The sequence below is a fragment of the Brassica napus genome, chromosome C9 (genome assembly GCF_020379485.1).
Source record: "Brassica napus cultivar Da-Ae chromosome C9, Da-Ae, whole genome shotgun sequence".
NCBI classification, from domain to species: domain Eukaryota; kingdom Viridiplantae; phylum Streptophyta; class Magnoliopsida; order Brassicales; family Brassicaceae; genus Brassica; species Brassica napus.
Window position 1 is genome coordinate 63112488 of NC_063452.1, and position 272081 is coordinate 63384568.

The window sequence follows — 272081 nt, forward strand, 5'->3', positions numbered from 1 at the left end:
CCTCTCTTTTTTTGTTTAATTTTATACTATTAAAAAAATTAAACAATCACATTAAGCATATAATAAAAAAATTTAGATTTTTCCTTATATGTTATACTTTGAATTTAAAAAAAACAACTATAAATTACTAAAAGTGGTGAAAGTCCCACATTGAAAATTTTGTGATCAATGGTTTAACTTTTTTTTTGTTCAAACAAGATACAAATGATGATCATATATCGTAGGGGTAGGCGTTTGGATACACGTTCGGGTTCGTATCGGGTATTTCAGTATAAAGGTATAAAACCCGTTCAGATATTTCTACACTTCGAGTCGAGTTCAGGTATTTTATGTCCGGGTTCGGATATTTTGGGCCGGGTTCGAATTTTAAATTTTGAAGAAAAATAAATAAATGATTCATTGTTTAAGTTTTTTGTATTTAAAATATATTTTAACTGGTTTTCTAATTTTAAAAAAATTTAAACTATTAATAGGTTTGGAGATAAAACTCTAAAAATAGAAAAACACTAATTTAGTTGTTGTTTTGAAAATTTAGATGCAACTTTTGTTAATGCAAGAAACAAGAGTTTGATATATATTTTAAGTGAGTAGCAAATAATTTTGTCCATAATTATATGTATATTATCTAATTTTGAAAAATAAGCATCATTAATATAAATATTTTGAATAAAATGAGAGAAGTAAACTAGAAATATAGAGTTAAGTATACTTATGTTTTGTTATCTTCGGATATCCATTCGGATTCGGATATTACCCGTTTGAATTTAAATATTACTCGAAATGGTGAAATAAGTAATTTTCTTTGTTTTTCTAGAATTAGATGATTTTTAGACTGAGCTGGTGAGTATCTACTAGACAGACATTTATATTTCGAGTATGCACTTATATATTCTATAACATCTTGATATATATTAGATTTGAACAATAATCTGTTAGTATAGTTTACCGGTGATTTTTTTCAAAATTTTGATTCTTAAATATGTATCTTGAGTGAAACTAATTTTTACAGATGTCCATTTTTTTTTATATTGACATTTATTTAATTCACTAAATTCATAGAAGAAATTAAAAAAAAGAAACTTAACTCATATCAATAAAACAAAGACGAGAATGAAAACATAATTTTATAGAGGTAAAAAATGAACTAACTTATGGTGAATCAATAGTAAACAAATCGAGAGTAGAAAACCTAATTTTCTTTCGTCATTATACAATCAATGTTGTTTGGTTTTGGTGATTTGTGTCAGCCGCAAAACTTAATTTTTTGTGTGCATAAGAAGTATCAAAAATAATTAAAATGAGATGTAATACGGTAACTCTTCAACAACAATGATATATTTAAGAAACCAACATTTTTAATCGTCATTTTATAATCGATAAAGATTGTAGTGTTGCAAAATGTTAAAACTATTTAATAAACAAACATTATTATAAAAACTCATTCCGCGCATGCACGCGGATTATCATTTGGTATAACGTTAATTGTTCTTCGCGTGTTTTCCCTTCCATATTTGACAGTTCTCTGTATGTGGGATGTTTACATTATTAATATTTACTATACTTTTATCAAGGTTTTTTTTATAAAAGACATGCAACTTTGACTAATGTTTTCTCGAGGTTAATCAAAGTAACTTCAATTTGATAACATTTTATATATTTTTTTGTAAAAGCATTTTATGTATTATTGGTAATATTATTTCATTTCATACAAGATATAATATCTAATGATATTATTTAATATTTTATTTAGTGTTCATCACAACAACAAAGGCCAAGATAACCTTTTCGTTTGCCAGCACAGTCTCCCCTTATCAGACCTTTTTTGGAAGAACAAAACGGCCTACACACTCCTTTGTCGTCACATGGACCATAGCACACATTATACTTTACTCCGAAATCTATTCGAATAGTAAAAAATAATAAAATATTAAAATTATGCAGGAATGAAGACTTTAGCATAACTAAAATTAAATTTTAATGTAGTACCTGAAACAATATCGGTGCAGCGAACAATTGACATCGCGAAGAAAAGAGTGAAAACAAATGCGATTAATATATATTTTTTGGAGAGACTCATTTTGTAGGATGTTTTATAAATTGTTTGAGAGTTCTATTATATTTTATATTGACATATATATATATATATATACACATATAAACATAAACTTGCATTAATTATATTTTTGTAAAGAAAATCTTTTAATTTTCTGAGATTATAGTCAAAATAATATAAAAGTGCATGGTTCATTTACCTAAGCATATAAACATAAATTTGCATTAATTATATTTTCGTAAGAAAATCTTTCAATTAATTTTATGAGATTATAGTCAAAATAATATAAAAGTGCATGATTCATTTACCTAAACATATAAACATAAACTTGCATTATTTATATTTTTGTAAGAAAATTTTTCAATTAATTTTCTGACATTATAGTCAAAATAATATAAAAGTGCATGATTCATTTACCTAAGCATATCAATCTACATAAAAACATAAACTTGTGTTAATTATATTTTTCTAAAGAAAATCTTTCAATTAATTTTCTGAGATTATAGTCAAAATAATATAAAAGTGCATGATTCATTTACCTAAGCATATAAACATAAACTTGCATTAATTATATTTTGTAAGGAAAATCTTTCAATTAATTTTCTGAGATTATAGTCAAAATAATATAAAAGTGTATGATTGATTTACCTAAGCATATAAACATAAACTTGCATTATTTATAGTTTTGTAAGAAAATCTTTCAATTAATATTCTGAGATTATAGTCAAAATAATATAAAAGTGCATGATTCATTTACCTAAGCATATCAATCTACATAAAAACATAAACTTGTGTTAATTATATTTTTCTAAAGAAAATCTTTCAATTAATTTTCTGAGATTATAGTCAAAATAATATAAAAGTGCATGATTTATTTACCTAAGCATATAAACATAAACTTGCATTAATTATATTTTTGTAAAATATTAAGTTTTTCTGTAAATGCTCTATAGATTGAACCATATGATCTTTAGTGTTGTTTTAAAATTTCTAAACACATTCTACATTTGTATTAATGTATATTAAACTATATTTCATGGTACATGGGCATCGTTTTAATTTTTTATGAATTAATTTAGTAAAACTCACAATACTCCATAAATTGGTGGACTAATCATTATAAAATCGTTATTCTCTAGATAAACGGAGACAACAAAGGTTCCAAACCTCTTTGAACTTCATCATATGTTAGTGCAGGATGCAATTATACATTATAATAGTATTGTCATATTTTCTGAATTTTTCTCAAAATCTATGTGTTAACTAACCCCTACGAAAATATTGAGTTTTTCGGTAAATGCTCTATATACTGAAGCCTATGATCTTTAATGTTGTTTTAAAATTTCTAAACACATTCTACATTTGTATTAATGTATATTAAACTCTCTTTCATGGTACATGCACATCGTTTTACTTTTTATCAATTAATTTATTAAAACTTCATAATATACCCTAAATTAGTGGAGTAACCACTATAAAATTGCTATTCTCTAGAGAAACGGAGATAACAAAGGTTTCAAAACTCTTTGATCTTCATCATATGTTAGTGCATGATGCAACTATGCATTAAAATAATATTGTCATATTTTAAAATTTTTTCTCAAGTCTATGTGTTAACCCCTTCAATAATATTGAGTTTTTCGGTAAATGCTCTATATACTGAAGTCTATGATGTTTAGTGTTGTTTTAAAATTTCTAAACACATTATACATTTGTATTAATGTATATTAAACTCTCTTTATGGTATATGACATTGTTTTAATTTTTTATCAATTAATTTCGTAAATCTTTATGATACTCCCTAAATTGGTGGACTAACCACTATAAAATCGTTATTCTCCATAGAAACTGAGATAACAAAGGTTTCAAACCTTTTTGACATTCATCATATGTTAGTGCAGGATGCAACTATGAATTAAAACAGTATTGTCATGATTTTGATTTTTTTCTCAAAATCTATATGTTAATCCCTATGAAAATATTGAGTTTTTTTGGTAAATACTCAATACACTGAAGCCTATGATCTTTAGTGTTATTTTAAAATTTTTAAACACATTCTACATTTGTATTAATGTATGTTAAACTCTATTTCATGGTACATGGTAGGATATCATTTTAGTTTTTTTATTAATTAATTTAGTAAAACTTCACAATACTCTCTAAATTAGTGGAATAACCACTATAAAATCGTTATTCTCTAGAGAAACGGAGACAACAAAGGTTCCAAACCTATTTGAAATTTATCATTTGTTAGTGCATGATCCAACTATGCATTAAAACAATATTGTCATATTTTTTGTTTTTTTCTCAAAATTTATGTCGTAACCCTAACAAAAATATTGAGTTATATAAGTAAAAATAGTATAAAACTTCAAGGGCCACATTTGTACAATTTTACTTTAGGTCTCTAATCAAACCTAGCTAATCCTTAGTACTTGCTATTCCATCAGAATATTCCTGACAATATAGATAAAATATGATACAACATTAAAGAGGGTCATTTCATTGCTGTTACTTAGGCAAGTCTAGTTGAGATGAGAAGAAAGAAGGATCAAGCTCAGAAGAAGCATCATCTTTAGCTGTCTCGTATTCATTGCTAATGTCAATATTATCTAAGTTAAGCTTCTCCGGGCTCACCCTTTTAGGGAGTTTGCCTCCCTTTTCATTATCATATCTGATGGAAGAGCTATACTCTGACTCATACTCAGATCCGTCATCTTCTTCTGGGACCATTGCTCTGAGATCTAGTTGAGAAGGTGGGATCTTGGCGAACAACACTTCTTTAACGTTCTTCAGCAACCCTCTCTTGTAAGGGTTTTCTTTCTTATCATAACGGGACCGAAAATTCTCATAAGTTGTCTGCCAAAAAAACAGACACAACACAAAGAAAGATGTTAGATAACAAGATTTTCAAGTATGTTCCTAATGGTATAGCTAAGTGTTTTACCTGATTTGTAGACATAAGATAGACGTGGAAAATGGTAAGGCCACCAACGAACCAGATAGAAACGAATGAATAGATGATGAGAATGACAGAGATTATGTCATGAGACATTGTACTCCACAATCTCCCAGGCTGTCGGATTAGATTGATCCATGAGAACGCAAAGATGTATATGCATAACAACGTTGACGTTGAGATGAAGCAGATGAAGAACGGGTAGTTTCTCTGCAAAAGAGAGGATATATATATATATATATATATATATGATCAAGAAGTGTCAAGTCTATGGAGTATTACTCTAATTGTTGAAAGAGCTTTTTTAAAAAAATACTAGGAGGTTCAGGCGGAAGCCCGTAATCCCACCCAAAACAACATCAAGACATATTAGTTTTTTTGGGATTTATTAAGCCCATGTCCAACTCTATATTATCCGATTAGTACGATATTGTCCATTTTGGGCTTTAGAGGCTAGTCCGCATGAATTTACTTTTGATTTCCTTCCCAAAAGGCCTTGTACTATTAGAGTTGAACAACTCTTTATATATTAGACTCTCTTAATTCTCTAATGTGGGACTTAGTTTGTTATATCACATTCTCTCCTTCAAACTAAGAATCACATTTATCTCGTGTTCCACAACTGACTTCCACTCGATGGGTCCCGTTCCTACTCGAAGGGTATTTTGGTCTTCTCGCAGATTTCTCGTCAACCGCTCTGATACCAATTGTTGGAAGTTATTAAGTCCATGTCCAACTCTATATTATCTGATTAATACAATATTGTCCATTTTGGGCATTAGAGGCTGGCCCGCATAGATTTACTTTTGGTTTCCTTCCCAAAAGGTTTCGTATTATTAGAGTTGGACACCTCTTTATATATTAGACTCTATTTGTCTAATTCTCCGATGTGCGACTTAGTTTGTTATATCACAAGTTTCGTCCTAGTAGTCACTTTAACCAGGGACCTCTGACACACTCGAACCAAAATATTGAAAGTTTCATGTTACTTACATGGGCAATGCATTGTCCAACCCATGGACAATGGTGATCAAAGCGTTGGACACAGTTGTTACATATGGAGCAGTGTGATGCACGTGGTGGACGGTAGAGCAAACAAGTCTCACAGAACTTGACTTTGATAGTGTAGCCGTTAACGAAAACGTCTTTTGTTCTAGGAATCTTGAGATGAGGAGTTTTGTTGTTGACCCATTCCATAGACTGTGTCAAGGAACTATTTGAGCCATCTTCAAGATTTAATGATGTTTTATTTCTTGGGATGATTCCTGGATCTCTAGCTGATGTCAAGAATAGAAACGTAAACACCTGCAGACACGGTGCAAAGATATCAGCTTAAAAAGCAAGATTATGAGTTTCGGCCGGAACTTCTTACTAAAAAAAAAAAAAAAAGCAAGACTATTGAAAAAACTTAAAGAGAGGATACAAACCAAGAGGGTGAGGATAAATGCTGAAGTCAGAACGGTGTAGTTGAAGATAGGATCGTCTTTTTGAATCCACACGAGCATCCTTATGCAGAATGTAAGGGCAGGGGCTCCAATCAAGAAAGAGGTTAGGAAGAGAGAGTTAACATCAGGACCAAAGATTAGTCTCCCACCACAGAAAAATCTCTGGTGCAACAAAAGCATTAATCATATAATCATATTTGAATAGGAGGAAACATGTAATATTATTGGCTTCAGGTAAATAATATATTATTACGTTGTTACCCTTCCAGGCTTTGTACAATCTGATCTCAGGAATGTGTTTTGAAGTTGAAGTCATCATGAGAATATGATCATGAGAGGAAATACAATGAACCTGACTACTCTTCTTCTTGCTCATTCTCTCCCTCTGCATTGTCTCAAAAACCCACACATGAAACCTATCTTCAAGAAAAAACAATAGTTTCTCCAAGATTCTAATATTTTAACTTAATTAAGTTTTCATAAATTATGAGTTTGTTTTATTTGGCATTAACCAAATAAAAGAGATGAAATATGGTTTTTGAGTTTTTCTGTCTTTTTTTAATCTTTCTTTCTTCTTGTTCTTTCCTCAATAATCAAAATCCATTGCAAATCAATCATCTGCAGTTTTGTTTGGTCTCTCTCTCTAACAACTTTTTTAGTCCTCTAATAGTTTCCAAGATTTTCGGAATTTTTTTGAAGTAGAAACAAATAAATAAATTTAGGATGAAACAATAAAATATAAAGGAACATGAACAATTTATTTTATTATGTTTTGATGGCTCTTTTTATGTGAACATTATTAAATCCAGCTCATATTGAATCCTATGTGGCCGTAAATCAATCTTCTTGGCTTCACCACATCACTAATATTTCTTCTAACAAAAAACATTGAATTAAGAGACCCTTGAATTAATCATCACTTTCCAGATCATGAATACAACCAGCTCCACCATTTGCCGCACAACTTAAACCGCCTCATCCAACTTAACAGCATCTCGCAGGTTGGAGTATCATGAGTCCATGACCCTCGTAGTCGTTCAAACAAATCGTCAGACAAACATGGAATTTTATTTTTTACAACGAAAAACTTGGAAATTTGAGAGGGAAATCACATCAATAATATGACGTTACATTCTACTTATTTGATTCCACACATTAGAAATTTCCATTATCAATCAGATAACCCAAAAACTCTTTAAAAAAAAATATAACAGAAGATTTTAGAAAACCAGGAAAATTTTAGGAAAACATAAAAATTTGAGAGGAATTTTTTTTAATTGCTAGATTGATTAGAGAAACTTAGAGCATGATTAATCCGGATTTTTAATTTTGGATTTTTAACTCATAATTTAACTTTTTTTGTGTTTTTTTTACGTTTTTCGGCTAAGAATCGCCTTTTATATCTCTTATTTAAGATACACTTCTTAACGTTTCCTAGTTAAAAACTAAGAAACAATAATTCAGAACTCCACCCTAAGAACCAAGCTTATATCTCTTATTTAAGATACACTTCTTAACGTTTCCTAGTTAAAAACTAAGAAACAATAATTCAGAACTCCACCCTAAGAACCAAGCTTAATCATGGTCTTAGTGATCACATTTGTGCGAATCAAATAAAATATGACGATCTCTAACGATCAGATCAATGACAGGACGTCCATTCTATTTGTTTTACACATTATGAATATGCACATAAGTTTCTATTATCAATCGAACAATATTTAAAAACTCCTAACAAAAAAACCTGAGTATATATAACATAAGAGTTTAAAAAACATAAAAAAATTGAGAGGAATTTTTTTTAATTACTAGATTGATTAGCAGGAACTTAGTGATCATTACTGTGTGAGAGTCAAATGAAACAATACGATCTCTAACGGTCAAATTAATGACAGGACGTCACTTTCTGTTTGCTTACACATTATGAATACACATAAATTTCTATTATCAATCAAGCAACTTCAAAAATTCCCAAACAAAAGAAAGTGACAAAAAATTAGTTTAAAAATCCGTAGCAGAGACATAATGCCAGTCTTTTAAACAAGATGACCATAGAGATTTCAACATACTTACAGAGAAACTAATAAGGAATTTTATACCGCAGCTGTGTCGGTGATGATGCGGCCAACGGAATCTTGACTTGAAACGGTGCCGATAAAAATAAGTTGTTATCACCACTGTTGATTAGTTGTTATAAAAAAAACAAAATAAGTCTCTTCAGTTAAGTGACACGAAAAAAAACATTTGGCGGATAGAAGTCTTTTGCGTTCTTACAACAACAACAAAACCAAAGTCAAGTCTCTTTACAATCAATATTGTAAGAATAACGGATACTTATAAGCAAAACTCAACTCACCTTTGGGTCAGACATGGAAGCTGTAATGAAGCGGACAAGGAACACGTATTGCCATTCGAGGTTTCCAAGGATGGTTTTCTCCATCACCAGAATCTGCTTGTTATTGTAAGAATTGTCTTTTATAAGAATGGTCTGTTGTAATACACCAAATTTATAGGAACGAGAGCGCTTCTGTAGAGGAGCCAACGGATCAATTAGAACGGTCATATTTCCTTTTTGCGTCTCCCAGGTTGTAGGCTTGTAGCCGTTGACAAATATTACGTTGGCACAACTTTCTATAAGAAAATAGTACAAAACTAAGAAGAAGTGAAGAACCAATGTCTGTTGGGCCTTTTTTTGTAATACGGTTTGGGTTTTGATATTTCATTACTATAGTTATTTTGAAATATGATAATTTACATTTTGTCAAAACAGACTCTATAGATTAGCTAATGAGACCCATGTGAAAACTTTGAGTTTAGGATTCTGCCGTGCTGGGCCTTTATTAATGAACAATCAGTATTTAAAAAAAAAAGAAATTGACTTTAATCAGTATTAATCAGATTGTAGATTAGTTAATCAGTATTACAATCAGTATTTTATATAAAAAATTATAGTACTATTTATTTTACATAATTAAAATTAGTTATTTTAATCATAATTTTAATAAGTTTATTCAAAATATAATAGAAAATTAATTTAAACATATATATGTAACTGTAACTATTTTGAGTTTTAAATTAAAAATATATACCAACTTTTGAATAATTTGAAAATCAATATAATTATTGGTGAATAGTATGATAGTTTTATGCTTTATGATTAAGTAACATTTCAATTTTAAAATATTTAAAACACTTTTGAATTGTGAGTAATTAAATAAAACACATAAATATTATTATAATTTATATTAAGTTAAAATTATTATTATTTAACAATATTATTTAGTATTTTCTATACACTAATTGAAGTCTTATATTAGTTAATGAAATATAAATAGTATAATGTATTAACAATTTTTAATTGATTATAAGTGTGAATTAAAATCATATATATTAATTTGAGAAACAGATGCAAAAAATTTAAAAGTATTTAGAGAAATGAAAAAGTATTTTATTGTTGTTCATATTTATTTATTTTATTACATTAATTCATATTAACATCATTTTTAAGAAAAATGTACAAATAGGCGTGGGACCCTTTCACTTGTGGGTAAAAAGAGTTTCTTTAGTTTTTGTGTGCAAGTGATTCATTATTTCTAACTATCTGTGTATGAATCATCATTTTCTTTGTATAATATCATTTACATCTAAATGGGAATATAAAGTGAATGGACCCACCCTCTGTATATGATCCATTATCGCTGACCCTTAACTCACCCCTTAACCCAAGAAAACATTTTAAAACAATAAAGAGAAGAGAGAAGCCCAAGATGCGAGTCTTGGATAAGGGCCCGCCCCTTAGGGACAAGGCAAGAGAGGAACAAAAAAATCGGAGAGGAGAGGCGAGGTTTCGTTTCTGGGTTTGGTTCTGCTGCTACGAACTTCGTGAGATTGATACATGATCAGTTTATGACCATATGGGGATCAATTGAATAAGCCTGTAAGTCTATCATACGAAGAACAACTGAACAGGTCCCGTGATTCATGATTTACTAATATAATTCTCATGTTCATTGAACTTTTTATTAATTTGGTAAACTGCAAAATGAGTTCAAAAGAATCGTGTCACCACTGAAGTACCAGACGAGGTGTGTTACTGCCTTCCCTGATCAGCAAGGATTTTTTGGTATGTCTTCTTATATATCTTTTTCGATTGTGTTTTGGTTAATTCAATGGCACGGGATTATTTGCTGATGCTAACATTGCATATACAAAATGTTTTGTCCTTGAGAAGTTTAAGTTGGTTATTCTAATAAGTATAGTAATGTTGGAAGTTGTTTCATCAGTCGCATCTTATCTAGATCACAGAAACTGTTCAATATATAACCATTAACCAGATCCGATTCTCTTGGTTCAATTGAAGTGCGAGTTGGTGTTCATCATCTGGATGATTCTCAGCAGAACAAGAACTTCGCATTCAAATGTCACAGAGATGGGAATGAGATCTATTCTATCAATGCTCTGAACTTCCACCCGGTAAGCTAGTCTTAAAGCTTTAGACCATGATTACCGGCAATCCTTAAACCAAATGACTGATATAATTAAATCATAAATAAATAAAAAACTTTGTTACCGATCCTTAATTAATGATCAATCCTTAGAGTGGTCTTTTTTTTTTTTCTTTCTCACCGCTTCTCGTGATCTTCGTCTGCTGAAAGGATCCAAACCGACGAGCTACTATGTCTCTCACCAGTTGCTTGCTTCCCTTCCCTCAGTCATCAACGGCTCCTTTGGCCTCCACGTGTTGTTGCCATCTCGCCGCCTCTTTTTCTAGCTTTCCGGTAAGCATATGTGCTCATGGATCCAAAGATGGTAGGTTTGGTGAAATCGAGCGTTAAGCTCGGCTGATTCGCCCTGCACCAGCACGTACCCCGCCTCTTCAAACTGGTGAATTTCATTTTCTGATTCCTTTAATAATCCATCGTGTTAATTTTTCATTGATATGTAATTATTAGGGTTTTTTTCTTTGTTTTGTGTTTCACTGAATCATGCAGAGACAGCTCATCCTCAACGCAGTGGTATTGGCTCTACCATAGCTGATGGTATGTGTGCTGATTTTTATTTTTCCTTGATAGTTTTGTGGTATGGTTTGGTGATGATATGTTTGTTTATTTTGGAACTATAGGTATGACTTGGGGTGCTGGAAACGCAATTGGACACAGGGTTGTGGATGCTGTGATGGGACCAAGAACCATTAAGCATGAAACCGTTGTTTCTGAGGCTGCTGCCCCTGCTTCTGCGCCCCATGTTGCCAACAGCATGGGCTCTGCTTCTGCTGCGCCCCCTGTTGCCAACATGGCCTTTGCTTCTTGTAACAGTCAGTCCAAGGCTTTCCAGGAAGTAAGTTTAAAACCCCCCTTTGCTTTATCGGCAGCTACATAACTTTCATGTTGTTGTTGTAGTCTTATCAAGTTTGTTGCAGCAGGGTTACCATACACTATAAAGTTAATTTCAGTTCATTGGTTCACAGATTCTAAAGGATTGAGTTCCTTTCTTTTACAATTTCGACACAGTATAATGTCACAAAACTCTCATCTATGATCTTTCTCTGTCTCTTCTTGTGTGTACATTGCCTGAAACTTGATTACAATTCATCTTTTTCATTTTTTTTTTTTTTAAGAACTCTTCATTAAGAAACTTCCATTGAAGCAAGAAAATTAGGTGATTCTTAACTAAAGTTTTTAACTAAAATTTAATACTTAAATAGTCATTAAGAAACCTAATGGGTTTCTAGGGTTATTCATGCTCTTAGCACCATGAATGAAAGTATATTGTACAGACGGTAATTGTTTGAGTTGTGTAATTTTTTTTTAAGAACCATTACTTAAAAAACTTGCAATGGAGGACAAAAGTTTAGATTTCTCTTCAATGCTCTGAACTTCTTGGTTTACTTTATAGTCGAAATCGGCAAAAGACTTCTGCGTTCACGTCTCCTCTAATTTCAGTATTTTCATGCAAATGTGTAATTAGTTAGGTAAAGTGCTAAGTAGTGAAATTGAAATCCTCGTCATTTTATGTTCTTTTCTCCTTTTTTAGATTAATAATTGAATTCCTTTTAAGTATTTAATAATTTTGTTTAATTTGTACTGAATGGTTATTTCCCGTAAACGGAGTGAAAAAGCATAGGATAGATACCATGTGCATTTTGTTTTCTTTCCAAAGTAGTGTGTATGTAGTTACTAAGTCGTTCTCGTAAATTCAAAGAAATATTTTTTATTTATATATAAATAAACCCTGTAATGTCTTTCCTTTGATCAGATTTGGCGATGATGGACATGGAGTGTTCTCTGAAGTTTCTGACAAGTATTTGCATGATATTATTTCTCCTTGGCTCTTATGCTGCTTACGAGAGTGTTCGTCTTGTTGATGCTCGAGAAGACAACGAAAAACATTATGTGACACTGCAAGTAGATGCTTCTAACGCCACAGGACGACCCATTCCTGAAACCCTTTTTGGGATCTTCTTTGAGGTTTAACACAGTTTCATGACTTTTCTGGCTTTTTTATGCTGTCACCAAAAATTATATTCAAACGAATCTTGGACTTACTCTGATTTTCTTGTATTTTTTTTACATAGTTTGATGCTTTAAGTATCAATGTAACTCTCTATAAAACTAAATCTCAAGTAATTATTGACAGGAAATCAATCATGCTGGAGCAGGTGGACTGTGGGCTGAACTTGTTAGCAACAGAGGTTTTTGTCTGAATTTTAACTTTATTTCCTGTAACATTTTTCATGAAAAAAGAATGGTGAAAATAACAAAACTAAACTCATTGTTAAATCTTTTGCTCTAGGATTTGAAGCTGGTGGACAAATCATTCCTTCCAGTATCTGGCCTTGGTCCATTATTGGAGATGAATCAACCATATCTGTAGTTACAGACCGCTCTTCATGTTTTGAGCGCAACAAAATTGCACTTAGAATGGAAGTGCTTTGTAACAGCAGTGGTTGTCCATCAGAAGGTGTCGGGGTTTATAACCCGGGTTACTGGGGCATGGTACGTTTCATACTTTGCTATTTTCTCTGATGATAAATATAAAATTTCTATTCACTTCCATTTTTTTTTTGTAGAACATTGAAGAAGGAAAGAAATACAAAGTGACCCTTTATGTGCGTTCCACTGGGGACATCGATGTGTCTGTGTCTTTGACAAGCTCGAATGGATCACTAACTCTTGCATCAGAGCAGATTATGTAAGAGCGAAACTTTCAAAGTCTTGTTTCAATAGTTTCCAAGTATTTTTTCAAGACTGGTTTGTTTATCATTTTTTTTACTTCTTGCAGAGCTTTGGCTTCTGAGGTTTCAAAATGGACAAAGAAGGAAGTGCTTTTGGAGGCAAATGGAACAGATGATGGCGCAAGGCTTCAATTGACAACCACCAAAAATGGTTCAATCTGGCTTGATCAAGTCTCAGCCATGCCTGTGGATACTTATAAGGTAGGTTTGTTTACTTCTTTGAGAAACAGCCTAGAGTAATCAAGCTACTAATTCATATTTTGGTTCGGTCACAGGGACATGGTTTTAGGAATGATCTTTTCCAAATGATGGTTGATCTCAAACCTCGTTTCATCCGTTTCCCTGGTAATCTCTAAAGTGCAAAAATACCATTTCACTTCATGTTATCTTTAGTAATATATGAATTAATTAGATGAAATAAGCTAAAAGATTTATTAATATTTTTGTGTCTTTTTTATGATTTTTTTTTTTTTTTTTTGTGAAATAAGCTAAAATACTTATAAAGTATTTTCTTGAGTTAGGTGGTTGTTATGTGGAGGGTGATTCGTTAAGCAACGCATTCCAGTGGAAAGAAACCGTGGGAGCTTGGGAAGAGAGAGCTGGACACTATGGTGATGTTTGGAAGTACTGGACCGATGATGGTCTTGGTCACTTTGAGTTCTTTCAAGTAAAAATATTCTTACCTTTTCTGTAACCATATTTAAGTGTTGAATCATTCACCTAAGTTTAATTTTTCTAAGCAAAATATTATTGCAGCTGGCTGAAGATCTCGGTGCAGCTCCAATATGGGTGTTTAACAGTGGTAACTCTTCAGTTAACTATATCTTTAACACTTCTTCTTACTTTCACTACTACATGTATTAACCTCTTTGAAACTGTTGCAGGAATCAGTCATAATGATCAAGTTGAAACCGCAAGTATCATGCCGTTTGTTCAAGTATTCTCATGAAACTCTTTTTTTTTTATTTTAAGAGAGTGATTGTGGTTCACTAGTGAGGCAGTGACAAAACTAAAAATGTGATCTCTCTCTATTTTGTTTGGTTTCAGGAAGCGCTAGATGGTATTGAGTTTGCTCGTGGTGATGCTAATTCAACATGGGGATCAGTTCGAGCTGCAATGGGACATCCAAAGCCTTTTGACCTTAAATATGTTGCGGTCGGGAATGAAGATTGTTGGCAGAAATACACATACTACAAAGGTTTTTTTTTAACCTTGTGTACCTAATGAAGATAAATGAGCGTTGTTCATATACTAAATTAGATACACAATTTTATTTTTGTTCAGGAAACTACCTTGAGTTCTATAATGCTATCAAGAAAGCATATCCAGACATCAAAATCATCTCCAACTGCGATGGATCGTCTCAACCACTCGATCACCCCGCTGATTACTATGATTTTCACGTAAAAAACATACACAAGCAAACGTTTATGATTGCAAATCAAACTGTGTGTATGCATCTCGTTTTTTTTGTTCCAGGTTTATAAACTTGCCAAGGAGTTGTTTTCCATGTCCCATAAGTTTGACAAAACGTCGCGTGATGGTCCAAAGGTGATACAGAAAAAATCTTTATATTTAACATAACAAAACCTATTCTTTTAATGATGAAGCTTTTGTTTTTGGATATCATAGGCTTTTGTTAGTGAATACGCTGTGAACATAACAGATGCTAATACTGGAAACCTTCTAGCTGCTCTTGGTGAAGCAGGTTTCCTCCTTGGTTTGGAAAAGAACAGGTTAGAATTTTTCTCGTCTTCTCCGGTTTGGACAACTACATAACAAAAGTTTTTTACATTTTACTGCCTTTATTTTTTGTTGCAGTGATGTTGTAGGAATGGTAAGCTATGCACCTCTCTTCCTTAACACAAACGACAGAAGGTATGTGTATCTCTCTCACTTTAGTTACATTGAATGGTTTAGTCAGAAATCATCAAAGACGTTTTGCTTTGTTTTTATTTATTTATCAGGTGGATTCCAGATGCAATAGTGTTCAACTCCTCTCATTTGTATGGAACACCAAGCTACTGGCTCCAACAGTTCTTCACAGAGTCAAGTGGAGCAACTCTTCTCAGCTCTACTATGGAGGGAAACTCTTCTTATGTTGAAGCATCTGCCATATCCTTCCAAAGCAATGGCTCTGATTACATACAGATTAAGGTTTTGCGTTGTTTTTCAAGTGTAATTATTTTACAGATTTTGAGTTAAGCTACAGATGAAAAATGAATGTTGTGGGTTGATATCCATATATATATTTGCAGGCTGTTAACTTTGCAAACGTGACAGTGGAGCTGAAGGTAAAGATGACTGGATTGGACTCGAAAGTTTCTGCAAAAAAGAAGAAAGTACTTACATCTGCCAGTGTGATGGATGAGAACTCCTTCTCCAACCCAGAGATGGTAAGACTGGTTGCAGTACCGGCCTCATATTCGTTTAATTACTAAACCAATTTTTTCTTATTGGTTTCCTGCAGATTGCGCCACAAGAAACCATCCTGGTGATGCCCGAGGGGAACTTGACGTTTGTTCTCCCTCCCTACTCCTTTTCATCATTGGACTTGCTTAAAGAATCTTAGATCTGCTGCATAAAAAGAAAGGCACGTAGCAGAGTGAATCTATCTATGTCCTAAGAGTATTTAGTGTCACTAGACGTTGTAGACTCTAAGTGAGTGGGTGAATGATGATCGATGATGATTACCTATTTAGTTGAATAAAATTACAGTTTTAGAGGAACTTAGTGATCACATGTGCGAATCAAATAAAATATGACGATCTCTTACGATCACATCGATGACAGGACGTCCCCATTCAAATCGAAGAAACAATTTGGTCGAAGAAAACATGAAGTAGAAGGCACAACTTATAAAGAAAACATATCACACAAGTAGTCTACTCAAAAGATACACAATACAAGAAGTGATAAAAGAAAGAGAAACAAAAGGCACCTTTCTAGTCTCCTAGACATAATAAAGGAAACAAAAACAAAAACATTAGAGTCTTGTTTCAAAAAACATACATCAAAACAGGTTGAAACCTGGATCTGTTCATTAGGGAAGATATGGATCCCGGACAAGAAGCTCGGTCGTTCTCGTTGTAACACAGCTCCAGAGATCCTCTCCCTGAACTCAAGACTCAAGAGACCCATCTCTCACAAGCTCAAGTCTCTAATAACAGACACAAAGTGCCTATAACCAGCAAGATCGCACAAACACATCAGAAGCCAGCAAACTTGGCTTCGTTGTTATCTCCTTCTCTCAAGATCCTCACAAGCGGCTACAGAACACATCCTCTGCAAATATCTTTTGATCTCCTCCTGAGAGAAGCTCCACATACAAAGGAATGGAACCAGCTTCAGTAACAGGCCTAATGTACTCTGTCTGAGCCGCCTATGATCCCCAAGGCATTACCAGCTAAAAGCTTCCCCTTCTCATCTCCATCACGAAACAAATCCACAAGAGCTGGAACCACTCCTGCTTCAATCCAATAGCGTGACAAGCTAACGAGAAACTTCAACCCTCCTTTGTGAACAAGAACGCGTCTACTCGAATCATCTTCCCACTCACGTATCACAATCTCCGTGCCGCTCTCTCATATTCATTCCGCGTAAACCTTCTTCTTAGATTTGAGATTCCCTTACATATCAATTCTGATTCATGAAGTAGTATCGTTGTGTGTAAAGTTAATTTTTTCTTAATGAATTGTTTGCAGATTATTCACTTGCTGAGTCATTGTATGGTTTGAGAGGAAGTCAGTGAGGTTAAGATTGAGAAAAGGTTCCGGTCAAGTGTTTGCAGATTATTCGTTATCTCTATTTTGTCGGTCACTGATGCCTCGGATTCTGACCAGACCAAGCTTCAGGTCAGAGATAAATAACTTAGTTTAACAACTCTGGGAAGAAAGAAAGACTTTTTTTTTTCTTTTCATGATTGTGTTGATTTTGGTTTCTTGATGTAGCTAAGGAGAAGGCTTGGTTTGCTAATTCTCTAAAGTCAAAGCTGATGTACATCTGTGTCATGCCCCTGGTACTCCTTACAACAATGAGCAACCAAATGAAGAAGTTAAGTTAGATCCCTCAAGTTGTCCAATTGCTAATTACTGTCTGCTCCTTCTAGAGGCATAAAAGGTTTTCAAAAAAAAAAAAAAATCTTTCTTCTGTATGAAGAAGCTAACAGATTGTTTCATTAGTGGTTTCTCTTGATAACAGGTTGATTAATTGAAGCTGAAAAGTGAGCAGAAGCTTTTGTTTTCATCCATGATTAGTGGAACTAGAGAGAAAGTAGTGTTGGGCTTCTGAAACCTATGACTATGTTTTAAAAATGTCTGAGATGGTAATTAAAGTATTTCTAATTTGTGTGGTAAATTACTTATGACAATAAATATTTCTTCTTCGTCTCTTACTAAGTTCTTCAGAAAAAAAAAAACACACAAGCTATGGAAGTAACGTCTATGGTCGGAAGAAAATTAAAGAAACATTTGTAAGGAAAAAACTAAAAAAGTTTATTCGGGTTTGTATATTCCTGAGAATTTAGTTTGGTTTGTGTGTTTTATTTATTTTTGGAAAAAGATTGGTGTTGTGTGATTTTTCATTATCAAAATGGTACAATATATTAGTGCACTTAGTAAAATACATATAGAGAGAAGTAATTTTATAACTTCAAATTTATAATTCTTGTCTTTAATTCTCAATTACATTATATGTATAACAAGTTAAAGTTTCATTGAGATTATCACCTGCATAAATTCAGATAGAATAGCAGCAATGTCAATGACCCCCGCGCTTGCACGGGGCCAAACCCTAGTACTCATAATGAGCAATTATCCAATGCTATTTCCATCTGTTTACGGGAAATTAATCATTCAAAAATGAATTTAAATTAATCATTCAAAAATGAATTTAATTAAATTAATAGTACAAAGAATAAAATCAATGAATCCAAAAAGAAGAAAAAAACTCAAAATGGACGATGATTTCAATTTCACATACTTATCACTTCTAACCTACTTCCAATATTGCATGAAAAACAAGTAAATTAAAGGAGAGGTGAAGGCAAAAAGTCTTTGGCTGATTCACCTTTATAAGCAAATAAACAAAATATATGAAAGGAGAGATGGCCAAATTGGGATGAGAATCCTCTAGTATTTTCAAAGAGACAAAACGAAAATAAAAGCATTGAGTAAACAGATTATTAAAGCAGGTCTTCATGGATTTTTATATAAGCAAGGCCAAGAAATGCCCTAGAAATATCTAAAGAGTTCATTCGAAGTATAAACTCTACATGACTTGGTTGATCATCAGAAGCGGCCAATCTTCACATGTTAGTGTATGACATCTCTAATTATAATTAACTAGTTAGTAACTTGCGCCTTGCGCAGAATAAATGAATTAAAAAGCTATATTGTTTAATTTAATAGATATAATATACACAAAGTGATAGTCGAACAAAGTTTACGTGTTAGAGATGTAACTTGGCTTCAAGCCAGAGATGAAATCCATATCACTCATAGTCTTTGTGTGTTTTTCATTTTATAGATTGTGATACGGTAGATTAAAATTTACTCTGATATACATATAGTAATAATTAATTGGGTTTAACTGCGCCTTACACATAGTGAATAGATTTAAATAGATTATAACTTTGAATCGATAGGTATTAGAAGGGTAAAAGCCATAGAAACAATTACATTTTATCTAAAGCAAGGTTTTTTAAGTTGTGTATTTGTTTTGTTTAATTTAAGTATTTATATATCGTGAAAGCTAATCTATAAGAGTAATCAAAAACTTATATAAACTAAATTATGAAGCAAAAAAACACATGCAATAGAATTATTGTTTTCATAAAATAAAACATACATATAAAATAAAACAAAACATAAGCAATAGACTGGTAAAATTCTTGAAAAACACGAGCAAAGACATCATAAGAAACACACTTAATGATGACGTTACTGTAATCATAAAAACATAATATTTCAGCACATGTCATAGAATAATTTTTTTTTCTCATTCGTTTCCTGAAGATTGTGCCACAAAAAAGCTTGCTGGTGATGCCCAAGGGGGACCCGACCTTCGTTCTCCCGCCGTACTCGTTCTCATCCTTCGATTTGTTGAAAGAATCTGCTGCACATACCAAGATGCCAATATCTGATTCCTAAGCAATAAGCAAGTAGCCGAGTTTACTTATTTTAGTGTCAATAAAACGTGTGGAGACCCGAAAGTTTAAATAACAATAGGTTCGTGAATGATGATCACCCTTTTAGTTGATTAAAATCACCTTCTTTTTTTTCTCTTGTATAACTTCACATGCAAGAACAATAATAACAAAAAGAATATGATCCACGTAAAACCCCTATAAGTGAAAGCTCATCAAATGTGGTGCCAAAGCAAACAAGTCTCCAAGAAAGTAACAATGATAAGAATATGTAGTAGTGTCTAAGGGCATCTCCAACCCTACTCCATTTTTTACTCCAAACTCAGTTATAAAGTAAAATCTTCTCCAACCCTATTTTATATTCAACTCCAAAATGGAGTAATAGCTAGGGTTACTCCATTTATGGAGTAATTTTACCCATTACTCCATTTTGGAGTTGAACTTTTTATATTTATGAAATGATTCTTTTAATTTTTAATGTTTTTATTTCATACTTAAAATAACATAATAACATAAAAAAATATAATACTCCACGAAAGATTACTACTTTATAGTTTACAGAAAATATGCATAAACTCATAAAAGTCAAAACTAAGAATAAAAAATATAAAATAAATATAATATAATATAAATAAGTAATTTAATAATTAATTCGGTAAATTGTTTTCGAAACTATCAAAAGCGGTGAAATATTATTCAAACGGAATAGATGAGTTTTTTAGTTTTGTGGGTCAAAATTTTGATTGATAAAATTTGTACTTGTTGAACTTGATATATGCACAAACAAACAATAGGACCCCATACATAATTCAAATTACAAAACAAAATTTTATTTTTTTTAATGTTCTTTTAATGCATAAAAATATTTTTGAATTAGAAAATTTGCATATGATAAAATCTGCATGAATTGAAATTGGAAGATAATCTCTAGTTGTATTTTTAATGATAATTATTTAATTTAAATAAAATATATTATTATAGAAATTTTGTAAACATAAAATAATTGGGTTAATTATTAATTTTTTATAAATTGAAGGTAGTAATAACAATTATTAACTAAATGAAAAAAAATCCTTTTGTTTTAGAGTAAAAAATGGAGTAAAATCCACGCTATTTTAGAGTAAAATTTAGAGTAATATATTGGAGATGCTCTTAGAAGTAAGTCCGATAAAGAAACTAGTAAAATCCCAGAAAACTTAAGATTTTATTCCAGCAGACCAGATAGTAGATAAGCAGCAATGAACTAAAAGAAACAGCGGTTCCAAACGGAGAAACCCGAACAGCCTCCTCAAACGACTTGGTAATTCTGTGTTATCAGTTGCGTCCTCTGCACAAACCTTGGAGTCGCACCACCACCGCCTCTGAGAGGAATCATTCCGTTCACCTGCACCACCGTTATGAACACACCTCTCATTAATATGTAATAATCCAAACCTAAATGAGCCTCTCTAGTGTCTTAATTCTCAGATGGAATATTTAGAAATTTTCAAGAGGAATTAACAAGATTCTCATACCTTCAAGCCACTGTATGTAGTTGTGGCTGCAAACTGAACAGAGATGGGGAAGAACACCGACGAATCAACTGGTGGCACAACAAACTCCATTGACCCACTGCACAAGATTTTTCGAAGTATCATACATATATATCTCTCTTGACAACTACAACTCGTAAAGCTGTAATACCATAACAGATGGTGTCATCATTTATTTACCTGCGGTTGGAGTTGTCGATGAGAAGTATAGACCATTCCACAACAGAGTTTCTTGAGTCATACCTGACATCATTCACAATGGTATGGTTGTTTCTTAGGACTGGATAAAACAATTAGGACTTCCACGAAAAAAGAGATGACCAGAGAAAAATTAAAGGCATTCAATTTTCAAACCTCCAGTCCCCATCACATTGTTTAACGATTGGTGCATCTCTCAGAGCAGGAAGAGGTACGGAGATGATAACATTAGTCAGATCAAACATGGACGAGGCTTCATACTCGATGCTCACATATGTCTCGTTTCCAGACACTGAAGGCCAGCAGTTGACTGCACCAGACAAACGATTTCCAAGAATGGATCAAACATTTACATGTAAACTCTGTCAAAAACAGACAAAGTTGATCAATAAAGCCTTACTTGTTAGTGGCACCATCGACTCGTCTGCTCTTTGCATTCTCCATCTCAGAAGACCAACACCATCTCCACCTTGACCAGTGGGAAATGGCTGATCAGGTCTCTTCAGCCCAAGAATACTCTCGCTGTTAAAGAGTTCCCTGTTGATGTTGGGATGTGTCTTGAAAAGAATGTCAGGATTTCCACCGGTTTCAATCTGAAGACAAAGTAGAAGATAGAAAATTCCAATTAAACAAAAATTAAGTAATACAGAAAGTGATGTACTCAAAAATACTGTAGAAAGCCTTGGAGACTCTTGGAAATAGTTTCATAGGGAAGCTGGATTACCTGAACTTGGACAAACCCATCTTCTTGGTTGAGAATTTGAAGCGACAGGGTTCCCTGCATATCAAAGCTGCTGATTCCACCATCTCGTCTCAATGCTACATTGAGCTTCTCTTCAACAGTTAATGTGAAAGGATCAGTTGGAGCTGCGACAGCTGCTCTGGTTTGGCCAGTAGGCTTAACATCTTCAATGATGTCTTCACCTTCGGCTTTAAGGGACTCCATTAACTGATTCTTTCCCGACTTGCCAAGTTTCATGCCAGAACTCTTAGGAGCAGCAGTAACGGAAGACCTTGATCGATCTGCGAGGTTAAGCACAGTGAAAAGATGATTATAAAGCAGATAGATTTTGTTATATAAATAACGTACATCAGGAAAAGAGACGCTGAACAAACCACAGATGGAATTGGGGCATTTCTATTAACGCAACTGTAGGATTAAAGCGTCAGCTGCGAAGCAATGGTTAAAGCACACTAACCTTTTGCCTTGGTATTGATAGGCTCAACATCTGAAAGCATGCCAAACGCAGGACCACTTCCAAAACCACCACCAGAACCATGAGAGATGCTCATGTCACTGAAACTACTGTCAAGTCTGCTACCCATTGAACTCATGGACGAAAATCCTCCCTTCTCACCTCTAGTCTTTTCAATCTGGAAATTGCATATGAAATATTAATAGGAGTTACAAAGATAACACAAGAAGAAGGGTGCGCTCCTGTCATGTACCTTGCTTTTGTCAATCTCATTCGCCTTACGCTTCATCACGTCTTTGGTGTCATTGATCTTGCTCTGCATTACCAGTTTATGCAACTTCTCCTCGTGACTTTCCATTTCACAGTACTGCTTCACTTGTGCAACGGTCACACTTTCCTTGTGCCCAAGAGAAATGACTTCATCAAAAGCAAATATCAGCTCAAACGCAGCCCTGCCAATCCCATCTTCATCTAAAGACATGGAATACTCCGGTACCTAGAAACAGTCAAGTGATCAAAAGGCACGCCCAGACTTCGTCTGTAGGGAAATTTTTTGAAATGTAAATTTCATCTCTCCCACATATAGAAAGTAAAGTTGATGAAAATATGAGCTGCCAGGTTTCAATAAAGATATGGCTTTTAGCAGAAGTAGGCTAGGCACACTCACTTACACAATTAACAGATGCCAATACACATGCAGACTCGAGTAAACAAACTCCTCGAATTAAAAGTTACCGAGTTAAAAGTAAAAGGAGAAAGAAGCATACCAGTTTGGAGAGCATCCTGAGGGTGTCCAGATCTTCAAGAATGTTGCTCTGCTTAGTTGTAACAAGAAGCAGAAACAGAGCCTCAATAGGCTGATATACGTATCGCACATTATCTGTCTCGATATAGGTATGCTGCTTGCCCATGCCAACAAGCTTAGGAAAAGCTGCAAGGAGACCTTCAATTCGGATACGTGACATATCCACATATTGTCTGGAAACAAGCACTATAAAAAAAAAAGAACAAAGTCAGGTTAAACGCAAAAAAAAAAAGAAGAGAATAGGTGATTATCAATGCACACATATATATGAACCGTTCACCTTTTCCAGACTTGCTCACGATGGAAGCAGCAAGCACGACCTAATATAAAACCGTTAGCAAAAATGCTCACAGTATACTAAACTGAACAACAGTTTATTTTTATATTTACAAAATCATAAAATAGAACTTCATACCATTTTGATTTGCGTTTCAGGTTCCAACAATCAGCAGCTATACGAACGGTGATCTGAATCTGAAATACAAAAGAACCAAAACGGTTAAGTACATCAAGATAATGATCAACCACGAGAATCAAAAGGAACAAACGAGATTTGATCTCCGGAATTACAAATCGCATAAAAGCGAATAGATCTAGCATCTAGAAGCGAACGAATTCGAAAGAATTTCGCAGATCCGTCGGATCCAACGGATCAGATCTAAGAGCATATCGTAGGCACATAATCGAGAAGCATAACTGTAACGCGGATAATGTTCAGGAAACACTAACAAACAAGATCGCAAGCTCGAGCGAGAAAATTCATAGAATGTAGATCCACAGAAGTCAAGGCAGAGAGAGCATTCATACTAATTAGATCCGTAAACATGAGAAGAAATTAAAGCGAAGAGCGAGAGAACAAGACGATACCTGAGACTAATCAACGGCGATGATGAAATCACCAGCTCTTCAGAAGCTCGCTGAGTAAAAACGGGAGTTTCGATTAAATCTAGTAGTAGTGTGTTTGTTGTTGATAGAGAAGAAGATCCGTAAACGGAGGACTTCAAGTATATTGGGCCGTTTTAGTTCCTTATTGGGCTTTATTTTAGCCCATTAAAATTCTGGTTGAAGGCCGACACTCGGTTAAGCCCGGTTTAACACCTGAAAGAAAAGGAATGTTGTTAACTCCGAAGAACTGTAGCAATCAATCATCTTCAAAAAAAGTCAATTTCGTTTCTAGGGTTTTGATTTGATTCGATTCCAAGTCAGCAACGAATATCTCAAGCTCCGGAAGGTTACTCTCTCTCTCTCTCTCTCTCTCTCTCATTTGATCTGTTAGCTTATGATCCAGTTCAGGATTAATCAGTACTCGATTAGTGAAACTTAATCATTGCTCGAGTTATTAGTTCTTGGTATGACCACTGACGCCATGAGATTATATTTCTTATAAAAGATCTGATGTAGACAAGGACTAATCAAACTGAAGTTCAAGTCTTTGTGTTTTTTTCTTAGTGAAAAATAAAAGTTTTCGACTTTATGATTTTTAGAGATTTCATTTGATTATTGAGATTCAGGTAGTTCTACTCTTTGTAAGCAGATGATTAAGTCTTCACTTTGGTGTTTTTGTTTGCTCTTTTTAGGACAAAGGATTAGTGTTGATGGCAGCTTTGCAAATGTCTCGTGAATGGATCGGTATTCAGCAGTTCCCACCTGCTACTCAATCTAAGTTGCTCGAGATCCTTGGCAAGTTCAAAGAAGAGGTTCCATTCTCATTTCTAGCTTCATACGCTTTCTGCTTGTTTCATGTGTAATGTATCTCTGCTTTTACCTTTGTGTAGGATGTGAGCTCGCTGACAGTACTTGTAATGGGGAAAGGCGGTGTTGGAAAGTCATCCACTGTTAATTCAGTTATAGGCGAGAAAGCTGCTGCAGTCAGTACTTTCCAGGTGCGTAATACTCTTCTCATCGCTTTCTTAATGACTGTTGGTTAAGTTTAAAGTGTTTTGGTTTCTCTCTTTGTAGTCTGAAGGACTGAGACCGTCTTTAGTCTCTCGCTCAAGGTCGGGTTTTACGTTAAACATCATCGACACTCCTGGTCTTATCGAGGGAGGATATGTGAATGATCAAGCTGTCAACCTTATAAAAAGGTATGTTCATCTGTTTCCATTTCTAACAATTTATTCTCCTAAATTAGGACTCATTCTTTCCCCATGAATGGTAATTTGAATCTTCGAACAGGTTTCTCCTGAACATGACGATAGATGTGCTGCTATACGTAGACCGCTTGGATGTGTATCGGGTGGATGACTTGGATAAGCAGGTGGTCACGGCTATAACCGATGCGTTTGGTAAAGAGATATGGAAGAAGTCTGCTCTTGTCCTCAGTCATGCTCAGTTCTCTCCACCGGACGGGTTAAACTATGATCTATTTGTCTCCAGAAGGTCGGATGCTCTTCTGAAACTGATCCGTGCTAGCGCTCAGCTGAAGAAACAGGATATGCAGGTATTGCAGGTTCCTCCTTTTATAACTAGTTTGGTAATATTCTCAAATTACTTTTAACCTCAAAATGTTTTGTTCCTAGGATTCATCTATACCTGTCATTCTTGTTGAGAACAGCGGAAGATGTCATAAGAATGAAAGCGATGAAAAGGTGAGTTGATTAATTATCTACTTGCTGCATTCTTTTTTAGTTGAGCCATCCTGTAAATTGTTTTTTACCAAACCTGTGACAGATTCTTCCAGACGGAAGTAGTTGGATTCCGAATCTGTACAAGAGCATCACAGAGATCTCCTTTAATGGCAACAAGTCGATCCACGTTGACAAGAAACTGGTGGAAGGACCAAACCCAAACGCAAGAGGAAAACGACTAATCCCATTAATCTTTGCATTCCAAGTAAGCCTCAGACCCATTCAGTAACAGCTGTAGCTGCTTAGAGTAAACTTTCACAGACTTGATTATGTTTTTGACGGTTTGAAATGCAGTACCTGCTAGTGATGAAGCCATTGGTTAGAGCAATCAAGTCCGATGTCTCTAGAGAGAGTAAACCGGCGTGGGAGATGCGCGAATCCGGTTCAGCAAGTCGAAGGTCTTAAACTCGGGTCTTGTTTGTGGTTCGCCTTGAGAAAATTCCCGTAGTCGAGTTATTATATGTTTTCACAGATTTTAACTGCCTGTAACGACGTTGTAAGCTTTATGTATTGGTCTTCTTTTGCAACTTCGTGACTAACCGGTTAACCGCTAGGTGGCGGTTATGTTAACCGGCTACATTTAATAAAAGTAAAATTTCGAAAAAAAATAATAATTATAAACGACGTGAAGAGGAATAAGGCAAACGGAGGAGACGGTGGTTTGGATTATTTTGAAATTGAAATTGTCTTCTTCCTCGATTCCCAATCAAGTTTTCGATTCTTCTTAGTGAAATTAGGGTTTTCGATTTTGACATTTTGATATTGTGTAGTCAAACTCAGATCAAATGTCGGCATCAACGATGTCCCTCACCGCGACTCCGTCAAAGCGGACTCCGATCGTCGCCGGAGATAAGAAATCGAACTTCGATTTCCCTCCAAGCGAATCCCTCGCCAACGGCGAAGCCAAAGATCCGATCCTCGCCGAGGCTGTTACCGATCGATCCAAAGGGCAAGACTTGGGTCCCGTAACGAGGAGAGTTTCTTCCACCACGAACACAACATCCGCCACGCAGCGCCGCACGCGGAAGGTATCCGCTCCGAGATCCGAGAAAGCGAGATGGAAGAGAGTGGCGAGGATCTTCGCGAAGCAGCTCGTTGCGCTTCTGATCATCGTAGGGTTGATTCAGGCGGCGAGGAAAGTGCTTGCTCCTTCTTCGTCCTCTTCTTCGTCTTCGTTTGAAACTGAGATGGCGTTTTCTGGATTGGAGAGCCGAATCGCGGAAGTGGACGGTCTCGTAAAGGCAACAACGAGCACGATGCAGGTTCAAGTCGAGTTGCTCGACAAGAAGATCGAGAAGGAAGCGAAAGCGTTGCGGCAAGAGCTCGAGGCGAAAGCTTCTGCCTTTCATAACGAGGTGAAGAAGATAGAGTCCAAGACCGAGTCGCTAGAGAAGTCGGTGGAAGAAGTAAATGCGAAGCCTTTTGTCTCTCGAGACGAGTTCGAGAGGGTTTACGAGGAGTTAAAGAAAGGCAACGTCGATGATTCCGCGTTCAGCGAGGTTAGCATCGATGAGTTGAGGGCGTACGCTCGTGATATGATGGAGAAGGAGATTGAGAAGCATGCTGCTGATGGGCTAGGGAGAGTGGACTATGCGTTGGCGTCTGGTGGTGGGTTTGTGATGGGGCATTCGGAGCCGTATCTCGTTGGGAAAGGGAGTAGCTGGTTTGCGACTACCGGTCGAAAGGCTCATACCAATGCGGTTAAGATGTTGTCTCCGAGTTTTGGGGAGCCTGGTCAGTGTTTTGCTTTGAAAGGGAGTAGTGGTTATGTTCAGATCAGGCTGAGAGGACCAATTGTACCAGAGGCTTTCACCTTGGAGCATGTAGCTAAGGTAATGCTACTTGCACTGCCAAAGATTTATATGTTAATACTAGTTTTCTTTTTTTGTGTTCGTAAAGATACTTGCATTCTTAATGATATTAGCTTGTCTGTGTAAAATAGTTTAATATTGAGATGCCTGGTAGAGTCAAGGTGTTTAAATTGTTTGGTTAAGGTCAGTAGCTGCAAAAATCTGTACTGGAGTGGCCTAGTGGGCTAGTAGGTTCCGTTGTATCTTCTCCAGTTCTCTGTGTGCCACTACTTACTGTTTTCATTGTTTATAAGTCATTCTCTGATTGTTTTTTGGGTCTAGTTTTTGGAGAGTATATACACTGACATGATGGATTTATGCATTGTGTAATTGAACAGAGCGTGGCGTACGATAGATCAAGTGCTCCTAAAGATTGTGTCGTATCAGGATGGCTACAAGGAAAAGGACAGGAATCCTCAGAGGAGACAGAGAAGATGCAGCTTCTAACAGAGTTCACTTACGATCTAGAGAGGTCGAACGCGCAGACATTCAACGTCTTGGACTCATCAGACTCTGGTCTGGTTGATACTGTCAGGCTAGACTTCACCTCCAACCACGGAAGCAACTCCCACACTTGCATCTACCGGTTCAGGGTTCACGGGCGTGCGCCAGACCCAGTCCCTATTGTGGAAACAGAGCTTTGATTCAGTGGAAGTGGATAAACCTCTTGTGTTTTTGTAACATTCATTCGCGCAAATCTCTTTTGTTACCTGTTTTTTTTTTGGAAGAAAAGGAAAGTATCAAGAGTCTGTGATAAGACCAGTAAAGAATTGTTTGGTTTTGCTCGTCTTCATTGTGCTACCTTTCGGTTTATTTGATTTATTCGGTTCAGAACATGAACATATTCGGTTTAGCTTCGTTACTTGAAAAAAACTCCAAGCCAAATTGATTAGAGAGTTCTAGTCTCTCGACATATTCATTCATGTTGCACCTAGAAAGTTATTCTCTAATTGAAGTAATTAAAGCTTGGTCAAAGTTGATTATAACAAAAAGTTCGGTCAAAGGATGTGCATAGGACTCATTTAATGTAGTAACCTTGATTAGAGTATTTATTTTATAATGTGTTGTGAAAAAGGTTGACATTAGGCTAATTGCTTTAGTAGTATTGACCGAACAAACCAAAAACTCGGCAAGTCTTTCGGTTTGTATCAACAATGGCAACACGATTCGATACAGATGATCCAGCTGTTTGATTTGCTTAACACATTAAATTTGCCAACTAAGAAATGTTGTATATTGGTGATAATATGAATCATTTCTTACATTATGTTCTCTATATATTATTATAAAGATATTTAGTATTTTTCTATAAATATATATAGGCTTTATATGTGCATGATTTTACAATTACATCCATACTATATAGAGGTAACGCCAGTTTGATCTCTTAGAATAAATTCATCTCTTTAGGTGTTGTGCGTAGTTGGACTATACACGTGTGTTTTATTATATAGAAATCAATTCTTTGGTTTGGAAAGATCGTATAACTAATTTGGGTCTAAATTGTAAGTGTAACAAATAAGCTGATGATTTAAGATTTCAAAAATATTCTAAACGAGCCATTCCTTCCCCCTGAAGTTCCGTAGCACCTCACATGTATTCATTTTAACTTCATTCTAATTAATCATTTTATGTATTTGCTTTATGAATTATAGACATTACTATTTGTTTATTGGCCAAGAGAATTTTGAAACTTATATTCTCTCAATGATGATCTTTTTCCTATTATGCTTTGTCGACATGCATGTGATATAGTACGAATGTTTTCTATAGTGAGAGACATTATTGGCGTCTAAATTCAAAAAATGTAAGAAAACCCTTGAGGTCTAATTGTCAGAAGTATAATTGAGTATATTGAATTTTAAATTAGGGTATAAATATTGTGAGATATCTTGTAAAAATATAAGATCAAGAAAACAATGTAATGAAATTAAGGTACCAATGGCTATGCATGCCAGCCCTAGCTTTTTTAATCGAGTTATGCCAGCCCTGGTTGCACATGTCTGTGTGCGTGTGTGCAACAGCTTGGATATGTATATGTGGTAATAAAACAATGGTTAAAACCATGTAAAAATTTTAACTTCCTTAAACTCTTGTCTCTTTAATTAGTCGAGATAAAAAAAACTGCCTTAAACTCGATCTGCTTTTTGAAAAACTCGCTCTAAAAGTTGATATGAACGTAGGATCTACTCTAGACTCATATAATATAAAAGTCAGGATCATACTATTTCGATATTTGAACCATATCATATACTAATATTCATATATTTTGGTCAATGTACGACTCGACAATCTGTTGCACTCCATTGGATCTTACGGTAACTCATTCAGAAGAGCATCTATAAAAAAAACGAAAAAGTCCATAATATGATCAAAATGAAATGATACATACGTGCCAATATATATACTTTCATAAAGTTATGTATAATTTTTCCTCTGTCTAATAATTCCTAAACAAGGCAACATGCATTACATTATTCATTAGTTTCTCTCTCTCCACCATGCATGCATACTTTAAATAGGACAAGCTCTATAACTATTAGACATCAAGAGAAGACATTAAAACTCAAAAACTAAAACAATGCAAACACAACACTTCTCTTCATCTCTCTTGTTCCTGACTCTTCTCTGCCTGTCATGGGCTTTTCTAATCTCTTCAACGCAGCCCCCGACACAAGCACCTTTGCAGTCACCAACACAGCCACCAACACAGCCTCCATCACAACCACCGTCACAGCCTCCACCGCGGCCTACATCGCAGCCACCGTCACAGCCTCCATCGCAGCCTACATCACAACCACCGTCACAGCCTCCATCGCAGCCACCTTCAAAGCCTCCAACGCAGCCACCTTCAAAGCCTCCAACGCAGTCGTCACAACAAGCCAACGTTGCTTGTAAATCCACTCCTTACCCTAAACTCTGCCGCACAATCCTCTCCGCCTTCAAATCCTCACCGTCCGATCCATACCGTTATGGAAAGTTCACACTCAAGCAATGCCTCAAACAAGCACGTCGCCTTTCCAAAGTCATCAACCGCTTTGCACAGCGCGTGGAGAAAGACCCCAAAGCGTCCACACCGGAGGAGGTCAGTGCAGTTGCTGACTGCGGCGACCTGGCGGCACTTAGCGTTGAATACCTGGAAGCGGTTACGGATGAGCTGAAAGCAGCGGAGCTGATGACGGAGGCGCTCGTTGATCGTGTGTCGAGTCTACTCGGCGGAGTCGTGACTAACCAGCAGACGTGCCTCGACGGTCTTGAGGACGCTAATAGCACGTTTGCGACGGTTCTTGGATCGCCGTTGGGGAATGTAACGCAGCTCTACAGTGTATCGTTGGGGCTTGTGAGTAACGCGCTTAGCCGTAATCTGAAGAGGTATAAAGGATCTAAGGGGAAGATCTTTGGTGGTGGTAACAAAGCTATTCGTGAACCGCTCGAAACTTTGATTAAGGTAACCCTTATTACTACAATTTTTAAATTATATGCGACAAATATAGCCTAAAGAATAGATTAATCTATTATGTCAGATTGGAATGTTTAGATATATTAAGAAATTGTTAGATAAAGTATCATTTTCTGAAGGCATTTTTATATTCTTTAAGATCGTTAGTTATATTGAACTTGGTATGAAAAACTAATAATGAATATAGTATGGAAAATAGTTATTAAGTTCTTTACTAGGGTTAAGCAACCATTGGTGGACGGCCGGGGAATATTAATTCAAAACGTAGACAATATGATAAATCATATATATAAGTTTAGAAATTTTAACAGTTTTTTTTTTCATTTTCTAAAAAACTTTTTAACATATAATATACAATTTTGACTAAATGTGGAAATAATATATAAGAGGGTAAAAGATGTAATGTACTAGAAACACATGAATTATCATTTTTAGTTGATTTCATATGCCTCTTCAAATATATGATGCATTAACTCTTTTACAGCCTAACTTAAGTGTGACTCGGTTATAATTCCTGAAGGATGTAAATTGATCAGACCATTAAATAAATAATCTTATGTGCTAAAACATGCATGATTTTCGTTTTAAGTGTACGTACTTAGGATGGCACATGGCCAGATATAACATTGAGTCAACGAATCTGTGTGAACATATAGAAAATGCGTTTGAGTTTTGACTTTAAATTTTAAAACTACAACATTAATTATTTGAAACTTAACACGAAATCAAACAACGAAAGAAATACGAATAAAATCACATGGGTCCACATGATCTTTCCAAACTAATCAATACCCTCACATGGATTCCCCTATGTACATAACTTTTATCATGTTCATTACTTTTATAAGCATGAACACGATAGTTGTTGAAAGAAAATGTGCATAATTTTAGTAGTATTATTTTAGGTATCTTAAAAACTAACTAGATCTCGACCCGTACCACGGATTTTTGTTTTCATTTATTTTTATATAAACATTTTGTTTCTAAATTGGTATATATTATAATATATATATGTGTCTATCAATTTTTAAAACATAATAAATTTACGGTATATTTTTCTATTGAATATATTGTTTCAATATTTCACATGTATTTGTATCTTCTTCTATATATATATTTTTGGATTATTATTTCATTATTAAAATCGTAACTATATGTATAAAGATTAGTAAAATATTGTTTTATAGTCATATTCAAAGATATTGTAACATTTCACAAATTTAGAAAGTTTTTAAAAATTAAACTTTCCGCTTCATATATTTATATTATCGAGTAAATAATTAAACATTTAGTTTTTGTTTAATTTTTAAAATAAACTATATATTTTAAAAAAAAATCATTGGTTTAAGGCAGTAGAGATTAATCATTGTTAGATAATATGATTTTTGTTATTTTAAAAAAAAAATCTTTATAATTTTAAAAGTTAGCATCGATAAATATTTAAATAATTAACATATAGAGGTAGTATTACAATATTAAATTATATTTATTTAATTTATACTGTTTATAAATCTGATGGATCATCTATTGTTTAAATCCAAATATTGATAACCCAATAAAAAAATTTGGTAGGTCCAAATTTTAAATGATAAGTTTAGAGATTAAATGTAACATGACTTTCTAGAAATAGGTCGATTAGGTCAATTTTTTAAAAAAATCACACATTAATCAAAGTTGTGACTTCTGTTTTAATATATAAGATGATCAAATAATTTATTTTGTAGGTGCTACGCAAAACATGCGACAAGAGCAAGGAGTGTAGGCATGATAGGAGTTTAGGTGAGCTAGGGGAAACGAGCGGTGGCTCGATCCTCGTAAGAGAAGCAGTGATCGTCGGTCCATACGAAAACGATAACTTCACCACCATAACTGAGGCCGTCGCTGCAGCACCTAACAAAACATTACCGGAAGATGGCTACTTCGTCATCTATGCAAGGGAAGGTCTTTACGAAGAATATATTGTCATCTCAAATAAAAAGAGAAACATAATGCTTATCGGAGATGGAATCAATAAAACCATCATTACTGGAAACCATAGTTTTATTGATGGCTGGACTACTTATAATTCTTCAAGCTTTGGTAAAGTATTTTTCATATATTTTTTAACTTACATTTGGTGTTTAATATATATACCAAATTACAATTGTGATTTAATTTCACTGGCGTTTGTAGCGGTGGTCGGAGACCGGTTTGTTGCAGTTGATGTGACATTCCGAAACACAGCTGGACCGGAGAAGCACCAGGCTGTGGCCGTGAGAAATAATGCTGATGGATCAACATTTTATCGGTGTAGTTTCGAAGGCTATCAAGATACTCTCTACGTCCATTCTTTGAGACAGTTTTACCGTGAATGTGACATATACGGTATGATATATCATATATAGTCTTAACTCCAAACTAACACAACAATATATTTTGAACTATTTTGATTTTTTTTGTTACAGGTACCGTAGATTTTATTTTCGGAAATGCAGCTGCAGTATTTCAAAACTGTAATATATATGCTCGAAAACCGATGGTAAACCAGAAAAATGCAGTGACAGCCCATGGAAGAACCGACCCAAACCAAAAAACTGGAATCTCCATAATCAATTGTACAATTGGAGCTGCCCCGGACCTCGCGGCTGACCCCAACCCGGCCATGACATTCCTTGGACGGCCATGGAAGCCTTACTCGAGGACGGTGTATATCCAATCATACATCAGTGATGCTATTCAACCAGTGGGATGGCTAGAATGGAATGGTACAACCGGGCTAGATACGATCTCATACGGTGAATATGACAACTTTGGACCTGGGGCTAATACAAGCAAGAGGGTCCAGTGGCCAGGGTATAGCCTATTGAACTTGGCACAAGCCATGATCTTCACCGTGTATAATTTCACTTTGGGAGACACTTGGTTGCCTCAAACAGATATTCCCTTTTACGGCGGGTTGCTTCACACGGAATGAAAAATGTACTACCATATTTTAAACATAATTGATGCTGCCCCATTTTATAAATGGAATTAAAATTTTATTCATTTTTGCTGTTGGAAATCTGTATTGGTTGTTACTTGCTATAATGAACGTTTCATGTATTAGACCATGATTAACCCGGTGTTCTTAGAATGAAGTTCTTAGAGGAAATCAAAAAACTGTTTCTTAACATCCGCTAATAACCTCATTCTAAGAATTTCGGGTTAATCATGCTCTTAGGGACTAAAGAATCTAGAAAACATGATGGATGATGTTGTCTTGCTTAGTCAACCAAACCTCTCTTCATACATAAGTGAAATTATTAATTTTTACTCACATCAGGAATAATTTTAAGGTTTAAAAACGTTGACGAAAGAGCGAAAACATGAAAGAAATAGATTATGTGACGCTGGAAACAGAGTTTCTTTAACAATATGGCCTCTCTTTTTTATTTCTCTTTTTAAAAAAAATGATGGTTTTGTTGGTGGTTACAAATATCATTGAGGTTTTGACTAACTGTTCTGTTGTGTAATTGTAACTTTTTTGTTGTATAGCTTAAGCTTAATGTAGTACGTTTGATTTGAAATCTGAATACAACATCGCATTTTGTTTTTAGGTTCATAAAGAGGGACGTCAAATTATCCATTCATTTTACGCGAGAGGCACTTGTGTAAATTAATAAAATCATTGTACATGTGACGTTAATTTATTACAATTGCAAAAGAGATTTGTATGTAATTAGTTCGAATTAATTCAATGTTAAAAGTTTTTGCGATTTATTGTTAACGAGATCCGGACCAACGGCACGCGTTGCGTCTATCAAATTTCCGAACATGGGTTAAAACATGTTCCAGTTATGCCTAATGTATGTCTGAATGATATATAGCCCATACCAACAATGTAATTAATTATGTTTAGTTTTTTTTCCATGAGACTTACGTAATTCCAGTCTTATCAACAATCGAATACGTCGACTCATATGGTTTTACTGGATAAGTATAGTGTCATGGCATTATAATACTAAACTAAGTGGTGGTTATCATCTGATAGTAAAGATCTGCGTAAACTCTTATTTGGGGTTGCTTTTATCCCAAATCAACTGCATTAGTTTATTCAGATAGTCATCATAATGTGAAATGGGTAAGTTTTAGGAGATGCCAACGGAATTATATATTCCAGCCAAGTTTGTCACCAGTTCCCAATCAAGCATGCGTGAACGGAATCTATTATTAGACGGAGTGTTTGTAATTCAACGCTATATAATATGATACCGTATATCAAATTTCTTTAACATATCATATTTTAAATAATTGATAGATTTTCATGGTGACTGATCAATGTTCTGAGACATGCCTTAATTAATTACCATTTACCAACGTTACAAATAAGTTATCTCGTAAACATTGAATGATTTTCATGGTGACCCCATGCTACAACTGCCAATAAATACCCCGACATTTTGGTGAGGGTTAAAGCCACAACACAAGATTTTTCGAAGTCTTAAAAAGAATATTTAAGATATCAAAATACTTATCATAACATGGCTTGCAAAAACAATCTTGTTGTGAAGCAGATCATCGACTTATACGACCAAATCTCAAAGCTCGAGAGTTTGAAACCTTCAAAAAATGTCGACACATTGTTCGGACAACTCGTGTCCACGTGCTTACCCACGGACACGAACATCGATGTCACAAAGATGAGTGAAGAAGTTAAAGACATGAGATCTAACCTCATCAAGCTATGTGGTGAAGCCGAAGGTTATTTAGAGCAACACTTCTCCACAATCTTGGGATCTTTATTACAAGAAGACCAAAACCCACTCGACCATTTAAACATCTTTCCTTACTACAACAACTACCTCAAGCTAGGCAAGCTCGAGTTCGATCTCTTGAGTCAACACTCGAGCCATGTTCCGTCCAAGATTGCCTTTATTGGTTCCGGACCAATGCCACTCACATCAATCGTCTTGGCTAAGTTCCACCTCCCCAACACGACGTTCCACAACTTTGACATAGATTCACACGCAAACGCACTCGCTACAAGCCTCGTATCTCGCGATCCGGACCTCTCCAAACGCATGTTCTTCCACACAACTGACGTGCTAAACGCTACGGAGGGGTTAGACCAATACGGCGTCGTTTTCTTGGCGGCTCTCGTTGGAATGGACAAAGAGGCGAAGGTCAAAGCCATCGAGCACTTGGAGAAACACATGGCTCCTGGAGCTGTCCTCATGCTAAGGAGTGCTCATGCTCTTAGAGCTTTCTTGTACCCAATCGTTGACTCTTCTGATCTCAAAGGCTTCCAGCTCTTGACCATCTTTAATCCGACCGATGACGTGGTTAACTCGGTTGTGATCGCACGCAAGCTCGGTGGTTCGACTACCACGAACGGGGTTAATGGTACTCGTGACTGCATGTTCATGCCTTGTAATGCTCTAAGGTCCATACGATTATGAATAATCGTTGCAAGAAGAATAAGATGATCGAGGAGTTTAGTGCCATTGAGTAATTAACGCAAGGAATTAATTAACACATCTCATCTCTTGAGATTAAGGGCGAATATATTTTTTTGTTTTACATTTTTTTTAGAAATTTAATTTTTTTTTTTTATCACAAACTTACTTTCATTCATACTCAAACTTGATCACTACAATAGATAGAGGGAATTATCCATCCTCTTTGACCATAAACATAGCATACAACACATAAATAAACTAAGCAAGATAGGTCTTCAATCGAAGATGACAGCGAATTCAAGACGGTGCTTGAATGCGTCGAGGGAACCTTCACGACAAAGTCGAACAACGGAAGAATAGTCACATAGTGTGACGTTAAGGTCCAGACCTCATCAACGAGAAAAATCGAAGTAATCTCGTTTGCATCTTCAGGTCCCGTGGAGACCGCTACGCAAGATAACAAAACGATGAGGAAACTGAAGCAAACGCTGAGCAACGAGACCGAGGAAACTCCTCTTTCTATGGAAAGAAGATATGGTGGTAACAGTTTCTCCTCAAAGGAGGAGAATGATCGAATGAGGACCGAACCCGGTAAACCCTCTGGTAACTTTTTCCAACAGGAAAGGTATAAGCTTGTACTACGCGGAGGAGGAAATCCCGTAAATCCACCAGAATTCTCTGCGTAACTGACCCAATCACCGAACGACATAACATGTCGAATCAAATTTTCTTCTACAGATTTGGGTCCTTGCAGGTAAATTGTTGGGCTAACAGGTTCAAATCTACAGATGGGCCAAGCCCAAATATAAAAAGATATCACCTCGATAAGTGCTGTCAGCATGGGCCGGATTACAAAGGATTTGGGCCGTTCGTCGGTGCCATGAAAGAGGTCGCCGGTAGAGCTTCGCCGGAGCGGAAGCGAACCGCCGTCTAGGAGAATCGACGGGAGGGAGAAGAGCATCACTTTACGGCATGTAGGAAATGAAAGGATACCGAAGAACTTCGAATCTGTACCCGTGAAGCTTCTAGATCTGACGCCGGTTTGAAGAATAGGAGCAACCCGCGGTGGCTTTGTGGGACTCAAGTCTCACCGGACACGAGGGGCTTGAGTTCGTCGTTTGATATCGACGCTCCGATAACAATTGAACGGCTTGGACATAGTGCACATTGTGACTTGTCTGACGGCGAACAGAAGGAGATACGCCGGTCTTTGAATCCAAAGACCGAAGCATTGCGGTGGGGAGAGAATCCTCTCGACTCATCGCTGGAGTAAAGATTAGTTGGAAGGAAAGGACCACCGGAAGAAGCACAACAAAGAGTCCTCGTCTTTGTCGTAACGTCTGTCGAGTTCGCCTTCCTCCCACTATCCAAATAACACGAGCAAATAAACAATACATAGAACAGTGAAACAGGACCACAAGAGCGAAGGGGAGGAGTAGTTTTGTCGAGAAGGCCCAGCGCCGGCGAGATGCGCCGTTGCCGACGCCGAGGTAAATAGATCTGGTTTTTGTCTCGAGCACCGTGCATGGGAGAGTCTTAGGGTTTTCTCTAATCGGTGAGTGACCAAAACTAAAAATTTAATTTTTATATTTATGTTTTTAGTCATATTTATGTTTTTCTTTATATAATATTTCTCTTCAATGATTAATAAGAAGTTTTAAAAATTGTAATAAAATAGTTGGACCACACGTATATCAATACGTCATGTTCGTGTCTTAATAGAATAGAAGTTTTTGTTTTATATCAATTTATCTTTTCATTTCATTTGATTTTGTGTGTTTTCATTTCACTTGATATTATCATCAAAAAATAAAATAAAATAAAACAATGTTTTTTGTTTAATACTATAAAAGCTTGATAATCACATCCACATACTATTATGTTATATACTTATATCACATTGGTTTTGTTTGTGATTGATGTATGATTGTATATGGTAATAATGGTAACTCAAAAGGAAATAAAATCGAAACTGAAAAACCATATAACGTACAATTTATAGGATACGGATTTGAAACATTAATCTGATTAACCAAACCAAAACAAATTTGATTTGATTTAATTTAATTTCCAGTTTGGACCTTAATGATCATAAATCTATGTTAGGCACAAATTTACAAGGACGTAAGAGTTGAGGGGCGAATATAAAAATTTAATATTTACAAGATTACTCCCTTTGTGGGTCAACATTACAAGTTTATCATGAACTTGGCAATGCACTAAACTAACACAGTACACATGACGAACTCAAACGAAGACGGCGACAAATCTTCGAAAACCCTAATCAGCGATCGAAGATTACGAAACCTCTCAGCTTGAATTTCAGGTTTCCTGTGTAAAGTTTTAACCTTTTTGTTTAAATCTCTCTGTTTGAATCTGTAAACAGAGAAAACTAGAGAGGGAACAAGAGTAGTTTTTGTCTTCTTCTCTGAATCTGCGATGATGGTATCTCCGTGCATTGCATGTGATCTGGGTTTTTGAAAAGCTCCGATCTTTGATACTATAAGCAGCTGTTTCGTAGTTAGGTTAATCTGTGAAGAAAGATACAAGTAGAAAGGTTCACCATTTTGAATACAAGGAAGCTTGATTTTTGCAGCTATGGAAGGAAACTACATTGATAAGACTCGAGTGTTGGATATCAAACCATTGCGTACTCTCAGACCTATCTTCCCCAGCGGAAACCAAGCTCCTCCTTTCGTCTGTGCACCTCCTTTTGGTCCCTTTCCAGCTGGATTCTCACCTTTCTACCCCTTTGGCTCCTCTCAAGTGAATGAACAAACACCACATCTCTCTCAAGCTCAAAACCCACCTCAACGTCAGCCTCAGATTCCATCTCAAGCTCAACATCAGCCTCAGCTTCCACCTCAAGCTCATCATCAGCCTCACCTTCCACCTCAACATCAACATCAGCCTCAGAATCTATCAGAACATTCGCTGGCTACTCCTTTGAGGCCACTTAGATCTTCTAATGGAGACATAGAGCCTGTGGAGTCAACTTTGAAAAGAAAGACCCCTAAAAAGCGTCAACTTTCTACTGTGAATTTCGAGAGTGGGATTAGTGTTGCTGAAAGAGACAACGGCAACAGGGAGCTGGTTACGAGTGTTCTTATGCGGTTTGACGCGCTGAGAAGAAGGCTTGCACAGCTGGAGGATGCGGAGGACGCGGTTAACGGGATCATCAAACGCCCTGACTTAAAAGCAGGATCTACTTGTATGAGCAGAGGGGTTAGGACCAACACCAAGAAGAGACCAGGTCTTGTTCCAGGCGTTGAGATTGGGGACATCTTCTTCTTCAGGTTTGAGATGTGTTTGGTTGGGTTGCATTCTCCATCGATGGCTGGCATTGACTATCTGGTCATCAAGGGGGGAGATGCAGAAGAGGAGCCTATCGCCACCAGCATTGTATCTTCCGCATATACCGAAATCGACAGAGTTAATCCGGATGTTCTGATATACACCGGTCAAGGCGGTCACGCTGATAAAGATAAAGAAGCATCTGACCAGAAGCTGGAGAGAGGTAACCTCGCTTTGGAGAAGAGCTTGCATAGGAACAGTGCGGTTAGGGTGATCAGAGGCTTGAAGGAGGCTACTCACAGGGTTAAGATCTATGTCTACGATGGGATCTACGAGATCAAAGAGGCGTGGATAGAGAAAGGCAAATCAGGACGCGACACCTTCAAGTATAAGCTAGTGAGAGCTCCTAATCAGCCTCCTGCTTTTGCTACATGGACCGAGATACAAAGTTGGAAGACTGGTAAGTCTCAAAGGAGAGGACTCATCCTCCCTGATCTCACCTCCGGCGTCGAAAGCGTAGCTGTCTCGCTTGTGAACGAAGTTGATAGCGAGAATGGTCCTCCTTACTTCACCTACTCCACAACGGTTAAATACTCCATGTCTTTTCAGCTGACGCAGCCTTCTAGCGGATGCGGTTGCAGTTGCGGAAACAAATGCAAGCCAGGGAACTTGGAGTGCCCCTGCATAAGGAAGAACGGAGGCGAGTTTCCTTACACAGGGAATGATATTTTAGTTAGCCGGAAGGCTATGGTGTATGAGTGCAGCCCTTCTTGCCCTTGCTTGACTTGCAAAAGCAAGGTGACTCAGATGGGAGTGAAACTGAGGCTGGAGGTTTTCAAGACGGTGGATAGAGGATGGGGGTTACGCTCATGGGATCCTATTCGCGCCGGTGCGTTTATATGCGTTTATGCAGGTGAGGCCAGAGACAAGTCCAAGGTGCAGCAGACGATGGCTAATGATGACTTTACTTTTGATACGACGCGTGTCTACACCCCTTTTAAATGGAACTATGAGGCTGGCTTAGCGGACGAAGAGGCTTCCGAGGAGGTGTCTGAAGAACCTGAACTCCCATTGCCTCTTATAATCAGTGCTAAGAATATTGGGAACGTTGCAAGGTTCATGAACCACAGCTGCTCACCTAATGTGTTCTGGCAGCCGGTTAGTTATGAGAATAACGGTCAGCTCTACTTGCATGTCGCCTTCTTTGCCGTTTCTCACATCCCTCCTATGACTGAGTTGACTTACGACTATGGTGTTGCACGACCAAGCGGAGCTCAAAATGGTAATCCTATGTATGGTAAAAAGAGGTGCTTTTGCGGAACACAGTATTGCCGTGGCTCATTTGGTTGATGCTTAACATGAAAAAGGTTTGTTTCTCTGCGCTCTTTGTTATTATCTATTGAATCTATATTAGTGATCTCTGGATTGGTAGGCGAAGGGTTGAGTTTCTGATTAGTGGAAGTGACTGCTTTTGGTTTACAGGTATAGTGTTTTAAGTCTTCTTCTCTTCGACGGCATAAGACGCAAAGCTGTGATGGATTCTTTCCTGCTTCTTCTCCATCAAAGTCTTTATCTATTTCTCTGATCTTTGAGGAAATGTATCCTCAGGGTTTCTCTCCTGTTGGATATGTAAGAATTAGTATTTTTTTTTCAGATTGTTTTTAGGACAAAACCTATGGGAAGTTAGAAACTAGTACCCTGCCTTTGTTTGATTAAAAGATTTGATGAATATGATAATCAGTTTTAACAGTTTATCTGTCTTATGCAATGACAACTATAAACAGCTTCTTGTACAGACCACCACTACTACACACTAAAAACAGTACAACTAACATGTTTACACCAAAAAAAACTATGTCATTAGAATGGAATCTGTTCTTAATAACAAATCGGTTAATATGATTAGTAAGCTCAGCTTGGTGATTCTAAAACTAAAGAAAGAATCATTTGGACCTCAAAGACTGAGCTACAGCCATCTTTACACACGTGTGAAAAACCAAACCGGCAACCGACAAAAGCTCCAAAAAGGCGTTACATCACACAAAAAAGAAGAATGCAAGTACGCAGTACAAAACTGAAACCTGCTACGTAGGTAATCCCAGTCATATTAGATCATCGTACGGCTCAAGATCAAATGATTTTAGATCCAACGGTTTAATCTAAGCGTCTTCTTCTCCAACTGTTACACATGCGAGTGAAAAAAAATCATAGATGTTCATTAATATCAGTAATTTCTTACCAAAGCTGGAAACTTTATGCTCTAATCTGTCTCCCTCTCGCTCTTCCCCTGTCTCTCTCGTTTCGGAAACCCTAAATCTGACGGAGCATTTCGATCTCCAAGTCCCAATCTTTCAGGTTTTTTTTTTCCTCAAAGTTATAAGCTTTCTGCGATGAATGATAGGTTCTCTGGCTATAGATTAATCTGTTAAAGACTTTGGCTTTCGTAGATCTTACTGTTTGTTTTCTCCATTTGCATATTAAAAAAAATCAGTTTTTTATTAATTTGGTAAATTTTGATTGTAGTTCAGATACTATGGAAGGGAACTTCGGAAGCTACACTGACAAGACTCGAGTGTTGGATATCAAACCGTTGCGCACTCTAAGACCTGTCTTCCCAAGTGGGAACCAAGCTCCTCCTTTTGTCTGTGCACCTCCTTTCGGTCCTTTCCCTCCTGGCTTCTCTCCTTTCTATCCCTTTAGCTCCTCTCAACACACTCCAGATCTCAACCAAGCTCAGAATCCACCTCAGCATCATAACAACAACTCAGAGCCTTCGTTGGTTACTCCTCTGAGGACATTCAGGTCTCCTAACGGCGACGTGGAGCCTTCAACTGTGAAGAGAAAGATCACTAAAAAGCGTACTCCTCTCGTTTGTCCTGAGAATTTCTCGAGTGGGATCAGCGTGGTTGATAGAGAGAATGGGAACAGGAAGCTGGTGACGAGTGTGGTCATGCGGTTTGACGCGTTGAGAAGAAGGTTTTCGCAGCTGGAAGATGCTAAGGAAGCGGCCAGCGGGTCTATCAAACGCGGCGATTTGAAAGCAGGATCCACTTGTATGAGCAGAGGTGTCAGGACCAACACCAAGAAGAGGCCTGGTGTTGTTCCTGGCGTTGAGATTGGTGACGTGTTCTTCTTCAGGTTTGAGATGTGTTTGGTTGGGTTGCATTCTCCGTCGATGGCTGGGATTGACTATCTCCTCGTCAAGGGAGGGGGTGAAACAGGAGAGGAGCCTATCGCCACTAGCATTGTTTCCTCTGGTTACTACGATAATGATGAAGGTAATCCTGATGTTTTGGTTTATACCGGTCAAGGCGGTGGTAATGCTGACAAAGAGAAGCAGACCTCTGACCAGAAGCTAGAGAGAGGTAATCTCGCGTTGGAGAAGAGTTTGCTTAGGAACAGTCCGGTGAGGGTTATAAGAGGGTTGAAAGAGGCTTCTCAGAGTGCTAAGATCTATGTTTACGATGGGCTCTACGAGATCAAAGAGTCATGGGTGGAGAAAGGGAAGTTAGGACACAACACTTTCAAGTATAAGCTAGTGAGAGCTCCTGGTCAGCCTCCTGCGTTTGCTTCGTGGATTGCTATACAGAAGTGGAAGGCGGGGGTGCCTTCGAGAGAAGGGCTTATCCTCCCTGATCTCACTTCGGGAGTCGAAAGCATAGGCGTCTCGCTTGTGAATGAAGTTGATGCAGAGAATGGTCCTCCTTACTTCACCTACTCAACGACTGTGAGTTACTCAGAGTCGTTTAAGCTGACTCAGCAGCCTTCTGTTGGATGCCATTGTAGCAATGCCTGCAAGCCAGGGAACTTGGACTGTCACTGCATAAGGAAAAACGGAGGTGACTTCCCTTACTGCGGTAATGGAGTGCTAGTTAGCCGCAAGGGTATGGTACATGAGTGCAGCCCATCCTGTCCCTGCTCGGCTTGCAAAAACAAGGTGACTCAAATGGGAGTTAAAGTGAAGCTTGAAGTTTTCAAGACGGTGAATAGAGGATGGGGCTTGCGGTCATGGGATCCCATTCGTGCCGGCTCGTTTATATGCATATATGCAGGTGAGGCCAAGGACAAGTCGAAGGTGCAGCAAACGATGGGTGATGATGATTATACCTTTGATACAACACGTGTCTATACCCCTTTTAAATGGAACTATGAGCTTGGCTTAGCAGACGAAGATGGTTCCGAGGAGATGTCTGAAGAACCTGAACTCCCGCTGCCTCTTGTAATCAGTGCTAAGAATGCTGGGAACGTTGCCCGGTTCATGAACCACAGTTGCTCCCCTAATGTTTTCTGGCAGCCGGTTAGTTATGAACACAACGGTCAGCTCTTCTTGCATGTAGCCTTCTTTGCCATGTCACACATCCCTCCCATGACTGAGTTAACTTATGACTATGGTGTTACTAGACCAAGCGGAACTCAAAATGGCAATACTTTGTATGGTAAAAAGAAGTGCTTTTGCGGATCAGAGTTTTGCCGTGGCTCATTTGGTTGACAATGGCTAGAAAAGCTACCTCTAGTGAACAACTGGAGCCAGATGATTATGAATGGAACAGGTTAGTATCTCTTTCCTATTTGTTGTTTTATCTACTGAATATGCTTAAAAGATGGGACCGTTGGATTTGTTTATCGGGCAGGGATCTATTGAATGATGACTCCTTTGATCTTTCTCTTCAACAGGCATAAGACCTTTGTCTATTTCTCAGATTGTGGAAGATGTTCTCTCATGTTTTGTCTCCTGTTGGATATGTAATGTAATCTTAATAGTACTCGGATCGTTTTTAGGACAAACCTGTATCTTGTTTTCTTTTTTATGTATTTAAGTTTGTAGCTAAACTCAACTTTTGTAAGGCGCTGAACTAGGAACTGATTTAAAACAAAATCAAATTTTTCGATGTTCTTTCTCTCTTTACAAAGGAAAGCTTGTGCGTATGTTACAACAAAGTGGAAAATTACAGCCAGAGATTATGTAACAACATTGTTACACTACAATCAAACAAAACCTACTCTTGAAATAGTAAAGCAGCAACCAAGGTGGGGGAAAAATGGAATATATAATTTTTGTATTTACTTCCGCTGAAGGGTATAAAGAATTTTTCATTTGGTCTTTTCTTGATATTATCTCCTTGGAGGATCACCAATCTGATTCATTTCAGTTTCCATTGTTTGGGATTCTATGAATGTCCCAAGCTTTTCAGCCTCTCTAGCAATCCGAACATCTGAAGGTCTGTAATACTCACCGAGATACTTGATAGCGAATCTAGGAAGCAGTGATGTCACAACAATGGCAAGCAAGCAGAACCAGAACATCCATGTTGAGGTCACTTCGAAAATTGCCCTGTCACAGCCATAAAAGAATAAGAACATGGAACTTAAGTGTGCTTTAACATAATGTTTTGTAGAGAGAGAGAAAGAAGTTTTACCAGTAACCAGGGAGTGTGGGTATAACATCGATGACAATAACACATATACAAGCTGCAACAATGGATCCCCATATGGCGGCGTGAGTGATCCAGTTCCATCTTATTATATCCATAGCCAAGTGAAGATTGACCACCACAACTGCAGCAATGGTCCATAGATCTCCTAGGCTTGACGTGTCGATGGTACTGCCCCAATAAGCGAAAAGAGGAATGAAGAAGATGGCTGCACTTTGCCAGATTGTGTCAAACATCATATACCAGAAGAGCGTTGTGGAATATCCCTCTCCCCTCTGGCCCACACCGTAGAGCTGAGGGTGATTGAGAAGAGTCCTCCTCCCGAGGTCTTTGTCTAGAATACCGATAATTATTGTAGGAACCGATGTGTATATGACTGAGTACAAGACACTACTCCATTCCGTGATGGCGGTTGTCAGTGTGTAGCAAGTAAACAAAACGTACCTGCGTGGATATTGGTGAGAGGGTTGGTTAGTCCCCAGGTGATTGGCTTAGAACAAAAAAGGTAGTAGTAATAAGACAGTAACTCACCAAAATAAAATTAGAACGAAAACTGCATTTCTATAGAAATTGTATAGTATCATGTAACCCATCCTTTGGTAATTCCAGTGTCCATGGACGAGCAATAGCGGAACTAAGAATCTGAACTGTCCCATTGCGAAATCTGATGCCATCACAGCTTGCCGACCTTCTTGGCCACTGATCCCTACCCCAACATCAGCCATTTGGATCATGGAGACATCATTGGCACCTGTCAAAACCAAATGGGAAGGTGAGAAATAAAACAAAAAAACCAGGTTGCTTTTTAGACAGGATCAGGCAGAAAGAGTGGAGTCATTACCATCACCAATGGCGAGAGTCATATCCGAAGTGCGGTTCTTTACAAGTGCAACGATTCCAGCTTTCTGGAAAGGAGCAACACGGCAGCAGAGTACCGCAGAGCATTTACATGCCACTTGGAAGAGCTGCATTGCAAGAACTGAGAAATTACACCACTATGAAAGACAATAATAACCAGAGTAAGCAATAGATTTTCACTTACCACATCTTCAAGATCGTTGTCGAGTACATATATGAGACTGGTACCGTCAATAATTAAAGCAACACTCTCGTCATTACTTTCAATACTGGCGTTTGCTTCTTCTAAGCTCCTCCGGCAAGAATCCAACGAGTTGCTGTTAATTACAATCTGCCTCATGCTTCTCGTCAGGAGCCTCGATGAGAAGCCAATGGATATGGCAGTTTCTTGCTTGTCACCAGTCAACACCCATACTTTGATCCCCGCGATTCTGAGAGACTCTATCGCTTCAGGGACACCACGCTGCAGTTTGTCTTCGATCGCAGTGGCTCCTACTATCCTAAGGTTAGTCTCGATGTTCCCAGCAACCTTTCTTAGCAACCCGGCTCTACCAATCAAGGCGGTGCTTGCCGCCTCGAACGAAGAATGCCATTGCTCAAACTCTGTATCGTTCAGCTTTCTCATCCCAACGACAAGAGTTCTCAAACCGTCAGAGGAGTAGGCGTGAAGCTGTTTCTTGGTCTCTTCTATGACATCGCCGTAGGATTCATCCATGACACTGAACATGGATGAGTCTGCACCTTTTACAAAGAGCTTCACTGACGTGTCCGGGCATCCCAATATCACTGACATTCTCTTTCGGTCACTATCAAACTCATGCAATCCCAAAACATTGTACCTTTGCATTTCTCCTCGGACATTAATAACTATATGACCAGAGGTTCTCTCAATGAGCAGGAAACCATAAGAAGCTGCTGCATAAACCAACGCTTGCTCATCAGGGGACTCCCCTTGATAATCTACCAGCTTTACATTGGGATCAGATGTGTTGGTAACGATTGGCACAATTGTATTGCAAGCCGCCAGTGAGAGGAAGAACTCATTCGCACGTTTTGCTTCTTTTGTTGCATAGCCGTTTTTCGTCAGTTCAAGAAGCTCAGGATCAACTCTCACTCTCATCTTTGGCTTCAATATATTTCCATCAACTGTGTCATAAAAAAGTATCAGTCAGTTAACATGAAAACATACTACTCTTAACAGCAGTTAAGAAACTAGTTTCCTTACCTTCAATGGAGTATCCACCATGTTCGCTGTCTGCAGACTTCCAGTCAGAGTAATCTACACCTCCTATGCAGGCACATTGAAACTCCATCTTGTTGTCAGTGAGAGTACCAGTCTTATCAGAGAACAAATACTTAATCTGCCCTAAATCTTCATTTATATTCAACGCCCTGCACTGGAAACTCGAATTCGAAGACTCATCATACATCTGATCATCTCGAGTCATGAAGTACGCTTGACCAATACGGACAAGCTCCATAGATATGTAGAGAGAGATGGGAATCATGATCTGGTACACGATGACCGCCATAAAGAAAGTGAAGAATATCTCCCAACCCCAGCCATAGTAGTTATGATTCTTCCCTCCTGGCCTCTCGGAGTAGTCCTTTCTCCTGTAAAACAGAATCGTGTCCAAATCATCCCTGTGCCGTCTCAACCACACAGCAGCGGTCGCAGCCGCGGTTGTACATAAAGCTATCAGAAACAAAGACAGCAGAATGATCTCTAGATTCATCCGAGTCTCCAGCCTACTCCTCTTCGACGGCGCTCCGGAGTTGTTCAGCATAGCTTTCGTCTCGCCACCAGCGTAGACAACAACACCTAAGGCCCACTCAGTGTTCTTGAGCTCACATCCTCTGAGAATAATATTAGAAGGTCCAAGAGAGAGCCTCCTTCCATCAATCTCCATGTTCGCTTGAAACCCGTATATGTTCCTGTTCGGTTTCTCACACTTGATGAACCCATTAAACGTCTCCAAATCAGCAGCCTTCTGAAGAGTCTCCTGCTTAGCGTACCTCGTCTTGAGATTCGACTCTCCATCCAAATTAGTCGTCTGCACGTACACAACCCCTGTGGGATCACTCGTAGCCAACAGCACCATGTCACAAGGAAGAGTCTGGTTAGACACAACTTTAACAACCTCCCCAACACGAATATACTTCCACTGCTTCTCCCGAAACCGCCCCTCCTCGAACACTAAAGCCAACCTATTGTTCTCAACTCTATCCGACCTATGCCTCCGAAAATCCTCGTAAGCGTCTTTGATGGCCGAGACCAAGAGGACAAAGGCCAGAGGCATGATGGACGCGCCTCTACCGAAAACCGCAAGCTGAGGGAGCTGATTCAGCACAGCTATAACTAAAAAGTACACGTAAGCGACTCTGTGGAACTGTTCGAACAAGTTCCGAGGCAAGAAGGTGAAGACAGAGTACTTCGCTGTCTTGATCGAGTTCCCAGTGAAGTCGAACCTCTCGTTGGTTCTCTCGGCGTCGTTGATGTAGACTAACCGAGCGTCTTCGTCTTTGATCTCCTTCTGAGACATGCTCAGCATCTCGGAGTCGGCTCCGGCTGATCCGTGGCGGATACGCTTCGATCCCAAATCGCCGAAAGTGACTTCTCTGAGGGAGGGGTCTTTGGACGAGAGGCTCCATCGAGAGGAGACGCCGGAGATTGAATCGTTGTGGTGGTGATGATCGATTGAGTTCCTCGAATCCATATAGAGAGGGTTTCGTGAAAAGGAGGAAGCTTTACGGATCAAATGGAGAATTCATCGAAACGAAGAGTTACCCAGAAACCCCCAGAGCTCGAATCAGCTTGAAAAATGGAACTGATCCAGCGAAATGTTGGAGCTTTTAGGTAGGGCAGATCGAGAGATTCTCAATCGGAGACGAAAAGCCCCAACCTTTATGGAATTGATCCGGCGAAATTGACCCTGGGTAGATCCGGATCGTGGAGAATTTTGCTTTTTAGCGCGCTAAAAAATAAATGGATGAGGAGAAAGAAGAGATGACGTAAGCGGATACGAAGAAGCAGATTAAAAATGGAATAAAATGAGAAAGAGAGGAAAATGCTAATTAAATGGAGTTTTCGTGTTGGCGAAGACGAAGAAGAATGAGAAGGAGACGAATTTAAAAACGACGACTTGTGAGAGGGAGAGATCTAGAGGCGAAGAACAGGAGAAAGGTCCGAAGGGGAAGAAGAACAAGTCGCCGATGGCTGGCGACGACGTCGACCAATCTTTTATTCAATTAGTTAATGTGGAAAATTTTCATTTTAGGCACAAATAAAAAACACACAGGTACGAAGAGAAAATTGAGGAAAAGCCATGTCGTGTTTGTTGGTCCAGAGTAAGCCCTTCTAGAACTAACATATGACTTTTGAGCCGCCCTACCCTACAGCAGGGGGTGGGCGTTCGGTATCCCACGGGTTGGATATTTCGGATTTTCGGATATTTCGGTATAGAGGTGATTTCTGTACTTCGGGTCGAACTCTGATATTTTTAGTTCGAATTCAGTTATTTCGGATCGGGTTCGGATATTTAGATTTTGAAAAAACAAAATTAAACTTTTATTTCTCAAATTTCTTGTATTTAAAAATATAACTTTCACTTAACTAATTTTTTTATTTTTAATAGATTAAATGGTTAATAGATTTGGACATAACATTTTGAAACTAAAAAGACATTAATTTGGTTATTGTTTTTAAATTTTTGATATAACTTTTTGTTAATTTTTGAAATAAAAAATTTAACATGCATTTTAAGTGAGTAACAAATAATTTTCTTCGTAATTGTATGTATATCATATGAGCTTAAAATATGTGTAGTATCAATATAAATATTTTATATAAAATGAGAGATGTAAACTAGAAATATAAGGTTAATTATACATATGTTCGGTTTTTTTCGGATATCCATTCAGGTTCGGATATTACCTGTTCGGATTCGGATATCCAATCTCTCTTAATTTAATACTCATTCGGATATTCTGATACTTCAGTTCGGATTTCTCGGATCGAGTTCGGGTGCCACTTCGGATATCGGGTGACTGTAGGGTCACTCTCCTCTTTTCACAAATATTTTTTTTTCATCCATAGAATTTTATTTTATAATTCGAATTCATTAATAGTTATCCAAATATTGAAATTTGACTTTGAATAATTCAATATTGTTGGTATATTGACACGTTTATGAATATGCAATTAATTTTAGATCTTATTTATTTTCTTTAGCTACCCTACAGTTGATTAGTATGGGTTTAAGAGTCAACAAGATGAGCAACCATCGAGTTTATTACACTAATGAACAAAACATAAATTAAATTTCTGCAAACGAATATAATGCAATGCCTAGCATGAATCTAAGATGGTCCACATCATATATTTGTTCTGAACTTGCACGTATTGTATGGTATTTTGTTTTTTTTTTGGTTTTTTGACATCATATATTGTAGGGTATATCTAATGTACTATGTATATTCACCATTGCAGTGCTTCTTTATGTTTAGTTTGGTGAATAAAACAGCCTAGAACTATGTTTAATGCATTTGGTAAGAGTTGTTATTTGAATTGGTTAATTGATAATTTTAAAACTAGTTTCAAATACGTCAAAACCAACATGTCATGCTCGGATTAGTTGTAAACATGAAATTAATTAAACAAAGAGAAAGACAACACAATGCAGCTCGTGAGTGAGTCTCACATCACATGGCCACCCCAGACCTACGTAACAACTTCCAGAAAACGATTTCCACGCTCTCATTTTTCTAGTACATATTTTGATTCTTAGAGCTATTGGGCTTTATATTGGGCTCGTTATGAAGCAACAGTCTATTGGGCTTTATATTGCCCATTAAAAAAGTTTGAATATGTTTTTTGGGCTGTGTACTGGCATTGAGATTCAATACATAAAGTCGAAAACATTAAGGACTATTATGTAATTTTAAAACAAATCAAAGCTGACTCTGCACGTGTTTGTTGTCCTAACACTAAACAAACGATCGTGGTTCGGTTCTTCTCTTCCGTTGCCGGAAAAAAGCTTTTTGATTGGTCAACCATGGCCAGCGAAAGCAGAATCGGATCCGATGGTTTGTTTAACGCCGCGGAGGTGACGACAAGCGGCAGACCGGTGCTCCGCCGCAACGAAGTCGAGTGCTTCCTCCTATCCTCCGTCGACCTAGACTCCGAAGACGATCCTCCTCGATTCGCCTCCTTGCGCTCCGGAAACCTAATCTTAACCACTCACCGTCTCATATGGATCCCTTCTTCTCAGCCAAACGCCTCTCTTCCTTCCTCCCTCCCTCTCTCCTCCATCACTCACATCTTCTCCCACAAGAAGTCAATCAAGTCCATGTTCCACTCGCCTCGGATCCGGTTCCAAGTGGACTCCGTCGTCGTTGTGACCGTCGTCTTCAGGGGGAAAGGGGATTTCGACGGGTTCTTGGCCAAGCTCTGGGAGTGCTGGAGGGGCAGAGCTTGGGAGGAAGATGAGAAGAGCGAGAGTGAGGCTTCTTCGGGGTCAGGAGCTGGAACTGTTGCGCAGGGTTTATACGGAAACGATGGAACGGTGAGGATGGTGGGGTTAGCTGGGATACTGAGGAAAGAGCAGGAGCAGTGGGAGAGTACTGATAAGAGCTTGCAGGATGCTTTTCAGGATTTGAATGCTCTTATGGTGATACAAAGTTTGAAACTTTTATTGATTATTTTGATTGGTTGTTGTTTGAATTTGAATTTTTTTTATCTCTCTTTGTTGGGGTTTAATAGAGTAAGGCTAAGGAGATGGTGAGTCTGGCGGAGAAGATGCGGCAGAAGCTTTTGTCTGCTCCTAGTAGTCAGAACGGAGGAGGTGATGATGAGGAGATGGGGTCTAAAGAAGAGATGCAGCAATGGATGTTGAGCGTTGGTATTATCTCTCCGGTTACTAAGGAATCTGCTGGGGCGTTGTACCATCAAGAGTTGTCTCGCCAGTTGGCAGATTTTGTGAGAATCCCATTAGAACAAGCTGGAGGGATGATCAGCCTTACTGATATGTATTACCACTTCAATCGTGCTAGGGGAACAGGTTGGACCGTTTCTAATATATAACGTTCTGATTCTAAGTTCTTTATTCTGTTAGCCTGTGAATCTGAAACCTTTGTTTGCATCAGAGTTGATCTCTCCAGACGATTTGTGGCAAGCTTGTAACCTCTGGGAGAAATTTGATGTGTATGTGTATCTTCTGAGTCTTTCCTCGTAGATTCTTTTTGCAAATTCATTTGAAGAAGATATAGTCTGTAGAAATATTGACTCTGGCTCATGTGTTGTGATTGGTAGTCCAGTAATGCTACGGAAGTTTGATAGCGGTGTGAAGGTCATCCAGAACAAGTCCCATAGTGACGAGGAGGTACTCTCTTAAGTCTCATGGTTTCTCAAGCTTACTGCTTTGTATCTCTCATATCTGAAGTACTTTTTCTGACCAAATAGGTTATGAGTAGAATCAGAACGCTTGTGACTAAAACCGAAACTCTAAGAACCGGAGTCACTGCTAGTGATGCAGCTTTGACACTGAAAATCGCTCCAGCCATGGCCAAGGAACATCTACTATCTGCAGAGACCAAAGGTAACAGAATCCACCTCGTAGAAACATGAGTCTGTCAGAGTTATACGATACTCATTCTCCCATTTGTTTTGATAAGGTCTGCTGAGTAGAGACATGAGCCCTGACGGGCTTCGATTCTACTTCAACCTGTTTCCAGAGATTGATCCAACTGATCTCCATTTGTAAGTCAAACAATGGTGTGTTTCCCATTGTGTTGTTGCTCGTTGAGAAACTAATAAAACCTTTGTGCTGGCGTTCATATCATTTTGGCAGGGTCAAGGGCTTTGGGACATACGGTGAATGGGTCAAAGCGACTAGTTTGTTGTCCGTATGACAGTTTTTGATGTGTACACGACAAAAAAACACAACTCATCTTAATGCATTTTTTGCATTTTGACCCAAAAATGCAAATAACTCATCTTAAATCAATTGTTTTCAAATCAAATATTGTGTTTTAAATAATTTGGAATTTGCTATTGTATTTGTAGTCATTACCCACAGTAATAAACATAGATAACTTTGAGAACAACAAATGTCATAACTTTGGGTTTCTAAATATCTCAAGCTAATTAGCAACATAGCAAGTTAACAAGTGATGAGACTGAGAACAGTTAATCAGCTTCAAGGGCTGCAATCTCGTACCTAACGTCTTCCAAATACTCGTTGATGCAAGTCACTGCGTCTTGCACTCCTCTGATTGCTTCTTTTAAAGCGTTGTCAAACTCTGCATCCGCTTCTGCTTCCTCTGTTCCTGCATCTTCTGTAATCTCATGAAGATGCACACACTCGTGCTGCATCGGTTTCTTGAACTTGCAGTTCTCGTGTGTCAGCATTCGTTCTGACGGCCTCCCTGCCTTCTTTAGCACCTGTATTGTAACCGTCTGCAAAAAAAAAAAGAGAGAGGACTAAAGTAAGAAACTTTTTCTCTCTCCAACAAGTTAATTGAACAATTGAGTAGATAGGAATGAAACCAGATGCAGTTTCTGCTTCTCTTGAGTCTGAATGTCGCTGAGCAGTTGAGCAAGATCCGATCTCCCAACGTCAGGAGTCAGAAACAGAGTTTCCATTTCGCGTACCTTGCATTATTGCCATCAAACAAAGTTGCAATCTTTAACATCATCATGAAGGTAATCAATCAAAAGAAGAAGAAAAACTCAGATACTTGTTTTGAACACTCGTTGAACTCAGCAGTAATCTCGCTGCAGAGCTTCTGATAAAGCGCTTCACCACTAGTCTCCACATACTCTGAGAACCCTCTGATTATCAAATTCCAAAAGCATAGCAAGAGATTAAGAGAATAAAAATCTAGACTTTATGAGACATCTCTTCCTCGACAACACTATCAGTTAACTCCAACATCTCTCATTAACAATCACCGAGTGATTGAATCACAAACAGTAACTAATAGCAATAAACAATCCAAAGATCGAACCTTTTGAGTTTAGCGTAGGCCTGTGCTCGACGCTCCTGAATCTCAAGCAGTCTCCGAAGCAAAACCAGAGTTCGAGACGAACCAACCGTGGAGCTGGTAGACCCGCCGCATTCGATTTCCATTTCTCCGGCGAGTGAGGAGTCTCTGATGGAAACCTTCTTCTGAAAATCTTCAGCACTCATCCTCCTCAGATCTTTCTTTCTCTCTTTCAACTTCTCAAAACAGAGACAAATGGAAACCGAGTCGAACCGTTAAATTTAATCTCTTTCATACCGAGTCCGGTTATTAACTTATTGAAAACCGGTTTGACTTTTATTTTTAAATGATTGGCTTTACAGTTCCGACCAATCTGGTGGTCTGCGTTTTCAAAAGTAGTAGCCTTTGAATGAGATTCCCTGTAATAATATTCTTTTCTCGTATAATTATTCTCTCCTTCTCCTCGTTTTCTCCGTGAGCGGCGACAAGAGTTCTGAATCTTCAGGTTTGTCTCTGTTTCTATAATCTGATATTTGATCGGTCGTTGAATATGAATCGAAGTCACGTGACTTTAACTCCTTGTCAATACATTCCGAGTCCGATCTTGTTTACGTGTGTTTAGTTAATTGATGTGAAAAGTATGAATCTTTAATAGATCTCTGTATCGTTTTTGAAAGCAGGAGAAGAAGCAATGTCTGCGGAGGAGGAGAAGAGAAGACCATTGATGATGGGAGGAAGAAGAGACTCATCATCATCTGACCGTAACCTCCCGGATTTCAAAAAATCCGTGAAGCTCAAGTACGTCAAGCTAGGCTACCACTACCTCATCACGCACGGCATGTACCTCCTCCTCTCCCCTCTCCTCCTCCTCATCGCCGCTCAGCTCTCCACCTTCTCCCGCACCGACCTCGCCACCCTCTGGGACCATCTCCAGTACAATCTCATCTCCGTGATCCTCTGCTCCACCCTCCTCGTGTTCATAACGACCATCTACGTCATGACTCGTCCCCGTCCGGTTTACTTGGTCGACTTCTCGTGCTATAAACCCGACGAAGCTCGCAAACGCACTAAAAAAATCTTCATGGAGCGGTCGAAGCTCACTGGATCCTTCACCGAGGAGAATCTTGAGTTCCAGAGGAAGATTCTCCAGCGTTCGGGGCTCGGGGAGTCTACTTACTTGCCTGAGGCTGTCCTTAACGTCCCTCCGAATCCGTGTATGGCGGAAGCTAGGAAGGAAGCTGAGGCTGTGATGTTTGGAGCTATCGACGAGCTTCTTGATAAGACCAATGTGAATCCTAAGGATATTGGGATCTTGATTGTTAACTGCAGCCTTTTTAACCCGACGCCTTCTTTGTCTGCTATGATTGTGAATCACTATAAGCTCCGTGGGAATATACTCAGCTACAACTTGGGAGGAATGGGATGCAGCGCCGGGTTGATATCGATAGATCTCGCTAAACACCTTCTCAACTCTATCCCCAACACTTATGCTATGGTGATAAGCATGGAGAATATCACTTTGAACTGGTACTTTGGTAACGACAGGTCGAAGCTTGTTTCTAATTGTTTGTTTAGAATGGGAGGTGCGGCGGTTCTCCTCTCGAATAAAAGATGGGACAGGAGGAGGTCGAAGTACGAGCTTGTTGATACTGTCAGGACGCACAAGGGAGCTGATGATAAATGCTTCGGCTGCGTGACTCAAGAAGAGGATTCCGCGAGCAAGGTCGGCGTGACGCTGTCCAAAGATCTAATGGCTGTTGCGGGAGATGCTTTAAAGACGAACATCACGACGCTAGGACCGCTGGTTCTGCCGACGTCCGAGCAGCTTCTGTTCTTTGCGACGTTAGTGGGGAGGAAGCTCTTCAAGATGAAGATCAAGCCGTACATCCCGGACTTCAAGCTAGCGTTTGAGCATTTCTGCATCCACGCGGGAGGGAGAGCTGTTCTCGATGAGCTGGAGAAGAACTTGAAGCTGACTGATTGGCACATGGAGCCCTCGAGGATGACGCTCTACCGTTTTGGTAACACGTCGAGTAGCTCTTTGTGGTATGAGTTGGCGTATAGTGAGGCTAAGGGAAGGATCAAGAAAGGTGATAGAATCTGGCAGATTGCTTTTGGTTCGGGGTTTAAGTGCAACAGCTCGGTTTGGAGAGCGGTTAGGTCTGTGAATCCTAAAAAGGAGAAGAACCCGTGGATGGATGAGATCCATGAGTTCCCAGTTGATGTCCCAACGCATGCAACAATCTAGAAACTACTCAGCAAACATTTGTCTATTGTTCAGAAGAGACCTCTCTTGTTTATGTTTTTGTTTTGTTTCCATGTTCTCTTGAGCTTTCTATCTTTTGAGATTCTGTTTCTCTTCCTAATGAGCTTAGCCTGTTTTTGACTGGTTGACAAATTCACCAACCTTGAAAACATTATTTCCTCCTTTTTGGGTTAAAAATAAATTTCAGATAAAAGAACGATTGGAATGAGCTTTATGTTTTTGGCTGTAAAATTTAAACCATATATTTGATGTAGATTATTTTGCTGTAACTTTGTAAATCACTATCTTTTGCTCTGGAAATAAAGCTTTACATGCATATTTTAGCATATTTTAATTTTATAAAACTTTTTTTGTTATGAGTTTTTAAGAAAATAAAAGCTCGATTGGTTGATATATATGGTTTTACACTAAATTTTGGTTGTAGAAGTTAAGCAGTACATATATTTGATGTAGATTATTTTAATGTAACTTTACTATCTTTTTGCTCTCGAAATAAAGTTCTACGTACATATTTTAATTTTATAGAAATTTTTTTTACCGTCAGTTTTTAAGAAAATAAAAACTCGATTGGTTGACATATATGGCTGTAGACTAAATTTTAGCTCTCTAGAACATTTACGGCCGCCACCGACCACTCCCGAATCTTTAACAATTTTGCAAATAAACTTGTATTCTCCTCTAAATGACTATAATTTTCTTATAAATTATGATTAAAGTTGTGTATTGTATCTATCTGCTTTGGTTTGTAAAGATCTTTTAGAGCAAAACATACACAAGACACAGAGAGGTTTCAAGTTCAACTACTTGCCTTTGGACCGCCTGCGCCGTTTTCCACCAAGGAGTTTAAGCATGTTATCAGTAACATCAGGTGGAGAATCCGCGTCTCCACTGTACTGGTCAGTACTATTATCAGAGGTATGAGTCAACCAAGCCAAGGCCTCAACAGCTGCATCTTTCTCAGCGAGCGTTTTGTTCCTCTGAGGCTTCCCAACGAACTGCATCCCTTTAAACTCCACAAGCGCTCTAAACTCGTTTGTCTTCAGATGTTTGGTCTTGTACTTTGGAGGCGAGTGTCCAGCTCTCATTAAAAGCGTCTGAAGGAGACTCTTCGGGTTTGTCCCGTCTTTGGAGAGTTTGTTGTTCTCTCCTGCTAATTGCGGTTGGCTTGCCCTCTTTGTGTCACGGCCGAATACGAATCTCCCTTCGCATTGGTCTCCAGCTACGAGCTCTTGGACTGCAAGCATCAGGTACTTGCCTTCTTTGTGGATGTCCACGCTTGGATCTTCAAGCTGCATATTAAGAAAATACTAAGGTGTTAAGTTCACGCTTTCTTTCATTTTAAAGTTGAATAAAAACAAACTCGCCTTCTTCTGAAGAAGCTTGTTGAGTTCTTCCTTCAGCTTCACGTAGGAGTCTGCCAAATTTGGATCCATGAAGAAGTCAATGTACCCGTCAAGCATTTTTAGATGTCCCACCTGGAAACAACACATGATGAGTTCAATGACTTATGTAAGAGGTTTAAAGAGATGAAAATGAGAGAAATCACCTGTACTCCGGTGCTCAGTGAACCACCAAAAAGGATCAAACTGGAATCAGGGACACCTGTGGAGTCTCTTATGAGCACTGCATTGACTTTTACTTTCTCTCCAAAGACTAGCCAAGGGTATGGAATCGTCGGGAACCTCGAATTAACAGAGTTCTAAAAACATATAAACAGTAAACGAACCATTTAAATAAACAATGGCCGTAACAAGAAACTCAAGATTCAAGAAACTCACCGCGTATAGTGATACTTGGCCATCATCCATCGTCTTGAACGACATGGAAGTCTCTCTGTGCTGCACAAAGAACAACACGGTAATTTCACTAAATCCTATAACATAAGCAAGGAGAGACATGGTTACTTAAAGACTGTACCACAACAGATGCTATCCCGGGGAATAAGCCAGAGCAAATGACAGCGCGAACAAGAGACTGATTGTGACTTAGCTTGTTGTTGAGAGCTGAGTCATCGTGTACTAAGCCAGCTTCTTTCAGGATATAGTTGAACTGCTTCCTCAGAGAATGTATCGCCTGAAGCGTCTGAGCTGATAGAAAGTTCCTCCAACAGTACTCGTAAGCCGATCCTTCTCTTTCAGCGTTTTTCCACCCTTCGAAGGCGCGAACGAGTGCCATATGGTCACTGTAGTCTTTCGCTGAGAATCTCAACTTGGCTGATAAAGCTAACTAAAATAAAACAAGGAATCATCAGATCATCAACCAATCAGTACATTCATGATAAGAAAAGAAAAAAGAACTTTCATCCATGAAACTTTATACTTACGTCCTTTTTTTCTTGAGGTAGAAGGAAAGGATCTCTGACACTGAGCCCTGATACAATTGTCAGGATAGGATCAAAGCAGTGGAAGATGGCACCCATTATGAGCATTTTCCCCAGCTTGGGATCAACTGGGAGAATCGACAAGAGTTTCCCTAGTTGGAGCAAATCAAAAAGAAAGCAACCAGGAAAGTCAAGTCATGATAGATGGATCAGAAAAGGTTAAGACATGTGGACATGACTTAGAGCACAAACCAAGATCCGTCAGATTTTCCTTCTCATCCAGTGCTCCGATCATTTTCAGGAATCCAATAGCATTTTGAACCTGTCAGAAAATTTACAGTTATTTGGACTAATCTTGATCCATAAAGAGTCATATCTTCTATGTGCAACGATTCTAAAAATTGTCACTAGTAACAATACAACTGGCGAGATCCAGAAAGGGCATTTATATGTCACGTACGGTCAAAGGTTCTGGAGCCTGAAGTGCAGCTGACAAGAACCCTGCAATGCTTTCAACCTGAAGACTTTTAATTTGCAGGCAGAGAGAATTTAAAGGAGTCCTCAGAAGTTCAGGAAGTTGATACTCCGAAAAAGCTTCATACACGCATTTGGGGTACAGGTGATAGCATTCTCCCGGAAGCAGACGACCAGCTCTACCCCTTCGCTGAAGACCAAACAGGGGGAAACGTTGGGCATATCAAATGAGTGGAAGCTTTAGAGCTATGACAAAAATGTACCAGAAAGAAATGTTTCTGAACTTTCGACAGTAGTGATCATGTAATGAAATCATTTGAAAGAGTAAATGTTGTGAAGCAAGTTTAAGAACTATGAATTAACCTGTCGAGCAGAAGCTTGAGATATCCATGAGGGTAGCAAACAAGGTGTATTGTTCAAAGCATCATAGGTGGTCTCTTTTGCCTTTCCGCAGTCAACCACAAAAACTACATCGTTTATTGTAATACTAGCTTCTGCCATGTTTGTAGCAAGTACAATTTTGCGAATATTAGGAGGTGCTCTCTCGAAAATGAGTCTCTACAGAAACATCAAAACAACATAGGAATCACGAATCAGAGGGCTCAAATTGAAAGCAATCAAATTGACACATGAGCAGATAAAATTTACCTGTTCAGCAGTTGCCATTGAACCGTGGCACATCAACAGCAAGACCCTATTGGGATCACCGAGGAGAGGATGTGCTTTGATTTGGTCCCTCAGGGAGCTAATATCATCCCATCCTGTCAAAAACACTAGTACAGCTCCTGGACGTTCTTTGCGGCATATGTGACAGAGAACGGCCTCAATAAGATTAAATCCTACGCAATCAGGCATCCAAGACGAGAGCGAATCACGAGTCCTAGAGCTATAGCTTTCAAAAGTTGACTTGCTAAGAGCTTCCTGCAATTTTGAAAAATAAAAGATTGGCGAATACAGCCTATGTAAGATTTGGTCTGCTCGTCAAATTTAGCCAAGTACCTCAACAAGAGAAGTGATCTGGTTTTTCCTTTTGCGTGGCATCAACTGCTTCTGCGTTTTCCAAGTCTTTTCTTGGCCATAATCATCTACTTGGTTGAAAGAGGTCAACTTATATCCCGTCATTTCGAGTACATCCTCCAGAAAATGTGCCTTCACTGGATGTGTGAAGCCCTGAAAAGAAACTGTAAGTTCAGGCTCTATCCAGAGCGTCAAGACTAAGGTGAGGAAGAGGAGAAGTTGTTAACTGGAATGTGAATTGTAGGTGCTCCTCCAAAATAGTTAGAGAAGAGTTCAGCATTCAAAGTGGCACTCATGAGAACCAATCTCAGATCCGGACGCCGTGGAAGAAGCTCCTTCAACACTATTATCAAGAAATCTGCAACCATGGAAGCGAGAGACTTGAACAATTGTGAGACTCAACTCACAGAAACTTGAAACATATATTCGATATATATATATATAGAGTATGTACCTTCGTTCATTCCCCTTTCGTGAATCTCATCAACGAAAACATGTGTTATGCCATTCAAATTGCGATCACTAAGCAGTCGTCTGAGTAGAATACCACTTGTACAAAACAGAAGTTGAGTATTCTTCCCTCTCATTCCTTCTAGACGAACTTTAAACCCAACCTATCAAAAAATTACATGTTCGGTATGAAATCAAGAATAAACAACCTATAAATTGATGTCCATAGTTAAGCATCTTGGCTTACCGTTTCACCAAGAGGTTCTCCTCTCTCAGCTGACACTCTTTCTGCAACTGCCATGGCAGATATCCTCCGAGGTTGTGTGCAAATGATGTTGCAGAACGCTCCTCGACCAGACTCTATCTCCGATTCCAAAATGTACTGTGGCAGTTGAGTTGTCTTACCACACCCAGTCTCCCCAGATACCACTATTACCTGTCATGATTCATGCAGACAGTAAGAGCTACATTCATTTTAGCAGCAATGCAAAGGCTATCATCTCTAGAAGTTCACCTGGTTCCGAGCAATAGCTTGAAGAAGTCTTTCCTTGTCCTTGAATGAAGGCAAAGATTTTCGGAATCCCAGCATTGTACGCCCCTCAGGTGATTCCTATTATTCAACCAAACGTATTTTAATGTGATGAGATACGAGGGACATAGGTAAAGATGATGATTCAGTAATATACCTGCCAGGCTCTCTGCATATTGCGCATCCGCATACTCCTCCTCTGAAGCACCTTCTCCATTACAGAACCATCTAGAAACGCATCAGAACTTTCATCAGGAAGCTCTTCAGTCTGCTTAGGAGGATGAGAATCAGCTTCACTTTCATTAGCCTTTCCTGAGTTCAGCTGCTGTCTATCAAGGTGTTCCTGGAGTAGCCCCTCTACCCTTCTCTGCAAACTCAAAGGAAGTACCACCTGCACAATGACATGCACCACAACTTCAGCAGCAGATCAAAACTACAAAAAAAAAGAAGTAACAACCAAATCTGTACCTCCCGTTGTGGACGCTTATCATCCAAATCTGGCCTGTAGTTGGGAAGAGGAACCTTGCTTGCAACAACCACTTTTCCATAGATCTCACTTTTCCAAAGAAACAAGGGTTTAGATCAGCACATAGTAGATGAAAAGTAATAGACAACATCTGTTTTGTATACCTGTAGAGTCCCATTCTCTTGGCAAGATTTGAGATCTGCTCATAATCCCTTCGGTCTCTTTTGTCTCTAGAAACAATCTCTCGTTCGCTATCATTAGCCAGCAGAATCCCTAACTTCCATTTCCACTCATCAACATTGGCCACAGAAGATGAAGCCTATAAAATTCAAAGAGTTAAAAAAAAAAGATTAAACAGAAACTAATCAAGATCTCTGATTTGCGTTAGTCATTCATCCTAACAAACACTTAAAGTTCCCATTTTGATCTGAACAAGAAACAGAACAATCATAACTGTCTGAACCAAAATGTCTAAAAAGCTCGAACCTTTTCATTATTAATCTAAACACACGAACCTTATGTTCCTCGAATTCACACTCGTACTCATCATCAGAGAACTGTTCCGCAGTGTACCCGATGAAACGACGACGTATCTGGCCGTAGGACAAACCCGTGACAACATCGCCACTAGAGATCGGAGCACCAACGATATAAGACCTGCATAAAGATGGGTTTCTCGGTAGAGAGCGAGTGGGGAGCTTGGTGGCCTGCCACAGGAAGAAGCTTATTCGTTTGGTGAAACGCATTCTAGAAATCGAATTGGACGATGAGGCATCTCGCCGTCTTCAATTCGCTTGCTTTTCAGGCAAAAGGAGGTTACTTTCTGCTTGGCTTAGTTCTCAACTCAAATGGGTTCTTCTCTCCCAGACAGAGATTGTTGGGTCTCTCTCACTTCGGATCTCTAGTTTCTATGGGTTTAGGGTTTATGGACTTTGTGTTCTTCTCTGTCTTATCGAGTTTTTTTTTATTATTATTATTTTTGTTTCACAGAAAAATATAGAATTATCACATACTATATCAACTATTGGTTCTAAAATTTAGGAATGATTAGAAAAATTAATCTCTGCCTAATCAAAAAAAAAAAAATTATACCAGTATTTATATTCTAAATAAATTATATAAATAATACTAATTTAGTTTTTTTTTTTGGCAACCTCTAATTTAGTTATATTGCAAAAAATAGTATTTTTTTTTGTTATTTCATAATTAATCACTTATCAGGTTATCATACACCACTATCTCATTTTCTCAAAAACCATATGGAAGCACATTTAAATCAACACCATAAATATTGTATATTTTTGAATCTGCTTTTCTGCTAATGTATATGTTATAAATATGGCATCATCAAACTTTATTAGATTTTTGGAATATCACATTTTACAAAGTATAAGAGCTTTATACACAACTTCGTTTAAGACCATATCATTCTCATTCTGGTCTGTAAGAAACGTAAGCTCCTAGGGCAAAGATAACAAAGGCAGACACTCCTACATCCATCATCAACTTCTTCTCTTCACTTGTTATTTCTCTTCCCCTTATTTTCTCCATTATTCCTTTTCCTGTTTTATTTTCTTCCAGAACCGAGTAACTTAGTTTTTCTTTCATCTTCTCTTTTCTTACAAATTCATCCATAGATTTCTTATCCTGGATCTTCTTCTCTAGTGCAGCTTCTTCCAACAGCTTCTCTTTTGATATAGCTGCTTTTTGAAGCCTTTTTGCCTCAGCCATCTCTTTTGCTTTTGCTTCTTCTTGCAACCTCCTTGCCTCGGCCTTCTCTTTTGCTATAACTTCTTCTTGAAGCCTCCTTGCCTCTACCATCTCTCTTGCTTTTGCTTCTTCTTGCAACCTCCTTGCCTCAGCCTTCTCTTTTGCTATTGCTTCTTCTTGCATCCTCTTTGTCCCAGCCTTCTCTTTTGCTACAGCTTCTTCTTGCAGCTTCTTTGCCTCAGCCATCTCTTTTGCTTTAGCTTCTTCTTGAAGCTTCCTAAGTATTCCCTCTTTCTCTTCCAAAAGCTTCTTCTTCTTCTTCTCAGCCTCTGCTTCCTTCTCTTTCCTAGTAGATTCCTCCAACAACCTCTTCTCCTCTAGCTTCTCCACCTTATCAGCCATAGTTTTAGAAGTTTCTGGAAGATTAGGCATCTTTGTAATCGTCTCCTTAGGCATGGTGATTGTTAACGTGTTGTTATTGAAGCTCCCATGGATCTTATTTGCTAGACAATTCTGAGGAACAGTGAACACTTTGTTGAAACGGCTCCATTTCCGACCAGCCAGGGGACGTTCTCCGGTGACTCTTATCATCGTTGAGGCGTGCACATACATTACCTTTATTTGCTCCTTTGTAAAACCTTAAAAAAACAATTCACATCAGAACCATTACAACTAGTTAAATATATGTAGTTATTTTGTATACCAACCTGGAAGATCAATGGTGAATAGAATGGCTTCAGGTTGGTCTTTCCAATCAGATTTAGGGACAAAATCTTTATACTGAACCTCTAGGCCTGTTCCTCTTGGTTGCTGTCTTGCTGCCATTAATTAACTTTCTGAATTGGTTGTTTTGTCTGAGAGCTTTGAGAATATCCATCGGGGTTTATTCCTCTGCATTTAAATAAGACCTCAATCTCTACAATACTTGGCCATTTTCTCATGCATTATGCAGTTGATATTACCTAGTTTTGAGGCCATGTCTTCATCCAAAATCTCTTCTTTCGTCTCAGGTCATCCATCATTTGTTCTCTTACAATTACAAAGAAAGCATAATATGTTTACAAGTTTATATCTTGTGTTCCCCAATAACGCCAGTTAAGGAAATGTCCCATTAGCGTTCACTACGTTCAATATAAAGAGTTTTTAAAGCAGAGAATTGTCCTTACTCTCGAGTTTAAATAGAAGAACTTATATGTTCCAGGTTGCAATAACACCCATAACATGATACATTGATTGATTTGTGACTAAAAAAATTAAGCATGGTTAGAGAAATTGAGATATGCATTAGGACGAGCAAAGACTTAAAACACACAAAACAAGAGTAGTTTCAACAGAAAAATACAATTTGAACGTTTAGATATTCATTAATGGAAATTCATCATACTAAATTTAGTCACAGAATATTTAATATATTTAAATATTTCAAAAATAAAATAACTAATTTTTTTTTCAAAAGTATTGTGTTTCTATAAAATCTTTAAATGTATTTTTATTTTTATTTTAAATCTAAATGTCTATTTAATTTTAACTAAGAACATGTTATAATTTTTTATCAATTAAATATTTTCGTCAGAATTATTATAAATAAATACTTTACAAATTTTTGTAATATATATTTTAGCAACCTATATAATATATTTATAAAAGTGATATTATTAACATATCCTGTTTAAAAAAATAAAGTTTTATCTAAAGTTGCGTTTTAAAAATGTAGGTTAGAATCTAGTATCAAAATCAAAGAGGAAATCTCCTTCCATTCAAGTAAAAAGAACAAAACACCAAACTTCATTACCACCAAGTACAGATTCCCACCATATTTAAAAGAAGTTTTGTACAGAATGATTCTCCTAATGTATATGTTAGGGGGTGGTATTGAATTCAAGAATTTGAAAGAATTCACATGTAATAACTTTTGCAGTATTTTAAATGATTTTATGAGATTTTAATGCAATTGTCTAATTCTTATGTTTATCTTTTACCATAGAATTTAAGTGAATGTAAATTAATTTGATGGAATTCAAATGGTAATATTAACGCTATGAATGATAACAAAAAAATACACAACTAGTAGTTAACTCTTAGATATTTTTTTATCAAAATAAAACACTTGGGAAAATTTTACTTTTTGTAGATAGATTTTTTTTACTAAAGGAATCTTTTTGGGTGAACTAGCCATGGGCATTCGGGTTGAGTGAAACTGATGACATTTTATTTTATATCAAAGTGTTGAAACTTGTTTTTTCGGATATTCGGGTACCGTTCGGTTCCGTTTCCGGTTCGGTTATTCAGATATAGAAATATAGAAACCATTCAGGTATTTGAGGCGGTCCGGTTTTGGTTTCGAATAATTTGGTTTGGTTCTAGTTCAGTTTTTCGGTTCCGGTTTTGGAAGAGGAGAGACCTAGAATTGAGCTGGTGTAGGTGATATGTCTTCTAAAGACGTAGTGGGTTACCGTGGGGTCAAGTTGGTTCTAAAAATAACAAATCCCTTCGTAAAAGCAAGGAATTGATCCTTTGCATTTTACATTACATTTTCCATTAAATTCCTTTCAAATAACATTCCTATTAAATCTAGCAAATATTGAATAACACTATAATTTAAATAAATTGGTAAAATACGCAATTGAATAACACATGAATTTAAAAGAATTGATAAAATACACAATTGAATAACACTAGAATTTAATGGAAACCATAATCTTTCAAATTCTATCAAATTTCTAAATCCAATACCCCCACCTTAATCTCTAGCATATTTTTGTGCCAATGTAAATATGACATCACCAAACTTTATTAAAATTCAGAATATATCACAGTTCTAAAATATAAGAACAACCCGAAGATAAACATAAAAAAAAAATAAGAAACGTAAGCTCCAAGAACAACCACTCCTATATTAACCATCAACTTCTTTTCCATTATCTCTTTTCATGTCTTCTCTTTTCTTCTTCACCAAGTAACCTAGTTTTTCTTCTGCTGATTTTCACGTCCTCGCTTGCTCCCCCAGATACATGTTTGGTCCCACCATGATCGGATTTTGTATAGTCCAGTTTTCAAAGCTTTCTCCAGTTCTGAAGGCTTCCTGTCTTCTGCCTGCATTAGTATCTTCTCTTTTCTTACAGATTCAACCACAGACTTGTTCTTCTGGATCTTATTCTCTAGTGCAGCTTCTTCTACAAGCTTCTCTTTTGTTATAGCTTCTTCTTGGAGTTTCCTCGCCTCAGCTTTCTCTTTTTCTATAGCTTCTTCTTGAAGTCTCCTCGCCTCAGCCATCTCTTTTTTTTTAGTTGCTTGTTCAAGTTTTCTTGCCTCGACCATCTCTTTTGCTCTAGTTTCTTCTTGAAGCCTCTTTGCCTCAGCTCTCTCTTGAAGCTTCTTCGCCTTAGCCATTTCTTTTGCTTTTGCTTCTTCTTGAAGCCTTTTTGCCTCGGCCATCTCTTTTGCGTTAGCTTCTTCTTGAAGCCTTCTTGCTTCAGCTCTCTGTTTTGCTATAATTGCTCCTTGAAGCTTCCTCGCCTCAGCCATCTCTTTTGCTTTAGCTACTTCTTGAAGCTTCCTTGCATCGGCCCTCTCTTTTGCTATAGTTTCTTCTTGGAGCTTTCTTTCTTCAGCCATTTCTTTTGCTTTTGCCTCTTGTAGTTTCTTTGCCTCAGCAATCTCATTTTCTTTAGCTATTTCTTGCAGCCTCTTTGCCTCAGCTTTCTCTTCTTCTATAGCTTTTTCTAGAAGCCTCCTTGCCTCAGCCATTTCTTTTGCTATAGCTGCTTCTTGAAGCTTCCTTACCTCAGCTTTCTCTTCTGCTATAGCTTCTTCTAGAAGTTTCCTTGCCTCAGCCAACTCTTTTGCGATAGCTGCTTCTTGAAGCTTCCTCGCCTCAGCCATCTCTTTTAAATTTGCTTCTTCTTGAAGCTTCTTTGCCTCGGCCCTCTCTTTTGCTATAGCTGCTTCTTGAAGCCTCATTGATTCAACCATCTCTTTTGCTTCTTCTTGAAGCTTCCTTGCCTCAACCTCTTTTGCTTTAGCTTCTTCTTGCAACTTCTTAAGTATGTTCTCTTTCTCTTCCAGAAGCTTCTTCTTCTTCTCAGCCTCTTCTTCCTCTTTTTTCCTTTTAGATTCTTCCAACAACCTCTTCTCCTCTAGCTTCTCGACCTTCTCAGCCATATTTCTAGAAGCTTCTGGGAGATTAGACATCTTTGTAATCGTCTCCTTAGGCATGGTGATGGTGAGGGAGTTGTTATTGAAGTTCCCATGGATCTTATCTACAAGACAGTTATGTGGAACAGAAAAGACTTCGTTGAAACGACTCCATCTCCGACCAGCCAGGGGACGTTCTCCGGTGACTCTTAACATCTTCGAGGTTTGCACATACGTTGTCTTTATTTGCTCCTTTGTAAAACCTTTGCAAAACAGTTTACATCAGAACCAGTATTTTTAAAACCAGACAGGTTAGCGAACCTGAATTTTTTTGGTTCATGGATCATTGGTTCGACCGGGTTTGATTGAGTTTAATTGGATTAAACTGAATTTAATGATATTTTATGAATAATATGCATAGTCTTACAAAGATAGATCATATCAAATAAAAAGGATTCAATAACCGAAATGCTTATAAAAACTTAAAAAATAACAAATCAAAAATGTAATGAAAGTAATAAAATAATTTAATTGCTAAAATCAGTGTTTTGCAGTGTACACAAAAAAAATATAGCGAATCTTAAACCATAAGTAAGAACAAAAAACAGATCATGTAAATTAAGTATTGATTTGCTCTTGAAATGAAAAACAAGAATAAGTTAAGTTTTTTGTTCTTTTATAAATTAGACAAACTTCACAAACGTAAATGTTTCAATTGTTAAAGTTTTCAACACAACTGATCATGAAATAATATTTAAAAGAAGTGAGAAATAGACAAAAATAATCTTGTGGCTTGCCGAGACGAGACAGCAATACCTAATTTATATTTTACAAACCATATTTTTACTTTAAAAGAAAAAAAGTTAAATTGTTCTATTAACAAAATATTGGTATATATACGAACTAGCGTTTAACCGGTTCATTGGATTGTCGATTCTCGGATTTTTAACGGTTTAATATGAATTTTAATCGGTTCAATTTTAGTTGGGTTTTATTAACCCAATCAGAATTGGTGACCGGTTTACGGTTAAATCCGGTCTGACCGCTAATCCGGTCCAGGTTTAAAAACACTGATTCAGAACTATACAACAATAACTAGTTAAATTTATGTGTTTATTTTGTATACCAACCTGGAAGATTAATGGTGAGAAGAGTGGCTTCAGGTTGATCTTTCCAACCAGAATTGGGGACAAAATCCTCATACTGAACCCCCAAGCCTGTTCCTCTCGGTTGGTGTCTTGTTGCCGTTAATGGAAATAACTCTTTTGCTTTTGCTTTTTCTTGAAGCTTCCTTGCTTCAGCCTTCTCTTTTGCTATAGCTTCTTCTTGAAGCCTTTTTGCCTCGGCTCTCTCTTTTGCTTTTGCTTCTTCTTGAAGCTTCCTTCTCTCAGCCATCTCTTTTGTTTTAGCTTCTTCTTGCAGCTTCCTAAGTATTCCCTCTCTCTCTTCCAGAAGCTTCTTCTTCTTCTCAACCTCTTTTTCCTTTGCTTTCCTTATAGATTGTTCCAACAACCTTTTCTCCTCTAGCTTCTCAAACTTCTCAGCCATATTTTTAGAAGTTTCTGGGAGATTAGACATCTTTGTAATCTCCTTAGGCATGGTGATGGTGAGGGAGTTGTTATTGAAGTTCCCATGGATCTTATCTACAAGACAGTTATGTGGAACAGAAAAGACTTCGTTGAAACGACTCCATCTCCGACCAGCCAGGGGACGTTCTCCTGTGACTCTTAACATCTTCGAGGTTTGCAAATACGTTGTCTTTATTTGCTCATTTGTAAAACCTTTGCAAAACAGTTTACATCAGAACTAGTATTTTTCAAAAGCAGACGGGCTACCGAACCTGAATATTTTGGGTCATGGATCATTGGTTCGACGGGTTTCATTGAGTTTGATTAAACTGAATTTAATGATATTTTGTGAATAATATGCATAGTCTTACAAAAGATAGATCATATCAAATAAAAATGATTCAATAACAGAAATGCTTATAAAAACTTAAAAAATAACAAACCAAAAATGTAATGAGAGTAATAAAATAATTTAATAGCCCAAATCATGTTTTGCAGTGTACACAAAAAAAATCAAGCGAATCTTAAACCATAAGTAAGAACAAAAAACAGATCATGTAAACTAAGTATTGATTTCCTCATGGAATGAAAAACAATAATAAGTTAAGTTCTTTGTTCTTTTATAAACTAGACAAATTTCACAAACGTAAATGTTTCAATTGTTAAAGTCTTCAACACAAGTGATCATGAAATAATATTTAAAAGAAGTGTGAAGTGGACAAAAATAATATCTTAGCATGAAAATTTAAGTCTGTGAATCTTGTGATGACTTGCCGAGACGAGACGAAAATACCTAATTAATATTTTGCAAACCATATTTTTACTTTAAAAGAAGAAAAGTTAATTGTTCTATTAACAAAAACATGGTCTATATATGAACCAGCGTTTAACCGGTGTCATTGGGTTGTCGATTCTCGGGTTTTTAACGGTTCAATATAGATTTTAATCGGTTCAATTTTAGTTGGGTTTTGGTATTAACCCAATCAGAATTGGTGACCGGTTTACGGTTAAATCCGGTCTGACCGCTAATCCGGTCCGGGTTATAAACACTGATTCAGAACTATACAACAATAACTAGTTAAATATATGTATTTATTTTGTATACCAGCCTGGAAGATTAATGGTGAGAAGAGTGGCTTCAGGTTGATCTTTCCAACCAGAATTGGGGACAAAATCCTCATACTGAACCCCCAAGCCTGTTCCTCTCGGTTGGTGTCTTGTTGCCGTTAATGGAAATAACTCTTTTGCTTTTGCTTTTTCTTGAAGCTTCCTTGCTTCAGCCTTCTCTTTTGCTATAGCTTCTTCTTGAAGCCTTTTTGCCTCGGCTCTCTCTTTTGCTTTTGCTTCTTCTTGAAGCTTCCTTCTCTCAGCCATCTCTTTTGTTTTAGCTTCTTCTTGCAGCTTCCTAAGTATTGCCTCTCTCTCTTCCAGAAGCTTCTTCTTCTTCTCAACCTCTTTTTCCTTTGCTTTCCTTATAGATTGTTCCAACAACCTTTTCTCCTCTAGCTTCTCAAACTTCTCAGCCATATTTTTAGAAGTTTCTGGGAGATTAGACATCTTTGTAATCTCCTTAGGCATGGTGATGGTGAGGGAGTTGTTATTGAAGTTCCCATGGATCTTATCTACAAGACAGTTATGTGGAACAGAAAAGACTTCGTTGAAACGACTCCATCTCCGACCAGCCAGGGGACGTTCTCCTGTGACTCTTAACATCTTCGAGGTTTGCAAATACGTTGTCTTTATTTGCTCATTTGTAAAACCTTTGCAAAACAGTTTACATCAGAACTAGTATTTTTCAAAAGCAGACGGGCTACCGAACCTGAATATTTTGGGTCATGGATCATTGGTTCGACGGGTTTCATTGAGTTTGATTAAACTGAATTTAATGATATTTTGTGAATAATATGCATAGTCTTACAAAAGATAGATCATATCAAATAAAAATGATTCAATAACAGAAATGCTTATAAAAACTTAAAAAATAACAAACCAAAAATGTAATGAGAGTAATAAAATAATTTAATAGCCCAAATCATGTTTTGCAGTGTACACAAAAAAAATCAAGCGAATCTTAAACCATAAGTAAGAACAAAAAACAGATCATGTAAACTAAGTATTGATTTCCTCATGGAATGAAAAACAATAATAAGTTAAGTTCTTTGTTCTTTTATAAACTAGACAAATTTCACAAACGTAAATGTTTCAATTGTTAAAGTCTTCAACACAAGTGATCATGAAATAATATTTAAAAGAAGTGTGAAGTGGACAAAAATAATATCTTAGCATGAAAATTTAAGTCTGTGAATCTTGTGATGACTTGCCGAGACGAGACGAAAATACCTAATTAATATTTTGCAAACCATATTTTTACTTTAAAAGAAGAAAAGTTAATTGTTCTATTAACAAAAACATGGTCTATATATGAACCAGCGTTTAACCGGTGTCATTGGGTTGTCGATTCTCGGGTTTTTAACGGTTCAATATAGATTTTAATCGGTTCAATTTTAGTTGGGTTTTGGCATTAACCCAATCAGAATTGGTGACCGGTTTACGGTTAAATCCGGTCTGACCGCTAATCCGGTCCAGGTTTAAAAACACTGATTCAGAACTATACAACAATAACTAGTTAAATTTATGTGTTTATTTTGTATACCAACCTGGAAGATTAATGGTGAGAAGAGTGGCTTCAGGTTGATCTTTCCAACCAGAATTGGGGACAAAATCCTCATACTGAACCCCCAAGCCTGTTCCTCTCGGTTGGTGTCTTGTTGCCGTTAATGGAAATAACTCTTTTGCTTTTGCTTTTTCTTGAAGCTTCCTTGCTTCAGCCTTCTCTTTTGCTATAGCTTCTTCTTGAAGCCTTTTTGCCTCGGCTCTATCTTTTGCTTTTGCTTCTTCTTGAAGCTTCCTTCTCTCAGCCATCTCTTTTGTTTTAGCTTCTTCTTGCAGCTTCCTAAGTATTGCCTCTCTCTCTTCCAGAAGCTTCTTCTTCTTCTCAACCTCTTTTTCCTTTGCTTTCCTTATAGATTGTTCCAACAACCTTTTCTCCTCTAGCTTCTCAAACTTCTCAGCCATATTTTTAGAAGTTTCTGGGAGATTAGACATCTTTGTAATCTCCTTAGGCATGGTGATGGTGAGGGAGTTGTTATTGAAGTTCCCATGGATCTTATCTACAAGACAGTTATGTGGAACAGAAAAGACTTCGTTGAAACGACTCCATCTCCGACCAGCCAGGGGACGTTCTCCTGTGACTCTTAACATCTTCGAGGTTTGCAAATACGTTGTCTTTATTTGCTCCTTTGTAAAATCTTTTTAGAAAAAAAAAACAGTTCACATCAGAAATATACCACCAAAACTAGTCAAATATATATATATGTATACCAACCTGGAAGATCAATGGTGAGAAGAGTGGCTTCAGGTTGATCTTTCCATTCAGATTTGGGGACAAAATCCTCATGCTGAACACCTAAGCCTGTTCCTCTCGGCTGCTGTCTTGCTGCCATTAATTAAATTTTGCTTTTTCTTTCTGAACTGGTTGTTTTTGTCTGAGCTTTGAGAATATCCAATATGGTTTATTGCTCTGAATATATTTTAAAAAAACCTCAATCTACGCAATGCTTAGCCCTTTTCTCTTGCATTATGCAATTGATATTCCTAGTTTTGAGGCAAAAAATATCTTCTTTCGTCTCAAGTCATCCATCATATGTTTATCCTCTTACAAAGAAAGCATAATATGTTTTGCTTTTTCTCTACAAATTTTATACCTTGTGTTCCCCCAATGAACTCAGTTAAGGAGATGTACCATTAGTGTCCAGTTCCACAACGTTTCCAATATAAAGATTGTGTAGTTATAGAGAGCTTGAGTTTCAATAGAAGAAACTTTCCAGTTTAAAACATCCAAAAATGTTCCAGGTTGCAATAACACACACATTACATGACACATTGATTGATTGGTGCCTAAGAAAATTCAGCAGTGTTGGAGAAATTGAAATAATGCCATTAGGACGAGCAAAGCTTCTAAAAACCAGTAGTTTCAACACAAGAACAAAGTCAAACATACACAAAAAAAAAAGACAAATGATGAGACACAAAACCAAACAAAAGACTTTTGGAGTAAAAAGACAAAGGATCATAGACTGATTCTGACATAATCGACTCCTCCTCGGCTCCTCCTAGATGTTTCTTCCTTGACTTGTTCTGTTTTTGCAACATTACAACTGGAACGTAAAACAGGATGAGGAGTTGAAGAAGCGGAGTGTGTAGGAATATCAACTTTCTTGACATTCTTATTATTCCTATCAGACTGTACTAAGAGAAGATGGATATTAATATTCTCCCTTTTTCCTCAGAGCTTGAAGAACTGTTATTTGAGACTAACGTCAAAAGCTAAATGGTACATCTCTGCTGCGCAAACGACGACTGGTCAGTGCCCACAGAAGAATGTCTTCAACCATCATTTTTTAGCCCTCACAGCCTCTCAGGGTTGGAGGAAATAGCATTAGTGATCATCGTTTCCGAGTCGAACGGAGAGATCTGTCTGGTGAGAGTTGAAAGATGGTGGCTGAGTGAAGAATAAGGAGAAGAAGAAAGTAGAGAGAAAGTGGTACTATAGAAAAATTGTTTTTTTTTGTTTTTAAACAGTGGAAAGTATGTGATTGCAAATTACCGGGGTGATTGGTAGAGGCCGTGACTTTCTGTTTTTTGTTCTAAGATTTAGGTTCTAGATTTTTAGCTTTATCTTTAATTTATTTTGTTGTAGAAATTTTTCAGAGCACTGTATAAAATCTCTAGAGAAAGTGTTTTCTAAAGCTAACATATTTTTTTTATAATGTTTTGGTTTTAGATTCAATTTTTAAAATAAAAGCATGATTGCTTTAAAAAAATAGATGTATAAATTAACAAGACTGTGCACAGCTCCTACAGCCTTAACCAATATACGATGCAATTTTTTCTTAAAAATATTCTTTTGAGTTTTAAAAACGTAGATTAAAATCTAGTATCAAAATAAAAGAGAGAAACTCTTTCCATTCAAATTATAGAACAATAAATAGAACAAAACACCAAACTTCATTACCACCGAGAACAGATTCCCACCAAATTTCAAAGAAGTTTTTTTTAAATGTATATGTGAATCTTGTGCTAATGTAAATTTGGCATCACCAAACTTTAGTAGATTCAGAACATATCACAATTATAAAGTCTAATTAATAGCACCCCCTCCCCCAACATAGAATGAATAAGAAGAAGATGAAAAGAAGGTGATGATGATAAACAGATAAGAAATGTAAGCTCCGAGAGCAAAAGATAACAAGAGTATACACTCCTAATATTTACCATCATCAACCTCTTCTTTTTTCACTTGTTACTTCTCTTTTCCTTATTTTCTCCATTATCCATTTTCACGTTTTTTCTTCTTTTTTTTTTTCTCCACAAGTAACCTAGTTTTCCGCTTGCTCCAGACACACATTTGGTCCTTGAACCAGGATCGGATTTTATGTAGTCCAGTTCTGGAGGCTTCCTTCAGTTCCAGAAGCTTCTCCTTTTCTGACATTAGCATCTTCTCTTTTCTTACAGATTTATCCACATTGTTCTTATGGATCTTCCTCTCTACTGCAGCTTCTTCTTGGATCTTCCTGGTTTCGGCCTTCTCTTCTGCTATAGCTTCTTCTTGAAGCCTCTTCGCCTCAGACATCTCTTTTGTTTTAGTTGCTTGTTCAAGCTTTCTTGCCTCGGCCATCTCTTTTGGTCCAGTCTCTTCTTGAAGTCTCTTTGCATCAGCTCTCTTTTTTGCTATAGCTGCTTCTTGAAGCTTCTCCGCCTTGGCCATCTCTTTTGCTTTAGCTGCTTCTTGAAGCTTCCTTGCCTCAGCCATATCTTTTGCTTTAGCTTCTTCTTGAAGCCTCCTTGCCTCAGCTCTATGTTCTGCTATAGCTGATTCTTGAAGCTTCCTCGCCTCTGCCATTTCTTTTGCTTTGGCTGCTTCTTGAAGATTTCTTGCCTCGGCTCTCTCTTTTGCTTTGGCTTCTTCTTCAAGCTTCTCTGCCTCAGCAATCTCTTTTTCTTGTAGCCTCCTTGCCTTAATTCTGTCAACCATCTTGTTTTTTTTTTCTAGAAGCCGAAGAAGCCTTTTTTGCTTAGCCTTCTCTTTTGCTATTTCTTCTTCTTGAAGTTTCTTTGTCTCAGCCATCTTTTTTTGCTTTAGCTTCTTCTTCTTGCAGCTTCCTACGTATTCTCTCTTTCTCCTCTTGCTTCTCCATAGCTAAAGTTTTAGAAGCTTCTTGAAGATGCCTATGTATTATATATATATATGTATTTATTTTGTATAACAACCTGGAAGATCAATGGTGAGAATAGTGGCTTCAGGTTGATCTTCCCATTCGTATTTGGGGACAAAATCTTCATACTGAACCTCTAAGCCTGTTCCTCTCGGTTGATGTCTTGCTGCCATTTTTTTTTCTGAACTGGTTGTTTTGTCTGAGCTTTGAGAAAATTCATTAGGGTTTTATATTGCTCTGCATATAAATAAGAGACCTCAATCTCTTGCGTTATGCAATTTTTTTATTCCTAGTTTTGAGGCTATGTCTGCATCATATGTTTATCCTCTTACATAGAAAGCATAATATGTTTGACTTTTTTTACAAGTTATACCTTGTGTTCCCCCCCCCCATGACGTCAGTCAAGGAGATACAGTATACCATTAGTGACGTGGAAATACAGTATACCATTAGTGTCCATTAAGAACATGATTAATAGAGATTCTTAAGATGAAATTCTTAACGTAATATAAATACATATCTTAGTTTTTAACTAAGAAATGTCTCTTAAATAAGAAATATAAGAGACATGTCTTAGCAGAAAAGTATAAAATCATGTTCTAAGAACCCCAAATGGATCTCCCCCATTCCCCCATTAATCATGTTCTAATTTCAATGTAAAGAATGTATAGTTTTAAAGCATAGAATACTCTATGATTGTAAACATCCAAGAATATTCCAGGTTGCAACAAAACACATATAACATGATACATTTCAGGATCTCTTTAGCTAATGCTACAAGAACAAACCTACGCTGCCAAAAGAAAAGAAAAGAAAAAAACTCTCACGATTAGGTAATAACCGAAAGAATGATCTGATCTTACTCCAAACTTTTGTAGCTTTTCATCTTCTGAAAAAAACTCGGCTTAAGCTGTAGACAGAAAGTTGGCAGAAAACATCAGTTTCTCACCAATTTCTCAAAACGGAAGTTGAACTGGTGAATGAATGATACATACCTTGGGAAGAGAAACAGACAAAGGACTGTGACTAAGCATGGCTTTGTGCTAGCAGCAGAAGCTGACGTTGACCTGTTTGCAACCACAACAAAAAAATAGTTGTTAAAAGGATCTTAATCTTTGGTGTCTGAGAGAATAATGCAACGCATGGAACATGAAGCTGTGTAGATGATTTTTTTTTTATTACCTAGCGACAATGCTCGCAACAGACTCAGTTTCAAGACCAGAACCATAAGCAAAGAGCGGGTCATAATTCGAGTCTCCATAGCTCATAGGCAACTGCTCCGTGTTTCTGAACCATGTAACAGGAAGCTTCCCACTGAAGCCATGGTCTCCAAAAAGAGCATCAGTGATACCTTGCCCTTCTGTTCCCGGTAGCCAAGCTGCAACCAACGCCTCGATGGAGGCAACGTAAGGCTCCATCACGAGCGGTCTGCCTGAAACGACCACAACCACGCATTTGACAGCCTGACAAGTGGAGGTGACGATGGCTGGACCAGGATCCATCATAGTTAGCTTGTCGCTATCTCCAGCTGTCTCTGCATACGGAGGCTCGCCAACGGCGATGATCGCGTAAGAAAAGTTGTTCGACTTGATGAACTCAGCACCTGGATTTTGGCTGAAGACAACTTCAGTGCTTTGATCAACAGCTGATTGTATTGCGCCAAGAATTGTAGTTCCTGAAAACAAATCATCAACTCAGTTTTTTCACATCATTGCTCAAAGATGATGGCAATTGTATTAAGAGCTACTAGAGGTCAGTTTTTTCGAGTGGACCGCCTGTTCGAGTGTACCGCTCGGAGGAAACTAATATTACATGTTGTGGTTTCGGGCCTCAGGGGGATCATGGCTTTGGCCCGAACCTCCTGGTAATTAAAAAAAATAAAAAAAAATTGTATTAAGAGCTTACCCCTTGTGTTCTTGTTGCCGCTCAATCCTTGCCAAGTTATGGTCCAACCACCACATTGGTAACCTAAATTATCAGCATGAGTACCAGCGACAAGGATCTTTGAAGCCTTCCTTGGGAGTGGGAGCATAGGATTAGTTTTGTTCCCGTTTTTCAGCAGCACAAGAGACTTCCTAACAGCCTCCCTTGCCAAGTCTCTATGTGCCTAATAGAGTTTGAGAACATTAATACTTTGCTCAGGGAATAATAATACTCAAAGCAAGCAACTGACCTGGCTTCCTAGTTCATTTGAAAAGCTGTAATCAGCCAAAGGGTTTTCAAAGAGACCCATGGTGAACTTGACAAGGAGGATTCTGCTGACAGCATCATCAATCCGGGTGATAGGGATTACTTTGCTCTTCACCAAGGAGAGAAGATCATTGATGAACTCGTTGAAGTTGAAAGGGACCATGACCTGCAATATTATTTTCAGATAATGAGTTTAAAAAAATTCTTTATAATCAATATGCAAAGAGTGTCTGTGAAGTTTGGAAACACTAAGACCATGTCAATGCCAGCTTGAATTGCAGCTCGGACAGAAGCTGTGTAGTTAGAATGCGGCGGTGATGATATCTTATCAACCCCTTGCCAATCCGAAATAACAAAACCCTGCACACATCACAGACAAGATAAGTTGGAGTTAGCCCCTAAAGCACGCCAATGAAGCCATGGATGAGGAGGAAAAGAGTAAACAGACCTTAAACCTAAGGGTACCTTTGAGATACCCTGTGATGAGCTCAGTATTGGCATGCATCTTCTCACCATTCCAGCTCGAATAAGAAACCATCACTGTGGAAACACCTTTGTAAATTGCATCAGCATAAGCAGGCATGTGAATGCTGAGAAGACCGTGTACATCAGTCACTGTGTTGTTCTCGTTGACTCCTCTGGTTGTCCCACCATCTCCCACATAGTGCTTGGCACACGCTGCAACTTTATCCCTATAATCAAAAATTCAAAATGAACATAAAGGCTTCATATCAATCACACTTTAAATTTAGTTGGAAACAGCCTTTTACCTTCCACCAACGAATGGAACTCCGTGGTTATAGTTGGAAGGAGGCTCTCCTTGTAAACCAAGTATGATGTCAGTCATGTCTTCCACGACTTTGTGATCCTCGCTGTAGCTCTCGTAACACCTACCCCATCTAGGATCTCTACAAACCTATAGCAAGCGAGTAAGAAACCAAAAAAATGTCTAAAAGTAAACAATGAAGATAGAAAATTTACTGCAATGCAAGGAGCAAAGGTGTATGGAATCCCAGTGGCTCTGACTTCGACTGCAGTTGCTGCTCCAATCCTCTTAACCAGGTCAGGATCCCTGTGAAAAAAAAAAAAAACTCAAATCTATCAGCAGAAGAAACATGCAGAATCAACCAAGTGTTAATTAGCAGCACTTGCCTGGTGGCTCCAAGACCAACATTGTGAGGGAATATGGTAGCGTTGTAGACATTGTTATGGCCGTGAACGGCGTCAATGCCATATATCATAGGAATGCCCAAACGGCTAACAAGAGCTCCCTTTTGATATTCGTTTATCATATCAACCCAATTCTGAGCAGTTGCCTGAGGGAGTGGAGAACTCCCACCACCACTCAATACACTTCCTGTACATACACTCAAGTAGTTTAAGCATGAATCAACTAAACTAGCCAACCAAATTATCAGACTTTTTTTAAAAAATATAATCCAAGAAATATGTTTTTTTTTCTTTGGGCATACCGATGAAGTAATCTCTCATTACGTTGATATTGGCAACACTTCTGTCAATCTGAACCATCTGACCAATCTTCTCTTCAAGAGTCATTCTACCCAACAAATCAACAACTCGGTCTGAAACCTTCTGGTTGGGGTCCTTGTACAGCACATACTCGCCCTGCCCATTACAAACCCACACACAGCACATCCGTAGAAGTATCCCTATGATCCATACAACTTTGCTCATCTTCCCAACAGTGACCAATCCTGGGAGAGAGAGAAAAAAAAAAACACAACTTAAGATGACAAAAAGAGTTCTCATTTTCTTAACTTCTCAGCAGCAGCCAAACAAGAATCAAATAAAAGCAACTTTTTTCATCAGTGAAAAAAAAAGAAAGTAAAAAAAAGCAAGCATTTTTTACATAAAGAAACAAACTTTTTCTAGATTCACTGTTCGAGTTTCAACAAAGATGAACAAGCCCACTAGTTAAAGGATCTTTTTCTCATTTTTCTTACTCATACAAGATTCAAAGCTAACCAAAAGTGAGTAACAGCTCATGGAAGCATACATTGGGGGGGGAATGAAAACGCAAGATCCCAAAATAGAAACTAGAAAGAAGAACTTACTGGTGATTGGTGAAGAAGAAGATAGAGCAACACTAGGAAAAATAATATCTGCAATTTTTTTGTTTCAAATTTATAAAATGAATACTAAAGTAGTTAACAAACGCTTTCAAAGCAGATTGAGAGTATTAAAAATATGAATGAGATAGAGAGAGAGAGAGACGTATGATGATGCAGTTGTTCTCTCTCTTGAAACGTGGGTTGGCTCACGTTTTCCCACAAAACATCTGTACCTGACGACGAACAAAAGCGACGTCGTTTCTTTATCAAAGTGTCTACCTTTTTCCAGAAAAACCCACTTTTATTATCACCGAAAGTATCGGTAACTGCAAAAAAAAACTCGAGCTTTTATAACCCACAAACTGTAGACACGTGTCAGTCGGTCGACAGGAGGAGAATCAGATTCCTCTCTCTAATCGAAGATACTTGGCCTCGCCGCCGCGTCAAAGGAACCATTTTGGCTTCTGCTTGAGGTTTTAGGGGGAGGTTTGATTGTTGAGTCTGAAAGGAGTTAACTTTGATTCTCGTACTCGAATCTTGATTCAGCAAATGGCGTCTTCGTTCTGGAACATAGCTTATCAACAAGCAATGAAAAGCGGTGTGCTTGTCGCCAAAGTCTACTCCTTTCTCCATGTAACCACTAACTATCTCGCCTTCCCTGCTTATGCTTTTGGTCCGAGCATGATCCCCACGCTTCATCCTTCGGGTAATGTCGTGCTGGCCGAACGAATCTCCAAACTGAGTCGTGGAGATGTCGTTGTCTTTCAGTCTCCTGAAGATCCTAACAAGCTTCCGACCAAGAGAGTGGTTGGACTTGAGGGAGACTCTGTAAGCTTCGTGGTTGATCCGGGGAAGAACGATGAATCAAGAACCATTGTGGTAGATTCAGTTTTGCTTTTAGTTTCTGTCTTGAATTTGATCTGTTGACTTTTGTTTTGTTTTTTTTGGTTTAGGTTCCTAAAGGGCATGTCTGGGTGGAAGGTGACTATACTCAGAACTCTAGAGACTCTAGAAGCTTTGGTCCTGTACCTTATGCTCTTGTTCAAGGCAGATTGCTTTGGAGGGTATGTATCTATATCAAAAGTATGTTTAATTGCATTTTTTTTATGTGGCAATCAGTCTGGTCTTTTAATTATGGTTATCAAATGATGTGTAGGTTTGGCCATTTCAAGATTTTGGACCCATTGGGAGTTAGCTTGGTTGGTCCTTTTTGGCGGTTTGTGAGTTTAGTAATCTGGTTGTTAAGCCAGGTGACTCTGGCGGTTAGCTATATGATGGAGAGATTGATACCATGTGAGATCACTATAGAATAGTGTTGGTGATTTGCTGGTGTTTGATACCTTGTATGTAAGTCTATTACAAGTAAATGATTCATTTGATTAGATGCTGATGAACTAATTTCCAAGATTTTAGCATATAATCGAAGAATGAGTAACCATTTATGTTTCTTACATGTGAAGATTATATCTAAAATTGTTAAGTTTTCTCTTGTCTACATAAATTGCGAAAGTTCAGATGCTTTGCTCTCAAGTGAAAGGCTTTCAGTTCAGATGCTTTGCTCTCAAGTCAAATTTTGGTAGTGGAAACTGTCTCAAGATCATAAGTTAATGCATAGACGTTGTGAAGTATGTAAGCTCTTTGACTAATTTTTCATTTGTGTGATTAGTCTGCTTTGCTGCTGCTGCTGCTGCTTTGTTTGTGAAAGGTTAAGGCTTAGTAATGAACAAACATGTATGTGTGTGTGTTTCCGAGCTTTCGATTCACCATTTCTTCCTCATAGCTCTTTGTGATTGCAGGACATCTACTGATCTACAAGTGAATACTATATATTTTGACTCAGTGAATTAAACTACGGAAAAGAAGTCAGCGACTCAGTGAATGAATCTTTAAAAGTTAGGTGAATATTAACACACCTAAGCACAATGTGGTAAGTGAGCTTTTGTAATGCGTTAAACTGTTTGGTAGGCAATCGTTGTTAGCATGCATTCAACCGTCATTCTCGTAGATTTGGACATTAAGGTACATTTGCTAGTAGTTGACAAACACTTAACAATCTTTTGATAACAACTATCATTCTCGGAGATTTGGACTTTAAGATAGGTACATTTTGCTAGTAGCTAACACACACTTAACAGTAGTTAACAAACACTAACAACGTCCTTATCTCTTCCTCTATAAATAAAGATTACAAGTGCATGTCTTATCTATATTTCAACATCACAAATATAAAAGAAAGAAACTAAAAGCAGCGACGGCCATGGCAAGAAGAAATGAGGATCTAGAGTCATCATACCTCGTTCTCAAGACCCAAGTCACAAAGATGGAGAAGGAACTAGACCGTTTGCGGAAGTTAACTCAGGAGTTAACGTCGGAGATATCTCATTTCATGTTCCTCGACAATGGTGTTAACCTTGGTAACTTTTCTCAAACCGAGATTGATAATTTAAAATCAAATTCACGCAAGAAGATTACATGTTTGAGTAGACAGTTATGGCATCCTTACACAAGTGTCAACAACGAGCCAACTCTTGGGGGTGAGGTCCCAAAGGAGAGAACTGTCTATTTGATGGATGAGTGGTTCATGGATCCATCTGATAAGGAGGATGAGATGAAGAAGGCCTGTGAAGGAGAGAGCAGCAAGTCTGGTGGTGCGGCAATGGGAAAGGGGAGAACTGTCTATTTGATGGATGAGTGGAGGAACATGGATCCATGATCCATCTGATAAGGGGGATGCCTAATGAAGCAGCTAGTCGAGTAATAAAATTAATGTCGTCTTGAAATAAAGTTGTTGTTGTGTCTTTGCATGCTTATTTCATATTTTTAGTTTTTGTTGCTTTGGTCAAAAGCTTCGGTCATGTGTTCTTGTTGTTGTGTCTTAAACTTTTGTGTCTTTGTTTTTGCATATGTTAACCTAAAATAATGCAAATGTTTTCCCTTTGCAAATTGTTTGAGACTAAGCTTATATTTTAAATAATAATTAAGAGAAATCTTAATTAAGACAAGATAATTAAAGACAAAACGCAGCGCAAAACATGGCGGCGATAGGTAATAAACAGACACGAAAGAAAAAGACTTAAACGCGTTTAAGTAGTAAGACTAGTTCAACAACCTCCTCCTTCTTCTTCAGCGCCTCTTCTCTCCTCCAAACCTTTGACCTCACTCTCCTCCCATTAAATTAAATTAAATTAACATTTTTGTCTCTACGGTTTATGCAACTGTAATGCTATTAAACTATCCTATCCTCTGTTCTACCCCCTCAGATCTCTCTGTTCTTGGAGGGGTGATTCTTGCATCCTTCTCTTATCAATTCACAAACTTTCCATTACCCTTTTGATCTTTCTTTCTGTTTCCTTTGTTTCCCTTTTTAATCTTCTAGTCAAATCAATTCGATAGACCCGAGTAGTAAGTAGGCTTTATCAGTTCATCTGTGTAGAAATTTGAAAGCTTTGGTTTTTGATCCTAGGCATAGAAAGGGTTTGACTTTCAATGAGATTAGATTGTTTTTGAGCGTTTTGTCATCAGATCTTGATTCTGGATGGGTAATACTTGTGTTGGACCAAGCAGAAATGGCTTCCTGCAATCCGTTTCTGCTGCAATGTGGCGGCCACGAGATGGAGACGATTCCGTTTCTCAGAGCAACGGTGATACCGCAAGTGAAGCTGCTGTTTCAGGAGAGCTTCGTTCTCCATCGTCATCTGATCACCAAGTCCTGAACAAACCTCCTGAACATCTCACAATGCCAAAGCCAGCGGAGACAAAGGCCAAATCCGATGGAGAGATTCAGCCTGAGAGTCCAAAGCCGGAGACAAAAGCTGATGCTTCTCCAGCTAAGCCTAAGAAGCCTAAACACATGAAGAGAGTGACCAGCGCAGGCCTCAGGACTGAGTCAGTGCTCCAGAGGAAAACAGAAAACTTCAAGGAGTTCTATTCCTTGGGAAGGAAACTAGGACAAGGGCAATTCGGGACGACTTTCTTATGCGTGGAGAAGGCCACAGGGAAGGAGTTCGCCTGCAAGTCCATCGCCAAGAGGAAGTTGTTGTCCGACGAGGACGTGGAGGATGTGAGGAGGGAGATTCAGATAATGCACCACTTGTCTGGTCACCCTAATGTCATTTCCATCAAAGGAGCTTATGAGGATGTTGTGGCGGTGCATCTTGTGATGGAGTGTTGCGCAGGTGGAGAGCTTTTCGACAGGATTATTCAGCGGGGTCATTACACGGAGAGGAAAGCAGCTGAGCTCACTAGGACTATTGTTGGTGTGGTGGAGGCTTGTCACTCTCTTGGTGTTATGCATAGAGACCTCAAGCCTGAGAACTTTTTGTTTGTGAGTAAACATGAAGATTCTCTTTTGAAGACTATTGATTTTGGACTCTCCATGTTCTTTAAACCAGGTTTGGATTCATTGTTACTTACTCCCTGTGTTCCTAAATTTAGGATGTTTTAAAGAATTTTGATCTTTCAATATACTCCCTCTACTGTTCCTAAATATAAGATGTTATTATTAAAAAAAATATTTTTTATCTAAAAAGTATTATTGAAACTATAAATTAAAACTATTCAACCAATTACAAAGTAGAACTATTAAATTTGATTGGTTACATAGATTTTGATAAAGTTAAAGCTACCTAGAAATATGAAAACATCTTGCATGTTGGAACATAAAATTTCTTCTAAACATTTTACATTTCAGAACGGAGGGAGTATAAGATATTTTCAGTTTTCTAGGTAATTTTTACTTTATTAAAAACTCTGTAACTAATCATATTTAATAATATATTTTGTAATTGGTTGATAACTATTAATTTATAGTTTTAATGATATTTTCTAGACAAAAGAGTAATTTTCTTAATATATGTGCTTTTACGAAAACATCTTATAGTTAGGAACGGAGGGAGTATCTTTTAACCATTCAGTTTCAAGATCTTTAATCTTTAATCCTCTCTCTTTGCAGATGATGTGTTTACAGATGTTGTTGGTAGTCCATATTATGTAGCTCCTGAGGTTCTTAGAAAGCAGTATGGTCCTGAAGCTGATGTGTGGAGTGCTGGAGTGATTGTGTACATTTTGTTAAGTGGTGTTCCTCCTTTCTGGGCTGGTAAGAAGTGTTATATATATAATTGAATAAGATACACTCTGAATAAAATCTTTGTTTCTTTGAACATTCAGAATCAGAACAAGGTATTTTCGAGCAGGTCCTCCACGGTGATCTTGACTTCTCATCTGACCCATGGCCGAGCATATCTGAAAGTGCAAAAGACTTGGTGAGGAAAATGCTTGTTAGGGATCCAAAGAAGAGACTAACTGCACACCAAGTATTATGTAAGTTAATTTCAATCTGAAACCTTTCAGCTAAAACGTTGTCTCACTGCCATTTGGTAATGAAGTTTCCAGATATATAGTCATGTTGAGTGCATTTGTGCCACCGTTTTGCTTGTGAACAGGTCATCCATGGGTACAAGTGGACGGCGTGGCTCCTGACAAACCTCTGGATTCTGCTGTTCTGAGCCGTATGAAGCAGTTTTCTGCGATGAACAAGTTCAAGAAAATGGCTCTTAGAGTAAGTGGATTCTCTTCTTCTTGTTATATATGGGAAGAAAGAGACAATGCAGGTTGAGATTAATCTCTTTCTTATGCCTTGTTGTAGGTGATTGCTGAGAGCTTATCTGAAGAAGAAATAGCCGGTTTGAAAGAAATGTTTAATATGATAGATGCCGACCAAAGCGGTCAGATAACTTTCGAAGAACTCAAGGCAGGACTAAAACGAGTTGGGGCTAATCTCAAAGAGTCTGAGATTCTGGACTTGATGCAAGCTGTAAGTTATAACCCCTCTTGATAGTTTGCTTGGATTTTTAGTTTATCTGGTGTGGCTTTCAATGTGTGATGATGTTATTCAGGCTGATGTGGACAACAGTGGAACAATAGATTACAAAGAGTTCATTGCCGCAACATTGCATCTAAACAAAATAGAGAGAGAGGATCATTTGTTCGCAGCCTTTACATACTTTGACAAAGATGGGAGCGGTTACATCACACCAGACGAGCTTCAACAGGCTTGTGAGGAGTTTGGTGTTGAGGATGCCCGCATAGAAGAAATGATGCGTGATGTTGATCAAGACAATGTAAGCTCCTTAAACTCTTGTTGAGTATTTTGGTGATAAATGATGAGAGCATATTGAATGGTTGTTGTTGTTTTGTTGCAGGACGGGAGAATAGACTATAATGAGTTTGTGGCGATGATGCAAAAGGGAAGCATCACAGGAGGTCCAGTGAAGATGGGACTAGAGAAAAGTTTTAGTATTGCTCTTAAACTCTAAGTTTCAGTCTATTTAAAAAAAAATTACAAAAAACCAAAGTCAAAGACAAAGAGTTTCTTCTGATAATATATGATTGATTGTATTGAAAACAAATGCACAAGCCAAGATTCTCTATTGGATTCTCAAGTCTAGTTGCATTGTGTAGTAGTTGAGCATATAACAAGACTAGTTGCAGTTACCTAGGTAACAGAGAAAGTAGATTAATACTATAGTTTTAAATCTTCACCACATGTTGGACACAGAGCCCAATTTTGGTTATGAACGGTGGTAGACCAGATCCAGGGATAAACACAGCTTTTGTGGAATATGTGTCCACAAGGCAATGCATGTTGGATAAGCTTCAAAGTTACTTGAGTAATAAGTTATTCAAAAAGGAAAGAGGAATAACTTATACAAATAGATTTAGGATAAAGATAAGCTAAGTTAAAGATTCCTAGATTGATATGTAATAGGATAAGTTAAGATTTCTATTGCCTATATAAGAAGCCTAAGTGTAAGAGAGTTTTTAATAAGAAAAAAAGAAGAAGAAAGCTAAGAAAGATTAATAAGACAAAGCAAAAGTTTTATTAAGTTTGTGTTCATACGATCATACCAAGTTCGGATTCTGCGACTTTATTTGGTATCAGAGCCTGAGTTAATCTAATCATGAGTGATTCAGAGACAAAACCAGCTATGAAGCTAAGCGCGTTACCACCCTCTGTCAAAACACCAATGCTCACAACAACGAACTATGCTGTCTGGTCTTTAAGGATGAAGGTTCTATTTAGGTTTCATGAGGTATGGGAAACCATTGATCCAGGATCAAAGGACCAAAAGAAGAATGACCTAGCTACGATTCTCTTGTTTCAAGGAATTCCAGAGAACTTAATCCTACAAGTTGGGGAGCAAGACTCTCCTAAAGGTATGTGGGAAGCATTGAAAGCAATGAATATTGGAGCTGATCGAGTAATAGAAGCACGCCTGCACACACTGATGATTGAGTTCGATCATCTGAGAATGAAAGATACTGATTCGATAGATACGTTCTCCGGAAAATTATCAGAGTTTGCAGGAACAGTTGCATCACTCGGCCATACGATAGAGGAAGCAAAACTAGTAAAGAAGTTTCTATCATGTCTGCCAAGTAAATTTCTTTAGCTCTCAGCAACACTAGAACAAGTTCTTGACCTAAACAACACAAGGTACGAAGATGTGGTAGGTCGCCTCAAAGCATTTGAGGAACGCTTGCGTGGAGAAGAGAGAATGCGAGGAGAGAAACTTGAAGATAATGGCAAGCTCCTCTACTCCGATCATGGAACCAAAGGCAGAGGACGAGGTTCCAATAGGGGTCGTGGGAACAGAGGAAGGGGGCGTGGTAGTAGCAACGGAGGTGAGAGAAATAAAGAGAAGAAGGATTACTCTCAAATCGAGTGCTTTCACTGCCACAAGAAGGGTCACTTTGCCTCTGTCTGTCCCGAGAAGAATGATGATCATCAACTCAACAAAGCAGAGACAGAAGTAGCTGAAGCAGCATTATACATGCATGAAGTTGTGTTTTTGAATGAAGAAAGCGTGATGCCAAAGAAACTTGAGCAAAACAAAACTGATGATGGTAATTGGTATCTTGACAACGGTGCTAGTAATCATATGACAGGAGACAAGAGCTTCTTCTCCGAACTCAATGAAAGTATCAAGGGAAGAGTTAAGTTTGGTGATGGATCATGTGTGAAAATCAATGGCAAAGGCTCAATTATCTTTGAAGCAAAGACGGGAGAGCAAAAGCTTCTAACTAATATATATTATATACCAGAGTTAAGAAGCAACATTCTGAGCCTAGGCCAAGCAACTGAACAAGGCTGTGATGTAAGAATGAAAGATAACTATCTGACTTTGAGAGATCCAAGCGGGAGGTTACTTGTAAAAGTCTTAAGATCACCTAATCGTCTCTACAAGGTATCACTCAAAGTTGGAAAACCAAGCTGCCTTCTCACAAAGATTAATGAAGAACCGTGGAGATGGCACGCACGCCTTGGCCATATCAACTTCAAGACGATAAAAGACATGGCAAAACTCGAGATGGTTCGAGGACTACCTGAGATCAACGAAGAGAAGAAGCTTTGTGAGTCGTGTCTCGTTGGGAAACAGACTCGAAATAGTTTTCCCTCTGCAACACCACATAGGTCGTCGCAGGTATTAGAGTTGTTGCACGCTGACCTCTGCGGTCCAATCTCTCCTTCAACACTGGCACAGAACCGGTACATATTTGTCATAATTGATGACAACACAAGATACATGTGGTCTATTTTACTCAAAGAAAAAAGTGAAGTCTTTGAGAAATTCAAGACCTTTAAAGCTCTTGTAGAGAAGGAGGTCAATAAAGTAATAGTAACACTTCGCACAGATAGAGGCGGAGAGTTTACTTCAAGAGACTTTCAAGATTACTGCAACAACAATGGTATTAGGAGACATCTAACTGCGCCATATACGCCACAGCAAAACGGCGTTGTCGAAAGAAGAAACCGAACGTTAATGGAGATGACGCGCAGTATGTTAAAAGCGATGAATGTTCCAAATTATATGTGGGGAGAGGCTGTTCGACATGCAACGTATCTGATCAATCGAGTTCCAACTAGAGCTTTGAAGAATCAAACTCCTTATGAGAGTTTCAAAGGAAGAAAGCCGAGCATTGGACACATCAGAGTCTTTGGCTGTTTGGCATATGCCAAACTCGATGCTGCCCTTTTGAAGAAACTCGATGACAGATCACAGACACTGGTTCACCTTGGTATAGAACCAGGGTCGAAAGCTTACCGCTTATATAATCCTAGCACGAGAAGGATTGTGGTTAGTCGAGACGTGAAGTTCGATGAGAAAGCATGCTGGAACTGGAATGAAACAGATAAAGGAAACCAAGAAGAATCTGGCAAGTTCCACATGACGTGGGGATCAAGCATAGACGAGGGTAACGGTCCGTTTGTCATAGGTTCACATCAGGAAGAAAATATTGCAACTGAGACTGAACAACAAGAAGAAACAACAGAGCCAACCCCCGAGGTAGATCACGTCGAACCAAGAAGATCATCTAGAGAAGTAAAACTTCCCAAACACCTAGAAGATTACATTCTACTCGCCGAGATAGAATGCGAACTACTCCTGTGTTCAATCAACGATGAACCATCAACATACCAAGAAGCTAAGATACATGTTCGATGGACAAAAGCATGCGAAGATGAGATTGACTCTATCAACAGAAACCAGACATGGAAGTTGGTAGATAAGCCACACGGAGTTAAAGTCATTGGTCTTAAGTGGATTTTCAAGATCAAAAGGAACGCAGATGGATCAATCAACAAATTCAAAGCAAGACTTGTAGCAAAGGGATATGTACAAGAGCATGGAATTGATTTTGAAGAAGTGTTTGCTCCAGTAGCTCGTATAGAGTCCATTCGACTCTTAATCAGCTTAGCTTCTGCAAAGGGATGGGAACTTCACCACCTAGACGTCAAGACGGCATTCTTACATGGAGAATTGAATGAAGAAGTCTATGTAACTCAACCTGAAGGGTTTGAAAAAAAGGGAGAAGAACATAAAGTTTTCAAACTCTCAAAGGCACTATATGGTCTAAGGCAAGCTCCTCGCGCTTGGAATACTAAACTCGATCGCGTTCTTAAGAGTTTGCGGTTCAAGAAGTGCATGAAAGAAAGCTCGGTCTACAGAAGAGAAGAAGGAGATAAGCTTCTGATTATCGCAATATATGTGGATGATCTCTTTGTTACAGGAAACTCAACAAAGATCATCAAAGAGTTCAAGACAGCGATGTCACACAAGTTTGAAATGTCTGATCTCGGGTTGCTAACCTATTATCTAGGCATTGAAGTAAAGCAGAGCACTAGAGGGATCACAATCAAACAAGAAGCCTATGCAAAACGGATCATGGAAGAATCAGGTATGGCCGATTGCAATCCAAATTGTATTCCAATGGAGTTCGGTCTACAATTCTCAAAGGCACTGGATGAACCAGAGATTGATGCAACTCAATATCGAAGAAAGATTGGGTGCTTAAGGTACTTAATGCACACTAGACCAGACATGGCATACTCAGTTGGGATCCTAAGTAGATATATGCAATCACCGAGAGAGTCTCACGGGAATGCGTTAAAGCAAGTTTTAAGATATCTACAAGGAACTCTCGGGCATGGTCTAGAGTTTAAACGTGGAAGTACACAGAAACTTGTAGGGTACAGCGACAGTAGTCACAATACTGATCCGGACGATGGAAGGAGCACAACAGGTCACCTGTTCTGTCTAGGAAACACACCAATCACTTGGTGCTCTCAGAAACAAGACACAGTGGCGTTGTCATCCTGCGAAGCCGAGTTCATGGCTGCAACGGAGGCTGCTAAACAGGCTATCTGGTTACAAGAACTCTTGAGTGAAGTAACAGGAGGTGAGACGGAGAAGACACTGATTCTAGTCGATAACAAGTCAGCTATATCTCTTGCAAAGAATCCAGTCTTTCACCGACGAAGCAAGCATATCCACAAGAGGTTTCACTTCATTAGGGAATGTGTTGAGCGCAATCTCATTGATGTGGAACATGTACCGGGAACAGAGCAGAAAGCAGACATCCTAACTAAAGCATTGGCCAAGATCAAATTCAAGGAAATGAGGTCGATGATTGAAGTTCAAAACCTAAGTGAAAATGGTTTGAAGCTTAAGAGGGAGAATGTTGGATAAGCTTCAAAGTTACTTGAGTAATAAGTTATTCAAAAAGGAAAGAGGAATAACTTATACAAATAGATTTAGGATAAAGATAAGCTAAGTTAAAGATTCCTAGATTGATATGTAATAGGATAAGTTAAGATTTCTATTGCCTATATAAGAAGCCTAAGTGTAAGAGAGTTTTTAATAAGAAAAAAAGAAGAAGAAAGCTAAGAAAGATTAATAAGACAAAGCAAAAGTTTTATTAAGTTTGTGTTCATACGATCATACCAAGTTCGGATTCTGCGACTTTAATGCAACCACTAGAGAAGTGTTGTGATCTTGTTCGAATGTGTGAGCTTGTTCACACATGGTACATGTAGTACATGGTATGCTAAGATTAATCGACACACCTGGAAGATCCCATCTACCAGCTTCCCACTCTCCACCTACTGAGCGATCTCTCATTATAACAACTGTGCCAAAGGCGTGGTCACCTTTGAGCCCGAACGGCACCGATCCTAAAACACCAATAGCTTGAGCAAATTCAGAGAAGACCTTAGCGACATCTAACCAGTTCTCATCAGTCATAGGATCATCAACCTCGTCATCGCCCAACCAGGACGGTGGAGATTGATAGATAGCGTCTTGGAGTTGGGATCTGGAGTTGATAGCATGTTGCGGTAACTCGCTCTGAAGCATGTAAGGCACCCCTGGTTTAATGACCTGGTCGACAAGGACGTCAGGGCGTCCCCTTTGGATGAAAAGAGTCCTGGTGAACTCTCTGCCCCTGACTTCGAAGTATGGCTCTCTCACCGCCTCATTTCTAATGATCTTCCTTGGATAAACCTCAAGGATCTTCCCCACCATGTTTTCTTCTTCTTTCTTAACCTAAAGAAAGTTTTCTTGACAGGTATGTTTGGAGGATTGATTATGTATTCAATATATATATATAGTTGCTTGTCTTCTAGTAGTTAAATTTGTAGGAGACCTAGAAGGAATGAGTTATGATCTTGACATATTCGACGGTCCAGATCTGTTTCAAAATTGTATATTTTCCTGTTTCAGTTATGTTAATTTTCCAGGGTTTTTCTTTCCGCTTTTGTTTCTTCCGTGCGCCAGAAGTTTAGAAATAAAACCCTAATTCTTCTTCTTTCCTTTCACCACAAGGTTCTTGAATAAGATCAGATCTAGCATTTTTTTAGTTATGGAGGTTACGGAGAAAGTTATAGCTCCCATGAGAAGCCACTTCTCATCAAACTAAGTCCACCACATAGTCGGACATTAGCAGGTCAATGCCTTCAAATCTTAATGCAAGATTAATGGTGCAGATAACTATTTTCATGGTTTTACTATTTTAATTAGGACTAGGTTATAAATTTATTATAAATAGTCATTTATACCTAAAGTTGTATTCAGCTTTTGATGATTAAAGAAAAAGAAAGTGATTTCTAAAAATTCTTTTGATTAAGAATTGAGAAGAGTATTCTTAGTTTTTAGATGTTTTTAAAATCAAATTCTATCTAGCTTCCGCTCATCAGATGGTATCAAAACCATGTTTACAAGCTAAGCCAGAATAAAATGGCTCTGATATCAACTGATGTAGCGAAAACTTTGTAGGATGAAATTAAAATTCCTTTAATTCTGGTAATTTCCAAAAAACTAAAATAATGGCAATGTATTATTTTGAGTCTCATGACTCGTGTCCTTTTTACAATGAAGGTCTTGTTTCTTACATTCTTTTTGCAGATTTTTTTTTTTGGTTTTACTAGCTTCTAACTCTCTTCTTTCTTTTGGTTCACTAGAGGCTTTGACAGAACCCACCAGACTCGGACAATGACCATGGAAACTGCAACAACTCTCAATGGTATTATACGATAAGTCAGGCATGAGAATCTTGAAATCTTGAAATTAACACTTGAAGACTTTCTTCATAGTGGTCGTTGTCTGTTAGATTTCTTGATTTGGGTCGTGTAAAAGGAAAAAGTCCACTTTGTAACAGTAGGTCCGGCCAAATACAATTCTTTAGTTTATACTATTCGTAGCTCACATGAAAACAAGCTCCACGTACGTAAGCGTGTGCCTGCCCAAACTTCTGACGTTTTTTTGGTTCAAGTTGTCTTTATTATTTTTTGTAACTAAATAAACACAAACCGAACAGCCAATTGTTTATTTCTGAATTAGATAGCTCAAGTCCATACCGAATCTAGCTGAGCTCAAATTCGATTATAATCAATGTGTCAGATCACTAAATTGATCACTGAAAATAATAGTCACCTAAGTTCCTAACCATCTCAACACGTATTTATTCCATTATCATTATGCAACACTGAAAAATTATTTAAGAATCCTTACAAAATAGGAAAGCACTACTGAAAATTTTATATTCAAAGTCTGTAGAGTTGTTTTGTAGGTTTTCCCCTTGATGGGATTTAGCTAATTTATTTTGTAAATACCTAACTTAGTTTTTTTATTTGAAGGAGAAATATAGTAGTGGGTCTCACAATCAACTATTTTCTCCATTAATAAATTAATGTAAAGCGTGCGTATGTTGTTGTTGACATACAAAAAAAGGTGCTGCCAAAAAAAAAAAAAAAAAAAAGACATACAAAAAAAGGTGTGCATTTCTAGATTAAGACTTCTTGGTTTGTAATATTATTAAAAATTTTTTCCATATTAAGTTTGAATAAATTGATTGAATTCTCTATTTCAAAGCTGTGTCTCTATCCCTTTAGTTTCACAATTTTAGTCCACAAAACGTGATCATCATTATTAACCGTGATCATAAAGTTCATTTACTCATGTGCGGGTCTAAATGGTCAAAAGAGCAAACAAGTGGTTCACGTTTAAAGTATCCTGTTTATGTTTTTTTTGTAAACAATATATAAAATACACCTGTTGTTAAAAAAAAAAAATATAAAATACACCTTTCTGTTTTATCCTAAACAAAACTGTAAGTTCAGAGTGATTAATTTAAAATTTTCGAGATTTTTAATTTATAAAATGGAGCTCTGATAAAAAAAAGGCACAACAAGTTTTGTTCATGAATAAATACATCAATTAACACACAACTATAATTATATAAACACACAAACTCAACAATTATCGAATCCTCAAAAAACCTAGCTCAAGTTTGTTGAATGTACGTGTTCAGTAGATAAATTTCAAAACATCCAAGTCAGAAAGACTCATCACATTGGATTGATGAGTTGTATCTTTCAGATTGGATTGAATTCTACTTTTTATGTGCCATTACAAAAGAAGTAAATAAGAAAAACGATCATGAGAGCATGAGTTAGTGTAGGGACTATTAACTTTAAGTTTAATGACATATGGTTAGGAGAGTTAGCCCGTTGGGACCTTATAATTAGGACATACCTAACCTTTTTCCTTGCATTTTAAACACCTACCAGTACCATTCATGGACATTCAAATAAATTTTATCTTTCATTGAAGAAACTTAGCAAATTAAATATATGATGGACGACGCATGTTCTATCTTCCCATATAGTTTATATTGGTATTTTTATTGATATTTATAAAGAAGTTTATATTGGTATTTATACATCCAATATTAAGTTAGGTTTGGTGTGTCAGATGTTACATTACATACGATGTCACATGTTACATATCTTAGTTCAAAGTTTGATTCTGTATACTCTTCGCGGTTATGTCCATAAACGAATCCACAAGGGGGAAAAAACCATTCATCTGCAAATGCAGATCAGATACATCAGTTTATTCAAAGGATGTCTTGTATTTATGCATGAATAATTCATATTATATATATGCAGTAAATTTTACAACAAAAAGGACTGAGTTTGTTAAGGTTTAAGAAATTAAGGACACCAATGACTGGTTCGAAGTTTCTAACGATATTTTCACAAACACGATCATGAACCATGACCAGGTTAACTAACTGAACGAGACGGTAACATCATTTCTAAAATAGACGTCAAACAAGATGCCGCATGCGAACATAAATAAGCTTCTGACATGTTCTTTTTCGGCGTCTGTCTTTTCAAGGTCACGTAGCATTCGTATTTATGAGGCATAAAACCAAAATTTGCAAACACACACATGTGTTTGTAAAATTTGCAAAAACAAAATAGTTATTCCGTGATCAAAAAGACAACGTTAATAAACAAGTGGTTAGAACAAAAAGGAAGCAACAAGATCATAGATGGATCGGATGATTAGACAGATCTATTTCACATGAAAGATAAGATGTTAAAATTATTTGTCAAAAGAAGTGGTGCGAGTTGCAAATGAAGTCAACAGTGAGTTGTTTGTGATCAAGATTTAAAGCGCCTCTAGGGTCTAATGTAGACATGCGTCCTGCGACTGGCTACAAATTAAAGAAGCAAAACATATGGTGATAAGTTAACAAAAAAGAAATCTATTGATAATTAAGAAAAACTGTAATTTTCTAACCTATAAAAAAGATAGAGGGAATAAAATCCACATTTAATTAAATAAAATCCACATTTAAAAAAAAATCCACATTTAATTACTGAATAAAAGAATATTCCGGATAATATCAAAACTGAAATTACTCAGTCATTCAATTATGGTAGGTAATTTTTCTGGATAATGTTCATAACTGGGACAATATATTACTAAAAACTTCATTTTCTTATATGATCTACTGGGATTTGTTTCCACAGTTCCATTTTAAATACTCCTCTCTCTATGTATTATTATCATTAATCTAAACTAAAAATTAATAAAACCAAGAAGACTTTTTGCATCTCCAACGTGGATACAAAGACATACTGTATCATCATCATCTGTTTCACCTGCTCTCAAAATGTCACAACCATAAATAATACCAAAAAAAATATATATATATATATATATTTGTCAACTTTAAAACCATCATTATAATGAATTAAATTAATAATTTTTAGAGCATTTTATATTGCCGTCCCTCTCTTCATAAGAGTTGACTCTAAAAGAGAAACCAAACGCAGATTCCTTCTCTATACTCATATCCTCTCTCTCTCTCTCTCTCTGTTTCTCTTCAAAGTTCAAAACTTTGCGTCCACCAAATCCGATTCTCCATCTCCGCAAATCTCTCTCGATTCTCCAAAACCGCAAAACCTTATCCTCAAGAACCAAACACTCTGTTTCTCCGGTCTCAGGGCCCTAAGCAAGCAAGCCATGGTGGTGAAAATGAAGCAGATCATGCGGTGGCCGCCGTGGCCTCCTCTCTTCGCCGTCAAATTCGACGTGATCGTCGCCGTCCACAGGATCGAGGGGTTGAGTTCCGATACCGGCGACTGCGCCGCGAGGAGGAGGAGGCCCGTCGTGGAGATCAAATGGAGAGGGCCCAGAGCGGTGACTCTCAAACGGAGCTCCGTCGAAAGGAGCTACACGGAGGAAGGAGGGTTTCGAGGCGACGGCGTGGTGGAGTGGAACGAGGAGTTTAAGAGGGTCTGCGAGTTCTCTGTTTACAAGGAAGGAGAGTTTCTTCCCTGGATCGTCTCCTTCACCGTCTTCAATGTCAGTCTCTCTCTCTCTCTAACTCTTATCTTCTTTGTAATCGTTGACTTTGATTATGATCAATCCATCATAAAGATGCTACCTTTGCCTATATACTCTGTAATTTAGCCCTAATTTTTTTAAAAATTGGGGCTTTTGATTCATTTTGGAGTTTTAATAGAAAGTTTTATGTAGAGACTGTGTTTTAATATACTCTGTGAGTATGCTTGATCATTCATAAAGATGCTACCTTTGCCTATGTACTCTGTAATTTAGCCCTAATTAAGAGGAATCATTTTTAAAAATTGGGGATTTTGATTCGTTTTGGAGTTTTAATAGAGCTTTTGGTTTCAATCTGTGGTTTTATGTAGGGATTGAGTCAAGGAACGAAGGAGAAAGTTCGTAGCTTTGGGAAGGCATCACTGAACATAGCAGAGTTCTTTTCGTTGATGAAAGAAGATGATGTTCAAGTCAAAGTGCCTCTTAAGATGCGTGGCTCATCCTCATCTTCATCAGCATGTCTTCATGTGAGTCAATGATTACCTCATTAGATTGTTATTTGAATCTATAGTTGTTTCATTTCTCTAATAGCAAGTTTTCAACTTATGTAGATCTCTCTTCAGTTTTCATCTAAAGAATCATTACCTGAAAGGCAAAGATCTGCTCTTCCTGTCCTGTGGTCTCCTCTCTCCGGAGAGGCAGAGAAAGCCGAGTCTGTTGTCAAAGTAGGCCTGAGGAAGATGAAAACATTCAACCACTGCATGTCTATTCGCCAGGCTTCTGAAAAGGAGGAGAGTATTAAAAAAGATGCAAGCAGCGGAAGTGAAACCAGAAGCCCTGAGAGAAGCCTTGACTCTGAGTCTTCTTATCCCTTTGACACAGACTCTCAGGAGGAAGGAGATGCTGCGGATGAATCAGAAGAGAGCGGTGTGGTTGAGCCTGTTACTTACAAAACACTAAGATACGCTAATTGGGCTAGAGGCTCTTTTCATGCTGGTACAAACCCTGAAGATGATGACTTGATATATTACAGCCACCGCAGCCCATCAGCAGAGAGAGGGGAGGAGGTTTCGAGTGATGCAGTGAGCTCGGAGCAGAAGAAGAGAATGTTATCTTGGAAGAAGAGAAAGCTCAGTTTTAGATCTTCTAAACAGAAAGGAGAACCGCTTCTTAAAAAGGATTGCCTTGAAGAAGGAGGTGATGATATAGATTATGACCGGAGACAGCTTAGCTCATCTGATGAGTCTACCTCTGATGTAAGCATTCTATTTTAGAGTAATTCTATTACAGAGTAACTTTTGCTCGAACTGTATTTACTCTATAATAGAGTTACTTAATTTCAAAATTATAGAAGAAAAAATAGAGTGTCATTGGAGATGGTCGTATAGTTAAAAATACTGTTTACTAACTCTTGATTGATTCTCCTTGCAGTGGTATAAGTCTGATGATTCAGTGATGAAACCATTGTCTGAGTTTGGAGACGATGACTTTGTTGTTGGTAGCTGGGAGACGAGAGATATTACAAGCCGTGACGGGCTGATGAAACTCAAGGCTCAAGTCTTTCTCGCTTCAATCGACCAAAGAAGCGAGAGAGCAGCTGGAGAAAGCGCCTGCACGGCTTTAGTTGCTGTGATGGCGCATTGGTTAGGATCAAACAGAGACATAATCCCGACAAGGTCAGAGTTCGACAGTCTCATCAGAGAAGGATCATCCGAGTGGAGGAACTTGTGCGAGAAGGAAGAGTACAGGGAGCGGTTTCCCGACAAACATTTTGATCTGGAGACGGTTCTACAGGCTAAGATCAGACCTATCTGTGTGGTCCCCGAGAAGTCCTTCATAGGGTTTTTCCATCCGGAGAAGGAGGAAGAAGAAGACGCGAGTCTTGACTTTCTGAGAGATGTGATGTCCTTTGATAGTATATGGGAAGAGATTATGAAACACGAGCCGGAGGAGTCGGGAAGCGAGCCTGTGATCTACATTGTGAGCTGGAATGATCATTTCTTCGTCCTACTCGTTGACCACGATGCTTATTACATCATAGACACGCTTGGGGAGAGGCTTTACGAAGGTTGCAACCAAGCTTATGTGTTGAAGTTTGACAAAGATGCAGAGATCCAGAGATTGAAACCAGAGGTTAAGGACCAGAACAAGAACAAGTCAGAGCAAGTCGAGAGATCAACGGAATCAGATGAGCAAGAAGAGGAAGTAGTGTGTTGTAGAGGTAAAGAGTCGTGCAGAGAGTATATAAAGAGCTTTCTAGCTGCGATTCCAATACAGCAAGCTAAAGCTGATATGAAGAAAGGATTGGTTTCGTCTGTGCATCACCGTCTTCAGATAGAGCTTCACTTCACAAGACACCTTGAGCAGCAACAACCAAATCTGCTGCTGCTTGAATCCTCTGCAAGTGAAGCAAATGTGGATTGGTCACTGGCGAGTCAGTACAGCAATAGTGGGGGGTTTGGTTGCGAAGTGGCTGAGCTAGTGGGAGTTGAAGTTTGAGAGACAAAAGTGTATAGAGACGAGCTTTTGTGTTTATAACTCTTTTCTTACTTTTGACTTTTTTTTTGTTGTGTGGATAAAAGTATGGTGTTGATACAATGTCTTTTCTTTGGAGAGTCAAAGAAAAGACTTTTCTTCCTCTCCTACAATAATGTATAGAGGAGAAACTTACCCAGAGAATATTATTATCATTTAATAAAATCAGTAGTTAATTTATAATGTTATTGAATCTCACAATTAATTGGTTGCAATATATGTGAAAAATACTTACTGAAAAAGTGTTGTTTCTTTGAATTTTTATTAATGTCGATAATATATTTTTATTTGTCAACATGTCGGTAATATTTAATTAATCAAAGACTAGAGAGAGAAAAAATGTAAGCAAAAAAAAACGAAATAATATTTTTTTAAAATGAAATAGATAAATACAGAAGTCTGTTGGGTAAAAGCCCATGTTCCAAAAATCAGCCGCCTAGGCACTACGGTCACTCTTCCGTATCCGATTTATGCCAAATTGCATAGACTGCCTAAATGACCGTGTAGCCGTCTAATCGGCCGGCTAATCTATTTTTTTTAATAATATTTTTATTTGTTTATTTGATCTAAAATTTTATAAATATCATTTATATTCATAATTTTGATGAAAATTATACTATATTAAGTTTATATATTCTATCTGTATGTTTTATACAATTTTAAACATAAAAATATATTAATATTATACATAATTAAAGATTAATATATTTTATAACGCAGTAAACCACAGGGCCCGTTCCCGAACAGGGGTAAAAGCTATATCGAGCTGCTGAAAAAAAAAAAAAAAGAAAGCTATATCGAGCTCTTGTTGTTGTCTTTCTAGAAGTCTTTTGTGTCTTGTCTGGATTAATTGATTGTCGGAGAAGATGAAGAGAATATTCGGTGCGAAAAACAACAAAGAGCCTCCACCGTCCATTCAGGATGCTTCTGATCGGGTTTGCTTCTCTCTTTTCGATTCCTTTTTTTGTTTCTTATTAATCATTAAGAGGAATGTAGATAATTAGGGATTTGTTTCGAGATTTAGAAGCTGGATGAAGTGAATAGGTAGAGAGATTCAAGAGCTATGCGAACTAGTAGTTGGATCTTTAGAATCACTAAATGTATTTTCGTGTTGTCTGTCAGATCAATAAAAGAGGAGAGTCAGTGGAAGATAAGGTTAAGAGGCTTGATGCTGAGCTTTGCAAATACAAAGACCAGATCAAAAGGACCAGACCTGGTCCTGCTCAAGAAGCTATCAAAGCACGAGCTATGCGAGTTCTCAAACAAAAGAAAATGTAACGAGTCCATATCTTTGTATATGTGAAGTGTCTGCTTCTCTCTCAGTGGTTTAATCATCATGTTTTTGGACTAGGTATGAAGGACAACGTGACATGCTGTACAATCAGACTTTCAACCTTGATCAAGTTTCTTTTGCTGCTGAAGGCCTCAAAGATGCTCAACAAACTGTATGTATCATCCAATCACTTCTTCTTCTTATCTTCCTAAAGATAACTCTCGTGTTTTTTTCTCATATGAATCTTATGATGCTTTATCTACATGAATGTGGATAAATCTTATAAAAACTTGATTAATTGCAGATGACAGCGTTGAAATCAGCTAACAAGGAGTTGAAAGGAATGATGAAAACCGTCAAGATCCAGGACATAGATGTACGTCTTTAGAGTTATGTTATTCAATCTCTCTTATTATTCCCTTCCTAGATACTATTCTTTTTGATTATGGATATTATAAATTGTATCACAACAGAACTTGCAAGATGAGATGATGGACTTAATGGATGTGAGCTCTGAAATTCAAGATTCACTGGGTAGGAGCTACAATGTTCCTGATGACATTGACGAAGATGACCTCATGGGTGGTTAGTCCTTAAAATCATTTTTTTTGTGGGGGATCAGTAGAAACTTATTTGCCATGTGTGTGTTGTGAATTACAGAGCTTGATGCACTTGAAGCTGACATGGGAAACGAGACTGAAGCAGACGGAGTGCCTTCCTATCTCCAACCCGACAAGGAACCGGATCTTGATGAGGAACTTGACTTACCTCCTCCCCCACCAGGAAGGACAACAACAACAGGAGCTCAACCTGAACGAGCTGCGCAAGTGAGTTTCACTCTCTAGCTCTTATGTGGTAAGTTATGATGAAGAACATTGTTTTTATGTTTGTTTGCTGATGAGAGAGATTTTATGATGAAAACAGAAGGCTGAGGATGAATGGGGATTACCTGCGGTGCCACGTGCTTCACTTCGGGGTTAAATTCACACTTTCTACTTGTGTGCATACAAGAATGTTCACCTCCAAGCGTTTGTTTTCACTTGTGAAAGCTACTAATACGTTTTGTGCATAACAGTCTCATAAACCTTGGATCCTCGATTTGTTCATGAGAAGCAGTGATTTAGTTTTTTTTTTTTCTTTCCAGTCACTTATGTTTTGTGTTTGGTCCATTAGTAAACTTTCAAGTAATGAAAAGGTTAAATGTTTGGTATGTACTCAATGGAATCTTGTTCTGTTCAGGTTAGTTTTGTGTGTTCTCTCTGTTTCTAGACAAGAACTCATGTGGCTTTTAGCAGTTTTGATGGATGATCAAGAATCATGATAAATATCTCCAAGGCAATTTGGAGTAAACTGTTTGGTCAAAGGTTAAAGACACATGTTCCCGTTTGGTAGAACGTATACGATACAAAATTCTGTCCTTTAGAAGCTCTCACGTACCTTAAAATTTTCATGGTTTTCTAAAAACTTTTGTTATATTGTTTTTTTTTTGTTGTTGAGAGTTTTTAGATTACCTGCAGATAGATAATGGAAATTTATAATGTGTGGAATCAAATAGAATGTTACGTCATATTATTGATGTGTAATCATATCATTCACGCACTCATTGTTGTATAAAACTTAAGAGTCTACAACGTCTAGTGACACTAAATGTCGAATGATGAAAAGGAGTAGGGCGCGAGAACAAACGTCAAGTTCCCCTCGGGCATCACCCCTAAGCTTTCTTGTGGCGTAATCTGCAGGAAAGGGATAAGAAAAAATTGGTTTAGTAATTAAACGAATATGAGGCCGGTACTGCAACCAGTCTTACCATCTCTGGGTTGGAGAAGGAGTTCTCATCCATCACACTGGCAGATGTAAGTACTTTCTTCTTTTTTGCAGAAACTTTCGAGTCCAATCCAGTCATCTTTACCTTCAGCTCCACTGTCACGTTTGCAAAGTTAACAGCCTGCAAATATATATATGGATATCAACCCACAACATTCATTTTTCATCTGTAGCTTAACTCAAAATCTGTAAAATAATTACACTTGAGAAACAACGCAAAACCTTAATCTGTATGTAATCAGAGCCATTGCTTTGGAAGGATATGGCAGATGCTTCAACATAAGAAGAGTTTCCCTCCATAGTAGAGCTGAGAAGAGTTGCTCCACTTGACTCTGTGAAGAACTGTTGGAGCCAGTAGCTTGGTGTTCCATACAAATGAGAGGAGTTGAACACTATTGCATCTGGAATCCACCTGATAAATAAATAAAAACTAAGCAAAACGTCTTTGATGATTTCTGACTAAACCATTCAATGTAACTAAAGTGAGAGAGATACACATACCTTCTGTCGTTTATGTTAAGGAAGAGAGGTGCATAACTTACCATTCCCACAACATCACTGCAACAAAAAATAAAGGCAGTAAAATGTAAAAAACTTTTGTTATGTAGTTGTCCAAACCGGAGAAGACGAGAAACATTCTAACCTGTTCTTTTCCAAACCAAGGAGGAAACCTGCTTCACCAAGAGCAGCTAGAAGGTTTCCAGTATTAGCATCTGTTATGTTCACAGCGTATTCACTAACAAAAGCCTATGATATCCAAAAACAAAAGCTTCATCATTACAAGAATAGGTTTTGTTATGTTAAATAAGATCTTTTCTGTATCACCTTTGGACCATCACGCGACGTTTTGTCAAACTTATGGGACATGGAAAACAACTCCTTGGCAGGTTTATAAACCTGAAACAAAAAAAAGGAGATGCATAAACACAGTTTGATTTGCAATCATAAACGTTTGCTTGTGTATGTTTTTTACGTGAAAATCATAGTAATCAGCGGGGTGATCGAGTGGTTGAGAAGATCCATCGCAGTTGGAGATGATTTTGATGTCTGGATAGGCTTTCTTGATAGCATTATAGAACACAAGGTAGTTTCCTGAACAAAAATAAAAATTGTCTATCTAATTTAGTATATGAACAACGCTCATTTATCTTCATTAGGTACACAAGGTTAAAAAAAAAACCTTTGTAGTATGTGTATTTCTGCCAACAATCTTCATTCCCGACCGCAACATATTTAAGGTCAAAAGGCTTTGGATGTCCCATTGCAGCTCGAACTGATCCCCATGTTGAATTAGCATCACCACGAGCAAACTCAATACCATCTAGCGCTTCCTGAAACCAAACAAAATAGAAAGAGATCACATTTTTAGTTTTGTCACTGCCTCACTAGTGAACCACAATCACTCCCTTAAACTTAAAAAGAAAGAGTTTCATGAGAATACTTGAACAAACGGCATGATACTTGCGGTTTCAACTTGATCTTGATGACTGATTCCTGCAACAGTTTCAAAGAGGTTAATACATGTAGTAGTGAAGTAAGAAGAAGTGTTAAAGATATAGTTAACTGAAGAGTTACCACTGTTAAACACCCATATTGGAGCTGCACCGAGATCTTCAGCCAGCTGCAATAATATTTTGCTTAGAAAAATTAAACCTAGGTGAATGATTCAACACTTAAATATGGTTACAGAAAAGGTAAGAATATTTTTACTTGAAAGAACTCAAAGTGACCAAGACCATCATCGGTCCAGTACTTCCAAACATCACCATAGTGTCCAGCTCTCTCTTCCCAAGCTCCCACGGTTTCTTTCCACTGGAATGCGTTGCTTAACGAATCACCCTCCACATAACAACCACCTAACTCAAGAAAATACTTTATAAGTATTTTAGCTTATTTCACAAAAAAAAAAAAAATCATAAAAAAGACACAAAAATATTAATGTCTTTTAGCTTATTTCATCTAATTAATTCATATATTACTAAAGATAACATGAAGTGAAATGGTGTTTTTGCACTTTAGAGATTACCAGGGAAACGGATGAAACGAGGTTTGAGATCAACCATCATTTGGAAAAGATCATTCCTAAAACCATGTCCCTGTGACCGAACCAAAAATATGAATTAGTAGCTTGATTACTCTAGGCTGTTTCTCAAAGAAGTAAACAAACCTACCTTATAAGTATCCACAGGCATGGCTGAGACTTGATCAAGCCAGATTGAACCATTTTTGGTGGTTGTCAATTGAAGCCTTGCGCCATCATCTGTTCCATTTGCCTCCAAAAGCACTTCCTTCTTTGTCCATTTTGAAACCTCAGAAGTCAAAGCTCTGCAAGAAGTAAAAAAAATGATAAACAAACCAGTCTTGAAAAAATACTAGGAAACTATTGAAACAAGACTTTGAAAGTTTCACTCTTACATAATCTGCTCTGATGCAAGAGTTAGTGATCCATTCGAGCTTGTCAAAGACACAGACACATCGATGTCCCCAGTGGAACGCACATAAAGGGTCACTTTGTATTTCTTTCCTTCTTCAATGTTCTACAAAAAAAAATGGAAGTGAATAGAAATTTTATATTATTATCAGAGAAAATAGCAAAGTATGAAACGTACCATGCCCCAGTAACCCGGGTTATAAACTCCGACTCCTTCTGATGGACAACCACTGCTGTTACAAAGCACTTCCATTCTAAGTGCAATTTTGTTGCGCTCAAAACATGAAGAGCGGTCTGTAACTACAGATATGGTTGATTCATCTCCAATAATGGACCAAGGCCAGATACTGGAAGGAATGATTTGTCCACCGGCTTCAAATCCTGGAGCAAAAGATTTAACAATGAGTTTAGTTTTGTTATTTTCACCATTCTTTTTTCATGAAAAATGTTACAGGAAATAAAGTTAAAATTCAGACAAAAACCTCTGTTGCTAACAAGTTCAGCCCACAGTCCACCTGCTCCAGCATGATTGATTTCCTGTCAATAATTACTTGAGATTTAGTTTTATAAAGAGTTACATTGATACTTAAAGCATCAAACTATGTAAAAAAATACAAGAAAATCAGAGTAAGTCCAAGATTCGTTTGAATATAATTTTTGGTGACAGCATAAAAAAGCCAGAAAAGTCATGAAACTGTGTTAAACCTCAAAGAAGATCCCAAAAAGGGTTTCAGGAATGGGTCGTCCTGTGGCGTTGGAAGCATCTACTTGCAGTGTCACATAATGTTTTTCGTTGTCTTCTCGAGCATCAACAAGACGAACATTCTCGTAAGCAGAATAAGAGCCAAGGAGAAATAATATCATGCAAATACTTGTCAGAAACTTCAGAGAACACTCCATGTCCATCATCGCCAAATCTGATCAAAGGAAAGACATTACAGGGTTAATTTATATATAAATAAAAAATATTTCTTTGAACTTGATTGATTTACGAGAACGACTTAGTAACTACATACACACTATTTTGGAAAGAAAACAAAATGCACATGGTATCCTATGCTTTTTCACTCCGTTTACGGGAAAGAACCATTCAATACAAATTAAACAAAATTATTAAATACTTAAAAGGAATTCAATAATTAATCTAAAAAAGGAGAAAAGAACATAAAATGCCGAGGATTTCAATTTCACTACTTAGCACTTTAACTAACTTACACATTTTTTTTTTGTAAACTATCTAACTTACACATTTGCATGAAAATACTGAAATTAGAGGAGACGTGAACGCAGAAGTCTTTTGCCGAATTCGACTATAAAGTAAACCAAGAAGTGTGTATGTAGTTACTGGCTATGAGTGAGAGGTGGGAAAATAGTGGGGCATATACAGAGGGCGGGTCCATTCAGTTTATATTCCCATTTAGATGTAAATGATACTATACAAAGAAAATGATGATTCATACACAGATAGTTAGAAATAATGAATCACTTGCATTTGTGTTCAAAAAAAAAAAAAAAAAAAAAGAATCACTTGCACACAAAAACTAAAGAAACTCCTTTTACCCACAAGTGAAGGGGTCCCACGCCTATTTGTACATTTTTCTTAAAAATGATGTTAATATGAATTAATATAATAAAATAAATAAATATGAACAACAATAAAATACTTTTTCATTTCTCTAAATACTTTTAAATTTTTTGCATCTGTTTCTCAAATTAATATATGCATATATATATATGATTTTAATTCACACTTATAATCAATTAAAAATTGTTAATACATTATACTATTTATATTTCATTAACTAATATAAAACTTCAATTAGTGTATAGAAAATACTAAATAATATTGTTAAATAATAATAATTTTAACTTAATATAAATTATAATAATATTTATGTGTTTTATTTAATTACTCACAATTCAAAAGTGTTTTAAATATTTTAAAATTGAAATGTTACTTAATCATAAAGCATAAAACTATCATACTATTCACCAATTATTATATTGATTTTCAAATTATTCAAAAGTTGGTATATATTTTTAATTTAAAACTCAAAATAGTTACATATATATGTTTAAATTAATTTTCTATTATATTTTGAATAAACTCATTAAAATTATGATTAAAATAACTGATTTTAATTATGTAAAATAAATAGTACTATAAATTTTTATATAAAACACTGATTGTAATACTGATTAACTAATCTACAATCTGATTAATACTGATTAAAGTCAATTTCTTTTTTTTAATACTGATTGTTCATTAATAAAGGCCCAGCACGGCAGAATCCTAAACTCAAAGTTTTCACATGGGTCTCATTAGCTAATCTATAGGGTCTGTTTTGACAAAATGTAAATTATCATATTTCAAAATAACTATAGTAATGAAATATCAAAACCCAAACAGTATTACAAAAAAAGGCCCAACAGACATTGGTTCTTTTTAGGGCAACATTATCGCAACGTCCCAACCGGTCTTTAAGGGCAGGGGACCTACAAAAACACCAGGACCGAGAGGAAAAGTCATTATATAAGCAACGTCCCAGCTCGTCTTTCGTACTTCATCCTTTGATATCTCTTACGTCCTTTGCTTTTTTTATTTTAAGGACTTAAAATTGTCCTAGCAAGAATGATGGCCTTAGTTTTGTACAATTTTCTTATAGAAAGTTGTGCCAACATAATATTTGTCAACGGCTACAAGCCTACAACCTTGGAGACGCAAAAAGAAAATATGACCGTTCTAATTGATCCGTTGGCTCCTCTACAGAAGCCTCTCGTTCCTATAAATTTGGTGTATTACCACAGACAATTTCTTACAACAGACCATTCTTACAACAGACAATTCTTACAATAACAAGCAGATTCTGGTGATGGAGAAAACCATCCTTGGAAACCTCGAATGGCAATACATGTTCCTTGTCCTCTTCATTACAGCTTCCATGTCTGACCCAAAGGTGAGTTGAGTTTTGCTTAAAAGTATCAAAGAGACTTGACTTTGGTTTTGTTGTTGTTGTAAGAACGCAAAAGACTTTTATCCGCCAAATGTTTTTTTTCGTGTCACTTAACTGAAGAGACTTATTTTGTTTTTTATCGGCACCGTTTCAAGTCAAGATTCCGTCGGCCGCATCATCACCGTCACAGCTGCGGTATAAAATTCCTTATTAGTTTCTTTGTAAGTATGTTGAAATCTCTATGGTCATCTTGTTTAAAAGACTGGCATTATCACTACAATAAAACATCAAGGATTCTGAGGGAAAAAATCGTCGGAATTTCGTCGGAATATCGTTATTCCGACGCAATTCCGACGAAATACGTCGTCGGAAATAATTCCTCGGAATTTCTTTTTTCCTCTGAAATCCCTCGGAATTTTCCGACGGAATTCCGAGGAAATAAATTTCCGAGGAAATTCCGAGGATCCCTTGTTTGTCGGAAAAGTCCTCGGAATATACCGAGGTAGAACTTCGTCGGGATAATTCCTCGGAAGTTCATCGATCGATGCGTGTTTGGACATATATACATCGATCGATAGGAGTATACCGACGGACTTTTTCCTCGGTTTATTCCGAGGAACTGTTCCCTCGGTATATTCCGAGGGATCCGTTCCTCGGAATTTTCCGAGGGAGTTGTCCCTCGGAAAATTCCGAGGGAAATGTCCCTCGCTATATTTTTTTAAAAAAACGGATCGATCGATGCGTTTTTGTTCAAAAACGCATCGATCGATGTAGTGAAAAATATAATTAATTTCCTCGAAATGTAAAAAATATTAATTTTTTTGAAAAAATAAAATTTCTGAAATTTAAATTCGAAAATATGAAATTAAAAGTAAAATTGAAATCATACTAATTAATATTCAAAGTTTCACAAATAAAAATAAAACATTCCGAGATTGGGGAAAAAAAAACTACGGGTCTGGCACGTCCGGGAACACCTCGTTCGGGTACATCCTCTGCATCATCTCCATCATTTGCTGGTTCAGCCTCCTCTGTGCCTCATAGCCCGCCTGTTGAGCCGCCATCTGGGTCTCCAACAAAGATATTCGATCATCTTTGTCCTTCAACTGAGCCGTAAGTACTTCTGGATCAACAAAGGGCGGTGGTGCAGAAGAAGGAGGAACCGACCGGGTGCGACGACCCAAACCGAACAAACGTCCCTTCTTCTTTGGAACCGACTGAATAGAAAAAAGCCAAATTTAGAAATTTAAACCAAGAAATAAATGAATTGAACTTTAAAAAAAAAGAACTTACGGATTCAACGATTTCGTTGATTCGAAACCGGGACAAGTTGGTCGAAGCCGTCGAAGCGTCATCCTCGGTTTGAAGCTGAGACACTTCGTCTACCACCTGAGTTTGGACCAGGTCGACCACGTCCCTCACAAGACCGTCATCAATCTGGCCGGTCTTCTTGTTGGTATACGCCCTCCTCATTAGGGCGAGATCATCGACCGGCTCGCCATCATTTTCTTCCGCCTTGAAAAAAAACATAAAATTAAAGAAACATTAGAAATTAGAAGAAATGCACAATAAATTTAAATTCTGAAACTCAAATAATTGAAGAAAAAGCGGTTGAACTTACCATGCGATCTCCGAGAGTGGCAATAGATTGAGCACCCAAGTTATGCTTGTAGATGCCCTTCCCTTTACGGTCGCTCCTGCGGTTGGTGGAGTTGGTGGAAGAAGTTTCTTTCGTCTCCTCCTTATCCCAATGCGCACACAACTCCTTCCAGACCGTATCGTTCATCGACTTTGGGACCTTTTAATTAAAAAAAAAAAAGTTTAATAAATTAAAAAATAGTTTAATAAATTAAAAAATTGTTTAATAAATTAAATCGAACCTTATTGATTTCCCACTTCTTCTTCCACTCGTGGATCTGCTTCCCATAGTTGTCCATTACTTTATGGACGAAGTGGTGATAGATAAAGAGCGTCTCATCGGAATTCCAGTTGAACTCTTGCTGAAAAAAAAACACAATTAGTAGAAAATTTATATTAAAGATTAAAAATATAAGTAAAAAATTAGAATACTTACCGCAAACTGACGAAACCACAGAACCTGCTTGTCGGTTGGGAAGTGAGTGAAAGTCGGATGTCCACTGTCGAGGGCCGAGTACATCATACGGTTGATCCATGCGCTGATCCCGTTCCCGGATCGGTTGAACCTTATTAAAAGAACAAACGGTTAATAATGAATCCAAATTTAAAGAAAAAAAAATGTTTAATTACCATGTTTGACCCCGTCCATGTGGATACGGAGTGAGATACGGAAGATGGTCACGACCGGGCTGTTGAACCAACTCCGCAACCCTCATCACTCCCGGAGGACCCGGAGGAACAGGAGCGGATGCAGCAGCGGGAGCGAGAGGAGCATGAGCGGGTGCAGCAGAGGGAGATGTATGGTTGGAGCTGTGGGGCGAAGGGGAATCCTGAAAATGGCTGGAATCCCGAGACTGGCTCCCCGTACCACCACGACCACGACGCTGTCGAGGCCGGGTCTGATCATCATGAGACCTGTAAATTAAAAAATATATATTTAATAAATACAGAAATATATAAATTAATTTTTTTTATTAAAAAAAAATCCCAAATAATTTAATCACAGAAAAAGATTTATATATATTAAATTTTTTTAATAAATATATAAAAATAGTTCTAATAAACAAAAATAGTTTTAATAAATAAAAATTGTTTAATAATTAAAATGTTTTGTAAAATCCAAAAAATCGAATTTATATAGAAATTTTTTTTTGTAAAATCCAAAAAATCGAATTTATATAGAAAAATCGTTTTGTAAAATACAAAAATCGATTTTATATACAAAAATGATTTTATAAATACAAAAAATAAAAAAATTATAAAAAAATTCTAAATCAATTCAACAAAACAAATTATTCAACCAAATCACAATTCTAAACCTATTATACAACCAAATCACAATCCTAACCAATCACCCTAACAAAAATCTATCAAAACTACACAAAAACCTAACAAATAGAACCTAAGAGAGTGGGATAGGGTCCTTACATGATTTGTGTAAGAGAAGAGGGAGATCGCCGGAGATATCGTCGGATTTCAGGGGGAAATCGCCGGAGAGAAAGAGAGGAGTCGCGCAGAGGAAGAACAGAGAAATGGGGAAGAAGAAGGGGCTCGTGGTTATAAAACCTAGGGTCCGACGGACATTATCCGTCGGAATTCCGTCGGAATTCTAATTTCAATTTTCGCGAAATATTTGCCCGGTAAAATGAAAATATTCCGAGGAAATTCCGACAGATAGTAAAATATCCGTCGGAATTTCCTCGGAATATTCCGAGGAAATACCGAGGAACTAGTGTTTGGGGTTTCAAAACATCAATTTTTTTTGCCGTATTTCATTTCTTATACAATTGTAATGCATACCATTGAGGATTCTTTGTATACATGAGCATAAACCATGAAATAACAAATTTCAAAACTAATTGAAAGTATTCCCTTTACCGTTCGTTAAAAGGTATAAGTGTTTCTCTTATGTTGCGAGATTTCGTTCATACAATCGGAAAAGTGTTAATTATACGGTAAGGAACAAATTTTTGACTTCATAATGAACGTAAGACACTTAATAAGGGTTATATAGGTGTTATTCAAACGGCAAAACGTTGTTTTCGGTTTAAAAACCCTATTTCCTCGGAATTTCCTCGGATTATTCCGAGGGAACTCCGACGAAACCCTCTTCTTCCTCGAAATTTCCTCGGAATATTCCGAGGAAATTCCGACGAACTAGTGTTTGGGGTTTCAAAACGTAATTTTTTTTAAAAAAACGCATCGATCGATGCGTTTTTGAACAAAAACAAATCGATCGATTACTAAGATGGCCCGGGCCGTAAGATTGTGATCGATCGATGAGAGTATCCCATCGATCTATCGACAATCTGAATTGTTCCTCGGAATTTCCTCGGAAAATCTTGTATGTTTTTTTAAAAATGCATCGATCGATGCGTTATAGAACAAAAACGCATCGATCGATTACTAGGATGGACCGGGCCGTAAGATTGTGATCGATCGATGAGATTAACCCATCGATCTATCGACAATCTGAATTGTTCCTCGGAATTTCATCGGAAAATCTTGTATGTTTTTTTAAAAATGCATCGATCGATGCGTTATAGAACAAAAACGCATCGATCGATTACTAGGATTTACGGGGCCGTAAGATTGTGATCGATCGATGAGAGTAACCCATCGATCTATCGACAATCTGAATTGTTCCTCGGAATTTCGTCGGAAAATCTTGTATGTTTTTTTAAAAATGCATCGATCGATGCGTTATAGAACACAAACGCATCGATCGATTACTAGGATGGACCGGGCCGTAAGATTGTGATCGATCGATGAGAGTATCCCATCGATCGATCGACAATCTGAATTGTTCCTCGGAATTTCCTCGGAAAATCTTGTATGTTTTTTTAAAACGCATCGATCGATGCGTTATAGAACAAAAACGCATCGATCGATTACCAAGATGGCCCGGGCCGTAAGAATGTGATCGATCGATGCGTTATAGAAACAAAACGCATCGATCGATGCGTGTTCGGAAAACAGAATTATAAGGCAAAACCCGACCTTTTTTGGATCTAAACCTTAGAACTCTCATCCCCTCCGATTTCCCCTATAATTCGCCCCCCCCCTTTCTCTCTCTATAATCATCCGATTTGAACAATTTTGGGCTCTATTCCACTTGATTTTTCGAGCTCTACCTGATTCCTACACTCGTCTTCACCCTAAGACAGGTATACTCCGCGAATCTCCACATTCTGAAATCGTGTTCTTGAGCAATTTTTTGGGTTTTGTGAATTTCTTATTTCCGTGTTGATTCCTTGATCAAATATGCATGAAACAGATGTTTAAACATGGAATAGAACACAATTGTCTGTGATCAACGAGTTTGGAACATGATTTGAGATGATTTAGGGATAGAGAATTTTTTTCAATTTCGTTTTTTTTATCACAACTCGATTTTGCTTTTCATTTTCATGTTCAGCTTTGCCTTCTTAATTGATTATAACCATGTTGAGAGCAATGATTCTATTTTGTAGAGAATGAAGCGCACGAAAACATCAGCAAAGAAAAACACACAAGAAGCGGGTTCGTCACAGCTGGAGAAGCAAAGGCCAAAGAAGTGGGATAAGTCTGATACCACCCACTACAACAACATGAAGAAGGTAGCCGTTCCGGCTACACAACTAGCATGTCCTGAGACGATGACAATATTGGGAATCAAAGCAGACATTGAAGGACTGTTCCAGAACATGGGTCTAGGCCAACTATGCAACCTCAAGGAACCCACTTATCCGGAGTTGGTACGCCAGTTCATAGCATCCGCATACGTCACCCGTCCCGATGATAGCCATCAGGAAGGTTTTCTGGCATTCGTAGTGCAGAAAGTATACTATGAGGTATCTTTCACAGACCTCTGCGGACTATTTGGATTGAGTGCGGGGGAGAGGACATATGGTCTTTATTGGACTTCAGAGCTGTTGAACTTCTGGGAAACGATTGGCACAGGGGTTTATAGATCTTCTCAGGCAAAGGAGTCACTTATCCGGAGCCCAGTACTGAGATATGCGACACGCCTCATTGGCTCATTGCTATACGGGACAACCACAGCCGCATCAGTCACGCAATGGGAGTTGTGCCTCCTGTACCAAGGTGTGAGGCATTTGCTACCGGCATTTGGAAACTCTACATTCCCACCTGCTACTGCCTTCAACATGGGAGCGGTGCTGGCCGCAAACTTAGCAGGATACAAGGGGAAAGTAACCAAATCCAAGAGCAATGCATGTGGATTTGGTGCAGTGATTACTCGGATCCTTAGACATGTGGGTGTAGACTGTGAGAACCACCAGGTAGCACTGGACAGATCGAACAACATTGCTTGGAACTACCTGGATGTCATTTCTCTAGTAAGTAAGGAGTTCATAGCTGGTCCCCACTCGAGGATCGATCGGGATGGTCCTTACGTCTACGTATTCCAGGACCGAGCGAAGAAAACACTCTACTGCCACCTGCCTCAGATCGGCCTGACTGCTCTACTTTCAGAGGCTGCAGTTGAGTTTCTACCCCCTGCTACCGCACTAGTAGACAAGCCATCCTTCTTCACGCCAAAATATCAGACCAAAGGCAAGGGCGTGGTTGATGAAGAAGGACAAGATGAGGCTGCACAAGCCATTCCAGATGATTCACAACCCCATCAGCTACTCCCATCAGACTCCAGCCAGTACAAGCTGCAAGAGCTTCCACCGAACGCCACTTCGCGCCAGCAACAACATTGGAGAGATCAGAGCATAAAGACAAACAACGACATGCTACACAAGATCTGGGCTGCCATTTCACGTATCAGGCCGTGTCGTTGCCAAAAGGATGATGTAGTTCATCGGGACAACTCTCCATCCAGCTCTGGTTCGGGTTCGAGTGGTACACACATGGTAAGAAAGAGGTCCAAGAGACCCAACGATGCAGGAACATCTGGAGCAGGAGACGAGGAGTAGGAGCTATCACCGGCTATTTTATTTTCTTTTCTATTCTAACGTTTTATGGTCTTATTTTCTGTTAATTTTGAACTGAGTTTTTTTTTAGGTTTCTTAATTATGAGTTCGTATTTCTTTTACATGGTTTCTTTGTTTTATTTGGTTGTGTTTTGTGTAGCTTTTAATTCGTATTCAGCTTTGCCTTGCTAGATAAACCAAATAACTATTATCCAAGGAAAGAGGTTATATCAAGTGTTCCTCGGAATTTCCTCGGTATTTCTTAAAAAAAAAAAATAATAAGTTCAATGGTAGTCTGTTTCCGAGTCATCATCACCAGATGAATCTGAATCTGGATCTTGGTGAAACTCTCCAATTACTGGTTCATCCTCTACGTGAACGACGGCTTCCTCTCCAAAGTCGGTTAAATCGACTACAAGGCCAACTCCAGCTAAATCTTCTGCTGCACTACAGTTGCCGGATGTGCTTGGTTGTAGTGGGTCTTCCAGCTCAGAACTTCCCTGAACTCGGCCTCTCGGGTTGAGTCTTGTAACAGTAACCCATGGATCATCTCTGTTCCTTACCCGGGGGTACTTGATATAACAAACCTGTAACATTTAGAAAAATTATAAATTAATACACATGATGATGAATCATTCTGAATAATTAACATTTAATTACCTGATCGGCCTGGGAAGCAAGAATGAAAGGATCATAATATTGCAGCTTTCGCCTCGAATTTACTGATATAACACCAAATGCATCTGTTCTCACACCTCGATCTGGGGTGTTGTCGTGCCAATCACAATAGAAAACAGTACAGCGCAATCCAACCATGCCCAAATACTTGATTTCCAAAATCTCATGTATGTGTCCGTAGTATACATCATCTCCTGATGCAGAACAAACGCCAGCATCATAAGTCGTACTCGAACGTCTCCTCTTCTGAGTTGTGAATGCATATCCTCGAGTACAAAATCTCGGATATGACTTCACAACAAAGTTTGGTCCAACGACCATCTCACGTATCCAATCGTCAAATGTTTCACCTCTGGCCAAACCAGCAGACACCTATTAATAGCACATATATATATATATTATATCAATAAATGTGAATTAGTATAAATATGTGATAAAATATATTTTAATTTGTTTAAAGCACTCACATAAGTAAACATCCATCCAGTAAATTCTCTCTGCTTCATTTCTTCTAGTTCGTCCTCTGTGGCGTATCTATACTCGAACCGCTTTTCTGCCATGAAAATCCTGTATATGATGACAATAATGTAATTAATTAAGATTTAAATTTCAACTTGTTAAAATAAAAATTTGTAAGCTCATTTATTTACCTCTCATATTGAAGAACGTCTTCGCAGTTGGTGAGCAAATATGTTTGCAAATGACTGCGCTCCTGCTCAGTAAGTCGACGGTCCTTTGGTTTTCCGCTAAGTCGTCCAACGTCTGTGAAAATGTCTGGAACCGTAACATGATATGTTGCCCGTTCGCCTCTATCATCATGCCGAGCAGGTCTTCTGTTTTTGGTCTGAACTTCTGCTGGAAAGTAGTACTCGGCAAAGTTTGAAGTTTCTTCATTGATCATCTGTGCGACTATAGAACCTTCCACCCTACTTAAATTTTTCACCATCTTCTTCAAATGGAACATATACCGCTCATACAGATACATCCATCTATACTGCACAGGACCACCAAGTTCCAATTCTCTTGCCAGGTGAATAACAAGATGCTCCATAACATCAAAAAATGAGGGAGGAAATATCTTCTCAAGGTTGCACTGAATCACGGCTATGTTAGTCTTCAAATTTTCAATACCTTCAAGAGTCACTGATCTCGTGCATAAATCGCGGAAGAAACCACTTATCCCTGCAATTGCTTCATGAACATTTCGTGGTAATATTTCCTTGAAGGCGAACGGAAGGAGGCGCTGCATCATTACATGGCAATCGTGGCTTTTCAAGCCAGTAAACTTTCCTTCCTTTCTGTCGATACAGTTACGCAAATTTGATGCGTAACCGTCTGGAAATTCCACATCGTTTGAAATCCAATCAAAGAACGCATCTTTTCCCGCTGCATCAAGTCGGTATATGGGAAAAGGAGCCCTACCATTCTCATCAACATGAAGTTCTGAACGAGCACATATATCGACTAAATCCAGTCTTGACTTCAAATTATCCTTTGTTTTACCTTGAACATTAAGGATCGTGTTCATGAGATTGTCAAAAAAGTTCTTCTCAATATGCATGACATCTAAATTATGCCTTAGCAGATGATCCTCCCAGTATGGCAGATCCCAGAAAATACTTTTTTTGTGCCAGTTATGTAGTTCTCCAACAGCATCTACCGGAAAACGCTCATGTCCACCGACTTCTGGCGTCCTTTCTGCACCAAAATCTCTTAGTTGTATCTTCAAATCTTTCCCACAAATTTCCGGAGGTGGACTGTCAAACACCCTCTTGTTCTTCGTAAACAAATTCCTACTCCTACGATATGGATGATCAGGTGGTAGGAATCTCCTGTGACAGTCAAACCAACACGTTTTCCTTCCGTGCTTTAGTTGGAAAGCATCAGTGTTATCTTGACAATATGGACATGATAGCCTTCCATGCGTTGTCCATCCAGACAACATACCATATGCTGGAAAATCACTTATTGTCCACATTAGTACTGCCCGCATTTGAAAGTTTTCTTTACACGAAACATCGTATGTTTCAGCACCTTGAGCCCATAGTTGTTGCAACTCATATATTAGTGGCTGAAGAAACACATCAAGTGATCTCTTAGGATGCTCTGGTCCGGGAACGAGAATCGAGAGAAACAAAAACTCTCGTCGCAAGCACAAGTTTGGGGGGAGGTTGTATGGTGTAAGAATGACGGGCCATAGAGAATACTGTCTTCCACTCTTGCCAAACGGACTGAAACCATCAGTACATAATCCAAGGTAGACATTTCTTCTCTCATACGCAAAGTCGGGATACTTTGATTGGAAATGCTTCCACGCTTTTGCATCTGAAGGATGTCTGATCTCACCATCTGTTGAGTGCTCCGCATGCCATCTCATTGGTTGCGCTGTGCGTTCAGACAGATACAACCTCTGCAACCTTTCCGTCAAAGGTAAATACCACATCCTTTTATATGGCACTGGAACTCTTCCAATTGTATCTTTATAACGAGGCTTTCCACAAAATTTGCATGTAACCCGCTGTTCATCCACCCTCCAATAAATCATGCAGTTGTCGCTGCATACATCTATTACCTGATACGATAAACCAAGACCAGCTACGAGTTTCTGAACCTCGTAGTATGAACCAGGAGCTACATTATCCTCGGGTAGAATACCTTTTACAAAATCAGCAATCGCATCCACACAGTCTTCAGCCAAATTATAATCTGTTTTAATGCCCATCAATCTTGTAGCAGATGATAAAGCTGAATGACCATCTCTGCAACCTTCGTACAATGGTTGCTTTCCAGCATCCAACATATCATAAAATCTCCTAGCTTCTGCATTGGGTAAATCTTCCCCTCTAAAATGATCATTTACCATCTGCTCAGTACCTACACCATAATCTACATCCGTTCTAATTGGTTCTTCTAATCTAACCGCTGGCTGAGGTTCACTAGTACTACCATGTTCATAATCAGTTTCCCCATGATGATACCAAATTTTGTAACTTCGTGTAAACCCACTCAAATATAGATGAGTCCAAACATCCCACTCTTTAATAACCTTTCTATTTTTACAATTAGAGCAAGGACATCTTAACATACCTGTTTTTGCTTCCGGTTGTCGGTGAACTAACCCCATGAATTCAGTTATACCTCGTTGGTATTCTTCCGTAAGCAATCTCGTGTTCGGATCCAAATGAGGTCGATCGATCCAAGAACGAAAATAATTTGAAGAAGACATATTTTTTATGAATCAAATTCGTGTGTAAATAGAGTAAGAGGGAGGATGAAGATATGAAGTGAATGAAGAGGAAGAGGAGTGCTTGTATTTATAGTTTAAATCCTGCCGACATACCGAGGAAATTCCGACGGAATTCCGACGGACAAAACTAGTTCGTCGGAATTTCCTCGGAATTTTGTAAAATCCCCCAACGGCTCTCCAACGGCTATAATATTTCCTCGGAATTCATCGGTTTTTTCCGAGGAACAGAGTTTTCCTCGGAATTTCCTCGGAATATTCCGACGGACTGTAGTTTCCTCGGAATTCCGTCGGTATATTCCGAGGAAATTCCGAGGAAACCCAATTTTGTGTTTCCTCGGAATTTCCTCGGAAATTCCTCGGTATATTCCGAGGATTTCATTTTCCGTCGGAATGTCCGTCAGAATATCGCTGTTTTCTTGTAGTGTATGTCTCTGCTACGGATTTTTAAACTTCTTTTTTTTGTCACTTTCTTTTGTTTGGGAATTTTTGAAGTTGCTTGATTGATAATAGAAATTTATGTGTATTCATATTGTGTAAGCAAACAGAAAGTGACGTCCTGTCATTAATTTGACCGTTAGAGATCGTATTGTTTCATTTGACTCTCACACAATAATGATCACTAAGTTCCTGCTAATCAATCCAGTAATTAAAAAAAAATCCTCTCAATTTTTTTATGTTTATTTAAACTATTATCTATCTATACTAATAAATTAGGTTTTTCTCCTTCTTTGAGGCGTTTTTGGACAAGTGTTGTGCTATCATTCGTCAAAATTTGTTTTCCGAACTGGGTTTGAACCCGGTTTCGTCGAAGTTTGTTTTTCTGGCCCAGAGCTTTTATCGTTCCCACCATCTCAGGCTTAATGCCTTAGGATTTAGACTTAAGTGATCTAATTATTTGGGCCCATATAAACAAAAACCCTTTTTCTCTTTGCACCTCGATCATCACGCGGATATGCTTCTGCGTGATGGCAAGGTATGTCAGTTTATGATTTTTTAATTTTTCTGTTTGACATTATGGATTTTGTGAATAGCTGTTATCTGATACATGGTTCTTCGTATCAGGCTACGGTGATCCAAGTGTCTATAAATATGCACAGTCCCAACGGCTTCAAACACATATTGATTGATTGAAAGATTGTAGTTTTGTTTTGCGGTAAAACATCTTCATTAATAGTTTTGTGTGGCTGTCTGAGAATTTGTAGTTGTGCTCATTAAACTACTGTTTTGGTCTATGGGTTTTAGCTTTTAGGTGTACAACCTCATTGATGGAGGCTAAGATCGAGATGTTGAATCTCACTCTAAGGATACAACTGGCGTTTTGGTGAGTTATCAGTTATCACATTCTTACCGAATGATCACATACATCTATGAATCCTTAAAAGAGTTGAAAGTCCATAAAATTTTGAAGGATTTCTTTAGATAGGAGAAAGATAAAAATTAGGATTTTTTTGTAAACGAGTGGGGCTATTCTGACTACGACCAAACCAGTGAATTGTTTGGTATCACCGGAATAAAGGCAGGTCAAAGAATGAAGCTTTGCGGTCTGCATTACAAGATCCTTGTGGTAGATTAGATGTAGAAGGCATGGACTGTCAATTTTATTTTCTATAAAACTGCAAAACTCAGTATGTTGTGTAACAGGTATGCCAATTTTCTCTTTATGAAGTATCAAGAGAATTGATATTTCCTTTGTTAGATATAGTAGAGGTTCGTTGATTTATGATATATATATGTCCTTTGTAGGTATTGGTAAACACAGTCGTGGACATGCTTCTCTCCCTCTAGCTGTAAAGACATTAAAGTTTCCATCAGCAAGCGACCACGTAACCAAGTAATCTCCTCTTTTTCAAGCATTGAGTATAGTAAGTGCAACAAAGTGTTGAGTGTGCGTGTGTGTTACTGATGCTATCAAACAAGATAGCTCAGACTCTATTTCCTTGAATTACACAGTTATATCAAAATCTGGTGGTGCACAATTGGATCTACTTATCTTGAATACAGTATATAAGGTAATCCAAATCATCCTTCTGCATTGAAGTTTGATTTGTTTACGTTTACTTTATTCTGATGCTTTCACATTCTCTCTTTTATCCTACCTGCAGAAAAAATCCCACAACAATCACTTATATTTCTCGCAGGTTAGCTTACTTTGAAGTTGTGTTTATTATTATTTGTTTTAAATGTAAATGTGACAAAAAAAAAGAGAAGTTATTATAATTGTCTTTGAGTTTTGATATATTATAGATTACATTGAATAGTTTTATTCGATACAACATAATATGTATTTTATTAAGGGATTTTTAAATATATATAGATGACATAATTAAAAATACATAATCAATCTTGCCAACCAAAAAAATATGTATGGCTGATAAAATTATGTACACTTTGTTTGGTTCAGTTTATTCTTAGAAAATATAAATTAATATTTGTGTTGATATATAACTAGAGAAGATGTTACACACCATATTAAAAGTTATTGTATTGTTATCTGCACTAAATATATTACAATAACAGCCATGTAGATAAACTTCCAAATGGAAAATCAAAGAAATATAATAATATCTACTCAAACTTAGAAAATAAAAATCAATAACAAAAATACACTAAAATACTAATAATGTAAATTTATAATAGGAAAATAGATTTTTTAATATTTTCTTAGATTGTCACCCCATCAAAAACTTTTTAAAATTAAATACATCATCATAACTTTTAAAGATTTATTAATTTTACCTACATTTTTATTTACAAAAATAGCATTATAAACACATTAGCCCCATTTCTATAACCGCATAGGAAAATGGTCATATGCATATGAGAAAGAAATTGTGTCAACAATAAAAACATAACAGAAATAGATAATAATAATAATCAAAATGAAAAATTGACAAATATATTACACCATAAATGAAAACCAAAACACTTTAAAATATAAACAAATACCAAACATTAAATTAAAAATATTTACTCTCCCGCGTGAAGCAACTTATGCATGATATTTTCCTCTTATCATGTTATCTAGAAAAACCAATGGATTTAGGAATCAGATTTTTAAAAACATTTTAAACATCATATATTAGAACTACATTTTAATTTTAATTTTACAGAGAGTCTAAATTCTTATGTATATAAGTTCACACTTCACACAAATTCAAGCATATAACAATTTCGTGCTAAAAATTAAGAAAATATAACACTTCATGCAACTTTCATAACATAAATACTTTTACGTACAAATGAAAATACTATTACGTAGAAATTAAGAAAATATTTAAAATTTTATTCAAAAAAATTAAGAAAATATAACACTTCATGCAAGTGCATGGTTAAATATGAACACTTTCGTAACATAATTTTTACGTATAAATGAAACAAATTCATGCACGTATTTAATAATTTATATTGTCGTTTTCCTTTCTTTTTCTGTTATATGACATATTCTTTTTAAAATAAAATAATGCTTGGTTAAATAAAATTCAACAACTAGAAAAATAAATATTTACAATAAATAAGTATCATCTCATAGTTGTAACCGTTATTGTTAATATGGTTACGAAAAATTGCAAAACCCTTCAAAACATATTTATAAGAAAATTTTGCTCAAACAAAATGACCAATTATACACATACTACATTAGTTATGATTTTAAATATATAAAATATGTATCAAAATAACTTATATAAATGGTTTCCCAATATTAAAAATAGGAAAACAAAAGATTCTAATTAGCCAAAATAAAGGAGTACTGGATACATATGAAAATCTAAGGGATTGATTAATAGGGACGTAGATTTGGATTTTTTTCTTTAAAAATTAAGTTGTAAATTTTACAACTTTAACTTTAGATTTTATTGATGTAGAATTATTTCAAAGCTTTAAAAGCACTAAATATAAAACTTTATGTTTAATTTCATAATTTTAAGTTCACTAACAAAAATATGTTAGTGGTCTTTTCAACTCAAAACCAGAAAAATTAATAAATTTACAATTTGATTTTAAAATAAAAAAATATTATATTTATTAATACAATTTAAAGTAAATTTCCAAAAATATATTATAGAATAAAATTACCTTTTGATTAATGAAATTAAATTATTTCTTCGATCAATAAAATAAAAATATATTTTAATATAAAATTGTTTTAGTGTAAACTTACGGGCGGACCAACCACTAGTGTTATATATACTCAGGTTTTTTTGTTAGGAGTTTTTAAATATTGTTCGATTGATGATAGAAACTTATGTGCATATTCATAATGTGTAAAACAAATAGAATGGACGTCCTGTCATTGATCTGATCGTTAGAGATCGTCATATTTTATTTGATTCACACAAATGTGATCACTAATACCAACTCCATCCCCACTCTACAATTTACTGCGAGTGGAAAATATAGTAATAAGGAAACAAAAAAATGATTACTCCATAAATAGAGTGATTTTTTATTGTTTGTTCATATTCCATTTTCCACTCCATATTTGGAGTAAATTATGGAGTGGAGATGAAGATGCCCTAAGATCATAATTAACCTTGGTTTTTAGGATGAAGTTCTTAGTTACGGTTTCTTAGTTTTTAACTAGGAAAAGTTAAGAAGCATATCATATAAGAGCCGACTCTTAGCCGAAAAATATAAAAAAAAAACAAAAAAAATGTTAAATCATGAGTTAAGAACCCAAAATTAAAAATCCGGATTAATCATGCTCTAAGTTTCTCTAATCAATCTAGCAATTAAAAAAAAATTCCTCTCAAATTTTTATGTTTTTCTAAAATTTTCCTGGTTTTCTAAAATCTTCTGCTATATATTTTTTTTAGAGTTTTTGGGTTATCTGATTGATAATGGAATCAAATAAGTAGAATGTAACGTCATATTATTGATGTGATTTCCCTCTCAAATTTCCAAGTTTTTCGTTGTAAAAAAATAAAATTCCATGTTTTTCTAAAATCTTAAAACCTGCTTGCGTGTTTGTATATTTGTCTGTTTGTTTGTATGTCTACGTGTTTTCTTGTTTTTGGGTTTGCTTGGTTGCCTGTCTGATTGTGTGCTTTTGTCAAAGCTTTTTTCATTATACTCAAACACAAATCTCCTTTTGTCTGATGATTTGTTTGAACGACTACGAGGGTCATGGACTCATGATACTCCAACCTGCGAGATGCTGTTAAGTTGGATGAGGCGGTTTAAGTTGTGCGGCAAATGGTGGAGCTGGTTGTATTCATGATCTGGAAAGTGATGATTAATTCAAGGGTCTCTTAATTCAATGTGTTTTGTTAGAAGAAATATTAGTGATGTGGTGAAGCCAAGAAGATTGATTTACGGCCACATAGGATTCAATATGAGCTGGATTTAATAATGTTCACATAAAAAGAGCCATCAAAACATAATAAAATAAATTGTTCATGTTCCTTTATATTTTATTGTTTCATCCTAAATTTATTTATTTGTTTTTACTTCAAAAAAAATCCGAAAATCTTGGAAATTATTAGAGGACTAAAAAAGTTGTTAGAGAGAGAGACCAAACAAAACTGCAGATGATTGATTTGCAATGGATTTTGATTATTGAGGAAAGAACAAGAAGAAAGAAAGATTAAAAAAAGACAGAAAAAACTCAAAAACCATATTTCATCTCTTTTATTTGGTTAATGCCAAATAAAACAAACTCATAATTTATGAAAACTTAAGTTAAAATATTAGAATCTTGGAGAAACTATTGTTTTTTCTTGAAGATAGGCTTCATGTGTGGGTTTTGAGACAATGCAGAGGGAGAGAATGAGCAAGAAGAAGAGTAGTCAGGTTCATTGTATTTCCTCTCATGATGGCTTCAACTTCAAAACACATTCCTGAGATCAGATTGTACAAAGCCTGGAAGGGTAACAACGTAATAATATATTCTTTACCTGAAGCCAATAATATTACATGTTTCCTCCTATTCAAATATGATTATATGATTATGCTTTTTGTTGCACCAGAGATTTTTCTGTGGTGGGAGACTAATCTTTGGTCCTGATGTTAACTCTCTCTTCCTAACCTCTTTCTTGATTGGAGCCCCTGCCCTTACATTCTGCATAAGGATGCTCGTGTGGATTCAAAAAGACGATCCTATCTTCAACTTCACCGTTCTGACTTCAGCATTTATCCTCACCCTCTTGGTTTGTATCCTCTCTTTAAGTTTTTTCAAAAGTCTTGCTTTTTTTTTTTTTAGTAAGAAGTTCCGGGCAGAAACTCATAATCTTGCTTTTTAAGCTGATATCTTTGCACCGTGTATGCAGGTGTTTATGTTTCTATTCTTGACATCAGCAAGAGATCCAGGAATCATCCCAAGAAATAAAACATCAGTAAATCTTGAAGATGGCTCAAAAAGTTCCTTGACACAGTCTATGGAATGGGTCAACAGCAAAACTCCTCATCTCAAGATTCCTAGAACAAAAGACGTTTTCGTTAACGGCTACACTATCAAAGTCAAGTTCTGTGAGACTTGTTTGCTCTACCGTCCACCACGTGCATCACACTGCTCCATATGTAACAACTGTGTCCAACGCTTTGATCACCATTGTCCATGGGTTGGACAATGCATTGCCCATGTAAGTAACATGAAACTTTCAATATTTCGGTGTATTATGAAGTTTTACTAAGTTAATTGATAAAAAGTAAAATGATGTCCATGTACTATGAAAGAGAGTTTAATATACATTAATACAAATGTAGAATGTGTTTGGAAATTTTAAAACAATACTAAAGATCATAGGCTTCAGTATATAGAGTATTTACCGAAAAAATCAATATTTTCGTAGGGGTTAGTTAACACATAGATTTTGAGAAAAAATTCAGAAAATATGACAATACTATTTTAATGCATAATTGCATCATGCATTAACATATGATGAAGTTCAAAGAGATTTGGAACCTTTGTTGTCTCCGTTTATCTAGAGAATATCGATTTTATAGTGGTTAGTCCACCAATTTAGGGAGTATTGTGAGTTTTACTAAATTAATTGATAAAAAATTAAAACGATGTTCATGTACCATGAAAGAGAGTTTAATATACATAAATACAAATGTATAATGTGTTTAGAAATTTTAAAACAACACTAAAGATCATAGGCTTCAATGTATAGAGCATTTATAGAAAAACTCAATATTTTACACAAATATAACTAATGCAAGTTTATGTTTATATGCTTAGGTCAATGAATCATGCACTTTTATATTATTTTGACTATAATCTCAGAAAATTATTTGAAATATTTTCTTTAGAAAAATATAATTAACACAAGTTTATGTTTTTTATGTAGATTGATATGCTTAGGTAAATGAATCATGCACTTTTATATTATTTTGACTATAATCTCAGAAAATTAATTGAAAGATTTTCTTACAAAAATATAATTAATGCAAGTTTATGTTTTTTATGTAGATTGATATGCTTAGGTAAATGAATCATGCACTTTTATATTATTTTGACTATAATCTCATAAAATTAATTGAAAGATTTCCTTACAAAAATATAATTAATGCAAGTTTATGTTTATATGCTTAGGTAAATGAATCATGCACTTTTATATTATTTTGACTATAATCTCAGAAAATTAATTGAAAGATTTTCTTTACAAAAATATAATTAATGCAAGTTTATGTTTATATGTATATATATATCAATCTAAAATATAATAGAACTCTCAAACAATTTATAAAACATCCTACAAAATGAGTCTCTCCAAAAAAAATATATTAATCGCATTTGTTTTCACTCTTTTCTTCGCGATGTCAATTGTCCGCTGCACCGATATTGTTTCAGGTACTACATTAAATTTTAATTTTTAGTTATGCTAAAGTCTTCATTCCTGCATAATTTTAATATTTTATTATTTCTTACTATTTGAATAGATTTCGGAGTAAAGTATAATGTGTGCTATGGTCCATGTGACGACAAAGGAGTGTGTACGCCGTTTTGTTCTTCCAAAAAAGGTCTGAAAAGGGGAGACTGTGTGTCTGGCATTTGTTGTTGTGATGAACACTAAATAAAATATTAAATAATATCATTAGATATTATATCTTGTATGAAATGAAATAATATTACCAATAATACATAAAATGCTTTTACAAAAAAAAATATAAAATGTTATCAAATTGAAGTTACTTTTATTAACCTCGAGAAAACATTAGTCAAAGTTGCATGTCTTTTCTAAAAAAAACATTAATAAAAGTATAGTAAATATTAATAATGTAAACATCCCACGTGACATAGAACTGTAAAATATGGAAGGGAAAACATGTGAAGAACAATTAACGTTACATATATATGTCATGCAAAAATAAATGAAGTGAAAAAGGAAACTAATAAAAAAATGGTAAATGTAATTAAGTGAAAAATAAAAAATATTCATTTAAAAATAAAATATTCACTTTTTCCTTTGTACATATATTCATTTAAAAAAAAGAAACTAATAAGTGAATGTAAATGTAATTAAGTGAAAAATAAAAATATTCATTTAAAAATAAAATATTCAGTTATTCCTTTGTACATATATATTTCTTTTTTTTTCTTTTACCAAAATAAATATTCATTTTTTCTCAACATATAAATAAATCCTATGAACGGAGACGTCTCATAAACCTTACATAGTAGAAGCTCTGCAGATGCATTCAGTCCATGTTGTCATGCTGCTTCTACTGGGTTGAATTTCTGTCACCATTCTGATATACTCTATTCTTCACTTTAATATTTTTTTTTGAAACTATTCATTTTGATATCTTTTGAGTCGGTATAATGAATCACGAGAATAAACCTCTCTAACACGAGATTCCACTTCGACAATACATATCTCCACGACATTAAGCACAAGAACAACATAGTACATATATTAAATTCACATTCGGGTAAAAAATTGATAGGTTTCGCCGATGGATCATGTCTTCATCGTCAATCTAGCTGTTGCGACTAGGCATTTACTTGGATGAATTTATGTGATAAATCATGCTCCAGGTAGTTAAAAACTTTTTATTCTTACTTCAGGTATTAAAATTCAAATTTGTTATAAGTTCAGGTATCGGATCGCATCATTTGTTTCGTTTAAACTAAAATGGTTCAGTTACGAACTGTTTCATGTCACCATTTTACGGACATGATGACAGTTGTATGTATTTAAATGTCTTTTATTCTAAGTTGATGTATTAAATTTAAATTCGTTATTAGTCCAAATATCAGATCACACAATCAAATAGTTTATATATTGATTAGGCGATATGGCCTAGTTCGTGCACTAATTCGCCATTTTGCCTAGTTTCATCTCTTGATTGAATTATTACAACTATTCTTATGGATTTAAGTGAGTAAATCGAGAGAAACAATGATGTAAATAAAGTTTATTAAAGTTTAATGTTATTATAGGTGTTGATAATCAATAGATATATATACGTGAGAGAGATTTCATGAAGTCAAAAGAAAATAAAAAATTGTAAGATGACAAGAATGATATATATAAGTTTACAAAAAAAAAGAATGATATATATATATATCCCCTCCCCTAGACTATATTTACAAAGTGATTTTGCCACATGTCATTTCTACAATCAATTTCACAAAACAAATATGACATGGCTACTGAAATTGATGACATGTCTTATACCTTAATATGAGAAGGACAATTGCATTTAATGTTAATTTCTATTTTTGGTAAACTTTTTAAAATATGGTAATAACTCATATATTACATTTAATGTCAATATATATTTTTGGAAATTTTTTTAGAATATGAGAATAACTCATAAATCATCATTAAAATAAATATATTCAAATATGGCATTATAAATTTCGAAATATAATTTAATTATATATTTTTATATTATACAATTTTATTACTAAAATTTTCAAAAATAAATACAATTTTTCAGAAAATTATAAAAATTGAATCGTAAAATCATTATTTTCTTATATATCTACAAATTTTATAAATATTGTTTAATTTTAATTTTTGGTAATTATGAAACTTTTACAAATTTATTTAATATATTTAATTAAAATAAATAGATAGAAAAATCTATCTAAGATTATAATTTCAAATATATACATGCATATTCTTAAATATAATTTTTATGTTTAATTAATTCAAATTTATATTAAAATATTGATACGAAGAATAAAATTTAAAATATTAATAAAATTTTATTTTAAAATATAATTTCTATTTATCTGTTAATTATATTTTAAATTTTTTTACTGCACATGGTGCACGAAGACACCTAGTATATATATACGTGGAAGGGAAAACACATGAGGAACATGCAAAATTAACGTTACATATATATGTTTCATGCAAAAATAAATAAAGTGAAAAAAGAAAACTAATAAGTGAATGTAAATGTAATTAAGTGAAAATATTCATTTTTTTCTAGACGTATAAATAAACCGTATGAACGGAGACGTCTCATAAACCCTACTACATAGTAGAATAGGAGGCGGATGAAGCATTTGCTTCAGGGCCGGTTACAATTAATATTATTTTGGGGCAAAATTATGTGAAAGATGTCATTGGTTCACCATTTGCATTTCTCCACCGAGAGACATCATCATCACTCGATGTGCTCATATCTTTTGCAGGTCCTGCATTCTCCAAACCCTTTAAAGAACTAAACCTTCTTGCCCTCTTTGTCGTGGCTCTCTAACCCAATCAGATCTCTTCAACGCTCCTCCTCCTCCTGAAGCTCAAGATGACGACGGAGGAGAGACCAAACCTTCAACCAAGTCCTCAAAGGTCACGGCCTTACTATCACTTCTCATGGCGTCAAGAAAAGAGAACCCCAACACGAAGTCTGTTGTGTTCTCTCAGTTCAAGAAGATGCTGCTTCTACTAGAAACCCCGCTGAAAGCCGCGGGTTTTACTGTCTTGCGATTGGACGGGGCAATGACTGTGAAGAAACGGACCCAAGTCATTTCAGATTTTGGTAAACCGGAGTTAACCGGACCCGTGGTGTTGCGTGCAAGCCTCAAGGCCTCTGGTGCTGGGATAAACTTAACTGCAGCGTCGAGGGTTTACCTGTTCGAGCCGTGGTGGAACCCAGCGGTTGAAGAACAGGCCATGGACAGGATTCATAGGATTGGGCAGAAACAGGAGGTTAAAATGATTAGGATGATTGCGAGGAACAGTATTGAAGAGAGGGTCCTTGAGCTTCAGCAGAAGAAGAAGAATCTTGCTAACGAAGCTTTTAAAAGAAGGCGTGGGAAGGATCAAAGAGAGTTTAACGTTGAAGACGTGATCGCTCTCGTGTCACTCTGAACTCTTAAAATAATGCCTTAGTTTTTTTACCGTTTCACCTAGAGTTTTACTTTTACCGTTTCTTTTCATATTCTCTCTTAAGATATATTAGCCGCAGGATATGGCTAACGGATGTTTCAGTCTCAGTTAGTTTAATTAAGGGTTCGCTTGTACATAACGTTTAATGGCCTAATCTTTGCACTGCTCCTGCCTCTGGGGATTGCAAAACACACCTAATCCAACCGACAGCAATATTACTATTGTTATTTGTCGCCATGCGCAAGTGAACATAGTAGCACTAGTTGTATGAATGTGTGATTAAAATGGTTTGTGTAAACGTAAATACATCCTCGTTTACTTATTATACCAACATAACTAATGTTTCAGGTCTTCACTAACATAATCATCAATGCAATGTTTTCACTAAAACATTTGATGATATAAGTAAACATGGTTAGTAGACATTTCATTTTTTCAGGTTTGCTTCGGTGTTACTGAAATTTTGACAAAGGTTAAGCCGGAGAATGGCTCAGTTCTGTCCACAAACATATGATGATGTTCAAAGAGGTTTGGAGCCTTTGTTGTATCCGTTTTTCAAGAAAATAGTGATTTTATAATGGTTATTCAATCGATTTAGGGAGTATTATGAAGTTTTATTAAATTAATTGGTAAAAAAATTATAACGATTCCCGTATACCATGAAAAATAGCTTAAAATACATTAATAAAAATGTAGAAGGTGGTTAGAAATTTTAAAACAACACTAAAGATTATATAGACTTCAGTATATAAAACATTTTCCAAAAACTCAATATTTTCGTAGGGGTTAACACATGGATTTGGAGAAAATTTCAAAAAATACGACAATATTGTTTTAATGAATATTTGCATCCTCCACTAACATATGATGATGTTCAAAGAGCTTTGGAGCCTTTGTTGTCTTCGTTTTTCAAGAAAATAGTGATTTTATAGTGGTTATTCCATCTATTTAGGGAGTATTATGAATTTTTACTAAATTAATTGATAAAAAAAATTATAACGATTCTAATATACCATGAAAAAGAGCTTAAAATACATTAATACAAATGTAGAATGTGTTTAGAAACTTTAAAACAACACTAAAGATTATAGGCTTCAGTATATAAAACATTTTCAAAAAACTGAATATTTTCGTAGGGGTTAACACATAGATTTTGAGAAAATTTCAAAAAATACTACAATATTGTTTTAATGCACAGTTGCATCATCCACTAACATATGATGATGTTCAAAGAAGTTTGGAGCCTTTGTTGTCTCTCTTTTTCAACAAAATAGTGATTTTATAGTGGTTATTCCATCGATTTAGGAAGTATTATGAAGTTTTATTAAATTAATTGATTAAAAAAATATAAATATTCCCATATACCATTAAAAAGAGCTTAAAATATATTAATACAAATATAGAATGTGGTTAGAAACTTTAAAACAACACTAAAGATTATAGACTTCGGTATGTATAGTATTTTTCAAAAACTCAATATTTTCGTAGGGGTTTTGATTTTTTGACTTTTTTTTGAATATAATATATAAGGGGTTCTCCTCCAGCTTCGCTGAAGAAGCTAGGTTCCTCCAGGAGCTGAAAACGAATCAACATATAGATTTTGAGAAAATTTCAAAAAATACGACAATATTGTTTTAATGCGTAGATGCATCCTCCACAAACACATGATGATGTTCAAAGAGGTTTGGAGCCTTTGTTGTCTCCGTTTTTCAAGAAAATAGTGATTTTATAGTGGATATTCCATCGATTTAGGGAGTATTATGAAGTTTTATTAAATTAATTGGAAAAGAAAGTATAACGATTCTCATATACCATGAAAAGAAGATTAAAATACATTAATAAAAATATAGAATGTGGTTAGAAATTTTAAAACAACACTAAAGATAATAGGCTTCAATATATAAAACATTTTCCAAAAACTCAATATTTTCGTAGGGGTTAACACATCGATTTTAAGATAATTTCAAAAAGTACGACAATATTGTTTTAATGCATAGTTGCATCCTCCACTAACATATGATGATGTTCAAAGAGGTTTGGAGCCTTTGTTGTCTCCGTTTTTCAAGAAAATAGTGATTTTATAGTGGTTATTCCATCGATTTAGAGAGTATTATGAAGTTTTATTAAATTAATTGGTAAAAAAATTATAATGATTCTCATATACCATGAAAAAAATAATTAATAGACATTAATACAAATTTAGAATGTGGTTAGAAATTTTAAAACATCACTAAATATTATAGGCTTCAGTATATAAAACATTTTCCAAAAACTCAATATTTTCGTAGGGGTTAACACATCGATTTTGAAAAAACTTCAAAAATTACGATAATATTGTTTTAATGCATAGTTGCATCCTCCACTAATATATGATAATGTTCAAAGAGGTTTGGAGCCTTTGTTGTCTCCGATTTTAAACAAAATAGTGATTTTATAGTGGTTATTCCATCGATTTAGGGAGTATTATGAATTTTACTAAATTAACTGATAAACAAAAATTATAACGATTCTCACATACCATGAAAAATAGCTTAAAATACATTAATACAAATGTATGATGTGGTTAGAAATTTTAAATCAACACTAGAGATTATAGGCTTCAGTATATATAGTATTTTCTAAAAACTCGATATTTTCGTAGGGGTTAACATATAAATTTTGAGAAAATTTCAAAAAATTCAAAAATATTGTTTTAATGCATAGTTGCATCCTCCAGTAACATATGATGATGTTCAAAGAGGTTTGAAGTCTTTGTTGTCTCCGTTTTTTTAACAAAATAGTGATTTTATAGTGGTTATTCTGTCGATTTAGGGAATATTATGAAGTTTTATTAAATTAATTGGTAAAAAATTATAACGATTCTCATATACCACGAAAAAGAGCTTAAAATACATTAATACAATTGTAGAATGTGGTTAGAAATTTTAAAACAACACTAAAGATTATAGGCTTCAGTGTATAAAATATTTACCAAAAACTTAATATTTTCGTAGGAGTTAACACATAGATTTTGAGAAAATTTCAAAAAATACGACAATATTGTTTTAATGCATAGTTGCATCCTCCACAAACATACGATGATTTTTAAAGAGGTTTGGAGCATTTGTTGTCTCCGTTTTTCAAGAAAATAGTGATTTTATAGTGGTCATTCCATCGATTTAGGGAGTATTATGAAATTTTATTAAATTAATTGGTAAAACAAATATAACGATTCCATTATACCATGAAAAATAGCTTAAAATGTATTACTAAAAATGTAGAAGGTGGTTAGAAATTTTAAAACAACACTAAAGATTATAGGCTTCAGTATATAAAACATTTTCGAAAAACTTAATATTTTCGTAGGGGTACACATGGATTTTCAGAAAATTTCAAAAAATACGATAATATTGTTTTAATGCATAGTTGCATCCTCTACAAACATATGATGATGTTCAAAGAGGTTTGGAGCCTTTGTTGTCTCCGTTTTTCAAGAAAATAGTGATTTTATAGTGGTTATTCCATCGATTTAGGGAGTATTATGAAGTTTTATTAAATTAATTGGTAAAAAAATTATAACAATTCCCATATACCATGAAAAAGAGCTTAAATAAATTAATAAAAATGTAGAAGGTGGTTAGAAATTTTAAAACAACACTAAAGATTATAGGCTTCAGTATATAAAACATTTTCCAAAAACTCAATATTTTCGTAGGGGTTAACACATCGATTTTGAGAAAATTTCAAAGTATAAGACAATATTGTTTTAATGCTTAGTTGCATCCTCAACTAACATATGATGATGTTCAAAGAAGTTTGGAGCCTTTGTTTTTCAACAAAATAGTGATTTTATAGTGGTTATTCCATCGATTTAGGAAGTATTATGAAGTTTTATTAAATTAATTGATTAAAAAATTATAAAGATTCCCATATACCATTAAAAAGAGCTTAAAATATATTAATACAAATATAGAATGTGGTTAGAAACTTTAAAACAACACTAAAGAATATAGGCTTCGGTATGTATAGTATTTTTCAAAAACTCAATATTTTCGTAGGGGTTAACATATAGATTTTGAAAAAATTTCAAAAAAATACGACAATATTGTTTTAATGCGTAGATGCATCCTCCACAAACACATGATGATGTTCAAAGAGGTTTGGAGCCTTTAATACAAATGTAGAATGTGTTTATAAATTTTAAAATAATACTAAAAATTATAGGCTTCAGTATATATAGTATTTTCCAAAAACTCGATATTTTCGTAGGGGTTAACATATAAATTTTGAGAAAAGTTCAAAAAATACGACAATATTGTTTTAATGCATAGTTGCATCCTCCAGTAACATATGATGATGTTCAAAGAGGTTTGAAGTCTTTGTTGTCTCCGTTTTTCAACAAAATAGTGATTTTATAGTGGTTATTCCGTCGATTTAGGGAATATTATGAAGTTTTATTAAATTAATTGGTAAAAAATTATAACGATTCTCATATACCACGAAAAAGAGCTTAAAATACATTAATACAATTGTAGAATGTGGTTAGAATTTTTAAAACAACACTAAAGATTATAGGCTTCGATATATAAAGTATTTACCAAAAACTCAATATTTTCGTAGGGGTGTTAACACATAGATTTTGAGAAAATTTCAAAAAATACGACAATATTGTTTTAATGCATAGTTGCATCCTCCACAAACATACGATGATGTTTAAAGAGGTTTGGAGCATTTGTTGTCTCCGTTTTTCAAGAAAATAGTGATTTTATAGTGGTTATTCCATCGATTTAGGGAGTATTATGAAATTTTATTAAATTAATAGATAAAAAAAATATAACGATTCTCACATACCATGAAAAAGAGCTTAAATAAATTAATAAAAATGTAGAAGGTGGTTAGAAATTTTAAAACAACACTAAAGATTATAGGCTTCAGTATATAAAACATTTTCCAAAAACTCAATATTTTTGTAGGGGTTAACACATCGATTTTGAGAAATTTTCAAAGTATACGACAATATTGTTTTAATGCCTAGTTGCATCCTCCACTAACATATGATGATATTCAAAAAGGTTTGGAGCCTTTGTTGTCTTTGTTTTTCAAGGAAAAAGTGATTTTATAGTGGTTGTTCCATCGATTTAGGAAGTATTATGAATTTTTACTAAATTAATTGATAAAAAAAATTATAATAATTCTCTTATACCATGAAAAAGAGCTAAAAATACATTAATACAAACGTAGAATGTGCTTAGAAATTTTAAAACAACACTAGAGATTATAGGCTTCAGTATATAAAATATTTTAAAAAAAACTCAATATTTTCGTAGGGGATTTTGAGAAAATTTCAAAAAATACGACAATATTGTTTTAATGCATAATTGCATCCTCCACTAACATATGATGATGTTCAAAGATGTTTGGAGCCTTTGTTGTCTCCGTTTTTCAAGAAAATAGTAATTTCATAATGGTTATTCAAACGATTTAGGAAGTATTATGAAGTTTTATTAAATTAATTGATAAAAAATATTATAACGATTCTCACATACCATGAAAAAGAGCTAAAAATACATTAATACATATGTAGAATGTGTTTATAAATTTTAAAACAACACTAAAGATTATAGGCTTCGATATATAAAGGATTTACCAAAAACTCAATATTTTCGTAGGGGTGTTAACACATAGATTTTGAGAAAATTTCAAAAAATTCGACAATATTGTTTTAATGCATAGTTGTATCCTCCACAAACATACGATGATGTTCAAAGAGGTTTGGAGCCTTTTTTGTCTCCGTTTTTCAAAAAAATAGTGATTTTATAGTGGTTATTCCATCGATTTAGGGAGTATTATGAAATTTTTTTAAATTAATTGGTAAAATAATTATAACGATTCTCTTATACCATGAAAAATATCTTAAAATAAATTAATAAAAATGAAGAAGGTGGTTAGAAATTTTAAAACAACATTAAAGATTATAGGCTTCAATAAATAAAACATTTTCAAAAAAACCCAATATTTTCGTAGGGGTTGTTAACACATGGATTTTGAGAAAATTTCAATAACATATGATGATGTTCAAAGAGGTTTGAGGCCTTTGTTATCTCCGTTTTTCAAGAAAATAGTGATTTTATAGTGGTTATTCCATCGATTTAGGGAGTATTATGAAGTTTTATTAAATTAATTGATAAAAAAATTATAATGATTCTCACATACCATGAAAAAGAGCTAAAAATACATTAATACAAATGTAGAATGTGTTTAAAATTTTTAAAACAACACTAAAGATTATAGGCTTCAATATTTATAGTATTTTCCAAAAACTCGATATTTTCGTAGTGTTTAACATATAATTTTGAGAAAATTTCAAAAAATACGACAATATTATTTTAATGCATAGTTGCATCCTCCACTAACATATGATGATGTTCAAAGAGGTTTGGAGCCTTTGTTGTCTCCCTTTTTCAACAAACTAATGATTTTATAGTGGTTATTTCATCGATTTAGGGAGTATTATGAAGTTTTATTAAATTAATTGATAAAAAATTATAACGATTCTCATATACCATGAAAAAGAGTTTAATATACATTAATACAAATGTAGAATGTGTTTAGAAATTTTAAAACAACACTAAATATTATAGGCTTTAGTATATATAGTATTTTCGAAAAACTCGACATTTTCGTAGGGGGTTAACACATGGATTTTAAGAAAATTTCAAAAAATACGTCAATAATGTTTTAATGCATATGCATCCTCCACTAATATATGATGATGTTCAAAGAGGTTTGGAGCCTTTGTTGTCTCCGTTTTTCAAGAAAATAGTGATTTTATAGTGGTTATTCCATCGATTTAGGGAGTATTATGAAGTTTTATTAAATTAATTGGTAAAAAAATTATAACAATTCCCATATACCATGAAAAAGAGCTTAAATAAATTAATAAAAATGTAGAAGGTGGTTAGAAATTTTAAAACAACACTAAAGATTATAGGTTTCAGTATATAAAACATTTTCCAAAAACTCAATATTTTCATAGGGGTTAACACATCGATTTTGAGAAATTATTAAAGTATACGACAATATTGTTTTAATGCATAGTTGCATCCTCCACTAACATATGATGACGTTCAAAAAGGTTTGGAGCCTTTGTTGTCTCTGGTTTTCAAGAAAAAATTGATTTTATAGCGGTTGTTTCTTCAATTTAGGGAGTATTGTGAATTTTTACTAAATTAATTGATAAAAAAAATTATAACGATTCTCATATACCATTAAAAAGAGCTAAAAATACATTAATACAAATGTAGAATGTGTTTAGAAATTTTAAAACAACACTAGAGATCATAGGCTTCAGTATATAAAACATTTTCAAAAAACTCAATATTTTCGTAGGGGGTTTAACACATGGGTTTTGAGAAAATTTCAAAAAATACGAAAATATTGTTTTAATGCATAGTTACATCCTCCACTAACATATGATGATGTTCAAAGATGTTTGGAGCATTTGTTGTCTCCGTTTTTCAAGAAAATAGTAATTTTATAAAAGTTATTCAATCGATTTAGGGAGTATTATGAAGTTTTATTAAATTAATTGATAAAAAATATTATAATGATTCTCACATACCATGAAAAAGATCTAAAAATACATTAATACAAATGTAGAATGTGTTTAGAAATTCTAAAACAACACTAAAGATTATAGGCTTCGATATATAAAGGATATACCAAAAACTCAATATTTTCGTATGGGTGTTAACACATAGATTTTGAGAAAATTTCAAAAAATTCTACAATATTTTTTTAATGCATAGTTGCATCCTCCACAAACATACGATGATGTTCAAAGAGGTTTGGAGCCTTTGTTGTCTCCGTTTTTCAAAAAACAATAGTGATTTTATAGTGGTTATTCCATCGATTTAGGGAGTACTATGAAATTTTATTAAATTAATGGGTAAAACAATTATAACGATTCCCTTATACCATAAAAATAGCCTAAAATAATTAATAAAAATGTAGAAGGTGGTTAGAAATTTTAAAACAACATTAAAGATTATAGGCTTCAATATATAAAACATTTTAAAAAAAAACTCAATATTTTCGTAGGGGTTAACACATGGATTTTGAGAAAATTTCAAAAAATACGACAATATTGTTTTAATGCATAGTTGCATCCTCCACTAACATATGATGATGTTCAAAGAGGTTTGGAGCCTTTGTTGTCTCTGTTATTCAACAAAATTGTGATTTTATAGTGGTTATTCCATCGATTTAGGGAGTATTATGAAGTTTTATTAAATTAATTGATAAAAAATTATAATGATTCTCACATACCATGAAAAAGAGCTAAAAATACATTAATACAAATGTAGAATGTGTTTATAAATTTTAAAACAACACTAAAGATTATAGGCTTCGATATATAAAGGATTTACCAAAAACTCAATATTTTTGTAGGGGGTGTTAACACATAGGTTTTGAGAAAATTTCAAAAAATTCGACAATATTGTTTTAATGCATAGTTGCGTCCTCCACAAACATACGATGATGTTCAAAGAGGTTTGGAGCCTTTGTTGTCTCCGTTTTTCAAAAAAAAATAGTGATTTTATAGTGGTTATTCCATCGATTTAGGGAGTACTATGAAATTTTATTAAATTAATTGGTAAAACAATTATAACGATTCCCTTATACCATAAAAATAGCTTAAAATAAATTAATAAAAATGTAGAAGGTGGTTAGAAATTTTAAAACAACATTAAAGATTATAGGCTTCAATATATAAAACATTTTCAAAAAAACTCAATATTTTCGTAGGGGTTAACACATGGATTTTGACAAAATTTTAATAAATACGACAATATTGTTTTAATGCATAGTTGCATCCTCCACTAACATATGATGATGTTCAAAGAGGTTTGGGGCCTTTTTTACCTCCGTTTTTCAAGAAAATAGTGATTTTATAGCGGTTATTCAATCGATTTAGAGAGTATTATGAAGTTTTATTAAATTAATTGATAAAACAAAATTATAACGATTCTCACATACCATGAAAAAGAGCTAAAAATACATTAATACAAATGTAGAATGTGTTTAGAAATTTTAAAACAACACTAAAGATTATAGGCTTCAATATATAAAGGATTTACCAAAAACTCAATATTTTTGTAGGGGGTGTTAACACATAGATTTTGAGAAAATTTCAAAAAATTCGACAATATTGTTTTAATGCATAGTTGCGTCCTCCACAAACATACGATGATGTTCAAAGAGGTTTGGAGCCTTTGTTGTCTCTGTTTTTCAAAAAAAAATAGTGATTTTATAGTGGTTATTCCATCGATTTAGGGAGTACTATGAAATTTTATTAAATTAATTGGTAAAACAATTATAACGATTCCCTTATACCATAAAAATAGCTTAAAATAAATTAATAAAAATGTAGAAGGTGGTTAGAAATTTTATAACAACATTAAAGATTATAGGCTTTAATATATAAAACGTTTTCAAGAAAACTCAATATTTTCGTAGGGGTTAACACATGGATTTTGACAAAATTTCAATAAATACGACAATATTGTTTTAATGCATAGTTGCATCCTCCACTAACATATGATGATGTTCAAAGAGGTTTGGGGCCTTTTTTACCTCCGTTTTTCAAGAAAATAGTGATTTTATAGTGGTTATTCAATCGATTTAGAGAGTATTATGAAGTTTTATTAAATTAATTGATAAAACAAAATTATAACGATTCTCACATACCATGAAAAATAGCTAAAAATACATTAATACAAATGTAGAATGTGTTTAGAAATTTTAAAACAACACTAAAGATTATAGGCTTCAATATTTATAGTATTTTCCAAAAACTCGATATTTTTGTAGGGGTTAACATATAGATTTTGAGAAAATTTCAAAAAATACGACAATATTGTTTTAATGCATAGTTGCATCCTCCACTAACATATGATGATGTTCAAAGAGGTTTGGAGCCTTTGTTGTCTCCGTTTTTCAACAAAATAGTGATTTTATAGTGGTTATTCCATCGATTTAGGGAGTATTATGAAGTTTTATTAAATTAATTGATAAAAAATTATAACGATTCTCATATAAAATGAAAAAGAGTTTAATATACATTAATACAAATGTAGAATGTGTTTAGATATTTTAAAACAACATTAAAGATTATAGGCTTCAGTATATATAGTATTTTCCAAAAACTCAATATTTTCGTATGGGTTAGTTAACACATGGATTTTGAGAAAATTTCAAAAAATACGACAGTATTGTTTTAATGCATAGTTGCATCCTCCACTAACATATGATGATGTTAAAAGAGGTTTGGAGCCTTTGTTGTCTCCGTTTTTCAAAAAAATAGTGATTTTATAGTGGTTATTCCATCGATTTAAGTTTTATTAAATTAATTGGTAAAAAAATAATAAACATTCTCATATACCATGAAAAAGAGCTTAAATAAATTAATAAAAATGAAGAAGGTGGTTAGAAATTTTAAAACAACACTAAAGATTATAGGCTTCAGTATATAAAGCATTTTCCAAAAACTCAATATTTTCGTAGGGGTTAACACAACGATTTTGAGAAAATTTTAAAGTATACGACAAAATTGTTTTAATGCATAGTTGCATCCTCCACTAACATATGATAACGTTCAAAAAGGTTTGGAGCCTTTTTGTCTCTCTTTTTCAAGAAAAAAGTGATTTTATAGTGGTTGTTCCATCGATTTAGGAAGTATTATGAATTTTTACTAAATTAATTGATAAAAAAAATTATAAAGATTCTCATATACCATGAAAAAGAGCTAAAAATACATTAATACAAATGTAGAATGTGTTTAAAAATTTTTAAACAACACTAGAGATTATAGGCTTCATTATATAAAACATTTTCAAAAAAACTAAATATTTTCGTAGGGGAGTTAACACATGGATTTTGAGAAAATTTCAAAAAATACGACAATATTGTTTTAATGCATAGTTGCATCCTCCACTAACATATGATGATGTTCAAAGAGGTTTGAAGCCTTTGTTGTCTCCGTTTTTCAAGAAAATAGTGATTTTATTGTGGTTATTCCATAGATTTAGGGAGTAATATGAAATTTTATAAAATTAATTGGTAAAACAATTATAACGATTCCCTTATACCATGAAAAATAGCTTAAAATAAATTAATAAAAATATAGAAGGTGTTTAGAAATTTTAAAACAACATTAAAGATTATAGGTTTCAATATATAAAATATTTTCAAAAAAACTCAATATTTTCGTAGGGGTTAACATATGGATTTTGAGAAAATTTCAAAAAATACGAAAATATTGTTTTAATACATAGTTGCATCCTCCACTAACATATGATGATGTTCAAAGAGGTTTGGAGCCTTTGTTGTCTCTGTTTTTCAAGAAAATTGTAATTTTATAATGGTTATTCAATCGATTTAGGGAGTATTATGAAGTTTTATTAAATTAATTGATAAAAAAAATTATAATGATTCTCACATACCATGAAAAATAGCTAAAAATACATTAATACAAATGTGGAATGTGTTTAGAAATTTTAAAACAACACTAAAGATTATAGGCTTCGATATATAAAGGATTTACCAAAAACTCAATATTTTCGTAGGGGTGTTAACATATAGATTTTGAGAAAATTTCAAAAAATACGACAATATTGTTTTAATGCATAGTTGCATCCTCCAGAAACATACGATGATGTTTAAAGAGGTTTGGAGCATTTGTTGTCCCCGTTTTTCAAGAAAATAGTGATTTTATAGTGGTTATTCCATCGATTTAGGGAGTATTATGAAGTTTTATTAAATTAATAGATAAAAAAAATATAACGATTCTCACATACCATGAAAAAGAGCTTAAATAAATTAATAAAAATGTAGAAGGTGGTTAGAAATTTTAAAACAACACTAAAGATTATAGGCTTCAGTATATAAAACATTTTCCAAAAACTCAATATTTTTGTAGGGGTTAACACATCGATTTTGAGAAAATTTCAAAGTATACGACAATATTTTTTAATGCTTAGTTGCATCCTCCACTAACATATGATGATATTCAAAGATGTTTGGAGCCTTTGTTGTCTCCGTTTTTCAACAAACTAGTGATTTTATAGTGGTTATTTCATCGATTTAGGGACTATTATGAAGTTTTATTAAATTAATTGATAAAAAATTATAACGATTCTCATATACCATGAAAAAGAGTTTAATATACATTAATACAAATGTAGAATGTGTTTAGAAATTTTAAAACAACACTAAAGATTATAGGCTTTAGTATATATAGTATTTTCGAAAAACTCGATATTTTCGTAGGGGGTTAACACATGGATTTTAAGAAAATTTCAAAAAATACGTCAATAATGTTTTGATGCATATGCATCCTCCACTAACATATGATGATGTTCAAAGAGGTTTGGAGTCTTTGTTGTCTCCGTTTTTCAAGAAAATAGTGATTTTATAGTGGTTATTCCATCGATTTAGGGAGTATTATGAAGTTTTATTAAATTAATTGGTAAAAAAATTATAACAATTCCCATATACCATGAAAAAGAGCTTAAATAAATTAATAAAAATGTAGAAGGTGGTTAGAAATTTTAAAACAACACTAAAGATTATAGGCTTCAGTATATAAAACATTTTCCAAAAACTCAATATTTTCGTAGGGGTTAACACATCGATTTTGAGAAATTATTAAAGTATACGACAATATTGTTTTAATGCGTAGTTGCATCCTCCACTAACATATGATGACGTTCAAAAAGGTTTGGAGCCTTTGTTGTCTCTGGTTTTCAAGAAAAAATTGATTTTATAGCGGTTGTTTCTTCGATTTAGGGAGTATTATGAATTTTTACTAAATTAATTGATAAAAAAAATTATAACGATTCTCATATACCATTAAAAAGAGCTAAAATATATTAATACAAATGTAGAATGTGTTTAGAAATTTTAAAACAACACTAGAGATTATAGGCTTCAGTATATAAAACATTTTCAAAAAACTCAATATTTTCGTAGGGGGTTTAACACATGGGTTTTGAGAAAATTTCAAAAAATACGACAATATTGTTTTAATGCATAGTTGCATCCTCCACTAACATATGATGATGTTCAAAGATGTTTGGAGCATTTGTTGTCTCCGTTTTTCAAGAAAATAGTAATTTTATAAAGGTTATTCAATCGATTTAGGAAGTATTATGAAGTTTTATTAAATTAATTGATAAAAAAAATTATAATGATTCTCACATACCATGAAAAAGATCTAAAAATACATTAACACAAATGTAGAATGTGTTTAGAAATTCTAAAACAACACTAAAGATTATAGGCTTCGATATATAAAGGATATACCAAAAACTCAATATTTTCGTAGGGGTGTTAACACATAGATTTTGAGAAAATTTCAAAAAATTCGACAATATTTTTTTAATGCATAGTTGCATCCTCCACAAACATACGATGATGTTCAAAGAGGTTTGGAGCCTTTGTTGTCTCCGTTTTTCAAAAAAAAAATAGTGATTTTATAGTGGTTATTCCATCGATTTAGGGAGTACTATGAAATTTTATTAAATTAATTGGTAAAACAATTATAACGATTCCCTTATACCATAAAATAGCTTAAAATAATTAATAAAAATGTAGAAGGTGGTTAGAAATTTTAAAACAACATTAAAGATTATAGGCTCCAATATATAAAACATTTAAAAAAAACTCAATATTTTCGTAGGGGTTAACACATGGATTTTGAGAAATTTTCAAAAAATACGAAAATATTTTTTTAATGCATAGTTGCATCCTCCACTAACATATGATGATGTTTAAAGAGGTTTGGAGCCTTTGTTGTCTCCGTTTTTCAACAAAATAGTGATTTTATAGTGGTTATTCCTTCGATTTAGGGAGTATTATGAAGTTTTATTAAATTAATTGATAAAAAATTATAATGATTCTCACATACCATGAAAAAGAGCTAAAAATACATTAATACAAATGTAGAATGTGTTTATAAATTTTAAAATAACACTAAAGATTATAGGCTTCGATATATAAAGGATTTACCAAAAACTCAATATTTTTGTAGGGGGTGTTAACACATAGATTTTGAGAAAATTTCAAAAAATTCGACAATATTGTTTTAATGCATAGTTGCGTCCTCCACAAACATACGATGATGTTCAAAGAGGTTTGGAGCCTTTGTTGTCTCCGTTTTTCAAAAAAAAATAGTGATTTTATAGTGGTTATTCCATCGATTTACGGAGTACTATGAAATTTTATTAAATTAATTGGTAAAACAATTATAACGATTCCCTTATACCATAAAAATATCTTAAAATAAATTAATAAAAATGTAGAAGGTGGTTAGAAATTTTAAAACAACATTAAATATTATAGGCTTCAATATATAAAACATTTTCAAAAAAACTCAATATTTTCGTAGGGGTTAACACATGGATTTTGACAAAATTTCAATAAATACGACAATATTGTTTTAATGCATAGTTGCATCCTCCACTAACATATGATGATGTTCAAAGAAGTTTGGGGCCTTTTTCACCTCCGTTTTTCAAGAAAATAGTGATTTTATAGTGGTTATTCAATCGATTTAGAGAGTATTATGAAGTTTTATTAAATTAATTGATAAAAAAAATTATAACGATTCTCACATACCATGAAAAAGAGCTAAAAATACATTAATACAAATGTAGAATGTGTTTAGAAATTTTAAAACAACACTAAAGATTATAGGCTTCAATATTTATAGTATTTTCCAAAAACTCGATATTTTTGTAGGGGTTAACATATAGATTTTGAGAAAATTTCAAAAAATACGACAATATTGTTTTAATGCATAGTTGCATCCTCCACAAACATACGATGATGTTTAAAGAGGTTTGGAGCATTTGTTGTCTCCGTTTTTCAAGAAAATAGTGATTTTATAGTGGTTATTCCATCGATTTAGGGAGTATTATGAAGTTTTATTAAATTAATAGATAAAAAAAATATAACGATTCGACATACCATGAAGAAGAGCTTAAATAAATTAATAAAAATGTACAAGGTGGTTAGAAGTTTTAAAACAACACTAAAGATTATAGGCTTCAGTATATAAAACATTTTCCAAAAACTCAATATTTTTGTAGGGGGTTAACACATCGATTTTGAGAAAATTTCAAAGTATACGACAATATTGTTTTAATGCTTAGTTGCATCCTCCACTAACATATGATGGTATTCAAAAAGGTTTGGAGCCTTTGTTGTATTTGTTTTTCAAGAAAAAAGTGATTTTATAGTGGTTAATCCATCGATTTAGGAAGTATTATGAATTTTTACTAAATTAATTGATAAAAAAAATTATAAAGATTCTCATATACCATGAAAAAGAGCTAAAAATACATTAATACAAATGTAGAATGTGTTTAGAAATTTTAAAACAACACTAGAGATTATAGGCTTCAGTATATAAAACATTTTCAAAAAAACTCAATATTTCCGTAGGGGATTTTGAGAAAATTTCAAAAAATACGACAATATTGTTTTAATGCATAGTTGCATCCTCCACTAACATATGATGATGTTCAAAGATGTTTGGAGCCTTTGTTGTCTCCGTTTTTCAAGAAAATAGTAATTTCATAATGGTTATTCAATCGATTTAGGGGGTATTATGAAGTTTTATTAAATTAATTGATAAAAAATATTATAACGATTCTCACATACCATGAAAACGAGCTAAAATACATTAATACATATGTAGAATGTGTTTATAAATTTTAAAACAACACTAAAGATTATAGGCTTCGATATATAAAGGATTTTCCAAAAACTCAATATTTTCGTAGGGGTGTTAACACATAGATTTTGAGAAAATTTCAAAAAATTCGACAATATTGTTTTAATGCATAGTTGTATCCTTCACAAACATACGATGATGTTCAAAGAGGTTTGGAGCCTTTTTTGTCTCCATTTTTCAAAAAATTAGTGATTTTATAGTGGTTATTCCATCGATTTAGGGAGTATTAAGAAATTTTATTAAATTAATTGGTAAAATAATTATAACGATTCTCTTATACCATGAAAAATATCTTAAAATAAATTAATAAAAATGTAGAAGGTGGTTATCAAATTTAAAACAACATTAAAGATTATAGGCTTCAATAAATAAAACATTTTCAAAAAAACCCAATATTTTCGTAGGGGTTGTTAACACATGGATTTTGAGAAAATTTCAAAAATACGACAATATTGTTTTAATGCATAGTTGCTTCTTCCACTAACATATGATGATGTTCAAAGAGGTTTGAAGCCTTTGTTATCTCCGTTTTTCAAGAAAATAGTGATTTTATAGTGGTTATTCCATCGAGTTAGGGAGTATTATGAAGTTTTATTAAATTAATTGATAAAAAAATTATAATGATTCTCACATACCATGAAAAAGAGCTAAAAATACATTAATACAAATGTAGAATGTGTTTAAAAATTTTAAAACAACACTAAAGATTATAGGCTTCAATATTTATAGTATTTTCCAAAAATTCGATATTTTCGTAGTGTTTAACATATAATTTTGAGAAAATTTCAAAAAATACGACAATATTATTTTAATGCATAGTTGCATCCTCCACTAACATATGATGATGTTCAAAGAGGTTTGGAGCCTTTGTTGTCTCCCTTTTTCAACAAACTAGTGATTTTATAGTGGTTATTTCATCGATTTAGGGAGTATTATGAAGTTTTATTAAATTAATTGATAAAAAATTATAACGATTCTCATATACCATGAAAAAGAGTTTAATATACATTAATACAAATGTAGAATGTGTTTAGAAATTTTAAAACAACACTAAAGATTATAGGCTTTAGTATATATAGTATTTTCGAAAAACTCGATATTTTCGTAGGGGGTTAACACATGGATTTTAAGAAAATTTCAAAAAATACGTCAATAATGTTTTAATGCATATGCATCCTCCACTAACATATGATGATGTTCAAAGAGGTTTGGAGCCTTTGTTGTCTCCGTTTTTCAAGAAAATAGTGATTTTAGAGTGGTTATTCCATCGATTTAGGGAGTATTAAGAAGTTTTATTAAATTAATTGGTAAAAAAATTATAACAATTCCCATATACCATGAAAAAGAGCTTAAATAAATTAATAAAAAAGTAGAAGGTGGTTAGAAATTTTAAAACAACACTAAAGATTATAGGCTTGAGTATATAAAACATTTTCCAAAAACTCAATATTTTCGTAGGGGTTAACACATCGATTTTGAGAAATTTTTAAAGTACACGACAATATTGTTTTAATGCATAGTTGCATCCTCCACTAACATATGATGACGTTCAAAAAGGTTTAGAGCCTTTGTTGTCTCTGGTTTTCAAGAAAAAATTGATTTTATAGCGGTTGTTTCTTCGATTTAGGGAGTATTATGAATTTTAACTAAATTAATTGATAAAAAATATTATAACGATTCTCATATACCATTAAAAAGAGCTAAAAGTACATTAATACAAATGTAGAATGTGTTTAGAAATTTTAAAACAACACTAGAGATTATAGGCTTCAGTATATAAAACATTTCCAAAAAACTCAATATTTTCGTAGGGGGTTTAACACATGGGTTTTGAGAAAATTTCAAAAAATACGTCAATATTGTTTTAATGCATAGTTGCATCCTCCACTAACATATGATGATGTTCAAAGAGGTTTGGAGCATTTGTTGTCTCCGTTTTTCAAGAAAATAGTAATTTTATAAAGGTTATTCAATCGATTTAGGGAGTATTATGAAGTTTTATTAAATTAATTGATAAAAAAAATTATAATGATCCTCACATACCATGAAAAAGATCTAAAAATACATTAATACAAATGTAGAATGTGTTTAGAAATTCTAAAACAACACTAAAGATTATAGGCTTCGATATATAAAGGATATACCAAAAACTCAATATTTTCGTAGGGGTGTTAACACATAGATTTTGAGAAAATTTCAAAAAATTCGAAAATATTTTTTTAATGCATAGTTGCATCTTCCACAAACATACGATGATGTTCAAAGAGGTTTGGAGCCTTTGTTGTCTCCGTTTTCAAAAAAAAAAATAGTAATTTTATAGTGGTTATTCCATCGATTTAGGGAGTACTATGAAATTTTATTAAATTAATTGGTAAAACAATTATAACGATTCCCTTATACCATAAAAATAGCTTAAAATAATTAATAAAAATGTAGAAGGTGGTTAGAAATTTTAAAACAACATTAAAGATTATAGGCTTCAATATATAAAACATTTTCAAAAAAACTCAATATTTTCGTAGGGGTTAACACATGGATTTTGAGAAAATTTCAAAAAATACGACAATATTGTTTTAATGCATAGTTGCATCCTCCACTAACATATGATGATGTTCAAAGAGGTTTGGAGCCTTTGTTGTCTCCGTTTTTCAACAAAATAGTGATTTTATAGTGGTTATTCCATCGATTTAGGGAGTATTATGAAGTTTTATTAAATTAATTGATAAAAAATTATAATGATTCTCACATACCATGAAAAAGAGCTAAAAATACATTAATACAAATGTAGAATGTGTTTATAAATTTTAAAACAACACTAAAGATTATAGGCTTCGATATATAAAGGATTTACCAAAAACTCAATATTTTTGTAGGGGTGTTAACACATAGATTTTGAGAAAATTTCAAAAAATTCGACAATATTGTTTTAATGCATAGTTGCGTCCTCCACAAACATACGATGATGTTCAAAGAGGTTTGGAGCCTTTGTTGTCTCCGTTTTTCAAAAAAAAATAGTGATTTTATAGTGGTTATTCCATCGATTTAGGGAGTACTATGAAATTTTATTAAATTAATTGGTAAAACAATTATAACGATTCCCTTATACCATAAAAATAGCTTAAAATAAATTAATAAAAATGTAGAAGGTGATTAGAAATTTTAAAACAACATTAAAGATTACAGGCTTCAATATATAAAACATTTTCAAAAAAACTCAATATTTTCGTAGGGGTTAACACATGGATTTTGACAAAATTTCAATAAATACGACAATATTGTTTTAATGCATAGTTGCATCCTCCACTAACATATGATGATGTTCAAAGAGGTTTAGGGCCTTTTTTACCTCCGTTTTTCAAGAAAATTGTGTTTTTATAGTGGTTATTCAATCGATTTAGAGAGTATTATGAAGTTTTATTAAATTAATTGATAAAAAAAATTATAACGATTCTCACATACCATGAAAAAGAGCTAAAAATACATTAATACAAATGTAGAATGTGTTTAGAAATTTTAAAACAACACTAAAGATTATAGGCTTCAATATTTATAGTATTTTCCAAAAACTCGATATTTTTGTAGGGGTTAACATATAGATTTTGAGAAAATTTCAACAAATACGACAATATTGTTTTAATGCATAGTTGCATCCTCCACTAACATATGATGATGTTCAAAGAGGTTTGGAGCCTTTGTTGTCTCCGTTTTTCAACAAAATAGTGATTTTATAGTGGTTATTCCATCGATTTATGGAGTATTATGAAGTTTTATTAAATTAATTTATAAAAAATTATAACGATTCTCATATAAAATGAAAAAGAGTTTAATATACATTAATACAAATGTAGAATGTGTTTAGAAATTTTAAAACAATATTAAAGATTATAGGCTTCAGTATATATAGTATTTTCCAAAAACTCAATATTTTCGTATGGGTTAGTTAACACATGGATTTTGAGAAAATTTCAAAAAATACGACAGTATTGTTTTAATTGATAGTTGCATCCTCCACTAACATATGATGATGTTAAAAGAGGTTTGGAGCCTTTGTTGTCTCCGTTTTCCAAAAAAAATAGTGATTTTATAGTGGTTATTCCATCGATTTAGGGAGTATTATGTAGTTTTATTAAATTAATTGGTAAAAAAATAATAAACATTCTCATATACCATGAAAAAGAGCTTAAATAAATTAATAAAAATGAAGAAGGTGGTTAGAAATTTTAAAACAACACTAAAGATTATAGGCTTCAGTATATAAAACATTTTCCAAAAACTCAATATTTTCGTAGGGGTTAACACAACGATTTTGAGAAAATTTTAAAGTATACGAAAATATTGTTTTAATACATAGTTGCATCCTCCACTAACATATGATGACGTTCAAAAAGGTTTGGAGCCTTTTTTGTCTCTCTTTTTCAAGAAAAAAAGTGATTTTATAGTGGTTATTCCATCGATTTAGGGAGTATTATGAATTTTTACTAAATTAATTGATAAAAAAAATTATAAAGATTCTCATATACCATGAAAAAGAGCTAAAAATACATTAATACAAATGTAGAATGTAGAATGTGTTTAGAAATTTTTAAACAACACTAGAGATTATAGGCTTCAGTATATAAAACATTTTCAAAAAAACTAAATATTTTCGTAGGGGGTTAACACATGGATTTTGAGAAAATTTCAAAAAATACGACAATATTGTTTTAATGCATAGTTGCATCCTCCACTAACATATGATGATGTTCAAAGAGGTTTGAAGCCTTTGTTGTCTCTGTTTTTCAAGAAAATAGTGATTTTATTGTGGTTATTCCATCGATTTAGGGAGTAATATGAAATTTTATAAAATTACTTGGTAAAACAATTATAACGATTCCCTTATACCATGAAAAATAGCTTAAAATAAATTAATAAAAATGTAGAAGGTGTTTAGAAACTTTAAAACAATATTAAAGATTATAGGTTTCAATGTATAAAATATTTTAAAAAAACTCAATATTTTCGTAGGGGTTAACATATGGATTTTGAGAAAATTTCAAAAAATCAAAAATATTGTTTTAATGCATAGTTGCATCCTCCACTAACATATGATGATGTTCAAAGAGGTTTGGAGCCTTTGTTGTCTCCGTTTTTCAAGAAAATTGTAATTTTATAATGGTTATTCAATCGATTTAGGGAGTATTATGAAGTTTTATTAAATTAATTGATAAAAAATTATAATGATTCTCACATACCATGAAAAAGAGCTAAAAATACATTAATACAAATGTGGAATGTGTTTAGAAATTTTAAAACAACACTAAAGATTATAGGCTTCTATATATAAAGGATTTACCAAAAACTCAATATTTTCGTAGGGGTGTTAACATATAGATTTTGAGAAAATTTCAAAAAATTTGACAATATTGTTTTAATACATAATTGCATCCTCCAAAAACATACGATGATGTTCAAAGAGGTTTGGAGCCTTTGTTGTCTCCGTTTTTCATGAAAATAATTTTTTTATAGTGGTTATTCCATCGATTTATGGAGTACTATGAAGTTTTATTAAATTAATTGGTAATACAATTATAACGATTCCCTTATACCATGAAAAATAGCTTAAAATAAATTAATTAAAATGTAGAAGGTGGTTAGAAATTTTAAAACAACACTAAAGATTATAGGCTTCAATATATAAAACATTAGCAAAAAAACTCAATATTTTCGTATAGGTTAACACATGGATTTTGAGAAAATTTCAAAAAATACGACAATATTGTTTTAATGCATAGTTGCATCCTCCACTAACATATGATGAGTTCAAAGAGGTTTGGAGCCTTTGTTACCTCCGTTTTTCAAGAAAATAGTGATTTTATAGTGGTTATTCCATCGATTTAGGGAGTATTATGAAGTTTTATTAAATTAATTGATAAACAAATTATAACGATTCTCACATACCATGAAAAAGAGCTAAAAATACATTAATACAAATGTAGAATGTGTTTAGAAATTTTAAAACAACACTAAAGATTATAGGCTTCAGTATATAAATTTTTTTCCAAAAAACTCAATATAGGCTTCAATATTTTGTAGTGGTTGTTAACACATAGATTTTGAGAAAATTTCAAAAAATACGATAATATTGTTTTAATGCATAGTTGCATCCTCCACTAACATATGATGATGCTCAAAGAGGTTTAGAGCCTTTGTTATCTCCGTTTTTCAACAAAATAGTGATTTTATAGTGATTATTTCATTCATTTAGGGAGTATTATGAATTTTTACTAAACTAATTGATAAAAAAAATTATAACGATTCTCATATACCGTGAAAAAGAGCTTAAAATACATAATACAAATGTGGAATGTGTTTAGAAATTTTAAAACAACACTAATGATTATAGGCTTCAGTATATAAAATATTTTCCAAAAACTCAATATTTTCGTTGGGGTTGTTAACATATCGATAGTGAGAAAATTTCAAATAATACGACAGTATTGTTTAAATGCATAGTTGATTCCTCCACTAACATATGATGATGTTAAAAGAGGTTTGGAGCCTTTGTTGTCTCATTTTATCAAATAGTGATTTTATAGTGGTATTCCATCGATTTTGGGAGTATTATGAATTTTTACTTAATTAATTGATAAAAAACAATTATAAGGATTCTTATATACCATGTAAAAGAGCTTAAAATACATTAATACAAATGTAGAATGTGGTTAGAAATTTTAAAACAACACTAAAGATTATAGGCTTCAATATATAAAATATTTACCAAAAACTCATTATTTTCTTAGGGGTTACCATATAGATTTTGAGAAAAATTCAAAAAATATGATAATATTGTTTTAATGCATAGTTGCATCCTCCACTAATATATGATGATGTTCAAAGAGGTTTCGAGCCTTTGTTGTCTCCGTTTTTCAAGAAAATAGTGATTTTATAGTTGTTATTCCATCGATGTAGGAGTATTATGAAGTTTTATTAAATTAATTGATAAAAAAATTATAACGATTCTATTATACCCTGAAAAAGAGCTTAATATACATTAATAAAAATGTAGAATGTGGTTAGAAATTTTAAAACAACACTAAAGATTATAGGCTTCAGTATATAAAACATTTTCCAAAAACTCAAATTTTGGTAGAGGTTAACACATGGATTTTGAGAAAATTTCAAAAAATACGAAAATATTGTTTTAATGCATAGTTGCATCTTCCTGTATCATATGATGATGTTCGAAGAGGTTTGGAGCCTTTGTTGTTCCATTTTTTCAACAAAATAGTGATTTTATAGTGGTATTCCATCGATTTTGAGAGTGTTATGAATTTTTACTTATTTAATTGATAAAAAACAATTATAAGGATTTTCATATACCATGTAAAAGAGCTTAAAATACATTAATACAAATGTAGAATGTGGTTAGAAATTTTAAAACAACACTAAAGATTATAGGCTTCAGTATATAAAACATTTTCCAAAAAGTCGATATTTTCGTAGGGGTTAACACTTGGATTTTGAGAAAATTTCAAAAAATATGACAATATTTTTTTAATGCAAAGTTGCATTCTACACTAACATATGATTATGTTCAAATAGGTTTGAAGCCTTTGTTGTCTCCATTTTTCAAGAAAATAGTTATTTTGTAGTGGTTATTCCATCGATTTAGGGAGTATTATGAAGTTTTATTAAATTAATTGATAAGAGTTTATAATAATTCTATTATACCATGAAAAATAGTTTAATATACATTAATACAAATGTATAATGTGGTTAGAAATTTTAAAACAACAATAAAGATTATAAGCTTCAGTATATAAAGTATTTACCAAAAACTCAATATTTTCGTATGGATTAACATATAGATTTTGAAAAAATTTCAAAGAAACAAAAATATTTTTTTAACGCATTGTTGCATCCTCCACTAACATATGATGATGCTCAAAAAGGTTTGGAGCCTTTGTTGTCTCCGCTTTTTAACAAAATAGTGATTTTCTAGTGGTTATTCCTTGTTCAAAAAAAAATAGTGGTTATTCCATCGATTTAGGAAGTATTATGAAGTTTTATTAAATTAATTGATAAAAAAATTATAACGATTCTATTATACCATGAAAAAGAGTTTAATGTGATTATAGGTTTCATTATATAAAACATTTTCGAAAAACTCAATATTTTCGTAGGGGTTGTTAATACATGGATTTTGAGTAAATTTCAAAAAATACGACAATATTGTTTTAATGCATAGTTGCATCCTCCACTAACATATGATGATGTTCAAAGAGGTTTGAAGCTTTTGTTGTCTCCGTTTTTCAAGAAAAATAGTGATTTTATAGAGGTTATTCCATCGATTTAGGGAGTATTATGAATTTTTGCTAAATTAATTGATAAAAAAAATTATAACGATTCTCATATACCAAGTAAAAGAGCTTAAAATACATTAATAGAAATGTAGTATGTGGTTATAAATTTTAAAACAACACTAAAGATTATAGGCTTCAGTATATAAAGTATTTACCAAAAACTCAATATTTTCGTAGGGGTTACCAGATGGATTTTGAGAAAATTTCAAAAAAATGACAATATTTTTTTTAATGCATATTTGCATCTTGCACTAATATATGATGAGGTTCAAAAAGGTTTGGAACCTTTGTTGTCTCTAATTTTTAAGAGAATAACGATTTTATAATGGTTAGTCCACTAATTTTGGGAGTATACGAAGTTATACTAAATTAATTTATAAACACAATTGAACGATACTCACTTACCATGAAAAAGAGTTTAGCATACTTTAATACAAATGTATAATATGTATATAAAACATGGATTTCAATATATAGCCATGTGTATATAGATAAATACATTTCGAATTGATTTTCTCTTACATTTTCAAATTGTTATGTTTTATACCATTTTAAATTTCAAATTTTGAGGATCTAGTTATATTTGGATTTTTGTTAAAAAAACTACATAATTTAAATGGGTTCCCGAACCCAAATTCGAACCAAATCCAAACCAAAATTTTAAAATATCAGAACCTTAAGTTTCTAACTCTAAAAATTTGGAAGCCGTATAGATCAACTAAATCCGAAGGATATCTGAATATACATCCCTCGAAAAAATATACAACAAATATATTAGTACAAGATAAAATAAATAACTTAATCAACTATTTCATTATGTGCAATAAGCGGATCAGTACCTTGTGACCAATCTAATACTTTCAAGTTAACCAAACTAAAATTAAAAAAAAAACATCTAAACAACTATATATCTGGTTTATTTTGCAGTGCGTGAATTCCGTCTCGTACTTATTCATTGTCAACGATTCAGTACATGGAAAGATGATCCCCTCACGTGGAATCCGGAAGGAGATCCTCTGTCTCCATATATCTTCATATTATGTGGAGAAGTGCTATCCAGACTGTGTAGACGAGCCCAACGCAGTGGACATCTCTCGGACCTGAAAGTGGCCACCCCGGCTCCGCAACTAAACCATCTATTATTCGCCGATGGCACCATGTTTTTCATGGACACTGAGGAACAGAGCTGCGCCTCACTGATGAAGATTCTGCAACAGTATAAAATGTCCTCCGGTCAGCTTATTAATACGGATAAATCTTCGATCTCATTTTCAGCAAAGACCCCGCAGGTAATACGGGAACGTGTTAAATCACACCTCGAGATTTCACAAGAAGGAGGAGTAGAAAAATATTTGGGACTCTCGGATCATTTCGGTCGACGAAAAAAAAAATCTTTTCACAAGTATAGTGGACCGGATTAGGCTAAAGGGCGCTAGTTGGGCATCGAGACATCTTTCGAGTGCGGGTAAACTAGTCATGTTAAAGGCGGTACTCACTGCAATGCCATCCTTTGCAATGACTTGTTTCCTACTACCAGTGAGCTTGTGTACTCAAATTCAGTCTGCTCTTACAAGATTCTGGTGGAACTCGTCTCCGGAAAAAAAGAAAATGTGTTGGGTAGCTTGGGTTAGACTTACAGCCCCAAAGGCTTTGGGCGATTTAGGAATCAGAGACATCCAAGCCTTCAACAAGGCTCTTCTAGCGAAGCAGGCCTGGAGGATCGTAACAAAGCCGGAGTGCTTATTGTCAAGAGTATTACGAGGCAAATATTGTAGTAAAGCTCCCTTCCTACAAATGGATACACCGAAAGCTGCTTCACATGGATGGAGAGGGATCCTGGTGGGGAGAGATCTGCTTGTAACCAACCTGAGCAAAGCCATTGGAGATGGAGAAAGTACACTGGTGTGGAAAGACCCTTGGGTAAGCATGGACGAGCCGTTGAGACCGGTTGGTCCAATGCAAGAGATCCACCAAGATCTTTGCATCGCGGATCTCCTTTGCAGAGGAACTACGGAATGGAACATACCAAAGATACTGAGCATCCTTCCCCAGCACTTACCAGAGATTTTGCTTATCAAACCGAGTGTTACAGGAGCGACAGATTCCTACATGTGGTTGGCTTCCAAATCAGGGATGTACTCAGCCAAGTCTGGCTATTACGCAGCAACAGCAGTTGAAGCAGATGCAAGTTTTTAATATATGATATGGTTGTGTTCAAAAAAAAAAAAAGTTTTCTAAATCCGATCGAGTAGAAATTAATCAAAATAAAGGGGTGAGTTTTCAATATATGAAAACAAAGGTATTTTATACACTTAAGTTGTTAACCTTATCGTGTGTATACCCTAATGCTACAATCTTACACTTAAGTTGTTAACCTACCGTAATGCTACAATCTTCGGTTCAAGCAGCCGCTTCTGCGGAAGTCGAACCACCGTGGAAAAAGTGGAAACCGTATCCATCTCCACCGTCGTTTTTGTCGCTTCCAGATGTCATAATTCTACACTGCTTAGCTCGCATATCGAGGTCGTACTACCATAAACTCTCTCTCTAGTCTCCAAGACCTTCCGCTCTCTCATCTTATCCACCGAGCTCGGCCACGCACGGTTTCACCACAAAACACAAGAACCGTTCTTTTCCATATGTTTACAGCTTCCCGACCGTCCTCGTCCCTCGTGGTTCACCCTCTGGGTGCAACCCGAGAAGAAGAAAGCTACATTTGTGCAAGTGCCGTCTTCTTCCTAGGCTCCTCAAGTACCACTGTTAATTCTCGCGGTTGGTTCAGATGTCTACGCGCTCAGGCAAGGTTACCCTCCGTCCCAAGTCATGTTAGTCCGCAACAGAGAGAACATTTTGTGGAGTAACGCACCTAACATGACTGTAGCTCGAGTGAATCCAGCTGCGTGCGTACTCGACGGGAAGATATACGTGGTTGGAGGTTGCTGCGAGGCCGCCGCGAAAAGCTGCTGGGGAGAGGTTTTCGATACAAAGACTCGAACCTGGGAGACTTTACCTGACCCTGGAGACGAGCTTCGGTTCTCTTCAGTGATTAAAAAACTAGAGATTATAGGAGGGAAGGTTTACGTTACGAGTAACGAGGGGGAGGAAGACTCTGTCTACGATCCGAAAACGCGTAAGTGGGAGGCTATAGGGAAACGGCTCGAGGGTGACAGTATGTGTTGGGTAGGTAGTTTATATTACTCTTGTCGTAGGGAAAGTTGCATGTGGTATGACAAAGAGTGTAAAGAGTGGAAACATGTCAAGGGGTTGTCTTCGTTCAATAAGAGTTGTCGTCGCGGTGGTTTGATTGAAACGGTTCAATTCTGTGGGAAGCTTTTAATCTTGTGGGACAAGTTTGCACCTCTTCGTGGTAATTGCGGGGAAAGGACTATTTGTTGTGCTTTGGTTGCGTTTGAAAAGCGGAAAAATGGTCATGTTTGGGGAAAGGTTGAGTGGTCTAGTCCTGTGCTTACTGTTCCCAGTTCATACCTTTTCTTGCGTTCTGGCGTTATACGGACATGATCATTTTTTTTATTAATTTAATTTTATACATACTAACGAGAATGGCTTTTAGATTTATTTGCTTAAACATTGGTTTATATAAAAATTATTGGTGGCTTTGCTTAGCCTTTATTAATGTTTTTTTTCTCGTCTACATTTGGTGCTGATGAATACATAATAGTAGAAAAACAACACATTTAGAAGAAATGTTTACATAGTTGAATATAAATCGCCAAAGGAGGTTGGAGGCAGAGGAATCTATGAACTTGAGAGGTTGTCGACTCTAAGAAGGGGCGAGCTAGATCCCCCACTCATTTTATAAAAATAAATACACCACATTTTAAAAAATGACTTGTTATGAAAAAAAATTATAATTGTTGTCAAAGAAAAGCATGTGTTTCTTGCATTTAGCTATATTCTTGTATTGATAATACTAAAAATCTATATTTTGTTTTATAAGTTTGGTGGTAATAAAATTAAAAATATATTAGTACCAGATTTTTCTTATTATCTGGTTAGTTAAGTTATTTTAAAACCTCAAATACATCTTAATATTTGAAATTAATTGAAAAGCAAACACATTTTTTAATTTAATCATTTACTAAATTACTGAGACACTTTACAACGATAACTCTGATATTCATGATTCAATTATTTGTTTGAAACCATTGAAGACGTGTGGTAGAAAACATGACTACATGATCATTTTAAGAAATTTTGTCCGTTAACATATTCTTCTTAACATATCACACAAGTTTTCTGGAAGTGAATATTTGCAATTGTATGACTTCAAAAAAATTTCTATCTCTGCATTTGACTAATCTACAGTTCATAATTATTTATTTGAATTGTTGAAAACATTTATCGAAATATCACACATAATAATATCTTTTGGTAGTTCCAATTTAAAATTAATAGTCTGAAATTTTTGAGATTAAATAAAAGCATTTGTAGATTATATCTTGTTTTTCAAAAGGTATGACTGCATCGTTTTCAATTATGATGCTTTTTATTAAATTTGTGTTATGATCTTACATGTTGCCCCATTCCAAACGTTTTCTCTGAGCTTCCTTCTTTAGTAACTGGTTCGTTATGAAGATCTGTTTCTTACGACATGCAAGTCTTATCAATCTTGGTTTATCTAAAGTACATTATTTAGTTAATTGCTAATATTCCCTCCTTAAAGCTACTCATATTTCAAACCCGGCATAATGAGCTACACTATGATTACAACATTAGAATCTCGAAGTTATAACATTCTTTGTGCTAAAAGCAGACCAAGTCCAATACTCTCGACACAGAGAGTTGGATTCTTTTTATACAAATCAGAAAAAGATTTGTCCCTTTTCCTCCAAAACATAGAACTGTCATCATCCTCAAGCTAACTTATTCTTCTTGTGAGGGAGGGGGTTCTTGTCTTTAGTTGAGATTGAGTTTGGTCAGATCAAGCAAGTTCCAGTCCAAGTGTGACGAAACTGTTCTTGGACCTATACTTGAACCGGCAGAGTAAGACCTGGCCAGCCTGTTATTGTTGTTGCTGCTCCCAAAGTTTCTCAATCTGGAGTTCAATCTCTGAGCTTCCTTCTTTAGTAACAGGTATTCACCTACAAGAAGATGATCTTAAGCTTTGATTCAGATACTCTTTAAATTGTTTAGTTTTATGCCAAGTTTTTGTTTTCTATTTACCTTCCCTTATGAGCTTGTCCTGCTTTAGTATCGCCATCTGCTGCTTCATCTGGCTGTTCTCCAAGGACAGTGTTGCACGTGTCTGAAGAAGTGAAGCCACTCTCACTGATAAATCTGCTTCCACCGCCTGCAAAAACGATGTTACAAGGTGTTTTATACTATGTTATATGGATGTGCATCTAGCTATGTTGTAAGACCAATAACTCGCTCATCCAACCACAGAGATCTAAATCTAATACAGTATCCTATTTTTGTACATATAACTGTATGATCCACCGGCAAAACAACCAACACGGTTGAGTTTTAGAGAGCACAAATTAGAAAGCAGAAACTATACCTGCAGCATGGATACCCTCCTCTCAAGTTCAGCAATGTACTGGAGCTTACGAACTCTTGAACGCTGTCCTGGGTTCCTGGCAAAGTTAAGACAGATGAAAGAATGAACACATGACGCAACAAGATCATGTACAAGCACCGATACCGAGTTTAAACATTCTAAGAGCACCCTTGTGGAGATACATACAAAGGGTAAACTAAATGCCATCTACACATTTGCTAATGTAGCGTAGCCAGAACAAACCCATCTTTAACTACAAATCCAAGTGTAAACTAAAGTACCCCTTCCGTCATATCTCAATCTTGATCTAGAACTAGATGCAGAGGTACCACGTTAGAGCTCAGGAGACTAAAACTAAAATTCACCCATATGAAACATGTTAAATTAGGAACATTAGCTGATATTAAGAGACTAAATCTTATCAAATTCTCTACAATAAAGTAATGGTTAATGTTCTCTCACCTTTTTGCATTTGAACCGCAAGCATTATCTGCCTCATGTGGATGACAAATGCTTCCTTTCACAGTATCATCTGCGTTCTGAGGAGCTTTCTGAGAACCATAATCCGAGAAGGCAGAAGCAATAGGGCTACCAGAGAAGCTCGAGCTGTTCCTTGCTCTCGGCGAGTTGGGACCATACACACAAGCCGACTCCAACTCCCCACAAGCTTCAGAAGTCAAACTCTCTTCATCTTCTTCGCTTTGGTTAAAACCAGCAAAGTCCGCCGAGATGTCTCCCAACAGCACAACCGAGTCGCTAGCCGAGCGGCGCAGAGGAGAAGGACCTCCACAGTCAGTTTTGTCACCCAGCAGCTCGTCAAGCCAAGCTGGTTGCTCCTCGAGCGTGGAATCTTGAGTGGGAGAAGAAGACTTGTGATGATGGCTAATGTATGATTCAACGGGGGAAGAAGAAGAGTAGAATGTATCTGCATAAGGATTCAAAGACAGCTTCTTTGGGATAGGGCAACGAGGAGGTAGCTGACCAGGCCTTGACATGATTTTTTAAACTCAAATGAGATTTGCTTCACAGATTCCCCCTAAGATATCAATAAAGTCAAAAGCTTTGTTAGAAGAGAGTACTAGTTAACAAAGTCATCATCAAACTTAAAGAAGCTTAACTCTATGCCAAGGACCAAAATTTAGAGCTTTAAACCCTAAAGTTTTCTTCTTAGCTTATCAAACAATCAATTTAAGAAAAAATCATTACTTTGTGAGATAAACTAAGCAAAAGAAAGCTCTCACTAAACCAAAGTTTAGAGCTTTAAACCCTAAAATTGTCTTCTTGATTATCAAACAGTGACCTCTCAATCTAAGATCCCGACAACAAGTCTTGTAATAACCCCACACGACAAAGAAAACAAAACAAAAGACAAAAAAAAAAAGAACTCAAGACGAAGAACAACGAAGCAATGAAACAGTTACCAGCAGAGAGTCATTACAACCTTAAAACAAAACAAAAAAACGACATTGAAATCAAAACCAGAAATTTCGACAGAAAACCCTTAAAAGCTACGAACTTTGAATCGAATAAGCAGAGAGATTCATAACAAAGCTAGTAATAACTCTTCAACAATCGAAAAAGTTACTTACTTTGACCTCCGGTGAAGGTTTTCCGGCGAAGGTAGTGACGGAAGAACAATGTCGGAGTAAAAAGAGAGAGAAACGGCGAGAGTGTAGACGAAGGAAAGATATTAATAGCAGTATAGCACCAATCGTCTCTCTCTCTCTCTCTCAGCAATAAAAAGGAAAAAAAAAAAAAGAAAAGAGAGAATTGATTCTATTGGCTTTAGCTCACAGCTGCGTGTGCGTATATAAATGTGTATTAAAACGTGTTTGTAAAATAAAAAATACGCAGAGAATTGAGGAACAAAGGGCAACACAAACACACACACATACACACGAGAAATTCTTGGGTTCACCCCCTAGTTGAACCTCTAGATTCACCAACTAATAGTGTTTGAGTATTTGATATTTGATATCTTTTAAAAAAGGAAACAAAATTGAATTTCCAAATAAGATTATATTTTTGAAATAAAACAATAAAAATACATAAAAATAGTTACAAAAAATAAATAAATAAATATTGATAAACTTTTAGCAAAATACTAAATCCTATACCCTAAATCCTAAACTCCAAACTCTAAATTATAAACCTTAAATCTTGGATAAACCGTAAACCATTAGAAAATTTTAAATCCTAAATCATACATTAAAAACTAAATCTTAATAACACTAAATCCTAAACCCTAATCACTAAACCCTAAACCCTTGGATAAACCCTGAACCCTTGGATAAATCATAAACTCTAAATCAAAAATATTTAAAATTAAACCCTAGAGTTTATGATTTATCCAAGGGTTCAGAGTTTACCCAAGGGTTTAGGGTTTACCCAAGGGTTTAGGGTTTAGTGATTAGGATTTAGGATTTAGTGTTAGTAAAATTTAGTTTTTAATGTATGATTTAGGGTTTAAGATTTTTCAACGGTTTAGAGTTTATCCAAAGTTTAAGGTTTAGGGTTTAGGATTTAGGGTATAAGGTTTAGTATTTTGCTGAAGATTTAACAATATTAATTAATTTATTTTTTGTAACTATTTTTATGTATTTTTATTATTTTATTTTAAAAATATAATCTAATTTGGATATTCAATTTTATTTCCTTTTTTAAAAGATATCAAATATCAAATACTCAAACACTATTGATTAGTGAACCTGGGTGAACCCAAGAATTTCTCCATACACACTTATTGGCTGGAGATGGAGACGTACGGACGGCTCTTGGGCCCTTTTGTTTGTTTTGGGTCAAGGGTCAGTGACCTGAACCCATCCGTGCTTTTTTTTTTATATATATAAAATAAAGTTTTTTTTTTCAGTTTTTGGGTTGTCACATTGATTATGATATTTGATCATATTTTGGCATTTACATTACATTGGCCCCACTTTTTTTTTGTTTAAGAAAACATATATATACGTCTAGAACGTTCAGAAGAAACAGCTGTAAAGAGACAGTTCAAGAAGCATTGTTTTTTTTTTAATAGAGATGATTGTATTATATTATAGGGGAATTGTAGTATATGGTGGTTACTTTAATCAAAAAGGTTTGAGTTTGTAGACAATGCTTTCTTTTGGTACATTATGCAATTTGCAACATTGGTACACTGGTTTCTTTTGGTACATTATATGTAAAGAGTTACATGACGTTTAATGTTTTGTCTGCTGTTAACAAAGTGACAGAGCATATACCTTAGAATGGTTGTTAATATAGAGAATTAAAAATTAATCAAGATCTTCTTTTATGCCTTTTTCAGTAATGGCTCAGAGGTTTAAAGTTTATAAAACAGACTTGACCAATAAAGCAGCTGTGCCTCACAGCTTTAAGTATTTGATAATATCGAGTACCTGTTTCGTTTACGCAAAGTTGAGAGTTTTTTGCGTGTTTTTATATATGTATTAGATTAGTAACACTGGTGGGAATAATTTAAAGCATATGAAAATGAATAACAGATAGTCATCAGATTAACATTGAAATAATGTTAAGACAAGGACATGTCAAACAAAAATAAAAGTAAGCATAAAGAAGCTATATTTTTTTTTTCCTTCTTATAATTAAAGTGAATGGTGCGGAAAAGAACCCACCAAGCTCCAATAATTTAACGTGTACTTTATTCTAGATATGGAAATCCAATTATTCCTCATCTTTTGCTTGAAATCTAGAAAGTTACACATTCACCTCATCTGGTACATATTTGAGGTCTATATACATACATATATGTACAGTAGAAACAGTATGTGGCCTGAGCGAGTTTAATAATAATAGAGAAATACTAAGAAATAACAACAGCCTTTGTAAAAACTATAGAGAAATAGCATCATGCATGAGAGATAACTAACATTTGAAAATAAAACATTTAACTCTGCCTAGCCAGTTTGGGCATATCTACATGAAACATTAAAATAAAGTCCGAAAATTTATAAGAAAGACGCATAGAATTTCTAAATTATTAAACACAAACTTTTATTATTTTTTTACTAAATTATTTGTAACCTCTAAAATCTCAAGACCAATAATATCTATCCACCATTTGATAGCCAAAGGCTTATTAGTGACGTATGTAGAGAATTTGATGTAAACCAAACCTCACATTGACATTCACATTCTTTTGATACGAACAATAGTAGTCTACAAGAATTAATCAAAGGCCATTGATCGTTCTAATCGTTTTCAACATGCAAAGCAAACTCGCTTTTACTTCATTCAAAGCGATTCAGTGACCGCACAAATTTATCAATATTTTTTTTTCTCGGTTTGAATAATCAACGGTCAAAAACAAAGACCATATGGAGAAGACTGTGCCACGTGGACGTTGTTACACCATGTTCCATGCAAATATCACTCCTTTCCCTCGCTTCAATTTCGTAATTCAATCTAATTTTTCAACAAACTTTTTGTTGTTTCAAAGGAAGATCTCTGAAACATCCATGGGGAAACACACTAATCCGAATCCAGGTTCGTTTAATTAAACCACTGAATCTGTTTATTCACTTTTTTTACGATCTTGTTATTTTGATGGTTGTTGATGAGGAGGCTATTCATCTTCTTCTTCTTGGATCTGGTTGTTGATGAATCATACATGTTTTATCGTTGTCTGTTAGATGAATCTGGAGCGGAGATGGATCCGGCGTGGGAATGCGCGGGAAAAGGAGCGTGTGAATTGAGACAGAGGCGATTTGCTGATACGATCATGCCTCATATCCTCAACTTGTGAGCCCTGTTCTGTTATGGCATCTGTATCCTCGTATAGTTTGTTAGTTTGTTAGATAGGTTTTTGTGTAATCCTAGACTAGCTCAGTTTACTCCTTACTTGTTCCTTGCATCACAAGTTCCTTTATTTGTTGGCAAATTGCAGCTCACTGGTATGTTTTCCATGTCAAACGTAGCTGTGCATGAATTCGAGTTTTGTAGTTTTTCATGATAATACACTTTCATGGCATTTTTTTAGCAGAAAGACATTTTTTTAAACTTCAACACTGCAGGAATTTACTTTTGGGTTCTCTTCAAAAAGTATCGTGCTAATCAGAGTTAGACATTCTATTATATATTACACATTATTTGTCTAAATTTTCGATGTGAGATTTAGATTAACATTTCTCATTGGATTTTGGAGCTTTTTTAATTCTTCTTGCGGGATTGTTTTAGGTATGGGTCTTGCGCAAAAGCAAAAGATTTTGACATGTATGCACCAAATGCTTCGTTTGAGGACCCTTTAACTCATGCTCAAGGGTATGTTGCTCCTCCTACTAACAACTTCATATTCATTGACAATGAATCATTGTTTACACTTGTATATTTTTTGTCACTTTTAAAAAATAATAATTTCAGGGTGAAGCAAATCAAATCAGCATTTTATTCACTCTCAAAGGTATATAATAAATCTCACTTCGATGTTTACTACTATGATGATGGAAGTATCACTATACAAAGACTCAATCACACCATCATACTCTCCTTACAGGTGTTTGGTGAGTCAAAAATAGTTGAATATCATATTCAGGAAAGTGTTATCGCACCGGGGAAGAAAGAGGTTAGAATCCCCTTATTCTAGCCTCGTTGCTACACTATACCATGATTGTATTTTCACCGTTTAAACAAAGGAAACAACTTATGGAACAAAACAGATACTAATTGACAACAAACAACACTACAAGCTCCTGGGAAAGAACATTCACATGATCTCTCTCATTAAACTCTATTTCGAGAACGACAAGATTGTCCGACACGAAGACTGGTAATAACTAATAACTCCACCCTTTGTTTCTCAAACCGCTAAATTTCACAGATCCTATATTCATTTAACTGCTTCCTTGTTGGTCGATAATGTATAAGGTGGGACAAGAAACCTCTCAGGAACAGAGACACTGTTAGCTTCCCGTTAGTAGGTCGGGTAATGGAGATGGGTCGAAGAGGCTTGATGCTAGCGACTCATGCCATGATGGGTTTTGGTAAAGATCCTAGCTCGCATTGAGTTAAAAAGAGATTCTTCAGGAAAAAAAAAAGATCACAGTTACTGTAGTGTCTAAAATTCTTCAAAACACTCACTGAGTTTGATGAAATCCTTAAATGTTTGTAAGATGTTAAATGGTTTTTAGTCTCTTTTCTTACTTCTCGTAGTTCCTTGCGCCACAAGTTCTAGGGAAATCTGAATCCTTGTGTGGCTGAACCGTGCTGGTTTTGGTTTGTTTTCAACTATATCCGAGTAAACCGATGTAGGGCCAGATCGAAGAACCTTCCTCAAATGGGCCTTCTCTGTCAAATCTAAGTGTCCAAAAGTTTTGTCTCGATCTTGACGTAATATACTTAGATGATTATTTCGTGACTGTACACTCGTTTTTATCAAACAAGTTGGGCCCTTGTTTTATACTTTTATATTAAAGAACATAATGATAGGATAGTGATTTTGTAAGTAGAAACAAAAACAATATGTTCTCTGAAAGAAACTGGTGTTAGTTGTATGAATGTTACATTTAAAAAAAAAAAAATCTTATAACAAAGTTGTGTTGTTATGTTACAGGTGTTTGATATATATATAGTCTTCTATATTCTAAATCCCCATTTTCACCGTATCATATATAGGTTACTATATATACTATTTTTTTGTGTGCACAGGTTACTATACTCTAATACTCTAAATAATCCCATTTTTGTTCCTATTTCGTATAGAAAACATCTATCTGAGGACCACACCCTTGCGGTGTATTTCTTACAAGAAAAACACCAAAGTTATGAAATTGAGGAAGGAAATGATACGATACATAATACTTAGAAAAATGATAAAATGATGATCAGAGAAAAGGAAGAGACATTAACGTCGTCGTCTAGGTTGGTCCACGAATTAAATGTAGAGCAATAAATGGAAAGAGATAAGAGAGAAGGAGGTCTATAATGTTGGGGGAAGGATTCACAGGGTGTATGTGTGTGTGACCACACCACCATTGCTCATGTCATGTTACTCTTTCCTTCATTTCACGATACAAAATACAAATCACAACTCTCATTTGTTTCATTTTCAAACTCACTGTAGACCAACATTCTCTTTTAATGCACCCTCGTAAATTTAGCTTCTTTTGTATTTCATCAGTTTGAAGATTATCATATAAAAAGAGTTCATATGTAAAAAATAATATTTATAAATATTTCGATTACATATTTTTTTACCGCGAGATCCGTAAAGTTCAGAGTCGAAGTCTTTGTCTTCAAGGGAGCAAGACTCCTCACTGCTTTGGAGTAATTACTTTTTAAGATTTTGACTCCTCACGAGTAATTAATACAAAGTAAACAGCTTTAGTAGTACTAGTATATAGGATATGAGTGATGATACTTTTTGTAAGTGTCAAATCAAATGTAGATAACACGTCAAACTTGATAATTAAAAGTTTCCAGATAGATGCGATTTTCTAAATAAAGCATGTTCTTTCAAAATAGAGTAATTTGATGTAACCTGTATTTAATTTACAAACTTAAGTAGAATTAAACAGAACTTAAAATACTTGTACGACTTTGTTTAACTCTTGTCCTTTTCACTGTGTTCATCCAGTAAAAACTAATTGTTTCATATAGACTAACATTTAATGAAATTGTGATGGGTACATATGAAATTATAAAAAAAATGTTTCAGTATAGAGCGATGATTCATTGGGCAGTTTTTGTAAGAAAATTACTACATTGTAAGAAAATATAAACCTCAAAAAGACTAAAAATTAGTAACTAGACCAAACTGTTATAAACTAATATTAGGGTGTCAATGAGACTTAGATTTCTATAGAGTTTATTGATTTTAAAAGTTGAGAAATTTGTTAAATTTGAAAAAAATTATAGAGAATTTTGTATATTGTGAAAATTTATGAAAATAAAGTAATGTAATGATTCTAAGAATTCAAAGAAAACATGTAGTATTCTCAAAATTTTGTTTTGTGAGTTAAAATGTTAAGAATTAAACTCTCCAATAATATTTACTTTAATAGATTTGTAGAATCATTAAAATCTAAAAAATTATAATAACAAATGATTTTGTACAGAATTATAGAATCGTAAAACCAATAGCGCTAAATTTTAACGAGAATGTGAATATCTATAAACCAAAACACTAAATTTAGAAAATTATAAGTCTAATTATAAATCAAATTCCCACTAATTAGTTTCAATTATTAGAGATTTTTTTTGTTGTCTGAAACTCACAAATCAATTAGAGTTAATTTTCTCAATTAATTATAACACAGCAGCGAACAAAAGGGCACGCGATAATATTAAAGTTAACAAAAGGCTCTATAACTACAATATAGCTTTCATCTAACGACTACTTACGTTTTTACAGCGTCCAAAAAGTTAATCCGGTAAAAAAAAACGAGATTAAAATTAAAAACCAATCTTAAAAAAAAGTTTTTTTAACAGCTCCGTCTCTCTTCTTCTTCGATCTCCGTCTGACCTCGAGACGATGAACATAACGGCGACGTCGGCAAAGAAGATACGGCGGTGGAGTAACGAGCCGAGTCAGACACCGACGATGCACCGGCGCCGGAATCAGAGAGCCCCGAGAGTAGATCGACGAATGCGCTCACGATCACGCCGTGGCTCCTCTTCCCGTTCATCCTCAAGTACCACGCGAGCATCGCCTCCAAGCTCCGCCAATCCTTGGAAAGCTCGCCGTGGCTCCTCACCATCTCCTCCATCGATCGCCGGAAATCGCCGTACGGATCGTCGGACTCCATCGCCACCGGGACGCTGATGTCCTCGATCGGCGGCGTGTAGATACTACAATCCCGATCCTCCGATATAACCGCCGCCGCTTTGGATTTCGAATCGCATTCCGATTTCGATTTCTCGAGGATCGAGCTGGTGACTCCCGGATCGAAGAACAGCCGCTCCGATCTAACGACTCCTCTAACAACCATCTCGAGAGATTCAGCGTCGAGGTCTTGATCCGACTCGGTTGAGTGACTCGCCGTCTCGGACGAGTTCGTGAACCACGACTCGGGCGTTTCGGCTTCTAACACATCTCCTCCTCCTCCATCGTTGTCGAAGAAGACAGAGTTGACAGTCTTGATCATGTCGTCTCCGACTCGGAACGAGAGACTCTTGGCATTGTAGCAGAGAGGAACCGCCAGTAATCCACCGGAGACGCCTCTGAAGAGAGATGAGAGCTTCATCATCTTCTTCTTCCCCATTGTTGAACTCAGCTTTCTTCTTTTGAGAGAGAGTTAGCAATTAATGGAAGGGGGAAGAGTTTGGAGGGAGATTGATATAAGGTGAGAGCTGGTGGGTCCAGCTCATGTGTCTATTTAATTTTTTTTTCTGTTATTCTTTTTTATATTAATATAATATATGTTGATTTTTTTATAAAACTGTCTAAAGTCTGAACATAATTGATCAAATGCGATCAAAATAGTTAATAGTATTTTATAAAACTGTCCACGTAACCTTATTTTAAAAATTTTATTATAAAAATACTTTACTAGTTTTAGAACATTCAGTAACGTGTGGTGAAACAACTTTTTCACATATGATTTATACACACATTATTAGCTCCTTTTGGTTGTTGGAGAGGTGAACTTTAAGTAACTAACTAAAAAAAGATCATACAAACACTGGTAATGGATTTATCTGAATTTGAATTTAAATTTGGCAATCCCTTATATATTAATCGAGGAACATTTGAAAAGATGTAACCTCAATTTTGTATTAATTAAAAGAGGCCCCAATGCATAGGTGGCACTCAATTAGGTAGTCAATTACATTCAATTGAAAAATAAGTAGGTCCACATTCGATTTTTATATGTTGTTAGATACATAAGTTGGTCAAACTATATGATATAATGATATGATATGATATTTTCTTTCCTTAAATAAAACCTACGGAATTACCATAAATGACTAATATATATATGACAATTAATGAGTTTAATAATAAAGATTTGATAACAATGTATATCTCCTCCATCATTTTTTGTTTAATTTTATATTATTAAAATAAATTAAACAATCAAATTAGCTATAAAAATAAAATTTAGATTTTTTCGTATATGTTATATTTTGAATTTTTAAAAACGACAATAAATGACTAAAACTATTAAAATTATTATGTTAAAAATTAATGATCAATTGGTTTAACATTTTTATTATAAGAAGATACACATGATTTTAAAACCATATGAGTAAAAAATATCATTTAATAATAAAATAAATAAATATATATATATATATATATTAAACACTATATACCATAAGATTACATAAATATTTTAATATTAAAACTTTCAATGAATTTTCAAGAACATTTATAAATTATAAATTTATTAAAGATTTCAGATTGAAAATTTTGTTATCGATGATTTAAATATTTTGTTATAAAACGATATGAACGATCATAGAACTGTATGATTATAAATTCTTATTTAATAAATAACTATACAAAATATACTATTCCTAGAAAAATAGGTTGGTTCATCTTAACTTATATTACACTTTTTATTAAACTAACTATCGAATTGATAAATAACGTACCAAAAAATATTTTGCACTTTCCTTAAATAAAAGCTACGAAATTACCTAATATGATTAACGTATATGTGAAAATTAATTATAATGAATAATAAATATTTGATAACAATTTTTGTATCTTAGTTCTTTTTTTAATTTTATATTATTAAAATATATTTAAAAATTACATTAAATATATAATAAAAACATTTATAATTTTTCTTATATGTTATATTATGAATTTTTCAAAACATCTATAAATTATTAGAAATTTGAATATCCCCACTCTGAAAATTTTGTGATCAATAGATTATTTTTTTGTCATAATAAGTTACAAATGATCATAAAATTGTATTAATATGAACTTTTATTTAATATTATAAGAAGATACACATTATTTTAAAACCATATGAGTAAAAAATATCATTTAATAATAAAACATATATATTTATATATATATATAGATTATACTATATACCATAAGATTACATAAATATTTTAATATTAAAACTTTCAATGAATTTTCAAAAACATTTATAAATTATAAACTTATTAAAGATTTCACATTGAAATTTTTGTTATCGATTATTTAAATATTCAGTTATAAAATGATATGAATGATCATAGAACTGTATGATTATAAATTCTCATTTAATAAATGACTATATAAAATATACTATTCTTAGAAAAATATGTTGGTCCATCTTGACTTACATTATATTTTTTATTAAACTAACTATCTAATTGATAAATAATCTACCAAAATTTTTTTTGCACTTTCCTTAATTAGAAGCTGCGAAATTACCTAATATGATTAACGTATATATGAAAATTAATTATTATGAATAATAAATATTTGATAACAATTTTTGTGTCTTAGTTCTTTTTTTTAATTTTATATTATTGAAAGATATTAAAAAATCACATTAAATATATAATAAAAACATTTATATTTTTTCTTATATGTTATATTTGAATTTTTCAAAATGTCTATATATTATTAGAAATTTGAATATTCCAACTCTGAAAATTTTGTGATCAATAGATTATTTTTTTGTTATAATAAGTTACAAATGATCATAAAATATAACGCATATGAATTTTTATTTAATAAATATTCAAACTAAATAATATATATATATAAACACTAATGATTTAAAGCAACAAGATTGGCTGATCAATTTAGTCGTCCAGTTGAAATCTTTCAAAAGTATGTGAAAGACTAAAGTCAAAGTAAATATTGATTTAGAATAGTAGTTATATTTTACTAACCAAATACCGAAAAAAACCGAACCGAACCGAAACTAACCCGATATCCGGGTTGAACACCCGTAATCCAAATGAAGCCAAACTATTGTTTCATTCTCCAAAATATAATAAAAATAATAACTTAATCCCGCGCAAGGCGCGGATCTTATCCTAGTGCTATTATAATTCTGAACACGTCCCCTTGTTATGAGTTAGTAACACATCAGAAGCATTCAATCTAGCTGAAGACAAGAGAAATTAAATGTTAGTCCCGAGCCAATGGCAAAACACTGTGCAGAACACAAAGCATTAAAAACGATTGCTTACAAGAAAATGTTGCAGAAAACAAATCCCAATACCATAAAATATACTAGTAGTATTTTTATATTACTGTGTAAAAGGTTGATTGACGGTACTACATTCTTGTCCATTGGCTCGTCATGTCAAATCTTCTTCTCAGTAATTATATCTCTACTTACCACTCTTGGATGATATTAAATTAATATTATTAATACTTGAGTTTTTGTAGGTTTCTTAAATATAAAAGTCGTATTTAACATCCAAATTTTAGATTTCACGTTTGTAAAAACTGCAGTCAGTCAGTTTGACCTTTCCACATGCTATATTGAGTTATTGACAGACTCTATAACCTCTGTTCTACGAATATTCACGGTCAACATATTACATTTGTAATTTACCATATAAATACATATACATATGTGCGTAAATGAGGTCTATATTGAATCGAATGACTGGTCGCAGCACATATCACTCTTATACTTTTTTGAAGAATTAATCATGTTAAATTTGTTGTAAGAGTATGATTCATCAATGCTGTACATGAATGTAAGGGCGACGACAGTGTCCTTGAAGAATCAATAGTTTAGAGTTTCAGAGATATATAAACTGAAAATAGTAAAAGATTTAGGCAGAGCCAATATGATGTTCAAACCCATAGTTGTGAAATAAAGACATCAAGTGTTTACGTACCCATTTAACTTTATTTACCCGCACATTCAGCATTTTGTCTTTGTAGTTTTTCTGATTTCCATATAATTTGCGTAAGATATTGGATAAACTTTTTTGGGATAAATATGGGAACATAAACAAAACGAGAGAGAACAAGAGAGTGCAAAACTCATGTGATGAATTAAATAGGGTACCGTTGAATCACGCATATATTAATTGTGTATTTTCTTCTGTTAGATCTCTATGGGATAAATTTACAAAATAGATTCTCCCGTGCTTCATGTACATTAGAGTATTATTCACATTTTCGACAGTAATTGATTACTGTATCTGATTTAACCTTTTTTGGCTTGTTCCCTTTGATTTGTTCTGTTGAATATCAAAAAAAAAAGTTCATAACGCACGAAATAATGATAAGCTATTCAGAAAAAAAAAAGAAGGAATTCTGTAATATGCCATAAAGGGAATACTCTACAGTGTTCCAACATTTTTTTAATCTCATAAAAAAATTCGAAATCTGTTTAGCCATAATTAAAATTTAAATCCCCTATTCCTATTTCTGCTGTTGAGAAAAAAACTTTTTTGAATACTTTTACTCAAATTTATGAAACTGCCCGGTCTATAATTTAATGAAATACATAAAATTAAAAAAAAACACAAATGAACAAATGTAACATCTTGGTCAAGCCTTTTTATCCGTTTGCTAAAGACCAATTTTTATATAAACATTTTCGATATTTTCCAACAGTGTAAAAAGTAATAATAAATGCCAATCACAGTTGTAAGAAATTTTGGAAGTAACTTCTCAACAACTACAACGGTGATTGAAGCTATATATGTATATATTTAACCCATCACCATCTAAAGTATTTTAAGGAATTCACCACAAATACGGTTGATGTTGATATTGCTAAGTATTACTTTTTATTAACTTTATTTTCTTTGAAAAATACTTTTTATGAACTTGTAATTACTAAGTAGGATGATTAGATAAATGACCAAACATTTTCCTTAGTATTTTATTCACGAAGGAAGGATAATGAAGTAAACCAGCTATTGGAATTATTAGAGATACGGTAGAGATTCCAATAGTCTGGTTGGTTAAATACTTAAATGTTGTGATAAATTTATTTTTGACAATTCGGACACCAGAGACATCTTGCCTTCTACCTATTACCAAACGACTCATATGATTCAACGAGATTTACTAATTTAAAACTAAAGTTTTGGTGAATAATTAATCAAATTTAGTATTTTTAATATATGATTAGTTTTAAAAGAATAAGAGAAAGTACAATTATGGGCGACTTGATTCAAAATAAGATCATCAAGATTGCATGAAAAGAGCATTACTTGAAATCATCGAGCAACAGGCAAAGCCAGCAATGCATGGAACATGTACCCCGTTGACCCTTATGATTAGTTATTCAATTTTGTAAAAGTTAGCAACTAATCTATCATTATTCGACCCTGCTATATGAGTTAAAAACTACAACTAGATAGAAGCCTAGAACTAATATACAATTATCATGTCGCATAACTAATACCTCATTTTCTTGACAGTAAAAAACTAATAGCTCATGGGTTTGTTCTGGTGCAAATATTTGTTATATGCTTTCTATATATAATAGTTACACAGTTATTATACACTCGTACACACTCCATAAGTCATATGCATGAACGCAAAGTGGAAACCTACTGATGATAGGTTCATCTCTAGAATGCACTAGCATGGATATATTGTTGCAAGGGATACATATTAAAAATTCAATAGAGAAATTGACTTTTGTCTGTTCTTATTTGATTGTTCTTATTTACAGTAACAATAAAGGCTACTTTTGTTGTCAACAGCAAAGATGGGTTTAAAGAAAAATTACTGAACCTCTAAATTCACCGACCAATAGTGTTTGAGTATTTAATATTTGATATCTTTTAAAAAAAGAAACACAATTGAATTTTCAAATAAGATTATATTTTCAAAATAAAATAATAAATATACATAAAATAGTTACAAAAAATAAATAAATAAATATTGTTAAACCGTTAGCAAAATACTAAATCATATACCCTAAATCCTAAACTTCAAACTCTAAATTATAAACCTTAAATCTTGGATAAACCGTAAACCATTGGAAAATTTTAAACTCTAAATCATACATTAAAAACTAAATCTTAATAACACTAAACCCTAAACCCTAATCACTAAACCCTAAACCCTTGGATAAATTTCCTGAACCCTCGGATAAATCATAAATTAAACCCTAGAGTTTATGATGTATCCAAGGGTTCAGAGTTTACCCAAGGGTTTAGGGTTTAGGGATTATGATTTAGGGTTTAGTGTTATTAAAATTTAGTTTTCAATGTATGATTTAGGGTTTAAGATTTTCCAACGGTTTAGAGTTTATCCAAAGTTTAAGGTTTAACGTTTAGGGTTTATGGTTTAGGATTTAGGGTATAGGGTTTAGTATTTTGCCGAAGACTTAACAATATTAATTTATTTATTTTTTGTAACTATTTTTAAGTATTTTATTATTTTATTTTAAAAATATAATCTAATTTGGATATTTAATTTTATTTCCTTTTTTAAAAGATATCAAATATCAAATATCAAATATTCAAACACTATTGGATGGTGAATCTAGAAGTTCACTCTAGGGGGTGAACCCGAGAATTTTTCAGGGTTCACATTTATGAATGAAATAGTTATGGACACTGGGGAGATCTTAAATAATTATAATGGGATTAATTATGTAACATTTAATTTAAAGTCATGCATGTGTACCTAGGACTTAAATGTTAGGAGGCCACATGGGCACCGCCTCACTACTTCTCTTTGTCTCAACTAGAATTTGACTTGTTGCTTTTTCTGTTTCAGTTTTCAAACGACTTTGATGAATGAACATACAAAAAAATATTCTTTCTTGACCCCGCACTTCATTAATCTCTGCATAAAAGTGTAAGATGTCGACAAGATTTTGCTTACACAAGTGCAATGAAAAATGGGCTAGCTACTCAATATCTTCAAAGTACAAATCTTTATTAGTTAGGTGACATTCAAAGTGGAAGAAGAGAAGAAGGTAACGAAGTGGGAGATCCATTGTATTGATCGTATCTTGTTCCATGTCATATTGTTCCTTCTGTCTAGGCTTTCTCACTCATAAACATTATTAACATAATATAAATTACATGATTGAGTCATTATTAATGCATTTTTATTTTGTTCTTATCCTAACCTTCACAATGATAAATGAAAACAATTATAAGTCTTTCGACATTATGGTTTAGTTGGTGTATGAATGTTTATTTGTTATACAAGCATATTATAATACGTGACTTGTGATACGTACGCTTACGAACCACATGTTTTTATTTAATATGATTTACTTAACGTATCATGCAGCGTATTGGCCAAATTTTTATATTCAGTATTTACAAAATTAAATATGTAAAAGGGCATGGGTTCATGAAGTTGAATAGTTCTGACTGCTGTTTTACTAAGATTCCATACTAAAATTATTTGATTATATTGCAGATTTGAGTATCTTCAAAATTATAGTAGTACAATAGCCATTTTTTCAAAGAAAAAATATATTTTTCGTTAATGGGTATACGCAAGAGTTGCATTAAATTTTGATAAACTATACGTAAGCAAACTGTCACAACATGTGTTGCTAAGATAATGTAGTTTGTTCTATTAGGTGTTATCAGCCTCAGTGAGATATGCACAGTTTTGTTTACGTGAATAATATATGAATACACAGATACATTTTCAGTTAGCTTTTGGATATGCACATGATCGATATCTTAGATCAGAGTGATTTTATTTACTAATAAGTCAAACATTTTGGACGTACATTAGTTCAGTTTGTCGATTTTTTTAGTTATGAGTTTCTATTACTAAAAGATTTTTATTTGATATCAAAAGACTCTGACTACTATTCGTTATGCAGCTCTGATTCAACATTATGATATTTTCAAAGAATGTTATTAGTCTCATTCGTTTATAGATTTGAAAATATTTATGGATCAATCAAATATGTATATCCTTTAAAAAACTAGACTGATTTAATCACAAACCCTGGAGTAAATACGAATGTGTGTCTGATATTTTACGAAACGTGAAAGTTTTCACCAATTAGCATATACTGATTCGAGGCCGCATCCTATAATTGGATTGTTTTTTTTCTTTTTCACTTGGTCATTGCAAAAGTTACGAGGTCTGATTTGTACAATCAAAAGAAAAAGGTTAATTTCTCATATTGTTTGAAACTTTCGAGTTTTTTTGGGTTAAACATGTTAAAGATGCGAAATTAACCTTTTAAAAAATCCAAACCGACTTTTGCCCTAGTATAAACTAAAAAGTAGTGTCACATTCGTGTGCGACAAGGCAGAGGAGGAAGATAATAAGATGGCTCAGAGAATACTAAGAGATCATGAAGCTAATCGATGTGAACGATCCGATTTCCCAATCCTCTGCCAATCTTGCCTCGGTGACAATCCTTACTTGCGAATCGAATGGTGAGCCTCCTCTCTTCCATGCATCCCACAAACACAATCTTTGATTTTTTTTTATGTTGCTTTATTTTAGGTTCAATATGTCTCTTGAATCTTCTTTTCAAGTGCCATTAACTCTTATTCAGTCTCTTTCTCGTTGATGTTTTCTGTATATATGGAGGTGTTATGTATTGTTTGGTATGTAGGCACTAGCGAATTTTGACAAGGAATGCAAGGTATGTACACGGCCTTTCACCGTGTTTAGGTGGCGACCTGGCCGGGCTGCTAGATACAAGAAAACCGAAATCTGCCAGACTTGCTCCAAGTTGGAGAACGTATGCCAAGTCTGTATTCTTGATCTTGAGTATGGTCTTCCAGTTCAGGTCAGAGACACGACACTTAACATTACTAGCCATGACTCTATCCCAAGAAGCAATGTCAACAGAGAGTATTTTGCTGAAGAACATGAGCGAATGGTATGATAGTTTAATTTGCTTAGGTTACGAAAGGATTGTCTAGTTTCCTCATTGGTGATTTTGATTATTTTTTCTTTTATATATTGTAGACTAGAGCTGGACTGGATTGTGACTCTTCGTTTGTGAAGATGAGACCTAATGATACTCTTATGAACCTTCAAAGAAGTGAACCACACTATGGAAAGAACAAGCCACATGTTTGCAGTTTCAACACCATTGGTAAGTGTACAACAGGTGCCGGATGCGCATTCAGGCATGAGATGCCCAAGACAGGATAGTTATCACACCAAAACACTAAAGATCGTTATTATGGGTAAGATATTTTCTTCTATTTTGCCTTTTTAAAATTAATTAGAAGTGCATTTATGCATGTGAAACAGTTGCTACGAAAAGCTAGCGAGACGAGCACTTTGGAACCACCAGAGGATGAAAGCATCAAGACGCTTTACATCGGTGGACTTAACTCGGGAAAGATCCTCGAGCATGACATACGAGACCAGTTGTACGCTTATGGAGAAATACAATCCATCAGAATCTTGGCCGAGAAAGCATGTGCGTTTGTCACATACACAACTAGACAAGGAGCAGAGAAGGCCATGCAAGAGCTCTCCAACAGGCTAGTCATCAACGGTCAGAGGCTAAAACTCACGTGGGGAAGATCTCACGTCCCAAAACACGATCAAGATAGTTGGAAGTACCAAGAAGGCAGTGTGGCTCAGTGTGGTTTACTACCTCCAACAATGCAGCATCAGTACAATATGCACTCAGCACCACCTAACCAGGAAAGACCTTATTACCCATCAATGGACCCGCAGAGAATGGGTGGTCTAAGCACCAATAGGAACAATGGAGCTTCTTACCTGATGCCTCCACACCAGCCATACACGCCACCACCATATTGACATAATGTATGTTGTTGATTATATAAATGTTCCCTAAGTTTTATCTTACGAAGAGTATCATTTTAATATTTTTACACATTAAAAAATGATTTGAAACACATTAATGTTATTATTAATTACACATATTCAACAAATATTATTTACGATAAAAAATTTGTTTATAAAATTAATGCATTATGCAATTAATATTAAACTTAAATAGAAATTTTATTGAAATTCCTTCGGTTTCAAAAAAAAAAATCAATAATTAATTTAGGAGCGTGCATGAAAAATAAAGATATGGATGTTATATCCATGTTTGTGCATATCTGCAAAATTAGAATAAAGTTATTACTGGCATTATAAAAAATCAACATTATAATAGGATTATTGCTGGTATTATGAAAAATTAACAGTGACATGTGCATCTACCTAATTAAATTTGTCTTTGTGGTTATCTACCGCAAAATCCTTAAAAAATAAGTCAAACAAATAGGGTGCAAGTGGCATGTCAATCTTGCTAAAAAAACAAGTCAAACAAATAGGGTATGTGTTTAATTTAGTTAAAACAAAGCAGAACAATCATGTCATTTAATTAATTTCACTTTCAACATGTTTCATTTTTTTATTTGCAGAAAACAAAAAAAAACACAACAATAACCAAGAATGTGATATTGCTCTATACTAAATCTGTTACAGCTTACATGACTGTTTATCTCTTACTTGGAAGATAATATACCAGAAACCAAGTCAACATCATCATCACTTTCACCATCAACATCATCATTATCATCCTCAGAATCGACATCAGAAACCTGATCCAAGTAGCTATGGTGATGATGATGATGAGAGCTCCAATCAGGTGGGAAAGTCTTCTGCAACGTCTCTGTCAGCTCACCACCAGAACCTTCTATCTTACAGAGACATTTAGACCAGTGAACTGCAGTTCCCATATCAACGATCAAACCTGCTTCCACCATCTCCTTGCAGATCGACATTACTCCCGAGTAAATGTAACCTTCTGCCATCGAAGCACGAGAGAGAAGCGATGTCATAAGGCAGTGATACACAGCTTTATCAGGTTTAAGCCCCATCGCTTTCATCTCCTCGTAGCAACTCAAGGCTTTCTCCGGAAGAGAAGCTCGAGCCCATCCTTTTATTAACGTCGTGTACGTCTTGATGTTTGGCCTCACCCCTAATGCTTCCATCTCTTGGATTGTTTGTGTAGCTCTCTGTCAAACAAACATGTTCAAACAAGTTTTCTTTCTGGTTATAACAAAACCAAAGATGTGTAAAACTTACATTCATGTCTCCAGCTTTAGAGCAAGCACTAATGAAAGATGTGTAAGTATGAATGTCTGGTTTAACACCTTCTTTCTTCATCTGCTGCATCAAATCCGCAGCTTCCCATACATCCCCTCTCCTTGCCCATCTACAGTAAAAACTAAAGTAAGAATGTGATTTCAAGAAGTGGTTACAAAAGGTTGATGATGCTTTTTACCCGTCGATCAATATGTTATAGACGAAGGAGTTGCGAGGGATGTTTCTTGTGCTCATCTCTTTGGTGACAGCTAGTGCACTCTGCATCCGTCCTGACTTGCAGCAGGCTTTAAGCAGCGCCTCGTAGGTGAAGATGTCAACCTTCAAACCTTCGCTTTGAAGCCTTGTGAAATACTCAAAGGCTTTTCCTGTATCGCCAACCGATGCATAGCCTTGCATGATCTTTGTGTAAGTGTGTTCGTTTGCGCTAACACCCGCTAATGTCATCTCATCTAATATCTCAACTGCCTTCTCCATCTACAAAACCAGCATGTCAACAACAGATTTATCTAGGCCTGCGGGTTCGGTTTATTCGGGTCGGTCAAAATCTCACCGAAATGAACCAAAAAAGTTCGGTGCGGTTTTCGGTTAGTTTGATTTCAATTTTTTTTACCAAAGTTTTCTGTTTTGCAATTAGTTCGGTTAAATTTTCAGTTTAATTTGAATAAAACTAGAAAAATTCAGGATAATTTCGGTTAGTTCAGTTATTTCGGTTTCAATTTTGGTTAGCTCGGTTATTTCAATTCGGATTTTGGTTAGTTCGGTTCGGAATTTCTGTGGTTGTCTGGATTTTTTTAAGAAAACCGAACTAACCTATTAATGAACCGAACCAAAAACCGAATGTTTTTTTTACCAACTGAACCAAACTTCAGAACCGAACTAACCCAAAACCGAAAAAATTTCGGCAAGTTCGGTTTGGTTAAAAATCCCAGCCCTAGATTTATCAATCAGATAAGCAGAACAAGACCTAAGATTCTTGAAACATACCTGACGTTTCTCAACTAAGCCATTAATCAAAGCATTGAAAGTGTGAACGGTTGGAACACACCCACATCTCCTCATCATATCGAAAACTTCTAGAGATTTCCTCATGTCACCGGACTTGGCATATCCGTGTATGATAGGCATAAACGTCCTCGTGGTCGGTCTATGCCTCAGCTTCTGCATTTCCTTCACGGTCTGGACGGCTCGTTCCATGTTACCCATTCCGCAGAAGGCAGCGATGATGTTGTTATACAGTATAACATCCGGTTTCATGCCGTCATTAACCATATCTTCAAACACAGCAAAGGCATTGGCCCAGTCTTTTAGTTTAACGAACCCATTGATCATCATCGAATAGGTCTTTAAGTTGTGCTTTATGCCTTGTTCCTTCATCGTTCTGCTGACTTCTAAAGCTTTTGGAATCTTCCCAACCTAATAAGAGGAGAGAGGTAAGAGGACTTAGACACAGTACCAAGAAAAATCATCCAAATAAATGTTCCCCCAAGCCCGAAACCACATCATGTAATATTAGTTTCGTCCCAGTGGTCGGTCACTCGAACTAGTGACCTCTGACACAATGGTCAGGGTCCTTTCCAGGGTATAAATAAATGTTTCTTTCTTACCTTAGTATAAAGATTAATGAGGCAGCCATAAGTGACAACTGTTGGAGTGAATCCACATTCCTGTTAACAAAAAACATAATAAACCATCTTCACTTTTGCTCAGATACTAAAAGAGGAAGTAAAGGAAGAGAGCCCAAACCTTGAGTCTTTTGAAAACAATTAAACATTTCTTCTCATCGGCGACCATTGTGTAACCGTCCATCATGGTGTGGTAGATAGCAATAGGAGCGTCGATACCTTCTTCTTCCATCTCCCTAACCAATGCCTCTGCTCGTTCCATGTTGCACGCCTGACTGAGACATTATCCAGAACATATCTTTTAGTTTAAAGACAAAACATACAAACCACACTACTAGATTTGTGTTTACCAGTGTGCATATATGATTTTTCCATAGATACTGGCATTAAGGGATTTGTGTATCCTTTTGGCCTCATCAAACCACTGATCTGCAGCTCTTCCAAAGACAACAAAAGTATCAGATGCAATTAGTGTATATAACAATGGTTAGAGACAATAATTTAACTACTTACTCTGCATTTCCAGCTTTAGAGAAGCCTCCAACGATAACACTATAAGTCACCAAACTCATCTCAATGCCTTCTTCTTTCATCTTACGAACGCAAGAGAGGGCTTCCTCCATGTCTCTACCAACTGCATAAGCGTGAATAAGGCTGCATGTTGATTCAAGCAATGGACTTATCACACGTTGGACTAAGCAGAACCTGAAGAAGATAACAAAAAAAAGGAGATGATACCTTGTGTATATACGTGACGTTGGCGTGATACCTCTGGAACGCATCCTCTCAAAAGTCTCACGTGCTCGATGCATGTCCCCTCTTCTTCCATAGTACTTCACCATCAAACCAAACTCCGTCCTAGACGGCTGATGAGTACACACATTGAATCAGTGAAGCAGTATGATAAAGTGAAGTAACAAAAAGGACAAACCTTGTTGATCTTCTCGAAAGCTGAGACAACAGCTTGCCAGTTATCTCCATTACTATCCAAAATCCTCTGTAGTGTCTTCCTCGACCCTTCTCTCTCCTGATGCCACGACGACTTACTCGACATCTTAGCGTCTTCTTCTTCCCCTTCTTCTTCCACCCATCTCGCTCTCTGCTCAGCCTTCGTCTTCAGCCTCTTCCCGTCGTCTAGCTTCACCGTCAGCACTCTACCGTGAAACTCAACGCCGTCGAACTCCACGGCCTTCATTGCGGACTTCTCCGCCGCGTAGATGATGAACCCGAATCCGGCGTTCTTCTCGACCTCGTGATGGCCTTTGATTAGAATGGTAGTTTCTATGGGGCCGAATTGTCGGAAAAACTCTGAAAACTCTGGTTTTTTTATCCAAGTTGGTAGATTTCCGACAAATATCTTCCCTTCTTGTCGGAATTCTCGAGTTTCCTTTGGTTTCGTGTCGGTTTGTAAGTCATCTCTGAAGTGGGTTTCCTCCACAGGAGGTGGAGGTGGAGGTGGAGGTGGAGGAGAGAGCTTGCTGGATAAGCGTAGCTTCGATGCTAAAGCAGAGCCAAAGGAAGAGACTTTACTCGCTACCTCTGATTGAAGAAGAGGAGACGCGGAAGAGCGATTGGGATTGGTCAGACCCTTGAGGGGATTCTTGAGAGGGGCTTTAGGCGTAGGGGAAGAGGAAGAAGAAGAAGAACCGAGAGACTTTTCCGGTCGGCGAAGGTCTGGACTCTCGGGTGGTTCGGGCGGAGGCTGTGGTGGCTGCGGTTTGAGGGAGTAGGAGATGGATGCCGCCGGAGAGTGGCGACGGAGGATCGTGGCGGAGTAAGGGAAGTGTGGAGCAGAGAGGGACAACACGCTCCCTCCATTATCCATTCTCTATCACTCAGTTTCTCTCTCGGTTTCTTTTCTCCTTTGGTTATAAGTTATAACCGGATGTAACATAATCACGTTTTTGTCTCTTAAATTTCTAAATTACCCTTCTAAAACTGTATACAGTAATTCCCAATTTAATTAACATAATCAGTTTTAATAAAACAAAAAAATTCAATAATTTAGTTCGACTAAAACCACTGTTTTCAAAACACTTACAAAAACCTAAACAGATTCTTTAGTTAGGATTAATTAAATGTTGGATTTAGGTTTCATCGAGTTATATTATTGGGCATATAATAAAACATGATTATGTTAAATACAATCTGGTTAATTTGATAGGAAATTGTGAAAAATTGACCACATTATTAGTTTAGAAGGAGACAAGTGTCGGTATTACTTAATGTGATGTCTATCCTATAATCTTTGTTAGAACTTAGCTATTCAATTTGAATTTTATGAAAATTATCGTCTCAAGTGGCAACAAAGACCACATCAAATGCTGTTATTACCGACATGTGTTAGTTAACTAAATGATCATCTAAACTCAAAAACCATGGAATAGAAAAGAAAAAAAAAGAGTCTAACTTTCAGTTTCAGACATAAGTCATGAATCAAAAGACATAAACACTCAAGCAACTGCAACTCTTTTGTCCCTAAGATTGAAAAGGCAACAGCATCTTGATTGGCTGATTATAAGAGAGCAACCAACACCTCAGAACCTTCTGGGTGGCCTGCCAAAAGCAGGAGCCGGAGCCTGCGTCTCGACTTCAGAGAAGCCAGGAGTGTCAGCCATTCCAAGGGAAGCAAGCATCTCAAGAGTCTCTTTGTCCACCTTGATCACATCGGTCTTGATGGCAGACTCATCGGGAACAAAGTCCATGCGGCGCTCACGCTCTTCCTCTTGAAGCTTGAGCGAGATACCACGGACTGGTCCCTTCTGGATCCTCTTCATGAGATGAGTGGAGAATCCAGCGATCTTGTTGCGGAGACGCTTCGAAGGGATGATTGCGACTTCTTCGAGGATCTTCTTATTGGTGTGGAAGTCGAGTGTCATGCGAGAGTAATACTTCTCGATGACTTGGCGAGATGATTTCTTCACGGTCTTGGTACGGACACGCCCCATCTTTCAGTTTATCTCTGTTCTTGCTTACTTACCTGCTAACAGTAGAGCACAAGTAACTCATGTCTTATTAGCAAGAAGACATTAGAGAGATCAATAAACATATGAACAAGCATCAAGATACCACTCATAATACACAAACTGTTATGGCAAGAGAGTCAATAATCAATCGAAATAGTCATTTTTTAAGCAAGAAAACATTGAAATAGTCATTTTTTTTATTTTTTATAAATAAATAAAAAAAGAGAGTCAATAATATTGCAAAAAAATTAAGAGGAGGTTTATCAACAACATATGAACACTGAGATTGAAAGAGGTGTGCTAACTCGTTTAAGCTAATCTAATCAATCGTTACAAACACCCACACATTGACGAATCTAGCAAAACCTAAGACTATACCATTCTACACCTTTCAAACAGATAATACATAGATCACAGTCTTCTGTATATTTCCTATGAGTTCTCTCGACAATGATTCAATGTCTAGGGTTAACCAGAACGTACCTGCGAGGAAGATGAAGAAGCGGCAGCAAAAATGAAAGGAGCAAAGACGGAGAAGAGAAATTGCCTTTTCTTTATATATAAAGGTTCTCGTTAGGGTTTATTTGTTATCTCTCTACGGGCTCTAATATAAGCCCATGTTATATTATTGGGCCTAAGTTCGGTTCAATAATGCTAAAGCTGATACCCTGTATTGGCCCAAAAAGTTAAAACCTTCTATGACTTTTCAAATTAATAGTCGTCAGTCTTGAACTTTTTAACGCTACACTCTTGACTAGCAATTAATAGTCGTCAGTCTTGAACTTTTTAATGCTACACTCTTTTTAGTGGCCCAACTGATAACAAATTTGGTCAAATTTTGCGGTACATAATTAAACTATACTTAAAGCAGGAGTTACTGATTATTGTTTTATTTTAAAGGATTTAAAAATTCGAACTAATAATCATGTGTTATTGGTTTAATGATTCATAAATTATGTATCAAATCAAGTGTTATTCAATTGTACGGATTTACTAATATATTTGATTTTATAATGGATTTGAATGGATTTGTTTGGATTTTTTAGTTAAAAATACAAAGACTCAAATCTGAAAGAAAACCTCCGGATTTACATATTTTATTTGAATTTATAAATTTATTTTACTCTAAATCAATCAAAATATATAAACCAATAACACCTCCTATGCTACACTCTTTTTAGTGGCCCAACTAATAACAAATTTGGCCAAATTTTGCGGTACATAATTAAACTATAACTAAAGTAAACTGGTCAAAACAATGGACAATCATGCAATTTTTACTTTTACGAGATTTGTTTTCTCTCAAACAATTTTAAATGTAGTATCACCAAGAAACATGAAAAAGAAGAAGAACAAGTGTTACATATGCACTGAAAGGTAACAATTTATAGTAGAGAAAGCAAGGTTTAAGAATGTTTTTTTTTTGGACAAAGGTTTAAGAATGATTAAGATTTTAAAACTACGTGCTCCGATACTATTGGAATAAATGTGGCATATGCTTATAATAACAAGAGAACTGTAACAAAGTCTAGCAAATTCAGTCGACAGGTGAGGTGTGTGTACCCTAAAATTAAACAAAGAGAAAAAAATATAGAAGGGAGATATACAAAAGACATACCAATTATACAGAGAAAACGTGTTGAAGTTGGTCTCTGAGCTGCTTATTCCCCCCCATTTAATTTTCCAGCAAATTCTTCTCCTTATAAATTTTATTTTTACAAAACTATCTTAAGAAAATACAAGTGAATCCGTATAAATAATCGGAGACTCTTCAACAGTTTCTCCGACCTCCAACAAAATTCAGATTTTTGAACTTTCCCACTTTGGAGTCTTTTTTTGTTCACACCACTCATAAATCTTTGGATATGGCGTCGAGTCAGTGGACAAAAGTCGGAGGATAAGATGTTCGAGCATGCTTTGGTGCTTTTCCCTGAAGGTTCTCCTAACCGGTGGGAGATTATAGCCGACCAGCTACAGAAATCTGCTGGTGAAGTTAGGGAGCATTACGAGGCCTTGGTGCATGATGTCATCGAGATCGAGTCTGGCAGAGTCCATGTCCCGCATTATATGGATGACTCGGCGGTTCAGATCTCGTTTGAGTCTAAACACGGAGAGAACGAGCGGAAAAGAGGAACTCCTTGGTCGGAAAGCGAACACAAGTATGTATAAATCATATTTCCAAAACTTCTTTTGCTTTAGCAAACATTATGGGTTTAGTTGGTTATAGAACCTAAGATGATACAAGAGTTGAATATTCTGAATGTTTGATTGCAGGCTGTTTCTGGTCGGATTAAAGAGATATGGTAAAGGAGATTGGAGGAGCATATCTAGGAACGTGGTGGTAACGAGGACACCCACGCAAGTCGCTAGTCATGCTCAGAAATATTTCCTTAGACAGAACTCGGGGAAGAAAGAGAGGAAAAGGTCGAGCATACACGACATAACTACGGTCGATACTAGCTTAGCCATGCATGGTTCCAACATGGACTGGAATGGGCAGCATGATAGCCCTGTTCAGCCTCAGCAGCAACAGATCATGTCTGAGTTTGGTCAGCAATTAACACCGGGTGGCCATTTTGAGGATTTCAGTTTTCAGATGTGATGAAAGAAGGAAATGAAATTGCCGATGTTTTAGTTTGTTAGCGTTTTACACATTTTGTTGTGAATAGGAAAGCAATAACATTGGGTATTTGCTGATGAAGATGGTAATGAAAGACTAAAATAGCGAGGAAAGATTTTTGCAACACGCAAATACGTTTGGTACCATACCATTTTAGGCAGTCATTTATATCTTCATCTAAAACTTGATTTCTACAGAACACAACACACTTTTTATTTTTAACTATTGCTTGCTTTATGACCAGATGGTAGTGCGAGTGATGAACTCAAGGCTTCTTTTCCTCAGGTTTCTGCGTAAGATAGTGAAAGCAAACAATCAGCGAACGGATTCGTTTAGTTTGGTATGTTGTGCTAAATGTTCATTTGTTCCGAAAGCAAAGCCAGACTCATGCAAGATTACCTTCCCAGCACTTTCTGGCTTCTGTTGCTCGAGTTTCTTCTTCTTCATCTCTAGGATCTCCTTCTCCATATTCTACAACCAAAAAGAGTTTGGACCCTTGGAAGTTGGTTCTTGTGAAGTTGAAGATCAGCTTCATAAACTAGACAGCGTGCCAAAATACATTGAAACAATCATTTTTTCACCCGTCATAGAAATTTTTTTTCTGAGGCTAAGTAATGAACGTGGGAAACACCCATGTATAGACTCAAAAACCAAAAAAAAAAAAGCACTAGAAGCTAGAGATTACATAAAGATAGTATGATCCATTTCTTCGATAAAGACTATGCTGGTGGATCACACAGACATCATTTATTTCCAATCTTTTTCTAACACACGCCTTGTAAAACTCATCGAGCATTTGATTCTGATCAATTTTTATCAAAAATAGGCTTGGATCAATGATAGTTTGGACTTCCTTTACTCCTTCTTCCGCCACCAGCTGCCAGACTCGCTTTCCCGCTCTAACTTCACCTCCAGTTCTATCGCATGCTTTCTTCGCTGATCTCCGTGTAATTCCTCTATCCACGAGGAGGTTAGTACTATTAGATATCTCAGTTTCCGGATGATTTTTTTTTTTAGTCTGCTTGCTCGTCCTGATAACTTCCATTTTAGTAAACTTTATGTGGCATTTGATGTTCGCCTACTCTAAGTTCGAATCTACTAAAAACGTTTTGCTCTGTATGTGCTCGAACGATTTGTTAGTGTGTAACTTTTTGTAGATTCTCGTATGAAGTAGTTATGAACATTGAATCTTTCTTTGTAATTTGATAGCTCTATGAGCCAATTTCAAGTTCTTGTTAGCTTTGTATAATTTTTATCTGAGATCTGCTAATATATATATATATATATATATTTATGTCATTGATTGATTTTGAAACGCAGTATAAGGAACCGAGTATATGCTTCGATTAACAACATTGACGTTGCTACTCCATCTCATCAGGTCAGTAACTTAACGATGCAGAGAGTCTACTGTTATGTGTATAGTTTTTTTTTTTTTTAATTTGTGATTTGATTTTCTTATCTTTTAATAGGGAAACGATCTGCTTAGTTTTGTGTTGACGTGTGCTTTGAGTGACATTTCCTGGATAATTTGATCGCAGAAATCACAAGATGATGATGATGATGACTTTGTTCCAATGCCAATGGTCTTGAATCTTGATAGACCAGGATGCTGACCCTGAAGCCACCATTGTTCAACTCAGTTTTGGAGATCGTCTTGGGGCTCTCATTGACACTGTGAGTGGCTTCTATCGCCTCTTTTGGTTTTATATGCTTTCTTATTGATGTGACATAAGCTTTAGTTATTCTTTGATCTACTGGAGCCAGATAGAGATTTGTAGCGTTTTTTTTTACTATCAGTATTAGATTATCGCTGCATGTCTGTTGATATTATGCAATCTTGCTTTGTTTTTCAGCTTATGAATCATTGTTGTGTTTGGCAGATGAGGGCGCTGAAAGATTTTGGATTGGGTGTTACAAAAGGAACCGTTTCAACTGAAGGATCCGTTAAGCAGACCAAATTTTCTATAACAAAACTGTAAGCAAAGCCGTTCTTTCCCTGCTCCTCTTCTGCCTTTATGTGTTCTTTTGTCACTCATTAGACCTCTTGATCAATAGGATGTAAAATCCTTAAAGCCCTGACTTGTGTTGATTGTATGTGATAATCCCTTGGATATTTGGTTTAGAGTATGCTAGTATTGGTTTTAAATAGACTACTAGCATTGGACAAGTGATTGAGCATACTCTAGATGAAATTTCCAAGGTATAATCATCAAAATATTTCTGTCTTGTGCTACCTGAATCGGCATTTGTAACAAATGCCGTAATTAATTTTTCTTTATTACAACAGAGACACTGGTCGGAAAGTGGAAGATCCTGACTCATTGGAGCAAATCCGATTAACAATCATCAACAATCTTTTGAAATACCATCCGGTGTGCTTCAGCTTTCTTTCTCTCTTTACACATTCACATTCACATTCACATTTCAGCTGTTGGATATTTTTTAACTTTGCCTTTATTTGCTTTTCAGGAATGCAGTGATCAACTTGCAATGGGTGAGTCATTTGGAATAAAGGCCCCTCAAAAGAAGGTAAATGTTTACTTTGCTTGTTGGATTACTTCTCTGTCCTATGTTTTTATGCAAACGCTTTTCTTACCTGGTATCGAAACGGTTTGTAGTTGTTGGTTAAAGGCACCTTTACTGATATGGTAAGTCTGTTTTTGATTTATATTGTGACAGATTGATGTCGATATTGCGACTCACATACATGTGAAAGAAGACGGACCAAAGAGAAGGTATCTATCGAGTGGAATAACTACACCACAAGGTCACGTTATAAGTTAGCCTGATCAGATAGTTTACATTACCTTTCATCGTTTCGTGTTTTGTCTAGCCTGCTTTGCATAGAGACAGCAGACAGGCCAGGTCTTGTTGTGGAGATGATAAAAGTGATGGCAGATATCAACATAGACGTTGAATCCGCAGAGATAGACACCGAAGTACTCAAAGCTCTTAAACCTCTTTATATAATCATACAGTGTGACATTTCCAACGCCTTGTAATAACAATTCCGTTGTCTTATTAATTTTCTTTAGGGACTAGTTGCGAAAGACAAGTTTCACGTAAGCTACCAAGGGCAAGCGCTAAACAGTTCGTTGTCACAGGTGAGTTCATGTTTCTGTTACTTTATACTCTAAACCTTTAAACAGAGAGAGAGAGAGAGATCTACAGAATCAAACTTATCCTGCAGGTGTTGGTGAACTGTCTGCGTTACTTCCTGAGAAGGCCTGAAACTGACATCGACAGCTATTAATTAGCTTTTTTGTTTGTTCCAAAACAAAAACGGCTTTTTCTCCTTTTCGAAATCGCATCTGCTGCGGCCTATCAAGTCTTCCTCTTTTGAACATTATGTGGAAACTGGTAATACCATCACGTCTGCGATATTTTTCTGTCTGGAACTGAACCACATTGGGAGCTAAAGAATAAAACACGGTTTGGTTCTTATGTCACTGAAGATATAGTCTGAAATCTACTAATAAGCCAGCTAAATTTATAAGTGGATGATTAATAGTGAAGATTATTGAGTAAGAAGTTGCAAGGAAACACTTGCCGACTCTCGAGTCTTGAGTGCTTTAAATGAAAATACAGAAAAGCTATAGCTAGTTTGCTACAGATTAGCAATAAGTTGCTTACGTAACATGCTCCTAAAGCCAATGAGGGGGAGATTACGAACCTACTCGTTGAGCCTGCGTTAATGGAACATACACACAACTTGATCCTACTCGTTGAGCCAATCAAGGCTGAAGCATTTTTCAGCGCCTTCAACACGAAGTCCCGGAACCACCTTCTCGACATGTTCCCACATCCACAAAGTCTCTACATCGCATATCACATGGCGTAGAGAAGTCAATGAAGCCGCAGAGCTAGGTATGCTCGTTAAGCTGCATTCTCTCATGTCGATTTTCTCAAGCGTCCTCACCTTTCCTATCTCTTCCGGAAGAAAACTCAGGTTGACACACTGAGAGATGTCTAGGTACTTTAGTCTCGGCAGCTCACAGATCTCCACAGGGAGAGCTTTCAGCTCCAGACAAGCGTATAGCCTCAGAAGCTGAAGTGCCTTTAGCTTGCTCAGATTCTTAGGTAACTCGCTGATGCGGGGACAGTTTGTTATGCTGATGGAGTTGAGAGAGGTGATTCCACAGACGGTCGTTGGTAGTTCCACGAGATCATCACAGTGATCTATTGTGAGATCAGACAAGTTTGGGAAGATCTGGGACATGTCTACTGATGTTTGATCAAAACTGTTATTGATCTTGCAAAGGATCAGAGACATCTTGCGGAGGCTTTTTAAAGGAACGGTACTTGTAGAGAGTTCAGGGACATGAACCCTCTCAAGCCAGAGACTCTTGAGTTTGGCCAGATTGGTAAATGTGGAGAAGTCATGAAGATGCGCAGGAGACATACCGTTGTTGATAATCACCAGCGCTCTAAGCCTTCCCATCTTAGCAATGAAAGGTGGCAGTACATAGCTCTCTGCAGAGAAGTTTAGTATCAGAACTTCTGCCTTAGGGAGTTCCATGTCAAACCACTCCATCTCAGTCATCTCCTCTGTAATAAAAAAAAAAAAGCAGAAGTCCATGTCAAAACGTTATGATTCTAATGAGAAACTAAATCAACTGTGTAACCAATTCTTGCCTGTGTGGATGGAAACTATACGTGCATTGTATGCCTCATCATTTCTCCTCTCCCATTCTTTTGGAAGCACTGACTCTCTCCTTGGCATCAATAGCCTCTCTCTTTTGTTAACTCTCCCACGGTTGCTAAGATGAAGTGCCAGGTCCCTTAGAACATCGTGTTGCGTCACAAAAATATCATAGTAGCTAGTGTACATAGCGCCAAACCTGAAATATTATACATGGTCAGTTAATAACGGTTAAACCCATAGAAGTGGCTACAAAAGGATGAGATCATAGTCATAGAGAGTTGGCTGTATAAATGTTACTAGGCCTGCTATTTTGGTTTTGCAAAACCGAACCAAACCAAATTTCCGGTTTTCTCTTAGCCAATTTTTTTAAAAATAATTTCAAAATTTATTTTGGTTCAGTTATCGTTTAATTTCAGTTTTAAACTAGAAGTTTGGTTTAAATCGGTTTAAACAACTATTTCGGTTAAATTTGGTTACTTTAGTTAAATTTATTTATTGTGTAGTTTAGGTATAAACCGGTTTAGTTTTGGTATATATATGTATTTTAAAATAATAATTCGGTTAACCATTTGGTTCGTTCAAACCAAACCGAACCGGTAACCGAATTGATTTTTAAAAGCATTCTGAGCCAAACCGATTTTTTTTTGGTTTGGTTCGGTTTGAATCCGCAGGCTAAATGTTACCTTGGATCTTTGACAAGAGTAAGGAGATTCCTGTTTGATAGATCAACAAGAACAGCAAAGGCAGTTGCATCCTCAAGATCATACATCTCAACCCACATGTTGATGATAACATCAAGAGGGATCTTCTTGTCTTCAGGGAAAGCACCCATATCCATGAAACACTCTCTGGTTTTTGGGTCTAGAGTCTCTAGAGTTGCTTCTATTTGAGCAAACACTCTACTCTCATGAGTTTCATCAGCGGGTTCACCTTTTGATAGCCTTTTCACTACACCTTCCCAATATTTTTCAGGTCGGCCTTTTAAAGAAGCACCAACGACTTTCAGAGACAAAGGTAGACCTTTACACTCCGCAACAACCTTCCAAAGAGAGTCAACAACATGAGTACTGAAACCAAAAGTGAATCGTACTATGCATAGCAGAGATCCATTAATACCTGCTTGACCAGCTCTTTGCTGTATCCAAAAGGTACTGATTTCTCGTTGAACGCAGAGAGACAGAACAGAGACGTTGCTTCATTTTCATTTAGTAACTCTACTTCATAGGTTGTTCTAGGATCTGCTAGCTTAGACCGTGAGACCACAAGAGTTGTGGTTCCAGGAATCTTAAACATCAGCTTGTCCAGTGCTTCCCTTGTCCAAACATCATCAAGGATCACCAGCCTCTGTGTCTGACCGACTGGTTCAGGAAGAGTGGCACCAAAGCCATCTTCATTACCAGTAAGAAATCCCCATATAATGGCTTTCAGTTCCTCAATATTGGGGGACTGTGAGACAGTCAGAAACAAAACTCGTCTCCCGAAGTGGCCTGTAAAAGATAAACAAATACAAGCATCTGAGAAACAACAGTCTCTATGACTCTAAATCAGAGTCTAATATCAATATCAATATCAAGAACTCAACCAATAGTTCACCAGAGATGAACTAAACATAAGCAAACATACCATTTTGTTAATTCTAGAAATGACTTAGATCTTTGTGCACCACACCAACATTCGTTGGATCGGACAAGTATAAATATGGTCTAAAGGATTGTAAGTTTATCATTCACATAATCAACAATACAAACAATAAACGGATATTTGCTTCAATTCCTTTATTCTCTTAAATTTCTTTGCTTTCTTCTAAGTTAATTCGCGTTTGTTTACACAACAATTAAACAACACATAGAGGTTAAACAGAGAGCTTAGAGCATGATTAACCCGGGGTTCTTAAGATGAGGTTCTTAACGGAAGTTAAAAAACAGTTCTAACTTTTAACTAAAAAGCTAAAAACCGGTTCTTAAATAAGGATTTTTGGAAGAGAGACGCCATGATTATGCCACGGTTCTTAGAAGTTAAGAACCGGTTCTTAGCTTTTTTACTTAAAAATTAAAAAACAGTTTCTTAACTTCCGATAAGAAACCCACTCTAAGAAACCTGGGTTAATCATGGTCTTATATATTACCTAGGACCTCTTCGTCCCTTGCAAGCTCTTTAGCAAGAGTGGTCTTCCCTGAACCGCTCATCCCCGAGATCCCGACAAGTCCTCCTTCATCTTTCAAACCAAACATCATCTCCTTCACCTTCCTCTTTCCCAACTCCAACCCCACCCCCAAGTTCCCCAAATCACCTTCTGTCAACATCTCCATCGCAGCTTCACCAGCCTTCATCTCCTCCTGCACCAAACCACCTCCCCTGATCTTCATAGACCCCATCTTCTCACTCAAGCTATCGAAACCCCTGTCGATCCGGTCGAAGCGAACCTCAGAATCAGCGCGAAGGTGATGAACGTCACAGAGAACATGGAGAGGCAAGCCCTGGATAAACCGCGAGATCTTCTTCTCCAAGTCTTCCATTTTCTTGGCGTGGTAAAGCTGACGAACCATGTTCCAGCGGTTGCATTTGAGAACCTTGTCGGTGAGCTTCTTGCACTTGTCTAAGGTTTCAGAGAACATGCGGAGCTGAACCTGGCGATGGGCGCTCACTTCTACTCCGCTGTAGACGATCTCCTTGATGGTCGGTTGAACGCCTGCGATCATGGTGGCGAGATTCTCCGCGACGCCTCTGCATCTCAAGGCTTTTTTGGATACGGCGAAGAGCTGTTTTACGAGCTCCGTCACAACTTCTCCACCGATAAGTTCGGCCATGATGAGAGAAAGAGAGAGAGAGGGGATAGTTGGTGTGTGGTGAAAGAAGAACTGAAGAAGAAAAGTTCCCCACGGCGGAGTGAAGTAAAGAAGTAGACGGGAGACGTGGGACCCACTCATGAAGCTTCGTCGCAGTTCACCTTTATCTCTCAAGTCTTTGTTTAATTATTTAGTCTCCGGAGGAGAGGCGGAGACCCAATATAGAAAAGACTTTTGGAAGAGAGACGCCATGATTATGCCACGTCACCTTTCAATTATTTGTGTTGTCTTTAAGTAAGCGCGCGAAAACGGATAATAATATTCCGTTCGAAGGATATATATATACGTACTAGATCAACTTTTCTTTTTCAAAATTTTATAAAAAATAAAAGTTCTTCAAACTATTCATATATTAATATCGATTAAATATTACAACTCGTCTTTTTCAAATTTTTATAAAAAAATAAAAGTTACTCAAATATTAATATCGATAAAATATTACATCTATATTATTACATGAGAAAACAAGAGCTTATAACCAACCAAGCTACCCCTTAAACCAAAGTAGTATTAAACCAGAAGATATAATCAAAGTAAACCAACGTAAACCAGAGCAACAGTCTCTTATACACCGTCTCAGCCTATCGAAGTTCATGTCCATCCGATCGAAATGTACTTCAGATGTGGCCAGCTGCTCGTTCAGGCTATGGAGATTCCTGTCAATTTCACCGAAACGCCGTTCCACCTGCTCGAAGCGGGCTTCAGAAACGGACTGGAAGTTATTAAAATCAGCGAGGATGTGCATCGATCAGCAATGGTCCCTTGAGAAAACTCGATATTTCCTTCTCAAAATCTTTCATTATTAACGAAGCGTAGCTTTGACAACACGTTTCAGCGCCTGGAAGACAGAACCCTTTCAGCGAGCTTCCTGCCCCTCGCTAGGGTATCAGCGAACCTACACAACTGAAGCTGGCGATGGGGGATCAGCTCCAGGCCACAGTATTGGATATCCTTGACCGTGGGTTGAATATCTCCAATCATGTTGGCGAGCTTTACGGCCATACTTCTATACCTGAACACTTTCCACGATATATACTGTAAGGAGCTGCTTCCCGAGCTCCTTTGCAATTTCGCCCACGACAAGTTCCGCCATATGTCTATAGTTGTGTAAGCCGATGTATGTGTGTGTGAGAGATCAGTTGGTGACTGGAGAGGGAAAAGGACTCGTTGGATATATTATAAGGGGAGAAGTGAAATTAAATAAACGTAGTACCCCCACTAACGAAGTTTCCTAGCAATTTCGGTTTAGTTCAAAGTCCAAAATGCAACCTCATCTGCGATTATTTTTAAAGTAATTATGTAAAAAAATTCAACTTTAATTTATTATTTTATTAGAAAGTATAAAAATGTTATATTGAGTGATAATTATATATGTTTACGAAAATTCGACTGTTTTATACTTGAATTCTATTTTATAAAAAATATCAAACTTTATTTTATATTTTGTAAAAAAATTTAATTAATTTACATGATTATTAAAAAATATTGTTTACTGAATCTCGCAAAACAAATTAATAGTATAGTTTAAACCACATATTGGAAACTGAAAAAGGAGTTTCACCAAACCATTATGTTGATAATGACAGCGTTTTTAAACATGGAAAGAAACAAACTTTCAAGCTCTTGACAGTCTGACTGGACTGGCCGAATCCATTTGATTTTTAACGGGCTTCAAAGCCGACTTCTATATATATATATTTAGACGGCCCATTTATACAAATTTGATTTCAAACTCTTATATTTGACCCGACCCGAGCCTATCTGTATGTCTTGGTATAAGGCATTTTGATTGAAAGAAAAAAAATAAGAGCAGACACAGTGAGATCACGACAACCCGACGATTACATCGTTTAATGGCGGCCATAGCTCGCCTTCCACTAACACATTCTCTTCCAACGATCCTAAACCATACGCGCTTACTACCTCAACGTCGTCTCTCCTTTCCTACTTATCTCAATCGCTCTCCCTTTCGCTCCTTCTCGGCCGTCTCCTCGGGGAGTGATTCTAATGCTTCTATTGTCGGAGATCTTCTTGATTATCTTAACGAATCATGGACTCAGTTTCACGCCACTGGTAAAACTCATTGAAACACAGTCCGACCTTGTTTTTTTTGTTCATTTATTAATTTGATTTGATTCTTATTTGCTTGATTCCCCAGCTGAGGCAAAGAGACAGCTTTTGGCTGCTGGGTTCCATCTCCTTAGCGAGAACGAAGACTGGAATCTGAAACCTGGTGGCCGTTACTTCTTTACTCGAAACATGTCCTGTCTTGTTGCTTTTGCTGTCGGAGATAAGTCAGTTCCCGTTTCACTTATGTTTTTTTTTTTTTTTTTTCAATTGAACCTTTAAAAAAAAAAAAAGATTCTTGTATGTTACTCGTTTTGGTAGGTATGTTCCTGGTAATGGTTTTCATGCAATAGCTGCTCACACCGACAGTCCATGTCTCAAACTCAAACCAAAGTCAGCCTCTTCCAAGTCCGGCTATCTCATGGTGAATGTTCAGACTTATGGTGGTGGTTTGTGGCACACCTGGTTTGATCGTGACTTGAGCGTTGCGGGGAGAGCGATTGTGAGAGCTAGCGATGGTAACTTTGTTCACAGGCTTGTCAAAGTCAAAAGACCATTGCTTCGAGTCCCCACGTTGGCCATTCATCTTGATCGGTATACTTACTTAGACTAATGCATTTGGAACTAGTGTTTGAAGCTCACTCTTGATGTTTTTGTTCTTCTTGTATTGTTTTTTTTAGGACAGTGAACAGTGAGGGGTTCAAACCGAATTTGGAAACTCAGCTTGTTCCGTTACTGGCAACGAAACAAGATGAAACCTCGGCAGAATCAAAGGACAAAAACGTATCTCCCTTCTCCAAAGATGCTCATCATCCATTACTCATGCAGGTATAACATAACTGTGTTATTTGCTAGAGTAAGTCGTATTTTCTCTTAAGTATCTTTAAAGCTTAATGACTGTGTTGCAGATTTTGTCAGATGACTTGGAGTGTAAGCCCGAGGACATAGTGAGTCTTGAGTTAAATATATGTGACACCCAACCTAGCTGCCTTGGAGGAGCAAACAATGAGTTCATATTCTCTGGAAGACTTGATAATCTTGCTTCAAGTTTCTGCGCCTTGAGAGCTCTCATTGATTCATGTGCATCATCCGAAAGCCTTTCCACTGAACATGGTATCCGGATGATTGCTTTATTTGACAACGAGGAGGTATCCTTTTTCCTATCAGATATATCTCAGGTTGCTTCAGCTTCAACACCTTATTAGCCACACTATCTAAGTCTTGTTTTGTATAAATGTTTTGTGTCAATAGGTAGGTTCAGATTCATGTCAAGGTGCAGGGGCACCCACCATGTTTCAAGCCATGAGACGGATTGTGAGTTCCCTAGGAAATGCTCAGGTCACGGAGTGTACCTTTGACCGTGCTATCAGAAAATCTTTTCTTGGTACCTTCGCAAGACATAGTCAGAATGTTTTTTTCTTCTCATCTCTCGGCTGAGACTTGTGTTTGGATGCTTGTGGTTCAAGTGTCTGCAGATATGGCTCATGGAGTGCACCCCAACTTTGCAGACAAGCATGAAGAGAACCACCGTCCTCAACTACACAAGGGTCTGGTTATCAAGCATAACGCAAACCAACGCTATGCAACTAGTGGGATCACTTCTTTTCTTTTCAAAGAAGTTGCAAAGCTCCATGGTCTTCCTATTCAGGTTAGATGTTCGCTTAAGACCCAAGAGTAAACAACGTGAAGTAAAAAAGATTCTTAGAATCTATATATCATATAAAAAAGATTCTTAGAATCTATATATCATATAGATCTTCTAGATGCTCTTCACTAGATTTGTGGTATTCGTGCAGGACTTTGTGGTGAGAAACGATATGGGATGTGGATCAACAATAGGACCTATATTGGCTTCAGGAGTCGGGATTCGAACCGTTGATTGTGGCATAGCTCAGCTTTCTATGCATAGGTATATTAATGACTCACAGTTCTTTGATCATGTTTACTAACCAAACTACCTTAAAGACTCAGCTTCTTAGGGCGTTACTCGTGAAACAGTGTGAGAGAGATTTGTGGAACAGACGATATAGACATAGCGTACAGACATTTCAAGGCGTTTTACAGATCTTTCTCAAGCGTAGATAGGAAGCTCACGGTGGATGATTAGCTGCTGCTGCAGGAGTTGTTTTCGGTCTAATGGTGTTTACTGGCGGTTTAGTGGTTTTCTTGTTAAACCAAATTGGAATATATGTTCTTTTGTTTTTGGTGAAGGTTCTGATTTGTAATACGTGATTATGTTGTATTTTTTGCATTAAACAAAATTCATGCATTTGTTTTTTTGGTTTTTCTTTTGTAAACAAAGTTCATGCATTTGTTACCATAATTGATCTCATATGATTGATTAACTAATAAGAGTTTTTTTTTTTTTGAATTTTGGTTTTCTATCTCTCATAAGTATATTTATTTATTTATTTATCAATTTTGTATCTGGCAATGTGTATGCTTTCTCTTGTAATACTCATTGATTCAGAAATCAATTTTTGGTTAATAAGAAATTAGTAGGTTTCATGTGAGATAAAAGATACTCCATACTTGGAAGAAGAAAAAAAAGTAAATAAGGTTTTATTATTAACCAAGATAAAACCGAAATTAAACCGGTTTGAGTTCGGTCAACATCCAAAGATTGGAAAATTGACAGAAGTCAAACCAGATCCTACCAAAACTACTTGAAATAATCCATAGTTAACGGGTTATCTTTTCTTTGGCTCAACTTCAACTGATTCATTCACCAAACTTGGCACAAGAGATGTAACACACAATGTTTCTACCACTGTGTTATCTTGAATGAGTTTCAAAATTCATTGGAAAACAAACCATTGAAAAAATCAGAGAAGTGGAGATTGTCATGTTCCATGTTCTACAGCTTCAGAGAGCACCAAATTTGATTTTGATTCGTATTCATCATCATGGACATCATTTGGACGGAGTTGTGCCAACGCTTTCGGATACCATAAGTAAAAAAAAAAATAAATAAAAAAAAAACTCAGTTAGCATAATTATTTAATTAAGAATATTTAAAACAAGAAACAATATATCGTTATAGAAAAAGATAAATAACTAAGCTTACAAAAAATATAAAGTTTAATATTATATTTTATAACTGATTTTTCAATAGGTAAAGTGACTTAATTTAGTTGCTCAAAAAAGTGACTCAATTTCTTTCAAAAAAAAAAAGTGACTCAGTTTTTTCTATAATATGTTGAAAACAAATATAAGTTTAACCTACTAAAATTAATTTTAAAAAAAATACTACACATAGCATAACATAAATTTGAAACAAATATAAAAAAATATATTCTATTAAGAAGTAATAAAGATTGAATACGATAGATGTTTTTTTTTTGAACACCTTTATCACCATAGTCCCCGCAACATGTGTGACTGGCAAAAAAATATTAAAAAATATTAAAAATTAATTTTAAACAAATATTGTTAAAACTAATAAATAAATGATTTACCTAATTACTCTTAATTATTGAGTTTTTATAACCAGAAGACGAGCCCATAGCAGAGACAAAATCACCCTGTCAAACATGACTTGATATGCCCAATTTGGCTCAAGTAGAGGACCTCTTGTCAAGATGTGCCGTGTTGACTTTGATTAACGCCAAATCATTCACCACGTCATCTTTCAACACTGACAAATTTACAGAGTCATGAAGAACAATAAGCACCTGACAAATAAAAAATAATTAATTAGTAACAATATGAACATTGAACAGTTTAACAAAATCTGTTCGTGGCTCTTTTCTAGAATGAAAGTATTCTGGGATTGAGAGTCAATCCGTTTTAACCACGACATGAGCACATGTGACTATAGTGTCTTCGTTGACAAAAAATCCAGAGCCACCCATAGCAAAAATTTTAACTCTACAATAATCAGAAGCTTTGACGTTAACAATTACGTCCACGACGGCATTTGCACTCGATCTTACAAAATTAGTGCAAGTTTTAAAAATTAAATTTTATAACTGACTTTCAATAGATAAAGTGACTCAATTTAGTTGCTCAAAAAAGTGACTCAATTTTCTTTCAAATAAAAGTGACTCAATTTTTTCTATAATATATTGAAAAAAAAAGATAAGTTTAACCTACTAAAATTAATTTAAAAAAAAATACTACACATAGCATAACATAAATTTGAAACAAACATAAGAAAATATATTCTATTAAGAAATAATAAAGATTGAATACGATAAATATAGTAGAATTAATATGGTAGAACTGATGATAATTTGACGAGTGTCTACCAAAAAAATAAATGACAGTAAAAATAAAAATAAAAATTCAAGAAACTTGTTTAGTGTAAGGTTAATTATGTCCTAGTTATACTATTTGTTTCACTTATATCAAATTAAAAACATATGCATACTTAAAAATGTTAAAGTAAGAATATCAAATGTGACAAATTATGGTACATAGGAGAATGTTTAATTTTCTATAAGAGAGGCGATCATGGAGGCAACATCCATCTCAGAGTTCATGGATAGATCTTCAGTACTCTCCACGAAATCAAAGATTTGGTCAATATCAAACTCTTGATAGCACCCATATAAGTTTCCTGGTAAAGCATTGGTGCTGTCAGAAACCGCTACCATCTGATTATCCTCAATAGAATTACTTGGAATCACCACCATTGCTCCATCTTCAGAACCAGAACCAGCGCATGAATATCCCTTCGTTGAGTCGACATTCATCTCCAAATTTGTAGTTATAAAACCTTCAGAGTTCATCTCAAAGTCAAAGAAGTCATCATCAAGATTAAGCGCTTGATCAAACCCATCCACGCTTCCAAGTAAACCGTTGTTGTTGTTGTTGCTGTCAGAACTCGTTACAATCTCATTCTTGTGTTCACTGTTGTTGACAAACCCCTCCACATTCTCACGTGAAACATCTTGAATGCAAAGACTTGCCAAAGAAGACTGTAAACCTAGGGTTTGGTTTCCATCAAGCTCCTGATGAGTTGCGTTTATAACAACATCCTTGTTGTCCTCTACGATCTGATCCTCCTCTTTAATGTTTTGAGGTGGATCCTCATGAATGCAGCTACTACTTGCACCAGCGGACTGAAGATTTAGGGTTTGGCTTTGATCAAAAAAAACTTCCTTCCTCTTCTTCTTTGCGTCCTCACGAGTTGCCAAGGCCTTTGAACGTAACCCTTTTAGATTCTGCATCATCCTCGAAATAGAGTCCACCGCCTCACTCAACTCCTTGGGATCCTCTGACTCGGAAAGACGCTTGTCTTCCCACCAAAACTCTGACCCTAGATGATCTTCCCGAGGATACTCATTCTTGAGGAAAGCAGAGACGACGCTATCGACCGAGGAGTGACCAAAAGAGTAGAAGGAGACGTTGGATTTGGAGCAAGGTGGAGTCGCTAAGATAGCAACTTGAGCACCGGACAGAACACAAAGCTGGGCGGTTTTGCTGAAAAGACCTTTACGGCGCTTGGAGAAAGCAACCGATTTTGATTCTTTCTTCTCTATTTTCTTATCAGTCGGTATCTTTCTCTTCAAGCCTCCCATTGTTCGATTTCACAAACACAAAGAGAGCAAGAGACGATGAAATTTTTGTTATACGTGTTGGTATAATGACCAGTATCAATATATATAGGCAGGCTTCAATGAACTCTCGTTGCTTTCCTTTTTTGTTAATCATTCGCTAATCCGTAATTAGAAGGTTAATTACCTAAAGTTTCCCTTTTTGAAGCTAATTACTCATAATCACCTGAAACCAAAACCGGTTCACTCCAGCTATATTTTTTTGGTTTAGTTAAAACGTAGTAGTAGTATTTGTTCAAGGTTTATATTGGTTGCAGCTTCTTCGGTTTACTTAATTATTAAAAAAGGAAATTACTTTAACAATAAAAAAGGGAAGTTTAGACAGACTTGGTTTGCAAGTCATTGACTTTGTCTTAAACCCTGGCTTTGACCATGGCTCTCAAGGGGTTCTTCATCACCACCGCGAACACCAACTTCCCGGCGAAATCCACTCCACTCTCCGGTGGGTTTTTCCTCCACTCAAACTCTTGAACCATCCTCGCCACCATTAGCTCCACGTGTACGATGGCCATCCCAAGCCCCGGGCAGATCCGACGCCCGATTCCGAACGGCATCATCTTCACTCCAGCTACGCCGGTTAAATCAGCGTCTTCTCCACCCGTTATAAACCGGTCCGGATCGAATTTATCCGGTTTAAACCAGATGTTCGGGTCTTCACTCATACCGGGAAGATAGAACTCCACGTTGGCTCCCACGGGAATGTCGTACCCGGAGAGAGTCGTCGGCTCAGTAACGCCGTGACTTAACGTGAAATACGTAGGCGGGTGTCTACGGAGAATCTCCTTGACGAACGCTTTTAAAAAGACCATTGTGTCCAGGTCCTTCTCGTCGACCGTACGATCTCCCACCGTTGATTTAATCTCATCGTAGAGACGAGATTGAATCTTCGGATTCGTGATCAGCTGCGCGATCCCCCACTCGATCGCCGTCCCAGTCGTATCCGTTCCCGCGTTGAGAAACTCTGAACACAGAGTCACGAGATCCTCGTCGGACGGCGTCGTTTCCCTTCCATCGATTTTGAGATTGAATAGCGTATCGAGATACGCGAAGGACGACGCCGTTGGGTTCTGAATCGCCGATCGCCGCTTCTCGATGAAGCCGACGACGAACTCCACCAGCTTCCGGCGAAGTTCGAGAGCGAGTTTCCTCTCCTTGGAGTAGAACGGTGTCAGCACCGGGAGGTAATCGTGGATCCGCGGATCGACGGCGATTAGAATCTCCGTCATCATCCGATCCATCTTCTCCACCGACTCTTCATCCATCTCGACTCCGAAGCACATATCTAGCAAGATGCAGAAAGCAGCGAATCTAGCGTTTCTCAGCACCCAGACGATCCCGTCGTGCTCCTCGGCCTCCGATCTGATCCTCTCCACGAGCTTATCGACGGCGGATTTTCTCACGGAGGCGAACTCCTTCAGCCGATTCGAGCTCAGGATGTTCTGAACCATGTTACGCCTCAGGGACCGCCACACGGGACCGTACATTGCGGAGTGGACGGTGATGTCGCTCGAGCTGAAGATTTTCCGGGTCGGAGTTTCGACGGGCCGGGTTGCGAATTGGGCCCCGCGCTCGATCAAGGCCTGGTGCGCGAGATCCGCGTCGGAGATGATGATCATCGTTCGGATCCCCATCTTAAGCGTGAGAATTGGGCCGTGGATTTTTTTCATCTCGTCGACGTATTCGAAAAACTGCTTACCGGAGCGCGCGAACTGAAACAGATTACCGACAACCGGCCAACCCGGTGGGCCCGGTGGGAGGTTCACGCGCTTGGACTTGTGACATATTCGCGTGAGTATGTAAACAAAAACGGTTATGAGAAGAGTGAAGAAGAAGAGGTCTAGCATTTTGGCGCGCTTTTTCCCTTGAGCTGATGAGCTTAGAGCTATGGAGGATTTGAATCAGTGATCAAGAACTGTTTGGATCAGTCAACAAGTTGTATATTTGCGTATTTTATACATGTTTATAATTAATAGAAAACTTAGTATAACGCATGTGAATATCATCTCTGTATCTTTAGTTTCTTAAAATATGTCAAAATATCCGAATTTGTGTTTTTAGAAAGCATAGCATAACGTATGTGGAATTGTGAAAATGTGTATCTTCAATTTCTAAAAATATGTTTTTTTTTAACATGCTCTCCATTTTCATTTGGTATCAAGTTTAAGTTTCTTGTTTGGGATTGATTACCATTTTATACAAATATACACTGATATATATTCTTATGAAATTTCACAATATACGATAGTATAAACCCAACTTATTTATTTATAAATAATATCTCTGGGCCTGTGATATTTCCACTAGTTGGGCTTTTAATTTTTCGGTCCAATGTAATATTGATCCACATTCTTGTCTTTCTTTTTTTTTTTTTGAATGAAAACATTTCTTGTCTTTCTTCTCCTTAGGCTTTCTGTTTTACACTGGGAGACCATCACATGTAGCTAGATTTTAAATGCATTGAACATTTTGCAAAGTAGGGCTTTTACAGCAATACATAAAAAGTATCTATTTCAAGTGATCAAATCAATGAGACAGTAAAAAAGTTTCTAGAGTTTAGGAGATAGAGAGGAGGTAATGTGAGTGATGTTGCGAAATTCCAAACAAGAAGAAAGCGCAGTGATGAGTTTCTTCACATCTTCTGTGGTATGTGTTGCACTCAGTGTCACCCTTAACCTGAACAAACAATAAAAAAAGCTTCACCGAGATTCATTTGATAAAAATTGTTTAAATTCACAGGAAAAAGTATGAAGTTTCTTTGTTTGTTTACCTGCAAGAATTGGGTGGCACTGTGGGTGGTCTGATTGCCATTACATGGAAGCCTGATTTTAGTAGATACCTGCAGCAATGTACAAAAATCAATCACCTATACAAAGTGTGTGTGTGCGTATGTGAGGAAGAAGAAGAGAAAGAGTGTGAACCGGCTCCCTTGAAGGGCTTTCGCTTGATTGCCTACAACTAGTGAGATAATGGGGCTTGAGATTTGAACTCCAGATAATGCCTCAAACTCTTTCACCCTCTCCCATATTGCCTTTCTTCTCCATCCCTCCTTCCTCGCCACTACAACTGCTGCATAAGCAGCTGCAGCCATAGGGACAGGTATCGCTGTTGAGAATATGAATGAGCGTCCTCTCGACTGGATCAGTTGCTTCCACTTCTTGCTGTTTCCAAAAAAAAAAAAAAAAAAAATTAAGCTGTTACAGACTACCACTAGTCTAGTTTATCATAAGCTTTCATCAACCTTAGAGACCTCAACTACCACTAAAACAAACAATTAGTTTACAAATTTCATATCATATGGGTATGTGTACCTGCAAGCTATGAATCCGCCATGACACCCTGCTGCCTTACTCAAAGTGCCCACACATAGATCTACATCGGCTTCACAGTTAAACTGCTCAGCTACGCCACCACCATTTTCTCCACAAACAAATGTTCCATGTGCCTGATTGATCGACTCAGTGTTATGTCTTCAGGACAAAGTAGTTGACACCAACACCTAAAATTTGTAACGTAAATGTTCACTCAGCTTACATCATCGATGGCTAGTAAGAAACCATGCTTCTTCCGAAGCTGAGAGAGTTCTTTCATTGGCGCAAAGTCACCGTCCATACTAAATAAGCTGTCAAGAAAACAAAAACGAAATGAGATCCAATCAGTATAACTTAATTTTATATGTCCACATCCTCAAACGACCAGAGGCGTTGATAAGTATACTGAAATAAAGTTTAGCATTTGCAGATAGCACCACAAAACTATGATCAGACCGGAACATTAACGTACTACAACTTATAACTAATATAATTGAACAAGAGCAGTAAGTAGAAAATGTGACTGACCTATCAGTCACCACGACCTTCCTCTTCATTTTGCAACTTGATCTGTCCCAAACAATCATAGATGACATCAATGACACTAGATATCAAGGGAGGAGGAGTTGCGGAAGCGAATGGCTTACAGTAACGAATTAAGGTGATACATGTCACAATGTCGATAAACAAAAACTTCAACATTTCCTTGTCGTTCAGCAAGACGGATACCATCAATAATCGATGCATGATTCAGTGTATCAGAAAAGATGGCCACTTTTTCATTCTCAAGAGGTTTCCCACTAGCAGCCAAAAGTGAAGCAACACTTCCGATTGCAACCATCGCAGCCATGTTGGCAGCAAACCCAGTAGGACAAACAAGACAATCCTAAAAAGGATAAAAGAAAAAATCAATCTTCTTTCATCTAGATATACATCAATATCATGGGGACTCATGTTTTGTTTTTACCTCCTTTTTCTTCAGTTCAGCCAAACTCGACTCAAGCAAACGATGATAATTGGTATAGCCACATATTAACGCAGAACCCTTAGGTCCCATACCATATTCTTGGACTGCCTGCATAAGAACCATAAGGCAATGGACGAACAATATATACTTTAGTTCGTTGATATGAAACTGTTTTGGAAACATACGCTTGCAGCAGCATTTGCTATGGTAGGATGTGAGCTCAAACCCAAATAATCATTCCCAGAGAACAAAAGAAGCTTCTTGAATCGCTCTTTTCCACCCTCGCCTAACGCATCTCCACTAAAACCCTCTTCTCCTGCCAATGTGAAACTCTCAACTTCATAAAAAAAAATCGTTACTTTGGAAACTCCGAAACTGAAAATGAAACGTACCGTTGCTGGGTTCATCGTGAAGCCATTTATGAAACGTGGGTATGGAGACAGAAACCTCGACTGAAGTTCGATCCCAGTGACGCATACCGTCGAACACCTCGTACTCGTCTCCTTCATTACCTCTGCTTCTCGCCATTTTTTCATCGTTTTGCCGAGATACACAAATGGGTCTCAGAGATCGAAGGACTTGTCTGGATTCAAGCACATTCACTGCTTCTTCCACGCATTTATCCCACGAATTATCCGCCATTCGTGGAGAACAAAGCGTAAGGAGAATGCGTTTTAGCTCTTATACATGTTTGCAGAGATGATGGACTAGTAGTAAACAAAAATCAGATTTAGTCACGTTCAAGTCACGTGATTGGTTTAATCCGGTTTACTCGAATCAGCAAAAAGCTTCGAGAGATTGGAGATGGTGAAATCAAAAATCAAAATCAGCAATGGCGCTTGATGTGAGAATCTTCGAAACCGTCTCTCCTTCTCGCTTCATCTCCTTCACAATCCCTAACCCTAACTCTCCGTCGCATCTCCTCCGAGTCGCCGTCCTCGACTCGCCGATTCACTCCAGCGACTCATCTCCTCGAGTCGCCGCCATGCTCGTCCCCAAGCACCGAGAAACCGACTGGATCTTCTCCACCGAGTCCGGCCATCTCCAGCTCCTCCTCAACCTCCCAAACATCTCTCGTCTGATACTGATCGGCGACGATCCCGACGATATCTCTAATTCCCCCGCCGACGACAGCGAGAGACTGAAGCCTCTCGTCGCGGCTCTCTCACCCAAACCCCTAACCAAAGAAGAAGCGCCGTTTCTGATTTACGAGGACGACGTAGTCTCCAGAGTAGAGCTGGAGAGATCCGTCGGGCCTTACGTAGGCGAAATGGTGATCGAAGACGTAGAGATTGAGATCGACGAGGTTACACGAGAGTTCAGGAGGAGATTGAGGTTTAAGAGAACGCCTAACTTAGTCCAATCCGATATCAAGATGGTCCGTACAAGAGGAGAGGAGTTCGAGCCTCGGCTCACGGAGCTTGTGCATCCTTACTTGGCGCCGATGGTGGCGAGTCTCTCCTTGATCGGTTGTGATCTCAAACGTAGACCCAAGGCGTTGTGTATTGGCGTTGGAGGCGGCGGGTTGCTTAGTTTCTTGAAGTTAAAGTTAGGGTTCGAGGTTACGGGTGTGGAGATAGACCCTGAAGTGTTGAGGGTCGCGAGGCGTTACTTTGGGTTGGAAGAGAGGTTTGCGAGTGTTCACGTTGGAGATGGTGTTGACTTCTTGAAGAGGCTTGATGATGTTGATAGCAAGTTTGATGTGTTGATGGTTGATCTTGACTCTAGTGATCCGGTTCACGGCGTGAGTGCTCCTCCGGTTGAGTTTGTGGCGAAAGATGTTCTGTTAGCTGCAAGGGCGGTTCTTGTTCCGTGTGGGGTTTTGGTTATCAATGTCATTCCTCTGAGCAAGACGTTCTATGAAGAACTCAAGGATGTGTTTAGAGGGGTCTTTGCTGAGTTGTATGAGATTGATGTAGGGAATGGTGATAACTTTGTTCTCGTTGCAACTGTTTCAGTTAGAGATGGTGAGAGTGGTTTTACAATGGGGAATTTAGCACCAGTAGTCTTGAAGTATGTTGATGCAATACAGAGGATCTGAGATGTGGTTGAAACAAAAAAATATTCATTGCAATAAAGTTGAGTTTTCGATCCCATGTCGAAAGTACAATAAACCAGATACCATATAAAAACAAAAGCTTATCGAAAATGTGTGTTCTTCCACAGCTTTGAGGTTACTAGTCTTCACTAAACTTGATCTTCTTAGGTAATGGCTGGGTATTTCCAACCTGTAAGCAGCGACAAAGAACATGCGTTCATTAGTTACTAGTTCTGTATTCTATTCATATAATAAGAGTTATGAAATCGGCTACTTACAAGCTCGGGGCATTGATATTCTATTCCAGCAGCTTCGATCCTCTTTCTCCTCTTCTGGTCACGTTTCACAACCTTGTTCAACATTTTCCTATGTTCTTCCAATGTCCTTTCCTGTATACAGAAGAGAAACCAAAGTTAAAAGTCCGAAGCTCAAGGGACATGGTGAACTGAGAACAAGAAAAGTGAATAAGATATATACCTTGTTATGTTGTTTACGCTCAATCTGAACCCAATCAACTGGTTTGTACTGACACTTGAACCCTTTCCACCTAAAACAAATCATTCATGACACACAAGCATTATGATCAACACAAAAACTTCATAAGTAGCTAACCTTGCACAACTGGATATGGCAACTAAACTATTCACAAAGAAAACCCAATACAACACAAAACAAAGAGGAATCAAGAAAGTCACTCACAGATTGGGTTTAACTTGCTCTGGTGGAATAACACGGACTTGAAGCATGTGCTCGAGCAGCAGATAGTCATTCATCGCACCCGCTGCAATTTCAGCCACCTACATATAACAACCAAAATGAAAATAGTCTTCAAGAATTGAATCAGGAGCATAAACGGTTTCACCATTTTGTAAAGGTTCAAAAGTATTATACCTCAGGGTCCTCAAACTGTATGAATCCAAAATGTTTTGATTTCCCAGTCTAATTACAAAAAACAAAAAAATTAATGAGGAAACAAATATAACAACAAATAAAGCAAGAACACAAGGAATATGTATATATAACCTTTTTGTTACGGGCGACTCTAACTCTCTTGACTGTTCCAAACTGCGTGAAGAAAGCTATAAACAACAAAGATACAAACAGTTTGAGCAGTGTGTGTGTGTGACCAAACACAATAAATCAATTTTAGCTTGTAATCAAGTTTTAAAAAGAGAGTAACCTTCAATCTCAGTCTCGTAGAAGCCGTGAGGGAGACGACCGATGTATAGCACCGTGGCTTTGTTCTCGATAGGTTTGGTCGCTGGAGCTTTTCGAGCTGGACCGCCTTCTAGAGGCTATTAACAGACACGAAGACAGAGATTCAAGTAATGGAATCTGAAACACGAGTTTGAAGGTAAGGTGAAAGCATCGTAGAAAAAAATTACCAGAAAATCAGCTGATGGTTTGGGGTTCTTGGGAGCAGCTAGCTGAGAAGAGGAAGAAGCAGCAGCGGAAGCGGTAATCTTCTTCATGTTCTTCTTCAGAGCTTTCTTCGCCTTGGCACCCATTGTTGCTGTCGTCGGCGGAGAAAGAGAGAGAGAGAATCGATTCAAAATTAGGGTTTAGTTATAAAAACCTTCTTTTTATCGAAAAACGCTTTTTCGAGCGTTGCGACTGGCGACGTTGGGCTTGTTGGTGGATAAATGGGCTAATAGACTATTAATGTGAAAACATAATGGATCTAAATAAGCTACAAATTGACCCAATAAGAAAGCCTGCTATTTAGCTCAATAGTGTGTTATCTTCCTGGTGCTTCTCTTTTTTTTTACTAGTGTTTCACATAGTTGTGATGATATGATATCCTATCCATAGCACGCACAATCCTAAAAATTAATACTCTTTGGTTGAAGCATTATCAGTTTCTAAATTAGTAAACTCCTTGGTTACTTGCTACTTTTTGAATGTTCTGAACAATGAAAATGATGCAAAATACAACGAAAAGGAGCGAGAAGTCTTTTTTGAATAAATAAGAGAGAGAGAGAGCAAATTACATTAAAGAAAGCAAAAAGATAACGAAAAGAGAGAGAGGCTTATTGTTGTGGTTATTGTATTGTTTAGAGCACAAGACAAAGCGAAATTAAAAAACAAACTGGTACAAAACACGAACAACTTCTCAATCACATGCTCCTTATTGAGGACCTCCTTTATAGGTATCTATAAGCTCCTTAAGCTTCTCGAATCCCTGCATTTTTTTTATCATAGTTGCAACAACAACAACAACAACAAAAAAACAAAGTGAATACTTTTGTTTGTTCTTCGAAACATAACTTCAAGTCACTGCGAGTCTGAGAGTTACCATGCGGGTTGTGAATTCTCCGAATGATTCCTTAGTTTGTCTATCCACTTTCCAGTGATAAAACAATGGCTCGAAGACTTTCTCTAAGTCGTGAACCTTCACCTTATCCATGAAGCTCCTTGCTATCTGTGTTTGGTTCGGTGTTCCTCCTAGCCAAACCTGCGGATCCCCACAACAACATTGCTTACTAATCTATTCTCATTATTCACATGAGCTTGTACTCGAACCATACCTGATAGCTGTTGGGACCATCACCCACTAGACCAAGCTCAGCCATGTACGGTCTGGCACAGCCGTTAGGACAACCGGTTACTCTTATCACAACAGACTCATCGTACTCCAGACCAACCTGATCCAACAAAGGAGTTTTGCACATCAAGATCAATTGCTTGTAAAGACACAAGCTTAGGTAAATGTAAGTTATTTTACCTTCTCAAACATGGCCCTCACTCGCTTTAGAATGCTGGGGATCCCGCGCTCTGCCTCCGTTATTGCCAATGGGCACAAAGGAAAAGCGGGACACGCCATTGCCGTTTGATTTAATGGGTCGACAAACTCAGGTTGCTACAAAAAAAAGGTAAGTGGGGTGGGTTTCCTCAGTTTATGTCACAATAGTTATTAAATATGCATATCTAATAGTCAAAGAAAGGTTAGCTCACCAGCAAGCCGGCCTGAGCAAGCACTGTGGTGATGGGACGCTTCCACTCGGTCTTTATATCACACAACACAATGTTCTGGTTTGGTGTGATGCGAACATCAATTTTGTATTTCTCTATTACTTCTCTCAGTGTCTTCTTCATTATACCTCCAACACGACCACTGTCTACGTGAAGCCCACAGAACCACGCACCATCTCCCTGAGAATGATAAGATATTTGCCTCATTAAGCCACCAGACAAGTTCTGAAAGTGAAGGAATTTTTCATAAGGCTTTTCAGTAAACAATACCTGTTCATGCCATCCCAAGTAACTCTTGAACTCCCACTCTGGAAGATCACGTGAAGGCTCAAACTTTTTACCATAGTACTGCTCGACAACATCTTTAAACTTCTCAATTCCCCAGGAGCTGACCAAATACTTCATTCTGCTGTATTTACGATCATCTCTTCTCCCGTGTTCTCGCTGTGTGACTACAATGGCTTTCACAGCATACAAAATATCCTCCTTTGGCACATAACCTAGTGGCTCTGCCAGGCGGGCAAAAGTCGACTCCATTCTGTGTGTTCTTCCCATACCGCCACCAACCTAAAAGATGAGTCATTAACCTCAAACAGCTCCAAACCAAGAACACATGTAGGGTTAAAAGAGTATCCACTTACATAAAGGTTGAAACCCTGTGGCTCCCCATTTTCATCTGAAACAACGACAACGCCAATATCATTGGTGAGGAGGTCGACAGAGTTATCCGTAGGCACAGTCACAGCCACCTTAAACTTCCTAGGCAAGAACTGAGTGCCATAGATAGGCTCAGGCGAGTCGACGAAGTTAGTCCCATGAGAGTTATCATTTCGAGCTTTCACCACCTCAGGAGGCTCAGCAGTCATAAACTGCTCCCCATCAACCCACATATCGTAATAAAACCCCGACTGAGGAGAAAGCAGAGCCGCAATATTATCTGCCGTCTCCTGAGCAAAGAGATAGTCTTTCTTCACATAAGGCGCAGCAGGAGCAAGAACGTTTCTATTCAAATCACCACAAGCACCAAGAGTGCTACCCATGTTTCTAATAATCGAGCTCATCACGGTCTTGAGATTCTGCTTGAGAACACCGTGGAGCTGAAACGTCTGCCTAGTGGTCAAACGAAGCGTCCCGATCCCGAACTCATCTGCTAAGTCGTCCATAGTTAAATAGAGCTGGTTAGGGACCTTTCCGGAAGGGTTCTTGGTGCGGAGCATGAAGGAGTAGGATCTTCCACCGCGCTCTTCTCTGTTGTACTGCTGGTAGCTACCGTGGAACTTGATGAGCTGCACGGCGGACTCGTTGACGTTTGGAGCTTCTGTTAGAAGCTCCTCGTTGAGAGGATACCTTATGAAGTTGCTCTTCTCCTTGATTATTTCAACTTTACTCCGCTTGGTCGCAGCCTCAGGCTTCGACGGCTGAATAAAACATAACCGTCACTGTTATATATATATATATATATGATTTAGAACAAAAACTCGATTCATAAAATTAATTATTACGAACAAGCTACGTGAGAGAGAAGAAGAAAGTTTGTTATCCAAAATATCTCTTACTGAATAAAATGAACATTTACATAGTCAGCTATACAATTGAGAATAAACCAACTAATCTAACCAAACCACTAAACCGGTATCTATAAACCAATATTAATCATCGCTTCATCAACACATACAAGCAGAAATCAAATTCACTAAGATTACAATCAGAATCCATGGAGAACGGAATCATTAGGAAAATACGATTAGAAGAGATCGAATCTCACCGAGGAGACGGCTTGGATAGGGGAAGGACTCGACGAAGGATGAACCGAGACGACGCCACGTGGATTTCTCCTCCCTAAGAAGGCCGAATGAGAAGATCTCAACACGTCGAGCCTCCCGAGTCTGATCTTCTGATCCGACGAGAAAAGAGTGGCGGCGGCGCCCGCCGGAGATCGAAACGAAGACGACGACGACGACGACATCACTTCACTGATTCAGAGAGAGGGAGTGTGTGTGCTGAAAGGCTTTTGATGGTGTTGATAAAATTGAAATGGGGCGTGCGCTAAGAGATTTAGAGAGACAGAGACTAACGTGCGCAGTCACGTGACCTGAGGCGGCTAGCTTATATCCATGAGAAGCGCGTGATACACAACGATTTTACTTTTCAACTATTGTATCACACCGTTCACTAAGAATCTAACGGTTGATTAAGTGCGCGTGTCTTCATGTCCGTGATGAGAGGCGCGTAAGTAAATAAATAGGAGAAATAAAAATCGAATTTTTGCTCTGATAAAGACTTGAACCGGGATGGCATCCTGGATATATTCAAAGTTAAATGGTTCAGATGCTAAGATGAGAAAGTTATTCTGCAACTTGGTGCACCAAAGTATACTAGAGATTGTCTACGTGACGAGGGTAAAAGGGTAATTAATGATATCTCACCTACTTTACTTATTTGTAAGGCTTAAAAGGTTTAGTGGTTTGTGTTGGGCACATGCTAAATATGATCAGTATGCAAGTTTTAGCTGGTGCTACCTACTTACTTTTTCTTTCTTTAATAAACAAGTGCTTGCTACTTTGTTCCTCGTATACTTAATATTTAGGCCTGGGAGTTCGGATCGGGTTCGGACCGGTTCTTTTCGGATCCTAAATATTTAGACCCAATAGGTACTTAAAAATTTTTGGTTTGGGTTTGGGTTTGGATCGGTTCTTCTCGGGTCCGGGTCGGTTCGGATCTATAATTAAAATACCCATAATTTTTCGGATCCATATCGGGTCCGGGTCGGGATCGGGTATTTAGGATCTGAAAAAGAAATGACATACCCAATTCCATCAAATTTAGTTGATATTTGTCATATATATCTAAAATTTTAAAAAATAACTTAAATGAAACTATTAATAATTAAAATAAAACATTTTTAAACTCTAAATTTTACATTTTAAAGCTTCGTATTACTTAAACATATTACAAAATAATAACAAATGTTGTTAACAAAAGATATTTTAACTAAATCATAAAATAAATATGTATAAAATAGAACACAAAATATCATAGTTTTAGATATACATGTTTTTAAGTCGGATACAAATCGGTTCTTACCGGGTCGAGTCTATTCGGATCGGTTCTTTTCGGGTCGGTTCCTTTCGGTTCCGGGTCTATTCGGGTAAAACAATTTTAGACTCAAAAGGTACTTGTAAATTTTTGGTCCGGATCCGGATCGGGTATTTTTGGGTCGGTTCCGGTTCGGGTTTTCGAGTCCAGGTTAAAATGCCCAGGCCTACTTAATATCATATTACATCATCCACATTTTCTTTAGTGAATATACTCTATCAAAAGGACATATTAATTACTTAATGATTTGCATCTATTGATTCTTATGTACCCATAACATTAGTTGGTGACGGTCCACACCATTAACATTTGAAGTAGTTAATGACAGAGAAAAGGATGATCTTAGTTAATGACACAGAAAAGCTCACAAAGAGACTGAAAGATGCATTAACTGACGGTAGAAAGACGCATTCATATCTAAATGTTCACATGCGTTTGGATTTGCACGAATGCTACAATTTGTTAGAGAGAAATTAAAAGAACCTACGAAATCTTCCTTTGGCATTTTGCTAACTTCTTTTGTTTCTCTTCTGCTCTATGAATGAAGGCATAAATTATATTTAAAAAAAAAAACTATTTGGTGTTCTGTTTTATGTCTAGATGAGGTTTTTGCTTGTCTTTTATTCAGAGGAGAACAGAGAAGCAACGCTGTTTCTTCAATCCACTGATCTTCAGGTTTTGTTCTTCACTTTGTTTTTCGGGAAATGCAACCTGGCCATCAGCGGGCGAGGTGCTCTGGTCTTGGGTTCGAATCCTCGCACACAGACGAATCCTGCATAAGAATAACAGTGTCAGTCTTAAGTGTGTGTATGCTATGTTGATAAGTAACAATGCTTTTCTCTGTGTAGGACGTGTACCTCTCCAGAAGCTGTACTGAATCTGTTCTGTCGACATACCTGCATGTATTCCACAAAACATTTCAAGAACTTCTTTTGACAAAGAGAAGCTGAAGGTTGCCAAAGTTATGGAAATTTGATCAATGTGAATGCTTTTTACCTTTAAATATTGATGTTACCGATGTCCCGAAGTAAACAGTTCTTCTCGGTAGATCCCATATCCAGTCTCTAGGAACATCTATGGGTTCGAGACTGGATTCGTGATCTGCAAATACCTGTAAGATAAAAATGATAAACAAGGATCAAGAATCAAAGTAAAAGATCTAGACAAATCAGTAACTTGTCACTTAAACTACCTCGTTCACTTGAAAATATGTGCCGTTGAGGGGAAAGCTTCCTCTCATGGCAGTTCGACACGGTATCTGTCAATGATAAAAAAACGATATCAGTAACTTGTAGTCTCACTTCTCCCTTCTTATGAACACTACAAAATATCTAGAAAAAAATCTCACCAGAAGAGTTCCTCTAACTGTCTGTGAATTCGCTTCCCTCACGCCGTTGCACTCTGAGCAAGCCTCGTCAAAGCACAATTTGCCAGACGCTTTCCCTCCACATTTCTGTCCAGCCGAATTCGCCGTTTCCCCTGTCAACCAAACAATTACATTAGTTTAAATGCCTTGAGTCCTAGCTTTACTTTCTATGGAACTAACTACACAGGGAAAGCAACAGTGCAACATTTTATCTTTACCAGGTGACCAAATAGCTAAGAGATAAGGACTTGGGTCATCTGGTTCTCTTTTATCCATCTGTTTTCATCAAATAAGGATTTTAACTAATCTTTGTTCAAATGAAACACCTCAAGTATAGAGAGAATAAACGATTGTCTTACACCAGCGAGGAGGGGATGTGAATCCCAGAGCTCATACCTGAAAACAGACGATACATTTATCATTTAGCCTGTCTATCTATACTATGAAAGATGAAGTATAGGAGTTATCGGCTTACACTTGGTGCTCTGTCCTGAGACGGCTAATGTTCTTTAGTTTGGGAGTTGGAATTGAAGTAGTGGATGGATCCAAAGCGACCAAAGCCTTGGACATGTCACCTTCTTGGAGCTCCATGTTATTCTTCATGTGTTCCTTAAGCGTCTGGCCGAATTGTGAAATGTTGAGTTCAATTGTTGGAATCTCGTCAGGGTCCTCGTTGTAGTAAGCATCTTCAATGTCACTCTCCGTTATCTCAGGGTATACTGGCTCGGGCGTAGCCGGCTCTTCTATTATGGGTTCCGAGCTTCCTCCATTCGATGGTACTTCCCTTGTTAGAAAACTCTGTAGAGGAGAACTCTCTAGAGGAGGAGGTAGTTCCATCATCGGGATGGATGCAGGAGGAAAGGATTGGGGAGGGACTGGGATAGTTGCAGTAGTTAAGCCCCTCTCCTCTGATGCCGGCAACGCAAGTCTTGCACTGTTACAATGACATCAGTCATTTGACTCTCAAATTAGGAATAGCTACTTTGGCATGTGTAATTATAGTCTTCATGTTTGGATTACTAAAGCTTATGCTAAAATGATAATGCATGAACGGTTTGCTTACCTAGCATAAGCACTAGCAAAGTGCCTGCACTCTCCTCGCATGGGACATGCATTACAATTTGGTCTACTCTTCGTGCAAAATACCTGACATGAGTTCACATGATTTACAGACACATATTTGACCTTGTGTCTACAACGCTTCAAATTATCGGATAGATTCAAAGCTTAGAGCAATAATACCTTTCCAAATGTAATCAGCTGGTAGTGTAACTCATACCTGAACGAATACAAGGACGCTAATTAATTTCACTGTTAGTAACAAGGATAGGATTCTAAAGAAGAAGAACTGATTTTTTCAGGACAAATGATTTGGTAATGAGCGTACAGTGTTGGTTGATCGAGTTTGCAGAGTCTTGGCCAAAGAAACTTTTGGATGGACTCAAGCACTGGGTATCTGAGGAAGCACTGCACAGTCATGACTTGCGAAAACCAAAAATTTTAGTTGTTTGAATTATAAAGAAAGTAACTTACAGCTCCAGAAGGTGTAGTTGAAGTGATTCAGGTAGAGGTTGTAGAGGCACCCATCCCAGCCTAACTGCTATCCTTCCGACATTGGTGTCAACCTTCACATCATCAGTACCACTTCCAACTTAGTTAACCAGTAGGTTTTAATTATAAGTAGCTAATGATATAGTCCGACTTACAGGGAAAGCCATATTGTGGAGTGTCAAGAGTCGAATGCATTCTACACTTTTCAAACCCAATCCTCTTATGCTCAACAGATAGTCCCTGTCAAATGATCATGATCGGTTTGTATCAGTATTTCATATGACGTACCTGTTGAGTAAAATGTGAATCACTCATTCATTAAAAATGTGAAGTACTTACTTTGCTTTATCAGGATGAACATCCCTTAGCCATTCAAGATCAACAGAACCGTGATCCTTGACTATCCTTTCAAGGAAATCCTGCAAAATTTTCCAATCAATTTAGATAAGACTAGATAATGTTCTCATGTTCGAGACAAAAACTAAGAGCAACTAATTTACCTTAATCCTTACAGCCAGCATGTAATTCATTCCTCTTTCTTTGATAGCATCAGATATCTCATAGACGCTAGCACGTCTAATGGCTTCATAATCAATAGAGTCCATGCTTTCTTTGCTTCTTTCTTTTTTCCCTTTTCTCTCCAGCACTTCTCTTCTAAGACTATCCCATTGGCTTGTAGGCTTTTTCCCAGCAGCCTGTGTTCCTTTCTTCTCACGTGCCATGGTGAAATTTGTTGGTACGAAGTCCATTCCAAAATCTTCTATATCGACTAAATCTGCCGTCATATCAGGTTTCTTCTGAGCGACATTTGAAGTTTCTTGTATTTGAACATCACCAGATTCTTGATGGAGAAGCGATCTTTCATCAGACAAGTTTGGACTCCCAATTTGCACTGATTGTGCTGATCCACTGGCTGTTTTTGTTTCAGACCTGGTTGTAGAAAACTCTGCGTCTGATTTGGAACCTGAAGAGGATCCAACTCTCCCGGACGATTGAGATGTCCAACTCGCAGGATCAAAAGAATCTTGTGATGATAACACTTCCTCTTCTAAGTTCTGACTACTGTTCTCTAAGAAATTAAATCTTTCGATTCCAGAGTTTGAACAGGACCTTTGCTGCTCTTTTGATCCACTATCAACCCCAGAAACTTGCGTATCAGACGAAGTTTGAACCTTTTCCTGCCACGGAGGGGTGTCATTTAAGTTCAGAATGCATCCTTCTGGATCTTCAACAACTACGCTTCTAATATTCCTTTCATCTTCTGGTTTGCTGCTTGGTTTTGGAGGGAATCGTGCAGCTAGAGACATGAAAGCAGAGCTGCATCGTAAAAACAACATTGATTATTTTCTAGGTTTTGGAACTCTCTTTGACATACTAATTTTCTCAAAGCAACCAATATACCTTGAAAGGTGATCTGTGACATTCTGAGTAAGGAAAACTCCAATGACGGAATCAACCACCGATCCCTTCCATGGCGAAAAACGTCTATCTCCTGTAAACATTCAAGCTCAACATTATGATTTCAGGAAAAAGACAGTGTTAAGAGTGTTACGGGTATTTACCTTGCACAAGATGCATACGGGCAATAAATGAATCAGCCCTCCCTCGGAAAACATTTCTCTCTTCTTCCCACCACTTCTCTTTTTTCTTATTCCTCTCGCCATTGCCCTCTTTTTCTTCTTTCCCCATCAAAAGATTCCATATCCGAGTTGTTTCATCATCAAGGTCAACTTTAGGCCTTGGTTTTTTCTTCTTGGTCTCATATGGAACAACTGCACCATCTCCTTTGTATATGGCAAGTGCATTCTGCTCTTGTTCTCTGCTTTCATCTCCTATATATAGATTCTGCAACCTGTATATTATTTCTGCAATACAATCTTCACGTAGAAGTTCTCCTGATTGACCTGTACAAGCACCAGCAGTGGTTACGTAGCTGGTTTGGACACATCAGCTACTAAAAACTGAAAATGTATTACACAGAGATTGCGGAATATTGTTACCTCTTGCTTGTTTGGACTTCACTCCTTTCTCTTTAGCCTTACTTCTTGATGAAGGTGCCTTTGCTTGAGTAGGTTTGTAAACCTGGATCTCTGAGGCATTGGGTAGCGGAGGTACTGTTTTCTTTCTCCCTCTAGGGCCCTTTCTTGCTGGAGTTTCTGGGACAATACCTTTCTCATTATCTGCAGAATTTTGAGCTGGTGGAGGTACTGCTTTCTTTCTCCCTCTAAGACCCTTTTTTGCGGGAGTTTTTGGGACACCACTTTTATCTTTTCTTGCCCCATCAGTTGGATAATCCTCGATATCTATTACCTCAGGAGCCACGCCATGCAACTTTTCTTGGACTGCTTTCTGGATTCTCATTTTCTTTGCAGCGTCTATATGTTTCGCACTCGTGCTAATGTTCTGTCTCTCCACATCTTGTGATTGAGAAATTTGTTGGAGTAAGGGCCAATGAGCTACTGAGTTTTGCATATGTCCCATCGCAGGATCATACTGTCTCTTCGAACCCCTGGCTTCGACATGTTTAGCGTTATCTGGAGTTGGCAAAGCAGAGTTTTGAGATAGGGCTTTCTTGCGTAAGTCAAAATATTCAGCATTGGATCTCTCATGAGATGGGATGCGCTCATTTCCTTGGTAGATATCTTGCGGTGAAGAACCGTATCCAGCAATGCTGCTTCTTTGATATGTATCTGCAGTCCCATTCATACTCCCGGAAACAGATTCCATATACAGATTTGTTGCCGGAGTTTGTGATTGAGGATGAGGTCGAAGCCCAGACGATGACATGTTGGCAGCTACCATCTGATTCAAGTGAGTAAAACCTTTAGGAGTTCCAAGTTGCCTGTTCATCAAAGGTACGCAAGGCTGCTGGCCCCTCATTGATGAACCAGGTTGCTGGTTACCCATCAGAAATTGAGATTCCTGGTTCCCCAGCAGCATCCCATGTTGTTGCTGCCTGGGTGACATAACAGGCTGCTGCATAGCTGACAGTGATCCATATTGTTGATTTCCAGCAAGTAAGCAAGTCTGCTGGCCTCTCATAGATGAACCAGGTTGCGGGTTTCTCATCAGAAGTTGAGATCTCTGGTTATCAAGCAGCATCCCATGTTGTTGCCCCCTGGTTGACATAACATGCTGCTGCATGCCTGGCGGTGGTCCATGTAGTTGATTTCCAGCAGGTAAGCAAGTCTGTTGGCCTCTCATTGATGAACCAGGTTGCTGGTGAGATCTCTGGTTATCCAGCAGCAGCGCATGTTGCTGCCCCCTGGTTGACATATACTGCTGCATGCCTGACGGTGATCCATGTTGTTGATTTCCAGCAGGTAAGAAAGTCTGCTGGCCTCTCATTGATGAACCAGGTTGCTGGTGAGATCTCTGGTTATCCAGCAGCAGCCCATGTTGTTGCCCCCTGGTTGACATAACATGCTGCTGCATGCCTGGCGGTGGTCCATGTTGTTGATTTCCAGCAGGTAAGCAAGTCTGCTGGCCTCTCATTGATGAACCAGGTTGCTGGTTAGATCTCTGGTTATCCAGCAGCAGCCCATGTTGTTGCCCCCTGGTTGACATAACATGCTGCTGCATGCCTGACGGTGACCCATATTGTTGATTTTCAGCAGGTAAGTAAGTCTGCTGTGTTTGCTGATTCAAAAACATAGGCTGGTTGTTCCCTTGGAGACCTCCTGGTTGTTGGATTCCACTCGCCAAAGCAGATCGTTGGGTTCCCATCAGATACTTAGGTTCTTGGCTACCCATGGCCAAGCGAGGCTGCTGGTTACCGACTGGAAAGCCACAAAGTTGGTTTTTCATGTGAAGCCAAGCTTGTTGGTTTTCCATTGGCAACTGGCGTTGCTGGTTTTCCATTGGCCACTGGCGTTGCTGGTTTCCCATTGGCAACTGGCGTTGCTGGTTTCCAGTGAATAATTCAGGTTGTTGGTCTCTGCCCAGTATTCGAGAATGGTTTACTTCTGATCCTCTGGGTAGTGTCACGACTGTTGACGCTTCAAGTGGCTGGTTCGCAGCAACCAATCCATTGGTCTTGTCTACTTGTGTTACTGAATCCAGCCAGCTACCACTTGTTCCACCAGCGGCATCTCTGGACTCAGTAAATGAGTTTGAACCACTAGTGTTCTGGAAAATTTCAGACCCGGAGTCATCTAGCCCCACATCTCCAGTTTTCTCCAAGTCAAAAGATAAAGCCTTTCTGCAACTTTTGCCTGTAATTTCAAGGCTTGTGTTGCTCATATCTCCACCGATGGCTGGCTTGTTAGCTGCTGATTCTTTCAAGTTTGTCTTCTGAGCTTTCTTCCTTTTGCCACCCCCGGTTGCTTTAGGTTTCGCAGGTTCCTGAGTTGCAGGTTTGCGTGGCTTCCTTATAGGTTTGCCTTCCACATACACCTTGGGCATGAACTTCTTCTTTTTGGAGGGTTTCTGCTGAGGTGTCTGGTTAAGATCAAACCCCAGATCACTTTGTCTCCTACCATCCTTCTGTTCAGTAACTTCCGTCGAGTTAACAACAGACGATGCCACAACGCTCTGCATGCCGTTGTCAGATGTCTGCCCTGTGGTTCTCGTTATCATCTTTTCCAGGAACCCATTATCCCGACCTGTTCTGCACAACAGACTAGGCGTTGAAGGCACAGACTGAACAGAGCTTTCACAGAGATACCCAACAGCTTCTCTTGTAGGTGGAGAATTCAAATTGTAAAGAGGCCTGCTACTCGCTGGAGTTCCACCTGTGGAAAAAACTCAACTTTCTTAAGAACTGATAATATGCAGTGCATGTCTGGCTCATGCTTAGAAGGTTCTCATATTCATGCAAAGACCAACAGAATACTACAAGATCTAAGCAGTGGCTGAGGAAATTAAGGATCATGTGGGTCATTTGACCCATATCAATTTTAAGAATTAATCAAATTTAAGCATAAATATGTAATATATCTTTGATTAATTGGTAAAGTTTCAGTAGTTTGACCCCCTTAATATCTAATCCAATTTCATATATATAAACTTTTGACCCCATTGATTTATTTTCCTAGTTCGGCTACTGGATCTAAGCAATGTTCCACACTAAATACTGCAAGAATGGCTACAAAAACACTGAAAAAACAGATACGATCCCACTCACATTGAGGAACCTGGAACAAATGATCTCCACCACTCAGCAGGCTTGTGAACGACATAGGCATCTGATCCGTATCCAACAAGTCGTCCAGTTCAAACACATTACTACATCCACCTTGAGAATTAGAAGCAACATTGCTCCTTCCCAAAGGATCCTCCTCTCTCTCCCCTGTGTAGTAATTACGATCTTGCCCACCACCACCGTCTACAACCACGCTTGATCCACCTCGCATGGGCTTCCTGGGTGTGATCGGAGCCCAAGAGCCCATGAATTGATTCTCCACAGGATTATTACCCCTGGAGCTCATCACTCTAACAAATTTGTTTCAGCCTAACAACCAAACATTGATGAAACCAGGCGATAGAGAGAGAGACGATCACTCCTTTTAACTAAAGAATCTGCAACATAAAACGCAACAAATGATTTTTCCCCAGATATTTTCTTCGTCAACGAAAAGAGAAACACATTCAATTTACAAGAGACGCTGAGAAAATCCAGAAAAATTAAATTAGAATCAAAGGAGACATTGATGTATGAGAGAATGTTTGATAAAGCGAATCTGAGGTTTTAATTAGGGAGAATCGAGCTCAGGTGTTAATAGCTGAGATTATGATCAGAAAATAGAAATACAACATTGATGTAAATAAAGTCTCTGTAGATCGTTTCGTGATCTGGAGAGATTTAACAGAACGAAATTTATAAGATATATAAAGGAAAAATGTTTAAAATCGGGAAATGGAGCTTGAAGCTCACCGATCTGAGGGAGGTTATGATTCTCAGGGCGAGGTCAATGCCGGAGAGGAACTGAGTCAGCTCTGCCGTTAGAGATGGGTAGAGAAAGAGAGAGAGAGTTTGGTGTGATTGTGATGAAGAAGAAGAAAACTGGAAGAGAATGAATACATTTTATGGAGAAAAATAGGAGTAAATAAATAGCAACGAATCACATTATAGTTATGAATACAGACAAATTATTCCTCCTCTTTAATTAATTACACTACGACCAATGCATGCGTTAATATAAATCTGCTCCATTTTTATCCTATTAGCTTATGCTGCATGGAGAAAATCTAGTATATTATTACTAACTAAAAAAGTTTAGTGTTAATATATGAGAGATTCCCATGCATAAAAAAAAAAGGTGAAATGTGGGTTGTCTCGGCCATTACTGTCATAGCTACATTTGTCAGCTCTGGGTACGTGGATTCCATTCTAGTTCGGCGATTGGTGTATTATTTTTTTGTATTACGTGGAATTCGGCGATTGGTGTATTATTTTTTTGTATTACGTGGAATATTGATATAACATTTAGAAATATGCGCAAAATAAGTGTGTAATTATAATAAATTTATGGGTAAAAAGCTAGTGTTAATGTATGCGAGATTATATGCAGAAGTGATATGAGTTATGATTCTAGTTCGGCGATTGGTGTATTGTTTTTTTTGTATTACGTGGAATATTGATATAACATTTAGAAATATGCGCAAAATAGGTGTTTAATCATGGTAAATTTATGGGTAAAAAGCTAGTGTTAATGCAAGCGAGATTATATGCAGAAGTGATATGAGTTATGATTCTAGTTCGGCGATTGGTGTATTATTTTTTTGTATTACGTGGAATATTGATATAACATTTAGAAATATACGCAAAATATGTGTGTAATCATGATAAATTTATGGATAAAAAGCTAGTGTTAATGTATGCGAGATTATATGCAGAAGTGATATGAGTTATGATTCTAGTTCGGCGATTGGTGTATTAATTTTTTTGTATTACGTGGAATATTGATATAACATTTAGAAATATGCGCAAAATAGGTGTGTAATCATGATAAATTTATGGGTAAAAAGCTAGTGTTAATGTATGTGAGATTATATGCAGAAGTGGTTAATTAAAAAAATGTAAAATCTCGGCAATTATTATCACTGGATTTTCTTGTTCGTTCTCGGTATGTGGGTCCCATTAATCTTGCTCGGCGACTGGTGTATTATTTTTTGTATTATGTGGAATATTGATATAACATTTAGAAATATGTGCGAAATAGAAGTGTAATCATGAAAAAAAATTGGGTAAAAATTTAGTATTAATATATGCGAGATTTTATGCAGAAGTGACATATGAAAAATCTCGATAGTTATTATCAATGGATTCCCGTGTTCGTTCTCGGTATGTGGGTTTCACTCTTTTTGTCGATTAGTACTTTGTTTTGTATTGCGTTAAACATGTGATATATTGATTAGAAATATATACAATATAGATATCGACAACCCTAAAAACTTCATTGTAAAAAAAACAGTGCTAATATACAATAAATTAGTATAAAAGTGATTGATAAAGAAAATGTAACGTTTCGACTATTATTATCATCAGTAGATTCTCGTGTTCGTTCTCGGTATGTGAGTTTCACTCTTGTTGTCGATTAGTACTTTGGTTGTATTGCATTAAACATGTGATACATTGATTAGAAATATATACAATATAGATATCGACAACCCTAAAAACTTCATTGAAAAAAAAACAGTGTTAATATAGTATAAAAGTGGTTGATAAAGAAAATGTAACGTCTCGACTATTATTATCATCAGTGGATTCTCGTGTTTGTTCTCGGTATGTGGGTTTCACTCTGTTGTCGATTAGTACTTTGGTTTGTATTGTGTTAAACATGTGATATATTGATTAGAAATATATACAATATAGATATCGACAACCCTAAAAACCTCATTGAAAAAACAGTGTTAATATACAATAAATTTTAGTATAAAAGTGGTTCATAAAGAAAATGTAACGTCTCGACTATTATTATCATCAGTGGATTCTCGTGTTTGTTATCGGTATGTGGGTTTCACTCTTGTTGTCGATTAGTACTTTGGTTTGTAAACATGTGATATATTGATTAGAAATATATACAATATAGATATAGACAACCCTAAAAACTTCTTTGAGAAAAAAATAGTGTTAATATACAATAATTTTAATATAAAAGTGGTTCATAGAGAATGTAACGTCTCGACTATTATTATCATCAGTGGATTCTTGTCTTCGTTCTCGGTATGTGGGTTTCACTCTTGTTGTCGATTAGTACTTTGATTTGTATTGCGTTAAACATATGATATATTGATTATAAGTATATACAATATAGATATCGACAACCCTAAAAACTTCTTTGGAAAAAAAAAAATTAATATACAATAAATTTTAATATAAAAGTGGTTGATAAAGAGAATGTAATGTCTCAACTATCATTATTAGTGGAGTCTCGTGTGATACATTATTCTCCGTATGTGGATTTCATTCTTATTTGATGATTCGTACATTATTTTGTATGAGGTTGAACATGTGATACAATGACTAGAAATGTGTAAAAATGGATGTGTGTAACTATGAAAAATAAACTGTTACTAAAATTAAAATTTTTATAACTTATATCCTATTTAAAGATGAAAACAAAGGAAAAGAGTTGATGGACACATCATGTTTATATAATTTAGGATTTAAAAAAAAATCTGCTCAAAACTTATTATTTCTGTCAAAATAATAACCATCTTTAGTGAAACTAAACCTTTTTCCTTCCTAGTACTCTTTCTGCCTATCTTTTTTTTTTTTTGAAACACTCTCTGCCTATCTTCCTCTAATCGTTCTTTTTTCTTTCTTTTAGGTCGTCCCTAACTGGTAATGTTAAGGTTATCTGATTCTAACCATGGCGATTGATGAAAGATAACAATCAAACATTTTGTAATTGACATGGAAGGTCTAATCAACTCAGTCTAGCCAGATATTTTATCGACGACGAGTGCTGATTTAATGCTCCATCTATTTCATTATAAGTGTCGTTTAGGTTTCGCCATACAGATTAAAAAAACAATTAATTTTGTACATTTCCTATAAAAAATACTATTACATATACAACTAACCATATTTCAACCAATAGAAAAATAAATTTTGCATAAAATTAATAAATTTTGCATTGAAAATCGAAAACGACACTCATTTTGTAACGAAAAAAATTCTTTAAAACGACACTTAATATAAAACAGAGGGATTATTAGTTAAGCATAAAATATCACGGCACTAAAACTCACGCACATAGAATACGAATAACGTGCAAAAGAGGATACTGATGTTATTTAAAGTAAGCTTTTCTTTTAGCTGTACAATCTCTTTTCTTTTTTTTTTGCCCCAAGTTTTATTCCTTTTCGTTTATATTGTTTCCTACAAATAAGTGTTTTTTAACATCTCAAACGAGTGTTAATAGCTGGATTTTAACAAGTTTGAGTACTAATAGATGATGATGTATACCTTGACTTTAACATTACATATAATTTAGCTAACTTCGATAATTTTCGCTCAAAATATTTTTATTTTTTTAACTTGCTTCAGTCCGATGTTTAACAAGCATAACATAGTATTGAGTTTACTAAAACGGATTTGTAATAATAAATGCATATTCAGTTAGATTTATGTTTTAGTTGAAGTAAGTACATTAACTTATCAATATCAGGAAATTATTTCTGTATATATCTTTCTGAAAAAATGGAAATAAGATGCTAGAATTTCAGCTAATAAGTGAATGCATGCATGTTTAAGGAAAAAAGATCTATACCTGATTTTCAGTGTCTAAACTAATACTACCAATATCGTAATAAAATCTTAGTTACTATTTACCAATAGGTATCAAGATTTTAAACACATACTAATATTTACAACCATAGTTAGACAGAAGTTGATGCCAAAATAATAAATTGTTGACGAACGAACATAATAAAATACATAATTCATCACAAAATGATCTTTCTCAAAAAAAAAATTAATCACAAAATGATGATTTTTAGTTACTAAAAATAACGATAAAATACATACTACAAGATAAATGAAAAGGATTAAACAGAAATTAGAAACCGAATTAAACGGATTATACCGCTAGACAAGACATATTTGTTATCCGATTTAGCCAACATAGAACATATTAATTGCGATTTGCGAACATTGACTCTTTCAATACAAATAGTCAAAAGTTAACTGAATAAACATAAAAACGGAGGACACTTATATCCTATTTTAATTGTTCGTTTAGCTTTCTGTAAAGGCAAACGCCCCGAAGAAAAAATCTTTAATATTGAAGAAGCATACTATAAATGCATGAATCTAAAGCTAACGATTATAATTATATCGTAAATAACATGATATTTTACTATTTAAAGTACATGTTCGCAAATATTTTACAGGCACAATATTATAACTTTATTATAATTATCTTTTCCACGAATGGAATTGATTAATTGAACGTACGTGATCGTCGAACGAAACGTAGAAAGCCGTTGATGCGCTTGTTCGTCTCGTTTTTCACGAGGAAAGATTCTTCGACTAACTTTTTACTGATTAGTCTGATAAATTATTTTCCTAAGTTTTAATTCCAAAAGCATTCGGGCTTCCCAACACTTCAACGTTGTCCATGCGCAGTTTAAAAGGAATTATGGGCTACAAACAATATATATACTGGGCTTTGTTAGGTAGTTATACAACAGAAAATTAGCCCATTGTTTGATTTTATCAAAGTTTTTCTTAACTGAAATTCTGAATTGAAACCGAACTAGTCTAGAAGGATAAATAGCAATGACTAGTCCGTTTCTAAATTTTCTAATGAAATTTAAAACATAGCTTGATGTTCGTTTGACTAAACAGTCAATATCATAAAAAAATAAAGAGTCAATTATTGGCTCATTATACAAAAAACATGGATATTAACAATCTACCTATAACCGTAAACTTTGGTGTTAATCAGACTAAAACGCTGGAAAACTCTCAAAAGTTATTATTTCCCCCTTTTCCTCTTCTGCCAGTTCTCATGTTTTAGAAAATTACAAGTTTATAACACTTTTTGTTTATGAATTATAGATCTTTCTTTGTTAGGAATTGGAGTCTTCGAATATCTTAGAAGTTGACTCAAAATCTGGAAAAAAGAGTAGACGTCAGAGAATATCGACGGGTGGAGAGTTATACGATGAATCTCGTTAACTCAGCTTCATGCCATCAACTGAGACGAAGAATGGAAATAGAGATATAAAGATCTAGAAGAAGAAGAAGAAAAGAAGGCAAAAAACAATGTTGAAGTCTCGTCTCTGTACTTTTTTTTTAATCTTTTTTTCTGCTTATACGTTAGATTGTAATTTTTAATGGAAATAAAAATTAAAAATTGATTAACTAAAATATTTTATTTATTTATTTATATATTGAAACAAATTTATTTAATATTCTGAATTAATAATTATAAACTATAAAATTAATAATTCTATTAAAATAATATTAATTTAATTTTAAATTAAATATATAAATGATTGAATCAATTATTTTAATTGATGTTAGTATTAACATCATTTTAAAAAACTAATGTAAATGTTAAAATCACTTTTTATAATTGATATAAATTGACATCAATTATCGTAATTGATATGAATATTTGATATTTTTACATTAATCTATATATATAAAATTGGTTTTTTCCCTTCTTATAACATGTGGAAGGGGGGTTTGTTGACATGTGTCCTCATGTTTTTTTTTTGTATTTAAATTCTTCTTCTTTTAAATTATTGCAATTTTCTCCATCAATTTCTAATTGTGTATTATCTAATCCTTCTCACACTTATTGGTCTCTAAAATTCAAGAAATAAATAAAATAATATAAATATATTTTAAATATTTAATTTATTCACACCTAAAAATAGTAAGACTTTTCATCATTTTATTATTTTTACTAATTTTTTTTATTTCATTTAAAAATCATATTTATTTCACTATTAGTATCATAAGATAATCAAATTAAGAATAAGAAACTAGACAACCGACACATAAACTAAGAAAGCGGACCAAAGGGAGAATAATAATCGAAAGGCCAAAGCCACCAAAAAGCAGGAAAATATATGCCTAAAACACCGGAATCACAACCAGTAGCTAAAAAGTAAGAAACACCTCACTGACTAAACAAGAACATACAAGACGACATTCAACTGAAAAACCACAAAGCTCTGGATATAAGGGACCAAAGCTCCAAGATACTAACTCCGCACACATATACCAAGGAAAACATGGAAAGAAAAGAAACAACTTGAGAGAGGGAGAATGAAAGACAACCACCAAAAAATCAGAGACTAAACTTGAGACCAGAAATAACCTTCCAAGCCCACATAGCATACACGAACGAAAACATTATCCAAATCTCGAGTGGCAAACATGGTGAAAGGGAGAGCCACCAGAGATGCGATGAAAGCTGCAAAGAGATGCAAAATAGAGAGGGAAAGGGAGACAGAGCGAAATCAGAAAACTATGGAGCCGTCCTCGAGCTATGAAAGAGAGCATAGAAGCCAGAACACCAAAAACTAGATCTTGAAAACCAAAACGAGCAGAGACTAGCCAACGACGAAGAATACAAAATCAAAGACGAATAAACTCTGACCCAACCAAGGAGATGCAGTTCCTAACATCAGCTGAAATCTAAGGAAGAAGAGGAGCAATCAATATTGACTAGAACAGCCTTCAATGCCGTGGGAAGCAACCGAACAACTGAAAACTCATAAACCCGATCTGCAACAAATATCATATAATCTCATAGGTGAAGAAGGCAAGAAGAACAAGAGAAAAATGTGAGTCTTTTTCCGGTGATGGTGAGAAGCACCGCACACCAGAAATGTAACGAAATACATAGACGGTGAGGGCTCAAGTTTAAAATATGGGGAGAGGGCAAAAAACATCTTAAAAATTATAATTTTCAAAAATATGAAAAAAATATAATACAATTTTGACGATGAAACCGTTAATCTTATAATCAACAAATGCGTAGATGCAAAGTTATTAAAATTCAATATTAGTTTATGTTAGAGGCTCATTTAACTACTAACAAGTACTATACACACAACAACACATTATTCAAAAAAACAAATGCAAAATATATTAACTTATCACCTACTACATAACAAACTAAAAACATCAAATAATGATCTTAACAAATAAAAAAGATAACATAATTACATTATCCAAAAAAAAATCATGCTCTTAGCAATAATAAAACAATATTCCGCGCGAAGCGCGGACACCTCCCTAGTTATTAATAAAATGATGTAAATTATTTGCATCACCACTTTCAGAGTCATTTATTAAATTGATGTAAAATTATTTTGCATCATTTATAAGTAATGCAAAAATAGAAATTAAATGATGTTAAACCACTCTTTTTTTCTAGTGTTGTCTTGCTTTGAACGAGTAATGAATTTTTCAACTTGTACTTGACTTGTCAGAAACGAGTATTTGTTATTTCGAGTATTTGTCCAAAAATATGTTACTTGCAAATTATTTGCCTTGTTCGATTATTTGCTACTTACAAGTATTTATTAATTACTTGGATATATTTCCAAGTTTCTAAAAATTATTTGATTGATAATATTTTACGAGTTTGTTTTATTTACTCGACTCGGTAAAAACAAGAGAGTTATTTTAAATAAAATATTTGCACCTAATATAAAAAAAAGATGAAATTCAATAAGAATGTATTGTTTACTTCTTACAACAAAGAAATATTTGTTTAGGGCTTTGGTTTTTATGGTTTAGTTATCATTTTTTAGTCGTAAAACAAGTAACGAGTAATATCATGGCGAGTCGTAACTTTTTTTGTGATACTTGTTATTTGCCTTGTACTTACAAGTAGCAAAACTCAACGACTTGATACTTGACTTGGCAAAGACGAGTACTTGAAAAAATTAGCGAGTACGGGTCAAGTAGCGGGTACAAGGCAAGTAACGAGTATTTGTGCTCAGCCCTATGTAAAACGTTTTAGGGTATGAATAGTGACCAAAGAACGACGAGGAATACATTTTTCTTCTCATTTTCTACCATTCCTTTTTTATAGAAAAATAAAAAACAAAGTTATTCCTTGTTAAATATGAGATGAAACAACCATTAATTTTCATTCCTACAATTTTATTTTTCTATTTTGTTGTTTTTTTATTTATTCCTCTGTTCCCAAAATGTTGTCACCAGTCGGACCCTTGCTTTTAGACATACGCATACTCCTAACTCCTAACTCCCATTATTTAACCCATGTCGAATTTAAAACCCGACCCGATTGTAATTGTATAAACGACAAGTTTCCGCGTGCTGGCCATTAATGAATGTGACGGATCTCTTCCTAACTCAATAGTTCCACTTTAGTCCCTAATATTTGTAATAAATCCTTATTTACACCTTAGAAATTGGAAAAGATATCTGTGATACGATAAATTTTTGTTTGTTGCTCCTTTATTTTAAATAGATTGAATTCGGCACCCACATAAATAGTTTATATCCGTAGGGCCCAAAAGCAAGAACCACAAGTCACGAATCATTATTATGAGATTCTTTTGCTCTGTTTAAATTTCTGTTGACTATTAGAAATCTAATTTCGTTACTTGTCAACATTCTAGTGACGGAAACACGATTTTTCTATTGATTAAAGTTGAGCAATGATTGTGTGACAGTAAAAATATCCTTTGTGTAGTGTGGACGGTGTTAGAGCCTGTTGTACCGCTCATGCTTGACCGTAACTCGAGCTTCCGTGTAAACAACGTTGCTATGGGTGAACCTTTGTCTCTCCGTCGAGATGGCTCGGTTTTGTTGGTCGAGGTCCTCTTCCAACGGAGCTCCACAGGCGTATGCCAAGCGCTTCTGTTGATGCATGTTCGGACTTCGGAGCCACTTCGGTGAGTTCTTGACCGAAACTCTCTCTGGCCATTCTCTTGCTTCATCTGGTTTGTGTCCGTAGAGTAAGAAGAGTTATGATTAAGGTGATTATATTGTTGTTTTGCTTGATCTTTAACCTATTAATTGCAAGTTTTTTGTGTTAGAAACTTGGAATTAATCTTTATGTATTCTAGTGGGTTTTTAATTTTTTTGCGATCACTAGGATCAAATCAGATGTTAGCAAATTGTGGTTTCAATTAAATTTGTAACCGAACTTTCATTTTCATAATGATATTTACAATTTAGCAAAAAAAAAAGAAAAAAGCTAATCATCTCGTAAACTACTTTTTTTTTTATATAATAAATGTTGCACATATTTTCTCTGTATAATTAAGCACAATCTTTTTGGGTACATTTAAAAAGATTTTGAGACTTGCATACTTGATTATGAGATACAAAAATAAACATGGTTGGTTATTCATGAAGTCGTCAACTTTTGTTAATTCAATCATTATTAGCACAATTAGTTACAAACGTGGCATTGTTGTTTATGTATTTGTATTTTGTCTTCACTCCAACAAGTAACAATCCACTTAACTCCTTCGCTTCCAGTATACACATATATTCGCTTTCGTATTGACGAGTTCAACGTCAAACAAAACTAGTTAAGTCAAATTACAAGTGACAATCATAAAAGTTTGAGGCAGAAAACGTAATAATCTTAAATCTAAAGAACTAAAAAGTAAAAAGATTAAAAAGGCAATTATAGGATTCTTTCACACGAACTAAAACTCGCTCATCATCAGTATCTCTCTCTCTCTTCCCACAGTTTCCTGCTCTAACCTCTCTCTCTCGGTCCATGTGGCCATTGTGTTCAGTGCATCTTCCTGGCTCTCCCTCTCTCTTTTTTTTCCGCCAGATTATTCTCTGATTCACATCCTTTCCTCGAATGATCGGTAAGAATCTTCTCCCCCCCCCCCCCCCGAGCTTCCTCTGTGTGGATCTTACTGTTCCCTACCGACAATTCCTATTCGAATCACGCGTCTTCAGTGATTGTCGTCTTCTTCCTTTTCTAGGTTTTTTTGTTGTTGCTAATTTGATGCTGAAATGGCTTAAGTTGCGAGACCTTGAGCTAGAGATTTTATGTAAAAAGAGTTATGTAGCTAGATTTCCCCAAATTTTCAAGCCAAATTCGATTACATAAGAGCTGTTTCTTGATAGTAACGCCTCGACCGCTCACAGCTAATATGGCCGCTTGCCCGCTCACTCGGCAATCCTATCCAGTGGTGCATCGAGCCGTGCCTTAATTTAATTTTCCGAAGGCTTGAAAGACATGTTTAAATCAACACATGACTTTTGAGCCTTCGGAAAATTTACGCACCGCCCGTTGCACAGAATGGAACTTAGGGGCCGCGCCGAGTGAGCGGACGTGGGAGGCCCAGTTAAGCATTACAGTTTCTATCTCCTATTTGTCATGTGTTTGATTGATTCTGCACTTCCTCGCATGTGTTGGTTAGTAGATTACTCCTTAAATGTTTGTTAATTTGTATTGGTTTTGGTCTATTGGCAACGCACCAGGTTGAGAGAAGATGGTTTCAGAGACTTGGTTTCGCAATCTATGGAAATTCCCAAAGAAACAGCACGAAGGCCATAAAGAGAAGGAGGTGCTCGGAGTATTAGCCTTCGAGGTCGCGAGCTTACTCTCCAAACTCGTTCATCTATGGCAGTCTCTGAGCGACAAGAACGTCGCTAGGCTTAGGGACGAGATAACACGCTCCACGGGTATCAAGAAGCTAGTTTCGGAAGACGATGACTTCGTCGTGAGGCTAATACGCGAAGAGATGATGGAGAGCGTCGAGAATGTAGCGAAAGCTGTTGCTAGGCTCTCTAGCAAATGCAGTGATCCCAAGCTGAAGAGCTTTGAGAGTTGTTTCGGTGAGATGATGGTGACTGGTGCTGACCCGTACGGGTGGCAGTTTGGGTGGAAGAAGATGGATAGGAAAGTGAAGAGGATGGAGCGTTTTATTTCGTCGAACGCGAGTCTTTACCAAGAGACTGAGATTTTGGCGGATCTTGAACAGAGTTTCAGGAGAATGCTGACTAGCGAATCAGCAACGGACAATCTATTGGAGTGGCAGAGAAAAGTCGCGTGGAAAAGACACGAAGTGAAGACTCTGCAGGATGCGTCTCTTTGGAACCGTACTTATGACTATACGGTTCTTCTCCTGGTTAGATCGATTTTCACGATCTTGACTAGGACTAAACATGTTTTTGGGATTAGTTACAGAGTAGAGGCTAGCGATGTTAGCTCTGCGGATTCTGATTTCATCGGTCGTAGCCAATCGGTTTCTACTATTTTGACTCATCAATCTGAGAGTACTGGTCCTCCTAGATTTGCTTCTGGTCCTCTTGGGATATTCACCGGTCCAGCGTCAGGCTCAGCTGCTACAAGGTCAACGAAGATGGGCGATTTCCTTTCTCTCAGCACTGAGTCCCCTAAGTCTGGTCCTCTTGTTGCAGAGAAGAACAAACGTTTCAATTTTTACTCGGGTCAGCTCGGGAAGATCACCTCCAAGTCAGGACCGCTTCTCGGAATGGGCAAACATAACAAGAAGATGGGGCAGACTCAGACTCCTGAAAGGCCTTCAGTCTCCTCAGCGAAAAAGCAAACCAAACCCAACCGGTTAACACAGGTTGGTCCGTTTAAAGGCTGCATGGTGTCTCACGACGGTGTTAATCCTCACAGCACTAGGACACAGAACGGAGCTAGGAGTAGTAGTGGTGAGCATCATCATCATGAAAACTTGACGTTTCCTTCTCGGCCCAAGCTGTCAGACGCTGCTCCCAACACCCTCGGTGCCGCTTGCTTAGCGCTACACTACGCTAACGTCATCATCGTGATAGAGAGATTCGTTGCGTCTCCTCACTTGATAGGTGACGATGCGAGAGACGACCTTTACAACATGTTACCGGCGAGCGTGAGAACATCTCTGAGAGAGAGGCTAAAGCCCTACTCGAAAAACTTGAGTTCTTCCACGGTTTATGATCCAGGACTAGCGAAAGACTGGACAGACGCGATGGCGGGGATCCTGGAATGGCTTGGTCCGTTGGCTCACAACATGATTAAATGGCAGTCGGAGAGGAGTTACGAGCACCAGAGCTTGGTTTCGAGGACGCACATAGTTCTCGCGCAAACCCTTTTCTTTGCGAACCAGCAGAAGACGGAAACCATCATTACTGAGCTTCTCGTTGGGCTGAACTACGTTTGGAGATTTGGGAGAGAGCTTAACGCTAAAGCTCTTCAAGAGTGTACCACTAGTAGTAAAACCCTTGAGAAATGTTTGGACACAGACAAGAAGTGAATCTCTCCAAGACTACATTATTAGACCTAAGCTGGCACTGGAACACTCAAACCCCCGGGAAGACCAAACCGTGGGGACGCAGCTTGGACCCAAACCCAAAAATCGAAAAGCTGTGACATTGGTCGATTACCACGAGAGGTCTTTCCTTTTCTATTCTGCTTGGTGGATTTGAAATTCTTGACTTGTAGTAGGTAAGGTTGTATATTGTTTCTACGATTTTATTGTGGTTGAGATGCATACTACTACTGCATATACGTATGTGCAAAGGTTGTTTTTTGATTTTATGTAAAATCCGATACAGAAGAATCCTTAAACTTCGGATTTTCAAGTTCTGATTTGTTCAAGTTGTCTGTATTATATCATCAGTCGTGCTTGGTGTTTTCTTCTTCGGTCACAGTTTATTCGTATGTGATTGTGGGTTTGTGGAAATAGCACTTGCATAGTTGCGCAACTTGAGATGTCCAAATCTCGAAATTCAGCAAGCTTATTCCATTTAAATATACTTTATTGGAGTATATCTTATTAGCATATAACACAATTTCATTTGACTTTATATCATAAATTTATAAGTGTAAATTCATTTTGGAATATTATAATGATAGATTTGAAAGATTAATCTAGTTAGATTTGTATAGTTTTATATTAATTTGGTAATAGAGTTTATAAAACCCAATTAAGATGAATGATAATCTTAGTGTTTAAAAAAAAAAGCCAATTAAGATTAAATATATTTTCTTAAATACCCAAAATTACACACTAATGGACTTTATCAGCAAGCTGTATGTATGTTCTTTAAAAAAGATGATGTTTTAATATTATAAAAACTGTATAAACGATTAGATTTTACAGTCATTTCTATAATTAGCTGAATGATTTTTTAAATTATATTTCTAAAATTATTATTTTTTAAATAATTTCTTTTAATATTTGTGCGTCAAAGCAAAACATAAAAAAAATTGTGAAATAGGGAGAGTATCTAAGATAAATAAAAATCAATAGATAAACTAACAAAAATCATAAATAGGTAAGAAAGATAATTAAACAACTAAAAAAAAAGTAAGAAAAAACGCAAGCGTTTTCCTGTAACTACGTCGTATCTGGGAAAGTCGTGGCGAAAAGGCAGCGTGAAGAATCCCATTGTTTTGTCACCGTTGAGCGGCAGGTGAAAGGAAGCCTCAAGCCTCATCACCGTCTCCGTTTCATTCCGATGACGGCGCCGTTAAATTCCCCTAGGCGATTACGATCGCTGCGATATTCCTCGGAGAAGATGGAAGGTACCGGGAGCTGGGACGTGATTGAATGGAGTAAACTCGATGTAATGCCCTCTCTCTCTCTCTCTCTATCTTGTGACAATTCTTAGCTTCTCTCTCTCGCGAGAACATCGTTATTGTTAGGGTTAATCGATTGAAGCCTAATGATTTTACATTTACTATTATTCTCTTTGGAGGATCAGCCAGCTTCTTGGTCAAGCTCTTTTTCAAACTTGGATTGCTTGCTGGAATCCGAGAGGATCACCTTCGAGGTATGTCCTTAGGGTTTAATCAAAATTGGATTCATTTGAATTGGGAATTTTATATTCCTGTATAATGATAAAGAATGCTTTCAGTCAGGTTCTTGAAAATTAGCATTGTAGATAAGCTTTTATATTTGCCTCTTTATTGAAGTTCTTTAATGGCTGCTTTGATCTCAGTGTTGTGGAGTTATCCTTGTTAACACCCACGAGGCGGGGACTCTCTTGCTGACTAACTTCCGTATTCTGTTTCTGGTATGACTTGTCTTTCTTCTTTGTGTTGACCCCTTGTAATATTATTGCCGTTGTGAAGTTGAAAAATCTATCCCTTGTTTTTTTCTGTGTGAAGACTGAAGGAACCAGAAAGCTTGTTCCGCTTGGTACAATTCCACTGGTGGCTATCGAGAAGTTTAGCAAAATGGTATGTTTTGTTATCTTATCTTTGGAGGAAGACAGCATTGTTTGATTGATTTTTGTGAAGTTAGGCTCTGGATTTTAATTTGTATGTCATTGGTGTTGTATTTAGGTGCTGAAAGGTCAATCAAACAGACATCACTCCGACAAGAATCCACCAAAACGTCTTTTACAGGTCACTGGTACGTTTCCGTGTTGCCATTTGTTTCTTACATGACAGTAATTTTGGTTGAAGGGATTTTGTTACCGTTTTATCTATTACCTGCAGTCTGTTACTTTGAGTTTAATTATTGTCAATGATGTGCATTTTGCAGGCAAAGACATGAGGATAATTGTCTATGGTTTTCGACCTGGAACCAAGCAGGTGAAAATTTGTGACTTTTTTCATGTTATCCTACCTTCTTCATTGCTCCTTGAAGCTTATGTGATTATATTGCCATAATTTTGCAGAGACGTGCTGTGGTTGATGCAATATTGAAGTGTAGCAACCCAGAGAGAGTGTGGGATCTCTATGCTTTTTCGTGTGGGCCTTCCAAATTCGGTAACAAAAACCCAAAGGAAAGATTGCTTAATGAATATTTTCGGCTTCTCGGGAAAATTTCACTTAAAGCGTCAAAGAATATGATTGAAGATGGTTCATTCACACTGTCCAATGACTATTGGCGGATAACTAACTTGAACTCGAATTATGACTTGTGTCAGACCTATCCGTTTGCTTTGATGGTTCCAAAATCAATTAGGTAGGACATGAAAAAAAAATTAATTTGGTCTCTGCCAGACTTTGAGAGCTTCTGTGTCCGTGTTTGAGACCGGCACAGAAATTTTCTCCTCAGTGACTTGGCATACCGCTCTTTCTTTCTTTTTCTTCTCTTTTTTTTGGGTTTAAAGACATGAATAAATTATTGCATGTTTTATGTCAGTGATGAAGAGCTAATCCAGGCGTCTACTTTCCGGGCAAAATGTCGCTTGCCCGTGATCTCGTGGTGTCATCCGGGTAGAAATGCTCCTGTGTTGGTACTTCCATTTGAATTCGTTGGCATAGCTTCCTTATTTACATGTTAGTTTTTGATATTTATTGCAGGAAGTGGAGCTGTGATTGCTCGCTCATCACAACCTTTAGTTGGTCTGATGATGAACATGAGGAGGTATATAGAAGCTTCAATTTCATCACCAGAATTGTGCACGATATTTCTTATTTGGAATATCAAAGTGCTTAAAGTGGTGCATTCTGAAGTTTTGATATATTTTGCCCATTTTCAACAGTAACTTTGATGAGAAACTTGTTGCTTCATTTTGCACTCAGTTAGCTGGTCACGAGGGAGCACAACGGTGAGCTTCCTATGTTTTTTTTCTCATTTAGTTAAAGTTAACATTTGGAATTACTGATCCCTTTTTATCATCTTTATTAGCATGACACTTCCATGTGCTTGCATTTCTTGCATGTTTTTTTGTTAACTGAAAAAGAGTGCTAGTAAAAATAGAAATCGCATGTGCAAATAACCTGAAGATAACCACTCGTTGTTGCCCCCATTAAACGTGTCATTATTTTCTAAAATATTTAGAAAGGTCTATCTGGGTAGAACAAATTTATGTTCTGTTGGTTCATTTTCTTCAGTATGGATGAACGCTGATACTTTGTTATAATAAACATGCACTAACGCTTGTTTTATTTTTATGTCATAGGAAGCTTTATATCGCAGATGCAAGACCTAGGAAAAATGCATTAGCAAATGGGGCAATGGGAGGAGGCTCAGAATCATCTTCAAATTATTTGCAATCCGAAGTTTGTACATGACCTAACTAGTTTGAAGCTCAATATTTTGTCTTCTGAAACTGCTTGTTCTTACTGACATTGTTTCTCTTCAGATTGTGTTCTTTGGGATTGACAACATACATGCAATGAGAGAGAGCTTTTCCCGCCTTAGGGATTATTTAGATATGCACGGTACAACATCATCCGATGGGACGTCGTCATTCTTGGTAAGTTCTGAATTCCAGGGAACTCTGTATCAACGACACTTCCGCAGTTGTCTAGCACTCGAACATTTAGGTGGTTTAACTAAGTAGGATATGCTTATATTGCGTTAATCTCATAGCATGTGGACATGATCCTACATTAATTTTCGAGTGAACGTTTCCTCTTCCGTTGCTAAAGGTGGAGATATCTATTTGTGTGAAATCTATAGAGACATGGTGGCTGGACTTGGAGTGGAGGTAATCTCAGTAGTATGTCTGCGTCAGTATCATTACTTGGAGAAAGTGGTTGGTTGAGCCACATCCAGAGCATCTTAGCTGGTGTGGCATGGATTGCTGCACGTGTTGCGATGGAGTCGGCATCAGTTCTTGTGCACTGCAGGTTAGCTATCTTAAGGCCACATCACCGCTGAACTGTTTTGTTAGGCGGTGCCAATGTTTATGTGTTAAGACTGAACAACTCAGCTGGTTTAAGAAAACAAATCAATTATCATCTTCATCTGTGAAATCATGCAGTTTACTTTTCTCAGTAAAATTGTTCTTATACCTTGACTTGTGATGTCATTGTGCAGTGATGGATGGGACAGAACAACTCAACTGGTTTCTCTAGCATGCTTATTGCTTGATCCATACTACAGAACATTTGCTGGGTTTCAGGTATTCATCATGCTATAGTTTTGAATTTTGTGTTAATGTTCTCGTTGTGCAAATTTACGTAAATTTTTATGGATTTCAAGTTTAGGATGCTACCATTTCAGATGTTCTTACCAGCTAATTCACCTACATAAACTACACCTATTAGATTTTTGTTTGCTAACGAAGTCTTTTCTACTATTTTGAATTGACATCAGGCTCTTGTCGAAAAGGATTGGTTAGCATTCGGTCACCCGTTTTCAGATCGTATAGGAATGACTAACGTTTGTGGATCTGGTAATTTTGAATCACCAATTCAGACTTCTTCTGCCAGAAGTTACCCTTCATCTCCAGTGCCGCAAACTTCAGGATCAGCAGCTGCTCAACCTTCTAGCTCTTCACATGGGCTGAACAACTATTCTCCTATATTTTTGCAGGTAAGCAGCTCTTACGTGCAAGTTAACTATTCTTTTTTTTTGGTGTGGAAGATCTAATAACAATACTTGAGTATGCTCACGTTTATATTGGTATGTATGCAGTGGGTTGATTGCGTTTCGCAGCTAATGCGGATGTATCCTTGTGCTTTCGAGTTTTCTCCGGTATGTATATAGTCTGTGCAGATGTCTGAAAGTTTCATGGTGAGATTTTATACTAAAGCTATTCTCTACCCTTCAATATTTTTTGTTTCAGACTTTCCTGGTAGATTTCATGGACTGCTTGCTTTCATGTCGTTTTGGGAACTTTTTGTGCAATAGGTAACCCTCTGGTTTGACACTTTCTTCGGTAGTTTAGTTGTAAAGTTGGAAGTTTATTACATCAGTTGAAAAGTTATGTGGGTTGAACAGGAAGTGATCGCGCTTTCTTGATGATTACAGTGAAAAGGAGAGGCAGGAGTGTGGGATTTCTGAAGCCTGTGGATGTCTATGGGCTTACTTGACTGATCTGCGTTCCTGCAGTGGAACTTCTCATTCTCATTGTAATCCAATTTATGATCCTTCAAGGTATGATGGCCCATTATTACCTCCTGCAGCTGCTCTAGCACCGACTCTCTGGCCCCAGTTCCATCTTCGGTGGGCTTGCCCTGTGGAACCGATCGCTGCAGAAACCGAGGTCCAATGTAGAGCCATGACCGTTAAGTATTCAGAAACGAAGAAGGTAAACACATCCTTCTTAATCTGTTCAAGACAAGGGAGGGAATTTTCTTGCTTGTAACAAGGTTTAGATCCAAACTGTACATGCTATTAAACTTGTTTGGGTTTGGATAAAACAAAACTGGAACAGGAGAAAGAAGAAGCAGAGAGGAAGGTAGATGCATTGTCGTCTACAGTAGAGTCACTGAGAGAAGAGCTGCTGAACGAAAGAAATATAAGTCTTGCAGCTAGGGAATCAGCAAAGAGAGCTATCGAAGAGCGTGCAGTCATATCACGGGTCGTGCAGTCACTCGGCTGCAAGGTTAATGTCGCAAAGAACGGAGAATGCACAGTTGAAGTAGGAGACGGGCCACAGAAATGTTGTCACTCAATTCCCACAAAACAATCCGAGGACAGTAAAACAGATGTCTCAGAATCTCTCTCATCAGTGAGTGAACAAACAGTTTGTGAAGCATTGTGTCCGTTGCTTACAAGAGGAGAAGGAACTTGTCGCTGGCCTGACGCGGGTTGTGCTCAGATCGGGAGCCAGTTAGTTGGGCTAAAAGCAAACTTTGAAGCATTTGACAAACTCTCCATATACGACAGCTATTTCACAGCTGAATGAGAGAGTCTCCTAAGTCTCGACCCTTACATCAAGGACCTTGTGTGTATGTTTTTTGACAGAGTAAAAGCATAGCAACAGCAAAGAGGATCATAACCATCAATAAAACCCGAGAGCATTTTGGAGTGTGGAGGAGCATCTCGGGAACTAACTTCGTGTATAGCAAATGCGATCATTGTGAAAGTTAGATTATCTGATTGTTGTTTTGTTTGGTTGATAGTGACTTTGAGGATTGAAATTAAAAGTACAGTTTCTTACTGAGGATGATAGGGTTGATTATATGGTTTGGTTCATGAACTTTTGAAAAACTTGGGACTTTCTGACAGTGTAGGTGTGGACAAATGAATATCTTCCAATGTGTGAGCCTGTGGCTGTGGATAACGACAAGGCCATGCGTCAAATGATCACAGTTTCGTCTACAACTTAAATTTGCCAACACAAAAACAATCGTTCTCTACACAAGCAAACAAATATTTTATTGTACTTTAAAGAATCAAGTATTAAATTCGTCACAGATGGGAGTTGAAGACTACTCTCTGAAAAGGGTAGCTAGTGAGAAATTTTTCTCGTTAGTTAGTAGTATATATCATATCATAAGTCATAACTAATCGAAATAAATCGGTGGATAAACCTAATTTTGATTAATGGATAGGAGTAAGGACTTAGGTAGGGTGTTATTGTATCTTATAGTGTCAACTTAACTACATTTAATAAAATATACTACTAAACTGACCCAAAATAAGATAAGGTTAGTAAATCAAAGCATGAAACTGATCATGGTCCATAAATGTCGCATGAGACTGATCACTGATAGATGACTGCTTTCTACTACCTACTTGCTTTTTATCTCAAAAACTGGAAAAATTATTTTATTGTGTCCCCAAATTCAAACTCGAACCAACGTATAACATAGGTAAGCTTTAATCTTAGTCACCAAACGTAGTTAAAGTTTTAATCTTAGTCACCAAACGTAGTTATTACGTTGGTTGGGTCGGTGTCTGCAGGATTATGAGAGTTTTTGTATCATTTAATTTTGGGTTTACAAAGATGATCAGTCGATAAATTAATTTATTGTAGACTTGTAGTGGTTAACTAAAAGACGACACAACACCACATTCCCTGTATATTAATTGAAGATCTTTTAAAAAAATTAGAACCTTAATCTTGTATTAATTAAAAAAACTTCATCCTACGTGGCACTTCTGAATATCTTCTAAATCTTATTTCTAAGAATGCGAGTACTTAGTATAAACAATAGTTTAATATAACGTTGTCACATATTTCCATAATATAATGTTATATATTCTTTCTTTAAATGAAACTTACAGAATTACCTAATGTGATTAAAATATATATGACAATTAATAATTTTAAATAATAAAGATTTGATAACAATATGTATACTTTTTTATCATTTTGTTTATTTATTTATTATTAAAATAAATAACACAATTACATTAATCAAATAAAAAAATCTAGATATTTTTTATATGTTGTATTTTGAATTTTTCAAAACGAGTATAAATTACTAAAACTGTTAAAAGTCTCACATAAACTTTTGTGATCAAGGTTTAAATTTTTTTCTATATTAATCTATAATGATTATCAGACCATATGAATAAATAATTTTATTTTAATAGGTTTTTATGTTAATATATATATTTCATATCATATCATTTAAATTAAAATATACATCATATGAAAATACATACTTATATTTTGATATTTGCATTAAACATATATTCAAAAGTTAATATTTTAATTTTGAAATCTTCATTGTTTTTTTAAATGATTATAAATTATTGAAAATACTAAACATCCCACATTAAAAAAAATCATTGGTGTAAAATTTTGTTACACAAATATGCAAATAATCATAAAATCATATAAGTAGAAACCTCATTTAATAAATATACATATTAAAAGTATAATGTATATCTATGTTAATATTATTTAAATTTAATTATATATCATATACGATAGATAAGATTGACTGTTTTGATTTATTTACCCTAAAATAATTGCGAATAAACAAAAATGATCGTTTGATTTATATGCACACACTAATTTATTACATAATAGTAACTGATTTCTTAGTTATTTAGTATATATACTTATTATTTTATTATTTCATAATATGCAGAAAACATAAAATAAGTAATAAATATCAAATATTTATTTTGCAAAAAGTGCAGATCTTAACCTAAATCTGTATCTCTTTAAAAATTTTAAATCTCAAAAAATTTCGAAATCTCAGACCAAAACAAATAAACGAAATGAGAATAAACTTCAAAATCAATATTTATATCGAGCAATAACCAAAATGAAAAAGAAACACAAAAAAAAAATTGAAGATACATAGGATTGACACATGAACGTAAACTTTTCACGACCATAATTAACTTTTAAATTTCTAAATCATGATATAAAACTGAGCTAACATAGTTTCATTGTAACCAAATAGGAGACCTGAAATTCTTCTGCGTAAACGTTAAGAACGTTCTTATGCGATAAATGATGTTTTGACCTAAAACATTTTTTAAAAAATAGGATCAGCTCATCTGTATATAAATTATTTAATTAACAAAAAGTAAAAAAAAATTAAGGGCCAAAATATTAATTCGATCAAGAATATAAATTTATTTTTCCATACAATATTTCTTAAATAATTTTCATATAAATTTTCCTCGTGCAGATCTTATCCTAGTTCGAATTTATTTGATGATACACGTGTGTTACCATTAACACATAACATCAACCAACAAATGAGATAGAGAGACCATGGTAAGAATTCTTTGCTTGTGGTTTCATTTATCAACAGGGCGGCCCTAGACCATGCTAGGTGAAACATTTGCAATAGACTCTCAAAGTTTTTGAAAAAAATACATATAAATAGGGCTGCAAAAAAAATTTTAGGTCTCCAAATTTATAAAAAATAAAAATTTTACATAGACACAACACAGCTCATGCCCCCGAAATCTCAGGACCATGCCCTGTTTATCAATATTGGTTTTGTTTATGCCTTTGTGAATATTCCAAGTTTCATACTTCTAATTAAAATAAACATTAAACAACATATGTGAAAGATGCCTTGAACCATTGCATACAAAAAGGATAAATGAAAAACTATATGATATATATGGAGGGTACGTCGATAGGTGATACTTCTTACATAAATGGAAACTATTTTCAAAACGTAAAACAAATCAATTCTATGAAACAATCAAACTATTTAGCAAATCTCTCGTTTTATTTACACCAAAAAAAAAAATCTCTCGTTTTATAATTAATTTAAAATATGCTCAAACTTTTTTGGTGGAAACAACTTTAAATTTTATTGTAACTATCTTTAAACAGTAAAGTAGTTGGTACAGGAGTTATAGTTCCACAAAATTAATTTTAAACAAGAGCTCCCCATATCACTCTCTCTATAAAAAGCCGTACATGTCCTACAACTTAAAGAAACAAACAAAAAAGAAAACACAAATACACTTTCTATGGAGCTCTTTTCACTCCCTTCTCTGTTCCTTGTCTCAACTCTATTCATATTCTACATCTCCAAGTACGTTCTCAACAAAAGAAACCAAAGAAACTGTTTCATGCTTCACTACGAGTGCTACAAGGGCCAAGACGAGAGAAAACTCGACACCGAGACTTGTGCCAAGATCGTCCAACGCAACGAGAACTTGGGTCTCGAAGAGTACAGGTTTCTCCTTCGCACAATGGTTAGTTCCGGTATAGGAGAAGAAACGTACGGCCCAAGAAACGTCCTTGAAGGTAGAGAAGCCTCTCCTACACTCCTCGATGCTCACTCCGAGATGGACGAGATCATGTTCGACACCCTCGACAAGCTTTTCCACAAGACAAAGGGTTTAGTCTCTCCTTCAGACATAGACATTCTCGTCGTCAACGTCTCTCTCTTCGCTCCATCTCCTTCTCTAACCTCGAGAGTCATCAATAGATACAAGCTGCGTGAAGACATCAAATCCTTCAACCTCTCGGGTCTAGGGTGTAGCGCGAGCGTTATATCGATAGATATAGTGCAACGGATCTTCGAGACTCGTGAGAACTCGTTTGCGCTTGTGGTTAGCACCGAGACGATGGGTCCTCATTGGTATTGCGGTAAAGATAGGTCGATGATGCTATCAAACTGTCTCTTCCGTGCTGGAGGAAGCTCTGTCCTCTTAACCAACGCACCACGGTTCAAGAACCGGGCCTTGATGAAGCTAGTGACTGCCGTCCGAGCCCACGTGGGCTCGGAAGACGAGGCCTACTCGTGCTGCATACAAATGGAAGACAAAGATGGGCACCCAGGGTTTCTCTTAACCAAGTACCTTCAAAAAGCAGCTGCTCGAGCCCTAACCCTAAACCTAAAAGTCCTCCTCCCTAGAGTCTTGCCACTCAAGGAACTCATCCGGTATGCGATAGTCCGCGCTTTTAAAGGAATAACCACCACAAAAGGAGAGTCCAGAAGCTCGGGACTAGGTCTAGACCTGAAAACAGGTCTAGACCATTTTTGTATTCACCCCGGAGGAAGAGCGATTATAGAAGGTGTCGGGAAAAGCTTGGGGCTCACGGAATTCGATATCGAGCCAGCCAGAATGGCGCTTCATAGGTTTGGGAATACATCTTCTGGTGGTTTATGGTACGTTCTTGGTTACATGGAAGCTAAGAAGAGGTTGAAGAAAGGTGACAAGATATTAATGATGAGTATGGGAGCTGGATTCGAGTCTAACAACTGTGTTTGGAAGGTTCTTAAGAATCTTGATGATAAGAATGTTTGGGAAGATTCTATCGATCGATATCCTGAAACTTCGAAGATTCCTAATCCGTTCTTGGAGAAATATGATTGGATCAATGATGATACCATGAGCTTTGTTCGTGTTTGAGGCATCCCGAGTAAAAAAGAAGAAGAAAATAAACGTTTTTCAATATATAATTATCAATTAGTTATAAGAAATGTTTCTCTTATTAGGCGTTATTTCGACCTTGGAATGTTTAGACAGACAAGTTACTATATAGTCAATGAGTGATTATTTTCCTTTTTATAAATTTGAATTTAATATAAAAGTAAGAATTATTATTTCTTTGGAATTTTCTTTTTATAAATTAGTTGAAGATTTGACTAGCGACTAGTTGGTGTACTAGAAGTAGATATTTACAAGAGTGTGTTCTAATTTTTAAGCTGTTTGCATTTACTTTTTTTTGACAGAACTGAAGTATTGTGGTTAACCCATTTACGAGCTAAGAGTAAGCAATAAATTTCATGTGTGTTCATCACTATCATTGAATGACATGCATGTCTTCTATGTTATTTACACATATATGGATTGATGTGTCAATCTTCTCTCTCTATCATTTTCTTTGAATGCATTCAGTTTTGTTGCTAGCTTGTGCATGGAATGTAGAGCCTTACATAAAAATAGAAACTTGTGGTGGTCCTATGGTTTTGCAAGATTAAGGGGAAGTGTGAAACAATTGTATGGTTACAGTTATACTAGAACATGAAGAAAATGTTCCAACTTCCAAGATTCTACCAAAATAAATATATGTTGTTACATTACTTATATATCTTATTTTATAATATCTAAAAATTAATTTAATTTACAAGTGATAAGTTCGTTGATTACAAAAATTTACTAACTAATGTGAATAAAGTTTTGATTTTATAGTGCCGTAAAGTTATGGATCTATCTGTTAGAAAAGATGTCACTACTAGCTTAAATTTTTACTATCTTATTTAAATTAAAAAATTAATTTTATAGAGCTGTAAAATTATGAATCTATTTGTAAGAAAAAATATTCACCAGGGAGTTAACAAAAATCCCAATCAAGAGCATCTACAGAGTTAACTCTGATGCTAACAGCTTTTCCATAATTAGTAGATACAGTCAAATACAAATGGAGATCTGCCACACCTTACTAGGGAGTTTAGGTGCGACTTACAAAACTAAAAAAATTCAAGCATTTGGTCTCTGTCTCAACGGAGTTTTAAAATCTCTTATTTAAATTAAAAAAATTAATTTTAGAGAGTTGTAAAGTTATGAATCTATTTGTAAGAAAAAAATGTTACTACTAATTAAAATTTTGTATAAATGATGTCTTTAACTACTGACCAAATTTTATTACAATTGAAATTTTAAAAATTGTTATTTCTTTTTTGTTTTGAAATGTTCCCTGATTTAACCAAATTATATTACAATTGAACCCCAAAATAATAAGTATGGCTCCATAATAAGTATTATATATAAATACTACTACATTGTCCAATGAATAACTCCTTAAGCCCCTTTAAAAAAAACTTAAAGCTACATATGATTGTCTCAGTTAGTCACACTTTGTACAAATTTTGAAAGACTCCAAATTGGCTTCCTTTAACTCATAAATCAATCTACATTGATCCATACCATATAAGATTTTGGATAGTCTTTGATGACACTAGTAACTTAAATTTTGAACATCATTTGGAAATAGACAAAAAAAAAACTATAGAGATTAAAAGTTATGGGTCCATATAAGAGTTTACTAATTAAAAAAAAAATTATAAAGCTATTCTTGATTCAATCATTAAGTAATGATAAAATTTTTGTACTATTCTATGTATTTATTTACTTATCTGATAAGAGTAATTTGTCCTTAAAACATTTTAGAAATTTAGAAGAATACTAATTATATAAAACAGATTTGTTTTGTCACTAATTCATGTTTAGTAGATGAATAAATTAACTGATCATAACAATGAGGTAATAAACATTAGTCAGAGTACATTTTAGAAGATTGTTGAAACCATTTTCTATAGTTTTTTTTTTCCTGTTATCTCTCAGAAAATTATGGTTTTGGTCCTCAATGGTATGAAACCTTTATTAAAAACAATCAATTTTGTCTTTCACATTCTTAGTTTGTTCGTAATATGCAGGTTTCTAACACTGGACAATGTTTTGATTTACAACATTGTAACCATGGTTTTGACAAAATAGTTATACTTGAAATAAATACTTTCTTGTAATTTTAATTTTGAAATACAACTGTTTGATTTGTTTGAATAAACAAAAGAATCAAAAAACAGTTTTTCAACTTAATTTTTTTGTGTTCAATTGTTAGGCCAGAGTTAATTTATGTATGAAATCGGACTAGTAATATTAAGAATTCAAAATTTAACTTATTTATTTTGATTTTTTTTAAATAAAAACTAACACAAACGAACAAAATAATTTGATATTGATATCTTCTTATTTATATTCGGTTGTATATATATTCAATATTAAATTTATTAAAAAAATTCTTACTAATATTTTGTAAAAGTATTATTAAAAACTAGTATTATCTCCGTGCTAACGCACGGGTTACTTTCATTATTTTCTAAAGTATCTGATCATAAGTTATAATGATTCAAAGCATAAAATAAAATTTTATTTTAGTCATATTTTCTAAACCTAGATAACACATGTAAAACTTGATTAAATATCTTCACTGAATATTTACTTGCACCCATTTTCATATTAAAATATGTTTTTCGTAGAAATTTCATTGATAGATTATTAAAATTAGTGATGTTAAAAAGATAGTAAAATCAACAAACTATAAATAAGATATACATATGTTTCCCATACAGCTTCTCCGTTTATTTTAGTCATATTTTCTAAACCTAGATAACACATGTTTAACCGCACTCTATTTTTCTAGTTTTCTTTTAACTTTTTTTTTAAAATGTCTACAAAGCTTCATCTATCTAAACATATTTTAGATAATTACAATTTTAAATTTAATCAGTTTACCTCTTTCATAGGAATAACCACGCTGAGAATCAAATAACTTCATGCTTCTAATAGTAATATCCTTTGAAACAAATCTCTGGTTTTCACTCTTTTAAAAAAAAAATAGAATACAAAATAGAAGTAAACTGTGATATCAACTTGAATCATGTAGAAAGAATCATAAAAAAATTGTTTTTAAATGATCGATTTGGATAAAGATATCTGTTGCACTCAAAACCTACATAAAAAGACAAAGAAAGTGAAACTGTTAAAAAGAATAAAAAAATAAGAATCGAAAGATAAAAATAGTTAACTGAACTCTATATATGAGATGAGCAGTTGGTATCAGGAGTTACTGAATTCATGGAACATATGATGATATCAGTTCGAGGAAAAACAGTGATTTAATAATTTTGCAATTACATAAATATTTGAAATCAAAGAATTTGGTCTAATTTTTTTTGTAAAAACAATTACATATCAACATCTTATTGCTTGAGTGACTTGCGCTTTTATTATATAAGGGATCTCTTTTAAAAAAAAAAATTTGCCAGAAGATCCTAAAGAAAATTTGGCTCAAGAACCCCGAATTTTTTTAACTAGCCCTGTGTCAAGTTGTGGGAATATGGAAATGGTATTTTCAAAGGTGGGTATGGTAAACATTTCTTTTGTCGGCTATGGTAAAACATCTGATGAATCGAGTTTGTTCAGTTCATATCTTTAAAAGGAAAGAAAACACAGAGAAATGTAGAAACAACAGAACCATTCTTCTTCCCAGGAGCTTCTCTCAGCGATTCTGAAGAGTCTCGATTGCTTTTTTCCACACCAAAGCTCTCTGTTTCACGTCTTCAAATGACAAAACCTTCTTTGGCTGCAGATTTCAAGAAGATTCGCAGTTTAAGTTTCAGACATATTTGGTAGAGAGACTAGAGAGACAAAACCTAAGGAAATGATTCCTACCGTGCAAATCTTGAAATGAGAAGGGCTAGTGACTACAACGTTGAGGTCATTCGAGTTATCAGACCAGATGATGTTCCCTTTCACAACTAGCTTCGACGGGTCAACATAGATTAGCTTGGGTTTGTTGGTTAGTATTAGCTGCACCTTCTTGCTCGTTATTTTCTGAAGCTTCTTCACTGCTGATATCATCAGGACCGATTCTCCCGGCTCCAGAAACTGTTGCCTGTTATAACAAAACGTTCACACAAATAAAAATTTATCAGGTTTTCAAGAAAACAGTGGGATAAGAAAGCCTGAATGTGCCCACCATCTCGAATCAAAAGAGTCTATTGAAGCAAGCCGTGTTATGGAGCCCGATGATGATTCAGAAGGTGTAGAAGGAGCACTGTGCCCATCGTTATGTGCAGCTGAAGAATCTCCAATATGAGTCGGGTTCCATGGAGAAGAACCATGAGCGTCTTCCCTCTCCGGAGATGCTGTCTGAGACTGCACGCCAGGTAAAAAATAACCAAATCAACAAACAAACAAAACGATAATAGTAACGAGCATCAGAAGCCTACCGCAGGATCTGGGGCTAGTTTTGGAGGAGTCTGAGACCTTAGATTCTTCCAGTCCACTCCCATAAAGAAAGGATGTCTCTTAAGGGCAGCATAACCTTCTGACCCAGCACCTGGTCTTCTGCTTGGATCAGTATCCTGAGAGAGAGAACACAACAGTATAAAAGAGTTGCTGCCTTATCATTTGACTGGTGATGACAGCGGCTTTTGATAGTATCTTACCAGTAACCGGTCAATGAGGTCTCTTGCTGCATCTGAGAAATGACTTGGGAACTTTATATCTCTGGCTATAATTCTTTGGAAAATCAGCCATTCACTAGCGTCTTTGAATGGAGAAGTCCCTGAAAGCATTTGGTAGATAGTGCAGCCCAGAGCCCAGAGATCATTTCTGTTTGAATAATGTTCCACAGAGTAAGGGATATTGTAATCCACAAAAAAAAAGAAAAAAGGCAAATTAACTCTTACCCAAAAGTTGCTGGAGATGAGTTGAGAACCTCCGGAGGAACATAAGCAGCAGTTCCGACAAAAGTGCACGCCTTATCGTCTGTATACGTCACCAGTTAAACCAGAATCTGACAATAACTGTCTGATAAGACCTTAAAGCCCATAAATATTAGAAAGGTTAATGGACAGGGTCATATTACCAGAAGCAGCATTAGGAAGCACAGTGATCCTGCTATCTTGCATCGGCTTCACACTTCCAAAATCCGCAATCTTGATGTGCCCATCTGAAGTCAGCAACAGATTCTCCGGCTACCATTTGAATTAAAAAAAAAAAAAAACACTTAGGCATTGTAGAGGCCATAAAAGAGAAGATAGTGGAGTTTACCTTGATATCACGATGTATGAGTCCCATACTATGTATATACTCAAGAGCATCCACAACTTGTGCACTGTAGAACCGAGCTTCTTCCTCAGATAGCCTACCTTTCTGCACACAAACACAGAAAATAACCATCATGGTATGTCTAAACCCAATAATATTTTTTTTGAATACTAGGAGGTTTGGCCGAAGCCGTAATCCCCCCCAGCCAGTTCGTCCCAGCGGTCACTCGAACTGGGGACCTCTGACCCAACAGCCAGAGTACTTTCCAGTTGAGCTAATGGCCTCTGGTTAAGCCCAATAAATATGAAATAACCGCGAAGGTTCAGAGGATTATTCGTACTCTAGTAATTTGGTCGAAAAGCTCGCCACCCTCGCAAGATTCAAGTGCCATATCTAACCAAAAAAAGCATATGGAGAAAATCAATTTGTGTATAGCAAGCCACACAAGTACATTGATTTTTGAAGTAGAAGAGATACGTACAAAGTGAGAAGGAGTCTTGAAAAGTGAAGAAGAGTTTGATGATCCCAGGATGATCAAGCTGATCAAGAACAATCCTCTCGAGTTTCACATAAGCTGTTTTGTTCTCCTTGGTGATGAATTTTTTGTCCATAATCTTTAACGCATACACAGTTCCACTTTCCTTCTTCTTTGCCCTAACAACCTGATTTTTTTTTTTTTTTTAATTATCCATAAGGCACTCAAAAACTGGCAAAAGAGATCAAATTTAAATAAAATTTTGCATAATCAATTTCAATAGGTTTTCAATGAATAAAAAAGCCCAACATTGGTGAGAGAAGATGGAAAGCATTTTGAATTGAATTGAATTGAATAATAAACCTTAGAGTAAGAGCCAACGCCGTAGATCTTGCCGAGCTGGAAGTCCTGGATGGTGAAACTCTCTTGGGGAGCTTTGAAGGAGAAGCTCTTGCTTCTGGAGACACTTCCGCCATTGCCATTGCCTTGAAGGACAAGCTTTGAATCGAATTCCTTCTCCATTCCTCTCTTCTACGTCTCGATACGACCCATGGTAGAATCAAGTTAGAGGAATAATCGGTTTCACAATCAAACAGAAACAAAATCAGAGAACCGTTGGATCTGTTGTACAGTGAATAGGGGGTGGTGGTGGGGGGTTCCGATTTCGAAAATTTGGTATCGAATAAAAGCGAACAACTCTCGATTGAAGGAAAAAAAAAAGGTAAGAGAGAGAGAAAGAGAGTGTTGGGAAGAGCAGAGAGAGAAATGAGGGGAAAACTGATGGAGGAGAGAGAAATGTTGTGTGCCACACTTCCTTTTCCTTCAACTTCTTCTTTTAAACTTCTTCTCTGCCCTTTTTCCGATTAAAATAGTATTATTTGCAGTAATTTACTGCTCTCACTCATTACCAGTCTATGTTTCATTTCTGAATGTTTTGTAAGCCCTGACATCATCTCCATTTTCTTGCATCATTTATCAATTCTTTTTTTAAGTAAAATGTGAGAAAGTTAATATCCTCTCCTATGTTGGGCTTAAAAATGATTCGGCCCACTACAAGTAGAATCCGTCCTTTATCTAAAACTGGCCCAACTTTGAGACTATGGTCAAAGGTTCTTCAGTAACACTATGATTAACCAGGGTTCAAGGTTTTTTTTTTTTTTTGTCTGGTTAATTATGCTATTACAAATTATGAGAAACATTACATAGACGATATTATAGCCGACAATTCTACCTGTCTTTTGAGGATTCACGCCAGACTGCATCACTCTGAGTAGCCTTATGAGATCCATTCCTGACGGTACGAGAAACATTACATAGACTTTAAGAACCCGGGTTCAAGGTTCTTAAAGTGGGAACCGTTTGTTAGTTTTTAATTAAAAAAAATTAAGAATCGTCTCTTAAATAAGAGATATAAGAGCATGATTAATCCCGATCTTTTAGACGGGATTTTTAACTCATGATTTGACACTTTTTTGTTTTGTTTTTTTTTTTACGTTTTTCGGCTAAAAGACGGCTCTTAGAGCATCTTTAACGCGTGAACCCCATTTGGGGGTTCTTATTTTTTATTTTTTACTGTTTTTTTATTTTGTCTGATTTTAAAATAAAAATAAAAAGGAACCAATCGCAGATCGCCATGTGTCAGTGAAGCCTGCGAACAGTACAAAAACCCAAGCTGAACCGCCTCTTAATTCAGTAACTGAAGCAACCGTTCCTTCTTTTTGTGTGGGACCCGCGCGTTAGTGGGGCCCACAAACAGTTGAAAAACCCTCATTTTTACCTGCGTTAAAGATGCTCTTATATCTCTTATTTAAAAGACGGTTCTTAGCTTTTTTTTAATTAAAATCTAAGAAAAACTAAGAACCATCTCTTAGCCAAAGCTAAGTTAATTATGGTCTAAAAGCTAGTTCTTAGCCGAAAAATGCAAAAAAAATAAAAACAAAAAATGTCAAATCATGAGTTAAAAGCCTAAATTAAAAACTCTCGTTAATCATGCAGTGAATACATAAGCTATGTTCATTCCTCGTAAACACGATATTCCCAATATTCCATACCTCTCTATTTCCCTACAACAGCTTCTAAACATCTAATAACACGATTATATGAGAAATACAGAGGCTAAACTTAACATCATAGAACAAAGAGCTACAAAATTCATATTTTAAAACTTATTTGAAAAAAACTACTTGCTTGACTTACAAGTTAACAACTCCCTCTTTCTACAAATCCCACCCATCTCTTCTTTCACCGAACTCCCACCTCCGATCAGACAAGGTCCCGTACAACTCCGAGAATCTCCGTAGACACTCGCTTCTCTTCCTGTAATGCTGATCCGTGTTCCCACTTATCGCCACGCCCGAAAACTTCGAAGTATCAAGCACCAAAGCCGACGGCCTCACATACTCCACCGCCTTCGCCGAACCACTCGCGTTCGCGTACAAGAAATTCAACAGAACGTCTTCGCAGTTAAACTGCTCGTCCACGAACTCCCGACCAAGCCTCGCCCTCTCCGACTGGTACAGCCCAAACGCGAAACCAACGTCCATAAACGCCGCTCCGGTTAAAATCATATTGTACCCCTTATGACTCCTCGCGAATTTCTCCGCGCTATAAGTCATGCTCTGGTCAACGTAACGCGGGTAGAATCCCACCAGTCTCTCCGGGTGCTCCCGCCAAACCCTAAACCCCTTTTCGATCTCATCGCAGGACATCATTATATCGTCGTCGAGCTCCAGAACGGCTCTGGTTGTAATCAACGGGTCGATACTGAACCTGTTGTTGAGAGAGTTCCTTTTCTCGACTCGGATTCTGACCGGCACGGCGGAGTCTAGCTCGGTGGGCTCAGGAGGATGCCCTTTGTTCCATATGACAACGATCTCTTTAACAGAAGCACATCGTGAGTAGTGTTTCACGTACATTTTGAGGTTCCAGAGACGTGCGTCGTAAGTCATAGTTGCTAACGTGAACTGAGACGCGTGGCCTTTGAAAGTGTAAGGCTCAACAGCTCCGCTTCCACCGTATATGTAACTGACGCCTAGACATGAGAGAAAGACTCCTACGGGGAGTATCAAACCGAGTGCTAATCTTCCTAACCTAGAGCTAGGCTTCACGAGTCCTCTCAGAAAGGGAGGTACTCGATTTAACCGAGAACACATCCGTCTTAGCTTCTCCGAGAAGAAACCATCAGTTTCTAGATTGAAGAGCGCATCGGTTCTTTTCCCAGCGTAGTAGTTCATACACCATGTCGATGGAACAATGCAGTTCACAACCCCGAGCAAAAACCCGAGTAACACTACCAATGTGATAGAACCAGCGAGAGATGCATATCCGAGTAAAACTCGATGAAATAGATCTCCTGAAGTTACATGGTCGCCGTCAACAAGACCAACGTATCCACCGGAACTTAGCTGACGCACTTCGAAATGATGCTGCCTAACTCCGTTCCAAGAGTTTCTACCTTTACGGGGGACTTCTAAATCGAAGGGTACTTCGACTTCATTGTACTCTTCCTTGGAAAGAGTCTCTATTTTAAATATGCGTATCCTTTTCCCGTAATTCTCGCCGCAATCTTGACCAACACGGTAGAGATTACCATCGTGTAAGAACCCTCTGCCTCCGTTTCTCGCACCGACGTTTCTTTTGCCGTTGTAGATAGGATTGTTCTTGTGTGGTTTCCATGGGCCGAGAGGAGTGGTGCTGTACCAAATTTCTAGCTGGCCGTTCTTCTTGGTTCCGAAGCTACTGTGATCTGATCCAAATAGCCAGTAGTTTCCTTGGTGGTGGATAATGGTGGAGTCGACAAGAGGCTTTTGTAAGATGACTTTCTCCAGCTTCCAAGTTAAGGGGAAGTTGATAGCACGGTAGAGACGAAGCTCTCCTATCTGGCTGCTCTCCGGCATCATGTATATCTTTTGTAAAACAAAAAAAAAAAAATCAAGTAAGATATAATAATTTAGATAAACGTTGTTTATTATCAGTGTGTGTCTTACTTGTCCGTTGTAGTTGAAGACGAATGGGAAAGACAAGTGCCAAGCCTCATCCAAAGCTATACCAAGAGGCTTCCAAGTTGCTCCTTTGTCTGTACTCTCAGCAACTCCTATATCCCCTTGCAGTGTGATTGGGTTTTTGTTTTCAAAGAAGAGGTAAAGAGTATCACCCTGTTATAATAAAATTAAGATTTGACAAGGTTGATCAGAAACACAAAAAGTCTTTGGTTACTTGCAACAAAGATTGTATTCATGAAGCAAACAAGATAACCCAAAGATCAGTGTTCCAAAAATTACTAGACGATATTTATGGGCTTTATAGAGGATTATTGTTTAGGTTGACGACAAGACCGATTTTTTTTTATTTTTTGAACATCTAAACTGATTTTTATTGAAAAAGTATTTTGTTTAGACCCAATTTGCGCATATACAGATTTTTAGAACACTGCCAGAGATAGTGCATATACCTGAACATAGAGAAAGGGGTCAGCTATAAAGTTGCTTGGGAAACCAGAATTGGTCAAAGAGGCACATGTTAAAACAGGGTTAGCCACAGGCCATGCTGCACTCTCGTTCCTCCATACATTAACCTATCTCCCATCACCCACAAAAATCACCAAAAAAAAATGCAATTATGATTATACATTCATGAACCCTAGAATGATCTGTAACTGAAGGAAGAATTCAAAGACTCACGGTTTCAATAGGTTTGAGAGTGAAGGGAGAATCGCCATAGTAAACGCCAACAGACCATGAACCCTCATTGTCCTCTCTGCAACCTAGCGAAGACGACGAGACATGATCCGTACGTCCTATATGCGGTGGAAACGCGAGCCACGCGTACGTTAAGGCCACCAAAGCGTATAGACCGAAGCAGGAGACGAAGAAGAGAAAACGCCGTACGGAGGAGCTTCCACCGTAACTGGAGAGGTATCTGTAACGGTTGTGATTGTGGACGTTCTTATGCAAGCTACTTTTTCCGACAATCTCCGCCGTCTCTTCCATCATCGGAATGTCGAAAAAAACGATTTGCTTCCTCCCTCGGCGGCGAAACCGTGTGATTATCGCCGTGTGTTATGATGAATTAATTTACTTGCTAATTCTCTTTAATTCAAAATATTGATGATTCTCTATTAAATTTGTTTCGATTATTTTCATTTAAGGTTAGAGAATAAAAGATCTCTCTCTCTCTATTATGTATCTCGGAATTATAAAGGTGACGAGTGTTAATGCAGAAGCGGAAACGTTATTACTTGGCAGGTTCGTCATTTTTACTAAACTACCCTTTAAGACTTTTACTTTCTCGTTCACATTGGACGACACGTGCAAACCTGCCGCTACACGCGTGGAGACCAGAACCGGCTGCTTTCGGATGACGTTAGTGTTTTCGCCGGTTTAATTCTCCGTGTCGTTTATTACAAACGTCGTGGTACAACTTATTGATACATCATACATGCCACGAATTTAGTAATGAATAACATTGGATACTATGAGATATGCATTTAATGTACGTGCTCTTTTACTCGAAAAACTAGTGTCAGACGATGGTTTGGTGGCGTCAACTATTTTCCGTAACCGATCCAATAGCGGAAATAGCTTACCTAGTAGATAGATGCTGATCCAGTTGTATTGTTTTGTTTTATCTTCGTTAAGAGAGTTTTCATATTCACAAGCATAGTATAGTGGCGTATGCCAAAATGACATTATACATGAGTTTTTTTTTTTGAACAAAGGTTTGAACTTGCTCACGCACACACGAATGTACATATGCTTCATCAGATAACACATAGGATCATGTATCTTATATCTTTTCTTTTTCATCAAGCTTATTAATTCTCAGAGCTTCTCCAACGGAATACGAAGACGAGTTGCTCATTACTATTTTGTCTTGGAAAATGGGAAAGCAAGACTAAACAGTAAGAGCAAGAGCAGTAATCATCTTTTCAATTTTTTATTATTAAATATTTTTTTCCTTTTTGATTTAAAAAAAAAAAAAAAAACTAGACCAGGCCGCAACGACAGGTGGGGTCCACGCTACAGTGTTGAACTTTAGGAAAGAGGGGTTCAGCCGAAAGAGCTTTAGAGTAAGAACACCAGTGAACCCTTTTGGGGTTCATCTTTTCAATTTTTTATTATTAAATTTTTTTTTTTCTTTTTGATTTTTTTTTTTAAAAAATAAAAAAAATAACAACTATACTAATCGTGGGCCATCACGACACGTGGGGCCCGTGCTACAATGATGCCCAAGGTTCAGTGCAATGATCTCGCAGGAGACGAGTTCACTTCTTTTGTTTATTTTAATATTTTTTTTTTCGACAACTGTGTGAACTCTCCATGGAGTTCACTGATGCAGATGCTGAGAGAGGTAGAGGTTCATGTGATTGAGTTTTTTTTTTTTTTGATTTCTGTGTGAATTTCCCCCATAAACCTTCAATGTGGATGCTCTAAGGACCGATTGTAAAAAAATCACTTTTAGCTGAATATAATAAACTATCTTTTAATTATTAATTAAAAAAACTAAAAATCCCAATTAAACATGTTCTTATATTCCAATAAAAACTTCGCCCTGTTAATAACTCCTCGAAACACTTTAATGCCGCTTGCATCTTTGATATCGGTTCACATTTTTATGCTTCATTTTATGAAATAATTATATTATTTTTAATACTATTGTATTAGTTCCAGTGGGAGCATCCTGCCGTTAATGTTGCTCTCAGTGTTACTTTAGTGATTATATACGTGGTGTGAATGACTCAAGACCTACCCCTTACCTATTTTTTTTGGTCAAAACCCCTTACCTATTTTCGGAAGAAACTTGAATTTATCAATATCAATTATGAGGAAATAACAAAAATAGTTATAATAATTTTGTTTGTAACATATATTCATCGATTTGGACCTCCATATACATCAGTTGTTTTGAAAATATTTACTAGAATAGCATTACTATAATATACTTCTTCTGTTTATGAAAGTAAGATTTTATAGAGTATACACGCTTATTAAAAATTTAATAAATGTTTATAATTTAATTTATTTTTTACTTTCTTATACACTTTCCAATAAATTTTCACCAATAAAATTTAATCAATTCAAATATTCTCAATTAATATTCCTTAAAAATATAAAAAAGTACTTTAACAATATAGAAAATATATCTTTGTGGAACAAGAAAAAAATCTAAAACATCTTATTTTCGGGAACGGAGGTAGTAGTAAATTCTAAACAATGCATCAATGACAACCGCTCATAGAGTCATGGTTGTTAGATAACTTTTTCTTAATTCGGTATACATTACATTGATAGCTCTGTAGTTTCTTAAAAGAATATTTTCTATAATAATCATACTACCCGTATAGTTTCCAAAAAGCTAAATCTTTTAAAGCATCACGCATTATAGTGTCCTGTGGTTCTTTTGTGGTCCATTTTGTTTTTCCTATGTATCGAATTCCTTAACCGAAACTAGAATAGTTATGAATCTTTGAGCAGTAATGTAAATGACGCAGAGCTAAAATAAATGCAAATAATACAACTACTAGCATATGTGTTACGTTATGCCTAAATTTCTAGGTCAGATTCACAAGTGTTACAAGTACATTTTGTTCGGTTTACGATGGATATAATTAATCTAATATCCAAAACTTACATAAGCAGCCATAATAGTAGCCAGAGGAACCGAAACATTGTCGTCTATTTGATCCGCGATGGGTAATGACTCGACCAACGTAGCGACCATTGAGACTATCGCGACTTTTGTAAAGGTCGTTTCCCAGTTCATGTGAAGGTACCCAAGGCTTGAATAATAGTAAAGTAACCTGCATAATTATTGTAATAGAAAGAACGTTTTGGTTTGTCCAAAAAAAAAAAAATAACGTTTTGGTTTATTTGCAAGTCTGCCCAATTTTAAAGAGTTGTTCACCAAGAAGAGTAGATTTTTTTTTGGTCAAGAAGAAGACTAGATTATATGAATAATCAGTTGTGGGTTTATTTTTTTACCCGATGGAGATAATGAAGCCGAATATGAACATGGAAATGCTTCCTGCCAAGCTCTTCCTTGGGTTGTAAGGTATCTTTTGTGATCCAAACTTGCGTCCCATGATATCAGCTATTCCTACAAAGAGACATGTGTTTTATATAATTAACAAATTATGATAGTTATCTTACAGATGACAAAGAAAATGTATAGTATTTAATACTTAAATCATATTTTAACTAGGCTAAAAGTTTTGAGTATTTCAAGTGTCTGAGTGTTAAGAGAGTCCTTTACGGTTCTCCATTGTTAAGGTTTAACATCCTTAGATAACCAACGATATTATATTTTTCATGAAACCTCCACCATGTTGAAACCCAATGAGTCCAAGAAACCCTAGTTTTCCGGTAATATTTGAAATCAACCTATTATTTATATATAAGGATCGCGTGTATAGTTGTTTCCACTACATATATCACATACGTATCAAATGCAAGAAACAGCGTTAGTCAATCAAGAAGGTAGCCTAAAAAGAGAGAGATGTATAACTGATAAGAAAATTTACCGTCGCCACCGCACATCATTGCCAAGGAGATCATACCGATAGGAGAATCTCTCCAGAAGAAAACCGCAGAGACGAGGAGGGCTAGAACGTAGAACAATGGACCTCTAAGCAACTCTCTGGGGGCCGAGTTGGTTGGGGAAAAAAAACAAGAAATATGTAATGAGATTCTTGAAAATCATCAGGAGTCAGACAACAAAGAGATAAGGCTAAACAACAACAACTTACTCTGGTCTTCCTTCTCTAGTGACGGATTTAATCAACGTGGAATTGGGGGAGATGGATAATCCATTGACAACAAGCCTTACACAATTCACTAGTGGAACTAAAGCAGTAAAGTATCGTGCCTCCTTCGATGCGCTACACTTAATTAAAAGATGAAGAAAAAGCAGTCGTGATGCTGATTTTTCAATAGATAGGTTTCATTGGTTAGTGTAAAGGGAAAGGCATACCTGAAGATTGGCCACGAGAGTACAAAAAGCAGACCTGATAGTATATGCACAAGCTTTCTACTCAATCTCTGTTTCATCCAAAACAATTAAAGAAAAAAAACGTCATTAAATAATCAAAATCCTCATCCCCACAAATCCAGAGCTAAAACATGAACTCACATCAAAGTATACCTTAGTCTCGTTTCATGTTTCTAGTTATTATTACTGCAACAGGAACTTCATTCAGACAGCCAACAAGAGTGTACTCGTTTTTTGGTTTTGTTCAAAAAAGGAAAACAGCAGAAACTAAAGTGGTGAATAGACCTGTGAGATCACATTTCGCTTCGTCAGACTCTCGAAGCTTAAGACAAGCGCGTAGGCTCCACCAAGAACTGCCCCGGTGGCTCCAAGGTCATGCAATAGAGAAACCTTCGTAACCGCGAAAGAGACCAGAGGGTGGCGAGCGCGTAACCGACTCGACGAGCCGATGAGGTAAGGATAAGAAACCGGAGAACAGAACGGGAGAGTGGTAGCTGTGTTCCAGAACCTGGAGCTGCTCCGACATAACTGATGGCTGATAGGAGATAAAGGAATCTTTGCCGCCATTTCAACCGCCTCGTCGGCAGAAGCAGAGCTGAGCTCCGAGAGCGATGAATTGTGAGGCGGAGAAAGAAGAGACGTTTTTGTATTTTTTATTAATTTTTGGGAGGTTTTAGTTAGAAATGGAAACGGGTTGAGCAGAAAAAAAAAACTAGAAATAAAACGTTATCTATGATGTGTCACTTTATCATTGGTCAATGAGAATCCGAAATCTGACTCACATGACATGACCAGTTAGTTTTTTCTTTTACTTGATCTAGTTGGGGACTTCTGTCCTAACCTAGTGGTGGCAATAGCCAATGGGCATGGCCTATTTAGGGATGTGTTTCTTCTTTCTCTCTGTACAATATTTTTTTGGGCTTATTGTAATATCGGTTTAATTACTAAGGTTACGTTTTGTTTTATTCTAAAATCTGTCTATTATTTCTAGGTGTTGGATACATTTTTAGAAATAGCTTAGCATTGATTTATTTGGCTTTAATTGATTACTTGTGAAAGTTATAAATACTTTAGGAATATATATATATATATATGCATATATAACTGTTCAAAAAAAATCAAAAATTATATAAACATTACTAAGTTATTTATAACTTTCAAAATATTAGAACGGCCGTTCATGAGTAATATGATATTGTAAACTGTGAAATTTGTTTTGTTCTTTAGTACTTATAGTTCCAGAGTTATGTCACATGACTTCAACTATACGTGGAACTAAATATTTTATTACTTATACGATTTACAAAGTGTAAATCACCATTTTCCAACAATGTTACCCGAGACTACTATCTAATCCGGCCTTGGCTGGAACTCTGACTATGTTTTATTGTTTAGACATATATGTTGGAGACTGTAGACTATCTTACTAGTATATAAATTCGAGTTTAATGCCGAAATCTAGAAACCAGACAAGTGGCAAATAAAATACTTAATCACGAATTCACAACAGTATGTATAGCTATTAAATATGGACCATGACATTAGAATAAATGACTATGAAAAACGGGTGTATATGTACATTTGAACTTTAAAACACTGATGATTTCTCAGTGAATAGCACCAATGAAGATAGATATCTGAAGAATTAGAAGACCACTCAAGATAAGAAAAAAGGTAAACAGTAATAGATAATGTGATTTATGTGAGAGTTCTATCAAGGACCCCAGTACATAAACGATTAGCAAAGGTACAACATACGGAGAACAAAGAAGGGTAGTGACGATGAGGAGGAGCATGCATGTGTTTCATAACTTCGATTTATTGTTTTGCTGAAAAGACATCAGATAAAATATCTACGTGGCTACGTCTAATCCGTTTGAAATGATCCTATCTACGCACGTTTTCGAATTGGTAAATCACTCATTTGTTTAGTTATGGTATTATGTTTTATTCCATTCTCAGTTTTGAAGAAAAACGTATGTAACCATATGCCGCATCGAAGACAAAAAACAAAACTCTGCTACATTGAATCCAGTTGTAGAATACAGATTGCATTTAATTAAGCTTTGTCTGTGTTAGAGCATCTCCAATGTAAAACTCAAAATGGAGTAAAAGTGAAAATGGAGTAAAATTGTTCTAACCCTACTTCATTTCCCACTTCATTATGAAGTGATGAACAAACAAAAAATAAACTACTTCATTTATGGAATAAATTTCATTATGGAGTGAGATATGGAGTTGGGTTGGAGCATTCCTTACTCCATTTTAGAGGAAAAAATAGAGTTAGGATGGAGATGCCCTTACAGATCGGTGATACAATATAAGGACTGTATAAACATTGCATGTAAATATGTAATTGCTAGTTTATTATTCATTTGATAAGTGATCATTAAATGTTTTCATTTAATTTTGATTGTTTCATACTCAATCGTCACGCTAGAAGATCCAATTGTTTACGCAGTTTAATACTCATCTAATGACAATATGGCAGATGATTATGTACAAATTACCAGTTACATACCTTGCGTATAATGCTGTGACAAAAAAAAAGATCGTATAAAGCATGTCTACTAAACCAACGCGGTTGGCCTAGAGGTAGTTGAGGCCCATAACCAATACGTTCTCCGCAGGTTCGATTCGCGTTGGCCACCTGGACTAGGGTTAAATCCCAAGAATACGTGGAGTGCCGTGGACCTCGCGGGAATAGTAAGTTGACCACGGTCGCTGGAAATCCGCGGTTAACGAAAAAAAAAATGTCTAGTACTATATATATAGTATCAAGATTTTAATATCTTACGATCAAAGAGGTAAATTCAAGTAATAATAAATAAAAATAATTGAAAGTAGCATCTCCAGTTAATACTTGTCACTTATCACTAATTTATTATGAAAACCATTATTTATTACGTAAATAACGTAAAATGTAGATAGAGATCTTATGAAAGAGAGAGATTCCATTATCACTAATAGTGACAGTTACCGCTCAAAAAAGCAAATTAGACTGTAATAAACGCGTGAAATCTGATCTTTTGACGAAACAAATTTTATTTGCCACCGACCTAACAAAATAATATAATAAATAAAATTAAATGTGAAAGCAGAGACAGAAAATTATTATTTTAAAAATGTAATTTAGCGAATTTTCTTTTGGGGAAGTTTGACAAAAATTGCTCATTCTCCACCACCACCACCACCACTGTCTCCTCCTCCTCTTATACACAGATTCGCTTACTCAAATCAAAAGTACGCAAAAAAAAATCAATCTGAATCTGTAATGGTGAAGTACTGTGGCACCTGAAAAACACACACAGAGAGATACAAGTGGAAGCATCTTCGTTCTCTCTTCTCTTCTCCACGATGAGAAACTCTCTCTCGTTCGAGATCGACGACAATGGCGGCGCCGGGAGAGACGGGAACCACAGCGTCGTCCGAGATCGTCTCCGTCTCAAACCTATTCCGAGCGGCGACAGGCGAGATCGATTGGATCGGTCTTCCGTGCGTAGTAGCACCGCCCGTCCTCACCACATTGGCGGCAGATCGCTTAACCGCAAGGGCGTCCTCTCGTGGCTCAAGCCGCGCGGCAACTGGCTGCTCTATTTTCTGGTGGCGTTCACGGTTTGCGCGTTCGTCATGTCCTCGGTGCTGCTTCAGGACTCGATTGCGTGGCAAGGGAGTGCGAGGGGAGGAGGGGGAGCGAGGAGGCGGATTGGATTCGGGAGTTCGTTGAAGTATGTTCCTGGAGGAGTTGCGAGGACGTTGATTGAAGGGGAAGGGCTTGATTCGTTGCGGTCTGGGGTTAGGATCGGCGTTCGTCCGCCTAGGCTTGCTCTCGTGAGTTTTGAACTTCTTTATCTTTTCAATCGATGCATGAAAGAGTTTGCTCTAGATCCAATTTGATTTACTCTTAGAGGTTAGAAATGAATATTGGTTCTAATAAGCGCTTAGTTTTCATACACTTAGTAGGATGATTTGGTTTAGAAGAGGAGCATGCCAAGTGGTTATTGGTCAATGGCATTAGAATTTATGAAAGGTCTTGGCTAAGAATCCATGAGAAGAGATCTCCTCGTAAAAAAAACTTGATGTGAACCCTGGTTTATGTTCTTTTCTTAGCATAGCTAAAGCAGAGAACCACCAGCAAGGTTGAAAAAGCAATCTAAATGAGATCAAGATCTTTTTTTTTGTGTTGAGGCTGAGTCAGTAGAGAGAGTAACAGTAGTTAGTAATACCTCAACTCCCTGGCTTGCCATATAAGGCTCCTGGGAAAATGCCATGTGTTTTAGTTAGATTCTATGCATTGGGGTAGCTAATTAGTATGTAACTGAAGTAAATTACTTTGTAGTTGTAGATGCGCCAAGGAATCTGTTGGCACTTCATGCTTAAACGTGGCAGTAGGCCGGTTACTTTGTAACTGTTGACATTGTTTATCTGTCGTTTAGCCATTTCCAGATTGGCTTTGGAAAATTTCTGTTGTTATGTATACACACTGTTTTGTTTTCTCTGATCTATGTCGCATGTTGCTTTTTATTCGTACGTCTCCATGCATTTTCTATTCACTTTTTTTTTTTTTATATGTATTATGATTGACAGATACTAGGGAATATGAAGAAAGATTCCCGAACACTAATGTTGGTCACTGTGATGAAGAATCTTCAAAAGCTGGGTTATGTGTTTAAGGTGATACTTTATGGCATTTTATGCTTGCAGCTCTAGCGCTCATATTGAAGATTTTTTTTCTCTCCTGTGTTATGGTATAAGCAAAATAGATGCTCTTGTTTGTTAATCCGCCGTAAATATGCAGTCAAGTGTAGAAACAAGCGTTAATGAGTCTTATTTCCCGCATCTCTTAGAAAAGCTTGTGACCTTAAAAGTTGTCAGGTTTTTGCCGTAGAGAATGGTGAAGCACGTTCATTATGGGAACAGTTAGCTGGCCATGTTAAAGTTCTGGTTTCAGATCAGCTGGGGCAGGCTGATTGGACAATGTATGTGCTTTATTGAATGTTTTTTGTTTCTCCCCTCCACCTGGATAAAGTTACAGTGATTCATATTCTGCAGTTTTGAAGGTGTTATTGCTGATTCGCTTGAAGCAAAAGAAGCCATTTCAAGGTGGGTGAATTAATTTTGTTAAGTTGCCTGCGATCAGAGTGATCTTTGTACTGCGTACTTATGCTGGCTGTTGCTGCCTAATATGTGAAAAATCAACTAGTTGCTGGGCGTCTCAGAATTTTGAGAGTTGCTTCTGTGGTTGCCATTCTGTGATGATAAAAGCTCATTTCTTTTTTGCAGCCTAATGCAGGAGCCATTTCGTTCAGTGCCACTTATATGGATAGTTCATGAAGATATTCTTGCAAATCGGTTGCCTGTTTACCAAAAGATGGGCCAAAATTCTCTAATCTCCCACTGGAGAAGTGCTTTTGCGAGAGCAAATGCTGTTGTCTTTCCACAGTTTACTCTGCCGGTAAATTCCTGTCTGCAATAAGCGTATAACCACTTGAAGTGTATCAAAGCGTGCTTTGTATATTTGACTAAAATCTTTTTTTTTTCAGATGTTGCATAGCATTCTTGATGTTGGGAACTTCGTTGTGATTCCAGAATCAGTAGTCGATGTTTGGGCTGCTGAAAGCTACAGTGAAGTCCACACAAAGCAAGAACTGAGAGAGATTAACGGATTTGGCGAGGATGACCTGGTCATCATGGTGCTCGGGAGCTCCTTCTTTTATGATGAGTTTTCTTGGGATAATGCCGTGGCAATGCACATGCTGGGACCACTATTGACACGATATGGGAGGAGAAAAGACACCGGCGGTTCCTTTAAGTTTGTTTTTCTATATGGCAATTCTACCGAAGGACAGAACAATGCTGTACAGGTAAAAAAGTTTTGGTGGCTTCTTCCTAAAAGGTTAGGAAATATAGTTTCTACAATCGATGCTATCAACAAAGAGAGGCCCATTGGTCTTGAGCTAAAACTCTAAGCAGTTCAGATATGAAAACTTCTTGTAAATTTCTCTTAATTCAAGTTCATATTGCTTGCTCATTTAACAGTAATTTTGCATGAGAAGGATGCATTCATGTGATTACTATATGATTCAGGTCGTGCTATCAAAAACACATTAATGTTTGATTCGGCTGTGTGCAAATAATATTTATTGAGATTGCATACTGAAGATATAATTGTATGTTAATACATGATGCAGGAGGTTGCATCGAGGCTTGGGATGACCCAAGGCACTGTTCGGCATTTTGGTTTGAATGAGGATGTGAACAGAGTTCTTCTGATGGCTGATATTCTTGTTTATGCTTCTTCACAAGAGGAACAAAGTTTTCCTCCCTTAATTGTCCGAGCTATGAGCTTTGGCATCCCAATTATAACACCTGACTTTCCAGTCATGAAAAAATATGTTAGTACAGTGTAACTTATCATTTCTTGATAATGCCATATAGCTCTTTGGTTTTTGCTTATTAATGGATCTTTAACTGCAGATGGCTGATGGAGTTCATGGAATATTTTTTCGAAGAAACGACCCTGATGCATTGTTAAAGGCATTCTCACCCTTGATATCAGATGGAAGTCTCTCTAAATTTGCTCAAACAATTGCCTCTTCAGGAAGACTTTTAACTAAGAACATGATGGCAGCAGAATGCATAACTGGTTATGCTAGGCTTTTGGAGAACATAGTCCACTTTCCATCTGATACTTTCTTGCCTGGTTCTATTTCTCAACTTCAAGTAACCTCGTGGGAGTGGAGTCTGTTCAGGAGCGAAATAGGGCAGCCAAAAAGCTTCATCCAGGATTCCACTTATGCATCCATTGGAAGACGTGGAATCGTTTTCCAACTCGAAGAGAAGTTAACGGGTGTTGTCGAGTCAACAAACCCTGTTGACAACAACACCATATTTCTATCAGATGAGCTTCCTTCCAAATTAGACTGGGATGTTCTTGAAGAGATTGAAGGAGCTGAAGAGTACGAGAAAGTAGAATCTGAGGAGGTATCAAATTTTGCTGCCATCAGACATATTTCTAGGTTCTCACTAGACATTTTACTGTGTCTTGTTGAGCTGCATTGCTCTATTGTTTTGAATGATATCTTCCTTGTCTGAGATATAGCTAGAGGACAGAATGGAAAGAGATGTTGAGGATTGGGAAGAGATATACCGGAATGCTCGCAAATCGGAGAAGCTAAAGTTTGAGGTGAACGAACGGGATGAAGGAGAGCTTGAACGAACTGGTCAGCCGTTATGTATTTATGAGGTTTACAATGGAGCTGGTGCCTGGCCCTTTCTGCATCATGGATCTCTGTACCGTGGTTTGAGCTTGGTAAGCTTCTTTATTGGTTTGTTCTAATCCAGTGTAAACCTGTGCTTAATCATATTGCTGTTTTCTGATTTTTTTGTCATATCTTCACTATAGTCCAGTAAAGATCGAAGGCTAAGCTCAGACGACGTTGATGCAGCAGACAGATTACCTCTTTTGAATGATAGTCATTATCGAGATATCCTCTGCGAAATTGGAGGAATGTTTTCTGTTGCAACTAAAGTGGATAGCATTCACATGAGACCTTGGATTGGATTTCAGTCATGGCGTGCTGCTGGTAGGAAGGTAGTCCTATAAAAGTAGTGTTTTTGATAATTCATTTTCGAAGTTACAGATTATGAGTATCACTCTAAATGTTGAACTACTTGAAAGCTTGAGTGGATTAATTTTGAAAGGCCAATACCCGTCGTTGTATCCGCTCACTGTTTGATGACACTTTTTGCTGTGGAGACAGGTCTCGTTATCATCTAAAGCTGAAGGGTCCCTGGAAAACATTATACAACAGGATACCAAGGGAGAGATTATTTACTTCTGGACAAAGCTAGACATTGATGGTGACGCACTTGGAAGTAGAAATGCACTCACGTTCTGGTCTATGTGTGATATCCTTAACCGAGGAAACTGCAGGTACTCCTTCGAATTGAACTAATTATATCTTTATTCTTTCTAGTTATGCGAATTCAGTTCTCTTCAATTCTTTGTACATTGAAACTCAGAGAGCAGAGTTGACATCCGTTTCTTGGATTTTGAACTGATGCAGGACCACTTTTGAAGAGGCATTCCGGCATATGTATGGGTTGCCAGAACACATTGAAGCGCTTCCTCCCATGCCTGAAGATGGTCATCATTGGTCTTCTCTCCATAATTGGGTGATGCCAACTCCATCTTTCCTCGAGTTTGTCATGTTCTCACGGTAACACTACTATTTTCAACATATTCAACAAAATATACAACCATTTCCTCCAAACTCACCGTCCCAGTTTTTAAATCGCAATCACAGGATGTTCTCAGAGTCTCTAGATGCATTGCACAACAATCCTAACGACTCCCAAAGCTGCTCATTAGCTTCATCGCAGCTCGAGGTATAAATATCCAGATTCTTACTTATTGACTTTGTTCTCCCACATTCACAAAGTTCTGATTATTCTATTGTCTTTGTTTTGAACAATGAGTAGAGAAAGCACTGTTACTGCCGGGTCTTGGAACTGCTGGTTAATGTGTGGGCATACCACAGCGGGAGAAAGATGGTTTACATAAACCCGAGAGACGGTTCACTAGAGGAACAACACCCGTTACCGCAACGAAGAGGTTTAATGTGGGCCAAGTACTTTAACTTCACTTTACTGAAAAGCATGGACGAGGACTTGGCAGAAGCAGCAGATGATAACGACCATCCAAGGGAGAGATGGCTATGGCCACTAACCGGAGAAGTGCATTGGAAAGGCGTTTACGAGAGGGAACGTGAGGAAAGATACCGATTGAAAATGGACAAGAAACGTAAAACTAAGGAGAAACTTTACGATAGGATCAAGAACGGTTACAAGCAGAAGTCACTCGGAGGATGAAGACAGATATCTACTTTTTGCGTGCATTCAAAGAAGATTAACGTGCTCTCGATCTCGACGACGCATGAGATTACACGAAAGATATCATCGAAAGCAAAGAGATCACTCTTTTGCTATTTGCTGGAGATTATAGGAGAAGAGAGTTTAGATTTAGAACCTATTCTTCAACCCATTAAAAGTAAAGGTTTCCTTTGTTATTCTCTTCTTTGCTTCCATAAAGCAATTTTGATATTGATGCTGCATAGTTTTCATTCATCTTACTATCATTTTAATTCGACCAGTCTTGGTCACTCTACCAGACCACAGAATCTTTCAGTTATTACACGACATAAAATAATAGAGTTCCACTTTTCAAATTACACAATCATAAAGTAATTGCTAAAGAAAAAAATTTAAACAGAAAAGATACAATCTTCTGTAAACTTGGTTAACATTTGTTTACAATCTTTTGTTAGTTCTCCTACAAAACTATTTGCTCTTTTATCATTTTGCATCGTAGTTAATTAATTTAGATAAAATGAATTTCTCGTACAGATGTTGAAGATGACATGACATGACTCAAGACCAACATTGCCAACGACCATCCTGACGCAGACTCACTACCTCGTGTTTGGTTTTCATTAAGAATTTCTAGTGGAGCCCTCAGACAAATAAAAGAAGCAAATCATTACAAAAGCTACCTATCTAGTACCCAATTTATCTATATGTCATTACTTTAGACAAAAGTATTTGAAGACAGACCGGTTCACATGCGAGTCTGGACTCAATCGACCCCTTCAACAAAGCCCTTTTTCGCCATCTACTAAACAAAACAAAGAGGAACCATAAATAAATTAAAAACCTACAGAAACTTTTGGAAAGCTAAACTCTCTTTTCGTCATGCACATCTACATCAAAAACTGACCAAATGAGTTAAACATTTATTATTTTGAGTAATGGATCAGTCGAAATAATGAAGTAACGACGACTTCACTAAATCAAATGGTATGAGATAGTCGGAAAGAATCAACCGAAGTTGATGGGGGATCAATTTGCCAAAAAAAGTTGATGGGTGAGTTGGTATGTATATAAACGGTCCCAAATCCCAATACTTTCTAACCCCATACTAATTTTTTTTATACCATTTATGGCCTATAACTATATTGCCTATACAATGATTTCTTATTTTATATAGATAATATTTTATGGTTCTTCTTCAATGTTAGTCATGTACTGTTAAATATAGGTTTGCGTTATGAAATAACTTATAATTTATAGTATCGAAAAATTTAAATAAGAGTAGAATTTAATACCCGTAGGAAGGAAATAACACTAATATAAGGGAGAGAGTTTATTATAAGGAAGAAGAAGAAGATGTAATGGTGTACAAAAGAGTGAGATGAGTGATGGTATTTATAGTGAGCAACAATACATAAAATAACAAAGATGATGCTTGATTTGGTAAATGAGTGGGTGATCATAGTGCTTGATGAGTAGATGATCATAGTGCTTGAGTTGGTAAAGGAGTGGAGGATCATTTCAAAGTTTGTCTTATAACACTCCCCCTTGATCATCCATCTTGTATTAAATTAAGTTTCGTAACACTCCCCCTTGGGGATCGGTGTCACTCTCCGCTCTCGCTTAACGTCTTTGTTGCCTCGTTAAAAACCTTTCTAGGAAAACCCAGTGGGAAAAACCATAGTTAGGTAAAAAGAGTACAACTACGTAAGCTCCCCCTCGATTGAGCAGTCATAGATCCTTCTGATGACGCATTCCAATGTTATGGACATGTTTTCTGAATACCGAAGTAGGAAGTACTTTTGTGAAGAGGTCGGCTGCATTGTCGCATGATCGGACATATCTTACTTCAATCTCTTTCTTCTTCTCGAGCTCTTGAGTGTATGAGAAGAACTTTGGATGTATATGTTTTGTTCTATCACTTTTGATATATCCTTCCTTCGTTTGAGCAACACATGCTGCATTGTCTTCATATAGAATAGTTGGTCCCGTACTTTTGTCAATCCCACTACTTGAACAAATGTGTTGACTTATTGATTTTAGCCATACGCATTCTTTACTTGCTTCATGGAGTGCGATGATCTCAACATGATTTGAAGAGGTAGCCACAAGCGTTTGTTTCTGAGAACGCCAAGATATAGCAGTGCCTCCGATCGTAAAAACATATCCTGTTTGCGATCGGGCTTTGTGTGGATCTGAAAGATATCTTGCATCTGCAAAACCAATCATTTGACCATTTGAATCTTTAGGGTAAAATAAGCCTAAATCAATAGTCCCTTGTAGGTAACGAAAGACATGTTTAATTCAATTCCAATGTCTTCGTGTTGGAGATGAGCTAAATCTTGCTAGAAGATTAACAGCGAATGATATATCAGGCCGTGTACACACTACAAAAAAAAGGATATATTGTGACTACATCTTGAGACGAACTGTCTCGGTCACAATTTAGTGACGTTTTTAATACGTTGTTGTGACTGGGTTTTTTCTTTTTAATTATGTAGTTGTTTCGTCACTATATTATGACGATGTAAGTCGTTGCTATATTTAGTCACAACTAAAGACGTAATTGTTACTATAGTAATAAACGTAACGGTCGTGACGGTATTGTGACTATACGTATCATCACAAACTGGATATGAAACGGTGACGGAAAGATAAGTCTCTATTTGGTACGTAATTGTGACTCACATTTAGTCATTAACTAACACCAACGAAAGATATTTTCTTTTGTTCACCAACGAAAGATATATTTATTGTTGCAAACTTTTACAT

General features: G+C 36.0%; 46 protein-coding genes, 3 long non-coding RNA genes and 4 pseudogenes across 69 annotated transcripts; 27 read left to right on the forward strand and 26 right to left on the reverse strand.

Annotated features, from left to right (window-relative positions):
- Positions 1-1600: 1600 nt before the first annotated feature.
- LOC106440655 lies at positions 1601-2624 on the reverse strand. Its single transcript, XR_001287739.3, has 2 exons — positions 1987-2624; positions 1601-1898 (listed from the first exon to the last, which is right to left on the reverse strand). It is a non-coding gene; the product is annotated as an uncharacterized LOC106440655 (long non-coding RNA).
- A 1604-nt stretch (positions 2625-4228) lies between these two features.
- On the reverse strand, positions 4229-7383 carry LOC125592334 (probable protein S-acyltransferase 3). The gene is made up of 5 exons (XM_048767271.1): positions 6711-7383; positions 6440-6619; positions 6006-6317; positions 5001-5222; positions 4229-4912 (listed from the first exon to the last, which is right to left on the reverse strand). Exons 1-5 carry the CDS (start codon positions 6846-6848, stop codon positions 4565-4567), a joined length of 1200 nt encoding a protein of 399 aa, XP_048623228.1. The 5' UTR covers positions 6849-7383; the 3' UTR covers positions 4229-4564.
- A 2841-nt stretch (positions 7384-10224) lies between these two features.
- LOC106440653 (alpha-L-arabinofuranosidase 2-like) lies at positions 10225-16420 on the forward strand. 2 transcript variants are annotated; one of them, XM_048767273.1, is made up of 22 exons: positions 10225-10580; positions 10792-10930; positions 11113-11341; positions 11449-11496; positions 11580-11794; positions 12713-12924; positions 13094-13148; positions 13250-13452; positions 13527-13648; positions 13739-13892; positions 13967-14036; positions 14213-14358; positions 14448-14493; positions 14576-14628; positions 14739-14889; positions 14976-15094; positions 15171-15242; positions 15324-15427; positions 15513-15569; positions 15659-15848; positions 15950-16087; positions 16162-16420. In XM_048767273.1, the coding sequence occupies exons 6-22, from the start codon at positions 12721-12723 to the stop codon at positions 16261-16263; spliced, it is 1986 nt and encodes a 661-aa protein (XP_048623230.1). In that variant the 5' UTR covers positions 10225-10580; positions 10792-10930; positions 11113-11341; positions 11449-11496; positions 11580-11794; positions 12713-12720; the 3' UTR covers positions 16264-16420. The 2 variants fall into 2 exon arrangements, with proteins under 2 accessions (XP_048623230.1, XP_048623229.1); XM_048767272.1 differs by having other exon boundaries at positions 10818-10930.
- A 4453-nt stretch (positions 16421-20873) lies between these two features.
- Positions 20874-24543, reverse strand: LOC106440652 (coatomer subunit delta). The gene is made up of 12 exons (XM_013882383.3): positions 24435-24543; positions 23983-24041; positions 23848-23887; positions 23530-23753; positions 23016-23258; positions 22766-22940; positions 22291-22589; positions 21967-22159; positions 21723-21876; positions 21549-21611; positions 21351-21447; positions 20874-21220 (listed from the first exon to the last, which is right to left on the reverse strand). Exons 2-12 carry the CDS (start codon positions 23983-23985, stop codon positions 21125-21127), a joined length of 1587 nt encoding a protein of 528 aa, XP_013737837.1. The 5' UTR covers positions 23986-24041; positions 24435-24543; the 3' UTR covers positions 20874-21124.
- A 133-nt stretch (positions 24544-24676) lies between these two features.
- On the forward strand, positions 24677-26802 carry LOC106442694 (translocase of chloroplast 34, chloroplastic). The gene is made up of 8 exons (XM_013884349.3): positions 24677-24798; positions 25145-25264; positions 25343-25450; positions 25527-25651; positions 25743-26007; positions 26087-26155; positions 26238-26399; positions 26489-26802. Exons 2-8 carry the CDS (start codon positions 25163-25165, stop codon positions 26597-26599), a joined length of 942 nt encoding a protein of 313 aa, XP_013739803.2. The 5' UTR covers positions 24677-24798; positions 25145-25162; the 3' UTR covers positions 26600-26802.
- A 7-nt stretch (positions 26803-26809) lies between these two features.
- Positions 26810-28880, forward strand: LOC106440651 (SUN domain-containing protein 1-like). The gene is made up of 2 exons (XM_022711231.2): positions 26810-28026; positions 28383-28880. Exons 1-2 carry the CDS (start codon positions 26980-26982, stop codon positions 28686-28688), a joined length of 1353 nt encoding a protein of 450 aa, XP_022566952.2. The 5' UTR covers positions 26810-26979; the 3' UTR covers positions 28689-28880.
- Positions 28881-30579: 1699 nt separating this feature from the next.
- On the forward strand, positions 30580-34528 carry LOC106440649 (probable pectinesterase/pectinesterase inhibitor 47). Its single transcript, XM_048767274.1, has 4 exons — positions 30580-31492; positions 33229-33583; positions 33677-33868; positions 33949-34528. Exons 1-4 carry the CDS (start codon positions 30626-30628, stop codon positions 34455-34457), a joined length of 1923 nt encoding a protein of 640 aa, XP_048623231.1. The 5' UTR covers positions 30580-30625; the 3' UTR covers positions 34458-34528.
- Positions 34529-36003: 1475 nt separating this feature from the next.
- Positions 36004-37248, forward strand: LOC106449316 (annotated as a pseudogene).
- A 1884-nt stretch (positions 37249-39132) lies between these two features.
- LOC106440648 (histone-lysine N-methyltransferase, H3 lysine-9 specific SUVH1-like) lies at positions 39133-41964 on the forward strand. 2 transcript variants are annotated; one of them, XM_022711250.2, is made up of 3 exons: positions 39133-39247; positions 39518-41582; positions 41698-41964. In XM_022711250.2, the coding sequence occupies exon 2, from the start codon at positions 39520-39522 to the stop codon at positions 41563-41565; it is 2046 nt and encodes a 681-aa protein (XP_022566971.1). In that variant the 5' UTR covers positions 39133-39247; positions 39518-39519; the 3' UTR covers positions 41566-41582; positions 41698-41964. The 2 variants fall into 2 exon arrangements, with proteins under 2 accessions (XP_022566971.1, XP_013737834.1); XM_013882380.3 differs by having other exon boundaries at positions 39134-41582.
- Positions 41965-42375: 411 nt separating this feature from the next.
- LOC106440647 (histone-lysine N-methyltransferase, H3 lysine-9 specific SUVH1) lies at positions 42376-45108 on the forward strand. Of its 5 annotated transcripts, none has more exons than XM_048767277.1 (3): positions 42376-42570; positions 42739-44765; positions 44847-45108. In XM_048767277.1, exon 2 carries the CDS (start codon positions 42749-42751, stop codon positions 44702-44704), a length of 1956 nt encoding a protein of 651 aa, XP_048623234.1. In that variant the 5' UTR covers positions 42376-42570; positions 42739-42748; the 3' UTR covers positions 44705-44765; positions 44847-45108. The 5 variants fall into 5 exon arrangements, with proteins under 5 accessions (XP_048623234.1, XP_048623235.1, XP_048623236.1 ...); XM_048767278.1 differs by having other exon boundaries at positions 44890-45108; XM_048767279.1 differs by having other exon boundaries at positions 42409-42570; positions 42744-44765.
- LOC106440646 (phospholipid-transporting ATPase 1) lies at positions 45077-49836 on the reverse strand. Its single transcript, XM_048767275.1, has 6 exons — positions 47731-49836; positions 46690-47651; positions 46489-46612; positions 46179-46398; positions 45633-46091; positions 45077-45547 (listed from the first exon to the last, which is right to left on the reverse strand). The coding sequence occupies exons 1-6, from the start codon at positions 49220-49222 to the stop codon at positions 45328-45330; spliced, it is 3477 nt and encodes a 1158-aa protein (XP_048623232.1). The 5' UTR covers positions 49223-49836; the 3' UTR covers positions 45077-45327.
- A 1610-nt stretch (positions 49837-51446) lies between these two features.
- On the forward strand, positions 51447-53525 carry LOC106440641 (vacuolar protein sorting-associated protein 36). The gene is made up of 7 exons (XM_048767281.1): positions 51447-52174; positions 52267-52564; positions 52650-52707; positions 52816-52885; positions 52966-53101; positions 53178-53262; positions 53354-53525. Exons 1-7 carry the CDS (start codon positions 51560-51562, stop codon positions 53412-53414), a joined length of 1323 nt encoding a protein of 440 aa, XP_048623238.1. The 5' UTR covers positions 51447-51559; the 3' UTR covers positions 53415-53525.
- Positions 53496-54774, reverse strand: LOC106440645. The gene is made up of 4 exons (XM_048767283.1): positions 54513-54774; positions 54243-54336; positions 54052-54156; positions 53496-53961 (listed from the first exon to the last, which is right to left on the reverse strand). The coding sequence occupies exons 1-4, from the start codon at positions 54692-54694 to the stop codon at positions 53692-53694; spliced, it is 651 nt and encodes a 216-aa protein (XP_048623240.1). The 5' UTR covers positions 54695-54774; the 3' UTR covers positions 53496-53691.
- A 76-nt stretch (positions 54775-54850) lies between these two features.
- LOC106440638 (3-ketoacyl-CoA synthase 11-like) lies at positions 54851-56947 on the forward strand. The gene is made up of 2 exons (XM_013882370.3): positions 54851-54993; positions 55169-56947. Exon 2 carries the CDS (start codon positions 55180-55182, stop codon positions 56734-56736), a length of 1557 nt encoding a protein of 518 aa, XP_013737824.1. The 5' UTR covers positions 54851-54993; positions 55169-55179; the 3' UTR covers positions 56737-56947.
- Positions 56948-57437: 490 nt separating this feature from the next.
- On the reverse strand, positions 57438-62964 carry LOC106440643 (DExH-box ATP-dependent RNA helicase DExH3-like). Its single transcript, XM_048767280.1, has 19 exons — positions 62526-62964; positions 62175-62329; positions 62013-62100; positions 61702-61935; positions 61530-61625; positions 61263-61451; positions 61020-61179; positions 60793-60923; positions 60548-60718; positions 60197-60469; positions 59912-60106; positions 59535-59738; positions 59327-59396; positions 59078-59226; positions 58672-58980; positions 58533-58592; positions 58301-58453; positions 58119-58229; positions 57438-58043 (listed from the first exon to the last, which is right to left on the reverse strand). The coding sequence occupies exons 1-19, from the start codon at positions 62754-62756 to the stop codon at positions 57555-57557; spliced, it is 3468 nt and encodes a 1155-aa protein (XP_048623237.1). The 5' UTR covers positions 62757-62964; the 3' UTR covers positions 57438-57554.
- Positions 62965-63338: 374 nt separating this feature from the next.
- Positions 63339-64720, reverse strand: LOC106440642 (protein RESTRICTED TEV MOVEMENT 2). Its single transcript, XM_013882373.3, has 2 exons — positions 64428-64720; positions 63339-64358 (listed from the first exon to the last, which is right to left on the reverse strand). Exons 1-2 carry the CDS (start codon positions 64543-64545, stop codon positions 63442-63444), a joined length of 1035 nt encoding a protein of 344 aa, XP_013737827.2. The 5' UTR covers positions 64546-64720; the 3' UTR covers positions 63339-63441.
- Positions 64721-66336: 1616 nt separating this feature from the next.
- LOC111198091 (trichohyalin-like) lies at positions 66337-69651 on the reverse strand (the record flags this gene model as incomplete). Its single annotated transcript, XM_048768221.1, has 2 exons — positions 66337-68117; positions 68985-69651. Coding segments are annotated over 2 exons (2103 nt in total), but the record flags the coding sequence as incomplete, so codon positions are not given.
- A 682-nt stretch (positions 69652-70333) lies between these two features.
- On the reverse strand, positions 70334-73032 carry LOC106440636 (eukaryotic translation initiation factor 3 subunit A-like). Its single transcript, XM_048767284.1, has 3 exons — positions 72808-73032; positions 72080-72730; positions 70334-71182 (listed from the first exon to the last, which is right to left on the reverse strand). Exons 1-3 carry the CDS (start codon positions 72923-72925, stop codon positions 70515-70517), a joined length of 1437 nt encoding a protein of 478 aa, XP_048623241.1. The 5' UTR covers positions 72926-73032; the 3' UTR covers positions 70334-70514.
- On the forward strand, positions 72457-74251 carry LOC125592336. Its single transcript, XR_007328181.1, has 2 exons — positions 72457-72690; positions 73772-74251. It is a non-coding gene; the product is annotated as an uncharacterized LOC125592336 (long non-coding RNA).
- Positions 74252-74391: 140 nt separating this feature from the next.
- On the reverse strand, positions 74392-76152 carry LOC106440637 (inactive protein RESTRICTED TEV MOVEMENT 2-like). The gene has a single exon (XM_048767285.1). It carries the CDS (start codon positions 75607-75609, stop codon positions 74812-74814), a length of 798 nt encoding a protein of 265 aa, XP_048623242.1. The 5' UTR covers positions 75610-76152; the 3' UTR covers positions 74392-74811.
- Positions 76153-76346: 194 nt separating this feature from the next.
- On the reverse strand, positions 76347-80270 carry LOC106440633 (beta-glucosidase BoGH3B). 3 transcript variants are annotated; one of them, XM_013882356.3, is made up of 13 exons: positions 80123-80270; positions 79963-80010; positions 79360-79602; positions 79040-79244; positions 78869-78959; positions 78658-78803; positions 78336-78579; positions 78143-78247; positions 77871-78053; positions 77603-77804; positions 76880-77372; positions 76693-76764; positions 76347-76607 (listed from the first exon to the last, which is right to left on the reverse strand). In XM_013882356.3, exons 3-13 carry the CDS (start codon positions 79580-79582, stop codon positions 76580-76582), a joined length of 1992 nt encoding a protein of 663 aa, XP_013737810.1. In that variant the 5' UTR covers positions 79583-79602; positions 79963-80010; positions 80123-80270; the 3' UTR covers positions 76347-76579. The 3 variants fall into 3 exon arrangements, with proteins under 3 accessions (XP_013737810.1, XP_022566965.1, XP_013737809.1); XM_022711244.2 differs by having other exon boundaries at positions 76880-77342; positions 79963-80187; XM_013882355.3 differs by having other exon boundaries at positions 79963-80187.
- Positions 80271-80280: 10 nt separating this feature from the next.
- On the forward strand, positions 80281-82902 carry LOC106440634 (mitochondrial inner membrane protease subunit 1). 10 transcript variants are annotated; one of them, XR_007328174.1, is made up of 6 exons: positions 80281-80838; positions 80913-81023; positions 81116-81306; positions 81475-81535; positions 81626-81690; positions 81756-82902. XR_007328174.1 is itself a non-coding variant. In XM_022711245.2 (3 exons), the coding sequence occupies exons 1-3, from the start codon at positions 80509-80511 to the stop codon at positions 81152-81154; spliced, it is 480 nt and encodes a 159-aa protein (XP_022566966.1). In that variant the 5' UTR covers positions 80281-80508; the 3' UTR covers positions 81155-82902. The 10 variants fall into 10 exon arrangements, 2 of the variants coding, with proteins under 2 accessions (XP_022566966.1, XP_048623243.1); XR_007328180.1 differs by lacking the exon at positions 81626-81690 and having other exon boundaries at positions 81116-81302; positions 81475-81584; positions 81756-81886; positions 82209-82902; XR_007328178.1 differs by having other exon boundaries at positions 81470-81535; positions 81626-82902.
- A 141-nt stretch (positions 82903-83043) lies between these two features.
- Positions 83044-86404, forward strand: LOC106440632 (calcium-dependent protein kinase 1). The gene is made up of 7 exons (XM_013882354.3): positions 83044-84350; positions 84911-85054; positions 85126-85278; positions 85401-85516; positions 85604-85771; positions 85854-86078; positions 86160-86404. The coding sequence occupies exons 1-7, from the start codon at positions 83495-83497 to the stop codon at positions 86271-86273; spliced, it is 1776 nt and encodes a 591-aa protein (XP_013737808.2). The 5' UTR covers positions 83044-83494; the 3' UTR covers positions 86274-86404.
- A 9434-nt stretch (positions 86405-95838) lies between these two features.
- Positions 95839-99155, forward strand: BNAC09G50460D. The gene is made up of 4 exons (XM_013882352.3): positions 95839-96458; positions 96809-96964; positions 97049-97693; positions 97869-99155. Exons 1-4 carry the CDS (start codon positions 96117-96119, stop codon positions 98934-98936), a joined length of 2211 nt encoding a protein of 736 aa, XP_013737806.1. The 5' UTR covers positions 95839-96116; the 3' UTR covers positions 98937-99155.
- Positions 99156-99726: 571 nt separating this feature from the next.
- Positions 99727-101483, forward strand: LOC106440630 (vacuolar protein sorting-associated protein 60.2-like). Of its 3 annotated transcripts, none has more exons than XM_013882350.3 (7): positions 99727-99907; positions 100095-100246; positions 100324-100417; positions 100550-100621; positions 100719-100830; positions 100906-101100; positions 101170-101483. In XM_013882350.3, the coding sequence occupies exons 1-6, from the start codon at positions 99839-99841 to the stop codon at positions 101088-101090; spliced, it is 684 nt and encodes a 227-aa protein (XP_013737804.1). In that variant the 5' UTR covers positions 99727-99838; the 3' UTR covers positions 101091-101100; positions 101170-101483. The 3 variants fall into 3 exon arrangements, with proteins under 3 accessions (XP_013737804.1, XP_013737803.1, XP_013737805.1); XM_013882349.3 differs by having other exon boundaries at positions 100906-101072; XM_013882351.3 differs by having other exon boundaries at positions 99889-100016; positions 100906-101072.
- A 309-nt stretch (positions 101484-101792) lies between these two features.
- LOC111210721 (alpha-L-arabinofuranosidase 2-like) lies at positions 101793-105432 on the reverse strand. Its single transcript, XM_048767287.1, has 17 exons — positions 105206-105432; positions 104983-105037; positions 104679-104881; positions 104485-104606; positions 104241-104394; positions 104096-104165; positions 103780-103925; positions 103645-103690; positions 103511-103563; positions 103250-103400; positions 103043-103161; positions 102895-102966; positions 102713-102816; positions 102571-102627; positions 102292-102481; positions 102053-102190; positions 101793-101978 (listed from the first exon to the last, which is right to left on the reverse strand). The coding sequence occupies exons 1-17, from the start codon at positions 105407-105409 to the stop codon at positions 101889-101891; spliced, it is 1974 nt and encodes a 657-aa protein (XP_048623244.1). The 5' UTR covers positions 105410-105432; the 3' UTR covers positions 101793-101888.
- Positions 105433-123474: 18042 nt separating this feature from the next.
- Positions 123475-124609, forward strand: LOC106433095 (annotated as a pseudogene).
- A 357-nt stretch (positions 124610-124966) lies between these two features.
- LOC125592337 lies at positions 124967-125905 on the forward strand. The gene is made up of 2 exons (XR_007328182.1): positions 124967-125731; positions 125821-125905. It is a non-coding gene; the product is annotated as an uncharacterized LOC125592337 (long non-coding RNA).
- A 29825-nt stretch (positions 125906-155730) lies between these two features.
- On the forward strand, positions 155731-156866 carry LOC106433098 (annotated as a pseudogene).
- Positions 156867-158017: 1151 nt separating this feature from the next.
- Positions 158018-160662, reverse strand: LOC106433094 (basic leucine zipper 2). Its single transcript, XM_013873940.3, has 5 exons — positions 160458-160662; positions 159331-159904; positions 158869-158944; positions 158532-158658; positions 158018-158449 (listed from the first exon to the last, which is right to left on the reverse strand). The coding sequence occupies exons 2-5, from the start codon at positions 159861-159863 to the stop codon at positions 158265-158267; spliced, it is 921 nt and encodes a 306-aa protein (XP_013729394.2). The 5' UTR covers positions 159864-159904; positions 160458-160662; the 3' UTR covers positions 158018-158264.
- A 2549-nt stretch (positions 160663-163211) lies between these two features.
- On the forward strand, positions 163212-165006 carry LOC106433106. Its single transcript, XM_013873949.3, has 7 exons — positions 163212-163371; positions 163518-163626; positions 164062-164145; positions 164245-164284; positions 164378-164446; positions 164541-164650; positions 164749-165006. The coding sequence occupies exons 1-7, from the start codon at positions 163239-163241 to the stop codon at positions 164885-164887; spliced, it is 684 nt and encodes a 227-aa protein (XP_013729403.2). The 5' UTR covers positions 163212-163238; the 3' UTR covers positions 164888-165006.
- A 2098-nt stretch (positions 165007-167104) lies between these two features.
- Positions 167105-168141, reverse strand: LOC106433103 (transcription repressor OFP13). The gene has a single exon (XM_013873945.3). It carries the CDS (start codon positions 168081-168083, stop codon positions 167304-167306), a length of 780 nt encoding a protein of 259 aa, XP_013729399.1. The 5' UTR covers positions 168084-168141; the 3' UTR covers positions 167105-167303.
- Positions 168142-175553: 7412 nt separating this feature from the next.
- LOC106433110 lies at positions 175554-177850 on the forward strand (annotated as a pseudogene).
- Positions 177851-178034: 184 nt separating this feature from the next.
- Positions 178035-182282, reverse strand: LOC106433115 (pentatricopeptide repeat-containing protein At5g04810, chloroplastic). The gene is made up of 10 exons (XM_013873958.3): positions 181340-182282; positions 181147-181274; positions 180922-181062; positions 180759-180845; positions 180530-180683; positions 180391-180450; positions 179771-180199; positions 178965-179260; positions 178766-178895; positions 178035-178695 (listed from the first exon to the last, which is right to left on the reverse strand). Exons 1-10 carry the CDS (start codon positions 182231-182233, stop codon positions 178183-178185), a joined length of 2832 nt encoding a protein of 943 aa, XP_013729412.3. The 5' UTR covers positions 182234-182282; the 3' UTR covers positions 178035-178182.
- Positions 182283-182772: 490 nt separating this feature from the next.
- Positions 182773-183964, reverse strand: LOC106433134 (40S ribosomal protein S17-4). Of its 2 annotated transcripts, none has more exons than XM_013873981.3 (2): positions 183858-183964; positions 182773-183388 (listed from the first exon to the last, which is right to left on the reverse strand). In XM_013873981.3, the coding sequence occupies exon 2, from the start codon at positions 183354-183356 to the stop codon at positions 182946-182948; it is 411 nt and encodes a 136-aa protein (XP_013729435.2). In that variant the 5' UTR covers positions 183357-183388; positions 183858-183964; the 3' UTR covers positions 182773-182945. The 2 variants fall into 2 exon arrangements, with proteins under 2 accessions (XP_013729435.2, XP_048623245.1); XM_048767288.1 differs by having other exon boundaries at positions 182773-183391; positions 183858-183910.
- A 1060-nt stretch (positions 183965-185024) lies between these two features.
- LOC106433113 (transcription factor DIVARICATA) lies at positions 185025-186140 on the forward strand. The gene is given in 3 exon segments (XM_013873956.3): positions 185025-185260; positions 185262-185533; positions 185649-186140. Coding segments are annotated over 3 exon segments (621 nt in total). The 5' UTR covers positions 185025-185239; the 3' UTR covers positions 185977-186140.
- A 130-nt stretch (positions 186141-186270) lies between these two features.
- LOC111210079 (ACT domain-containing protein ACR12-like) lies at positions 186271-189446 on the forward strand. Its single transcript, XM_048767289.1, is given in 11 exon segments — positions 186271-186964; positions 187315-187375; positions 187536-187583; positions 187585-187671; positions 187878-187972; positions 188285-188369; positions 188467-188526; positions 188677-188732; positions 188831-188936; positions 189033-189101; positions 189188-189446. Coding segments are annotated over 11 exon segments (864 nt in total). The 5' UTR covers positions 186271-186830; the 3' UTR covers positions 189251-189446.
- Positions 189447-189486: 40 nt separating this feature from the next.
- Positions 189487-193824, reverse strand: LOC106433111 (probable disease resistance protein At5g04720). The gene is made up of 5 exons (XM_013873954.3): positions 192768-193824; positions 191759-192129; positions 191326-191681; positions 190633-190838; positions 189487-190545 (listed from the first exon to the last, which is right to left on the reverse strand). The coding sequence occupies exons 1-5, from the start codon at positions 193567-193569 to the stop codon at positions 189716-189718; spliced, it is 2565 nt and encodes an 854-aa protein (XP_013729408.3). The 5' UTR covers positions 193570-193824; the 3' UTR covers positions 189487-189715.
- Positions 193825-195260: 1436 nt separating this feature from the next.
- LOC111197966 (probable aspartyl aminopeptidase) lies at positions 195261-197926 on the forward strand. Its single transcript, XM_022710296.2, has 9 exons — positions 195261-195561; positions 195647-195782; positions 195877-196149; positions 196236-196383; positions 196464-196703; positions 196807-196939; positions 197022-197203; positions 197352-197464; positions 197554-197926. Exons 1-9 carry the CDS (start codon positions 195342-195344, stop codon positions 197660-197662), a joined length of 1554 nt encoding a protein of 517 aa, XP_022566017.2. The 5' UTR covers positions 195261-195341; the 3' UTR covers positions 197663-197926.
- Positions 197927-198447: 521 nt separating this feature from the next.
- LOC106433101 (agamous-like MADS-box protein AGL97) lies at positions 198448-201195 on the reverse strand. Its single transcript, XM_048767291.1, has one exon. It carries the CDS (start codon positions 201078-201080, stop codon positions 199986-199988), a length of 1095 nt encoding a protein of 364 aa, XP_048623248.1. The 5' UTR covers positions 201081-201195; the 3' UTR covers positions 198448-199985.
- Positions 201196-201363: 168 nt separating this feature from the next.
- Positions 201364-203175, reverse strand: LOC106433118 (cytochrome P450 77A4). Its single transcript, XM_013873963.3, has one exon. It carries the CDS (start codon positions 202958-202960, stop codon positions 201470-201472), a length of 1491 nt encoding a protein of 496 aa, XP_013729417.1. The 5' UTR covers positions 202961-203175; the 3' UTR covers positions 201364-201469.
- Positions 203176-203552: 377 nt separating this feature from the next.
- LOC106433119 (8-amino-7-oxononanoate synthase) lies at positions 203553-206178 on the reverse strand. Its single transcript, XM_013873964.3, has 10 exons — positions 205784-206178; positions 205577-205707; positions 205392-205499; positions 205072-205310; positions 204953-204994; positions 204648-204735; positions 204425-204558; positions 204035-204274; positions 203884-203952; positions 203553-203789 (listed from the first exon to the last, which is right to left on the reverse strand). The coding sequence occupies exons 1-10, from the start codon at positions 206031-206033 to the stop codon at positions 203663-203665; spliced, it is 1428 nt and encodes a 475-aa protein (XP_013729418.1). The 5' UTR covers positions 206034-206178; the 3' UTR covers positions 203553-203662.
- A 45-nt stretch (positions 206179-206223) lies between these two features.
- LOC106433120 (eEF1A lysine and N-terminal methyltransferase) lies at positions 206224-207487 on the forward strand. The gene has a single exon (XM_013873965.3). It carries the CDS (start codon positions 206224-206226, stop codon positions 207430-207432), a length of 1209 nt encoding a protein of 402 aa, XP_013729419.1. The 3' UTR covers positions 207433-207487.
- On the reverse strand, positions 207440-209063 carry BNAC09G50690D (uncharacterized RNA-binding protein C1827.05c). Its single transcript, XM_013873966.3, has 8 exons — positions 208815-209063; positions 208610-208724; positions 208453-208508; positions 208321-208368; positions 208129-208226; positions 207907-207976; positions 207708-207818; positions 207440-207619 (listed from the first exon to the last, which is right to left on the reverse strand). The coding sequence occupies exons 1-8, from the start codon at positions 208935-208937 to the stop codon at positions 207569-207571; spliced, it is 672 nt and encodes a 223-aa protein (XP_013729420.1). The 5' UTR covers positions 208938-209063; the 3' UTR covers positions 207440-207568.
- A 308-nt stretch (positions 209064-209371) lies between these two features.
- Positions 209372-212744, reverse strand: LOC106433114 (assimilatory sulfite reductase (ferredoxin), chloroplastic). Its single transcript, XM_048767290.1, has 8 exons — positions 212168-212744; positions 211044-211820; positions 210673-210969; positions 210385-210582; positions 210155-210289; positions 209958-210074; positions 209726-209884; positions 209372-209611 (listed from the first exon to the last, which is right to left on the reverse strand). Exons 1-8 carry the CDS (start codon positions 212366-212368, stop codon positions 209558-209560), a joined length of 1938 nt encoding a protein of 645 aa, XP_048623247.1. The 5' UTR covers positions 212369-212744; the 3' UTR covers positions 209372-209557.
- Positions 212745-213890: 1146 nt separating this feature from the next.
- LOC106433122 (transcriptional activator DEMETER-like) lies at positions 213891-222483 on the reverse strand. Its single transcript, XM_013873967.3, has 20 exons — positions 222291-222483; positions 221541-221935; positions 218416-221148; positions 217978-218319; positions 217817-217907; positions 216916-217732; positions 216755-216834; positions 216571-216655; positions 216398-216489; positions 216252-216320; positions 216107-216143; positions 215928-216010; positions 215340-215798; positions 215224-215260; positions 215083-215140; positions 214847-214977; positions 214691-214756; positions 214495-214609; positions 214356-214394; positions 213891-214270 (listed from the first exon to the last, which is right to left on the reverse strand). Exons 2-20 carry the CDS (start codon positions 221842-221844, stop codon positions 214170-214172), a joined length of 5739 nt encoding a protein of 1912 aa, XP_013729421.2. The 5' UTR covers positions 221845-221935; positions 222291-222483; the 3' UTR covers positions 213891-214169.
- A 9513-nt stretch (positions 222484-231996) lies between these two features.
- LOC106433126 lies at positions 231997-234980 on the forward strand. The gene is made up of 2 exons (XM_013873973.3): positions 231997-232192; positions 232815-234980. The coding sequence occupies exon 2, from the start codon at positions 232826-232828 to the stop codon at positions 234596-234598; it is 1773 nt and encodes a 590-aa protein (XP_013729427.2). The 5' UTR covers positions 231997-232192; positions 232815-232825; the 3' UTR covers positions 234599-234980.
- A 667-nt stretch (positions 234981-235647) lies between these two features.
- LOC106433131 (phosphatidylinositol-3-phosphatase myotubularin-2) lies at positions 235648-241138 on the forward strand. The gene is made up of 19 exons (XM_013873978.3): positions 235648-235913; positions 236052-236120; positions 236289-236363; positions 236458-236529; positions 236635-236704; positions 236837-236886; positions 236973-237262; positions 237443-237516; positions 237604-237667; positions 237786-237851; positions 238206-238305; positions 238389-238502; positions 238709-238878; positions 239069-239153; positions 239348-239566; positions 239669-239728; positions 239820-239884; positions 240005-240284; positions 240411-241138. Exons 1-19 carry the CDS (start codon positions 235806-235808, stop codon positions 240882-240884), a joined length of 2505 nt encoding a protein of 834 aa, XP_013729432.2. The 5' UTR covers positions 235648-235805; the 3' UTR covers positions 240885-241138.
- Positions 241139-244325: 3187 nt separating this feature from the next.
- Positions 244326-245968, forward strand: LOC106433109 (3-ketoacyl-CoA synthase 19). Its single transcript, XM_013873952.3, has one exon. It carries the CDS (start codon positions 244379-244381, stop codon positions 245768-245770), a length of 1392 nt encoding a protein of 463 aa, XP_013729406.1. The 5' UTR covers positions 244326-244378; the 3' UTR covers positions 245771-245968.
- Positions 245969-249267: 3299 nt separating this feature from the next.
- On the reverse strand, positions 249268-252367 carry LOC106433130 (3-phosphoinositide-dependent protein kinase 1). Its single transcript, XM_013873977.3, has 11 exons — positions 251817-252367; positions 251460-251640; positions 251319-251371; positions 250982-251083; positions 250797-250905; positions 250618-250696; positions 250375-250540; positions 250156-250290; positions 249903-250081; positions 249596-249818; positions 249268-249506 (listed from the first exon to the last, which is right to left on the reverse strand). Exons 1-11 carry the CDS (start codon positions 251973-251975, stop codon positions 249423-249425), a joined length of 1470 nt encoding a protein of 489 aa, XP_013729431.1. The 5' UTR covers positions 251976-252367; the 3' UTR covers positions 249268-249422.
- A 1083-nt stretch (positions 252368-253450) lies between these two features.
- LOC106433107 (glucosamine inositolphosphorylceramide transferase 1) lies at positions 253451-256694 on the reverse strand. Its single transcript, XM_013873950.3, has 4 exons — positions 256133-256694; positions 255904-256026; positions 255440-255607; positions 253451-255358 (listed from the first exon to the last, which is right to left on the reverse strand). Exons 1-4 carry the CDS (start codon positions 256442-256444, stop codon positions 253670-253672), a joined length of 2292 nt encoding a protein of 763 aa, XP_013729404.1. The 5' UTR covers positions 256445-256694; the 3' UTR covers positions 253451-253669.
- Positions 256695-258950: 2256 nt separating this feature from the next.
- LOC106433136 (phytol kinase 1, chloroplastic-like) lies at positions 258951-261128 on the reverse strand. Its single transcript, XM_013873982.3, has 6 exons — positions 260724-261128; positions 260421-260488; positions 260197-260328; positions 259972-260087; positions 259433-259547; positions 258951-259251 (listed from the first exon to the last, which is right to left on the reverse strand). The coding sequence occupies exons 1-6, from the start codon at positions 261003-261005 to the stop codon at positions 259065-259067; spliced, it is 900 nt and encodes a 299-aa protein (XP_013729436.2). The 5' UTR covers positions 261006-261128; the 3' UTR covers positions 258951-259064.
- A 2438-nt stretch (positions 261129-263566) lies between these two features.
- On the forward strand, positions 263567-269610 carry LOC106433127. Its single transcript, XM_013873974.3, has 14 exons — positions 263567-264269; positions 265026-265112; positions 265314-265417; positions 265491-265541; positions 265722-265893; positions 265982-266302; positions 266630-266833; positions 266916-267422; positions 267541-267750; positions 267844-268032; positions 268202-268374; positions 268508-268660; positions 268748-268829; positions 268923-269610. The coding sequence occupies exons 1-14, from the start codon at positions 263796-263798 to the stop codon at positions 269310-269312; spliced, it is 3117 nt and encodes a 1038-aa protein (XP_013729428.2). The 5' UTR covers positions 263567-263795; the 3' UTR covers positions 269313-269610.
- Positions 269611-272081: the final 2471 nt, after the last annotated feature.

What these genes read in the sequence shown, in the direction of transcription:
- LOC125592334 (XM_048767271.1), bottom strand. Translation starts at nt 6,848, where the DNA reads ATGCAGAGGGAGAGAATGAGCAAGAAGAAGAGTAGTCAGGTTCATTGT. An exon ending in TTGGACAATGCATTGCCCAT is followed by an intron (nt 5,223 to 6,005) that starts GTAAGTAACATG and finishes TCTCTTTTGCAG; the next exon opens with AGAAACTACCCGTTCTTCAT. An exon ending in ATCTTATGTCTACAAATCAG is followed by an intron (nt 4,913 to 5,000) that starts GTAAAACACTTA and finishes TTTTTTTGGCAG; the next exon opens with ACAACTTATGAGAATTTTCG.
- LOC106440653 (XM_048767273.1), top strand. Translation starts at nt 12,721, where the DNA reads ATGATGGACATGGAGTGTTCTCTGAAGTTTCTGACAAGTATTTGCATG. An exon ending in TGAACTTGTTAGCAACAGAG is followed by an intron (nt 13,149 to 13,249) that starts GTTTTTGTCTGA and finishes CTTTTGCTCTAG; the next exon opens with GATTTGAAGCTGGTGGACAA. An exon ending in GTATCATGCCGTTTGTTCAA is followed by an intron (nt 14,629 to 14,738) that starts GTATTCTCATGA and finishes GTTTGGTTTCAG; the next exon opens with GAAGCGCTAGATGGTATTGA.
- LOC106440652 (XM_013882383.3), bottom strand. An exon ending in TATCAATACCAAGGCAAAAG is followed by an intron (nt 22,590 to 22,765) that starts GTTAGTGTGCTT and finishes TTAACCTCGCAG; the next exon opens with ATCGATCAAGGTCTTCCGTT. An exon ending in ATGGGTTTGTCCAAGTTCAG is followed by an intron (nt 22,160 to 22,290) that starts GTAATCCAGCTT and finishes CTTTGTCTTCAG; the next exon opens with ATTGAAACCGGTGGAAATCC.
- LOC106442694 (XM_013884349.3), top strand. Translation starts at nt 25,163, where the DNA reads ATGGCAGCTTTGCAAATGTCTCGTGAATGGATCGGTATTCAGCAGTTC. An exon ending in TTGGCAAGTTCAAAGAAGAG is followed by an intron (nt 25,265 to 25,342) that starts GTTCCATTCTCA and finishes ACCTTTGTGTAG; the next exon opens with GATGTGAGCTCGCTGACAGT. An exon ending in TGAAGAAACAGGATATGCAG is followed by an intron (nt 26,008 to 26,086) that starts GTATTGCAGGTT and finishes TTTTGTTCCTAG; the next exon opens with GATTCATCTATACCTGTCAT.
- LOC106440651 (XM_022711231.2), top strand. Translation starts at nt 26,980, where the DNA reads ATGTCGGCATCAACGATGTCCCTCACCGCGACTCCGTCAAAGCGGACT. An exon ending in CCTTGGAGCATGTAGCTAAG is followed by an intron (nt 28,027 to 28,382) that starts GTAATGCTACTT and finishes GTAATTGAACAG; the next exon opens with AGCGTGGCGTACGATAGATC.
- LOC106440649 (XM_048767274.1), top strand. Translation starts at nt 30,626, where the DNA reads ATGCAAACACAACACTTCTCTTCATCTCTCTTGTTCCTGACTCTTCTC. An exon ending in TTATAATTCTTCAAGCTTTG is followed by an intron (nt 33,584 to 33,676) that starts GTAAAGTATTTT and finishes TGGCGTTTGTAG; the next exon opens with CGGTGGTCGGAGACCGGTTT. An exon ending in CCGTGAATGTGACATATACG is followed by an intron (nt 33,869 to 33,948) that starts GTATGATATATC and finishes TTTTTGTTACAG; the next exon opens with GTACCGTAGATTTTATTTTC.
- LOC106440648 (XM_022711250.2), top strand. Translation starts at nt 39,520, where the DNA reads ATGGAAGGAAACTACATTGATAAGACTCGAGTGTTGGATATCAAACCA.
- LOC106440646 (XM_048767275.1), bottom strand. Translation starts at nt 49,222, where the DNA reads ATGGATTCGAGGAACTCAATCGATCATCACCACCACAACGATTCAATC. An exon ending in GACTCTCGCCATTGGTGATG is followed by an intron (nt 46,399 to 46,488) that starts GTAATGACTCCA and finishes TGGTTTTGACAG; the next exon opens with GTGCCAATGATGTCTCCATG. An exon ending in CCCACACTCCCTGGTTACTG is followed by an intron (nt 45,548 to 45,632) that starts GTAAAACTTCTT and finishes TGGCTGTGACAG; the next exon opens with GGCAATTTTCGAAGTGACCT.
- LOC106440641 (XM_048767281.1), top strand. Translation starts at nt 51,560, where the DNA reads ATGGCCAGCGAAAGCAGAATCGGATCCGATGGTTTGTTTAACGCCGCG. An exon ending in AGGATTTGAATGCTCTTATG is followed by an intron (nt 52,175 to 52,266) that starts GTGATACAAAGT and finishes GGGGTTTAATAG; the next exon opens with AGTAAGGCTAAGGAGATGGT. An exon ending in GATCCAACTGATCTCCATTT is followed by an intron (nt 53,263 to 53,353) that starts GTAAGTCAAACA and finishes TCATTTTGGCAG; the next exon opens with GGTCAAGGGCTTTGGGACAT.
- LOC106440645 (XM_048767283.1), bottom strand. Translation starts at nt 54,694, where the DNA reads ATGAGTGCTGAAGATTTTCAGAAGAAGGTTTCCATCAGAGACTCCTCA. An exon ending in GCCTACGCTAAACTCAAAAG is followed by an intron (nt 54,337 to 54,512) that starts GTTCGATCTTTG and finishes TTTGATAATCAG; the next exon opens with AGGGTTCTCAGAGTATGTGG. An exon ending in AGAAGCAGAAACTGCATCTG is followed by an intron (nt 53,962 to 54,051) that starts GTTTCATTCCTA and finishes TTTTTTTTGCAG; the next exon opens with ACGGTTACAATACAGGTGCT.
- LOC106440638 (XM_013882370.3), top strand. Translation starts at nt 55,180, where the DNA reads ATGTCTGCGGAGGAGGAGAAGAGAAGACCATTGATGATGGGAGGAAGA.
- LOC106440643 (XM_048767280.1), bottom strand. Translation starts at nt 62,756, where the DNA reads ATGCGTTTCACCAAACGAATAAGCTTCTTCCTGTGGCAGGCCACCAAG. An exon ending in AAGCTATTGCTCGGAACCAG is followed by an intron (nt 61,452 to 61,529) that starts GTGAACTTCTAG and finishes GAATCATGACAG; the next exon opens with GTAATAGTGGTATCTGGGGA. An exon ending in AGGCTCCAGAACCTTTGACC is followed by an intron (nt 59,397 to 59,534) that starts GTACGTGACATA and finishes ATTTTCTGACAG; the next exon opens with GTTCAAAATGCTATTGGATT.
- LOC106440642 (XM_013882373.3), bottom strand. Translation starts at nt 64,545, where the DNA reads ATGGCAGCAAGACAGCAACCAAGAGGAACAGGCCTAGAGGTTCAGTAT. An exon ending in ATTCACCATTGATCTTCCAG is followed by an intron (nt 64,359 to 64,427) that starts GTTGGTATACAA and finishes TGTTTTTTTAAG; the next exon opens with GTTTTACAAAGGAGCAAATA.
- LOC106440636 (XM_048767284.1), bottom strand. Translation starts at nt 72,925, where the DNA reads ATGGCAGCAAGACAGCAGCCGAGAGGAACAGGCTTAGGTGTTCAGCAT. An exon ending in TCTCACCATTGATCTTCCAG is followed by an intron (nt 72,731 to 72,807) that starts GTTGGTATACAT and finishes TTTTCTAAAAAG; the next exon opens with ATTTTACAAAGGAGCAAATA. An exon ending in TCTCACCATTAATCTTCCAG is followed by an intron (nt 71,183 to 72,079) that starts GTTGGTATACAA and finishes TGTTTTGCAAAG; the next exon opens with GTTTTACAAATGAGCAAATA.
- LOC106440637 (XM_048767285.1), bottom strand. Translation starts at nt 75,609, where the DNA reads ATGGCTGAGACAAAGAAACTTCAAGAAGAAGAAATAGCAAAAGAGAAG.
- LOC106440633 (XM_013882356.3), bottom strand. Translation starts at nt 79,582, where the DNA reads ATGAGCAAAGTTGTATGGATCATAGGGATACTTCTACGGATGTGCTGT. An exon ending in GTTCCATTCGTTGGTGGAAG is followed by an intron (nt 78,580 to 78,657) that starts GTAAAAGGCTGT and finishes TTTTGATTATAG; the next exon opens with GGATAAAGTTGCAGCGTGTG. An exon ending in TGTCTGTTTCTCTTCCCAAG is followed by an intron (nt 76,608 to 76,692) that starts GTATGTATCATT and finishes TTCTGTCTACAG; the next exon opens with CTTAAGCCGAGTTTTTTTCA.
- LOC106440634 (XM_022711245.2), top strand. Translation starts at nt 80,509, where the DNA reads ATGGCGTCTTCGTTCTGGAACATAGCTTATCAACAAGCAATGAAAAGC. An exon ending in ATGAATCAAGAACCATTGTG is followed by an intron (nt 80,839 to 80,912) that starts GTAGATTCAGTT and finishes TTTTTGGTTTAG; the next exon opens with GTTCCTAAAGGGCATGTCTG. An exon ending in AAGGCAGATTGCTTTGGAGG is followed by an intron (nt 81,024 to 81,115) that starts GTATGTATCTAT and finishes AATGATGTGTAG; the next exon opens with GTTTGGCCATTTCAAGATTT.
- LOC106440632 (XM_013882354.3), top strand. Translation starts at nt 83,495, where the DNA reads ATGGGTAATACTTGTGTTGGACCAAGCAGAAATGGCTTCCTGCAATCC. An exon ending in CTCCATGTTCTTTAAACCAG is followed by an intron (nt 84,351 to 84,910) that starts GTTTGGATTCAT and finishes CTCTCTTTGCAG; the next exon opens with ATGATGTGTTTACAGATGTT. An exon ending in TTCTGGACTTGATGCAAGCT is followed by an intron (nt 85,772 to 85,853) that starts GTAAGTTATAAC and finishes GATGTTATTCAG; the next exon opens with GCTGATGTGGACAACAGTGG.
- BNAC09G50460D (XM_013882352.3), top strand. Translation starts at nt 96,117, where the DNA reads ATGGTGGTGAAAATGAAGCAGATCATGCGGTGGCCGCCGTGGCCTCCT. An exon ending in TCTCCTTCACCGTCTTCAAT is followed by an intron (nt 96,459 to 96,808) that starts GTCAGTCTCTCT and finishes GGTTTTATGTAG; the next exon opens with GGATTGAGTCAAGGAACGAA. An exon ending in CTGATGAGTCTACCTCTGAT is followed by an intron (nt 97,694 to 97,868) that starts GTAAGCATTCTA and finishes TTCTCCTTGCAG; the next exon opens with TGGTATAAGTCTGATGATTC.
- LOC106440630 (XM_013882349.3), top strand. Translation starts at nt 99,839, where the DNA reads ATGAAGAGAATATTCGGTGCGAAAAACAACAAAGAGCCTCCACCGTCC. An exon ending in CGAAGATGACCTCATGGGTG is followed by an intron (nt 100,831 to 100,905) that starts GTTAGTCCTTAA and finishes TGTGAATTACAG; the next exon opens with AGCTTGATGCACTTGAAGCT. An exon ending in AACCTGAACGAGCTGCGCAA is followed by an intron (nt 101,073 to 101,169) that starts GTGAGTTTCACT and finishes TGATGAAAACAG; the next exon opens with AAGGCTGAGGATGAATGGGG.
- LOC111210721 (XM_048767287.1), bottom strand. Translation starts at nt 105,409, where the DNA reads ATGATGGACATGGAGTGTTCTCTGAAGTTTCTGACAAGTATTTGCATG. An exon ending in CTTGCATCAGAGCAGATTAT is followed by an intron (nt 104,395 to 104,484) that starts GTAAGAGTGAAA and finishes TACTTCTTGCAG; the next exon opens with AGCTTTGACTTCTGAGGTTT. An exon ending in GAAATACACATACTACAAAG is followed by an intron (nt 103,162 to 103,249) that starts GTTTTTTTTTTA and finishes ATTTTTGTTCAG; the next exon opens with GAAACTACCTTGTGTTCTAT.
- LOC106433094 (XM_013873940.3), bottom strand. Translation starts at nt 159,863, where the DNA reads ATGTCAAGGCCTGGTCAGCTACCTCCTCGTTGCCCTATCCCAAAGAAG. An exon ending in GGAGGGTATCCATGCTGCAG is followed by an intron (nt 158,659 to 158,868) that starts GTATAGTTTCTG and finishes TCGTTTTTGCAG; the next exon opens with GCGGTGGAAGCAGATTTATC. An exon ending in GGACAAGCTCATAAGGGAAG is followed by an intron (nt 158,450 to 158,531) that starts GTAAATAGAAAA and finishes ATCTTCTTGTAG; the next exon opens with GTGAATACCTGTTACTAAAG.
- LOC106433106 (XM_013873949.3), top strand. Translation starts at nt 163,239, where the DNA reads ATGTTCCATGCAAATATCACTCCTTTCCCTCGCTTCAATTTCGTAATT. An exon ending in ATGCCTCATATCCTCAACTT is followed by an intron (nt 163,627 to 164,061) that starts GTGAGCCCTGTT and finishes GGATTGTTTTAG; the next exon opens with GTATGGGTCTTGCGCAAAAG. An exon ending in CCTTTAACTCATGCTCAAGG is followed by an intron (nt 164,146 to 164,244) that starts GTATGTTGCTCC and finishes TAATAATTTCAG; the next exon opens with GGTGAAGCAAATCAAATCAG.
- LOC106433103 (XM_013873945.3), bottom strand. Translation starts at nt 168,083, where the DNA reads ATGGGGAAGAAGAAGATGATGAAGCTCTCATCTCTCTTCAGAGGCGTC.
- LOC106433115 (XM_013873958.3), bottom strand. Translation starts at nt 182,233, where the DNA reads ATGGATAATGGAGGGAGCGTGTTGTCCCTCTCTGCTCCACACTTCCCT. An exon ending in ACGTCACGTATATACACAAG is followed by an intron (nt 181,063 to 181,146) that starts GTATCATCTCCT and finishes ATCAACATGCAG; the next exon opens with CCTTATTCACGCTTATGCAG. An exon ending in CTAAAGCTGGAGACATGAAT is followed by an intron (nt 178,696 to 178,765) that starts GTAAGTTTTACA and finishes TTTGTTTGACAG; the next exon opens with AGAGCTACACAAACAATCCA.
- LOC106433134 (XM_013873981.3), bottom strand. Translation starts at nt 183,356, where the DNA reads ATGGGGCGTGTCCGTACCAAGACCGTGAAGAAATCATCTCGCCAAGTC.
- LOC106433111 (XM_013873954.3), bottom strand. Translation starts at nt 193,569, where the DNA reads ATGAGTGGGTCCCACGTCTCCCGTCTACTTCTTTACTTCACTCCGCCG. An exon ending in GCAAAGAGCTGGTCAAGCAG is followed by an intron (nt 191,682 to 191,758) that starts GTATTAATGGAT and finishes TCTCTTTGGAAG; the next exon opens with GTTGTTGCGGAGTGTAAAGG. An exon ending in ACTCTTGTCAAAGATCCAAG is followed by an intron (nt 190,839 to 191,325) that starts GTAACATTTAGC and finishes ATAATATTTCAG; the next exon opens with GTTTGGCGCTATGTACACTA.
- LOC111197966 (XM_022710296.2), top strand. Translation starts at nt 195,342, where the DNA reads ATGGCGGCCATAGCTCGCCTTCCACTAACACATTCTCTTCCAACGATC. An exon ending in TTGGCCATTCATCTTGATCG is followed by an intron (nt 196,150 to 196,235) that starts GTATACTTACTT and finishes TGTTTTTTTTAG; the next exon opens with GACAGTGAACAGTGAGGGGT. An exon ending in CTTTATTTGACAACGAGGAG is followed by an intron (nt 196,704 to 196,806) that starts GTATCCTTTTTC and finishes TTGTGTCAATAG; the next exon opens with GTAGGTTCAGATTCATGTCA.
- LOC106433101 (XM_048767291.1), bottom strand. Translation starts at nt 201,080, where the DNA reads ATGGGAGGCTTGAAGAGAAAGATACCGACTGATAAGAAAATAGAGAAG.
- LOC106433118 (XM_013873963.3), bottom strand. Translation starts at nt 202,960, where the DNA reads ATGCTAGACCTCTTCTTCTTCACTCTTCTCATAACCGTTTTTGTTTAC.
- LOC106433119 (XM_013873964.3), bottom strand. Translation starts at nt 206,033, where the DNA reads ATGGCGGATAATTCGTGGGATAAATGCGTGGAAGAAGCAGTGAATGTG. An exon ending in TCACGATGAACCCAGCAACG is followed by an intron (nt 205,708 to 205,783) that starts GTACGTTTCATT and finishes TCACATTGGCAG; the next exon opens with GAGAAGAGGGTTTTAGTGGA. An exon ending in AAGGTCGTGGTGACTGATAG is followed by an intron (nt 204,736 to 204,952) that starts GTCAGTCACATT and finishes TTTTCTTGACAG; the next exon opens with CTTATTTAGTATGGACGGTG.
- LOC106433120 (XM_013873965.3), top strand. Translation starts at nt 206,224, where the DNA reads ATGGCGCTTGATGTGAGAATCTTCGAAACCGTCTCTCCTTCTCGCTTC.
- BNAC09G50690D (XM_013873966.3), bottom strand. Translation starts at nt 208,937, where the DNA reads ATGGGTGCCAAGGCGAAGAAAGCTCTGAAGAAGAACATGAAGAAGATT. An exon ending in GAGCAAGTTAAACCCAATCT is followed by an intron (nt 207,977 to 208,128) that starts GTGAGTGACTTT and finishes GATTTGTTTTAG; the next exon opens with GTGGAAAGGGTTCAAGTGTC. An exon ending in AGCGTAAACAACATAACAAG is followed by an intron (nt 207,819 to 207,906) that starts GTATATATCTTA and finishes TTCTGTATACAG; the next exon opens with GAAAGGACATTGGAAGAACA.
- LOC106433114 (XM_048767290.1), bottom strand. Translation starts at nt 212,368, where the DNA reads ATGTCGTCGTCGTCGTCGTCTTCGTTTCGATCTCCGGCGGGCGCCGCC. An exon ending in CACAGGGTTTCAACCTTTAT is followed by an intron (nt 210,970 to 211,043) that starts GTAAGTGGATAC and finishes CTCATCTTTTAG; the next exon opens with GTTGGTGGCGGTATGGGAAG. An exon ending in TTGCTCAGGCCGGCTTGCTG is followed by an intron (nt 210,290 to 210,384) that starts GTGAGCTAACCT and finishes TTTTTTTTGTAG; the next exon opens with CAACCTGAGTTTGTCGACCC.
- LOC106433122 (XM_013873967.3), bottom strand. Translation starts at nt 221,844, where the DNA reads ATGAGCTCCAGGGGTAATAATCCTGTGGAGAATCAATTCATGGGCTCT. An exon ending in CCGTATGCATCTTGTGCAAG is followed by an intron (nt 217,908 to 217,977) that starts GTAAATACCCGT and finishes GAATGTTTACAG; the next exon opens with GAGATAGACGTTTTTCGCCA. An exon ending in GGTAACATCAATATTTAAAG is followed by an intron (nt 214,395 to 214,494) that starts GTAAAAAGCATT and finishes GAATACATGCAG; the next exon opens with GTATGTCGACAGAACAGATT.
- LOC106433126 (XM_013873973.3), top strand. Translation starts at nt 232,826, where the DNA reads ATGGTTTCAGAGACTTGGTTTCGCAATCTATGGAAATTCCCAAAGAAA.
- LOC106433131 (XM_013873978.3), top strand. Translation starts at nt 235,806, where the DNA reads ATGACGGCGCCGTTAAATTCCCCTAGGCGATTACGATCGCTGCGATAT. An exon ending in TCGAGAAGTTTAGCAAAATG is followed by an intron (nt 236,530 to 236,634) that starts GTATGTTTTGTT and finishes TGTTGTATTTAG; the next exon opens with GTGCTGAAAGGTCAATCAAA. An exon ending in GATCTCGTGGTGTCATCCGG is followed by an intron (nt 237,517 to 237,603) that starts GTAGAAATGCTC and finishes TATTTATTGCAG; the next exon opens with GAAGTGGAGCTGTGATTGCT.
- LOC106433109 (XM_013873952.3), top strand. Translation starts at nt 244,379, where the DNA reads ATGGAGCTCTTTTCACTCCCTTCTCTGTTCCTTGTCTCAACTCTATTC.
- LOC106433130 (XM_013873977.3), bottom strand. Translation starts at nt 251,975, where the DNA reads ATGGAGAAGGAATTCGATTCAAAGCTTGTCCTTCAAGGCAATGGCAAT. An exon ending in GCGTTGGCTCTTACTCTAAG is followed by an intron (nt 251,641 to 251,816) that starts GTTTATTATTCA and finishes AAAAAAAATCAG; the next exon opens with GTTGTTAGGGCAAAGAAGAA. An exon ending in TCATACATCGTGATATCAAG is followed by an intron (nt 250,906 to 250,981) that starts GTAAACTCCACT and finishes TTCAAATGGTAG; the next exon opens with CCGGAGAATCTGTTGCTGAC.
- LOC106433107 (XM_013873950.3), bottom strand. Translation starts at nt 256,444, where the DNA reads ATGATGGAAGAGACGGCGGAGATTGTCGGAAAAAGTAGCTTGCATAAG. An exon ending in ACCCCTTTCTCTATGTTCAG is followed by an intron (nt 255,608 to 255,903) that starts GTATATGCACTA and finishes TTATTATAACAG; the next exon opens with GGTGATACTCTTTACCTCTT. An exon ending in TCTTCAACTACAACGGACAA is followed by an intron (nt 255,359 to 255,439) that starts GTAAGACACACA and finishes GTTTTACAAAAG; the next exon opens with ATATACATGATGCCGGAGAG.
- LOC106433136 (XM_013873982.3), bottom strand. Translation starts at nt 261,005, where the DNA reads ATGGCGGCAAAGATTCCTTTATCTCCTATCAGCCATCAGTTATGTCGG. An exon ending in CTCTCGTGGCCAATCTTCAG is followed by an intron (nt 260,329 to 260,420) that starts GTATGCCTTTCC and finishes AATTAAGTGTAG; the next exon opens with CGCATCGAAGGAGGCACGAT. An exon ending in GGCTTCATTATCTCCATCGG is followed by an intron (nt 259,252 to 259,432) that starts GTAAAAAAATAA and finishes ATAATTATGCAG; the next exon opens with GTTACTTTACTATTATTCAA.
- LOC106433127 (XM_013873974.3), top strand. Translation starts at nt 263,796, where the DNA reads ATGAGAAACTCTCTCTCGTTCGAGATCGACGACAATGGCGGCGCCGGG. An exon ending in GGGCAGGCTGATTGGACAAT is followed by an intron (nt 265,418 to 265,490) that starts GTATGTGCTTTA and finishes CATATTCTGCAG; the next exon opens with TTTTGAAGGTGTTATTGCTG. An exon ending in GAGTTTGTCATGTTCTCACG is followed by an intron (nt 268,661 to 268,747) that starts GTAACACTACTA and finishes TCGCAATCACAG; the next exon opens with GATGTTCTCAGAGTCTCTAG.